The sequence below is a fragment of the Hypanus sabinus genome, chromosome 27 (genome assembly GCF_030144855.1).
Source record: "Hypanus sabinus isolate sHypSab1 chromosome 27, sHypSab1.hap1, whole genome shotgun sequence".
Taxonomy (NCBI): Eukaryota; Metazoa; Chordata; class Chondrichthyes; order Myliobatiformes; family Dasyatidae; genus Hypanus; species Hypanus sabinus.
The window spans coordinates 28844997-29131516 of record NC_082732.1 but is presented as its reverse complement, the minus strand read 5'-3'; the positions used below and the strand labels follow the sequence as shown (position 1 = coordinate 29131516).

The 286520-nt window shown below is 46.5% G+C and overlaps 5 protein-coding genes and 1 long non-coding RNA gene across 11 annotated transcripts; 2 read left to right on the top strand and 4 right to left on the bottom strand.

Annotated features, from left to right (window-relative positions):
* The first annotated feature begins 9456 nt into the window (after window positions 1-9456).
* LOC132381940 (tumor necrosis factor receptor superfamily member 9-like) lies at window positions 9457-24600 on the top strand. The gene is made up of 7 exons (XM_059951651.1): window positions 9457-9558; window positions 12086-12196; window positions 12954-13097; window positions 15383-15470; window positions 17738-17883; window positions 21455-21589; window positions 22837-24600. Exons 1-7 carry the CDS (start codon window positions 9486-9488, stop codon window positions 22956-22958), a joined length of 819 nt encoding a protein of 272 aa, XP_059807634.1. The 5' UTR covers window positions 9457-9485; the 3' UTR covers window positions 22959-24600.
* A 21238-nt stretch (window positions 24601-45838) lies between these two features.
* ccdc187 (coiled-coil domain containing 187) lies at window positions 45839-108795 on the bottom strand. Of its 4 annotated transcripts, none has more exons than XM_059952109.1 (12): window positions 108691-108795; window positions 107030-107131; window positions 88005-88067; window positions 86918-87047; window positions 86140-86230; window positions 62777-62882; window positions 60282-60442; window positions 56234-56296; window positions 52607-52720; window positions 48467-48582; window positions 47379-47476; window positions 45839-47232 (listed from the first exon to the last, which is right to left on the bottom strand). In XM_059952109.1, the coding sequence occupies exons 2-12, from the start codon at window positions 107076-107078 to the stop codon at window positions 47087-47089; spliced, it is 1137 nt and encodes a 378-aa protein (XP_059808092.1). In that variant the 5' UTR covers window positions 107079-107131; window positions 108691-108795; the 3' UTR covers window positions 45839-47086. The 4 variants fall into 4 exon arrangements, with proteins under 4 accessions (XP_059808092.1, XP_059808091.1, XP_059808090.1 ...); XM_059952108.1 differs by having other exon boundaries at window positions 108672-108791; XM_059952107.1 differs by having other exon boundaries at window positions 108474-108763.
* A 188-nt stretch (window positions 108796-108983) lies between these two features.
* Window positions 108984-127975, top strand: LOC132382172 (uncharacterized). Of its 2 annotated transcripts, XM_059952115.1 has the most exons (5): window positions 108984-111943; window positions 115666-115715; window positions 122649-122795; window positions 123566-123609; window positions 127675-127975. In XM_059952115.1, exons 1-5 carry the CDS (start codon window positions 111909-111911, stop codon window positions 127789-127791), a joined length of 393 nt encoding a protein of 130 aa, XP_059808098.1. In that variant the 5' UTR covers window positions 108984-111908; the 3' UTR covers window positions 127792-127975. The 2 variants fall into 2 exon arrangements, with proteins under 2 accessions (XP_059808098.1, XP_059808097.1); XM_059952114.1 differs by having other exon boundaries at window positions 110439-111943; window positions 123566-127975.
* Window positions 127976-128133: 158 nt separating this feature from the next.
* On the bottom strand, window positions 128134-164642 carry LOC132382171 (proteasome subunit beta type-7-like). Of its 2 annotated transcripts, none has more exons than XM_059952112.1 (9): window positions 164534-164642; window positions 145008-145113; window positions 143967-144060; window positions 141413-141510; window positions 134983-135123; window positions 132988-133103; window positions 131366-131424; window positions 129770-129921; window positions 128134-128977 (listed from the first exon to the last, which is right to left on the bottom strand). In XM_059952112.1, exons 2-9 carry the CDS (start codon window positions 145070-145072, stop codon window positions 128866-128868), a joined length of 837 nt encoding a protein of 278 aa, XP_059808095.1. In that variant the 5' UTR covers window positions 145073-145113; window positions 164534-164642; the 3' UTR covers window positions 128134-128865. The 2 variants fall into 2 exon arrangements, with proteins under 2 accessions (XP_059808095.1, XP_059808094.1); XM_059952111.1 differs by lacking the exon at window positions 164534-164642 and adding an exon at window positions 148290-148431.
* Window positions 148613-153318, bottom strand: LOC132382173 (transcription factor HES-5-like). Its single transcript, XM_059952116.1, has 3 exons — window positions 151386-153318; window positions 151081-151249; window positions 148613-149472 (listed from the first exon to the last, which is right to left on the bottom strand). The coding sequence occupies exons 1-3, from the start codon at window positions 151461-151463 to the stop codon at window positions 149324-149326; spliced, it is 396 nt and encodes a 131-aa protein (XP_059808099.1). The 5' UTR covers window positions 151464-153318; the 3' UTR covers window positions 148613-149323.
* Window positions 164643-166618: 1976 nt separating the features above from the next.
* On the bottom strand, window positions 166619-171092 carry LOC132382174 (uncharacterized). Its single transcript, XR_009508223.1, has 3 exons — window positions 171022-171092; window positions 170557-170700; window positions 166619-166798 (listed from the first exon to the last, which is right to left on the bottom strand). It is a non-coding gene; the product is annotated as an uncharacterized LOC132382174 (long non-coding RNA).
* Between the last annotated feature and the right edge of the window lie 115428 nt (window positions 171093-286520).

Sequence of the window (286520 nt, the reverse complement as noted above, 5' to 3'; positions counted from 1 at the left end):
AAAGCTGCACAGGCAGGCTTCGAACAGTGTAGTCCATGTAGGACCGTTGCACTCTTCCCCCTGCCCTGCTTACCGTGTTTTCTACCTGCCTCCCCCAGGGCTTCATGTCGGTCCACAATTCACACATCAGCCTCCTCCCACTGCCCCCACCCACCACCACTGTGCTTTTGCTCACGCCTAACCTCTGTTTCGTTGCACCATTCACTGCGTCAGAATCTGACTGCAGTGTAGCAGCAAAACTTATGAACGATGAGTCTTAAACTTGTCGGTTCACATTCACCCAGTGACATGACTTTGACTGGTAATGTGTGCAGTGCTGACAGAAATAGTTCCTGCTGCTAAAATAAGGTCCTATCTGTAGCGGTCAGCAGTGGAAAGGCTGAGTAGTTCAAGTTTCTGGGCAACGACAGCTATGAGGATCTGTCCTGGGCCCAAAATATAGATGCAATATTTTGCTGAGGAAGGCACATCAGCAGCTATTTTTCAATTGTAGTTCAAGGAAATTTGGTACATCACCAAAGACTCTAACAAATTTCTACAGATGTAACATGGAGAGTGGTCTAAATAGTTACGTTTCCATCCAGTACAGAGGAGCCACTGCCCAGAATCAGAAAATGCTGCAGAGAGCTGTAAACTCAGGCACTAGCCTTCCCAGTGTCGAGGACATCTTCAAGAGGTGACGTCTTAAAAAGGACCCCCCCCCCCCAAATCACCCAGCACATGCTCTTCTCTCATTACTACAATCTGAGAGGAGGCATATGAGCCTGAAGACACACACTCAACATTTTAGGACAGCTTCTTCCCTTCTGCCATCAGGTTTCTGAATGGACCATGAACACTTCCTTGTTATTTCTGCACTACATTTAATTTTGTATATTTCTTATTGTAATTTATAGTTTTTTTATGTATTGCAGTGCCACGAAGCAGTAAGCTTCACTACATTTGTCAGTGATATTAAACCCAATTCTGCTAATCAATGTAAATGACCAAGACCCTATATGAAGAATGGTCAGTTCCTCCTGCCTCTCTGTCCTGTATTTATCAGCTGGTTGTCCAGTTGCTGCTATTTATTGAACACCACATTCTCCACTGCCACCAATACACTTCATCAATCGTAAGGAGCAGTGAGGTGTTCAGACGCTGGGACTTCACTGAAGCTACCATTGTTTCATACTCTGTGTATTTTCTTGAGATTCATCTTCTTTCAGGCACTTAAAAAAATTAATACAATAGAATTTACAAAAAAACTAGATATAAATGAGCAAAGTCTGACAAACAACCAATGTGCAAACAAAAACAAATTGTGCGAGTAAAAAATATTGCTGAGAACATGAGTTGTAAAGAGTTCTTGAGAGTGAGTCTGTATGAGGGGTGATTGATAAGTTTGTGGCCTAAGGTAGACGGAGTCAATTTTAGAAAACCTAGCACATTTATTTTTCAACATAGTCCCCTCCTACATTTACACACTTAGCAGTCATGGACCATACGGATCTTGGACCTCCAGAAAATGTCCAGAACATGAGTGATTGTGGCCTAAGGTAGAAGGAGATGAGTTATACAGCTCTCATTACATGCACATGCAGTTCAACTCTTTGAGTGATGATGCAGAAAGTTTGAAGTTAATAACTCATCAGGGTGATTGATAAATTCATGGCCTAAGGTAGAAGGAGATGAGTTATTAACTTCAAATTTTCTGCAACCTGGAAGTGCCTTTAGCAGACTTAGGACTGATGCAGGTCATTCAAAGGTGTCACTAAGCAAATGGGGATATACAGCCAGCTCGACAACTTGTGAATGTGGAACTGAGCCACAAACTATGCAACATCTCCTGCAATGCCCATCGCTAGAGAAACCCTATACTGTTGCAGATCTTGGTCGAATTCAACAACAAGGCACAAAAACGTGTCCAGTTCTGGCTGGGCCATGTACAGACAGTCCGTGGACACAATAAGAAGAAGAAGTGGCCAGAACTGAGATGTCATTATTGGGAGTCACAAGACTTGGAAGTGTGGTAACCAAGGAGGGATGGTATCAATGCAAGAGGGCAGAGACAGCCTAACTGAATGGGCATTTCAATGGTTGATAAATTTGATACAGGACCCCTGCCCTCTGAACCATGCTCTCTTCTTGCTGTGCCATCGAGGAGGTGGTACAGGAGCCTCAAGCCCCATGCCACCAAGTTCAGGAAAAATTATTTCCCCTCAGCCATCAGGCTCTTGGACCAGAAGGGATAACTTCATTTATCCAACACTGAACTGTTCTCTCAACCTGTGGGCAACGTTTGTACTCACTGTTAAGGACTCTACAACTCATGTTCTCAGTATCTATGCTTATTTATTTATTATTATTACTACTATTTTTTTCCTCTTTTTTTGTATTAAGGAGTCTGATGGCTTGGGGGAAGAAACTGTTACGTAGTCTGGTCGTGAGAGTCTGAATGCTTCGGTGCCTTTTCCCAGATGGCAGGAGGGAGGAGAGTTTGTACGAGGGGTGCATGGGGTCCTTCACAATGCTGTTTGCTTTGCGGGCGCAGCGTGTAGTGTAAATGTCTGTAATGGTGGGAAGAGAGACCCCGATGATCCTCTCAGCTGACCTCACTAATGGTGCAGGGTCTTGCGATCCGAGATGGTGCAATTTCTGAACCAGGCAGTGATGCAACTGCTCAGGATGCTCTCAATACAGCCCCTGTAGAATGTGATGAGGACGGGGGGTGGGAGATGGACTTTCCTCAGCCTTCACAGAAAGTAGTGACACTACTGGGCTTTCTTTGCTATAGAGCTGGTGTTAAGGGACCAGGTGAGATTCTCCACCAGGTGAATCCCAAGAAATTCATTGAATCTATCGTGTTTCTTTGAACTTACTGTGAATGCCCACAAGAGAATGAATGTATAAGGTGATATAAATGTACTTTGATAATAAATTTACTTTGAAGTTTGAGTGTTATAAAACGATATACTTCAGCACAAAAGAACATGAGGGCACAAAGTATACTAAGTGACACAGGAAGGGAGGGGCCAGGGTTTATACAAGTCCTTCAAAGTATCAGGGCATGTAGAGATAGAGCTTAATCAAATTATGATAAATTCAAAGATTCAAAGTACATTTAATATTAAAGTGTATAAAATATACAACCTTGAGACTTGTCTGCTTACAGGCAGTCACAAAGCAAGAAACCCAGAAGAACCCAATTAAGAAAATAAAGACCAATGCCCAATGCACACAGAAAGAGAGAGAAAAAACAGATCATGCATACAATAGAAGCAAGCAACGGCATTCCGAACCAACTGAGACAGTCTCATGGTCCCAACACCCTGCCTTCCCAGTCTAACTGGGCCAGCGTTTAAATCGTTCAAGCAGCAGATTGTGCCTTGCGTTAGGACCTAGGCCTCACAGCAACGAAATGTCCCATGCCGAGACCACGCCACCCAGCGATTCTCTCTAGGCCTAGATCTTGCCACTCAACCCAAAGCCATTCTCAACCTCTCCAAATCAGCTATAAACTTTGCTATAAAACATTGGCAATCTACAGCTGAAGGTTTGTAGATACAGGGTTGTTAAATTCCTAGAAAGGCTGAAGAAATAAGTCCCTTAGGGCAAAGAAGGTTGAGAAGAGATTTGAGAGATATATACAAGGTCAGAGCCAGTCCAGGTAGGGTAGATAAAGTTAGATAGGGGTCCAAGGCCAACAGGGAGCACAAAGTTGGATAAAAATTACAAGGAAAAGCATTTTACCCAGAGCACAGTTGTGATCTAGACTGTATGGGTGGTGGGCACAGAATCAGTCAGAGTTTCAAAAACAAGGCATTTGAGAGAGAATGAGGTGCAGGGTTATGTGGAAAGAGTGGAGCAACAGTAGGCTTGCTCTTTGAGGAGCTGGATGGGCCAAATGGCCTCTTTGTGTATCTTGACGATTCTATTATTTATGCATTGTGAGTGTCAATTCATGATTCCATGGACAAGCTCTTTGCTTTAATTCTATTTGTGTAGATGAAGGAAGAAGGGGCTTGTAGGCAGTGGTAGCAAGGCATTTTAACTTCTCCAGTTCAAGGATACTTAGAGTAATTGCAGCCCAGTTATTCTGCTGGGGTCAGTGATATATCGGATCACTGGGATCTTTGTAAACTTCACAACAATCTACTCAAAGCACAGTATTGGCTCCCATTCATGCCACTCAATACATTTCTTATTCAAAAGCAGAATTAGGTTAAAGATTAGTTGTGACTTGCAACATAGCTTTTTTTCATTTCCACATGTAGAAGTCAATTACTGCCATGTGAAGGATTGTGAAGAAGAGCTGGCTATATAAGTTAATATTTTCACATGACACACAACAAATCCTTTACTAATTTAACTCCTTAAAATCCTCCAGCTGCATTTTCAATTCAGAATCAGAATCAGGGTTAATATCACTGGCATATGTCATGAAATTTGTTAACTTTGCAGCAGCAATACAATGTAATACATAATAAATATAGAAAAATAAACCAAATTACCATAAGTATATGTGTATATTAAATAGTTAAGTTAAAATAAGTGGTGCAAAAACAGAGATAAGTGAAAAAGTATTGAGGAAGTGTTTATGGGTTCAATAACCATTGAGAAATCGGATAGCAGAGGGGAAGAAGGTGTTCCTGAATTGCTGAGAGTGTGCCTTTGGGACTCTATACCTCCTTCCTGATGATAACAACAGGAAAAGAGCATGTTCTGGGTGGTGAGGACCTCTAATGATTGACACCACTTTTTTGAGGCATCATTCCTTGAAGATGTCTTGGATACCACAAAGGCTCGAACCTATTAAAGGGATGAATAATTTTACAACTTTCAACAATATTTCAAAAGATACTGAATGTACAACCTCATGACAATCAACCCTTGTGTGTATGTGGGAGTGATGATAATGAGAGGAAGGAAAGGATTAGGGCAACGTGCACTGTCTCAAAATAAATGCTGGGAAATTAATGTCACGAGATCCATCCTACATTAACAATGACAGTTATTTCCTGTCTAAGGTCGTTGCCTCGAAGCAATAAAGGCAAAACAGAGGGAAATGGAACATGAACCCAGTGACTTAGAGGAGGGGACAAAGTCATCCAGCATGGAGATGAAGCAGAAACTAACATACTGGGAAAAGAAGTTCTGTGAAATGGAGGATTGGTGGACTTCCCAGGCCTTCTGTGCAATGTTTCCTGCTCTTTTCCAGTTTGCATAAGTAATAGATTGGAGAAAGAGCTGACTTAGGATAAAACTTATTAAACAAATAGCAACTAGCATTTCATCAGAGTCCAACCCAAATCCAGGAACCCAATTTCATGACTGAAACACTTCTGCACAGCTCCAGGGTCAAAATTACTTTCCCCGATGAAGGAGAGCTATACAGTTTGGATGATACCACCTACGACAGTGATTGACCCAGGAATTAATCCATTTTGCTCAGAACTAATGCGGCCAAATAGAAATTCGTAACTACGTTTCCACGATAGCTTCAGTAACCTGAGCTGAACCAGTTTCACTTCTACTTTTTGTCTCAGTGTTGCAGTAAAAGAGGAATGGTTAGTGGAGTAAGGGCATGGAGCTGCTAGTCTCAGTTTACTCACAGTAGTGAGATACATAGTACCAGGTAAAATTCGGGGGAGAATAACCAACCAGAATCAGAATCAAGTTTACTATCACCTGCACGTGTCATGAAATTTGTTAACCTAGCGGCAGCAGTTCAATGCAGTACATAATATAGAAGATAAATAAATTACAGTATATGTTTTATATACCCTTAGGGTTCATTGTTTCTGTGGACTGTCACTTTAAAATTCCAAGAGTATGAGACTGACTTTTAGACATTGTTGAATTTCTGCGGACTGCAGAGTGGCTTGGTTACTATGGCGAGAGAGGTGGAGTTATTTGATGAACAATGAATGTTTACATTTTTCTTGCAGCTTGTTTTGAATAAGCAAGGCCAGATGACTTTCACGCAGACACAAATGCTCAGAGTCAAGATGGATTCGGTCACTGGAAGACACCAGTGAGTGCGGTCGATGGTTTAAACTTTCAGTAGCTCAAAAGGGGTGAGTTGAGATTGATCCAGAGTATTGATAAATGACTCTCACAAGTTGCTGCAACTTGAAGAAGTTTGCAGAGAGGAGAGGAGAGGAAGGTTCGACACAGAAGAAACCTAGCGACAAAGATATCACTGTTTGGACTCTCTCTCCAAGTAGCCCATAAGGGTGAGTTTGATTCCATTTGAATATGAAAATGTGATTGCCACATAGTTAATCCATGGGAGTGGGTTCACTGGTGAGGCTAAAACCTTTGTGAATTCCACGTGTGTGTTTACCCTTTGTCTGGGTGTGGTAGTTCACTGAAGAAAGGCAGCCCTGTGGCAAATCACTGTAGGAGTTATTTCGTATGTCGTGGAACTGGATAAGTGGCTATCACAGTTGTTTGTCGACCCTTGCCTGGGTAGTGGTTCCCTTGAAGATGGTCCCCTTTGCGATAAGCTACTGTTAGTGATATTTCGTGTGAAGATTTGGAGGACATTGAGGAGGATCGATGACGCCTGTTTACTGGGATTACAAATCTCTCTCTCTCTCAATTCAATTCTGTGCCACACCTTACCACACCATCGTTAGACTGTATCACTTACCACCTGAGCTTGAAGAAGTTTGGGGTTATTATTTACACCTATATATGCATAACACCATTAACTCTTGATTTACCTGGTTTAAGTTACTATATGACGTAGTTACTAATAAAATAGTGATTGTTAACAGCAAAACCAGACTCCAGGTGTGTTCTGTTGCTGCTGATACTTTTACAGAGTTGCATGTACATAACAACATATATTGAATAGATTAAAAATCGTGCAAAAACAGAAATAATATATATTAGAAAAGTGAGGTAGTGTTCACAGGTTCAATATCCATTTAGGAATCGAATGGCAAAGGGGAAGAAGCTGTTCCTGAATCACTGAGTGTCTGCCTTCAGGCTTCAGTACCTCCCACCTTATGGTGGCATAGTGGCATCAGTGTTGGACTTCAGGGCAAGAGGTCCTGAGTTTGAATCCAGCCAGCTCCCTTGCATGCTCATCCGTAATGGGTTAAGACGTGGTGTTCTCTTTAAAAATAACTCACCCGGCAGAAGGCAAAGGCAAACCTGCTGCAACCTGCCACATACATCATTTCCCAATGAATCAGAGTGGCATGAAGGAAAATCGTTCACCAACCTGAAAATTCCAGATGCGACCTACCGATGACCTGATAGTAACAGTGAGAAAAGGGCATGCCCTGGGTGTTGAAGGTCCTCAATAATGGACACTGCTTTTCTGAGGCACCACTCCTTGAAGGTGTTCTGGGTACTTGGTAGGCTAGTGCCCAAGATGGAGCTGACTAAATTTACAACCCTCTGCAGCTTTGTTTGGTCCTGTGCAGTAGCACCCCCCCCCCACCCCCCATACCAGACAGTGATGCAGCCTGTCAGAATACTCTCCATGGTACATCTATAGAAGTTTTTGAGTGTATCTTCAAACTCCCAATGAAGTATAGTCACTGTTTTGCCTCCTTTATAATTGCATCGATACGTTGGGACCAGGTTAGGTCCTCAGAGGTCTTGACACCCAGGAACTTGAAATGGCTCACTCTCTTCCTCTTCTGATTCCTCTATGAGTATTGGTGTGTATTCCTTCATCTTACCCTTCCTGAAGTCCACAATCAGCTCTTTCATCTTGCTGACGTTGAGTGTAAGATTGTTGCTAGCACAACCAGCATCCCTGCCCTCAGGAGAAGGAAGGCTGAGGGTGGAGCTAAGTGACTTTTAAAAAGACAAAATAGGTTGACAGTGTAGATCATGCAAAAAAAAATCCCTGTGCTAGCTGAGCAAAGTCAAGGCAGCAACCATAAAATAAAACATACTGTATCAAGTAAAATAAAGAATTCAAGGTCAAAACCATTATTCAGAGAGTAATGAAAGTATGGAGCTTACTCCTGCCATAAGTGTTTTGGAAGCAGAAAACTGTGATGCATTTTAGAAAGCGAGATTATTTGTGTGAAAGAAGGGGAAACAAAGATGGGAGGGGGAGGCTGAGATAATTAGAAAGGAAGAGACTAATTAACTTTTTAAGAAAACTGTTCGTTGCCCCTCCCCCACTCAATCTAAGTGCAGGAATTCTCATTTTGTCAGATGTGGGGGCAGAGGGTCATATCAGTGGTGATCTTGATCAGAATTGGGTTTGATATCGCTGGCATTTGTCATGAAATTTGTTAGCCGCAGCTAATGGGGTTGCAATACATGATAAACATAGAAAACACGAATTACAGTAAGTACATATGTATATTAAATAGTTAAGTTAAAATAAATAGTGCAAAAACAGTAATAAGTGGAAAAAAAAGTACTGAAGTAGTGTTCATGGGTTCAATGTCCATTCAGACATCGGATGGCAGAGGGGAAGAAGCTGTTTTTGAACCACTGCGTGTGTGGAGTGTGTACCTCCTTCCTGATAGTGGCAATAAGAAGAGGGCATGTCCTGGGTGATGGGACCTTTAATAATGGTCGCTGCCTTCCTGAGGCATCGATCCTTGATACTCTGGATGCTAGAACCCGTGATGGAGCTGACCAATTTTTACAACTTTTCTGACTGCCTTTCTTCCGCATTGTAAGGACATGTGGAATGTGGAGAGAGAAATAGCTATGCAGTCTTGGAAGAACCGTAGCGTTGTGGTTAGTACGCATTACAATACCAGCGAGGTGGGCGCCTATCCTGTCACTGCCCGTAAGGGGTTCGTACATTCTCCCCGTGACCGCGTGGGTTTCCTCTGCGCGCTGCTGTTTCCTCCCACAGTCCAACGTACTGTCCTAATAACCAGGTTAGTAGGTTATTTGGACATTGTAAATTGTCCCGCGTTTAGGTTAGAACGTGCAGGCACCAAGCCGTCGAATATTCGCTAGGTAATGTATCTGACTGCGGGTGACCACAGAACTTCATCCTAACTATTCCATCTGACTTTTCACATATACCCCACGGGACGGGTGGGTGGCCTTGAGTCAGTCTCTTGTCCGGGAGCTGGACGGTCTCATTCATACAGAGAACGAGGAAGCTCCGGGGAATGTGCGCTGGACCAGATTACAAGAATGTTCGGAATCTACGCCCACTGTCATCAGGGTCCCTGAATATTCACATTAAATATCTCTTACTTGCTATCATTGAGTTTACTGGAAATGCCAGGTCGAATTGGAGGGAAATTCCGCGGAACAGCGTTGACCCGAAGACCCGGAGAAGGGTACTGCGTTAAGAGAGGGGCTCAGCGAGTAACCCCCCCCCCCCCTTGGCGGGGTACGGGGTGGCGGGGGCCGGAGCCTGTTGCAGTTTGTTTGTGTGAGAATCGCTCGTGCGGAGTCACTGACCGAGGGAATTCCCGCCTCATATACGTCACACCCGATTAAACACGGGGAGGGGGATAAGTTTTTACTCAGTCTGCTGTGTGGCGCCTTCAGGTAGGATGGAGATGGGACCTTGTGTGGTTCTGTTCGCCGTGCTGACAACTGTGTTCGCTCAGAGCAGCTGCCCTCCAGGTAGGGACATGTACAGCTCCTTCTTGCCATCTCAGGATTGTCTCTGTCCTTGACGCTTCGGGTGTTTCGAATTTATCCGCTCAGCGTTTGAGTGATGCACGGCTGGGCAGGAGAAACGCCAAACTGTAAATGCAGATCAGTGTTTGGCTTACAGTGTATCACGCTGTCGGTTCTTCGCCAGAGGTGCTGAACGGCAAGTGGTACAGATAGCCCGGGCAGCGTGTAGGGAGAGAGAAGCGCGGGTCTTCCATCAGCTGTTTCTTTCTCGCAGATTCTGCCCGACCTGTTGCGCTTTTATTCCAGGTTTCCAAATCCGCGGCCTCTCTGTTTTAGTTTCCTGCCCACTTCGCTTTATTTTCCTTGCCGCGGTCTCACATCTTCTCTCGGCGACCACAGGGAAGATTGAGTTGAAACCTCTCTCTGCAGATCCCGACCAGCGTGCCAGCGAATTCTATCTTCGGGCTTTCAATCTTTTTTTTTGGGGGGGGGGGTTCTATTGTTGCGCATTTTTCAGACTACAACAATCAGAGGAAATATAATCAATCGGTCGCCGATATGCGATTGTTCCTTCGACACTGGAGAGCTCCCTCTTCATTTTGGAAAGAGAGACGGGACCTTTCATTCATAAATGTAAAAGAGTTGTTTACACTGGAGAGAGACCATATTGAAGATAAACTCCTCACCTTGGGTTCTGAAGGAAAATGTTGAATAATGCGCCTTTGTCTAATTTCTCCGTCTTGTTTATTTCGGCGCTGTCCCCTTTGTGCCGTGAACGATTGATCATATTATCCAGTGAGTCTTGCAGCCCGATCCTGATGAGTAAAGACGCGGGGGGCGGGTGGGGGGGGGGGGGTGAACGACAAAGAAGACAACAGTGGACCTAATGAACTTTGTTGGATTTTTAACTGAGGTACAATGTTGCTATTTGCAATCGCTGGGCTTTAGCAATGCTTGTCTTTGGCCGCTGCAGTTGTGAGGTGCTGTGGAAGGGGTTGCTGTTCAAGGAGGGTTGGTGGCGGCTCTCCATCGGTTTGTGAAGGGGGAGGGCTGATACCGAGCTGAGGGTTCACAGAAAGTTCAGGGTCTGCTGAAGGGTGCAGGGGCAAAGAGGTGAATGCAAGGTTGGAGGGGTTGAGCAGCTGGGGTAGGTGAAGAGAAACCCTGAGGTGGGGGTGTGTTTGAAGGGTTGAATTGCACAGCTGGCAGCTGGGAGGATGAACCACATATCTCACTGACTAAGCTTCTTGCAGGGAGTTTTTAGGGGTTTCATGATTAATTATTGACCTGAGATTATTTATTTATATATTGTAAGAGCTATTTTTTCTCAATCTGATTTTCCAAAAGAAAGTTTTGAAAATTTTGCCAGTGAGGGATCTGTCTTTAAAAAAGTCAAAGGAGGAAAGAATTTGCATTTCTGCATTTTCACAACCTTGGGATGCCCCACTCCACTCCTCAGCCAATGAAGTATCTACTTCAGTTCTACTTAATGAGGAAAGACAGCTGTCAGTTTGAGCACAGCAAGATGAGACCTGACTGCACTATAGTGGCCAGAAAATCTTCCCAGTCAGGAACAAATTGTAGGCAGTGATATGGGGAGAAATCACGTTTGAAATAGATACCTGATTTCAGCTAAGACGACACATGGCTGTCAGTTTAGCGTCTCACTAGAGAGGGTGCAACATTCCCTCAGTATAAGACCGTAAGATATAGGAGCAGAATTAGTCCACGTCCCATTGAGTCTGCTCTGCCATTTCATCATGGCTGATCCATTTTCCCTCTCAGCCCCAGTCTCCGTGCCTTCTCCCCGTATCCTTTCACGCCCCGACCATTCAAGAACCTGCCAGCCCCTGCCTTAAATATACGTATGGCCTAGGAATTTCCAGCAGAGACTGTGCCCTCATCTCTCCTGAACCACTCCAGGTATGACAAGCCTATTGAGGGGTCATTCTGGAAATCATTTGAGAATGAAGAACTATTTTGCTTCACCACAACTGACCCTCCACATTTTGCAAGGGAAGGAGAGGCAGTTGATGAGGTGGACGAGTGATGGAGGAAGGTGGGAGAGATGGACCCTTAGTAGCTCAGCTAAGTGAAAATACACCCTCTGTGAATGAGTTGGGAATCTCTGGGAGTTTTCCTTCCCTCCCTTGCTAGAAAAGGATTCATTTCCAATCCCAGATCTGAAAGAGTAAATATGATCCTGGCTTATTTTAAAATTCCACGATTACCATCGCGTGCCACTTGCACCTGCATGCCCGTGGGTTTTTCAGGCAAGAGCGGGCTCAGATACGGAGGAGGTTTAGGCAGGGAAAAGGTGACACCCCTGGCCCTGGCCTAGTCTGGCTATGTCAGCTTTCTGACTAGTGGTTGACTGATTCCGAATATCCTTCATGCCCCTGGGCCAGGATTAGGAGAGAGTTTGTGTGAAGTACTGCATGGTGGGTGGTTGGGTTTATTACACAGGGATCTGAAAAGAAATTGGTCCTGGTCAGCAAAACTAACAGTAAATATCTTTTCTTGTTGACAGGCTCATTTCGGGATATTCACACTGACCAGTGTAAAATTTGCCCAGCAACAACGTACACAGACCAGCCGAACAACAACAGCCAGTGCAAGAGGTGCCACATGTGTACAGGAGGTGGGTGCCTCAGATGCAAGCATATTGGGTTGGACAGTAGCATAGGGTCTTTGTTCTAAAGGGGAAATGGGGAAGGAGCTGTGTGGTGATGGGAAATGGGAGGCTTGCAGAAGAGGAAACGGGAATGGGGGGAAAGGGGAGAGAGTGTTAAGGAGGAAAAGAAGAAAGAAGGGATGAGATAAGAAGAGGGAAGGAAGATAAGAGGTGCCTTGAAAGAATTGCTATGCAGTACTCCAGTCCCAGAGATACAACCACTGCTGCCTATTCTCATCCTATGAGAAATGATGTAATTCCAGGTAACTTGCTGGTGTATCAGCAAGCTTCATGACACTCTGGCCTGGGTCCGTATTTCCTACAGCATTATTGGTGAACACCAACTCACATTTACCCCCTCCTACCCTCCCCCCTCTCTCTCCCTCACACCCTCTTCCCCCCTCCCACCCCTGCCCCTCCTTTCCACCCCTTCCCTCCTATCCACCCCTTCCCCTCCTTTCCACCCCTTCCCCTCCTTTCCATCCCTCCCTCCTTTCCACCCCCCGTCCTTCCACCCATCCCCCCTGCCCTGTATTTTTTAATTCTCCCCCCATCTCCCACAATATCTCAGTATTTCAATACTGAAAGAACAACAGAGAGCATTGGAAATACTCAGCCGGTCAGGCAGCAGCTGCGGAGAGGGAAGCAAGAATTAGCATTTCAGGTTTACAACCTTCATTCATTTTCAACAATTGCCAGTGACACCTTTTTTTGCTTTGGAAAGGTCAATTTGAAATCCTACATCCCTGCTTGGCGACCGCCAACACCGTCTGTGGTTGTAAACAGGGCTTCATGTGTACAAGGAGTGATTGTAAATCTTGCAAGCCCCAAAGGAAGTGTAAGAAAGGACAGGAGGTAACACAAAAAGGTAAGGCTCTTCTGACCTGTCTTGTTCTGAAATATCTGTTCATGCTTATTAGCTACTCTGGAGATGTTGTGACAGTTTACAAGTTTGATTAGCAGACTCCTATACAACATGAATGTTGTCCATTTGATAGGCGCTTCTCAAATCTACAATCTACTGGGAAATTCCTCACCAATTCATGCACCATCCTGACATGGAAATTTCTCAGAAGTCTTTCCTTGCCTGTGGGTCATTGAATTCCTACCCATTGCATTCACCACAAGGACAGTGACGGTTTTAAAAATAAAATTTTAAGATGTTCACAACGATCTTCTCAAGGCAATAAGATGTGGACAGTAAAAACATTGCCCTTTGCAGTGATGCCCTTACCTCACAAGTGTACAAGAATAAAATCTGTATAATCCTTAATAATTTGAGGATTGCCTGTTAAGTACAGTGAATAGAATTGGAGTATTATCTGGTGGTTTCTGTCCAATCAGAATCCTGCAATGAGACCTTATCTGGTCAGCGTACTCAGTCCCAGAGTTTGCATGATGAGTGAACCAATGAGTCTGCTTTGGGATATTATTGACCTGCTACTCGTTTTGGGTTGGACCACCAGAACGGAACTTAACATTTGGCCCCAATTATTGTCTCTCACCACTGAACCCTGAGAGGCGTAAGAGGCTCCTGGGTGCACTGTTATTGGTGCAGACGTGACAGCCTGCTGAAAAGTTTCTGACAGAACATATCGTCACCAAAGCCACTTCCTTTTCTGGCCAATGGACTCATGTAAGTAGGTGAAAATGTTCCACTGCCATCAGTACTGCTTGCTCTATATTGTCCGAGTTCGATTGTGACTCAGTCATGGTGGTGGTGCTGGCAGCTGGGTTTGGGACAGAAAATGGGCTCAGGTCAGGTCTTAAGGGCACTGGAGAGGGTATTGAACACTGGATTATTCGGCTGGGAGTCCATGTTCTAGCATCTTGCCGTGTGGACCATCCATAGATCCCACTGTTAGATTTCCATTGCTCCCATGATTGAGTGGGATGTTAGAAGAGTTAATTATGGAAGTGGAAGTTTTGATGTCTCTGGCATTCTATAACAGAACCCCATCTGTTTCTTTGGGCCCGCTGGATTCCTTCACACAGTTGCATCAACAGTGTGGTTAGGATCTTCCTTTTGCACATAACTGATCCTGGAGCTCGTAAACTTCTGTAACCTCCAAATCACTGTCCACAACTCTGACCCCGGCATTCACCCTGTCTAATCCCCAACCTTCAGATCACTTCAAGTGGTCCTAATCCCAGTCTCTGTATCCTTATGTACCACTTGGTGGAACCCTCACCTCCAACTTGTGAGGCCATTCTATATGACCATAAGACATAGGAGCGGAATTAGACCATTTGGCCCATCGAGACTGCTTCACCATTCTATCATGGCCGATTTATTATCTCTCAACCCCATTCTCCAGATTTCACCATGCACTGATTAAAGAAATTTTTCTTCATCTCTGTTCTAAATGGACGTCCCTGGCAATGATCCCTCTAAGGTGTGGAACTGTGCGCACGCACACATATTTTGCTACTAGAGCACAAAGGAATTTAAACTGCGCACAAAAGGCTGTCACCCTCTGCCTCATTGGCATGTTAAGTATATTTCACAATCCTCACAACCACTTTTCCTTTTCTGGTTTCTGATGCAGATGCTGTTGACAATGTGGGGTTGGCGATGATTTGTCTGCAGATTTTTAGATCTGGCTCATTTATAGTGTTTTTATTGAAGAAGTTAATCAGTGCACACATGTTGTTGTCACTGGGCAAAAAATTTGCCCAGTGGCAGAAGATTTTTGCACACACTGTTCATTAAAAATTACAGGGAACATTGGTTCCTGGAGGCCTAACATTTCTGAACCGGCTTGGTGAGATCAATTTCCCCCCTCTCCCACCACTGCCTTGTAGCTCAGTGAGACCTGGTCCCTGTTGTACGCCCTCCATCCGGATTGGTCTCTGTTGTATCTCGTCCCCTGCATGTGAGTTGATCCTAGTATATAAAACAAACTTCCCCTGTGTGACCTGGTCTCTGTTGCACTCCTTCTGTGAGACATCGTCCCTTCTTGTATCTGCTCTGGCCCCGTGTAATGGATTATCACAGTTTTTATAGTCCATCTGACTTCTGCTAGTTCCTCCACAAAGCATTCGCTTTAACCCCATGTGTAGCAGAGTGGGGAGTAAATATTTCAAAATAAATCTCTGCCACCAGGTCTTGGCGGCACAGTTAACTGAATCTTCTCTGGTTTTCTCCATCAGGCAATTCATTTAAGGAAACCCAGTGTAAGGACTGTGAGAACGACATGTACTCTGATACAGAGGATGGTGTCTGCAAACCCTGGACAGAGTGAGTTCGGTGTGGGTGAGGGGGTATGTGAGGGGGCATGTACTCTGATACAGAGGATGGTGTCTGCAAACCCTGGACCGAGTGAGTGAGGGGGTATGTGAGGGGGCATGTACTCTGATACAGAGGATGGTGTCTGCAAACCCTGGACAGAGTGAGTTCGGTGTGGGTGAGGGGGTATGTGAGGGGGCATGTACTCTGATACAGAGGATGGTGTCTGCAAACCCTGGACCGAGTGAGTGAGGGGGTATGTGAGGGGGCATGTACTCTGATACAGAGGATGGTGTCTGCAAACCCTGGACTGAGTGAGTTTGGTGTGAGTGAGGGGGTATGTGAGGGGGCATGTACTCTGATACAGAGGATGGTGTCTGCAAACCCTGGACCGAGTGAGTGAGGGGGTATGTGAGGGGGCATGTACTCTGATACAGAGGATGGTGTCTGCAAACCCTGGACAGAGTGAGTTCGGTGTGGGTGAGGGGGTATGTGAGGGGGCATGTACTCTGATACAGAGGATGGTGTCTGCAAACCCTGGACTGAGTGAGTTCCTACTCAGAGGTGTGCAGAGAGCATGAGGAAAGACGGTGTGAGAGAGGAGGTATGTGGTTGGGCCCTAGGAAGTGCAGATTTCCTGGAGGAAGTCTCAGTGGCCATAGAAAGCACGTCAAATTGAAGGCAATAAAAATCCGAGAGATCTCGGCAGAGCTGTGCTAGCATTTGCCCTGGAGCCACAAAAGCAGGTGATGAACTGGTTGGTGAGGGGCAAGTGGGAGGAGAGGGAGGACAGCAGATTTCAGCTGGCTTAATCACCGTTCTTATCGGGGGGGGGGGTGCTGCCACAGGGTTGCAGAAAGTTGTCAACTCATTCAGCTCCATCACGGGCTCGTCTGTCCTGCATCCTGGACATCTTCAAAGAGCAATGCCACAAAAAGGCGGCATTCATCATTCCGGACTCTCAATGCCCAGGACATGTCCTCTTCTCATTGTTACCATTAGAGAGGAGGTACAGGAGCCCAAAGGCTCCCATTCAACAGTTCAGGAACAGCTTCTTCCCCTCCGCCACCCAGTTTCTGAATAGACATTGAACCTGTGAACACTACCTCACTGCTTTCTTTTTCTCTATTTGCACTGCTTAATTTAACGTTTTTTAACATATATACTTTAATTCAGTTTTTATTATTATGTACTGCTGCCACAAAACAACACATTTCATAACACATGCTGCTGCTATTAAATCTGGTTCTGGTTTGGATGTGGTTATATCTGGGAAGGGAATTCCTGAGGCTAAGATGGAAGAGACTGATAGCGTGGCCAGTGACTATGGACTGATTTGGGATGGAGGCATGAGTTGGGACTGGAGGAGAAAGGAGTCACAGGCTGGGGAGGGTGAGACCCCTCTGAATGAGGAATATCAGAGTGGGGCACATGGGAGGAGGGTGGCGGGGCTGGAGAAGACAGACACAGGTTAGGGGGCCAGTCGGAAGTCAGAGGACAGGCACGTTATTTGTCTACAGCTGAGCCTGATTGAGATCCAGCTCTGGGCTGAACCCACCAACGGCTGACCCGAGCAGTGGACAAGGAAGCCATTGGAGAGTGGGACTCATGGTGCCTGCGGGAGTGTCGATAGGTAGCTTGACAGTGACGTCCCTTATAACGGGTCATTACGAAGAGATCTGGCGGACCTTGGGTCAATTTTGTTTGAAGGAGGGTGGTGGGTGATTGTGAGGGAACTGAAAAGGCACGATGTGTGAACTGAGTGTAAGCCATTGTAGTTTGGATGTCATCTTCTGTAAATGGATGTCCTGTCTTATTTTCCTGTACCAGATACTGCATTCGTGGGAAGCTCGTGGGTGGCTTCGGTGCCCCTTTAAAAGGGTCTCTTAGGTAGTTTTAAAGTGGGGTGGAGGGCGGTTGTAGTGGCGTCTCTTTAAACACCCATGCTTGATCTTATTTGCGTTTGAACTGATAGACCAGCGCTTACGCTGCTGAGAGAAACTGAAATATTCCACTACTACCCACTTTCAACACAGTGAAATGAGGGCTGATCTAACCATCACCATTGAGTAAACTATAATATTTATGATACTGTAACTGTAAAGTCAGGAAACACGTGTTGTGGAGTGTAAAAGAAAGTCAGATAATATCATAACCACTTTAAACATCAGACCTCCTACAGATAAGACCAGTCATTGCATAAGTTTCCAGTCTTCCAGCAGAGATCACTGATGCAGACTGTACGTGTTGTAATCTCTTCTTGGTGTTTATCATTCTAGCTGTTCAGCAAAAGGTCTCCAGGTGGTGCGGAATGGCTCCAGGACGGAGGATGTAACGTGTGGGTCTTTCCCTACAGTGGCGACAACCAGCCAAGGAAGGGGCAAATACAGAACTCTGATACCATCAGACCATCCGAGGAACAAAGGTAGAAACACTTGAACCAAAGGTGCAGTTGCTAACCTGCCCCGATGGAGTAGGACAAACTGCATCCTGCTGTGAGGTTGCAAAGTGACCAAAACAATCAGGGTTGACTAAATTTTAGAGGAGATCACAGAATGGGAAAGGGGAAGAGGCAATACTGTAAATGAAGGCAGGGTAAAGAAAGGGTCTTACTTGGCAAATCACAAAGCTTAGTCAATTTGAATGATGATCTTTATTTGCCAAGGTTCAACATTTATAAAGAATTATATAAGTAAGAGGTTTAAGTATGATTATGGAATAAAATGTGTACAAATACATAAGTACCAGCATGTATTGCAAAGTAAGCAGCATTATAAAGAGTAGTTTCAAGTACTTACAGTGCAGTGACAGTGGTAATACATAGAGGGGAGTGGGGGACTATCTGGAATGGTTGCTCAGATGAACTGCCTGGGGGAAAGAAACTTTCAAGAGTGCGTGGTTTTTGTTTTAATAGTGCTTATAGGGCTATTAAAACAAAAACTTTATGCTATCTTAAACAAGCACCAAGGCAAGGGTTCCCAACCTTTTTTATGTCGTGGACCCTTACTATTAACCGAGGTGTCTGTGGACCCCAGGTTGGGAACCCCTGAACAAAGGATTAGAAGATATTGCCAAGAGTTGTCCCAAGCAGTAGAGTGTGATAACGTCAAGAAACTGGAGGAACATACAGCAAAGGTTAATAGTAGGGTATTTTAATTCACATGGTTTACTGGAACTGATGTATTTAGCTTGGTATGTTGAAGAAATAATGAAATTACAGGCTTTTTTTTGATCTGGTATTTGGCAAAGAGAAAGCATCAGTAATAATTGTGGTTCCTTCAGGGGAGAACAATCTTTAGGGGATAAAATTCTATACAAGCATTGAAAATGATTTGGTTCAATCTGAAATCGGGGCTTTAAATTTAAAGCCAACTACTAAGGTATGAGGCATAATCTGTCTACAATTAATTTTGAGACTACATTAAAACATATGGGAACTTTAATTTAAAGAAATAGTACAATATCCCTTTCTAAGAACCCAGAGGAAAAGTGCCCCAGCTGTAGTTGACACAAGAAGTTAAAGATAGCATTTGATCAAAGGAAATGTTGCCTATAAGAGTGGTAAACTTGAGGACTGGTAGGAGTTCAGAATTTAGCAAAGGAAGACCAAAGCACTGGTAGAGAAAGGGAAAGTGGAATATAGGAATGGGAAAACTTGAAACTTTCAAAAATGTAAAAGTTTCTGTAGAAGTGTATTGAGTAAAACAAAAAGCTGAAGAATGTGTGGGTCCTTTGCAAACTGGAATAGCGGAAATGATATCAGGGAAAGGGAAACAATTGAAAAATTAGACAAATTATTTGTCTCTATCTTCATGGAAGAAGACACTTAAAACCCTCCCAGGAATAGTGGAGAACAGGTTTGGAGCAAAGGAGGAGATGAATGAAAATTAGTTTTGGTTAAAAATGTACTACTGGAGAAATTAAAGGGTCTGGAAGCTGATTACACCCGACGTCTGTTTGTTTTTGAGGTTGTAAATAGCAGGGTGCATATTGGGGTAAGATATTTGGATGTTCTGAAAGTTTTCTCTGGGAAACCAGGCAAGAAGATCTTAAGCAAAATTGGAGAGCATGGGATTGTGGATAGTGTACTGCCGTAGACCGATGATTAGTTAATAGATAGAAAAGAACGGGGATAAATGGGTAGTTTTTATGTTAAGAGCCCGTGACCAGTGGAGTGATGCAGTGTGTGTCAGTGATTTGAACATAAGAAATCAAAGCAGGGGAGATCATTTGGTTTCTCATGCCTGCCTGGACAATCATTAAGATCATGTCTGACCATTTGCCTCAGAGTCAATTTCATGCCAATGACCCCCTGACATTTGCTTCCAAACTATCCAAAAATCCAACCCTCCCTATGTGGAATATTCCCAGTCATTGAGCTTCCAGAATCCTCCTGGATAGAGAATTGCAACACTTCACCATGCTCTACATGGAGACACTTTCTCATCACCTGTCTAGAAAGGCTGATCCCTTACTTTGAGACTTAGACATCCCATGCAGTGAAAACATCATCTCCGAATCTACACTGTCCATCTTCAGAATGGGACCATGTTTCTCCTCAGTGGGAAGCTTATTCACCAGACGTGAGGTGATTGTGGAGTTTAGGAAGGTGCAGGCTGTACATAAGCAGTTACTCCTTGGAGAGAGTTAGGAGCACCAGATTTTTTTGGGGGAAAAAAAGTTTCAAGTTCATCTGTTATCAAAATCTGTACCCCATATACAATCTTGAGGTTCAACCTCTTGCAGGCAGCCACAAAACAACAAAACACGATTCACAATGGGCAATCTTTCCTGGTCCCTCAGCAGAAGCTCTTTGGTCAAGAAAGCACAGCAATGCCTCTGTTTCCTGAGGTGGTTGAGGCGAGTGAAGCTTCCTCTATCCCATTCCAACCAATTTTTGCAGGAGTGCATTGAGTGTCCTGACCAACTGTATCACCGTCTGCTATGGGAATTGCAAATTAACTGGCTGCAAGACTCTACAAAGGATTGCAAAAGTCATTGTGGTCACTCCTCAATCCAAGATATTTATCAGGAATGATGCGAACACAGGGCCCTCAGCATTGTCAGAGATCCCTCCCATGTGTCCCACAATCTCTTTGACCCCATACCATCTGGGAGGAAATATCGTAGCATTCTGACAAGGATGGTTAGGATGGGAAACAGTTTCTTTCCCCAAGCCTTGAGACTAATGAACTTCCTGTCACTACCCAGATGTCATCATGTATGAGGCACCAGTCGTGTTATACTCACAAACAAAAGAAAATCTGCAGATGCTAGAACTCAAAGTAGTACACAAAATGCTGGAGGAACTCAGAAGGCCAGGCAGCATCTATGGAGAGGAATAAACAGTCAACATGTTGGGCTGAGCCCGTTCATCAGGAAGCATTATACTATTTACTTTTTAACTTGTGTCATAAACGCATTTTATGCTAAGTGTCAGTCATCTGGAATATAATCATATTATTTGTAGTAATCTTACTTTATATGTTGTGTTGAGTTGTATGTATTGTGTTGTGCACCTTGGTCTAGAGAAATGTTGTTTCTTTTGGCTGTAAACATGTAAACAATAAACTTGAACTTGGTGCAGTGATCAGGTATGATTGATGGACAAAGTTAACCAATGAATCCAGTGTCCTTAACCATTTGTATTTTAAGGCAGTTTCCAACTTGCTGCAGAACATTATTTTAATCGTTCCCTCCTTAGTGTAGAAAACATGAGGACTATTTGCTGTATTACTAGTGGGCTGAATTGCTGTGTACTTAATATTTCAATATTATTTGAGTAATCTTGTATATATTGGTTGATTAAGCATTCTTGTTCCTTTAAATAATTAATGAGTATTAATTACATATATCATCATATGACCATGTGATATGTGCATGCCTTGCTTAAAGACAAAGTTACACCTGTATTCCCAGTCTTCTTGTGTCTTCCTTTGAAATAATTTAATGTTTTGAAGTTGCAAAATGTAACGTGATCTCTGTTCCCTCTCCAGACAACAAGAACGATGGGATAGTTGCAATTATTGCCATTATATTGCTGCCGTGTGTCTTCATTCCATTCATGCTGTTCATGATGGCACAGTCCAAGAGAAAGCAGGACCCTGACCAACTGGTTGTGAAAAACATTGGTAAGTTTATGTTCAACATCTCACACCTCTCAACCCACCCAGGACAAACGCTGGCTGAGTATAAACGAGGAGGGATCGGGAGGTGCAAGATACCTGAACTCTTCCAAATATGTCTCTCTGCTTCCCTCTGCCTACGCCCACAAGCAAACCCCACACCAGCTCTCTTGGACACACCTTGCAATCTGTGTTTGAGAAATGGGGTGTTCCATTGTCTTTTAGGCCCATCAGCTTCGCTTATGTGATTTTAGCGGGCGACAGTTACTGCAGTTGCTTTCCAGTGCCAGTGACCACTGATCAGCGTTCGATTGCCACCGCTGCCTGTAAGAAGTTTGTACATTCTCTCTGTGACCACATCTCCTGGTGCTCCGGTTTCCTCCCACATTCCCAAGACATAAGGTTAGGGTTAGTGTTAATCAGTTGTGGGGATGCTATACAGCACAGAACAGGCTCCTCTGGTCCAGTGAGCCACACCACCCAGCACCCCCCTCCCTATTTTAACCTCAGCCTAATCACAGCACAGTTCACAATGACCAATTAACCTATTAACCAGTATGTCTTTGGAATGTGGGAGGAAACCCACGTTTCTGGGGAGGATGTACGTTGGAACTGAACTCCAAATACTGATGCTACACAACTGTAGCGCCCAAATGCTGGCGCTGGGGGCATGGCGACACTTGTGGGTTGCTCCCAGCACAGCCCTCACTGTGCTTGTTATTGAGGCAAAATGATGCATTTCGACGTACACATGACAGATAAAGCTAATCTTTTTTAATAAAAAAAGATGTAGGCAGATTGTTTTCGTCTCCGTACACCACCGTACGAAATTAGCAGCTCCCTTAACGGGACAGGTTGGTGAATGCATATGGGAGATGGGGACCAATGGATTCGAGGGAGAGACATGGTGAAGCATGGTGGATAGGGGTTTCTGTGGGCCATGGACCAGCTGACATCACTGGTCTGTGGTCTTTCCACTACACCTGCATAATAGCACCCCACCCTGGGTGCAGATCCTTGATGATTAAAGTGGTGGGTTTTAAGGGGTAACAAGCTCTTGGAAAGGACTCCAGGGCTTTGCACCAACAGTGCTGGAGACCGTGGGGTTCTACATTCAATCAAGGGAATGGCTAGATGGTTGGAATTTGCTAAAGAGCGATTTTAGGAAGAACCTTTATTTTTCAGATGAGAAGCAATCGCAAGCAGCAAACTGGAATTACTTTTTAAAATTCTTCTCTGCTTTGATATTTCAGAGGATTTTCCGTTGACCTTTACGGTGCCAAAGGACATCGACGTGTGCAGCTGTCACTCTCCAGAAGAGGAGACTGGAGACTGGCAGCTCCGGCAAGAGACTACTCCCAAACCTCCGGAGTGACCCTGCCAACACCCTGAAGCAGGGTCAGGGACTTTGAAATGATTGGGGCAGCATTACTCAGCACAATAATGAAACACAAGGTTAATAACCTTCAGTCTACATTTCACTCTCAGCTTGCAACTTCCCAGAAAGAATTGGTTCAAAATACTTTGCAAAGCAGATTCAAATTGCTACAGACAATAACTCTGTAGGATTGAAAATAATATCATACACAGTCATGGATGGCTCCTCCACCCACCGGCCCTCAATTTCTGTCCGTTTCTAAGATTATGATGTTTAAAATGATTCTTATGAAAGACATGCTGTAAATTATGTTTCTTTCTGCATGATCAAGTCTGATGGCGAACTGTTAAGTAACAGCTACAGTACATTCAGAAGATTCAGGGAAAGATGAGAATATTTTACTCACCCTCTTCTGATTGATAGCAAACTGCTGGAGAAGGCATCGAAGGCAAATGCAATGTTAGCATTCATTTGAAGGGGACTAGAGTATAGAAGCAAGGATGTAAAGCCAAGGCTTTACAAGTCATTGGTCAGACCACTCTTGGAGTATTGTGAGCTGAATTGGGCCCTTACTTAAGTAAAGATGAGCTGGCATTGGAGAGTTCACTCGAACGGCCCTGGGAATGAGAGGGTTAACGTATGAGGACTGTTTGATGGCTCTGGGCCTGTATTCACTGGAGTTTAGAAGAATGCTGGGGGCGGGGGAGGATCTCTATTTGACCTATCAAATAGTGATAGGCCTAGATAGAGTGAACGTAGAGAGAATGCTTCTAATAGTGAGGGCGGGTTGGATGTCCTAAGTCTACTCCTATGTCTTGTGGTCTTATGCCTTCTGGTATTGTCAAGGGAGAATTTTTCAGAGTTATGGTTCCAGGAGTGGGAATAATTATGGAGTTGGTTCAAGAGGCTGGCTGAAGGAAGGAATGGATAAGGTTGATAAAGTGGGTGTCAGATGATAAGGGAGGGGGGTGCAGCAGCCCAATGGAGCCATCATGATTATGAGAAGCATTAATAGAATGATACGGTTTTCCCCAGGGTGGCAAACACTGATGCCAGAGGACATACTTTTAAGGCGAATTGAGGAAGGTTTGGAGGAGATGCCAGAGATGTGTTTTTTTTTAATATACAGAAAGTACTAAATGCCGGGAGTACATTGCTGGGAGTGCTGATAGAGGCTGATACATTAGGGATACTAAAGAGACTTCTCGGTGGGCACATAGAAGATAGAAACATGAGTGCTGTGGGGTATGTAGGAGGGAGGGATTAGATTAATCATGGAGTAGGTTTATTTTGGTTGGCATCTTGTGGGCTGAAGGGCCTAAGGTACTCTCTGTGTTGTAGCAGAGAAAAGTGAGGCTCTTGGTATTTAAGATGAAGCTCTAACATCCTGCCTTACATCATACAAACTGTCTGTTGTGTTGAGGCTGGTATTCTGGAGGTGGGAGAGAGAGAGCGGAGTCCTTGACTGCAGGAAAGATTCAGTCAGTACAGGAAAGGGAGAGACAGATCATTAGAGAGGATGTGGGAGTTGAGTCTGCTGTGGAGTGGAGAAAGATAACTTTGATCACTCTGTCTACTTTTTAAATTTTATTTTAAAAATAGATTTTATTCATAATAAAATAGCATATACAAAACCAGTGCCAAACTCTTTGCATTCTTAATGTCGTTAGGTCAATACATTCATCGAGTGACACTTCCCTTTAACCTGAGCACCATCCAATCACAGCACAATTTCCACTTTTCTCCGATTCTGCAAGACCACCATCTGAACAGTCATCGTCTCAGCTAACACACTGGCCAGTGCATCGTCTGCAAACACGAGCGCTGTGGCCATCTCGTTAGCCAGCGCCGCCTTCTCAGAGGTCGTGCGTATTGGTTCCTGACCATACCATAACAGGGGAAAAGCTTTCATCCAGGATCTTTCTGCCTCTTTGGTAAATCTCTTACTGCGCCGACCGTCTCGGCCAGGGTGCTTGTCTGGGCTAGTAAGACAGTGTATGCGTGCTACCAAGTACCCTGGATGGCAGTAGCTGTACCATCCTGCAGAATGGTAGACCCAGGCACCACAAATCCAATACTGTACTTACCGTTTAGCTTTCAGGGAGTGCCCCCATCTTCATGGCACCATTTGATGTTGACACGGTCGTCCCAGGACACTGCTCCCGCTCACACTCACTGTGCCCCCCTGACCGGTTGGACCTGTACCGCCTGCACCAACACTCCTTCCCCTTTCCCTGTTGGCAGAGGGGTTACGCTCGAAGACGGGATTAGACCAGTCATAAGCAGAGGGTGCCACGGTCAGCACAACGCTATTTCAGAGCTTAGTCCCAGCATCCTCTGTAAGGAGTCTTTGTATGTGAATTTTCTCCGGGTTCCCCTCACGCTCCAGAGATATACTAGGTCATTGTAAATTGTCTTGTGATTAGGTTAGGGTTAAATCGGTGATGTCGGGGGGCACGGCTCGAAGGGCCCTGTATCACGAAAGAACTAAGTTGCTATTTGTGTCTTCCCCTGGGTGATATACCTTTCCATTGTATGTGGGGCTTCACCACCAGACACATAGCGGAGGGATGCTGAAACTGTGGTCCTTTCCTGCAGTGCACTGAGCTTCAGGCATTACTTAGTAGGTACTTCTGCTGCCTGGTACATGCTGCTCAGCAGCAGCCCCCTCCTGCTGGAAGACCAACACACTTCAGGCAGACTGAAGAACGTCTTTCACCGTGATGATAATCTCACAGCAGCACTCGGCGGCATTTTAGTGTTTGGAGCAACCCGTCGATCAAAGAGTCCGCTGTTAACGCAGCAACTCAGGACAAACTTACACGGGTCCTTGTATCCCTTCTCCGCGCCTTCATAGCAAATCCACAGTCTGACTGAGGGAAGCATGCATTAGGATTGATATTTTCACCAGAGAGGAAGAATGTGGCTGTTTTTTTTTTTTGGGGGGGGGGCTGTCAGTGCCAGACAATGAGGTCTTGTTGTTAGTTGGTGAGTTGTGACGATGAGACATTTTGCCCAATGGTTTGGACAATTTTCTTAGGGAACCACCTCACAGTATCCACAAAGTCCCTGTCCTATCCCAGGTCTGGGAGATCAACGTTAGGCTTAGAACAGCCAGATGCTCAGTATCACACATCATGCTGATTACTGGGCACTGTTGAGAAATATTTCACTACTGCATCTAAGTTATTTTCAATAGTATGCTGTATGGCTTTTAGTTTTTTTAAGTCAGTATTGGAATTAAGATGGTGGCGCGCTTGGATGAAGTGGCCTCAGTGGAGCCAATCAAAGGTGTTATTACCTTTTTTGAAGACCTTTTATCTGACTGTAAGATGCTGCTGGACATTAAGAACTTAAAGTACTGCAGGTCTACCCCATCAGCGAGTTGCTCGTTGGTGGAGGAGCTGGATTTGGTGTTGCTGTTTGCTACAGAAAGGCATCGGAGTTCGTGCGCGAAGGCGGACAGCAGCCTGACTGCAAGTGATTGTCCTGGCTGCTGTTCTTGTAATCGCCAGACCTTGTTGCACGTTGGTAATGTAGAATGCTGCAAGTCGGTTCACAGGTTCGTTGGCGGGATCGACAGCGAGGGAGCTGCGTGGGCCCAGTCGTAGTGCGAAGTAGGCCTCATTACCACGGGCCTGTTTGCGGCGGCCCGGGAGAGAGGTGCAAGAGTCAGTGTGGCATAGCATCCATGCTAGAGTCAGTGTTGCTCTCTGCTCAGTAGAAGATCAAGACTCAGGTGCTTGGGCTACATTATATATATAGAGTGACTGTATTAGGCACCTTGGCCTCAGAGGAATGCCGTTTCGTTTGGCTGTATTCATGGATATTCATGTATGGTTGAATGACAATTAAACTTGAACTTGAAGTAAGCCAATCTCTTAATTCCTTTCCTGTGGTGCTGGATGCATACTTTCTGGCTGGGTTTGAAGTGGGGAGAGGGGTGGTTGCACTTTTACTTTATTCATGGGATGTAGATGTCACTGGCAATGCAAGAGTTAATGTCCATTTCTGATTGTCTCTGTACTGAGGAGATACTGTAGTTGAAACCTAGAATATTATTACTTCCTGGATTTATGTATTACAGGGTACTAAGTTACTGGAGACTGAGGGACAGGATTGTGTACATTTGGAAAAGCATAGCCTGCTTAGAGACAACCAGCATGGATTTGTCTGGAGTCAGATCATACCTCACAAACAAATGAGGTTTTTATGTAGAGGTGACAAACGGGCTTCACAAGGGTAGGGTAGTTGATGGACTTTAATCAGGAATTTGACAAGGTCATTGTAGGTTGACTCAGAAGATCCCTCAGTGTAGGTTGATTCAGAAGATAAAGATGTAGGTTGATCCAGGGTAAATTGCAGGTTTGAATTCATAACTGGCTTGCCCATGGAAGTAGGAGTGGAAGACTGTTATTCTGACTGGAGATCCATGACCAGTGCTGATCTGTAAGGATCAATGCTGGGATGTGCAATGTATCAAAGATTTGAATAAAAATGTAGACAGGTGGATTAGCAAGTTTGCAGGTGACATCAAAATTGGTGGAGTTGTGGATAGTGTAAAGGACTATCAAAGAATACAATGGGATATGCAGTACAGTGCAAAAGTCTTAAGTATATTTATTTATTTATTGCGAGGGTGCCTAAGACTTTTGCACAGTACTGTAGATCAGTTACAAATTGGGCAGAAAGGTGGCAGATGGAGTTTAATGTGGGCAAGTGTGAGGCCTTGTACTTTGGGAGGTCAAATGGAAGACGAAAGCTTAAAGCAATGGGAAGCTCTTTAAAAATATTGAGCTACAGAGGGGTCTTGGGGTCTAGGTCCACAGTTCATTGGAAATGGATAAGTTGGTAAAGAAGATGCAGTGTATGGAATGTTTGCCTTCATTGTTAAGGGTGTTGAGTGGAAGAGTAAGGAAGTCATGCTGTAGCTATATAAAACTTTAGTCAGACTGTACTTGGAGTATTGGGAATAGTTCTGGTTGCCCTATTGTATGAAGGATGTGTAGATTGCGGGAAAAGGGGCAGGAGAAGCTTATCAGGACACTGTCTGGATTAGAGGATATGAGCTATCATGATAGGTTGCACAAACTTATTTTTCTTTTTCCCCTCTTTAGTGACACCCAACTAGAGATTTTTAAAATTTTGAGGGGGATAGATAGTCAGGATCTGTAAATGTCCCAGAGTAGAAATGACAAACAGCAGGGAACAAGCGTTTAAAGTTAAGGGTGGGGGGGGGGGGAGTTTAAAGGACAGATGAGAGGCACATCTTGTACACGGTGTGATAAGTACCTGGAATGGATTACCAGGAGTTGTAATGAAATCAGGCAGTGTGGTGGAGTTTAGGAAGCTTTTACGTGAATATGAAGGGGATGGAGGGATATGGATGATAAACAGGAGGAGGACATTTAGTATAAATTGGCATTAAGATTGGCACAGTATCATGGGCTGAATGGGTCTGGAGTCACATTTGGTCATAATAGACTGGCATCAGTGAACCCGATGGGATCTAATCACAATCCTGGAATGTATACTTGTACTGTCCATCCATTTTAATTCCACTCCCCATTCCCATTCTGACATTTTGGCCCATGGCCTCTTCTACTGGCACAATGAGGCCACTCTCAGTACATCAGGCAATGCCTTATAGTCTGTTTGGGTAGCCTCAGACCTGTTGCAGGAACGTAGGCTTCTCTAACTGCCAGTAACTTCTCCCCCTCCCCTCCTACCTCTCCTCACTTGCCTATCACCAGTCTCAAGTGCCCCTCTTCCTTCCTTTTCTCCCACTGTCCACTCTGCTGGCCGATCAGATTCCTCCTTCTTCAGCTCTTTACCTTTTCAACCTATCACCTGCCAGCTTCTGACTTCATCTCCCCTCTCCCCCACCAACATACCTTCTCCCTCACCTGGCAATAGACAATAGACAATAGGTGCAGAAGTAGACCATTCGGCCCTTCAAGCCTGCACCACCATTTTGAGATCATGGCTGATCATCTACTATCGATACCCCGTTCCTGCCTTGTCCCCAAATCCCTCGATTCCTCTATCCATAAGATACCTATCTAGCTCCTTCTTGAAAGCATCCAGAGAATTGGCCTCCACTACCTTCCGAGGCAGTGCATTCCGGACCCCCACAACTCTCTGGGAGAAGAAGTTTCTCCTTAAATCTGTCCTAAATGACCTACCCCTTATTCTCAAACCATGCCCTCTGGTACTGGACTCTCCCAGAATCTGGAACATATGTCCTGCCTCTATCTTGTCCAATCCCTTAATAATCTTATATGTTTCAATCTGATCCCCTCTCAATCTCCTTAATTCCAGCGTGTGCAAGCCCAGTCTCTCTAACCTCTCTGCATAAGATAGTCCAGACATCCCAGGAATTAACCTTGTGAATCTACGCTGCACTTCTTCTACAGCCAGGATGTCCTTCCTCAACCCTGGAGACCAAAACTGTACACACTACTCCAGGTGTGGTCTCATCAGGGCTCTGTACAAATGCAAGAGGATTTCCTTGCTCTTGTACTCAATTCCCTTTGTAATAAAGGCCAACATTCCATTAGCCTTCTTCACTGCCTGCTGCACTTGCTCATTCAGCTTCAGTGACTGATGAACAAGGACTCCGAGATCACTTTGTATTTCTCCCTTACCCAACTCTACACGGTTCAGATAATAATCTGCCTTCCTGTTCTTACTCCCAAAGTGGATAACCTCACACTTATTCACATTAAACGCCATCTGCCAAGTATCTGCCCACTCACCCAGCCTATCCAAGTCACCCTGAATTCTCCCAACATCCTTATCACATGTCACACTGCCACCCAGCTTAGTATCATCAACAAATTTTCTGATGTTATTTTCTATGCCTTCATCCAAATCGTTAATGTAAATTATAAACAGCTGTGGTCCCAATACCGAGCCCTGTGGCACCCCACTAGTCACCACCTGCCATTCCGAGAAACACCCATTCACCGCTACCCTTTGCTTTCTATCTGCCAACCAGCTTTCTATCCATGTCAATGCCTTCCCCCCGATGCCCTGAGCTTTGATTTTACCCACCAATCTTCTATGTGGGACCTTATCAAATGCCTTCTGAAAATCGAGGTACACTACATCCACTGGATCTCCCCCGTCTAACTTCCTGGTTACATCCTTGAAAAACTCCAACAGATTGGTAAATCCATGCTGGCTCGGACCAATCCTATCACTGCTATCTACTATCTAGATATGCCACTATTTCATCCTTAATAATGGACTCTAGCATCTTCCCCACCACCGATGTCAGGCTGACAGGTTGATAGTTCTCTGTTTTCTCCCTCCCTCCTTTCTTAAAAAGTGGGATAACATTAGCTATTCTCCAATCCTCAGGAACTGATCCTGAATCTAAGGAACATTGGAAAATGATTACCAATGCATCTGCAATTTCCAGGGCCACCTCCTTTAGTACCCTAGGGTGCAGACCATCTGGACCTGGGGATTTGTCAGCCTTCAGTCCTATCAGTCTTCTCATCACCGTTTCCTTCCGAATGTCAATCTGTTTCATTTCTTCTGTTACCCTATGTCCTTGGCCCATCCATACATCTGGGAGATTGCTTGTGTCTTCCTTAGTGAAAACAGATCTAAAGTACTCATTAAATTCTTCTGCCATTTCTCTGTTTCCCATAACAATTTCACTCAATTCATTCTTCAAAGGCCCAACATTGTTCTTAACTATCTTCTTTCTCTTCACATACCTAAAGAAGCTTTTGCTATCTTCCTTTATATTCCTGGCTAGCTTGCGTAAGTACCTCATTTTTTTCTCCCCGTATTGTCTTTTTAGTTAAGTTCTGTTGTTCCTTAAAAACTTCCCAATCATCTGTCCTCCCACTCACCTTAGCTCTGTCATACTTCCTTTTTTTTAATGCTATGCAATCTCTGACTTCCTTTGTCAACCACTGTGGCCCCTTTTCCCTCTTTGAATCCTTCCTTCTCTGGGGGATGAACTGATTCTGCACCTTGTGCATTATTCCCAAGAATACCTGCCATTGCTGTTCCACTGTCTTTTCTGCTAGGCTATCCGTCCAGTCAACTTTGGCCAGCTCCTCCCTCATGGCTCCATAGTTTCCCCTGTTCATCTGCAACACTGACACCTCCGATCTGTCTTTATCCTTCTCAAATTGCAGATAAAAGCTTATCATATTATGATCATTACCTCCTAATGGCTCCTTTACTGCAAGATCGCTTATCAAATCCTGTTCATTACATAACACTAAATCCAGAATAGTCTTGTCCCTGGTCGGCTCTCGTACAAGCTGTTCCAAGAATGCATCCCATAGGCACTCTACAAACTCCCTATCCTGTGGTCCAGCACCAACCTGATTCTCCCAGTTCACCTGCATGTTGAAATCCCCCATAACTACTGCGACGTTACCTTTGCCACATGCCAATGTTAACTCCCTATTCAACTTGCACCCAATATCCATGCTACTGTTTGGTGGCCTGTAGACAACACCCATTTGGGTCCTTTTGCCCTTACTGTTCCTCAGTTCTATCCACACAGACTCTACTTCTCCTGACCCTATGTCCCCCCTTGCAAAGGACTGAATCTCATTCCTCACCAACAGAGCCACCCCACCCCCTCTTCCCACATTTCTGTCCCTACGATAGCATGTATACCCTTGTACATTCATTTCCCAGGTCTGATCTCCCTGCAGCCATGTCTCCGTTATCCCAACAACATCATAGTTACCCATTTGCACCTGGGCTTCAAGCTCATCTGCCTTATTTCTGACACTTCGTGCATTCAGGTATAGAATTTTTAACCCATTTCTCCTCTCTCTGTTTGAATCGCTGCCTATTGTGCTTAGCCCAGCTCCCCGAACTCCCATCGGGCTATATGCCCCTAGAATTTTGTTGTCCTTCCTAAATTTACTTATTCTTTCAACACATTTAACTCCATGTTCCGTCAGACCATCCCTCTGTACATGAGTCCTCCTTATCACTTGTTCGCCCCACCTTCCTCAACTACACACTTAGTATTCCGGAACCGTGTAGTCCTCACCTGTCCTTTATTCTTCCTCTCGCTATCCTCTCTCACATTCTGGATCCCCGCCCCCTGCAAATTTAGTTTAAACCCCCCCCCCCCAAGAAGCACTAGCAAACTTCCCTGCAAGAATGTTAGTACCGCTCCAGTTCAGGTGTAAACCGTCCCTTTGGAACAGATCCCACCTTCCCTGGAACAAAGCCCAATTATCTACAAACCTGAAGCCCTCCCTCCTGCACCATCCTCTCAGCCACGTATTAATCTTTATATAATCTTTCTGTTCCTTGCCTCACTCGCACGTGGCACAGGTAGCAATCCTGAGATTGTTACCCTGGAGGTCCTGCACTTCAGCTTCGCACCTAACTCCCTGAACTCCTTACGCAGGACCCCCTCACTCATCCTAACCACGTCATTGGTCCCTACATGGACCACAACATCTGGATTCTTGCCCTCCCTCTCGAGAATAACCTGCACCCGATCTGAAATGTCTCGGACCCCGGCACCAGGGAAGCAACATACCATCCGAGACTCCCGATCTTCCCCACAAAATCTCCTATCCGCCCCCCCGACTATAGAATCCCCTATCAATACCGCTCTCTTCTCTTCCCTCCTCCCCTTCCTAATCAAGGGTCCAACCTCAGTGCCAGAGACAGGACCACTGCGGCTTGTTCCTGGTAGGTCATCCTCACCTATCACTTGTCAGTTTGTACTCCTTTCCCTTCCTCACCCTCTTATTCCCCCTGGCTTCTCCCCCCCCCCCCCCCTTCATTTCCAGATCTGATGAACGGTTTCAACCTGAAACACCGATTGTTTGTTCCTCTCCACAGATGGTGTCAGACCTGCTGAGTTCTTCCCGTATTTTGTGTGTGTTGCTTTGGATTTCCAGCACCTGCATCATCCCTTGTGTTAGTGAAACTAAACTTTTGTTTAAGTTTCAGATTTATTTAATTAATATGAATTTGTATTCCCCAGTCTTCATTGTGTGACTCAAACTCATGAGTTTAGATCAAAGTTCTTGAAGTCTGCAGAACCTCTATATTACTGAACTCTGTATATTGAGACAACTTCATCTGGACTTTTACACCTCAGTTCACATGGAGGTCACAATGCATTTAGAGTGTTCAACACATGATCACCAACAGCCCACTGACTCAGTTCCAATGCTTTCCATTCCTGGAAAATTAAGGACTTTCCTTATTGGTGCAACTTCACAGTGACTAGGAACTAAAAAGCAAAAAGAAAACTGCACATACTGAAAATCTGAAATTAAAAACCAGTGTTGGAAATTCTTAGGGAGAGCGAGAAATAGGACAAGTGTGCCATGTACTCAGTGACAAGGCAATTTGTACACTTGTGACTGTATTTTCAAGAAAATGGAAAGGAAGTCCAGATTGAAGGCTCTTTACCTTAATGTGCAGAGCAGTGCTAACGAGTTCTGTAAGTTCAAAAAGAAGGTAAGAATAATAGGTGATGGTTTGGAAGGCATTAACGAACTGTTATTGCATGATGGTCGAAGTTGGAACTGAATATTCTGGGGCTCTCGACATTTTGTAAGAATAGGCTGAAAGGGAAAGGAGGCTGAATCATTCTAATTTTTTAAGGTTGAGATTAATGCAATGGTGGGAAATACTTTTGACTCAGAGAAGCAAGATGTAGAATCAGTGGGACTGGAAAGACGAAACAATGGCTGAAAGATGATGATGATAAGAGTATGCTCTGCTCACCCTGAACAAATATATTAAAATATGTATAAAATATTATGCAAAAGTTTTCGGCACCTATGTATAGCTCAGTTGTATATGATAAACCTGATTCTAAAATGAATCTTCATTGTGGACCAAGAGTGGGAATGGGGCAGGGAAAGTGGAATTACAGTTGAGAAAAGGGGAAGGGAGAGGGAAGGGAGCAAAAAGCACTAGAGAGATGTTCTGTAATGATCAATAAAACCAGTTGTTTGGAATCAAATGACCTTGCCTGGTATCTTAGGACTTGGGTGTGTTTACAACTGTGCCAAACCCTGCCCCTGCCACTTGTCTCTCAGCCCTCCCACAGTGTTCCACCCTTGTCATTCCCAACATCCATTCCTCCCGCAAGATTTACAAACTCGCTGTCCACTCCAGATTACAAATACAGTACTGTGCAAAGGTCTTGGGCACCCTGTTTATATATGTGCCTAAAATTTTTGCTCAGCACTGTATAACACATACTAAATACCTTTGCTTTTTCCTTTCTCAATAGCCTTTTGGTTTCTAATAATTCCAAGAGTATCCTCCACCATGACAGTATTTGTTAAATTGCTCTGTTATTTCCAATTATAAATTTCTGGCTGTAATAAATCTACATTTGTCTTCACTAATCTCTATCTTTGTTCATACTTCAATGAACTTTTACATCCATCTTTAAAAAGCAGGAAGGTTATGCTCCACCTTTATAAATATTTGCTCCTCAGCAGGAGTACTCTACTCAGTTCGGTTCACCACACTATTGGAAATGGTGTTGGAGAGGGTGCAGAGGAGACTCACCAGAACGTTCTCTGGATTGGAGTGTTTCAGTTACGTGGAGAGAGTGTCTAAAGCAACACCCACAAAATGCTGGAGGGATTCACCAGGTCAGGCAGCATCTATGGAAAAATCTATTTTCCATGGAGGTCATGAGGGAGTCATGATAAAAAGAAAGTCATAAAATTATGTGGAGATGTGAATTATGATAGTGTAGGAGGCTTTCCCCCCATATCAGACTTAAACTGAAGGTAAGGGGTAAGAGATTTAGAGGGATCAGGGAGTCCTTGACTTTTCTCTTTAGCATTCTTGATTTCCAACAATTGGGATCCTCCCCCACCTTTGGTTTATCTTTGATTTGGTAGAACTCCTGTCCCATAAGGTCCTCCCCAGGTTATGGCAGGGGTCTACTCCTTCATGAGGAAATCTGCAGATGCTGGAAATTCAAACAACAACACACCCAAAATGCTGGTGGAACACAGCAGGCCAGGCAGCATCTATAGGGAGAAGCGCTGTCGACATTTCTCCCTATAGATGCTGCCTGGCCTGCTGTGTTTCACTAGCATTTTGTGTGTGTTGTTGTCTATTCCTTCAACTGTTTTTAATCTGAAAAGCTTGGAAATCAGAAATGTAGTTGTTCCCACACAGCAGAAAATGCCTGCAGCCCTACAGCATCAAATCCATCCTGACAGTCTCCCAAATGCTTGTTTGCATTTATGGGCTGTTTATAAGTCAAACATTCATAATCTGTTCTGAAATGTAGTCGCTCTGAAGGCAATAGCTCTCTCTTTTTCCTTGCACAGATGGCAGTGTCTTACCAACTGAAAACCACTTTGTCCACAAAAATCTTTGGGCCACAAATTCATCTCCCTCGTCTACAAAAGCCCTGGTTAGCTTGCTTGTGACAGGTAACAGTCTACAGCAGGACCACTTTCTTAGTCTTACCTGTGCAGACCACAATAACTGGATGTTCCTTCTCTGCCACCAAGTTCCTCTCCAGTCCAGAGCCGTCCCTAACTTTGGACTTTGCAGGTAATAGCCTTCAGGTCTCATGCTCCCAGTTGCTCATCCTCTGTCCAGTTCCGACACTGTTAAACATTGTTAGAACTTCAAATTAATGAGTCAAGTGCAAGGGCTAAGGCTCCTGCAATACCTTCTCATAGATCCCCATTACTGACATAATACTTTTCTTCCTCAAACCAGGTGTCAGTTCCAAAAGATGTAATCTAAAACAACTGGAATTGTCCGGGAATGTATATCGTGATATACTACTTGGTTAGTTGCTAGCTATTTAGTATCTTTTTTAGACATTTTAAGGAGTTTTGTTAGTGTGCTTGGGTTATTTTGTTACTAACTGATGCCCAGTTATGGTAAACACGAAGTACACTGCAGACGCTGTGGTCAAATCAAGACGTACAAACAAACTGGATGAACTCAGCAGGTCAGGCAGCATCCATTGAAACGAGCAGTCAACGTTTTGGGCTGAGGACCCTTCGTCAGGACTGAAGAAGGAGGGGGCAGGGGCCCTATAAAGAAGGTGGGGGGAGGGTGGAAGGTGTCAGGTGAAAAACCAATCAGAGGAAACATCAAGGGGCGGGGGAGGGGAAGCGGGGGGGGGGGGGGGGATAGGCAGGAGAGGTGAAGAAGGAATGAAAGGGGTAAGCACTATGGGTAGTAGAAGAAGGCAGAATCATGAGAGAGGTGATAGGCAGCTGGAAGAGGAGGCAGAGTGAAAGTGGGATGGAAAGCACTACTGCTCCGTCCGCCACAACAGACAGGATCTCCCAGTTGCCAACCACTTCAAATCTGCTTCACGTTCCCATTCGGATATGTCCATACATGGCCTCCTCTACTGCCATGATAAGGCCAAACTCAGGTTGGAGGAGCAACACCTCATATACCGTCTGGGTAGTCTCCAGCCCCTTGGTATGAACATCAAATTCTCCAACTTCTGGTAATTCCCTCCCTCTCCCTTCCCCCATCCCACTTTCACTTCAGTCCTGACGAAGGGTCTCGGCCCGAAACATTGACTGCTCATTTCAATGGATGCTGCCCGACCTGCTGAGTTCATCCAGTTTGTATGCCCAGTTACGGTTTGTTCAATTTCTTCATCTATACTTACACTAGTCCTTGCAACCTGTCCCCAAGTCTTCATCCCTTTTCTCCTATGGTCCACTCTCCTCTCCTATCAGATTCCCTCCTCTCCAGCCCTTTACTTTGCCTGCCCACCTATTTTCACCTATCACCTTTTAGCTATCCTCCCCCTCCTTACCCTCTGCCCCCCCACCTTTTTATCCTGGCATCTTCCCCCTTCCTTTCCAGTCCTGAAGAAGGGTCTCGGCCCCAAGTGTCAACTATTTGTTCATTCCGTAGCTCTCCCTGACCAGTATTTTGTGCGTGTTGTTTCATGTAATTTATTCGTTTGGCCACTGGAGTTCTATGCCACACTGTCTTGCCGTCGCCACAGGTTCTTCCTTCAACTTCCCCTCAGGGGACTTTCCAGTGCAGGTGAGAACAGTGTTAATTCTGTGGTAAATTGAGATTTTGGAGGTGTGGGCGAACACAGTCAGACGATTCTCTTTATGCTAATTGCTCTTCCTCTCTTTTCTCCATCAGGTTCCACAAGATTAAATTGCCCCTAGATCCTGAAATAAGAGCAGAAAATGGCAGAGACATGCAGCCAGCCAGTAAGAATCTGCAGAAAGAGTTAATGTTTCAGTTCAAAGAGCCCTCGTCAGAATTGAAGCCAGCGCTTCCCAATTTTGCCGAAGGTTCGAGACCTGCTCATCTTTCCCGACCTGCGGAGTGCTTCCAGCGTTTTTTGCCATTAGAACTGACACCAGTATTAAATGTGCACTCCTTGAGGAAGTGAAAATCGAAAAGATTAGATTTTAATGATATCATATAATTCCTTAGTGTCTCAACCCCTAAGAGGTTTCCATACCATCTCGCCTACTCCTCTAAGCCTCATGTTTGTGGTTTGATATTTTTGACCATATTCTCTACAGCTTTCTTAAAAATCTCCTCAAAATATCTTTATAAATCTGTACCAAGTTACCTCATCCTCCAGCCTTTGGTTAGGGCCATCACCAAGCATAGTGGTTGGCATGATGCTATTACACCAACAGTGACCTAGGTTCAATTCTGTCCCTGTCTCTGGGATTTAATGTGGTGTGAGGTGTTTGGGATTTAATGTGAGTGAGGTGTCTGGGATTTAATATGAGTGTGAGGTGTTTGGGATTTAATGTGAGTGTGAGGTGCCTGGGATTTAATGTGAGTGTGAGGAGTTTGGGATTTAATGTGAGTGTGAGGTGTCTGGAATTTAATGTGAGTGTGAGGTGTTTGGGATTTAATGTGAGTGAGGTGTCTGGAATTTAATGTGAGTGTGAGGTGTTTGGGATTTAATTTGAGTGTGAGGAGTTTGGGATTTAATGTGAGTGAGGTGTCTGGAATTTAATGTGAGTGTGAGGTGTCTGGGATTTAATGTGAGTGTGAGGTGTTTGGGATTTAATGTGAAGAAGAGATTAAAAGAGGTGGGGTGGCATTATAGTCAAGGAAATGTCATGGCAGTGCTGTCAGGACACACAAAATACTCTGCAGATGCTGGGGTCAAAGCAACACGTATAACACACTGGAGGAACTCAGCAGGTTGGGCAGCAACTGTGGAAATGAGCAGTCAACGTTTTGGGCCGAGACCCTTTGTCAGGACTGAAGAGGGAGGGGGCAAGGGCCCTATAAAGAGGGTGGGGGGAGGGTGGGAAGGAGAAGGCTGGGAGGTGCCAGGTGAAAAACCAATCAGAGGAAAGATCAAGGAATGGGGGTCTTTCTTCACCTTTCCTGTCTATCCCCTCCCTCACCCCTTGATCTTTTCTCTGATTGGTTTTTCACCTGGCACCTCCCAGCCTTCTCCTTCCCACCCTCCCCCCACCCTCTTTATAGGGCCCTTGCCCCCTCCCTCTTCAGTCCTGACAAAGGGTCTCGGCCCAAAACGTTGACTGCTCATTTCCACAGTTGCTGCCCAACCTGCTGAGTTCCTCCAGCGTGTTGTATGTGTTGCTCTGTCAGGACAGACTGGAGAGGTTGTTCAGTGAGGCATTACTACTGGAACTGAGTGATAAGAAGGGTATGGCCACGTTACTTGGACTATATTACAGATCATCCAGCAGTCCATGGGATTTAGAGGAGCAAATTTGTAGGAAGTTCGCAGACTCTTCCAAGAAACATAAAGTTGTTACACTAGGTGATTCTAAGTTGTCACATATTGACTGGGAATCCCATACTGTGAAAGGACTATAATGGATAAAGTTTGTCAAATGTGTTCAGGAAAATTTCCTTCATCAGTACTGTATATAGAAGTCTCAATGAGAGAGTGTGCGATACTTGAATGAGACAGGGCAGGTGGACAGAGTTTGTGTCGGAGAACACTTTGCATCCAGTGATCACGATGCCATTAGCAAATTCAAAGTAATATGCAAATAGATAGGTCTGGTCTGTGGGTTGAAATTGTAAACTGGAGAAAGGCCAACTTTGATGGTATCAAAACCGATCTCGGAAATGTGCATTGGGAACAGGTGCTTTCTGGCTAAATTGAACTTGGTAGGTAGGAGGCTTTCAAATTTGAAGATTCGAGAGTACAAAGTTTGTGCGTGCCTGTCAGAATAAAAGATAAAGATAACAGATGTACGGGACCTTGGTTTTCATGAGATGTTGAGGCTCTGGTTAAGGAAAAAAGGTGCATAGCAATTATAGTATAGGTAGGTACAAATGAGGTATTTATGGAGTATAAGAAATGCAAGAGAACACTTACGAAAAATCAAGAGGGCTAAAAGAAGGCATGAGGTTGCCCTAGCAAACAAGGTGAAGGAGAATCCTAAGGGATTTCTTCCCTTTAGAGAACAGTGGATTTATTCTTTGACAGATGAGCAAGAATGACTATCTTAAAAGACTCAGAACAGACAAACAAAATTAAGACAGACCATAAAACCAAAGGATCAGGAGAGGAAATGACAAATAAGTTGCTGTGAGTGAAAATTGTATCATCAGCTTACAAGGAAGATGAAGATTCCTTCCCTAAGAACTCGTCAGGATAAATTACACTGGAAATCAAGTGTTTAAGAGAAACTTGAGTCATACTTAAGCTTAGGTGTCTTAAAAGCAGATTCATCTATACAAACAGGACAAGACTCACTGGAGTGAGTCATACACAATGTTTGAGAAAAGGTCATTTAAGTGGAAGCAAATTATTCAGTTAATATGGTTGTGCATTCAGAGATGCTCTTCTGCTTATCACAGTTGTAATGCTTGTACATTTGAGCTACTTATGTCTTTTTAAAATTGAACCGGTCCAGTTGTCCTCCTCTGACTCCCTCAGTAGTACATTGTCCCTCATTACCAAGGCATTTTTACTCCAAAAACTGGATTTTTTTTGTGTGCTTTGCACCATTCTCTATAAACTCTGGAGACTTGTGCATGAAAATTATAGTTTAGTGTTAAAATTGTGTTGTATAGAGGTCATATTGCTATACAACCTTTTGTAGTACTTTACATTATCTAAAATACATCACTCGCCACTGTCCTAACAACAGAAACTACACTGTGGCAAACAGGAGGGCTCTATAATAGGTAGTCAAAACTGCCCAGTACATCACTGGCACCAGCCCACCTGCCATCAGGGACACATATACAAAAAGGCCAGCAATATCATGAAGGAACCTTGCTCATTGTCCCACTCCCATTAGGGAGAAGGCTACCAGCAATCATGCCAGGACCATCAGATTCAAAAACAGTTTCTTCCCCAAGCAGTAAAGCTGATCAACACCTCCACCCACTAACTCCACCAACCACCACCACCAATTTATCATTTCCCATCAGTCACCTTACATACAGCCACTTCTATGTTTGGCACTACTTTATGGACATACAATCAATGTATATAAGCTATCTCAAAGTTTTTATTTTTATTGTGTCTTTTTACAATTATTGCATCCTTTATCATGTTGAGTTTTTTGTGCTGCACTGAATCCTTTATACTAATGTACTGGAAATGACATTAAAATCTGGAATCTATCATACACAGTATAAAGTTTATTGTATTATGTTGCATTGTATGCAGACTTGTATTTATATGAATGCAAACACGAAGAAATCTGCAGCTGCTGGAAATTCAAGCAACACACACAAAATGCTGGTGGAACGCAGCAGGCCAGGCAGCGTCTGTAGGAAGAAGTACAGTCGACGTTTCGGGCCGAGACCCTTCTCTCCACTGAGACAAGTGGGGAAGCAAGCTTTCTCCACTTGTTGCTGCCTGGAGACGTTGGAGGATAAGTGGATGAGGCGACAAACAACTGAACTGGTGTCCAGGATGGAGTTGAATTAGAATAAACAGGTTAGGTTGGAAATTGGGTGGAAAGTCAGAAATAAACAAACAAACGTGCATCCTAAAGAAAGGAGACAAAGAATGGATGGAGCTCCTTGTAGAATGTAACCTGTAATGAACATATTTTTGTTAAAAAAAAACACAGCTAAGGAAGATTAAAATGACTAAGAGCTGTGTGCTTATTAACTTCTGGATGGAGAATATAGAATGAGGTGACGGGAATGAAAAGAAAACTGTAAATGGGTGAAAAGCCGCAGGGAACGGTCAAAAGTTGTAGGAAAAGTCTGCCTTTCTTGGGATGATAGATGAGAGGGGAGAGGAGGAAGGATCAAAGACAGATGCCAGACACACTGAATTGGAAGTACAGGCAGCTGCTGCACGAGATCGACAGGGAAAATTGTGGACGGTAAAGGGGAAGAACACCAGAAAAGGCTGCACATGAGGAAGAAGAAAGGAAATCAAAGGATTTGTAACTACTTAAGAGTACAAATTGAAACAAAATGCTGGAAATCTCAACACATCTCCCTTCACCTGTCCCAGTTACGATGCCTTCTTCTGCGTCATAAGGTTTCCCTGAATCAATGACTGGTTGCAGAGGTTAGTGGATATATTGTTTGTGATCTTCCAAAACTCCCTGTGTTCTGGAAAGGTCCCAGTAAATGTAATTTCCCTTTTCAAGATAAAAGCAGATGACAAAAAGCATAAAAGAGAAAATTTGTAAGCTTAAAATGTCATTAGGAAAATGCTGGAAGCCATTATTAAGGAAGTAGCAGTGGTACATTTTAAGTCATAATACAATTGGTCAGCACAAATATTATGGTTTATGCAAGTCATTCTACAATTAGAGTTCTACGAGGACATAACTAAATAGACAGTTTAATCAACAATATTTTTTAATTATGAACATTGGCTTCCTGAAACTACATTGATAGATCTAAACTTTAACAATTGGTATAATAGTCAAATACAATTTCCTTTCATAATTCTATGCTGACTTTGCCTAGTCAGTCTGATCTGCTGTCCACATTACTAAGTGCTTACAATATTCAAGCAGTTTTGCTAACACTGCTTGGGCTAAAGTTCACTTCAACACACACAAAATGCTGGAAGATCTCAACAGGCCAGGCAGTATCTGTGAAAAGAACAAACAGACGTGGAGACGCTTCACCATGACTGTTAAGTTGACAGTCATGACAGTCAGCCCATTCTCCTCTGACCTTCCTCATTTACAAGGGATTTCTGTTCACAGAACTGCCACTCATTGGATTTTTTTTTGTCCCATTCTCTGCAAACTCTAAAGACTGTTGTGCATGAAAATCTGGGGAAATCAGCAGTTCCTGAGATTCTCAAACCAACCTGTCTGGAAATAACAATCATTCCACTGTCAAAGTTGCTTAAATCACATTTCATCCCCATTCTGATGTTTGGTCTGAACAACTGAATGTCTAGACCAGGGATGGCCAACCTGTGGTGCATTGTAGCCCAGTGATAATAATGAAAACAGTAAGCCTACTCATGCAATAAGTATGAACCAAAAACCAATTTGTAGAAAAAAAATTATAACAGGAACTCAAGTAGCTTAGAGCTAGAAATGGGTTTTACTGAGAATAAATCTAAAACTTAACAATTATTTTTAAGTGATTTTATTATTTCGTGCACATCTTTTGGTGAATGTTATCTTCTTTCACATTAATTTTTTCAATTAAAAAAATGTTCAATGAGTCAAACTAGAAAGAAGGACTTTTGTTCTGCATCGTTCCATAACTGTTCAGTACATGTTTGACAGTTGCTTGATCCTGAGGCGCCAGGTGTCTGAACCAGCAGTACGTCACAGGTTTTTGCCGTCAGTTTACAATTGACACTCGGGCACTACGGAGTTGTGCTTTGTTCGTCCTTTGTGAACATTTGCAGCTTTGTACTTTTTTGAAATTTAAGCCTTGTTTTTACAAGTCACAGTGAAAAGAAAATTAGCAAAGGAAAAGCAAAAGGTGATAGTAAGCATGAATTCAATGAACAGTGGGAAAATGAGTTCTTATTTATAGTGGGTCCGTCAGGAAAACCGTTGTGCATTGTTTGTGAAAACACTTTCTCACGTAATAGACATGATCTTAATAGACACTCTGAAACAGAACATCAGACTGAACTAGAAGAAAAACTAAAGCTAGTTACGGAAAGAATATGTGATTAAGAAAAAGGAAAAAAAATCAAAAGACAAAATACATTTGTTAACAGTCTCATTAAGGTAAGTAATGTTTATCTTGTTTTTATATTTAATCAGTATATCATGTAAAAATGCTAAATATGTCTATATTAACATTTTACAAGAATTGAATGGGGGTACAAGAATTGTATGGCCCATCTGAACTCGTACGTGAAAACATTGACATATGGAATGTAAAAGGTTGGCCACCCCTGGTCTAGACCATGTCTACATGCTTTTATGCATTGAGTTGCTGCCACGTGTTGGGCTGTTTAGATATTTGCCTTAATGAGCAGGTGCATAGGTGGACCTAATAAAATGGCCACTGTGTCCAAACCTTATGGACCCACTTCCCACTGTGGGGCAAAAAGGAGGTCCCATCTTTAACCACATTACTAGTTGGGCTGCAAGACCAAAAAACAGCAAAGTTAAAAAAAAACAATAAATGCCCGCTGCATCTGTGAAACCCATATTCTATAAAGAAATGAATTCCATACCATGCAAAGACATTCAAGACAAGCTCCAAAATCAAAATCCCTGGACCCTGCCTGGCTGTGCAGGATTCTATTTTCTTTAATTATTATCCAGAGTAAGACAGAAAAATAAAATACAAAACTGGTGTGGACATGGAAAATTAGTTACCACCCTACCCAAAACCCAGGACAATTATACAACCTCATCTCAAAACGATCCAGGATCCAACCATTGAAGACTGGATTGCCTACCAGTGCAGCTTTGAGACAAAGTATTCTAAAGAGGGCAAGACACTTCCCTCCTCACTTCAGAGCAGGAAAACACAGGAGGCTCACTTGAAAGAGATTAGATAGGTATAGTTTCACTCTGGAGGCAAATGGAAGTTTTAGAAGGAAGGAGGCAACTTGTCGTTCCTGAGCTGCCCTGGGCAAATTTGTGCTTGAGATCCAGCTCAATGTAGAGTCTACAACCCAGGGTTGGGAATTAGCCTTAGGGCAGGTCATTCACCAGATTATCAGGAAAGCCCTCTGGACAGGACATTAAAATAAAATGAGCCAAGAAAGTGTATCTATTTTTAAGAAAGTGTATCTATTTTAGACAGATTGAACAACAAAAAAAACCTGTCTATAGGACTCAGTGGGGGGTCTGTCTGGGCACTGGGTTTCAACCTAAAACATCGACAAGTCCTTTCCACCCCATAGTTGCTGCTCTTCCAGCAGATTGCTTGTAGCACCAGACTGCAGCATCGACAGGTACTTGTGTCTCCAGCTACCCTATGGGATCGAGCATGTCTGGCTGGAGGACAATGGATATGGCCAATAGGTCATGGACTGGGCTGTCAGCAAAAACGTGAGCAACAGGCCACAGGTTGGAATGTCAGTGCACGTGACTGCAGTTGGTAAATGAGTCACTTCAATGCTGAGTTACCCGTTCATGTGAAGATCATCTGCTGAGAAAACTGGAGCTAGACACTTGTGACTCATTCTTGGAAGACCATAAAATAGTAGTCCTCTTCTTGAGAAATGCCCCATCTTTGAGGATAGGTGCTGAAATGAGAGAACACCATTAGGCACACTGGGCAAGTGACTTCTTCCCTCATCCAGGGATGTTTTCTTTGACTGTCCGTCCAGCAAACCTTGAGTCAGCCATTTTGTGAAGCTCTAACAGAGAAGGAGAAAACATGTCCTAGCACTGGGAATTATATTGATAACCGCACAAACCACGATGGGAATGCACTTTGGGGGGGGGGGGGATGGAGGAAAATGAGATTTTAAAAGAATACTAAAAGAGAGGAAATTCAAGGAGCCTGATTCTGAACCTTAGAGAGCTGGGGAAGAATTCTGACAGCAAGGCGAGTCAATGTGCTCGGTGGGGATTTTCTACGCATTTTGAGATAAAAAGGATAAACATTGGCATTTCTTTTTAAAAACAGAAACTCAAGTAGCAGCAGTGCCAGTCATGGAACTTTCCCTAAAACTGCCCTTTTAAATCTAAGAATTTTCCGTGGTGATCACAGGCTGCAGCTTTGAGTGGGGGTTCTTGGCTGCAGTGAGTATCCATGGAGATGGTTCCTATGGTGACAACAGTCAGGGGCCTTGGAGTCTGCAGCTCAAGAAAGGGAAAGTGAGTCCTAAACTTGAAAGGTTTGGGTAGACAGAGAGAGGCCTAGGGTCAACGAATACAGATCTCTACCCAACGAGATCAATGCCAGGTGATCAATGGTCCAATGACCAGGTAGCCTTCGGTACCCACTCTGACAAAGACAGCACTTCCGGTAAACAACATTAACTGCTTTTTGTTTGGTAACTGGCTTCACCAACCAGCCGCTGGCAGGGTGAAGTCTCACACTTACTGCCCCTGGTCAGTGGTAGTCCAAAAATGAAAAGAACAGGACAGAGCATCCAGGTGGATGAGGCAATTGTGATTTCAGGAAATCTAATTATCGGACTTCTCGACCTTCAAAGTCATCTGACACCTCGGGAAGTCTTAGTAGTACCAGAGAAATCCTGAGGGGGCCTGCTGTTGAACTGATCTCTTCTCCCCTCATCACTGAGGGGCAATTCAGCCTGCTGCTTCAAAGATGCGAGTGCAGAGAACAGAAGGAGCCCCAGTGAATGGCCTCTGGGCCAACTCTCCCACTGCACTCACCAGATAGTCACTTGGATAGCATTAAGGCATGCAATGTTAACCTGGCACAAAAAATAATATAGATTTGTTCTTAAAATGTCAGCATGGAGTGTGACATATCCTGATACACCACATGTACCAAGACATTATTGAATTAGACAGAATTCTGCCCGTTAGAATGTGTACAGATCTACAAACTCTTTATTGGTCCTACTAATAATACAAAACTTGGACATTTGAGATGCCACTTCAAACGCTGGCACAATGAGCCAACTTACAGGTTAAAGGTAACAGTTAAATAAATAAATGCAGTAGCTGCAAATACAGGCAGTGAGATATCCTGCAAAGCAATTTACGTTTTTTTGAACCGTTCCCGGGCTTAGAAACAGAGGCTGGGTAAAAAGCAAAATTCTCCCTAGCTGATCCCATCAAACACCCCGGGACAAACCCAGCACAGGCCCTATACAGATTACAGCTCTCTTTCAATGTCCAGAATAACGATCGAGATAGACGTTCTAACTTTATTAAATGACTGGAATGTTCAGCCCTTGGGGCCAGCTTCTTTGGATTGTGATAGAGAAGGTGATGTGGCAGGTCACTCACTGAGGGTCTGTACAAAGTTAGGGGCACTTCTCCAGTGGAGAGCAGCAGGCACGAGTTGGCAATGGCTTGTCCGCATTGGTGCGGCCTCTGTTGGCAAGTCGGGGCACTGTCGCTGGGCGACAAGGCTGGGAGGATCTTCAGCTTGTCCCTGCTCCTGGCATCCATCATACCCATCCGTACTCGAGAGCCGCGAGGAAAGTTATGGGGAGGGGGCGGGGCATTACCTCATCCAGGAGGGCTCAAGGCCAGAGGTAAGAAAATGGCCACCCTTCCCTCAGCTCTCACTCTCAACTATGGGCACTGCTTACAGGACACAGTTACAGCAAGCACTTCCGTCAGGACCAGGGGCACGCAGCCTGTTTGACTCATGTGAACAGAAAGGATGAGGAAGGGGCACATAAATTCACACCTTTTGGTCTCACCAATTACCATTTCCATGTTGCTAGCCGCTCAAACTTCAGCTGGTTCTTTCCCCTGGGGAAACAACCCCCCCCCCCCACATACCCCTGGCTCCCCTCACTGACGCTAAAGGGCAACAGATTACTACCAGAGTCAGAATGCCTGCTGATTTTTGCTATCTCTGGGTTAATGGACCAGAGCCTATAGGTGCAGATCTATAGACATCAGTGAGACAAGCGATTCAGGACAGCCTCAGACTCCAGAGGCATAAACGCAGCTAGTTGGAGAGCTTCGAGCAAAGTGTGGAACAGAAACCTGAAGTTTATACAAAGAGAGAAGTGTGTGTCAGCGCACATGTATATTTATATATACACACTGTCTTCTCGGAACAGAGCAGCTTTTTGGCCCGGGGCACAGAGTGGGCCTCTCTTACTGCTGCTTACACCCTTCCCTCTTCTCCTTTGATTTCTGTCTCGTCAACCTCTCTTCCTGCCGCCGAGTCGGTGGCACAAATGGGGGCTCGTCCAGGTAGTCGTAGAAACCGTCTGGTGGCACGGCCTGGGAGTGAGGCAACCCTGTGGCAGGGGGAAGAGCAGAAGTTTCTGTTTAGCCAGCGGGAAGGCGTCAATACAGAGGATATTGGAAAAGCTGCAAGTGGCTGGAGTTGGCCCGAGAGGCAGGACTGATTTAGATGTACAGCTCTTGCCCTGTAAGATGTTACCTGGTGGAACTGGATGGACCGTCTCGGGCGAACACTTGGCATTTTTGGTTTTAAAGGTTGGATCTATCTCTTCAGCGATATTTCTTGGAAACAGATACCTACAGCAAAATGTTTAAAAAAAGCTTTAAAAATTTAATTTGAGACACTGATGAATAGATCTAAAAATGCAATGTCGCTGTGGAAACTGTGGGTGTATAGCACTGGCTATATTTAGACTGACAGATCTCTCATTCACTCTGTAGGTGGAACCGTTTATTTCATTTAAAGATGACAGATGAAGATACACAACTTCTGACTCTTCTATGGGACAAATACAAGACCATTTCAAGTCTCTATTCTGCTATTCTATCATGGCTGATTTATTATCCCTCAATCTCATTTCCTGCCTTCTCCCTGTAACCACTGACACCCCTACTCAGCAAGAACCTAGCAACCTCTGCTTTAAATGTATCCATGACTTTTCCTCCACAGAGGTGAATTCCACAGATCCACCACACTCGGACTAAAGGAATTCCTCATCTCTGTCCCTGCATTCCAAGGCTGTGCCCTCTGGTCCTAGCCTCACCCACTATTGGAAACACTCTCTCAGCATTCACTATCTTGGTAGGTGAGTTGGTCTCCGCTGTAATACAGATGCCATGGGTGGTATTCAGGGCAAGGTGGAGGCTCCATTCATTCTAACACTGGAGCCACTGCACCCAGTTAGTTCTCAGTAACTGCAAGCTCCAGGTTTACATCGTTGTAGGTAACTTGGAATAGTCCTCAAGAGAGGCATTCAGGAGCAAAAGTCTGCGATGAAACGGAGGACATTCACATGTAGGATCGTGTGAATAAAACACGCGAGAGTCACTTTATGCGCTTAACAAAAGCCACTGCCCTTTCCTTCCATTACAAACAAACCAAACCTGACACTGACGTCATTATGTCAGACAGTCCCTTAAAGTGAACACAACTCAATGACAGCATTTGTGAATTAAGTAGAACAGTTTCTCTTATGAACAATATCACCCCTTACATTACTCGACACACAAACTCCCTTTTAGTGCGATGGCGACTGGAGTCACTCCCCCACTCACGCGAGTGTGTACCTCGACTGTGTCAGCTGCTCTGCTGGTGATGACCCTCGCTCTGGACTCTGCCCACCACTGGGAGATGGGAATCCTTCTGAATTCAGCCGCTCCTGGCGAGAGAAGCCCGTTCGACTCTAAAGGATGAAGGTGATCGGGTCAAAACCGTTTCAGCAACACAGCCCAATTTCAACTCTCATTCCCCCAACCATTTCATCTTTAAAGTAGCTGCACAGATGAAGGGAGTTTCTGGCTGAACACCCACACTCCATATGGAGTTACAGGAAATGTCTAGATCCCAGTCACTGAGGAGACAATCCATTCAGCTTCAGGCCTTCGGGTGAACTGAGTTCATCCATCTCTTTAGCCAACAAGGGGCACTCGTATGGGTCCCAGCTAGGTCTGTCTGTTTGTTGGAACAGTCTATGTTCCAAGCCAAGACTGGTGACTGTTCGCACTTTTCCTATGCTACATCGATGACTGCATTGGTGCTGCTTCCTGCACCCATTCTGAACTCATCGACAATCCACTTTGCCTCCAACTTCCACCCTATCTTCAAATTCACCTGGTCCATTTCTGACAATTCCCTTCCCTATCTTGATCTCACTCTCTCTATCTCCAGAGACAGCTTATCCACCAATGTCTATTACAAACCCACAGACTCCCACAGCTATCTTGACTACACCTTGTCCCACCCTGCTGCTTGTAAAAACATTATCCCCTTTTCCCAATTCCTCCATCTCCACGGCATCTGCCCTCAGGACAAGACTTTACATTCTAGAACACAGGAGATGTCCTCCTTTTTCAAAGAAAGGGACTTCCCATCCTCCACCATCAATGCTGCCCCAACTGCATCTCTTCCATTTCACATATATCTGCTCTTACCCATCCTCCTACCACCCTACCAGGAATAGGGTTCCTCTCATCCTCACGAGATCTTGTCCCCACCAGCTTCCGTGTCCTGCTCATAATTCTCTGAAACTTCCACCAACTCTAACAGCTTCCCACCACCCAAGCGCATCTCTCTCTCCCCCCACTTTCTGCAGGGATCGTTCTCTACGCGACTCCCTTGTCCAGTCGCCCCTCTCCACTGATCTCCCTCCTGGCACTTATCCTTGCAAGTGGAACAAGTGCTTCACCTGCCCCTACACTTCCTCCCTCACTACCATTCAGGCCCCGAATGGTCCTTCCAGTTGAGGCAACACTTCACCTGTGAGTCTGTTGGGGCCATTTACTGTGTTCAGTGCTCCTGGTGTGGCCCCCTGTGTATCGGTGAGACCTGACGTGGATTGGGAGAACGCCTGGCCGAGCACCTTCACTCCATCCACCAGAACAAGCAAGATCTCTCAGTGGTCACCATTTTAATTCCACTTCCCATTCCAATACATCTATCTATGGCCTCCTCTACTGTCATGATGAGGCAACACTTAGGTTGGAGGAATAACACCTTATGTTCTGTTTGGGTAGCCTCCAACATCGATTTCTCCAGCTTCTGGTAATGCCCTCCACCCCACCCCTCACCATTTCCCATCACCTTTTCCCTCCCTCACCTTATCTCCATGCCTGCCCATCACCTCCCTCTGGTGCTCCTCCCCACCTTTTCTTTCTTCCATGGCCTTCTGTCTCTTTCATCAATCAACTTCTAAGCTCTTTAATTCATCCCTCCCCCCTCCAGCTTTCACCTGCCACCTGGTGTTTCTCTCTCCCCTTCCTCCCACCTTATAAATCTACTCCTCAGCTTTTTTTCTCCAGTCCTGCCAGAGGGTTTCGGCCCAAAACGTCGACTGTACTTTTTTCCCCCATAGAAGCTGCCTGGCCTGCTGAGTTCCTCCAGCATTTTGAGTGTGTTGGTCAGAACACAACAGTGCCAAATACACAGCAGCAGAAAACCAAGAAATCCCCTGGACCTGATTTTCTGCATCCCAGAGCCATGAAAGAGGGAATAATGGACGTATTGGTTGTTGTCTTCCCAAATTCTATTAATTATGCAATGGTTCCTGCAGGCTGGAGAGTGGCAAATATAATCGCAGTGTTTAAAGAGGATGGGAGAGAAAACCGAAAAGTATAGACCTATTAGCTGGCAATGGTACCGGTGGAACTGCCGCAATCTATCACAACACATGTGATAACAAAGCAGCCAGAAAGTACCGAGAGAATTAAAGAAGGTTGGATTCATGCAAGGGGAATGATGTTTGATAAACTTACTGGAGTTTTCTTTGAAAATGTAACTGATAGAACAGGTAAGGGAGAACCTGTGGTTGTGGTGATCAGAAGGCCTCTGAAGTCCCAGATAAAAAGTATAAAAGGGATTGGGGTCAATATCCTAGCAGGGATTTAAAAAATGGGTGTACACAGGAAACAACAGGGGAAGTATGTATTTTTTCCCCCAGAGTGCACAGAGATCACTGTTGCGCCTCAATTATTAACCACAAAAATCAGAGACTGGGCTGAAGGAACCCAATGTTTCTAAATTTACTTTTGACACAAGGTGGGTGGATGTGTGATTTGTGAGGAATACAGAAAGAGCCTCAAGGTGCTTTAGATAAATTTGAGTGAATGGAAGATTAAATGCAGTGCAGCATGGATGCATATGGAATTATTCATGATGGCAGCAAAAAAAACAGACAGAGTATTAATTTAATGGAGATAGATGTAGAAATGTTGACACTCAAAAGGGATCTGCATGTCTTTGTACACCAGCCACTGAAAGCAAATAATTTGACGGTCAAGAGGCTTGGAGTACAGGCGCAATGTGTTTTACATAACTCAACTGGGTCTCCGTGAGACCACACTTGGGAGTGTTGTGTGCGCAGGTTCAATCTTTGCTAGGTAGCTGCCATCAGGGGAACTCACCAGATGGACTACAACAAGGTGGGCTTGCCTAATGAGGAAGGATGGGATTGACTAGCCTTGTACTTTGGAAGAATGAGAGAAGACCTCATTGAAATGTATAGAATTTTCACAGGGTTTGATGGACTGGATGTGGGGGCGTGGTGGGGGGGGGGGGTTAGCACAATAGTAGAGTTAGTAGAGTCTCTACTTCACAGCACCAGGTTCAATGCTGACTCCAGATCGGAATCAGGTTTAATATCACCGGCATGTGTCGTGAAATTTGCTAACTTAGCAGCAGTTCAATGCAATGCACGATAATATAGAAAGAAAAAAAAGTAAATCAATTACAGTTTAAATTATATATATTTTTTTAAGTGCAAAACAGAAGTTTACTTTAAAAAGAAAGGTAGTGTTCACAGGTTCAATGTCCATTTAGAAATCAGATGACAGAGGGGAAGAAGCTGTTCCTGAATCACTGAATGTGTTGCTTCAGGCTTCTGTACCTCCTTCCTGAGGGTAACACTGAGAAGAGGACATGACCTGGTCCTTAATAATGGAAGTCACCTTTCTGAGGCACTGCTCCTTGAAGATGTCAGATACTGTCTGTGAGCACTTTGCAAGTTCCTTCTGAGATGGCATGGGCCTCTTCCAGCTCTAGATTTCTCTGACATTGCAAAGATTAATTGGCCGCAGTAAATTCCACCCCCTCAACCCCCCGGTGTGTGGATGGGTGGTAGAATCCGGAGCAAGTTGATGAGAAAGTGGAGAAGAGGGAAATAAAACGGAATTCGTACAGGTTTACTGTAAATGGTGTTTGATATTGGAAATGGGCCTGGTGGTCTGAAGAGCCTATTTTTCTGTGCTGTGTGGCTGCATGATGTTTCCCTTGGCTGTGCAGCCTAGAAACAGTGGAGATAGGAGGTGATACTTCCTCACTCAGAGGGTAGTGAACCTGTGGAATTCTCTACCACAGAGGCTGCAGAGGCCATGTTCATGAACACAGTCAAGAAGCAGATAGCATTTTTTTTAAGATACAAAAGGAGTCAACAGACTTCGGGAGAAGGCTGGAGTCTATAGGAGATGTGCTGACAGGCAAGACTGTGCTGAATGATGATGCAGGCCATGACTCCTGCACAATTTTTCCTCAGACCATAAAAACATAGGAGCAGAATTCGGCTGTTCATCCTTTCGAGTCTGTCCCACCATTCACCCTTACTAATAAAGAACGGACCAGGCTTGGCTTTAAATACACCCTATGACTTGGCCTCCACAGCCGCTTGTGCCACTGAATTCCACAGATTCAATATTTCTCTTGCCAGACGTCCTTACCCGCCTCTCCCACCTCTCTGGGGAATTGTTGCTCTCTCCGGAGCACGGTCTCCTGAGCTCCTTGGACTGCTTGTGGGCTTTCAGCTCCTGTCTTTGCATGTACCGGGCAATTTCCTGAAAGTCACAAATTTGGTTTCGGTTAGGGCTTAGTTTTTGGCAACAAAGGCAACGCAAGAGGAGCAACTGTTTGCATACGGGAGTGCGGGGGTGGGGGAGCTGCAGTGCCAGACAGGGGTGGGGTGAACCAGCTGGTTTTAGGATAACGTGGAAAACAGGGCTGTGGTGAGGAAGGATCGGGGGTGAGTGTGTCTCAAAGGACAGCCAACTCAATCTACCCTAGAGCAAACAGTCCCTAAGCCACACAAACAAAGAGACCAGTTCATTGCCAAATATTTAGATCTGTGGTCAGTGCTGATAACAATTATGTTCTCAGGAGACTGAACTGACTCGAGAAGGAATTTTTACGTCCCGAGAGGATACTTCAAACCACATCTTAATTTCAATAGAAATATTGTATTTATATGTCTTATTTATGTGCAAAAGCGAAGAAATCAAGATAGTCTAATCTCGGATGGTAAAATGTTACTGAGCACTTTGATGATGACATCACATGCCTCAAGTATAGTGGGATGTCACCGTCAGAGGGTGCCTGGTCCAGTTGTCCAGTGGGCAGCAGTTAACACAAAATGGACTCAAATATTTCAACAGCTATGAATTTGCTTGCTAACACGAGGAAATCTGCAGATGCTGGAAATTCAAGCAACACACACAAGATGCTGGTGGATCACAGCAGGCCAGGCAGCATCTATAAGGAGAAGCACTGTCGAATTTTCGGGCTGAGTCCTGACGAAGGGTCTCAACCCGAAACGTCCACAGTGCTTCTCCCTATAGATGCTGCCTGGCCTGCTGTGTTCCACCAGCATTTTGAATTTGTTTGCTATGCATGATTTACTTCATAAAAAAATAGAAACAGATGTGTTTTTTTTTTGAAAAAACCATTTGCAGGCAAACAAGAAAAGAACCCTCAAAATTAAAAACAAACATTGAGCACAAACATCTCACCACAGACAGAGGAAGCCTGTGAGCTATTTAATAGGCAAAATGGTCTCTCAGACAAAGTTCAGCCTGCTTTCCCTTCTACCGCTGATTGGTCAGGAGCAAGGAAACCTCCCCAGTTCTTCACTGCAGTATTGTGGGACTGTTCTGTCCATCCCGCGGGAAAGAGCATGCTTCAGCCTTTCTGCACTTCTAGCCACTGCAGCACTCTCCAAAGCACTTGCACCTTGTGAAGCCAAGTTGCCCACTGTTCTGACAACCCAGTCACTATGGCCCTTAACGGAAGTTTCACTTGCCACCAAATGCCTGAAACCAGCAGGAACTTTGTCATTTCCTTGTGTATTATACATAACAAGATATTTTTAAAATTAGATAACACTTCCCCTGCTGATGTGTGCACATTCCAAAATGTTGTATCTTTGAGGTACATCACAAACTTTGCTTTGTGGATCGAGAACTGGCTTGCTCACAGAAGGCAAAGAGTGGCTGTGGACAGGTCATATTTTGTGTGGAGGTCGGTGGCCAGTGGAGTGCCTCAGGGATCTGTTCTGGGACCCCTACTCTTGAGATTTTTATAAATGACCTGGATTAGGAAGTGGAGGGATGGGTTAGTAAATTTGCTGATGACACAAATGTTGGGGGTTTTGTGGATAGTGTGGAGGACTGTCTGAGGTTACAGCGGAACATTGATAGGATGTAAAACTGGGCTGAGAAGTGGCAGATGGAGTTCAACCCAGATAAGAGTGAGGTGGTTCATTTTGGTAGGTCAAGTATGATGGCAGAATATATTATTAATAAGACTCTTGGCAGTGTAGAGGATCAGAGGGATCTTGGGGTCTGAGTCCATAGGACACTCAAAGCTGCTGTGCAGGTTGACTGTGTGGTTAAGAAGGCATATGGTGCATTGGCTTTCATCAATCATGGGATTGAGTTTAGGAGCCAAGAGGTAATGTTGCAGCTATATAGGACCCTGGTCAGACCCCACTTGGAGTACTGTGATCAATTTTGGTTGCCTCACTACAGGAAGGATGTGGAAAGCATAGAAAGGTGCAGAGGAGATTTATAAAGATGTTGCCTGGATTGGAGAGCATCTGCCAATAAGTATGAGAATAAGTTGAGAGAACTCGGCCTTTTCTCCTTGGAGCAATGGAGGATGAGAGGTGATCTGATAGAGGTATACAAGATGATGAGAGGCACTGATTGTGTGGATAGTCAGAGGCTTTTTCTCGGGGCTGAAATGAGAGTGCACAGTTTCAAGGTGCTTGGAAGCAGGTACAGAGGAGATGTCAGGGTTTAAATTTTAATTACGCAGAGAGCGGTGAGTGCGTGGAATGGACTGCGGCAATGGTGGTGGAGGCGGATACAATAGGGTCTTTTAAGAGACTCCTGGATAGGTAAGTGGAGCTTAGAAAAATAGAGGGCTGTGAGTAACCCTAGCTAACTTCAAAGATAAGGACATGTTCGGCACAGCTTTGCGAGCCCAAGGGCCTGTATTGAGCTGCAGGTTTTCTACGTTTCTATGAACTCCAGCACACACACAGTTCAAAGGCAGGCTCTCAATCCAAATCATCGACCACTCCTCTGCCTCCGCAGATGCCACTGGACCCAGTGAGTTTCATCAGCAGTTTGATTTTAGTTAAAAGTTGAAGTTACTGTTTCTGACAAGGATCCTGCAATAAATTCAAAGACTGCAAATGCAGGTCGTCAGTGGAAAACTAAAAATCCTGCACAGTGGTCTACAGGGATCATTAGGGTGTGGGGACTGGATACAAACTAATGATCCATATTATCCCATCAAAACCGCTGGGTCAGATATGGAGCAAAGGTCCCAGGTGAGGACTGAGAATGCAATTCTCAGCGTTTTATTAAATACACAAAATATGTAAAAGTTAGATTGGTGCTTGAGCCTCTGCAGCCAGGCTCGGATCTGTGACTGTTACCCACCGTGCTAGGACTGGCACCTACCGTTTCACCACTGGGAAAGGATGAAAGAGAGAGCCATCAGGCTAAGACTATCAGCTCCTTGGCTGTAGTCCACACCCTTCTCCCACAGGGGGAAATCCCAGAGCTCTGAGGAGCTAATCCCAGATTCAGTGTCTGGGAAACACTTCAAAGCTGACCAGTACCTACCCCTGCCTGGGCATGCCCCACCCACCCGGGCACACCTCAGTGGTACCCTCCTGGATGGAGGTCAGAGCTTCACTGGCCGACTCTGACAATAGTCAATGTTTGATCCAGTCAGTGTGGATGGGAAAGGTTGAGAGGAATATGGGCCAAACACAAGCAAGAGGGATGGGCTTAAGTGGGTGTCTTGGCTGGCAGGGACCAGTTGGGCCAAAGGGCCTGTTGACTCTAAGACAATTGAGGGACAACATCTGGGGCAGGTTCGCTGTCTGAGAGTTTGCCCCCTCCTGGCCACATCACACCGATTACATCGGGCAATGAGACTCCAGCTCACTAATACCCGACATTAGTCCTTCTCATCCTGACCAAGCTCTTGGGTTATACCGACCTACCCAACCCTGTGCAGGAAGTCCTGAGAAACCATATCTCCCACCCGGAGAGACTTGCCTCATCCTGTGCAACCTGCGCAGTGCGAAAGTCCTCCTCTTGATTCTTTTGGCTCCTTGATTTCTGCAAGACATTTTAAAAAAAATTTAAGCTTGAATTTATTAGTGAGACAAACTACTGGCAGTGAAAATGAAGGACGTATGATAATGCACCCAAACCTCTCCCTCTTCCAGTGATAGACCATCTCAAGTCAGAGTGTCACTCTGACAAAAAGCACTGCCTCGTTTCCTTCTCTACCTCACGTAGGTCTACAGTAAAACCTTAATACAGGTCAGACCCTATCTGTCCTCCTGATAAAAGCAGTGGCTCCCAACTCTTTTTTTTAATGCCGTGGAACTTTACTATTAACCGAGGGATCTATGGACCCCAAGACATGGTCTCATGGACCGACTGAGGCAGGGGACTGAATGTTTAATGTGCAAGTGTGATGGAAATCATGCAGGTTGCTTTGTCCTGGCTGGTGTAATTATAACATCAGACTTCTCCGCAATTTGACAGCTCAGAAGATGGGTTCTTCATCCAACATCTGACCTGCTGTTGTGGCCATTGTACTTATGAGGCTGGTCCAGTTGAGTTTCTGGACAATGGTGACCTACAAGATGTTGAGAGAGAGGATAATTGGTGGCAAAGCCAATGTCAAGGGTGAGTGATCGGATTCTGTGGGCAGAGTCAAGATGGTACTGGTGAATTATTTACCAGGCTACTTACAAATCTTCAAAAACTTTTTCTCTGCAATCTCACTGCAATCTGCAGCCTGCAACTTCCCTTTAAGCAACATACTTTTGAACTTTCTTAATGAACTAGCGATTTCACAATCTTATAAAGGATTTGGTGGACTTAAATCTCAGAAATGCAGTTATAGCACCTTTAAGTGAATGAAGGCACATTGCCATGGGCGGAAGAGAGGGAGGAGGAGGGGGAATCTCCAAGCCAGGCTGAAATGTCGAGGAATAAAACTCCCTCTACCCAGCATCTTGGAGAACGAGACTGAGGACCTAAGGGCATGATTGCTGTTTCGGAAGGAAATGAGCCATTGACGTGTTCTGTGTTTCACAGAAAGGTGGCCCACTCCAGATGCTCTGACTTGTCAGCAAGACCTGAGGGCGTCTCAGTACACTGGATGGACTTGGCTGCTGATTCGGAGAAGGCAGAGGATGTGGTTCTGGGTTTCATAATAAACACTTTGTCATGCTCGGACCCAGCGTCGTTTCCCCAGCCTGGAATATTTGATGATTAAGTGACGACCATCCTACTTATCCCATGATCCTGACCGCAGTGGGCATACCGTCAAAAGCAGGCACTAAACAAGCACTCGAAGTTTGATTGCTGTGATTAGCAAGCACGAAACAGCCTACCCTGATGCCTTCCAAATCATTGTTGGGGGCTTCAGTCAGGCTTGTTTGAGGAAAACTCTGCCCTGTTATCATCATGTCACCTGCAGCAACAAAGGTCCCAGCACACTTGACCAATGTTACACGATTATTAGGAATGTCCAAACTGTATTTCAGGAGATCTGATCACTCAGCTGTCCTCCCCCTACCTACACACAGGCCAAGGCTAAAGAGCACGGCCCAGAGACGAGTAACAAAGAGGATTCACCTGAGACAGAGGGGTGGCAATGAAGTTGCTACAAGTCAATGAACTGGATTGTGTTTAAGAACTCATCAGAAGATCTGAACAAATACACCACCATCGTCACAGAGTTTATTAAAACAGTTGTAGGCAAGCGTGCCCCACAAGATCAGTCAGAGTCCTCCCCAACCAGAAGCCTTGGATGAACTTTGAGATCTGCAAAGTGCAGATCAGTGGCATTTAGGTCTGGTGACTAAATTAAATGCAAGAGTTTCAGATACTATTTCCGGAAAGCCATCTCACGTGTGAAGTGGCAATTCCAGACCAAACTTGAGTCACTGAAGAATGTTCGACAGCTGTGGTAGGGCTTGAGTGCCGTCACCTCCTACAAAGTGAAACCAAGCGACAGAGGTGACAACAAGGCTTCGATCCCCGATGAGCTCAATGGTTCTATGCTCGCTTTCACAATCAAAGCATGGAGGCACCTTTACGAACTCCCTAGCCCCCTGAGGACCCTGTGATTTCAGTCTCTGAGGCCAACATGAGAGCCTCCTTCAGGAGGGCGAACCCATGGAGGGCACCCGGCCCAGACAGGGAACCTGGCCAAGTACTAAAGACCTGTGCTGGTCATCTGGCTGGAGAGTTCACTGAGATCTTCAACCTCTCGCTTTGACAGTCTGAGAAACCCACCTGCTTCAAGCAGGCTTCAAATAATGTGGTGCCTAACAAGAATGTGGTAACCTGCCTCCGTGATGACCATCCAGTAGCACTTCCATCCACTGTGATGAAGCTGATGAGGAAATATACAAACTCCTGCCTGAGAAGTGACTTGGATCTGTTCCAATTTGCCTGCAGTCTGTTTCATTGGATCCTTGTGGAATATTTGTACATTGAAGATGAATACTTCAGAATGCTTTTCACTGACCGTAGCTCAGTATTCAATACTCTCATCCCCTGAAAACTAATCAATAAACTTCAAGTCCCAAGCCTCCATGCCTCCTCGTGTAACTGGATCCACGATTTCCTCATTTGCCGAGGAGTTCTGTCTTCACTTGGGTGAAAGTAGAGCTTTTGGTATCCACTGATATCGAATTCAGCAGAGCTCCTTGACGACATCAAGTCGAGCCACTTTTTATTGTCATTTCAACGATGACTGCTGGTACAGTACACAGTAGAAACGAGACGACGTTTTTCAGGACCGTGGTGCTACATGAAACAGTACAAAAACTACACAAAATTAGTTAAGTACTGCCTGGATGAGAGCAACTTCTTGATGAAGTCGGTCTCTGCACGCACCTGGAATTCAGACCCCTGGCCCATGTTCAGACCAAGACTTTGATAAGTTTGTGGGTGTGGGGGCAGGGTGGGGGGAGGGAAGCCAAGGCATCTGGCAAAGCCCAAACTGAGCATCGGTGAACCGGCAGCATTGCCGACAATCACTTCCCTCACCGTGCCATGGATTGAGAGGGGAATGATTAGGTTGTCCTGCCTTTAACTGCCTTTAATATGGGGTACTCAGATTAACTTCCCCAGTGTTAAGAAAATGCTGGTGTTGTAATGTTACTGGGAAAAGCTTGGCTACAGGTATGGAGCTGCAGAGTAGAAGGCTTCCATATAGATGGGATATTGACTGGTTCACAGGAACCAGCAGTCTCTCGTGGAGTTAACTGAACCATTTAAAATCAGGTTGGTTCAGTGGTGTGGTAAAGAGCCCAGGAGGAAGCAAAGATTGCCCACTTTGTTGACAAGTGCTTCTATATTTTGGTACTACTCAGCGATGGCGGGGCCCGGTAACGGAGGATGGGGAGTCCTTAGAACCTCCTCCTGCTGTTTGATTGCCCACCATTTGCAACTAGACTCAGCAGGATTCTCAGGCTGGCCGGTGCACGTGGGTACACTTCATCCTATCTATCACATGCTGAATAACTGCGTTATTCCGAGTTTTACCTAGTGCCCCGACTACCCACTGAACCGAGTCTGATGCTCTGTTGGCCGATGCTAGCAGGGCTGGAGGAGTGTTACAGGGAACCCTCAGGAAACATTACGTGGCCTTCACGACAATAAAAAGGCTATTTGCTTGATGACTGGAAGTTGGAGACCTGACGCTCAGAGACCAGGACCAAGGACTGAAGGACGGAGGTGGTCCTGGGGTTAAAGGTGCGTGTGAATGTACTGAGGGGAAAGGGGCTTGCTCACTGGTGTGTTGCCGCTGCTGCTTGCATTTTTTCTGCTGAACACTGTGGACGTGCTATGCCGGCACTGGAACGTGTGTCGGCACTTGCCGGCTGCCCCCAGTAAACCTTTAGATTGCGTTGGTTGTTAAGCAAGAGATGCATTTTGCTGTACGTCGTTGGCTACGTGTGAAAGATACAGAATGTGAATTTGAATCCAAGAGACTATGTGATAGAGCAGCCTAGCCCCTCACGAATGATGGACCCACCCCCCCCCCCCCAGCGCTCCAATCAATCCCACATACCAGCTGCATCATCCTCACTTCCTCCTCCTCCTGTAGGAGACGGGCCAGTGCCTCGTCCCTCTGCAGCTGCTCCTCGTCTGTGCCATACTCATCTCTGATGTTCAGCTCTGCAACCTTCCGATCCAGGGAGTGCCCCTCCTGTCCACGCCACGGTTTCTTCCCTGGTTAAGAGAGGAAACAAATGAAGCAATGACCAACTCCCTCCCAGACGTGCGATTTGTGTTGGCATGGTAGGGCAAAGGATTATGGATCACCAACAGAGCGCGCTGCTCCTCACGCACAAATGGAATTTGACTGTTCCACTGTGGGGGTATCACAGGCAAAATCCCCCTGTGGACATTATCTGGGTGGGAAGTGGTGGAAGAGTCACCGAGGGCATCAGGTGCTGAAGGGGTGACTGGTGGCTTGGTTGTGCAGTCCTGGGTTTTTCTGTCAAACCAGGAAATGACAGAAATGGTTTCTGGGCTGGGTTGTGCCACTCGGGAAATTCCACTGCTCACTTGCTGGCACGAATCACGCCGTGTGCGTGGCTTGGCATGGACTCCATTCTGAATACGGTAGTCGGCCAAAATCAGGTTCTGCACTTCCAACAGAGGGCCCGAGGTCAGGGTCCTCAAAGCCCAGCCTCGAGGGCTCACTCCACAGCGGGGCGGTTTGAAGTCTCCCAAGTCCAGTCTGGAGCCCTGACCCAAAGAAGTCTTTATCTCCCAGCCATGTCCTTACTGACCCTCACACCCACCGTTCATCCGAGCCAGCACCCCAACACCACCCTCACTCCATCCTGATTCATGACCTGCCTCACTACCATTTGAGATACAGATTCTGGACAACAAAACCTGACCCCCCCCCCCACCCCCACACCAGCGGTCACTTGAAGCCCACCCCAACTCTGTTCACATGATCCACATGGTGCGGGGTTTGAAGGAGGGCAGCTTGTCAGAGGCCAGTTCGGAAACAGCAGACGCCCCCGGGCTGTTCTGTGGCATAGACCCACAGGTAAACCCTCCTTACGATGGCCAATTAAACCACCAGCGAATGCCAGGCGTTAAATCACTTTGAGTTCCCTTTGTCACGTCTGACGCCAGTGGTCTACCTCGTCACCTCCTGGCACAACGTCCCCCCCAGAGGGCAAAGTGTGAACACGGGGTCTTTGGCCAAATGACTTCAGCTGCTCTCCTTATATGGACTCCAGTTGAAGATGTGTGTTCCTGCCCCCTTCCGTCAAACCCACGTCCATCAGCTGGAAAGAGAGAGCGCCCGTCCCCTGAGAGATCAGGCTGTGGGCCTCAAAAAGTGTTTAAAGCTCGGACACAGATCAGTAGGTAAAAGCCCATTCTGCTGCTGAGTAACTGCTCATTATCAAGATAAAGAGAGGCTGAATTATTTCATTTGGGAATGAATCCTCGAAGCGGAAATTTGGCAACTGATTAAACACTAACAACACTCTTGTATCAGTGTCTGCACAAGCTGGACTCCTGGCAGGAGGTGACGAGGTAGACCACTGGCGTCAGACGTGACAAAGGGAACTCAAAGTGATTTTCTGAAGTGAACTTCTGGAGTGGAGCAACCCAGCCCGAAACCACTTCTGTCACTCCCAGGCTGCACAAGTAGCATAGCAGGTTGTGTAACAGCGTCAGTCATCAGGGTATCTCTGTACATTTCCTGTGTGTGGTCCTGCTTCCTTCCATCTTCCAAAGGAGCGTTAGTAAGTCATGGGCGTCGGACGTGCGGCTGCCCTGCCCCGGCACGACATCAGACTGTGCCGGTCACAGACGCAGGCTATGCATTCCACTGAACGTTCCAACGTACATGTCAGGAATAGAGTTAGTCTTCCTTCCACTCCCCCTGCACCTGTGACCATTGATAAAACTTTCAACAGGGACGCGAGGGTAAAAGGAAGGGATCTGAGAGTGGGTCTGCAGAAATGGTTCTCGGAGAGAGGGTTTGCTCTGCGTAGTGACATCGATCAGGGACAAGTCAGCGTCTCACTCCATCCCAGCCGCAGGAGGCAGTCGTGGTTCAGTGGGCTGTGTCCTGACCGGGATTCTGCGCCGGGGCAGCCCAGCATTGTCAGTGGTGCTGCTTGTAATGAAGGCTGAAAGATAATGCCTTGGGGTACTCAGAAAGAGATCTCCTCACCCAGAGGGCGGGGAATCTCTGAGCTGTGGAAGTTCAGATGATGCATGTATTCAAGGCAGAGATGAGGAGGAGAATAGATATCAATGACATGGTGGCGCTCACGCAGGGAAATGGTGCCAAGGTAAAGATCAGTCATGCTCTTACTAATAGCAGAGCAGGCTGAGTATGCTTCTGTCTCCATTACTCTCACATTAGCGAGGAAACCTTGCTAGATTACTGCTTGTGGGAACTTGCTGCGCACAAACTGGCTGCCACATCTCTCACATTATCACAGAGTAATTCATTGACGGTGATGTCCTCTGAGGCTGGACTTGGTGTAAGGCGCTATCAAAATACAAGGATGTGGCCCTCTTTACCCTTCTGTCGGTATGCCTCCTGTCTGGTTCCATACACCTCAGCCTCCAGTGTGAGTCTCCTCTGGTTCCTCAGCTCTTCCTCCTCCTGGAGCCTCCTGGCCACCTCCTAAAACACAAATCCATGGGACAGATTAGATACAGTTCTGCTCTGGGACACTTGACCCCTTCGAGTTTATAGACTCAAGCATAAAAATCCCATGCATGGGGCAGTCATTACACAAAAGCAAACAGCGACACGCGCGTCAGGGCAGGCTGGGAGGGGGCAAAAATCGACAAGGAGCCCAGTTCAGCTTGATGTTCAGTAACAAGGGGGATAGTTAGCTGTTCAGCTTGACAGGGAAGAACAGACAGCTCAACCACGAGGTATGGCTGGTGAGCATCAGCACCTTCAAGGGAAGGGACTGTACCCAGTGAGGGTCAGCACCTTCAGGGGAGGGGTCTGAACCCAGTGAGGGTCAGCACCTTCAGGGGAGGGGTCTGAACCCAGTGAGAGTCAGCACCTTCAGGGGAGGGGACTGAACCCAGTGAGGGTCAGCACCTTCAGGGGAGGGGTCTGAACCCAGTGAGGGTCAGCACCTTCAAGGGAAGGGACTGTACCCAGTGAGGGTCAGCACCTTCAGGGGAGGGGTCTGAACCCAGTGAGGGTCAGCACCTTCAGGGGAGGAGTCTGAACACCACTGAGGGTCAGCACCTTCAGGGGAGGGGTCTGAACACCACTGAGGGTCAGCACCTTCAGGGGAGGGGTCTGAACACCACTGAGGGTCAGCACCTTCAGGGGAGGGGTCTGAACCCAGTGAGGGTCAGCACTTTCAGGGGAGGGGTCTGAACCCAGTGAGGGTCAGCACCTTCAGGGGAGGGGACTGAACCCAGTGAGAGTCAGCACCTTCAGGGGAGGGGTCTGAACCCCAGTGAGGGTCAGCACCTTCAGGGGAGGGGTCTGAACCCCAGGGAGGGTCAGCACCTTCAGGGGAGGGGTCTGAACCCAGTGAGAGTCAGCACCTTCAGGGGAGGGGTCTGATCCCCAGTGAGGGTCAGCACCTTCAGGGGAGGGGTCTGAACCCCAGTGAGTGTCAGCACCTTCAGGGGAGGGGACTGAACCCAGTGGGGGTCAGCACCTTCGGGGAGGGGACTGAACCCCAGGGAGGGTCAGCACCTTCAGGGGAGGGGTCTGAACACCACTGAGAGTCAGCACCTTCAGGGGAGGGGTCTGAACACCACTGAGGGTCAGCACCTTCAGGGGAGGGGTCTGAACACCACTGAGGGTCAGCACCTTCAGGGGAGGGGTCTGAACACCACTGAGGGTCAGCACCTTCAGGGGAGGGGTCTGAACACCACTGAGGGTCAGCACCTTCAGGGGAGGGGTCTGAACACCACTGAGGGTCAGCACCTTCAGGGGAGGGGTCTGAACCCAGTGAGGGTCAGCACTTTCAGGGGAGGGGTCTGAACCCAGTGAGGGTCAGCACCTTCAGGGGAGGGGTCTGAACACAGTGAGGATCAGCACCTTCGGGGAGGGGTCTGAACCCCGGGGAGGGGTCTGATCCCCAGGGAGAGTCAGCACCTTCAGGGGAGGGGTCTGAACTCAGTGAGAGTCAGCACCTTCAGGGGAGGGGTCTGAATCCCAGTGAGGGTCAGCACCTTCAGGGGAGGGGTCTGAACCCAGTGAGGGTCAGCACCTTCAGGGGAGGGGTCTGAACCCAGTGAGGGTCAGCACCTTCAGGGGAGGGGTCTGAACCCAGTGAGGGTCAGCACCTTCAGGGGAGGGGTCTGAACCCAGTGAGGGTCAGCACCTTCAGGGGAGGGGTCTGAACCCAGTGAGGGTCAGCACCTTCAGGGGAGGGGTCTGAACCCAGTGAGAGTCAGCACCTTCAGGGGAGGGGTCTGAACCCCAGTGAGAGTCAGCACCTTCAGGGGAGGGGTCTGAACCCAGTGAGAGTCAGCACCTTAAGGGGAGGGGACTGAACCCAGTGAGAGTCAGCACCTTCAGGGGAGGGGTCTGAACCCAGTGAGAGTCAGCACCTTCAGGGGAGGGGACTGAACCCAGTGAGGGTCAGCACCTTCAGGGGAGGCTTCTGAACCCCAAGTGAGTGTCAGCACCTTCAGGGGAGGAGTCTGAACCCAGTGAGAGTCAGCACCTTCAGGGGAGGGGACTGAACCCAGTGAGAGTCAGCACCTTCAGGGGAGGGGTCTGAACCCAGTGAGAGTCAGCACCTTCAGGGGAGGGTTCTGAACCCCAGTGAGGGTCAGCACCTTCAGGGGAGGGGACTGAACCCAGTGAGAGTCAGCACTTTCAGGGGAGGGGTCTGAACCCCAGTGAGTGTCAGCACCTTCAGGGGAGGGGACTGAACCCAGTGAGAGTCAGCACCTTCAGGGGAGGGGTCTGAACCCCAGTGAGTGTCAGCACCTTCAGGGGAGGGGACTGAACCCAGTGAGAGTCAGCACTTTCAGGGGAGGGGTCTGAACCCCAGTGAGAGTCAGCACCTTCAGGGGAGGGGACTGAATCCCAGGGAGGGTCAGCACCTTCAGGGGAAGGGACTGAACCCCAGTGAGGGTCAACACCTTCAGGGGAGGGGTCTGAACCCCAGTCAGAATCAGCACCTTCAGGGGAGGGGTCTGAACCCAGTGAGGGTCAGCACCTTCAGGGGAGGGGACTGAACCCAGTGAGGGTCAGCACCTTCAGGGGAGGGGACTGAAAGTGAGAGTCAGCACCTTCAGGGGAGGGGTCTGAACCCAGAGAGAGTCAGCACCTTCAGGGGAGGGGACTGAACCCCAGTGAGGGTCAGCACCTTCAGGGGAGGGGACTGAACCCCAGTGAGGGTCAGCACCTTCAGGGGAGGGGACTGAACCCCAGTGAGGGTCAGCACCTTCAGGGGAGGGGACTGAACCCCAGTGAGGGTCAGCACCTTCAGGGGAGGGGACTGAACCCAGTGAGGGTCAGCACCTTCAGGGGAGGGGTCTGAACCCCAGTGAGAGTCAGCACTTTCAGGGGAGGGGTCTGAACCCCAGTGAGAGTCAGCACCTTCAGGGGAGGGGACTGATCCCCAGTGAGAGTCCGCACCTTCAGGGGAGGGGTCTGAACCCCAGGGAGGGTCAGCACCTTCAGGGGAGGGGTCTGAACCCCAGGGAGGGTCCGCACCTTCAGGGGAGGGGTCTGAACCCAGTGAGAGTCAGCACCTTCAGGGGAGGGGTCTGAACCCAGAGAGGGTCAGCACCTTCAGGGGAGGGGTCTGAACCCCAGTGAGGGTCAGCACCTTCAGGGGAGGGTTCTGAACCCAGGGAGGGTCAGCACCTTCAGGGGAGGGGTCTGAACCCCAGGGAGGGTCAGCACCTTCAGGGGAGGGGTCTGAACCCCAGGGAGGGTCAGCACCTTCAGGGGAGGGGTCTGAACCCCAGGGAGGGTCAGCACCTTCAGGGGAGTGGTCTGAACCCCAGGGAGGGTCAGCACCTTCAGGGGAGGGGTCTGAACCCAGTGAGAGTCAGCACCTTCAGGGGAGGGGTCTGAACCCGGTGATGGTCAGCACCTTCAGGGGAGGGAACTGAACCCAGTGAGGGTCAGCACCTTCAGGGGAGGGAACTGAACCCAGTGAGGGTCAGCACCTTCAGGGGAGGGGTCTGAACCCCAGGGAGGGTCAGCACCTTCAGGGGAGGGGTCTGAACCCCAGGGAGGGTCAGCACCTTCAGGGGAGGGGTCTGAACCCCAGGGAGGGTCAGCACCTTCAGGGGAGGGGTCTGAACCCCAGGGAGGGTCAGCACCTTCAGGGGAGTGGTCTGAACCCCAGGGAGGGTCAGCACCTTCAGGGGAGGGGTCTGAACCCGGTGATGGTCAGCACCTTCAGGGGAGGGAACTGAACCCAGTGAGAGTCAGCACCTTCAGGGGAGGGGTCTGAACCCAGTGAGGGTCAGCACCTTCAGGGGAGGGGTCTGAACCCCAGTGAGGGTCAGCACCTTCAGGGGAGGGGTCTGAACCCCAGTGAGTGTCAGCACCTTCAGGGGAGGGGACTGAACCCAGTGGGGGTCAGCACCTTCGGGGAGGGGACTGAACCCCAGGGAGGGTCAGCACCTTCAGGGGAGGGGTCTGAACACCACTGAGAGTCAGCACCTTCAGGGGAGGGGTCTGAACACCACTGAGGGTCAGCACCTTCAGGGGAGGGGTCTGAACACCACTGAGGGTCAGCACCTTCAGGGGAGGGGTCTGAATCCCAGTGAGGGTCAGCACCTTCAGGGGAGGGGTCTGAACCCAGTGAGGGTCAGCACCTTCAGGGGAGGGGTCTGAACCCAGTGAGGGTCAGCACCTTCAGGGGAGGGGTCTGAACCCAGTGAGGGTCAGCACCTTCAGGGGAGGGGTCTGAACCCAGTGAGGGTCAGCACCTTCAGGGGAGGGGTCTGAACCCAGTGAGGGTCAGCACCTTCAGGGGAGGGGTCTGAACCCAGTGAGGGTCAGCACCTTCAGGGGAGGGGTCTGAACCCAGTGAGAGTCAGCACCTTCAGGGGAGGGGTCTGAACCCCAGTGAGAGTCAGCACCTTCAGGGGAGGGGTCTGAATCCCAGTGAGGGTCAGCACCTTCAGGGGAGGCTTCTGAACCCCAGTGAGTGTCAGCACCTTCAGGGGAGGAGTCTGAACCCAGTGAGAGTCAGCACCTTCAGGGGAGGGGACTGAACCCAGTGAGAGTCAGCACCTTCAGGGGAGGGGTCTGAACCCAGTGAGAGTCAGCACCTTCAGGGGAGGGTTCTGAACCCCAGTGAGGGTCAGCACCTTCAGGGGAGGGGACTGAACCCAGTGAGAGTCAGCACTTTCAGGGGAGGGGTCTGAACCCCAGTGAGTGTCAGCACCTTCAGGGGAGGGGACTGAACCCAGTGAGAGTCAGCACCTTCAGGGGAGGGGTCTGAACCCCAGTGAGTGTCAGCACCTTCAGGGGAGGGGACTGAACCCAGTGAGAGTCAGCACTTTCAGGGGAGGGGTCTGAACCCCAGTGAGAGTCAGCACCTTCAGGGGAGGGGACTGAATCCCAGGGAGGGTCAGCACCTTCAGGGGAAGGGACTGAACCCCAGTGAGGGTCAACACCTTCAGGGGAGGGGTCTGAACCCCAGTCAGAATCAGCACCTTCAGGGGAGGGGTCTGAACCCAGTGAGGGTCAGCACCTTCAGGGGAGGGGACTGAACCCAGTGAGGGTCAGCACCTTCAGGGGAGGGGACTGAAAGTGAGAGTCAGCACCTTCAGGGGAGGGGTCTGAACCCAGAGAGAGTCAGCACCTTCAGGGGAGGGGACTGAACCCCAGTGAGGGTCAGCACCTTCAGGGGAGGGGACTGAACCCCAGTGAGGGTCAGCACCTTCAGGGGAGGGGACTGAACCCCAGTGAGGGTCAGCACCTTCAGGGGAGGGGACTGAACCCCAGTGAGGGTCAGCACCTTCAGGGGAGGGGACTGAACCCAGTGAGGGTCAGCACCTTCAGGGGAGGGGTCTGAACCCCAGTGAGAGTCAGCACTTTCAGGGGAGGGGTCTGAACCCCAGTGAGAGTCAGCACCTTCAGGGGAGGGGACTGATCCCCAGTGAGAGTCCGCACCTTCAGGGGAGGGGTCTGAACCCCAGGGAGGGTCAGCACCTTCAGGGGAGGGGTCTGAACCCCAGGGAGGGTCCGCACCTTCAGGGGAGGGGTCTGAACCCAGTGAGAGTCAGCACCTTCAGGGGAGGGGTCTGAACCCAGAGAGGGTCAGCACCTTCAGGGGAGGGGTCTGAACCCCAGTGAGGGTCAGCACCTTCAGGGGAGGGTTCTGAACCCAGGGAGGGTCAGCACCTTCAGGGGAGGGGTCTGAACCCCAGGGAGGGTCAGCACCTTCAGGGGAGGGGTCTGAACCCCAGGGAGGGTCAGCACCTTCAGGGGAGGGGTCTGAACCCCAGGGAGGGTCAGCACCTTCAGGGGAGTGGTCTGAACCCCAGGGAGGGTCAGCACCTTCAGGGGAGGGGTCTGAACCCAGTGAGAGTCAGCACCTTCAGGGGAGGGGTCTGAACCCGGTGATGGTCAGCACCTTCAGGGGAGGGAACTGAACCCAGTGAGGGTCAGCACCTTCAGGGGAGGGAACTGAACCCAGTGAGGGTCAGCACCTTCAGGGGAGGGGTCTGAACCCCAGGGAGGGTCAGCACCTTCAGGGGAGGGGTCTGAACCCCAGGGAGGGTCAGCACCTTCAGGGGAGGGGTCTGAACCCCAGGGAGGGTCAGCACCTTCAGGGGAGGGGTCTGAACCCCAGGGAGGGTCAGCACCTTCAGGGGAGTGGTCTGAACCCCAGGGAGGGTCAGCACCTTCAGGGGAGGGGTCTGAACCCGGTGATGGTCAGCACCTTCAGGGGAGGGAACTGAACCCAGTGAGAGTCAGCACCTTCAGGGGAGGGGTCTGAACCCAGTGAGGGTCAGCACCTTCAGGCGAGGGTTCTGAACCCCAGTGAGAGTCAGCACCTTCAGGGGAGGGGACTGAACCACAGTGAGAGTCAGCACCTTCAGGGGAGGGGACTGAACCCCAGTGAGAGTCAGCACCTTCAGGGGAGGGGACTGAACCCCAGTGAGGGTCAGCACCTTCAGGGGAGGGGACTGAACCCCAGTGAGAGTCAGCACCTTCAGGGGAGGGGACTGAACCCCAGTGAGGGTCAGCACCTTCAGGGGAGGGAACTGAACCCAGTGAGGGTCAGCACCTTCAGGGGAGGGGTCTGAACCCAGTGAGGGTCAGCACCTTCAGGCGAGGGTTCTGAACCCCAGTGAGAGTCAGCACCTTCAGGCGAGGGGACTGAACCCCAGGGAGAGTCAGCACCTTCAGGGGAGGGGACTGAACCCAGTGAGGGTCAGCACCTTCAGGGGAGGGGTCTGAACCCCAGTGAGAGTCCGCACCTTCAGGGGAGGGGACTGACCCAGTGAGGGTCAGCACCTTCAGGGGAGGGGTCTGAACCCCAGTGAGAGTCTGCACCTTCAGGGGAGGGGACTGACCCAGTGAGGGTCAGCACCTTCAGGGGAGGGGTCTGAACCCCAGTGAGAGTCAGCACCTTCAGGGGAGGGGTCTGAACCCAGTGAGAGTCAGCACCTTCAGGGGAGGGGTCTGAACCACAGTGAGGGTCAGCACCTTCAGGGGAGGGGTCTGAACCCCAGTGAGAGTCCGCACCTTCAGGCGAGGGGACTGAACCCCAGGGAGAGTCAGCACCTTCAGGGGAGGGGACTGAACCCAATGAGGGTCAGCACCTTCAGGGGAGGGGTCTGAACCCCAGTGAGAGTCCGCACCTTCAGGGGAGGGGACTGACCCAGTGAGGGTCAGCACCTTCAGGGGAAGGGTCTGAACCCCAGTGAGAGTCAGCACCTTCAGGGGAGGGGTCTGAACCCCAGTGAGAGTCCGCACCTTCAGGGGAGGGGTCTGAACCCAGGGAGGGTCCGCACCTTCAGGGGAGGGGTCTGAACCCCAGGGAGGGTCCGCACCTTCAGGGGAGGGGTCTGAACCCCAGGGAGGGTCCGCACCTTCAGGGGAGGGGTCTGAACCCCAGGGAGGGTCCGCACCTTCAGGGGAGGGGTCTGAACCCCAGGGAGGGTCCGCACCTTCAGGGGAGGGGTCTGAACCCCAGGGAGGGTCCGCACCTTCAGGGGAGGGGTCTGAACCCCAGGGAGGGTCCGCACCTTCAGGGGAGGGGTCTGAACCCCAGGGAGGGTCCGCACCTTCAGGGGAGGGGTCTGAACCCCAGGGAGGGTCCGCACTTTCAGGGGAGGGGTCTGAACCCAGTGAGAGTCAGCACCTTCAGGGGAGGGGTCTGAACCCCAGGGAGGGTCAGCACCTTCAGGGGAGGGGACTGAACCCCAGTGAGGATCAGCACCTTCAGGGGAGGGGACTGAACCCAGTGAGTGTCAGCACCTTCATGGGAGGGGTCTGAGCCCCAGAGAGGGGACTGAACCCCAGTCAGCACCTTCAGGGGAGGGGTCTGAACCCCAGGGAGGGTACTGAACCCCAGTCAGCACCTTCAGGGGAGGGGTCTGAACCCCAGGGAGGGTCAGCAGTTTTGACAACATTTTAAGCAGAGAGAGGTCCAAGCAATTTTCATTTTAGATTTATGAAATCTCCATATTTTTTGATATTACAAGGTAAGTTTGAGGATTAACTACAGGATTGTTAGGACGGGCACTCCGATCGGCACAGGGTAGCTTTCAGCTCGGCAGATAGAACTGGGAAAGAACGAAACATTCAAGATGGTGAAGGCAGTCAGACACAGATGATTATATAAAGCCGAGTTGGTGGGGGATTTTAGCAAACTTTGGCGTGAAGTGAAACAGTGATCAGTTTGTTTACCAGGAAGCAAAGTTTTGTCACAGCACTGCTCTGTCCAAAGCAAAACCAAAACTAGGAGACTGGACTAGTGATAAATCACAATGATCTCACACTGAATGGCTTTCCAATAATGTGGGGACGGACAGCCTCCACTTCTGATCATCACCACCACCACGAGTATCAGTAATTACTCACCAGATTACTAACTGGCCATAAAAATACTGAGACCCTTGTCCTCGTGGGGCCCACGGGATCTGAGGTTAACAGGGGAAATTCAGAAATGAGATACACTCCTCAGCCTTCCCCAGTGCTGTGAAATCCCTCCATCTTATTGTTCTCTGAGCTCTCCGCAGCCAGGTGCCAGGCAGAGAAGTGAAAATATAAATGATCAGGTCAACTGAGCAGAAAACTAGCGCTTGAAGTTTAATCAAGGAAGGGGAGAGGGTGTAAACTCACTGAGAGAGAGGTTCAAAAATGCCCGTGAAGCAGTGTGCAGAATGGAGCAACGTTAGAGCGAATGTCCACAGGTGCTCCGTAGGTGTGGGCAGGTCGAGAGGCGGTTAAGGAAATGAATGGGACGTTATCATTTATTAGTGAAGGCACTGAATATGAACAGAAAGGGACAAAAAAATCTGAGAAAACTGTGGAGATACGGATCAGTTTGTTTTGCAGGAAACAGAGGAGTGCTCCAAAGTAAAACCAAAGCCCACAGAGACTAGAACAGTGATAGACAGCACAGATCTCTGAGACATACACTCATGTGGGGGTTGACAGCCTCCGTGTCTGATCGGCAGCAACAATTACGCACCGACTTTACTAACTGTCCACAAGACAGTTGGCGCGTGGCTCAGTGGGCAAGGCATCAGACTAGTAACCTGAAGGTCACTGGTTCAGCTGAGGTAGCGTGTTTGTGTCCTTGAGCAAGGCACTTAACAACACATTGCTCTGCGACGTCACCGGTGCCAAGCTGCATGGGTCCTAGTGCCCTTCCCTTGGACAACATCGGTGGCGTGGAGAGGGGAATGCCTGCAGCTGGGCAACTGCCGGTCTCCTGTACAACCCTGCCCAGGTCTGCGCCCTGGAAATTCCAGGTGCAGATCCATGGTCTCTCGAGACCGATGGATGCCACCACCACCACAAGACAACCATAGACTCTCACCCTCCCTGTGTCCACGGGATCCCAGGAGAGGCAATTTAGGAGGATGTTCTCAGGAATGGAAAACTGGATTGGCTTGCATTATTTCCATACGAGCTGGGGGGCCCCCAAGATGCACAAAATGATTGGTGGGGGAGAGGGAGGAGGTGAACCAGATGAAGTGAATAGGAAGGGTCCTTTGCACTTAGTGAAGAAAAAACGGGGAGGTAGGGGAATGTGAAAATGAACAGCCAGCTTGGGTGCATGCAGTGCCTCCCCTTTGACTCTTTAACCCCTCCCCCATAATAAAAGGATACATAATGATTTACAGCGTGATTTTATACAACCCAAGAGCAATGAGGTGTTTTCACAGAAAGTTCCATAATTGCACCATTATGTAATTAAACACATTACATTCAATCAGAATCAGGTTTAACAGCACCAGCATATGTCATGAAATTTGCTATGCAGCAGCAGTACATTGCGACACAGAGAAAAAAAGAAAACCGGGAATTACAGTAGTATACACATTAAATAGTTGAATAAATAGCGCAAAAAAAAAGGAAATTTAAAAAAAAGTGAGCTAGTGTTCACGGGTTCAATGTCCATTCAGAAATCGGATGGCAGAGGGGAAGAAGCTGTTCCTGGATCATTGAATGTGTGTCCTCAGGCTCCTGTACTTCTCCCCTGATGGTAGCAATGAAAAGAGGGCATGACCTGGGTGGTGGAGGACCTTAATGATGGATCCCACCTTTCTGAGGTATCGCTCCTGGATTCTACAGAGGCTCGTGCCCATGAAGAAGCTGACTAATTTTATAACTCTCTGCAGCTTACTTTGATCCTGTGTAGTAGCCACCCTCCACCACCACCTCCCATACCAGACGGTGATGTAGCCAGTTAGAATGCCCTCCAAGGTACATACCAAATCTCCTCAAACTCCTAATGAAATATAGCTCTTGCCTTGCCTTCGTTATAGCTGCATCGATACGTTGGGGCCACCTTGGGTCCTCAGAGATATTGACACCCAGGAACTTGAAATGTCTCACCCTCTCCACTTCTGATCCCTCTGTGAGAACTGGTGGGTGTTCCCCACCCTTTCTGAAGTCCACAACCAGTTCTTTGGTCTTACCGACGCTGAGTACAAGGTTGTTGCTGCAACACCAAGCAACTAGCTGGTATATCTCACCCCTGTACGCCACCTTGTCACCACCTGAGATACTGCCAACGATGGCTGTATCATCGGCAACTTTATAGATGGCATTTGAGCTATGCCTAGCCACACAGTCATGGGTGTAGAGAGAACAGATCAATGAAAGTAGATCAATAAAATAACAATGATAATCTCTGCTCAAAATTAGCACAGTACACGAGAGAATTGTCTAGAATATTATCGCCAGTTTAGGCAAAGGCACTCAAGAGGGTTTGCCACTCCTGACCTAGAGTAAGATGGGGGATCTGGAACTCATTGCCTCAAAGTGGTGGTGCCTTCAGGAAACGTATGTGAGCAACTGTGACCTGCAGGGTCCTGTAATCCCACTGCCTCAAGTTGGGTCTGGCAATCAGCATACTAGGATGGGCAGAATAGCCTCCTTCTGTATCACAAATGCCCTGTGATTCTACAATTCATTTCACTCTCCCATCAACAGATAATTGGTTCTTTGGCTATACTGGTTCAGATAGAAACAGTGACCCAGGGAGCATAGCCCAAGCTCTTCTTCCAGTTGTGCTAATATTGAAAAAGACTAGACAAAGTGGACTTGGAGAGGATGTTTATGATAGTGGGCAAGTCTAGGACCAGATGGCACAGCCTCAGAACACATGCACGCCCCTATAGAACAGGGATGAAGTGGAATTTCTTTATTCACAGGGTGAATCTGTGAAATTCATTGTTGCAGACAGCTGTGGAGGACAAGTTATCGGGTATATTTAATGTACATTCTTGTTAATTAGTAAGGGTTTCAAAGAAGGCAGGAGAATGGGTTTGAGAGAGATACGATCAGCAGAGCAGACTCGATGAGCCGAATGGCCTAATTCTACTTTATGTCTTATGATAACATTTTCCTTTTCCTCAAGAGGGCAGATGGAGCTGGGTTTTAATGTCTCAATCTAAAGGCATTTTTTTTATATTGTAGTACTCCCGAATTGTGATGGCAGGATGCCCAGAATGTACTTGTGCCTCTGGAGGGAAGCACTGGGTTCCTTCAAGGAAGCTCACGTGTACAACCCGGAGTTTGTTCTTATTTAGCATTGGGAGAACCAAGTGTCCCGGGGTTACAGAGCGCTGCAGTTCAAGCTTCTCCCACACGGGGGAGCGCAACGCAGCAACTGCACAACCCTGAACGCAAAGTGCACCGCAGATGCTATGGTCAAATGAACACGTACGCTACCCCCTCGTCCCCTAGCTGGCATCCATCCGGCTTCGGGGGTTTGTCACCCCCTCCACCTGTTTCTGACTCATAAACCATCCTTGCAGGACCAGCACATTTATCCAAGAGCTGGTGAAGGCTGCAACAACCACCCAAGCGCAATGTGTACCAGGGCAGATTAGCACCTCCTGTGAACCCCCGATTGCCCAGAAAGTCGGCGGGGGTTTCTCGGCTCCCGGAGCCCGCCCAGAGGCGAGGGGGATTCTGCCCGTCCATCGGCCGCAGCCGGCGCGGTCGCGGGAACGCCGCCCCCTGCTCTGCACACTCGGGTAAACAGACCCGGGCGCTCCGAGCCAAGCCCACCAGTGGGAAAAATTATCCAAATAAATTAAAGCGATTTGCAAAAATAAAGAGTGAACATAGGGAGCGTTTTAAAAACATGACTCAGTAACAACATTCAACAGGAAACTGAGTAAATAGTTGAAAAGGGGGATAAATTTACAGGGCGGCGGGAACAGAGTGGGATTAATTCGATGGCGCTTTCAGAAAGTAGGCACTGGTTCAATGGCTGATGGAGCTGGGGGGGAGGGGGCAGTCTGCGACTGGCGTGAAAATTAAAAACATAATTTAGGGGAAGTGAGATCATTCTTAAGGTGGAAAAGAGCTCCAGATATGTCACACCCCTGTACAATGAAACCCAAACAAGTGTGTTCGGGGAGAGGCAGAGTGGGGTTAGGAAGAGAATTCCAGAGTTTCATAGCCAAATGTTGGTGGGACGGCCAAAAATCGGAGAGGGGCAGGAGGTCCAAATCAAACTGCTGAAATAGCCAAGAGTTCAGATGTCGTAGGAGGAGGCAGTCATGGGGGAACCCAAAGCACGTCCTCATTCAAGTCCCCAGCACGTCAGAGTGCAGAGTCTGCCTGAGACCAGGGAGAGGAGCTTGAGGGGTGGGAACCTCACTGCCGAGTGGTCGTTGGGAAGCTGACTGGAAGACCAAGACGTGGGGGTGTCGACTTCTACAGTAGATGGGGCAGAGATGGGCAAGACAACATCCCCAATCTTCCCCGGGTTTGATGAAGAAGGGAAGGACAGAGGTGGGACAGTAGAGGAACGAGTAGGTGGCTATTCAGGGAGAGGGATGTCAATGTCAATGATGAATATAAAGTCAAGGCCACCTTTGCCACTGACAGCCAAGAATGGGAGTAGAGCAGCGGGCAGTGTGATTGGAATGAGGTCAAGCGAATGGGAGGTGGGAGTCCTGAGTTAGGGGAGAAGTTAGAGATGGCAATGGTTCAAAAGGGGAACATCTGAGTGCACTCAGTCTGACGGACAAGGGGCAGAGACAGCAAGAAGCAAGGTGACCAGCGTCTTAAGGTTTAACCCAAAAACAGGTAGTGCACTGTAGTAAAACACCTCGAGAGGCCTCACTTGACACCAAGCTTCACACAGATCGGATGGCAGAAAGGGAACAAGCAAGAAGCAGGAAGGTCTGTCAGAATTTAGGTCCCAGAAGATGCAACCCTTAACAATGAAGCAAAGAAAATGGGGACTGGCGGGGGCGGGGGGTATGCGTGCCAGTCATCCTGAGCCTGGGAAGGCTGCAGGTTTGGGAAAAGGCTAGGCTGATCAGAAGACTGCAGCCTGTGTGTGGGGGGGGGGGTGGGGGCAGTGCAAATTGTTGAGAGATTCAGCAGCTGGGTTCTGTGACAACAACAGTGGGCAACGAGATGATAACTTGCAATCGTGGTGCGGGGGTGGTAACAGAAGGTGATGTTCACTTGGAAACCAGGGATCCCCAGCCATCCAGAGAAGATCACATTTCCCTGGTGCGAACTCACTTCAAGCTGTTGTTCCATAGTAACCATTTCCAATTCTCAGCCTGCTTGGAAGTTCACATGCCCTGTTTCAAGTCAAGCTCTCTGTTCTATATTTTACAGTTGTTCTATAATTGGAAACATTCCGTCAGCTCAGAATAAAAGGCCCACAGGTTCTAAGCAACACTGACTCAATCCTCTGCTACCCAGCCATTACACATCTTAAATCACATTCACTTAAAACATCAACATGTTTTATTGGGTTCTTTAGCACTGGGACAGGCCAAACTCCTTTCTACATTTTCTTTGGCATTCACACTCCCAGATTCAAATCAGTCCACAGTGAAAATAGCTGTTTACCGTGCAGCAGGGCAACGAGAATCTTACAAACACTACCTGGCCGGCAGCAGAGTGCCGGGGGGGGGGGGGGGGCTAGATCCCAGAGACCCAGACGCGAGAGGTGAGAGAGCGGAGGGTTAACCCCAGTGAGCCAACACCCTGGAGGGGTAGGAGACGGGGTTAAACTGAGAGACAGAAACCTTGAGAGGCAGGAGATTGTAAGCATTAAAAGCCCAGTGAATGCTGGCACCATCAAGGGGTGGGAGAGTGAAGGGGTTAAACCCCAGACACACAGCACCCACAAGGGTGAGGAAGGGGGCAGCTGAGCCCTGAGGGTCTAGAGTGGTGGAGAAAAGCCAATGAAAGCTGAGTCAGGCAAGGTTGAACTGGACATCTGGAGAGAACGTTGCAATCCCATTAAGGAGATTGACAGCGACACCCAGGCAAAGTTGAACTGAATGCAGAAGTACAATTTATTTATGCCTGAACCCATTCTCTTCAATGGCACAATACTGCACCAGCACCAAAAAGATTCACTGCTGAGAGAACCTTGAATTTAATGGAATGGTGCTGTGGAGCTGAGAGAAGTCACATCAGGATTAGAATCAGGTTTAACATCACCGGTATATGTTGTGAAATTTGTTGGTTTTGCAGCAGCAGTACATTGCAATACATAATAAAACTATAAATTACAATAAGTATATATAATCTAATTTTCTTTTTTAAGTAACTAGTGCAGAAAGTGAGGAACAAAATACTGAGGTTGTGTTCCTGGGTTCATTGTCCATTCAGAAATCTGATGGCCAAGGGGAAGAACACACAGCAGAGTCCCATGAATCCCAGATTCTGGCCAGTACCCCGGAGAGGAAAGTGAGAACTTCCTTTTATTTCAGCAGAATGAGGCCCTGAGGAAGAGGCTCGGGGCAGAAAGATTGGAGGTCCAAAAGCAGGGAAGCCTAATTGACGTTGATCTTTAAAAGTGAGGAAATGTTGCTGTTAAGGTGCTGGTGAGACAACACTCGGTGGACCACGCGCACTTCTGGTCTACACTTCGGGATTGAGGCATGCAAGTTGGAAAAAGGATAGGAAAGGCTCTGCTGGCTGACTCTTGGAATGAACAAATTCTGGGAAGATGAGCATCTATGGAATAGAGATGCTCTCATCAAAACGGGTGGTGGTGGTGGTTGATAAATTGGTGCTGAGAAGATGCTTTGTGAAGGCTTTGTGAGGGTATTGGTATATTATCAAATGTACATTACACAGTATAGTGTGTGTGTGTATATATACACACACACACACACCCCCATACATGTATAATGTACAGTGAAAAGCTTGTCTTGCATATTACTTATACAGGTTAAATCAGTGAACTAGAATAAAGGTGAAACAATAAGAATGCAGAATAAAGTGTAAAAGAGTGGAGTGCAGGTAAACGATGCAGTGCACAATCATCATGAAGTAGATTGTAAGACCAAGAGCCCATCTTATCGTAGAGAAGCTCCCCACGAGATGGGGATGAGGAAGAATTTCTTTCAGGGATCATGAGTTTTTGGAGTCGTCGATCACAGAGAGCTGCGGGGAATGGGGAGGGGCGTTGTTGAATTTGCTTGAGATGGAGATTGACCGACTTTCACTGCAAAAAAGACAAGGTGCTTGGAGAGGGGAGGAGAACAGGAGACCGGCGTCAAGACAAGCACTGGATCAGCTGTGATCTTTTTGTATGGTGGCGACAGCCTCAATCTGTTCCTGTGTGTGTTCTTACACTGAACACACCTAGAGACTAACAACACCACTGCAGAAAGCTCAGTAATTGAGCACCAAGGCTCGGGTCACTGTCCTTGCCCAGACAGATGACTAGCTCGCTCATACAACAAATCTCCTCCAGTGAAACTGCCTCTCCTGTTCCTCACCTATTAAGCAGGCTTCGTTAACCAGAGCAAATGAGAAAATGGCACAGGGATTCAGAACATGCAGTTCACTCACCTCATTCCAGATCAGGGACTCCCAGTCTTTCTTATGCCATTAAGCAAAGGTCCAGGTTGGGAACCCCAGTTCTAGGGCCATAGATCTTAAAAAACTTAACCCGTTGACCATATTACAAGCAGGACATTCATACATTAGAATCAGCAAATGTTGTACAAAAGGCTTGAGGGAAGCCCTCTGTAAGACATATTCTGATGTATGGCTTTAATTTGGAGCAAGGCTTTCTGGTTCAATTAATCTACTCTTTAGAAGTTATCGCCCACAGAAACCCAACTCAGGACTCCCAAGCCACTCAAGATTATCCACTGGGCCACACAGAGCCCATCCTGGTTTCTGGCTATTGAATCTAACGCAGCCCTGGGTGTCTGAAGACCAGGGTAGGGACTCACCAGGTGTGCACAGGACCATGTCAAGATGTAATGCTCCCCAAAGTCACCTTTGGGGTGAATAATAAATGATCCCCAGTGAGGTGGCTGGAAATACCCCTCATGAAAACCGGGCCAAGTGCACAGGAGGAGCATAACTAGCCCAGTGAGGAGCACCCAGCAGGTGGGACTTCACTTGCTAATCCAGGCACACATTCACAATACAGTATGCATAGCATCATACTTCACAGCACCAACGATCAAGAAATCAGGGTTCAATTCCCACCTCTGTCAGTATGGAGTTTATACGTCCTCCCTCTGACCACGTTCATTTCCTCCAGGTGCTCCAGTTTACAGTACAGGCAGTTTCAATTCCCGCCTCTGTCCATACAGAGTTTGTTACCTGACCTTGCGGGTTTCCTCCCACATTCCAAAAGACATCCTAGTGAGTGTTATTAACTTGTAGACATACTGTGTTTGGCAACAGAGACGTGGCAATGCCTGCGGACTGCCCCAGCATGTCCTCGGGCAGTGTTGGCCATTGATGCAAAACAACGTATTTCGCTGTAAGTTTTGATGAACACATGATAAATAAAGGTGTTTTTTTTTAAAAAGAAGGCTTGTCGGCCTGACAGAGGGACTCAGCTCCACAAACTTCAGTCATGAACTCAGAGAAACCAGCCCAAACCATTGGCAGTTGACGCTGAGAATAGAAACGGTGTACAGAACTATATCACAAAGCAGGCAATGCTGCCTAAATGGTCCACATGCACACTTACACTAAACACAAGTCCAGTCCCATCTCCCTTCCACCCATTCCCTTAAATGCCTCAATGCTCCAAATAACCTACACAGCAAGTGCCCCACTGTTCACTCGGGGGGTCGTTCTGGAATCGTGGCAAACCGCAACCATCATCCCAGCTCAGCACATTTACTCACTTTACTGAAACAGAAGCCCGCAAAAGTCAAAGGCACAGGCAGCAAGCTGTGAACGGGAGAAGGCAGAGCGCTGGGACCCAGCCAGAGGCAGGCTTAATGGCTGGCATACCGGCCGCTAAAGTTGAGAAAGAGTTAAAGGCAGCCTGCGGCCGCAACGCTGGAATTAATTGGGTATCCGTGGTGGGGGAAGCTGCCTGGAGAGAACAAGATGAAAGGCACCTCAGGTGAGAACACGTGCGGTGGTGTGGAGGCAAAGAAATTGAGAGAAGGGAGGGCAGCTGAACGACATCACACAGGGCAATCCCACTCCAGCTCATGGAAGGGAAGTGGGCTCTGTGTCTCTCCCGAGCAGGTGGGGGGGGGGGGGGGTGGGGAGGAGGGCAGCACCGTACTGTGGCAGTTAGTGATCGGGGTGGAATTCCACCACCGTCCATACAAAGAGTTTGGACCCCCTTCCCGTCACTGTGCGAGTTTCCTCCCACATTCCTCGGGCAGGCTACGCTGGCTCTGGAAGCAAGGCGACACTAGCAGGCTGTCCCCCAGCGCAATCCTCGGCTGAGCTGGCTGTCCATGCAAACAGCGGACTTCACTGTGAGCTTCCACTTGCGCGTGACAACCCTAATCTTTACACGTCAGTCCCGTTCCATCACCTACGCTCTGCGTGGTTTGTAATATATGGGAATGTTTTAGCTGGGGCATCAACAAGCTCTGATCCCAGCGTCAGTTGGTTCTGCATCGATCTGGGGGCTCTGGTGGTGTCAGGACCTGTGAAAGGCGATGACTTGGGTGAGATGGCAGAGGGAAAACAGCTAATGACTGACACTTGTCCACACAGCCACATCCACCCAGCCCTGAGCCCCAAAGCCGAGGTTTCCAATCACACTGCACCAGGAAGATTGTTTCCGATGTTGGGGAAGTCCAGAACGAGGGGTCACAGTTTAAGGATAAAGGGGAAGCCTTTTAGGAACAAGATGAGAAAAAACTTCTTCACACAGAGAGTGGTGAATCTGGGGAATTCTCTGCCACAGGAAACAGTTGAGGCAGGTTCATTGGCTATATTTAAGAGGAAGTTAGATATGGCCCTTGTGGCTAAAGGGATCAGGGTGTATGGAGAGAAAGCAGGTACAGGGTTCTGAGTCGGATGATCAGCCATGATCATACTGAATGGCGGTGCAGGCTCGAAGGGCCGAATGGCCAACTCCTGCACCTATTTTCTATGTTTGTATGATACAGGGAACACTGTGGAACAGACAAGCAGCCACAGGGTTTACAGATTAGAGTGTCAACCTCGGGGAATCAGAGCGGCTCTGCCCAGCTCTCATGAAAACCGTTTACACTGATGCTCAGTAGGGACGTCTGAAAGGATTAGCTGGGGCAGGTGTGTTTATAGGGGAGACCAGAACCAGACTCAATCTCTGGGGAAAATTGACTTCTTTATTATTATCTCAAGCAAGAGAAATCTGCAGATGCTGAAAATCCAAAGCAACGCACACAAAATGCTGGAGGGACTCAGCGGGCCAGGAAGCATCTATGGAAAAGAGTGAACAGTCAATGTTTCAGGCCACGTCCCGAGGAAGGGTCTCAGCCCAAAACGTTCACAGCTTACTCTTTTCCACAGATGCCGAGTCCCTCCAGTGTTCTTGTGTGCACCTTCCATTTGTGGTGGCGACACAAGGACTGATTGAGCAGGATTCAAAGGTAATGCAGTGGAACTCACAGCAGGGAAAGCAGACAGTTCACCGGGAGGTCATGTCACAGTCCAGTCCCCACTCTAACTGTGCGGACATGAGCTTAATTGAGCTGCAGACAGAAGCTTCTCACATTGTGTAACATGTTGGAGTAGTGGCTGGAGAGAGGAATTGGCTGGCTTACAGCTGGCAGGAGCTGTTCCTACTGAAAACCCGGCAACACGCATCAACCAGAGGGGAGGGCTGTACCAGTTAGACCAGGCAACCAAAGGGTTAAAAGATACCTCTCTGAACTCACTTCTGGGACATGGAACCGGTGATGAGACACACTGTCAGCGTGTTTCACCACGGGGTCCTGAAAAGCAGCAGCTTCTCCCAGCTGTAAGGAAGCCAGAACCTCACTCAAAGCCACTGATCTAAGGTTTCAGTCAACAGACTCACGGCGTTAGAAGCTTCTGTCTGTGGCCGACTGCCTGGCCTGCCAGCTGCAAACACTACCACTGCCTTCCTTTGTTTCCCTGTCCTGCTTGGAACAATCAGTATATGTCTCATTTAGAAAAGGTTGCCCCTCTTTGGAGGGGAAGGGGGGGGGGGATGCTGGAGTCCATTCTGCTGTGGTTACAACAGCCAAATTTCGGCCTGACCCTGTGTCAAATATCAGGTCTTCCCCCCCCCCCCCCCTTAGACCCTGGGCACCCTACCTTCCTCTTGGGGGCTGTGGTTCCAGGGCAATACTGAGGGACTGCTGTGGTGAAAAAGCCCTGCCTTTCAGATGGAGTGTCCAGCTTGGTGGCGCAATAATATCAGCGCCAGACTCCGGAGCAAAGGTTCCCGAGTTCGAATCCAAGTCCGGTTGAGCTAGCAACTCGGCCTGGTAAAAACAAGTACAGCTTGCTACAGAAACACTGTCATGACGGTGCCCCGCTAACTCCACTGCTGTTCTTCTTCTTTCAGAGGGAGTGTTAAACAGAGGCACCCTGTGTTCACTGGGGTGGATCTAATTAACTGACCCTAACTAGTGATCAATAATTATATTAGTTTCAATATAATTATGGAAAAAGATAGCTCTAGTCCTCAGGTTGAGATTCTAAATTGGAGAAAGGCCAATTCGATGGCAAGTGTGGATTGAGACAGGTCATTTTCAAGTAAAGTCGGAGACCTTCAAAACTGAAATACTGAGAGCACAGAGTTTGTATGTTCTGTCAGAATAAAAGGCAAGGATAACAGGTTTATGGAACCTTGGTTTTCGTGAGATATTAAGGCCCTGGTTAAGAAGAAGGTATATAGCAGATATAGGCAGAATAGAACAAATGAGGTACTTGAAGATACAAGAAATTCAAGGGGACACTGAAGGAGGGAATTGGGAGGGCTAAAAGAAGGCACGAGATGCTCTAGCAGACAAGGTGAAAGAGAATCCCCAGAGCTTCCACAGATATAGTAAGAGATAAAGAATTGCAAGGGACAAAATTGGCTCTCTGGAAGATCAGATTGGTCATCTATGCATGGAGCAAAAAGCGATGGGGAGATCGTAAATGGATTCTTTGCACTGTATTTACTGAGAGACTGATGTAAGAGTCTACAGAAGTGAAGCGAAACAGCAGTGAGGTCCATGCAAATTACAGACAAGGAGGTGGTTCTTGTCGAGGCACATTAGGGTGGATAAATCACCAGGACCTGACAAGCTGCTTCCTAGGTCCCCATGGGAAACTGGTGCTGAAATTGCAGGGCTCTAAAACGTCCATAGTAATGGGTGAGGTGCTGAAGGATTAAATGATATCTAATACTTGCTTATTTTTTTAAAAAAAAGCTCTAAGAATAAGATGGGAAATGATAGCTGGTGAGCCTGACATAAGTAGCTGGTAAATCAATGGAAGGTATTCTAAGAGAGCGATTATCTAAGCAGTTGGATAGACAGGGACTGTTTGGGGATAGTCAACATGATTGTGAGCAGTAGATTGAGTCTAGCTAATCTTACAGAGTTTTGAGATTATCACCTGGAAATGTGATGAAGGCAATGCAGTGAATACTGTCTACAGCATAGGTGTCAAACTCAAGGCCCGCGGGCCATATCTGGCCCGGCGTACAATTATATCCGGCCTGCGAGATCATTTTAGATAGATCTATTATTTTAATTATTAATGGCCCGGCGATACGAAGCCTATGATTGTAAGTTAATACCAATCATAAAAATAATGCTTGCTCAGCAGTCTTCTTCATAAGAAACAGAATTTGTGAAGTGAAACACTTTGTAGTTATAGCAGAGACTGAGACACATGAGAACAAGCTGAAAAAACGGAGGCAATGAAAGCTGCGTTCGCACGCGCCCGACTGATCCGGCCCGCATGAAGCTGCATTTTGCCCAATCCGGCCCGTGACCTAAAATGAGTTTGACACCCCTGTTCTACAGGGACTTTAGCAAGGGCTTCGACAAGGTCCCGCGTGGGAGGCTGGTCAAGAAGGTTCAGTCGTGCGGAATTCAGAATGGAGCTGTAGAATACATTAGGCATTGGCTTCACGGAAGAAGGTAAAGAGTGTTAGTAGATGGTTGCCTGGAGGCTTGTTACAAATAGTGTGACTCAGGGATGGATGCTGGGTCTGTGGTTGTTTGTCATCCACCTCAAAGATCTGGATGATAAAGTAGTAAACTGAATGACAGCAAGATTAGGGACAGACAGCAAGGAAGGCCATCAAAGTTTGCTGTGGGCTCTGGACCAGCTGGAAAAATGGACTGAAAAATGGCAGATGGGATTTAATGCAGACATGTGTGAGGTGTTGTACTTTGGGAGGACAACCCAGGGTAGGGTATACGTGGCCAGCCACAAGGCACTGAGGAGCGCAGTAGATCGGGGGGGGGATCGGGGAATTCAGTTTAATAATTCATTGGAAGTGGCTTCATAGGCGGATAGGGTTGTAAAGAAAGCTTTTGGCACACTGGCCTTCATTAATCAAAGTATTGAGTATAGGAGTTAGGATGTAATGTTGAAATTGTATAAGACATTGGCGAGGCCTAATTTGGAGTATTGGGTGCCATTTTGGTCACCTCCCTACAAGAAAGGTGTAGATAAGTTTTAAAGTGTACAGAAAAGTTTTTATAAGAATGTTGCCAGGACCCGAGTTATGAGGAAAGGTTGAACAGATCAGGACTTTATCAAATCTCCCCTCATTCCACGACACTTTAGGGAATAGAGGTATACAAAATTATAAGGGGCCTATTTCGGGTAGATGGAACTCGTCAGCCTGGGAAGGCAGTTCATCTATGAGGGGGAAAATTCTGATTTCAAACCTTCTCTGCCTTGCGGCCATACCCACTCATGGGAAAGGCTTCGGGAATAAACCCTGAAGACAAATCCGGAGCTGGAGTCCCTAAGGCAGTCCGACATTGCCTTTAACCCTTCTCTGGCAACTCCAGCGACGACACTGGTGCCAAGCTGCATTGGCCCTTGTCCTTCCCTTTGGCAGAATTAGTGTCATGGAGAGGGGAGACTTGCAGCATGGGCAACTGCCGGTCTCCCATATAACCCTGCCGAGGTCTGTTCCCTGGAAACCTTCCAGGCACAGATCCCTGGTCTCGCGAGACTAATGGATGCCACCACTCAAGGGGCAGATATAAGGTAAATGCAAGTAGGCTTTTTCCAGTGAGTTTGGCTGAGACTACAGCTACAGGTCATGGGTTAAGGGTGAAAGGTGAACCGTTTAAGTGGAACATGAGGGGGAACTTCTTCACTCAGGAGGGTGCCGAGATTGTGGAGCGAGCTGCCACCACAAGTGGTGGATTTGGGCTCAATTTAAACATTCAAAAGAAATTTGGAAGTGTATCCTGAAAGGGAGGGTTACGGGGAGCTACGGCCTGGGTCTAGGTAGATTTCATATTTTGGCATGGACTAGATGGGCTGAAGGGCCTGTTTACGCGCTGTAGTGTTCAGTGACCGAGAGGGGAAACCGGAGCACCATGAGGAAACCCATGCAGCCACGAGGAGAACATACAAACTCCTTTAGAGTCAGTGCTAGGAATCGAACCCTGATCACTACAAAACATTGCGCTACCGTGTCGACCCTGGGTTAGGTCACAGGCATAAGCCGCATAAACTTTTGGACAAGGGAGAGGTCTGTGATTGGGCTCTTTGAAGGACGATAACCTAAACAGCAGATGCTGGAGAACAAGGCTTCAAGAGCTCTGCATTGGGTGTGGTGGCATCTCCCTGGGGTATTGCATGGACTGGAGAGAGGGGACCTCCCCTTGACTCATACCCAGATTCAGGAGAGGACTGAAGTCGTGGGAATGGAGGGGGGGGGGGTTGATAAATTGGAAGTCTGCTGTTGTAATTGGGAAGGCAGCTTCCCCCCCACCACCGAGCTACAGGTTGAAGTTGGGCGTCTGGAACCAGTAAGTGTGCAAGTGCCCCTCAGCCCACCCGAAGGCGCCCTGCAAACGCTTATCAGTGGGCCTACCTTGTCTTGCGCCTCCCGCCGCAGACTCTCTTCAAGCCGCTTCTCAATCTCCTCCTGGACAACCTTAGCGTACTGGGAATCCATCTCCTCACTGCAGACAGAAATCGTGGTGAGATCAGGAAAGAGACCCGCCAACCCAGAACAGTCCCGGGTGCTTCACAGCCTGTGAAAAACTGTCAGCTCGCAAACACTCCCCCCTCTGGAGCCAGGACAACAGCAGTCTTGACACCATCTCCCTTGGCGCCAGTGGGACCAATTGCCCAGCCCGCAGAGGAGATACCTGGGGCTTGGAGGTTCGTGTGACAGTGACACTAGCCAACCCATCTCGGGCGGCGTGTCATTGGATTAGATTCCAGACCGGGCAGAAGTTGGAATTAGGAGTTTGAGCACAACATCTCCATGTTGGGGGGGGGGTAGTGGGTGCTCAAACTCAGACTGATGACAGAAGGGGCTTTATCGTGAGTTCACCAGTTGGTAAAACACCAAACTAGGGACCAGATGCCAGTGGGAGCACAAGGGCTGTAACACACCATCATTGTTATGTGAATTGCTACCATGCGCAGGTCACTGTTGGGAACAAAGCCCGGTCACTAGGTGGCTTATCAAGTTGGGGGGGGGGGGGGGGGAGAGACTTTGGTCCAAATATGGAGGTCATTAAACTAAATATTTAATTTCCCATCTTAGAAACTGATTACTGTTTGACACAGCTTCATCTTACCATCTGATGCCCTGCCTGCCAACAGTTGGCAACTCCCCACCCCTCCACACCCAAGCTTACATCTGCTGCTGGTGCTCCCGGCTGTAGTGCCTGGCCTCCAGCTCCTCCTCGTTCTGCAGCTTCTTGGCCACGCAGACATCCTGCCGCACCAGCTTGTTCTTCTCAATGTTCGAGGCGTAGTGCTGCTCAACTGGGGGCACCAACACAGGGACACTGCTCTTACTGTTTGCTTTGGGAGATGCTCGTCAGCGATACACATTTCAAATGGGATAAGCGAGAACAGGAACAGAACCCAGGAGTGTTCCAGACCTTCCCCACCCCCCAACCACAGCCCCCGCACAAACACTCACTCAGCTGTGGCCTCCACTTTGCGCACATCCCCCTCAAACCCCCGATTCGGATACAATAGGGTCTTTTAAGAGGCTCTTACATAGGGACATGAAGCTTAGGAAAATAGAAAGCTATACAGTAGGGAAATTCTAGGCAGTTTCTGGAGTAGGTCACACGGTCGCCACAACATTGTGGGCTCCACGTTCTCATCACGTTGAGGCAGCCTCCACCTGCTTTCTAGAGATACATTTCCCCAACCTCAGTTCCAGAAGCCTTCACTTCAGACTCTTCCCCCTCTCTCCACATAACCATGGGACACTGGGACCTATTCATTGCCCGTCCCAACCCAAGCACAGAGTCAGGGGTCTCCGCCTTCTTGTGCTCTGTGACGGAGACACTAACCCCTCCTGATCTACATGCCAGCTTCCTTCCTTGCCTTCAGCACTTCCACCGCATTCTCTCGCTGAAAGACAGTCAGTGCTGCTGAGTGCTCACACTGACAGGACGGAGGAGCAGGAGCCTTGGTCAATTGTACTCGCCCTGGTCTCAGTCCGTCTGATCCCCGTGCAACTTAAAGCCCCTCCAAACACCCTCTGGACCAGAGGAGGAGAATCCCTGACTGGTGGTTGGGCTGAGGTTGGTAGGAGGTAGGCTCAAGTTGCAGGAGTCCAGTGGTCATCACTAGTCAAGCCCCATCGTTGCAGTCTGGTTTTGTGTAAACCAGAAACCCTTTAAAAGGAGTTGCTGCAGAGCCAACGGTCAAGCATCCTCTGTGCGTGACGGAGGCAGGCAGACCGTGCCTGGTGCTTCTACTTACTCTCCTGTTCCTGAAGGTTATGTGCCAATGCTCCATCCTCCAACACTGCAAAGCCACGGCACACTGCAACAGAAAGGAGAGGAAAGTTACGGGTCACTCCCGTCACTGGTGAACATCCCACCAAGTCAGCGCCCGTCAAGGCTCCAGCCACACTCCTCACCAACTCCTCTCTCAAGACCTCCTTCCCACCCTGCGCCAGCACACGGTCTGTGCTTCACACACAACACATCACCCTCTTCAAGTCAAGTCGCTTTTATTGTCATTTCACCCATAACTGCTGGTACAGTACACAGTAAAAACGAAACAACGTTCCTCCAGGACCATGGTGCTACATGAAACAACACAAAACTACATTAGACTTCAGACTTACACGGGACTACATAAAGTGCACAAAACAGTGCAAGACAGTACAATAATTAATAAACAAGACAATAGGCACAGTAAAGGGGAATTTACAATATAATAAATTATGTAAATGTAAACAATGTTTTAGCAGGAATTGAGAAAGAAATGAGCAAAATTGCAAAGGGAAGTGTGTGTGAGTGAGTGAATGAAAAAAAAAATTTTTTGAAGGGACACCTGCCTCGAGAACAGACTTGCAAGCGGTTAACAATGACCAAAAGCAGTTGTATAGAAGTCCCCACCAAAACAGAAAGCTGCCATGGCCTCTCATGGGAACCATCTTCAAAGTTGAACTGAAGGGCCACGTTGGTCAGTCAGGGAATCAAATGTTTGGTCAAAGTACTGAGAAACACCTTGAAAAGAGAGGATCGAGGGGAATTCCCGAGTCTAGTGCAGGTGCTGAGGGCAGAGCCAGAAACTACTGTACTTTCCCCAGTGGTGGCTGTTAAACAGTTAACCACATCACATTCCTGAACTGCTGGATCACAGCCTGTGGCATGAAAGGAATGGGCTAAGAAAATAGTTCAACTGAGTGCAGCTCAGTGTTACTGATTCTGAAGGTTCTGGGTTCAACTCCCATCCTAGGGCTTCCAGGGTGACACTCCATTGATGTAACGTTAAGCCAAGGCTTGTTTGCCCCCTCCGGTGGGTACAAAGGTCCTTCCCAGCTTACAAACACCTGATCCATCCGCAGCCCGCACGTGCAGATGAACGTTTGAGAGGCTGGACAGATGGATTCGCCGGGTTGCCGTGGGGATTTTCTGCCACGTGGGAACTCGGCTCGTGGCCGCATTTCTGACTTGTGAATTTATTCCAGTCACCGGGAGGTACAGGTTCACTTTATCTATCCCGTGCCAACCTTGTGCATGTCAATAAATTCAGCCTAGCTTGTACAGTCCATTGGAATGAACACTGCTGTAACCTGAGGAGGGCCCCGTGGGTCCAAAGTGAACTGGACAGTTCTTTCTGCCACCCTGGCCATAATTACTCCTCGACCAACATCACCAAAGGCAGGGTATCTGTTCAGCTGATTGTGGGAGCTTGCTATGCACGAATTGACAGCTGCGTGACAAAGTACTTCAATGGCTGCGAGGTCCTTCAAGGCCTCCGCTTGGCAGAGAGTGGTGAGAAAGAAATGCAACCTTGTACAAAAATGATGGGATTTCCTGGTGACAGCCCCCTTTGAGAAATTCAACATCCGTGGAATAGAAGAAATGAGAACTCAAAGGGGCCAGCACAACACATGGGCTGAATGGCCTGTGTCTGTGCTGTAACATTTAGTGACTCTTGAAGCACTTTAGCGAGGGATGAAAGATAGTTACCACTCTGTCAATGAAAGGCAGAAAATGTATGTAAAAGATGCCATGAGATACCTCACGGGCCACACAAGGCTGGTTTTGGACGAATCTCCACATCTGAGTCAGACTCAGAGATACCTTATGACACATTCCGGAATCCACCTTCCTGGGCTGCAAACAGAAACTGTCCCAAGGGTGCCCTCACAGAGTTCCCTGCGGTCTGTGGGCACTGAGTTCTCACTAGCAGAGGTGAAGTGATGGGAGTTTACTTCAATGTAGCAGCACTTTCCTCAGACCAGGCACAGAATGAGGCAGCGGGATGGGGTTAAAGTAAATTAACAGATGGAAAACACTGCCGTCTTTTCCCTCCCCTCCCCCCATCCCGTGAGGCCTCTTAACCCCCGACACCTCCATCCATTGGGATCAACGTACACCGACGTGAATGGGCGTTCTTCACTCAGGTGCCTGCTCAAGCAGTGGGTGACCACAGGACAAATTCGCCATTCCAGTATCTCAGCCGGTCCCTGTCCTGGTCAGTAATGACGAGTGGGAACCCTGGTTGTCCGACTGTATTGACCTCCCTACAATTAGCCAGCAGTGGACTAGCACTGACCAACAGCACAGGGGCAAAACTCCCTACAGGCTAAGCAGAGCAGTTTGCACCTGGGGGTGTGGGGGCACAGAAAGAGGGGAGCTTGCTATTTCCCCAAACTTCAAGAACACCTTGACCACTAACAAAGGAGCTGGTTGTGGACTACAGGAGGAATGGAGACAGGCATCAATGGATCTGGGGTTGAGGCGGTGAAAAGCTTTAAGTTCCTTGGCATAAACATCACCGAGGATCTCGTATGGTCTGTGCATACTGGCTGTGTGGTGAAAAACGCACAACAGCACATCTTTCACCTCAGACAGTTGGAGAGGTTTGGTATGGGCCCCCAAATCCTAAGGACTTTCTACAGGGGCACAATTGAGAGCTTCCTGACTGGCTGCATCACTACCTGGTATGGGAACTGTACTTCCCTCAATCCGCAGGACTCTGCAGAGAGTGGTGCGGACAGCCCAGCGCATCTGTAGATGTGAACTTCCCACGATTCAGGACATTTACAAAGACAGGTGTGTAAAAAGGGCCCAAAGGATCATTGGGGACCCGAGTCACCCCAACCACCATCCAGGAAGTACTACCATAGCATTAAAAACCAGACCAGCAGGCTCCAGGACAGCTTCTTCCACCAGGCCATCAGACTGATTAACTCACACCGATATAACTGTATTTCTATGTTATATTAACTATCTGTTGTACGTACTATTTATTATAAATTGCACATTTAGATGGAGACATAACGTAAAGATTTTTACTCATGTATGTGAAGAATGTAAGTAATAAAGTCAATTCAAGTGAAATGTGGAATTAATGCAAAAAAATCAAATGCAAGTACATTAGGATACAAAACCACACTGTAATGTGTAAACCGGTAAGGGGCATTCTTGAGAGTAGGATTCATTTGGATCTTGGCCAGTTCAGTGGAAGCCAGCTGTGGTGCACCCCAGACTCTATTGCAACAGTGGGACGGGGGACTGTGTGCAGCTTTAAGTTATCGAAGAGCAGATCCAGGGACACTGGAAAGTGCAGCAAAATCAAAAGAAACTGTTCATGGGGACTGGCGGCATGTGTAGGTGAATGATTGGGAGCACAGCAGGGAGCTGGGAAGAGGCAAGTCAGGGGGCTGAAAAGGGATCCCAGGGAGTGTGATGCACAAGCAGGTGGAGTCGGATGAGGCTTGGGTAGGGTGAGGTGGGGAGAAAACAAAACTGGGTAATGGGTCTATAGGGGGGGGATTATGAGGATCTCAGGGGGTCTGGAAGAGAAAGAAGCAGAGTTGAGAGGTGGGGGAGTTGGAAACTTCAGTGTTTGTACTTTCGGGGTGTAAACAGTCCAGGAGGGATTCAGGGCGTCACCACGCTTTGGGAGTGCAGAAGGCCACAAGGAGATTGATCGCAGTTCCTCTCAACCCCAATCCCGCCCACTGATCTCACGGACAAATGACAGAGAACCAAAGTTGGCTTTGGCCCTGGCAACCCACATTAAGAGCAGGAGCTGCCCCTGGAGTCTGTTCAGTCGCTCACTCATCTCACACCAGTCCCCATATTCTCCCTCCAACATCCAGGATATCTGCTCATCTCCATTCTCAGCCTCAAGCCCTCTGTGGTAGTGAAGACAAACGATTCAACCACTATCAGAATGAAGACATTCCCCTTTGCATTACTCCAAAATGGCCTACCCCTCACTTTGAGATACGTGTCAGACCTCTTAGCCAGGAGAATATCCATCTATGCTTCATTGTACCTTTTAGTTAAGTCATTCCTCGTTCTTCTAAACTTGAGGCCTAGTTACAATCTTCCAGCATATGACGTACCACATATCCCAGGAACTAGTCTGATGAAGCTTCACTGCACTCCCTCCCCCCTCTCTCTCTCTCTGGCAAGCACACATCCTTTTTGTTTACACAAGGATCCGGAACCTGGGACCCTTTCTGCACCCCTCTTACTGGGCACAGCAATCCAAAAGGGAGCCAGTGTTGTTTAATAGCTCTGCTAAAGAAAGGGCTCCTTTCAACATCCAGATGTTCACAGCTGTAGAGCACCCTTTGTTGTGGTTGTGATGCAATTAAATCAGCCCCAAGAGCTGGCTGGGTCACTCGGAGGCTTGAAACAATGTCTAGCCCACAGCCCATTACCCGAGCTGGCACTGTTAGAAATATCAAACCAAAATCTCTCTCAGTTGGATGTCAGAAATCTCAGGGAGCGATGCAAAACAAAACAGAAAATTCTAACTCTGTGTCGGTCCACAGCCTCCTCTTACACCACAATGAGGTCACCCTCAGGGTGGAGGAAAAACACCTCATATTCCTTCCAGGTAGCCTCCAACCCAATGGCATGAACATCGATTTCTCCTTCTGGTTTAAAAAAAAGTCCATCCTCACTCTCCTCTTCCATTCCCCACTCTTGCCTCTTAGCTCTTCTCATCTGCCTATCACCTCCTTCCCTTTCTCCTATGGTCCACTCTCCTCTCCTGTCAGATTCCTTCCACTCCAGCCCACTACCTTTCCCACCCACCTAGCTGCACCCATCACCTTCCCCTCACCCCACCCCCTTCCTCCCTAGTCCTGAAGAAGGGTCTCGGCGTGAAACATTGACCATTTCCCAGATGCTGCCTGACCTGCTGGGTGTCTTCATCATTTTGCATGTGTTGCAGCAAGATCCACCTGGTGTCCAGGCCGATATTTAATTCCCTATGCAGCAAACAAACAGGTGACCTCACAGCTGACCTTATTGCTGTTTGTAGGAGGTGTGTCTGCATCTTCTGTACTTCAGCTGCAAAGAGCCAAAGTTGTAAAAAATGGAAGTCTTTTCTTCGTTCTGTTTTTGGGCTGCAATCCCAGGTTTGTTCTTCACTGGGGACTGAGCCAACAAAGCACTGGGTCAATTCACCTCACTCTGGACAGCAACTTAAACACAGTCCAGGCACAGGGTCATAGCATAGTGGTTAGCACAACGCTTTGCAGTAAAACTCTGCTCGTAAGCAACACACACAAAATGCTGGTGGAACGCAGCAGGCCAAGCAGCATCTACAGGGAGAAGCACTGTTGACGTTTTGGGCCAAGACCCTTCGTCAGGACTAACTGAAAGAAAAGGCAGTAAGAGATTTGAAAGTAGGAGGGGTAGGGGGAAATGTGAAATGATAGGAGAAGACTGAAGGGGATGGGATGAAGCCAAGAGCTGGAAAGGTGATTGGCAAAAGGGATACAGAGCTGGAGAAGGGAAAGGATCATGGGACAGGAGGCCTAGGGAGAAAAAACGGGGGACGGGAGCACCAGAGGGAGATGGAGAACAGGCAAAGAGTGATGGGCAGAGAGAAAGAGAGAAAGAAAGAAAAGTGGGGGGAATAAATAAATCAGGGATGGGGCAAGAAGGGGAGGAGGGGCATTAACGGAAGTTAGAGAAGTCAATGTTCATGCCATCAGGTTGGAGGCTACCCAGACGGAATATAAGGTGTTGTTCCTCCAACCTGAGTGTGGCTTCATCTTGGCAGTAGAGGAGGCCATGGGTAGACATATCAGAATGGGAATGGGACGTGGAATTAAAATGTGTGGCCGCTGGGAGATTCTGCTTTCTCTGGCTGACCGAGTGTCACTTCACCTGGAAGGACTGTCTGGGGCCCTGAATGGTGCTGAGGGAGGAAGTGTAAGGACAGGTGTAGCACTTGTTCCGCTTACAAGGATAAGTGCCAAGAGAGAGATCGGTGGGAAGGGATGGGGGGAGCGAATGGATAAGGGAGTCGTGTAGGGAATGATCCCTGCGGAAAGGGGGGGGGGGGGGGAGGGAAAGATATGCTTGGTTGTGGGATCCCGTTGGAGGTGGAGGAAGTTACGGAGAATTATATGTTGGACCTGGAGGCTGGTGGGGTGGTAGGTAAGGACAAGGGGAACCCTATCCCGAGTGGGGTGGCCGGCGGATGGGGTGAGGGCAGATGTGCGGGAAATGTGAGAGATGCGTTTGAGAGCAGAGTTGACAGTGGAGGAAGGGAAGCCCCTTTGTTTAAAAAGAGGAAGACATCTCCTTCACCCTGGAATAAAAAGCCTCATCCTGAGAGCAGAGATGGAGGAATTGTGAGTAGGAGATAGTATTTTTGCAAGAGACAGGGTGAGAAGAGGAATAGTCCAGGGAACTGTGAGAGTCAGTAGGCTTATAGTAGATATCAGTAGATAAACCATCTCCAGAGCTGGAGACAGAAAGATCAAGAAAGGGGAGGGAGGTTTCGGAAATGGACCAGGTAAATTTGAGGGCAGGGTGAAAGTTGGAGGCAAAGTTAATGAAGTCAACAAGCTCAGCAAGCGTGCAGGAGGCAGCGCCAATGCAGTCGTTGATGTACCGAAGGAAGAGGGGGATGGATACCGGTATAGGCTTGGAACATAGACTGTACCACAAAGCCAACAAAAAGGCAGGCATAGCCGGGACCCATGCGGGTGCCCATGGCTACACCTTTGGTTTGGAGGAAGTGGGAGGAGCCAAAGGAGAAATTATTGAGAGTAAGAACTAATTCCGCTAAACAGAGGAGAGTGGTGGTAGAGGGGAATTGGTTAAGTCTGGAATCCAAAAAGAAGCGAAGAGCTTTGAGACCGTCCGGGTGGGGGATGGAGGTATATAGGGACTGGACATCCATGGTGAAAATAAGGCGGTGGGGGCCAGGGAACTTAAAATCATTGAAAAAATTCAAAGTGTGAGAAGTGTCACGAACATAGGTGGGAAGGGATTGAACAAAGGGGTATAAAGCAGTGTCGAGGTATGCAGAAATGAGTTTGGTGGGGCAGGAGCAAGTTGAGACAATGGGTCTACCTGGACAGGCAGGTTTGTGGATCTTGGGTAGGAGGTAGAAATGGGAAGTGCGGGGTGTGGGAACTATGAGGTTGGTGGCAGTGGATGGGAAATCCCCAGAGCTGATAAGGTTGGTGATGGTGTGGGAGACAGTGAGCTGGTGCTCCTTAACAGGGTCATGATTGAGGGGTAGATAAGAGGTATCAGCGAGTTGTCGCTGTGCCTCAGCAAGGTAAAGGAGTTTGCATGTTCTCCCAGTGACCGTGTGGTTTTCCTCCAGGTGCTCCCACTGTCCGGAGACGTACTGGCCACTGTAAATTATCCCGTGATTAGGCTAGGATTAAATCAGGGCCAGAAGGGCTTATTCCTTGCTGTCTCTCAAGAAAAATATTGAAGTTTTTTTTAAAACGTTCAGGATGCGGACTGACGGACTCTTGTCAAGCAGGACTGTGCAAGTTCAACAAACCAGAGTGGGCAGACTGAATAATTACCCAGCACACACAGTACGTTTTTTTTTTGCATTTAGAGAGACAGCGCAATTACAGGCCCTTCCAGAGCCACCCAATTACACCCACGCGACCTGCTAACCCGTACATCTTTGGGATGCGTGAAGAACAGGGAACACTCAGAGGACATGCACATTGAAGCAGGCGGCAGGTACAAGTTCTTTGCAGATAGTGGTGAGATTGAACCTCGATCACTGGCTCTGCAGTGGCATTCCTCTGACCTCTGACGCCTACGCTACTCTGCCACCCTGATCTGTGATCTAATAAAATGGTAGAACAGGCTCAAAGGGCTGAAGGGATTCCTGTTCCTGTAACACTCCTCGCTCCCTGCCCCACCAACAACAGCAGTTGTTGACAGCTTGCCAGCAGTTGCTAAAGAGTAAACCCAGACGCGTATTTGCATTCTGCCGTGGCGACTGTGGATAAAGGAGACGGTTACAAGGTGCACCAGGCCAGAGATCTTCCACCTCACAAGACGACTTGTGCTGTTCACATGTGTGGGACTGCACTCGTAACCCCGGCCTGTCACAGGCCAGGAGGCAGCTCGGGGGTGGGGGGGGGGGGGAAACTGCGTCAACAGCACAGTTTCCACGGAGACACAAGCTTTGGAATCCTGGCTCTTGTCAGGAGGAAAATGATGCTCATCGGTCCCGAGCATTTCTCATATACAACCACCAGCCTTGGAGTCCCCTTGTTTGCCTCACATTGGGGGAAGGTAGCACTGAGACTGGGGGCGGACAGAAGGAGACCCACCCTGATATTCCAGACATCCTTCCCTCGACACACTGCAGCCAGTCACTGAGAAATACGGGAGACAACCGCAGCTTAAAGAGGATTTTCTCCAGAAATGGCAGAGTGCTGTAATTGCAGCTTGTAAGTACAGATTGCCTGAACTGCCACATCGGAAAAGACGAGTGAAGAACAGAAGCATGTGCAGCCACACAGAGACAGATGGACACATTTAAGGGCTGGTGACCCCTGCCAAGGGAAATGTGTTGGTGGAAAGTTTGGAAGAGAACAGGCTTCAGAGGTCTGAGGTGGGGGTGGGGGGGTGGAAAAACACAGGGAGGCAGAGGCTGAGGTCAGATTTGGCTCCAGTTTGAAAGGGAGAGGTGGGAAGAAAGGTGCTTTATTAGAAAGAGCACCAGTCTGTGTTCCTGTGCACACACCCTCATTCCAGGTCTCCCGGCCAGCCCAAAGTTAACCAGCTCTGCACCAGAGCACTGGAACGTCAGGGAGGAGGTGAAATCCATCAGGACACTTACACTTTTATCCGGTGTTTGGCGAACACCCTCGTGCATGACTTGTCCTCCCCTCTCACCTGGACAGGTCTGGCCACCTCTACTGCACAGCTCTCTCAGGAAATCATGCTCCTTCTTTCACCCCTCACGCTCACACACCCAAACCACTCCTCCACACAGCCCATCCCATGAGCTACATGGTCCCAAGGAGACACTTCGTCTGCCTTCCAGATTGTCGCATTGCGACTTGGAACCTCTATCTGATGAACCATCAGGTGTCCGTGGACCAGTCACCGACAAGTCTGAATTCAGTCTCCGCTGGGCACAGGAACTAATGTAAACACTTACAGCCCATGTAGATCTCCGAAGAGCCAGCATTTTCTACGCAGCGAAGAAGAAGAACAGGACATACAACTCACAACTTTTTCCCTGACTGAATGGGGAATAATAGCCACTGAGCATGGTGAAACAACGGCTGTCCCGAGGCCAGAAGAGAAGACTGGCAGTGGCTAGATTGTCGGAGGTAACACCGTCCAGCCCTTTTCCCTGACGGTGGCTGGGTGCTGGACTAAATGAGGTTCCGGCAGTATTGGTGCTGTGGCTTGGGACACCGAGATTCAAACCGTTCAGCAGACTCGGGAAGCAGAGCGTTGCTCTGGTGGTTTGTGGTTTTCCTTCTGGTCTCATCATCTGGAGAGGACAGGGCCAGTTCACACCAGGACAAGTTCAGAATCAGAATACAGCTCTCAACAATTGGAGTCTCTTTCATTTCAATAAAATGTCTCCATTAGTAAGAGGGAAAAAACAAAGTCCTGATCTGCTCCGGCTCAATGTGACTCCGTTCTCACATCAACAGACTCTTAAGTGCCCTCTGAAGTGACCTTGCGAATGACTCAGTCGTGTCAAACCGCCACCAGGTCCAAGGGAAGTGCGACGAACACTGGCTTTTCCAACTACACTCACCGGCCACCAACAAATAAACTGACAGCATAGTTCATGGGAAGGAGGACTGGGTCACTGTGTGTGGTGCACCTTCAGCCTCCAAGCATCTGACCTGATATTGAGAATTTTCCAGACTGAGCCCCGCACTGTTGGTGAGGATGTCTACCCACCCCCCCCGAACTCAAACAACACGAGAAGGGAAAACAAGCAGAGTGAAGTTTGACGCAGATTTACAGAGGGAAACCTCCAGTCACCACATGCACCCTCATCCTTTAATATGGAGATTGTAAATTACTTACAGACCTAATGGAGCCCTTTTGGAAAGTTCCATAATCCCAAGTTCATCAGTCAAACCTGTACTTGAGAAACTCCCTCTGCTATTTGTTCCTCAAAACAAAAAAACTTTGACAATTTTTTCCTAGTGTGAACATGTCGCCTCTGCAGAGTTTCCCACTTCCTTCTTCCAACATGTTAGTTGTCCCAGATGTTACTTTGCTTTATGCTCGATTGGCACAATTTGTACAATCTTTCTGTGTAAGTGACTTCGCAGAATGATTACAGTGTGGAAAGAGGCATTGCAGCCCACTGCTTCCATACTGGCTCTACGCAAGAGCAATGAAGCCAGCCTCCATCTGTCTCCCTCCACGCACAATCCCCCCACCCCCACACCACATAGCCCTGCACTTCATTTTCTTTCAGAAACTTACACAGCTCCCTTCTGAAAAGTACTATTTCATCTGTCTCCATTACTACCCCTAACCACTCACTGTGTATCAAATGCCCATCCATATTCTGTGAATGCACATTGGAACATCTGAGGAGGTTTTCCCTCAAGATTAAGCTTCAGAATTTTCCCTGTCACAGATGCCGATACATTTCAAACATCAACAGCTGAAATCAAGGACTGGGTATACAATCACACATCACAGCAGGTTAATTCGTTCTTGAATAAAACTTGCAGGTGAGACCAAATGAAGTTCAGTTTTTAGGACATAGAAATTTACAGCACATTAAAGGCCCTTCGGACCACAATGTTGTGCCAACCATGTAACCTACTCTAAAAACTGCCAGAATTTCCCTAGCACATAGCCCTCTATTTTTCTAAGCTCCATGTACCTGTCTAAGAGGCTCTTAAAGACCCTATTGTATCCACTTCCACCACCACCGCCGCTAGCGGTGCATTCCACACACCCATTACTGTGTGAAAAATCTTACTCCTGCCATCCCCGCGGTACCCGTTTCCATGCACCTTAAAACCCCTCGTGTTAGCCATTTCAGCCCTGGGAAAAACCCTCTGGCTCTCCACATGATCAATGTCCCTTATCATCTTGTATATCTCTATTAGGTCAGCTCTCATCCTCCATCAGTCCAAGAAGGCCAAGTTCACTCAACCTATTCTCATAAAGTACGCCCTCCAATCTAGGCAGCATCTTTGTAAATTTCCTCTGTGCCCTCTCTATATTATCCACATCCTTCCTGTAGTGAGATTACCAGAACTGAACACAGTGGGGTCTGACCAAGGTTTTATATAGCTGTAACATTACCTCACGGCTCTTGAACTCAATCCCACAGTCAATAATACCAACACACCATAAGCTTTCTTAACACTGTCAACCTGCGTAGCAGCTTTGAGTGTCCTATCGACATGGACCCCAAGATCTCTCAGATCCTCCACACTGCCAAGAGTCTTACCATTTATATTACATTCTGTCTTCAAATTTGATCTACCGAAATGAACCACTTCACACTTACCTGGGTTGAACTCCATCTGCCACTTCTCAGCCCAGTTCTGCATCCTATCGATGTCACTCTATAACCTTTGACAACCCTCCAGACTATCCACAACTCCTGCAACTTCTGTGTCATCAACAAACTTACTAACACACCTTTCCACTTCTTCAACACGGTAATTTATTTTTAAAATATCATAAAGAGGAGGGGTCTCAGAACACATCCCTGTGAAACACCATCAGTCACCGACCTCCATGCAGAATACGAACCATCAATAACCACCCTTTGCCTTTTGTGGGCAAGCCAATTCTGGATCCACAAAGCAAGGTCTCCTTGGATCCTTTGCCTCCTTACTTTCTGAAGGAGCCTTGCATGGGGAACCTCATCGAATGCCTTGCTGAAATCCATATATACTACATCCACTGCTCTACCCTCATCAATGTGTTTTGTTACATCCTCAAATAATTCAATCAGGCTTGTAAGGCACGACCTGCCCTTGACAAAGCCATGCTGACTATTCCTAATCAGATTGTGTCTATCCAAACGCTCATAAATCCTGCCTCTCAGGATCTTCTCCAACAACTTGCCCATCACTGAAGTTAGACTCACTGGTCTATAATTTCCTGGATTATCTCTACTCCCTTTCTTGAAAAGGGGAACAACATTTGCCACCCTCCAATCCTCCGGTACTTCTCCCGTCCCTATTGATGACACAAAAATGCTCAGCAATCTCCTCCCTCGCTTCCCACAGTTGCCTGGGGTATATCTCATCTGGTCCTGGTGACTTATCTAACTTAATGCTTTTCAAAAGCTCCAGCACATCCTCTTTCTTATTGTCTATATACTCAAGCATTTCAGCCTACTGTAAGTCATCCCCACAATTGACAAGGTCTTTGTCCCTGGTGAACACTGAAACAAAGTATTCATTAAGTACCTCCGCTAACTCCTCCGACTCCATGCACACATTTCCACTATCACACCTGATTGGTCCTATTCTCACATGGCTCGTCCCCTTCACATACTTGTAGAATGCCTTAGGGGTTTTTCCCTAATCTTGCTCACCAAGGCCTTCTCATGGCCCCTTCTGGCTCTCCTAATTCCATTCTTAAGCTCCTTCCTAGCAACTTTGTAATTTTCTAACAGTACCTAGTTTCTTGAACCTTTCGTAGGCTTTTCTTTTCTTCTTAACTAGATTTTCTATATACTTTGTACACCATGGTTCTTTAACTCTATCATCCTTTCCCTGCCTCAATGCAACACACCTATGCAGAACTCCATGCAAATGTTCCCTGAACATTTGCCACATTTCTGCCATGCATTTCCCCGAGAACATCTGTTCCCAAGTTCCTGCCTAATGGCATCATATTTCCCCCTACCCCAATTAAATGTTTTCCCAAATTGCCTGTTCCTATCCCTCTCCAGCGCTATGATGAAGGAGAGAGACTTGTGGTCACTACCTCCAAAATGCTCACCCACTGAGAGATCTGGCGCCTGACCACACTGACTCAATAGACAATCCCTCCATGACTTCCTCCTTTTCTGCAGCTGTGACACTATCCCCAATTAGCAATGCCACACCCCCACTTCTTTTGCCTCCCTCTCTGTTCTATTTGAAACATCCAAGACCTGGCACACTCAGCAGCCATTCCTGCTCCTGAGCCATCCAAGTCTCTGTAATGGCCACAACGTCACAGTTCCACGTATTGATTCACGCTCCAAATTCATCTGCCTTGTTCATGACGCTCCTTGCATTTTTGATACAATTCTGGACAATCTTCTTCTAAGGGAATATGGACACACAAAGAAAATTTCAAGGAACAGTAACCAGGACTGACTGCATCGGAACTTATGCGGCATGTTTAAGTATTAAGATCCAAAGGCACTCTGCAAAGGTGAAAATATGAACGAATGGTTGGAGAAGACATAAAGGTGATGACTGAAGGTCACATCGACCGAGTAGAGTTTCAGAACTTCACTAGGGGCTGGGGGATGAGCATCCACCCAGAGAGCAACTGTAGCGTGTCACCTCAGAGGAAGAGACAGCACACAAAAGGGAGTTTGTTAGCTTTGACCCTGAAAATCAACATTAAATTGCAGATATGATTAAGGATCATTACTCGTCTTCACAGTGAAATTAATTCTGAAAATATATGAAACGTTATTTATTCTAGAGAACACAAAGTACAGACTTAAAGTATTTATGAAACAGGAAAAAGTACCTCCCTTTGAATAACAAATTTGTATTCAGAATTCCAAATTGATTAAATTCTAATCTGAGCTACTGGAAGCCAGAGTCACCCCATGGGACAGAAACTCCAGGTCAATGCAGACTTTGAGTGAAAGTCTGTTGTCAGATGTTGAATTTAAGTTGCAGAGCGAAACGTGTTTCTTGCGTCGACAGCCAGCAGTCTGAGGATGTGCTGGAAGTAGTCCTTTAGCACCTCCATGCTTCTGGTACCAACAAGGCATGCCCACAACTTACTAACCCCAAGTGTCTTTGGAATGTGGGAGGAAAGCACACGGCTGTGGGGAGAACTTACGAACTCCTTACGGACAGCAGCAGGAATTGAACCCGGATCGCTGGTGCAGAGAAGCATGACGCTAACCATGAAGGTGCCATGTCTACACCACGTGCTGCCCTTAGTTATGATCATCCCCAACTTTTAAGAATTCCACATGCCTCCACTTCCATCACAACCTCTGGAAATCACTTGCTGAACCTTTTATCCCATCTCTCTTTAAAGGTGCTCAATAAAGCCTTCTCACTAATTAAGCCTTCGAGTCACCTGTCTCAATATGTCCTTGGGTGATTGGGCATCAAACGTTTGTGGTTGGGAACACTCCTGCTTCTATGCATCCTACCATTGACGATGGATGAAAGTCTGGAACAAAAGTGTCCCTGAGTCGGCAATCTGACTCAGAGACCATAGGAGGATGTTTGACAGTGCTGAGAAATGCCACGTCGTACAGTCTTTTTCCAAGGCTGATGATGGAGTTCACAGCCTGGATAGCCCATGAGGTTTTCTTTAACTTGATCTACAAATCTTTGTAGATGAAACAATTGGTCTGAGATCAGAAGCATCCACCTCAGTATAAAGCCCCTCACTCCAGCAAGCATAGAAAATACACACACACAAACATGCACGTACGTGTGTGTGGGATACAGCGATAATGTAAAAATATCCCACAATTTTCCACTAGACTTATGAAGTCAAAGACTTCTTTTTATTATTGCTCAAGACTTAAAACATGCCAACTCAATTTAAAACAAAATGAAAATGAGACTTTCTATGGTCTGTTCCATCAAGGGAGTAACAGACAGACAGGGCCCCAACCCTCTCACCCTTTGAAGGGGATGCTCTGGGAACAGATCCCTTAAAAGTCAGGGAGAGTGCAACAGCTCATTCACATGTTAATGCCTCACAGATGGGGTCGGGGACAGAGGTACAAACAGAGGGGCTTGTTGAGGGAGTGCTGGAACTCAAGACACTACAAAGATCTTAACATCAACAAAAAGAGAATTCTGTTCAAAACCCAGCTTGGAAACACTTCAGCAAAACAGAAACTCGCGTGAAATCCTCATGGAAAATCATTTCGTAAGTACATATATTTCAGCTTCCAGACTTCTGCTACCATCTATGAGGACGTGTCAAACGCTCACCATGAAAAGAAATTCATGAGAATTTCTATTCTAATTTAGGAACTCGCACAGAATAATCCCACGGGCCTCTGAAGGGTGTAGTGGGAGGTGAGAGAAAGGGGTGGGGGAGTGAGAAACCATACAGCAGGTTAAACTAAATAGTTTCCCCAATAGGTCAGACACAAACGCTCTGCCAACTCCTTACTATCCACTAGCCAGTCCTCAACTAAAGGTCATGTTCAAACAGAGCGAGCAGAACGTACGTAGTGGGTGGTACGGTAACGTAGTGCTCAGTACCATGCTTAACAGTGCCAGCGATCGGCAGTGTTTGTTTTTCCTTTCCATGCCTGTGGCGCATCAGGTGGCGACCTTGCTGTTTCCTTAACATTTTTGTCTGTGTTTTTTTTTTAAAAAAACGAGGCCGAATTGCTAGCTCGACACTCAATCCAGCACGGATGGAAGGCGTGTGAGGAGCTGGCCAAATTTGAACCCAGGACCACTCGCCTCAAAGTCTGGCATGGATGCCACTACACTGTCGGCTAAGCGACTGGAACATCGGGGTTCAATTCCTGCCACTGTACGTGAGGATTTTCTTTTACATTCTCCCTGTGACCGTGTAGGTTTCCAGTGGATGCCCTGCTTTCGTCCTTCATTCCAAAACTGTTTGGGTTATCAACTTGTGAGTGTGCTACACTGGGGCTGGGTCGCTCGCTGCCTTCATATGTAGACCAAGTTGGTCGCTGACGTAAATGGAACATGTGACGAATGAAACTAATCTTAATCGTGCTAGGGAAGCTCGTAAGGATCAGTCACCTCACCGGTTTGGTCAGCGGTCACTACGAAGATCTCAGTAGTGCAGGAGTCACATAGATGAGAACCAACAACAATCCTGCCCAGTAGAGTACGATGGTAACCCAGTTAACCTCGACAACCTGGCAGCATCGTGGTCAAGTTTACGGGCAACAGTTTGCAATCCAGTTTTTATTTGGATAGAAACAACTTGCTGCATCCGAGTGAAACCTGGGCTCACAGTGGTTCACTGACAAGTTTGGCACTTAGCCACACAGCAGCAGAACCTCAGCTTCGCACTGGGATTGCTGACGTTGCAGTGAATGGTTTGGTGCTGTGTCCACCCCTATCCAGGACTGCGTTAATCCTGCCAGGCTTTCATTCCGTTCAGCGCCCAACGACCACCGTACAGAAGAGGCGTTCACAACATACATTGGCTCCCCTGGTCAAAGGAGATGGAAAGGCACCATCCCAGCTGCCGGTCAACACTCCCGGTTGGTCAGCTTTTTGTGAGAAATTCCAAATTGTAACAGGATGAATTGACAAAATAAATGTCTCCTGGAGCCAACACAGCGAGAGGGGCGGATGGGGATTGGCACAGAATGAGGAGACAGGAGCGAAGATTGGCATTAGCTGAGGCACATTGGGCCAAGTAATCTCTTCGGAAGCGCAAAAATCTAAACCACATCAAACATTCTTTCCTCACAGAACGAAACCTAGAATAGGTGGAAAGGCTCTCCAAGGAGGCCCTGTTACTTGGTTGGATAACATACCCAAGACCAGTCAACCAGCTGGAGTTCAAGAACCTTTGATACACTTTTGTTAATCGAGGCTGATAACACCATCTTTGACACTTTCCTCCAAGCTCCAGAGTTTCACAAGCCTGTGTGTGAAGGAGCATTTCCCAACATCTTCCTCGAGTGATCCATTAGGTACAGGAAAGGGGGAGGGTGACTGGGGACACTGTAAGAGAGGATCAGAAATCCCTTTCCCTCATCGCCACTAGGGCTGAGCTAAGAACGGCCGCCCTCCTGATTCAGAAACAGCCAAGCTGAAGGATGTTCACAAATGCTGTCAGAAGACCCCCACCACACCCCCGTAACATTACTGAAAAGATTTCAGGAATGTTCCACTCACTCCAAAGACTGGAAATAAAGACTGTGGGTTGTTAAACGTTACTGGATGAAACTCCTGCCATTTGCCAACAGTTTACTAATGTTCACATCTGCTCCCTGCCATGAACTAAACAGCTCCTGTTCTGTAAACAGGACACACAAGGGTGGCATTGCAGAAAACTCACAACCTGTTTATTCTGGACACTGCACTCCAACTTAAAACAAATAAGTGTAATATTTTACTGGCCCTGCCAACCAGCTTTCTCCTCAGCAGTCAGGAATGAAACATCCAGAATCAACAGGGCAGCTGCTCTGAACCTAGGTGGTTGTTTCATTAGTCTGAACTCGAGGGGGGATCTTTCACACTGACCCATCAAATATCAAGGCAACGAAAGGCAGAGTTTAGAAAGAGAGTGAAGTTCTCTCCGCATTATTACAATAAATGGTGCCAGAGCAGGGGGAGCACAGGTCCAGGAACAGAAAAAAAAACAAAAACTGAAAGGTTAGAAACAGAATAAAGCAAATCTGTGGGTGAGTCTAGAACCAGAGAGCACAGTTTAGGAACACAGATAAACTGTTATTTCTTTAGCCAGAGGGTGGTAAATCTGTGGAATTTACTGCCATAGGTGGCTGAGGAAGCCAAGTCAATGCGCGTATTTAAAGTGGAGGTTGATAGGCTCATGATTAGTTATCAAAAGTTACAGGAGGACAGCAGGAGGGTAGGTGAGAGGGATAATAAATCAGCCACGATTGAATGGTGGAGCAGATTCGATTGGCTGAGTGGCCTAACTCTGCTTGTATGTCTTACGGTCTGAAATGGTTTTCAATCTGCATTGTGTACAGTTTTCCATAAATCTAGAATGACAATGTCTTACAGTCTTTACAATCCCATCAAATACTCTATGGGCAGAAGCATCACAATACCTTTAAATTCCATCAATGTCCTGTCAAGCAGTAAAGGACACAATGGGTTAGGTACAGAATAAAGTTCCCCCTAGGCTGGTCTGTCAATGTTTCTCAATTGATGTACATCTATTTTCTGCTTTCCTTGACTGAATACATGCCAGAACAACAGCTGATACCAAATCCACACAATGTGCTGGAGGTGCCCAGCAGGTCAGGCAGCATCTATGCTAAGTTCTTCCAGCACACTGTGTGTACTACTCTCGATTTCCAGCATCTGCAGTACCTCTTGCGTCTATAATGCCAAACCCAATCCTACATCCAATATTATTCACAACAGTCATCCCTCTATCCTTTTGTGAGATCATGAGCCATTACGTCAGTAAAGTTGCACTCAATTTACTTCAGAGGGAAAAAATGATTTCCAGTATTTTGTTGTTGCAGTATGTTACTTACATTAACTGATCCCGAAAAGCTCAGTGATTGTCCAGCCATTTCACAATGCAAGTCCTCAGTCCTTCCCTCCCGAGTACTTATCTCAATACTTTTCCGATACTAAGCTCTTAAATTCTTTTTCTTCAAACTAAGACTTAATTCACATCTGACCAAACTTTTCATCACCAGTACACAACACCTTGCTTTGACTCCGTATAAATCGTTGGATGATTTATTATCTTTGGGCGACTAATGCACTTGGAATGTTTTATTGCACGAAAGGTCCTTGCAAAATGAGTGGAAGATTAACGTGCATTATAAATAAATACACATACACAGACACGCAAACTTGAAAACAGAAAAGCTTCACTCCCACCCCCATCCTGCACTGGGTGCCAGGGCACCGCAGCAGCTTAACAATCACAGTGACACTAACACAGCTCAGGACACTGGAGTTCTGTAAGGATTCTCCCCGTGACCACATGGGTCTCCTCCGGGTGCTCCGGTTTCCTCTCACAGTCCAAAGACGTACCACTTAGAAGGTTTAATAAATAGTTTCTTGATTAGGCTAGATTTAAATCGGTGGGTTCCTGGCGGGCTATGCCAGACTGTATCTCTAAAAAAATAATTTTTTGAAATCTCTTGCTCACCTTCTCGCACCCGAGGTAAATTGGATTTATCTATTACGATTTCACTCATTGTGGTCTTGGGATTCAACAGGATCGGGTAGGAACATCCAAACAATCAAACATCTAGAAAACAAGAACAAAAATATTTTATGGGTGGAAACTTATAGGACTCCTAGTCTACCGGTGGAACTTAAAATTCCAAGGTTTCAAAGGCACATGAGTCGAGATTAAGCGGAGAAGCAGAGGCCAGGCAACACCCCAGGAGGGTGGGCTGAGGCAAATTGCATCCTATTGCAACTTTATGGATGGTGGAAGAATGGAAAGAGCAATCACACCCACAGGAGTGGCAAAAAGGGTCTGTACTGGAGAAGGTAGCACAAGCCTCCATTTCAACACAGCAACAGCAAAGTGCAGGAGCTTTAGTCTCCAGGTCCAACAGCCTCTAGGCACAGGAGGAGAACTGGGCCTATGGGGCGGCAAATAGAGAGCCATCTGTCCTTGTGGAGGCGCATTCCGGGGAAGCACACCGGCAGAGGCAGGGAGGTAAGGTGGGTGTCCGAAACCTGCCAGTGGCCCAGAGGATGAGGATGGTCAGGAACCTCAGTGTGAGCATCTGGCATGGTACTGTCTCCAGTGATCCGGTGACAGCCACCGCAGCAATTTTTATTCACATGGCCACCATTTGCAAGGATTCCAGTAAAATCCTCTTTTCCTCATTTCACACTTAAATTTATTTACCTCATTCCAAGTGTCTATCTTCCATTCTTTTTAACCCATCGCTTGTTTCCCTTTCGTCACCCTACCCCCTTTATCTAGTAAGGCAACAGCTCTGCACCCCCCCCCCCCACACAAACACAGACGACACTCGGCCAGCTAAACATTTCCAGCACCTGTGGCAACCTGCAACCCAAACGGACACAAAAGGAACTCCGTCCCAGTAATTCTCGGTGGGGTAGGGTATGGCGGTATGGAGCGGACTTTATTGGCCGTCCCTTGAGGACAGCGACAAACTTCACGACAATACTGCAGTGAGATTAAATCTGATTCTGAAGTCGCCGGGGAGCCGCCGCCTCGCACGGCTGCGGGCTGGCGTTGGGTGGAGCTTTACTCCCGGTCACTGAACGAAGGCTTCGACTTCAGACCGGTGTCGTCTGGGACTCGGAGCTCCCTCTGCACACGACCTTCCGGAGGGATGAGGGGAGGGGAGGGGAGGGGGTGGTAGTACACTTATCACTACCGCCTCCAGAACACAGAAAGTACATCTGCATTTCCCCTATAAAAAAATCCAAACTCACACCTAAACAAAGTCCCCCCGCAAATTCACCCAACAATTCAGCCCTCCCATCCCCGCCCGTCAGAAACCACCGGTCCCCGGAGAGCGGGGGACAGCAGGGTGGGGTCTAATTCTGATCAGCAACCGAGAACACCCCACCCTCACCCGCCGGAGTTCAGACAGTTCATTTACCAGCCTCTCCTCACTGTCCGCCGTCTCCGTCGGCAAAAAGGCTGCAACAGTTTGGGACAAAACTTGCGGAGCTGCTAAAGTCGGCCCGCTCCCCACTCACTGCACCGGAGGGGAGTGTAGACGCCCAGCTTTATACCGCTAGCTCCCTACGCTCTCTCTCTCTCACACACAAAACTACCCTTCTCCTCCCCTTTCTACCTTTAATTCATCACGTTACCCTGTCCCTTCGCCTCCATATCCTTCTCTCTCTCTCTCTTTATCTCCCTCTCCCGGTCCCTTTATCCTCGCTCTGCCACTTTCTCTCCTCATGCTCCACCTCTGATTCCGACAGCTGTTGTCTTTGGGACTACGGAGGGCAGCTGCCGCCAAACCACAGTCAAAATCCTGTCACACATCTGTTCCGGCTAACTTGCGGCCAGGCCAGGCCAGGCCAGGCCGGGCCGGCGGCGGCTGAAGACAAGAGGCCCGCCCGCCGGCCCGCCGCTGCCAGTAAAGAAGACACCGCTCCTTCTCCCCCCTCCCCACTCCCCACGATTGCTACCAAACCAAGCAGAACACTGAAGGGGGTTTTCAGCTGACATTAAAGGTCAGAGGGGGCGCTTTAATTAGGAGAGACTCAGACACGCGTTGGAGTGGATGGGTAAACGGGAAAACCGCAGGAGAGCTGAAAAACTCGATGGTGATGGAGATAAAATAGATTCCATCACCTGCACTCCCGCCGGTGGCGTTGTGGCATCCGGACTAGAGTGGTCAACGGTGCGTCGAGCTGGTAACTCGGCCTCGTTAACAAAAAAAAATAGACAAAAATGCTAAAGAAACGGCAAGGTTACCGCCGGATGCGCCACAAGGCGCGAAGAGGGGCGTCAGCAACCCGCAGCCCCCTATCGCCTGCCAGTCAGTCACTATCCCCACCTCGCCTGGTCTACTCTTCCCCCTCACCTCTCTATACCTGGTCGTCAAGGCGCCATTTCCCCTCCACGGATGCTGTCCAGCCTGCCGAGTCTATCCCCACGGAGCAGCCCAGACACAACCATGAGGTTCCTTTCCCTGCCCGGTCAGCTACTGGATTGTATCTTGTGCTCATTTAAATTTTGAGTCAAAGAGGAATGGAGGTAGTATTGCGGAGAATGGCAACGAATGGGTTATGGTAGGCCCAAGGCAGGGAAATCTGGACGAGCTTGAATTTAGGGACATTTCGAGAGGAAGAGGAAACCCTTGGACTCCGGAGCTGAACCTACAGAGTGAGGGCAAATGGTTCAGGGGTCTCAGCGTAAAAACAAACTCGGATGTACTCGGATGTTCCCTGGAGTTGGAACATGGGCGAAGGTTTGTGAGGTGCCTCCTCTGCAGCTGAATAGCCAAGGCTGGAGATTAGAAGTGCATTCCATTCATTTAAGGGGCAGATTACACATCCTGTTTAGACCAATGTTTTGGGGCAGGAACAGAGTTTGAACACTCTCTTCCGGAACCCATGACCCTTAGACATCAAACGTGACCACTGGAAATTGGCACTGAGCTCGCCTTTGGTGATTTCCACCTCGGTTGTGGAGCCTCACACTCCTGAACCCACGTTGTCGATGACCGAATCTTCCCGCCGCCATTGCTGGTTCACCGGGATGAATCGCTCCATCCGGTGGTTGTTCCCTGCATGTTGCAGGCAGATTTAACAGGATTATATTTATTGTGGAGGGATTGAGTTTTATGCAAAAAAAATTCTCAGTTCCCTCCAATTCTCCTCCCTCTCCCTCTCCTCCTCCCCATTCCCTCCCTCCTGCTTCTCCTTCCCTCCCCATCCTTCCTCCTCCCCTCCCCCTCCTCTCCCCATCCCTCCCCACTCCCTCCTCCCACTCCCCTCCCCTCTTACCAGCTCCCCTCCCCTCCTCCTCCTCTCTCTCCCTCTCACTTCTCCCCTCCCCCTCACTCCCCTCCACCTCTCCTCAGCCAACCCCTCCCTCCCAACCCTCACGCTCTCCCTCCCCGTCACCCCTCCCTCCCCCAACCCCATACTCCCTCTTCCCCCTCCTCCTCCCCATAAGAGCTGCCACACTTCCCGTACTCACGTTGTATGCCCACGCCTCAGTAACCCTGATCCATACGTCTTTGGAATGCAGCAGGAAACCGGAGCACCCAGAGGAAACCCATGCAGTCACAGGGAAAACGTACGGTGCAAACCCCTTACAGACGACAGCGGAGACAAACCCCAGATGCTGGCGCTGCACGTGGCGATACGCAAGCCTCTGTGCCACTGTGTTAAGGAAGTGGCTGAGGAGGGTTGGACCAAATATATTCCTGTGAAAATATAGTCCTCCAGCAAGGCCCTGATGCCAGGATGACGAACTTCCAATAACCATAACCACAAACTTCGCGCACGGCTTGGCATCAGCTCCCTTTGAGAGATTTCCTCTTCATCGCCATGTATTTGTATTTCACCAGGGCACACTGAAATGTGACAGAGCACTGAGCTGACCATTGGCTGTAGGTTTACTTGGCCCTGTCTGTTGCCATTTTCAGCAGTCAGCGCGTGATACAGCCTTGTGTTCCACGTGTTTCAGTTTACGCCAGCGTGACTTTTGTGTGTGAAATTAATTGAGGTGCTTATGCATGCTCCATCATCAAGAGCACTCAGTTCCATCTTCATGCAAATGACAAATAGTTGAGATCTCTGTGCTGATGTTTTTCCCGGTTGCACTGAGGCACAACCCATTCTGACTGCTGACTGTCCAGTTGTAATGGTGTGATACTCTTTACCCTGCAGTTAGTTTTATTTGTTCTGATTTGATGCCCTTTTTACAGCGGTGCATTGCTCTGGCTGCACAAGTGCACCATTCAGTCAGTATAATCAGGAAGTCCAAGCACAGTGTAGGATGAAGGGGTGGACCCACCAATCCCTCAGCAGAAGATCATACTCAACTTGAATGATCAAAGATACAAAGTACATTAGTATGTTTGCAGAATACAACCCTGAGATTCTTCTACTACAAGAATATGTTGGATTCCCAGTGTGATCCTCCAGGATGATTCACAGTGACAACTGAAGACCAAAGCACGGACATTCACCTGACAAAGACATGGGCAGGAGGTGACAAATAGAAATCTGTTTCCATAATCGGCTTCCTTTGGGGAAATGGTCCCTCTGGGCTCTCATTACTATAAACCTTTGTGTCCTTCACAGAATAGTCCAGGATGGGTACTGGATAATAGTAAGCACTGAAAACCCAATTCATTCAACCTCATTGGACCAACAACCCAAATACAACCGAGGTGCCTCTGAAATGTGGATGTAATAAGCTGTGCTGTTGTACCAGGAAAGTAGACACAGAGGCAGACACTCTTAATGATGTCCATGCTTTGAGACTACTTGGACAAAAGACTCCAGGAGAACTAATTGTGAGTGATGTTACAAGTGACTTTGGAACTGCCTCCCACCAGAAACCAATGCCTTCAGAAGCTGGAAACAGCAAGGAATCAAGGTAACCTTTGGTACTTAACAGGAGCGACGAAAACCTGTGATAGAGAAAGTGTCAGTTTCATTACTCCTTCTGGCTCACCACTGCGGATTCATCCACTCCAGCTGTCAGCCCCATGATTTAAAAGCTCAACCAAAGGTCACACTGTGTGCCTTTTACTTTTTACCTCCAGTTTCCTTTGATTTCACTTAGAGTCCCCATTTTGCATATTTATTGCAGAACATGACATCTAAAACCATTTATTCACATCAGAGCTACACATTTATTACTCCTTGTAACAGCAGAAATATTGCCAAGGTTTTTTGGCGCAGGTGTAGCTAGATGCATCTACTTTATATTTTATTGAGAAATGCAAAAGGTATTTAGACGTAGATACAAACAACCTGCTGTAAAAGTCAGAGAAATTAAACTTTACTGACCTTTGGCTGCCCCACTTATTTATTCTGTTTATGCTCTAGTTTCAACTTCATTTAATAAGGTGAAGATATATTACAATTCTGATTGTAATATATAACAAAACTATGTACTGGCACATAGGCAATAATCCGGATTGAATTTTGAGGCCAACATAGTTTATTGAGGAGCTGAGTCAAACAGACCAGGAAGTACTTGGCTTCTTGCCTGATCTGCATTGTTAGGAAATCAGTGTTTAAATGGGGAGAAGGTCAAAAGAAAGAGTGGGTATAGATTCACCGACTATTAAAAATAACAAGGAAAGTTAGAGTAACACACACACAACATATGGCAGGATTCTTATAAAGGGTCATGGCCCAAGACGTTGACTATTTTTTCCCAACTAGCTGCTGCCTGACCTGCTGAGTTCCTCCAGCATCTTGTGTGTGTTGCCAAGATGAGAAAACCTGCCGGTGCTGGGAAGTCGGAGCAACACACGCACAACATTCAGGGTTCTGGGGGAAGGAAGTGTGGTGGTGGGAGGGGGTGGGGGTTGTATGGGCAGGTGTAGCAGTTAGGCCACTTGCAGGGGTAAGTGCCTGGAGGGCGATCAGTGGAGAGGGACGAAAGGACCGAGGAACCGTAGCTGGAGGGATCCCTGTGGAAAGCGGAGGTGAGGTGGTGGGGGAGGTAAAGATATGTTTATTGGTAGGGTCCCTTTGGAAGTTTCAGAGGATGACGTGTTTGATGCAGAGCCTGTTGGGATGGTAGGTAAGGACAAAGGAGACTCCCATTATTAAGATGGTGTGAGCACGGATGTAGAGGAAATGGAGGAGATGGGGCTGAGAGCAGCATCAATGGTGGAGGGAGGGAATCCTCATTCTTTAAAGACAGAGGACATCTCTGATGTCCTGGAATGGAAAGACTCATCCTGGGAACAGATGTGGTGGAGACGAAGAAACTGAGAAAAGGGAATAGTATTTTTACAGGAGATGGGGTGGGAAGAGATATAGTTGAGATAACTGTGGGAATCAGTAAGTTTACAAAAGAGATCTGTTGACAGTTTGTCTCCAGACGTGGAGAGAGAGATATCAAGAAAGGGGAGGTGTGTGTTGTTCTGGATTTCCAACACCTGCAGAATCTCTTGTGCTTATAACAAGTTAACAAGCAAATTATAAGTACCAATGATACATTGAGGTTTGTTTCAAGGAGAATAAAATTACAAGGCTGAAAAACTGTGTGAATCTTATTTGGAATGTAGACTGAGATCATGCTTGGAGCACTGTCAACAGTTCTGTCCTCTATATATCAACAAGGATATGGAGAGGGTCCATATGGAGAGAAGATGGACAAATGTTTTATCAGGTTCCTATCAGAACTGAGAGATTAAAATGGTTAGGAAAGATTGACTAAGCTGGGGGTTCATTCCTTTGAAATGTGCATGCTGAGATGTGTTCCAATCATTATCATCATCAGTATGTGCTGTGCAAATTTTTCTACAGAAGTGGTTTGCCACTGCCTTCTTCTGGGCAGTGTCTTTACAGGATGGGTGACCCCAGCCATTATCAATACTCTTCAGAGATTGTCTGCCTGGCACCAGTGGTCACATGTGCTGTGTTCCAATAGCGTTCCTTAAACCACGACATGGTTTGACGAGGGAGAGAAGAACGGAGATAACAGGGCTCAGTATACAACATCATAAATCCAATAATTGTAACCGGAAGGGGGAAATCTACACATGTTGGAAATCTGAAAAAAATTGTTGGAAATACCCAAGAGGTCAGGCAGGAAATGTGGGGGAAAAATGTAGATGTGCTTCAGGCCAATGACCTTTCATCGGAACCTGGGTTTCCTTTAGCTAAATCCACTTGTATTTCTCTTCCAGGAATTCCCATCTTGAAGTAAGTCTGCTCTCTACAAATCGATTTCTCTTTGCCTCTTTCACTTTGTTTTCTGTTACGGTTCATAAGGAAAACTTCTGATGAATAGGCAGCAAAACCTGGAGGGCTAAAGCCCCTAGTCCAGATGAAGGGTCTTCACCTGTTATGTCATTTTCCTCAACGGATGCTGCCTGACCCACCGAGTTCCTCCAGCAGAGTGCTTGTTGCTTCCGATTTCAACGTCTGCAGCCTCTCGTGCCTCCAGCCGGAAGTGTTCTTCCCACCGGAGAGCTCCTCTGCCCTCCTGTATACATCTCCAACATCTTCTCTCTTTGTTTCGCATCTAATAGGGAATTGGAATGAAGTGGTCTTTATGTGGAAAGTGGCAGAAAGCATTTGAGGCAAATGACAGAGTTGTGCTTAGGAAGAATCTAGATTATCTGAAATGAAAGGTTAAGAAATTTACTCTGCAGTACTAAGGGGTGGTACGGTAGCATAGTGGTTCGCACCACGCTTTACAGTACCAGCAGCCTGGTTCAATTCCCGCTGCTGTCTGTAAGAGGTTTGTACTTTTTCCCTGTGACACTGTGTGGGCGCTCTGTATTCATCCCACAGTCCAAAGACATGCCAGTTGGTAGGTTAATTGTTATCCTTCTCCGTGCCTTGTGGCACTTCTTTGCCAGTTCTTCAGCATTTCTCTGTTTTTTCACTAGGCAAGGTTGCTAGCTCAGTGTTCAACCCAGCATGGATGGAAGTCCTGCAAGAAGCTGGCTGGACCATTGGCTTCGGAGTCCGGAGCTGATGCCGTGACTCTGCTGGCCAGGGGTAGGTCATTGTAAATAGTCCCATGATTAGGAGAGGGTGAAATCGGGGGGTTGCTATGTGCAGAGGCTCGAAGGGCTGGAAGGGCCTATTCTGCGCTGTATCTTAATAAGATAAAGATGAATTTAGGTATGGGGCAGATATCAAAGTATTAAATAGGAAAAAAGCTGAATTGGAGTGTGCAGTGTAAGGGAAGTTAGAAGGCTCTTTAAGAGATTTTCAATGATTTTTTTAAAGAATTCATTCAGTAATACCATGACAAACCCTCTTGGATAAAGCTACGTCATTCTCCTTGTGAATGATAAACAGCTCTTTAAATTTGGGGTCTGACAGAGGTAAATTAGATGTGTTTGTTATGGTGACTGTTAGTGAGGGGCAGTAAATCTGTGTCCCATCTGCTCTCATCTTTTATCCTCAGAGCTGAGTCAGAATGAAGAGCTGAGTGGATCCAATGACTGGAGATAATTTATAGGTCTTGCTTGTTTTTTTCTGATAGGGATGGGGTAGCAGGGTATATAAAGTCCTTGTTCTGAACCGGGTGCACACTTCTGTTCTCACTCCCTAACACGTTGTTTCCCAATCTCTTTTCATCATGTCCTTCGTACTCCTGGCTGGTGTGTTGCTTCTTAGCGGATCCTATCTCTTCGCTATACCCGTCGCTGACTCGAGATACAGAGCAGGTAAGCATTGGGTTGAAGGGGTCGAGGAAAACCTTGTACTGAGCCCTTTCCTGTGTCACTATCATCACTTATCCACCTCCATTACTCAGTGTAAAAGTATCGGGTTACGGCACCTCCTTGTAGGGTGTCTGGCATGGATAGATGTACTGTCTCCTCACCAGACCCCATCTCACAGCTTGATGATGAGCCTGCAATTCTCTTAGATGTTAGGTGGAGGGACAGGCCGTGTTGAGGAAGCAGGGAGTCCAAGTAAGGACGTAGACAGATGAGGAGAATGGGCATAGAAGTGACGCATGGATTGCAGCTTAGGGATAGCAGAGCACACTCGATGGGCTGAATGGCCCAATTCAGCTCCTGTGTATTACGGTCGGAATGTAGAGTGAGACCATGATTGAAGCACTGTCAACAGTTCTGTCTACCACAATATTGACAAGGTTACGGGGCTTGAAGGCATCCTTCAACGAACATCACTAAAGCATTCTGTCTGGTTGGTAACACATTGCCATGAACTGTGATTTCAATACGGAAATATTTTAGTAGCATACTTTTGCATGTCCTGTCATGGTCAAAGGTGCTTAATAAACACATACAGGTATCTTCCTCTGAACTTCCTCCGATGTCATTGTGAGTTATAATTAAGTAATACTTACCAAGTTGTTTTTACACAGTGAGCAACAGGTGTTAGGAACGCACTCCCACCGATGGTGGTAGAGGCTGATACTACAGGGACATTTAAAAGACTCTTAGATAGGTCCATGGATGGAAAGAAAATGGAGAGTTATAGGCTGTGGAGGAGGGAAGGGTTAGGTGGATTGTGGAGTGGGATTATATTGGCCAGCACAACTTTGTAGGTTGAAGGTTCTTGCTGTGATGTACTGTTCTATATTCTATTAATTATTGGGATACGAGTTCACCTATGTAAATGCTATTGTCCTATGCCTGTAAATGAGTTAGTAATAAATCTTGGGTTTAGTGTAGGACGGCGTCCCTGAACAAGATTGAGTTAATATCTATTCTGACTTTGAATCCCACACAAAACGCTAGAGGAATTTACCAAGCCAGACAGCATCTGTGAAGAGGAATAAACATCGACTGTTTATTCCCCTCCAGAGATGCTGCCTGACTTACAGAATTCTTGCTTTCTTTGTATGTGTTGCTCAAGATTTCCAGCATCTGCAGCATCTCTTGTGTTTCCAACTTTGAATCTGATCTTTGGTTTCGAGATCCCATTGTACAAAGTTGATTTTGGGACTGATTCAGAAGTTTTTAAAGAGCCAGAATCATAGTTTCCAGCTTGGGTACAGAGATCAGCTGCTAGAGTTTAATTTCCATTCTGTTTATTCCCTACTGATCACAATTACTTAACATTAACCAAAAGAATTGACTGGTAATTTTGAATCCCAGCTCTTAGTGTTACTGCAATTACTATCCGGTGGAATTTTCACCCTGATTCACTTACCAAAGCTGGGAGCAGTTTGGTTTTACTTGTTTGCTTTCCTTTTGTATCCAGTTTATCAGTAGAAGTTATGAAACAAGCATTCCTGAAACCTCCTCTCTGAGTTTAATCACATGATTATTCCAAAACTCTCCTGGCGGACCTTTAAGTTCCCTATCAGTTCACCAGACATTATCCAAATTTCTGCGGACATGTCTTTACCTGCATCCAACCCTAATCACACATCCCCTTATCACCCTCTGCCTCACACTGACACCAGCCTGAGACTGCCCTGAAATTCTGATTCCTGTTTTTAAATACTCCATGGGCCCAGACTGTCTCCCTCAGAAACTCCTCCATGTCTCTGCGTTCCACCAGATCAAACAATTCAGTCTACTCCGGGAGGAACGCTGTGAAACTCCCTGTGTTAATCTCCTGACCTCTGACTATTGATCCTCATTTAAGACCATACTTCAAACTTACAATCCTGAAAAATGTCTTCATTCAATTTACTTTGTTAGAGATGTTTCATAGAGGAAAATGTTGTAGTTGTGATTATTGCAAAAGACACTGGATCTTTGAATATAGTTGCATAGATGCTAACTCTTATTATGTTCATTGGTTCCGAAGTTACTAAGTTCCACATACACTGACTCTCACCGGGGTACAGTCTCTCACACACTGACTCTCACTGGGGTACAGTTCCACACACACTGACTCTCACCGGAAACAGTCTCCCACACACACTGATTCCACACACACTGACTCTCACCGGGGTACAGTTACACACACACTGACTCTCACCGGGGTACAGTCTCTCACACACTGACTCTCACTGGGGTACAGTCTCTCTCACACACTGACTCTCACCGGGGTACAGTTCCACACACACACTGACTCTCACCGGGGTACAGTCTCTCACACACTGACTCTCACTGGGATACAGTCTCTCACACACTTGACTCTCACCGGGGTACAGTCTCTCTCACACACTGACTCTCACCGGGGTACAGTTCCACACACACTGACTCTCACTGGGGTACAGTCTCTCTCACACACCGACTCTCACTGGGGTACAGTCTCTCTCACACACTGACTCTCACCAGGGTACAGTTCCACACACACTGACTCTCACCTGAAACAGTCTCTCTCACACACTGACTCTCACTGGGGTACAGTCTCTCTCACACACTGACTCTCACCGGGGTACAGTTCCACACACACTGACTCTCACCGGGGTACAGTTCCACACACACACTGACTCTCACCGGGGTACAGTCTCTCACACACTGACTCTCACTGGGATACAGTCTCTCACACACTGACTCTCACCGGGGTACAGTCTCTCTCACACACTGACTCTCACCGGGGTACAGTCTCTCTCACACACTGACTCTCACCGGGGTACAGTTCCACACACACTGACTCTCACTGGGGTACAGTTCCACACACACTGACTCTCACTGGAAACAGTCTCTCTCACACACTGACTCTCACTGGAAACAGTCTCTCTCACACACTGACTCTCACCGGGGTACAGTTCCACACGCACTGACTCTCACGGGGGTACAGTCTCTCTCACACACTGACTCTCACCGGGGTACAGTTCCACACACACTGACTCTCACCGGGGTACAGTTCCACACACACTGACTCTCACCGGAAACAGTCTCCCACACACACTGACTCTCACTGGGGTAAAGTCTCTCACACACTGACTCTCACTGGAAACAGTCTCTCTCACACACTGACTCTCACTGGGGTACAGTTCCACACACACTGACTCTCACCGGAAACAGTCTCCCACACACACTGACTCTCACTGGGGTACAGTCTCTCACACACTGACTCTCACTGGAAACAGTCTCTCTCACACACTGACTCTCACTGGGGTACAGTTCCACACACACTGACTCTCACCGGAAACAGTCTCTCTCACACACTGACTCTCATTGGGGTACAGTTCCACACACACTGACTCTCACTGGAAACAGTCTCTCTCACACACTGACTCTCACCGGGGTACAGTTCCACACTCACTGACTCTCACCGGGGTACAGTCTCTCTCACACACTGACTCTCACTGGGGTACAGTCTCTCTCACACACTGACTCTCACCGGGGTACAGTTCCACACACACTGACTCTCACTGGGGTACAGTTCCACACACACTGACTCTCACTGGGGTACAGTCTCTCTTACACACTGACTCTCACTGGGGTACAGTCTCTCTCACACACTGACTCTCACCGGGGTACAGTTCCACACACACTGACTCTCACTGGGGTAGTCTCTCTCACACACTGACTCTCACCGGGGTACAGTCTCTCTCACACACTGACTCTCACTGGGGTACAGTTCCACACACACTGACTCTCACTGGGGTACAGTCTCTCTCACACACTGACTCTCACCGGGGTACAGTTCCACACACACTGACTCTCACTGGGGTAGTCTCTCTCACACACTGACTCTCACCGGGGTACAGTCTCTCTCACACACTGACTCTCACCGGGGTACAGTTCCACACACACTGACTCTCACTGGGGTACAGTTCCACACGCACTGACTCTCACCGGGGTAAAATTTCTCTCACACATTGACTCTCACTGGGGTACAGTCTCTCTCACACACTGACTCTCACCGGGGTACAGTTCCACACACACTGACTCTCACTGGGGTACAGTTCCACACACACTGACTCTCACCGGGGTAAAATCTCTCTTACACACTGACTCTCACCGGGGTACAGTTCCACACACACTGACTCTCACTGGGGTACAGTCTCTCTCACACACTGACTCTCACCGGGGTACAGTTCCACACACACTGACTCTCACTGGGGTACAGTTCCACACACACACTGACTCTCACCGGGGTACAGTCTCTCTCACTCACTGTCTCTCACCGGGGTACAGTCTCTCTCACACACTGACTCTCACTGGGGTACAGTCTCTCTCACACACTGACTCTCACTGGGGTACAGTTCCACACACACTGACTCTCACTGGGGTAGTCTCTCTCACACACTGACTCTCACCGGGGTACAGTCTCTCTCACACACTGACTCTCACCGGGGTACAGTTCCACACACACTGACTCTCACTGGGGTACAGTTCCACACACACTGACTCTCACCGGGGTACAGTTCCACACACACTGACTCTCACTGGGGTACAGTCTCTCTCACACACTGACTCTCACCGGGGTACAGTTCCACACACACTGACTCTCACCGGGGTACAGTTCCACACACACTGACTCTCACCGGGGTACAGTCTCTCTCACACATTGACTCTCACTGGGGTACAGTCTCTCTTACACACTGACTCTCACTGGGGTACAATTCCACACACACTGACTCTCACTGGGGTACAGTTCCACACACACACTGACTCTCACCGGAGTACAGTCTCTCTCACTCACTGTCTCTCACCGGGGTACAGTCTCTCACACACTGACTCTCACCGGGGTACAGTCTCTCTCACACACTGACTCTCACCGGGGTACAGTTCCACACGCACTGACTCTCACTGGGGTACAGTTCCACACACACTGACTCTCACCGGGGTACAGTCTCTCTCACACTGACTCTCACTGGGGTACAGTCTCTCTCACACTGACTCTCACTGGGGTACAGTTCCACACACACTGACTCTCACTGGGATACAGTCTCTCACACACTGACTCTCACTGAGGTACAGTCTCTCTCACACTGACTCTCACTGGGGTACAGTTCCACACGCACTGACTCTCACCGGGGTACAGTCTCTCTCACACACTGACTCTCACTGGGGTACAGTCTCTCACACACACTGACTCTCACCGGGGTACAGTCTCTCTCACACACTGTCTCTCACCGGGGTACAGTCTCTCACACACTGTCTCTCACCGGGGTACAGTCTCTCACACACTGACTCTCACCGGGGTACAGTTCCACACACACTGACTCTCACTGGGGTACAGTTGCACACACACTGACTCTCACTGGGATACAGTTCCACACACACTGACTCTCACTGGGGTACAGTCTCTCTCACACATTGACTCTCACCAGGGTACAGTCTCTCTCACACTGACTCTCACTGGGGTACAGTCTCTCACACACTGACTCTCACCGGGGTACAGTTCCACACACACTGACTCTCACGGGGTACAGTTCCACACACACTGACTCTCACCGGAAACAGTCTCCCACACACACTGACTCTCACCGGGGTACAGTTCCACATGCACTGACTCTCACCGGAAACAGTCTCCCACACACACTGACTCTTATCGGAAACAGTCTCCCACACACACTGACTCTCACCAGGGTACAGTCTCTCACACACACTGACTCTCACCGGGGTACAGTTCCACACGCACTGACTCTCACTGGGGTACAGTTCCACACACACTGACTCTTATCGGAAACAGTCTCTCACACACACTGACTCTCACTGGGGTACAGTCTCTCTCACACACTGACTCTCACCAGGGTACAGTCTCTCACACACACTGACTCTCACCGGGGTACAGTTCCACACGCACTGACTCTCACTGGGGTACAGTTCCACACACACTGACTCTCACTGGAAACAGTCTCTCACACACACTGACTCTCACTGGGATACAGTCCAACACACACTGACTCTCACTGGAAACAGTCTCTCTCACACACTGACTCTCACCGGGATACAGTTCCATACACACTGACTCTCACTGGGATACAGTCCAACACACACTGACTCTCACTGGGGTACAGTTCCACACACACTGACTCTCACTGGAAACAGTCTCTCTCACACACTGACTCTCACCGGGATACAGTTCCATACACACTGACTCTCACTGGGATACAGTCCAACACACACTGACTCTCACTGGGGTACAGTTCCACAATCTCCATGAGGTACAATTCTGCACTTTTTTTGGGCACAGTTGCATCTTGTCACTAGGGTACAGGTCCACTGACACTGATGTTACTTGGACAATAGGAACCATACTTTAAATAAAGTAAGTTTTTTATACTTAAGGTAAAGCTGTTGAACTTATAAAGCCTAGAACTGGAATTAGCCAAATATTGAATTAAGAAGTGTTAGAAATACTGAGTGAAGTTATTCAGAACAGCATTATCTTAACATGAGATATTTGGAAGAATCAGAAACACAATAGATCCCACAGATGCTGGAAACCCTGAGCAACACACACAAAATGCTGGAGGAACTCAGCAAGTCAGGCAGCATCTATGGAGGGAAATGAACAGTTGATGTTTCAGGCCGAGATCCTTTATTGGACTTCTGATGAAGAGTCCCAGCCTGAAACATCAACTGTTTATTCCCCTCCTCAGGTGCTGCCTGGGATACTGAGGAAAATGGTTTTTAGATGATAGATAGGAATCTAATGTAGAAACATCGGATACGGGTTCCAGGTGAACCTGGTTATTGATTTGCCCGAATGCCCTTTGTTCTTCCCGTACTCTGATGTTTTAATATTTGAATTATTTTCTTGTACAGCATCTGCTGAGGAAAACCAGGCTGTAAATCTGAATGAATTGCAAGACTTGGACAACAGCTTCCTTCTATGGAAATCTGCTATGACTGCTAGGGACAACCTGTATGATGCCGTCAAAGATCTAGAGGCTGCCGAGCAATACAAGAATGGTAAAGTCTTCTGGAGCAGCACTCTGGGTGCAGGGCACCATTTCCATGTTCTGTCCGTTCACATAAGTGGGGTAGGAAGGATCATACACGGTGCAGTTCCAGTGCTCACTCATCAATATTTTGGTAAATCTCAAGATCAAGATGTTAACATGAAGCTCACTACCAAACACCGGTGGTGAGGAATGTGGCGAAGCCACAGTTGGAATCCAACAGGGAGGAGACAGCAAGTCTCCTGCTGCTGTCAGAGAGCATTGTGGAACTCTGGTCTGGGACAGGACAGCACCAAGGCAGTGTATTTAATGAGCAGACGTGACTCATTGAGCTGAACTGGATTGGATTCAGTATGAGCTGGAGATTCAGAGAGATGTACTGTGTAGGATTGTTGGTGGAGCTGGTCTGGCAGAGTTTCTGAACTTTTGGAATTCCAATTTATATCCCAACACGTTTTTAAACGTTACACAGTACTGGGTGAGTGAAAGGGAGCATGGAACCTGGGACCCTGGTTCATGGAATGGGAGTGTGGGAACCCGGCTCTCAGAGAACAGAACAGGAGCATGGCAAACACCACCAGATGTTGAACCATCAGGATTTCTGAATAGTTGGCCAGTTTTGTCAGAGTTTCAGGATGGGAAGTTTTACACAAACAATCTGGGTTTGCACGTTACCTGCATTCTCCGTTCGGTTTATTATCTGATTGGCACTTCTACTGCGGAGTTTCCTACATATTTTGGATTCAGGAGTTCAACTAAATGTTCCTTCCTTACCCACAGGTCTGAGAGACATCAGTGACATCAGCTCCGGAAACCTGAAAGAGGTAAGAGTTCAGAGCATACACCTTTGTCCGTCTTCCAAGCACTTCATTGTCAGGCCTGCCATTGCTCATCCCTCACATCCATTACCATCCACCTGTTCATCACTTTCCACCTGTCCTCACCCTCACCTGCTCAATACTTGTCCTCATTTTCACCTTTCCAACACCCATCCTCATCCTCACCCTTTACCTGTCCATCACCCCTTACTTGTCTCCAACCTTCTCCCCGATTTTCAGTCCCACAATGCATCTGCTGGACCCCGATGTTTAGTCAACAGTACTGATGTTAGTTTCTTACCTGTATCTGCCCTGGAAATGTCTTTCTCCAACCTTTGGGGAATGTGTTCACCATTAACTAGCCCGCTAACAATCAATGTTTCAGTTTATAAGGAAAACTGGCCACAAGGACCAGAATTTACTCAGTCAGTTGTCCTTCTTTCATCTGAATTTGAAAGGTTTAATTTCAGGTAGCACTCCAGAAACTTGTGCACAAAGATCCAGCATTGTGCTGGAGTGCAGGGGAGACATTTCACCAAGAGCTTGCCTGTGCTGACAAATGCAAAAGGTGCCAGGGTGCACACTTGAATGAGAGCAGTGATTTATTCTAACCACCATTCTTCCTCCATCAACGCCACACAAACACAGATCATCTGGCCGCCATCACCTGATAGATAGTTTGTGGGAGTTGCTCTGTGTAAAGTGAGAGCCACAGTTCCTACATTGGTGACTAGAATTCACTGAGTGTCCCGAGGTTATGAAACGTGAAAAAAAAATCAAAGTATGTATTTCTTTTAAATCAGGGCACCTGGACGGGGGGGGATTGGGTTTGGAGCAGGGCTTGAGTCAGATAAGGTTGGGATTAGACTAGGGTTTGAGGTGTGAGTAGATAGATTCTGATAAGAGAGTTGAAGCTGAGGTTTGGGTTGGGGAGCAGGTAGGCAGTAATAAGATTGGCAGTGCAGAGACTTGAGTAGAAACAGGGTGAAAAGTAAGGAGTTGGGCAGGGGATTGTGAATAGGAATGATCAAGAGCCATAGATAGATGCAACATAGAAACAAGCCTCTCGGCCCACTGAGCCCATGCCGACCAGTGTTTTTGAGAGTATGTGCCTAAACTGGTAATAAACTTCTAAAGCACTTTCTCATCTGCCATGGTAGTTTTGAGTAGAGATCATCATTGATTAATTAATTAGTAACAATAATCATGGACTTCCCTGTGAAAACATCTCACTCCTCTTGGATTGTATAAAATCATTTTGCTGCTTTATTTGCCAGTTGTGTATCTTTATATTATGGATGGGATTTTTTAAAAACTTTTTTTATTGAGTTTTCAAATAATTACAGAAAGAAAAAAAATAGAAAAAAAATATAGCCTTCCCCCCTCCCCCTAACATCCCTATAGAAAGAAAAAGAAAGAAAGAGTGCCTGGATATCGGAAGATCCCCACATGCTCCATGGAGTTCGTAATAACTTTAGTATATATATTTATTTATTTCCCCAACTAACCAATTATTTTATCTTCAGAGCACCTATATATTTAATCCTGTCTTTTGTAAATAAGGGCGCCAAATTTTCAAAAATGTTTCATATTTGTCCCTTAAGTAATTTTTCAAGCGAAATACAGCTGGAAATTTCATTCTTCCAACGATCTATACTTAAGTATGCATCCGATTTCCAAGTAACTGCAATAACCTTTTTGGCTACTGCCAGTGCAATTTTTATAAATTCTTTCTGATATTTATTCAATTTGGGTTTCGATTTTATCCCTTCAATATTACCTAATAAAAATAATATTGGATTATGTGGAAGTTGTGTTCCAATAATTTGTTCCAATAAAACTCTTAAATTTGTCCAATAAGGTTGAATTTTAGAACAAGTCCAAGTAGAATGTAAAAAAGTACCGATTTCTTGGTTACATCAGAAACACTGATCGGATAAATTTGGATTTAATTTATTTATTTTTTGTGGTGTAATATATAATTGATGTAAAAAATTATATTGCACTAATCTTAACCAGACATTTATTGTATTTGTCATACTATCAAGACATAGTCTTGACCAATTTATTTCTTCAATTTTAATATTCAAGTCACTTTCCCATTTTTGTCTTGACTTATGGACTCCTTGTTTAATTGCCTGTTTTTTAATCAAGCTATACATACAAGAAATAAATTTCTTAGTTTTTCCTTTTTGAATTAAAGTTTCTATTTCATTAGGTTTCGGCAATAACATTGTTTGACCTAATTTTTCTCTTAAATAAGCCCTTAATTGGAAGTAACAAAAAAGAGTGTTGTTTGATACTTTATATTTATTCTTTAATTGATCAAATGACATTAATATACCTCCTTCAAAACAATCTCCTATATATCTAATCCCTTTTTGAAACCAATTATATAAAAGTTGATTATCCATTGTAAAAGGAATAAGTCTATTTTGAATTAAAGATCTCTTTGCTCATAAAGATCTCTTTGTCTCATCCTCAACATTTATCTTATTCCATAAGTCAATCAAATGTTTTAATATAGGAGATTCTTTCTTTTCCTGTATCCATTTAGATTCCCATTTATATATAAAATCTTCTGGTGTATTTTCTCCTATTTTATCTAGTTCTATTCTAATCCATGCCGTTCTATCTTTCTCAAAAAAAGATGCAATAAATCTAAGTTGATTTGCTTTATAATAATTCTTAAAATTTGGAAGTTGTAACCCTCCTAGATCAAATTTCCATGTCAATTTTTCCAACGATATTCTTGACATCTTACCTTTCCAAAGAAACTTCCTCACATATTTATTTAACTCTTGAAAAAACTTCTGGGGTATTTGTATTGGTATTGATTGAAATAAGTATTGTAGTCTAGGGAATATATTCATTTTTATGGTATTTACTCTACCTACTAATGTTATTGGTAATATCATCCATTTATCAAGATCTTCTTGAATTTTTTTCAATAATGGTAAGTAATTTAATTTATATAAGTTCTTTATATCATTATCAACTCTTATACCTAAATATTTTATACCATTTGCCGGCCATATAAATTGAGTTATTAATCAACATTGACTATAATCTCCTTTAGTATGAGGTAAAATTTCACTTTTATCCCAATTTATTTTATAACCTGATATTTTCCCATATTCTTCTAATCTATAGGATAATTTACGCAATGAGTGCAATGAGTTTGTTAAATAAAGCAGAACATCATCAGCAAATAAGTTAATCTTGTATTCTTCCTGATTAACTCTGAAACCTTTAATATCTGGGTCCATTCTAATTAATTCAGCTAATGGTTCTATCGGCAACACAAATAAAGCAGGTGATAATGGACAACCTTGCCTAGTTGACCTTGTTAACTGAAATAGTGTTGAAATTTGACCATTTGTCACTACTTTAGCTTTGGGATTAGTATTTAAGTTTTTAATCCATTTTATAAAAGATACTCCTAATCCATATTTTTCCAGTACCTTAAATAAAAAATCCCATTCCAATCTATCAAATGCTTTTTCTGCATCTAAAGCAACTGCCACACTCATTTCCTCCCTCTTTTGCGCCAAATGAATTATTCTAAATAACCGAGTTACATTATCTGCCGAGAGTGGGACTTAAAGAATTGAGGGGCAGCACCTCATGCTGTATGACAACACGTGCCATCTTGGGAATGTGTGCCAACAGGTTCGCCAACCATGAACAACTTTAATTCTACATTAATCCCACTTTATATTCTCCCCACATTCTCTTCACTTCCCCCCCGACTCTCCCACTAGAGGAAATTTACATTGACCAATTGGTCCACCAATCAGCATGTCCACAACCAGGTAGAGAGTCCACACAGGCAGCATCTGAGGCGAGGACTGAACCCAGGCCTCCAGCACTGTGAGACAGTAGCTCAACTATCTGTACCATTGCCCGGCATTAGGAGATTGAATGCATCAGTGTACAAGCTGGGGTTGGGAGCAGGTAGGGTTTGACATTATGAATTGGGGACTGGAAGTATATTGTAACAAAGGCTGGAGAAATTAACATTTTGAAAGACCATTTGAATTAGTTTTGACCTGGCTCTGTTCTTTGCAGATTCTGTATGGAAGATCTGGAGAAGCTGGGACTGACCGACTCCTACCTGGACAGAGCAGAAAGCTAAACAGAAAGAGGAACAACTTCTCAGACTGTTTCTGGAAGTACTGCGTGTGAACGGGCCCGCCCAAACACTCCTTTCTCCTGGTTATTTTTAATACAATTCAAACACAATTAGGAAGTACTGTATGTAAATATATTCCAATGTCTAATAAACAAATCATCACTTATCAAAGTTGAATGAGGCATCTTAGATTGTTATATCTTCCCTTCAATAAAAGCTGTATATTTTACACCTGTGGACCTGCTCCTCTTCCAATGCTTGTCAGGCAAAGATTAACATCCATGTGACCCCTTTGCTTGGACTTGAAGACCTGACCTAAGCCCAGGAATGAAGCTGAGAACACTGGGGGTCAGATGCAAGTGAAGCATGATAAAATTGCAGGATAGTAAATTCAATTTTATTAGGTATAATTTATTTTAAAAAAGCAGTCAAGAGGAAACATTTTTGTTTCGTTTAAAACAGTTGAATTATGCCCATGAGTGTTTAGCCCGTACTAATTGTTTATTCTTCAGTTCACCACCCTTGTTGAACCGCAGTCCATTGCTCAAATCCAGGCTCCTTACTGGTTCACTTTGTGAGATCGGTGGTAGAGCTGGTAGTGGGTGAGTGGGCAGAAACTCTACGAGGGACGTCAGAGACTCCCGGAGCAGCTGATTTTGGAATTTAGAGGCTCAGCATTGGCCGAGGAGATGGCCTGGAGGGAGAGCAAAGGTCCTGGCATTGGCCCAAAAGGTGAGCGAGAAACTGGGACTGGCCCGGAAGGAAATCATAAGTCCCAAGAGGAGTCCGTGATCTTGGTGTAGATCACAGTGAGAGACTCTGGGATTAGCCAAGTAAACGAGCAAAAAGAAGGGAGGCCTGGAGCTGACCAGGTGGGAGGTCAGAGACCCCGATAATGAGAAGAGACTGGATGATCAGCCCTTTATGGTAGAAGGCTGACGTTGCAGAACCCACAATTTCATTAGGCCCTTAGTCCTGCAGTAACTACTATGGTAAAATTGATTGGGAAACTATCTGTGATCGTGTGGGGGGATAAAAAAATCTACAACCAAACATTAAATGCATCTGCTTCCAAGAGAAGTACATTCCTCCTGTTGGATCCTGGAAGGTGGATGGGATGCCACTCGTTACTCGGTATCCATCCTCTGTACAACCTCCTCCACCAGCTCAGCTTTCAGATTAGTGACTGATTCTGACAGCACGGCAGTGGTGCCTGGTTTGTAACGGTACACGCCCTTCCTGTAAGAAACAAATTGGGTTAATAAGACGGGGGACGTCGGTGGGTGGGGGGGGGAGTGAGGTGTGGAATCACACTGTGGGGGTGAGAATTGGAAAGGCATACACGGGACAAGACCAACTGGCTCGTCGTGGCTGCGTCAGGGAACCAATTCGTCCTGTTTCCCTGATCATTCAGATCTGCCCTCCACTTTTTCCCCTTCAATTATTCATCTGCTTCCATCACCCTCACAGGTAATGCATGCCGACAATCCCTTCCTATGCAAAGGAAACCTGTCTGCATCCTTCTAATCAAATCAGAGAGGATCGTGCTGGGTAGCCCACAAGTGTCGCCATGCCCACAGCTTACCAACCCTAACCACATGTCCGGGAATGTGGGAGGAACCCGGAGGAAACCCCCATGGTTTGGGGAAATGTATAAACCCCTTACAGGCAGTGGCGAGAATTGAACCCTGAATAGTGATTGCTAGCATCATAAAGCGATGGTGCTACCCTCAACGCTATCGTTCAGCTCCTTTCTTTCAGAATTTCAATCGTTTCATTACTATGTGGGACAATTATCCTCAACTACCTACGTACTGCTCTTATAGTAATGAGAAGGCTGCCAATAGAACTCTCCTTCACCCCTCTCGACCATTTCATCCTCTGGTTTGGTGATCAAGATAGGCAGCATTCCTCCAGCATCAAGTTATAGACATACAGTCCCCTCCTTGTTTTTCTATCCTGTGCTTCTAATTGTTGTCCTCAGGTGGTCCCCGCCTTCTGTTGAATAACCCTGGGGGACCGGGTACTTACCTCTCCCCCTTTTTGCTGGGGCAATCGAATGCACGGAGAAACTCAGCCTTGTTTTTGGTGATGACACAGAGATCGACATTACTTCCAGAGCCGAGGTCACAGAATATCCCGGCTAAAATGGCCTCACGGACCAGCTGCTTGGCTTCTTCCTCCTGGAGATAAGACATTGTATGGTGAGCGCAAGGATAAATCCCAGAGCCCAGAGCTGGAAACACTCAGTGTCCAAGGGTGATAAAGGTTTAGGGCCCAGAGCCAGAGACACTCACTATCCAGGGACAGGAAAGGCCCAGGGCCCAGAGCTGGAGACATTCAGTATCTAGGGGCGGAAAAGGACCAGGGCCCAAAGCCGGAGACACTCAGTGTTCAAGGGCAGGGAAGGCCCAGAGCCAGAGACACTCACTATCCAGGGACAGGAAAAGCCCAGGGCCCAGAGCTGGAGACATTCAGTATCCAGGGGCGGAAAAGGCCCAGGGCCCAGAGCCGGAGACACTCAGTGTCCAGCAGCAGGGAAGGCCCAGGGCCTGGGGCCCAGAGCCAGAGACAGTCAGTATCCAAGCTACAGCGACCAAGCAATTAAGTCAAAAATAACCATAAGTATACAGATGGAGTGACATAAGGTCTAACACTCGGAATCCAGGTAATGGAGTGACCCAGAGCTCAGGGTTAGAATAATCTGGATTGGTGTAACTCAGGGCATAGGACTGGAATAACTTAGGGCTCAGAGCTAGGTTGTTCCTGAGTCTAGGGCAGGAATAAACACAAGAGATTCTGCAGATGCTGGAAATCCAGAATAACACATACAAATGTGAATCCAACAGATTGTTGCATCTAAATGATTGTTGGTGCCAGACAGAGTAGTTTGAATACCTCAGGAACTGCTGATCTCCTGGGATTTTCATGCACAAACAGTCCCAGCGTTTACAGAGACTGGTGCGAAAAAATTTTTAAAAATCCAGTGAGCAGTAGCTCTGTGGGCAAAAACACCTTGTTAATGAGAGAGGTCAGAGGAGAATGGCCAGACTGGTTCAGGCTGACAGGAAGGTGACAGTAACTCAAATAACTACAGGTTACAACAGTGGTGTGCAGAAGACAGTCTCAAATGCACACATCAAACCTTGTGGATGGGCTACAGCAGCAGAAAACCATGGACATACACTCAGTTCCGCTTTATTAGGTTTAGGAGGTACAGAATAGATTTGGACTCAGAGCCAGAGTCACCCAAAGACTGGAGGAGTGGAGGAACTGATGGTTTGAGTAAGAGAAAATAAGAGTTGGGGGAATGGCTGGGTATAGGTTGTGGGAGGGGAGTGGGGAGGGAAGAACTTCAAGCTCATTGTGACCTCCATGAGTAGCAAGAACTCCTCAACTACCTAATGCTCTTATAGTAATGAGAAGGATTTAGAACCTCTGATGGTTGGGAACAGTGCCTACTCCCAGGTTGCTGGATAGGTTTAGTTCAACTAAAAAGAAACAAGCCGTGTGCAAAATGGATATTACACTAGAGAGGGACTCCCAATCATAATCCAATAAAAAACTTAGTTTGGCTTTAGAACTTCAAGACTGGATATGGTGGTTTTGCCACAGTAGGTCACTTACCTCCATGTTTGGCTTGTACTGATCCTCTAAAATGGCCATGGCAGCCCCTGACCCAGACCCTGTTGTAGAAGAACACAGCACCAGTTAATATCCCGGTAAATCCCCAAGTTACAAGCACAGAGCTGACCCGGGTCAGTTTATTCCATTATGTAAAATGCATAAATATGTAAATTTAGATAGGGCATTCAAGTTCTGTCTCATGAAATATTACTTTGTACAAATGAGGCTTATAAAATTCTGAGGGGCGTTAGCAGGATGGGCAATCAGAAAATCTTCCCCAGGGAGGGCAAGCCTAGAACTGGAGGACAAGGGTTTGAGGCAAGAGGGGAGAAGTTTAAAACAGAGATGAGGAACATGTCTTCCATATAGAACATGGTGAATTATTTGGAACAAACTGCCAGAGGAGGCAAATGCAAAAGGTATTTGGATGGGTATAGAGAAAGTAAAGCCATTGAGGGATATGGTCCTAATGTGGCTGAAGGGATTGGTATGTATAGGTCATAATAGTCGGTATGGACAAGGTGGGCAAATAGATCTTGTTTCTATACTGTATACTTCTATAACCTGATCGAAATTTATCAAATATTGAAAGGCATAGATAGAATGGATATGGAGAGGACCTTTCCAATAGGAGAATAGGACCAGAGAGCACAACCTCAGATTAGAAGTACATCCCTTTAGAACAGAGATGAGTGAGGAGGAATTTCTTTCACCAAAGCGTGGTTAAGCTGTGGAATTCATTGCCGCAGATGGCTGTGGAGGCCAAGTTATTGGGTATGTTTAAGTTGGAGATGGAAAGGTTCATAGTTAGTAAGGGTGTCAAAGATCATGGGGTGAAGGCCGAAGAACAGGGTTGAGAAGAATAATAAATCAGTCGTGATGGAATGGCGTAACAGTCTCAATGGGCCAAATGGCCTAATTCTGCTCCTTTGTCTTATGATTCTATGGTTTCCTCATTCGGGGGAGGCACAGTAGTGTAGTGGCTAGCACAAGGCTCTACAGTACCAGAGACCAGGGTTCAATTCCTGCCACTGTCTGTATGTTCTCCCCATGACCATGTGGATTTCCTCTGGGTGCTCTGGTTTCCTCCCTCAGTCCGAAGACGTAGCGGTTGGTAGGTTAATTAATCATTGTGAATTCTCCTGTGATTGGGCTGGGGTTAAATCAGGGTTTTCTGGGTGGTACAGTTCCAAGGGCCAGAGGGGCTTGTATCTAAATAAATAAATAATTTCTAGTGACTTGTCAGAGGGTTTGGAGGTTCAGTCACTGAGCGCGTTTATACAAAGATCTGTGTTTTTGTAGATACTATGGGAATATGGAATTATACAGGAGGTTGGTGCTAAGATAAGAGCAGCCACGATCCCATGGAATGGTAAGGCAGAGATGAGGGTCTGAGTGGTGTATAATGTCATCAGTACACATCTTTCCTGCACCCACCTCCTGCATGAAGCGCTGACTCTCCTGGGCTGTCCACAGTGTCCCTGCCCAGTCTGCTTACGAGAGCCTTGCCAGAGTTACCAGCTCACCCATATTAACCTGGATGTCCATGTACTTGTCTGGTTTAACAAGTTTTCAGAGTCTGCCTTACGACAGCTCTGTGCATGGTGTTAACCATTCCTTACCCATGGAGGCGAAGGGCAGTGTGTCTGTGGATCCATGAGGATACACGGCGTATAGGTGGGCCCCTGTGCAGTCCACGCCCCCTACTATCACTGACAGTCCAATGTGCCCCTGGTACCTGCAGAAAGATAACATTGGATTTAAATCAGGGGCTGGTCAACTCTGAGGAGTCAGGGGTGAGTAAAGTTTGTTGATGGGCAGAAACATCATTAAGAAGTCGGAAGAACACATACCAGTCCTCAATGAGGGTAGTGCAAAGGGTAGCAACTTCAAATTTCTGAACATCAGCATCTCTGAGGATCCTTCCTGGACCCAACGCATTGACTCAATCACAAACAGGGCATGCCAATGGCTCTACCTCACTTGGGACCATCACCAAAGTCCAGCAAGATTCTACATTCTGGCAGGTTGCACCACAGCCTGGTAAGGAGACTCCAAAATGGAGGATTGAAAGTGGCTGTAGAGTCAGCCGGCTCCATTATGGGCTCAACCCTCCCCAATCTTGAGAATATCTCCAAGAGGAACTGCCTCAGTAAGGGGCCACCCACCTTTAAATGCCCTCTAGGACATGCCATCGTCTCATCCACCATTAAATGCCCTCTGGGACATGCCATCTTCTCATTACTACCATCAGGGAGGAGTTACAGGAACCTGAAAACGCACCTTCAATGATTTAGAAACAGCTTCTTCCCCTCTGCCATCAAATTTCTGAACAGTTTGTGAACACACGAATACTACCTTGCTATTCCTCTTTTGGGCTATAGTTTATTTTTTTGTAACTCTTTTGTCTTGCACTGTTCTGCTGCTACAAAACAATGACTTCCCTGACATATGTCAGTGATAATAAATCTGATTCTGATCAAAATTTGAGAGGGGGCCCATCTTTTGTCTTCAGTGGCTCCTGTGTCAAGGATGGGGGGGGTCTATAAAAGCTTAGCTAGAACCCTGCTCATCATTTAGGGGCGAATGGGCAGGATTGCTGTGTGCTGCCTTCAGCCGGCTGTGCTCTGGGAAAGAGGATGTTCTGAAGAAAGGAAGATCTCGCATCTTCTGTGGGACCATGAAGCTCCCATGTGCCCCTCTCCCCTGGTCATTGAACTGTGCTGCATCACCCTGGCTCGGTGAAGCTGGGTATTGGAAATCAGGGAAAAGTCACTGAGGAAGTTCAACCCTCTTCCCCCTCAGTATGTCATGGGCAAGATAGACAAAGGTGAATCAATAGATTTCTCGTACTTCCAGAAGTTGACCTCCCCGCTTCTCCTTCACCACTCCTCACTCTTGCTTCCCATTCATACCTTCTCTTCTTACCTGCCCATCACCTTCCCCTGGTGGTCCTTCCCTCTTCCCTTTCTTCCATGGTCTTCTGTCCTCTCCTACCAGATCACCCCTTCTCTAGCCCTTTCTCTCTTTCACCAATCGACTTTACTTCATCCCCTCCTCCCCCTCTCCTGGTTCCACCTATCACCTTGTACTTCTTCCTGCCTCCACCCCACCTTCTTATTCTGACTTATCATTATTCGGCCTGAAACGCTGACTGTTTACTCATCTCCTGAGATGCTGCCTGCCCGGTCGAGTTCCTCCAGCAATGTGTGTGTTGCAGTGGATGTTCTTTACTTGGATTTTCGGAAGGCCTTTGGGAGAGTCTAGGACCAGGGGGCACAGCCTTAGAATAGAAGGATGTCACTTTAGAAAATAAATGAGGAATTTATTTAGCCAGGGGATGGTTAATCTGTGGATTTCATTACCACAGATGGCTGGGGAGGGTTGATAGGTTCTTATTAGTCAGGGCATCAAAGGTGCAGGGAGAAGGCTGGAGAATGGGGATGAGAGGGAAAATAAATCATCCATGATCAAATGGCAGAGTAGACTTGATAGGGTGAGTGCCCTAATTCTGCTGCAATGCTTTCTGGTCTAATCTTCTCCCCAAGCCCAGTCAATCCCACTTCAGTGCCAATGAGTGAAGAGATCTTCGTCCTGTTGTGAGACCGCTCTCGCACCTGAACAGCATCTGTTTCAGCATCCGGTTTACGGTGGCAACTCGAGGCTGGCGCCCGGTCGACAGGCTGTGGAGCTGGATGTTGGACGAGATCATATTCATTGTGATGTCAGCGTCAGCTGCCACTCCTGCCCCACAACAGCTGGGAAGAGAGAGAGAGAATGCAAGAGAAGAAGTTAATATCACAGGGAAAGGGTGGGAAGCTAATATCACAATGAAAGCTTGTTGGAGAGTGAGAAGTTTGCTTTAGTGGTGGGCAGATTATTGGAACAATTCTGGCAATAAACCTTCATTTAGAAGAGCACAGATCAACCAACAACAATCGTAAGGGATTTGTTAAGGAGAGATTATGTCCACCTGGAGGAGATTGGCTTTAATTGTCACATGTACACTTAGTACATCGAAACATTCAGTGAAGTGTGTCATTTGCATCAATCGCATCTAATCAGCGACGATTGTGCTGGGTCAGCCCACGCATGTTGCCGCGCTTCCAGAACCAATATAGCATGCCCACTCAGTTCACTAACCTTCACCCTAACTTTCTGTCTTTGGTGTGTGGGAGGAAACCGAAGCATCCGGAGGAAACACAAACAGGAGAAAATCTGCAGATGCTGGAAATCCAAAGCAAGAGACACAAAACACTGGAGGAACTCAGCTGACCAGGCAGCATCTGTGGAAAAGAATAAACAGTCAACGTTTTTGGCCAAGACCCTTCATCAGAGCACATGGTCTCGGCCTGAAACATCAACTGTTTACTCTTTTCCACAGATGCTCTCTGGTCTGCTGGGTTCTTCTAGCGTTTACGTGTGGTGCCCAGAGGGAAAACCATGCAGTCACTGGGAGAATATACAAATTCCTTACAGACGTCGTTGGGAATCAAACGCCCATCTGTGCCCAGGAGGGCGGGAAAGGGAAGCAATCACTAAGGGTGCTCTAGCAAGACTTTTGAATGGGTGACGCACACAGTGGCAAAGATAGGAATTTCAAGGGTTACAAAGTAGAGTGGTAAATCTGATCCAAAAGTTGTTAGTAGAAGACCATCACCACTGGGGATCATAAGGCTTCTGCTCATTTCCTTTCTTTTTATTTTATGTATTAATATTTCAAACTTAAATGTGGGTAACAAACTAAAGAAAGTTTGCTGATGGTGTCAAGATTGGCCAGATGGTTGAATGGGCTAAAAGCTCAGGAGCATATTGCTGACCTGGTCAATTGAGCAGCTGGAGATTGAATTTAATCCAGAGGTTTGAGGAATCCAGATAGTCGTTTGAGGAAATAATAAATGGGACTGATGAGCTTGCTTGGATTTTCAGAAGGCATTTGACAAAGTGCCACACGTGAGGCTGCTTAACAAGATAAGAGTCTATGGTATTACAGGAAAGATACCAGCACAGATAGAGGATTGTCTGATTGGCGGGAGACAAAGAGGCAAAGAGTGGGAATAAAGGGGGCTTTTTCTGGTTGGCTGTTGGTGATTAGTGATGTCCTGCAGGGGTCAGTGTTAGGACTGCTTCTTTTCATGTTATAGGTGAATGATTTGGATGATGGAATTGGTAGCTTTGTGGCCAAGTTTGCAGGCGATATGAAAAGAGATGGAAGGCCAGATGGTGCTGAGGAAGCTGGGAGTCTGCAGAAGGACTTAGACAAATTGGGAGAATGGGCAAAGAAGCAGGGATATAGTGTCAGAAAGTGTATGGTCATGCCCTTTGGTAGAAGAATCAAAAGGGTAAAGTATTTTCTAAACAGGGAGAAAATTTAAAAATCAGAGGTGTAAAGGGACTTGGGAGTTCTCGTGCAGGATTACCTAACAGTTAACTTACAGGTTGAGTCGGTGATGTAAGGAAGGCAAAAGCAATGTTAGCATTCATTTCTAGAGGACTATAATATAAAAGCAAGGACGTAATGCCAAGGCTTTATAAGGCATTGTTTAGACCATACTAGGGGTATTGTGAGCAGTTTTGGGCCCCTTATCTAAGGAAAGATGTGCTGGCGTTGGAAAGGAGGCTCACAAGAATGATTCTGGGAATGAAAGGGTTAATGTCTGAGGAAGGGTTGATGACTCTGGGACTGTACTTGCTGGAATTTAGAAGAATGAGTGGGGATCACAGCAGAGCAGAATGGCTGGGATTTCTGGAAGCAATTCGGAAGGCACAGGATATATATTCTAAAGTATTCTAAAGGAAAGATGACACAACCATGGTTAACAAGAGAAGTCAAAGCCAACATAAAAGCCAAAGAGAGGGCATATAATAGAGCAACAATTAGTGGAAAGTTAGAGGATTGGGAAGTTTTAAAAACCAACTGAAGGCAACTAAAAAGTCATTAAGAAGGCAAAGATGGAATACGAAAGTAAGCTAGCTAATAATATTAAAGATGATACCAAAAGTTTCTTTAGATACATAAAGTGTAAAAGAGAGACAAGATTGGAGATTGGACCACTGGAAACGGTGCTGGAGAGGTAGTAATGGGGGACAACGAAATGCTTGACAAACTGAATAAGTATTTTGTGTCAGTCTAAGTGTATGGTGAAAGTTCCAGGTGTCAGGAGTCATGAAATGTGTTAGGTTACCATAACCAGAGAGAAGGTTCTTGGGAAACTGAAAGGTCTGAAAATAGATAAATTACCTGGACCAGATGGTGTACACCCCAGAGTTCTGAAAGAGGTGGCTGAAGAGATCGTGGAGACATTAGTAATGATCTTTCAAGAATCACTAGATTCTAGAATGGTTCCAGAAGACTGGAAATGATAGACCAGTTAGTCTGACCTCAGTGGTTGGGAAGGTGTTGGAGTCAATTATTAAGGATGAGGTCTCAGGGTACTTGGAGGCACGTGATAAAATAAGCTGTAGTAAGCATGGTTTCCTCAAGGAAAAATCCTGTCTGACAAATCTTCTGGAATTCTTTGAAGAAATAACAAACAGGATAGAAAAAGGAGAATCAGATGATGTTGTGTACTTGGATTTTCAGTAGGCTTTTGACAAGGTGCCACAGGTGAGGCTGCTTAACAAGTTGCAAGCCCATGAAAGATTCTAGCATGGATAAAGCAGTGACTGACTGGCAGGAGGCAAAGAGTGGGAATAAAGGGAGCCTTTAGAGGCTGGCTGCAGATGTCTAGTGGGGTTCCACAGGGATCTGTGTTTGGACCGATTCTATTATGTTATATGTCAATGATTTTGGTGATGGAATTGATGACTTTATTGCAAAGTTTGTTGATGATATGAAGATACATGGAGGGTAGGTAGTTTTGAGGAAGTAGAGAGGCTACAGAAGGGCTTAGCAACACACACAAAATGCCGGAGGACTCAGATTATGAGAATGGGCAAAGAAATGACAGATGGAATACAGTGTCAGGAAGTGTGTGGTCATGCATTTTGGTAGAAGAAATGAAACAGTTGACTATTTTCTAAATGGAGAGAAAATACAAAATAAATAAGATGCAAAGGGACTTGAGAATTCTTGTGCAGGATTCCCTGAAGGTTAATTTGCAGGTTGAGTCTGTGGTGAGGAAATGAGATGTTAGCATTCATTTCAAGAGGATGAGGATATAACAGCAAGGATGTAATGTTGAGACTTTATAAAGCACTGGTGAGGCCTTACTTGGAGTATTGTGAGCAGTTTTGGCCCTTTATCTTAGGGAGTATTTGTTGAAACTAGGGAGGGTTCAAAGGAGGTTTTTGAAAATGATTCCAGGATTTAATGGCCTGTCTTATGAAGAGCGTTTGATGGCTCTGGGCCTTTTTACTAGAATGCAAAAGAGAAAGGGGTGACCTCATCAAAACCTATCAAATGGTGAAAGGCCTTGAGACAGTGGATGTGGAGAGTATGTTTCCTGTGGTGGGAGAGTCTGGGACCAGAGGACACAGAATGGGGGGGGGGGGTTTTAGAACAGAAATGAGGAGGAGTTTCTCTAGCCAAAGTGTAGTGAATCTGTGGAATTTTTTGCCACAGACAGCTGTGGAGGCCAAGTCTTTATGTATATTTAAGGCACAGGTTGATAGATTCTTGATTAGTCAGGGCGTGAAAGGATATGGGGAGAAGGCAGGAGACTGGCGCTGAGAGGAAAACTGGATCAGCCATGATGAAATGGCAGAGCAGACTCCATGGATCAAATGTCCAAATGTCCTAATTCTGCTCTTATATTTTATGGTCTTATGATCTCATTCAGACCTATCGAATTTTGAAAGGTCAGAATAGAGTGGGTAAGGAAGGTGTTTCCTATAGAGGGTGAGTCTAGGACCAGGGGGCACAGCCTCAGACTAGAGGGACAAACTTTTAGAACAGAGATGAGAAGGAATTTCTTCATTCAGAGGGTGGTGAATCTGTGGAATTCATTGGCAGAGAGGGCTGTGGAGGCCATGTCTTTTGGTATATTTAAAGCAGGATTCTTGATTAGTCAGGGCGTCAAAGCTTACGGGGAGAAAACTGGAGAATGGGGTTGAGAGGGATAATAAATCAGCCATGATGAAATGGCAGAGCAGGCTCCATGTGCCAAATGGCCTAATTCTGCTCCTAAGACTTATGGTCTTACAATGTATTGTGGAAGTTGCAACTGGGCAAATTGAATGATTTTGATTAGTATGGAGGGAGAAATATACATTAACAGACCCTCAGTTATAATAGGAGAGGTAAATAAAAAGTTCAAAACAGCCTGCTGGATGTTTTTATTTATTAGAAGGAAAATAGAAACATAAGTGACTAAAGATACTGGATTCTGGAGCAACACACACTTAGTAACAGAGGAAATCAGCGCATACATGTAGGGGTATCTACTGTGAATGCCCACAAGAAAATGAACCTCTAGGTAGTATATGGTGACATGCACAATACATGCTGGGATAATGCATTTAGTTTGAACTTAGTTTTGAACTCTGAAATGGATAGCCAACATCTGGAGTCAAGAAGGGAGAAAACACTGGCAGGTGATAAGTGGATCCATGTACGGTGGGGGCAGCAAAAGGCTGATGGAGGAAGGAGGAGTGGAAGTAGATGATAGAGACTGGCAGGTGATGGGCAGAGGCAACACAGGGCTGTAGGTGATGGAGTCGGAAAGGAAAGGAAGGTTGATCATGGAACCGAATAAGGGAGACGAGAAAAGCAGACGTACCAATAGGGGGCGACGTCCCAGTGGAAGGAGAGTATGAGTGAGGTCTAGAGAAGTTGATGGAGAAGCAGAAAGCGATAGGGTGATGAGGGCTGGGATGGGCGTAGGAAGAACTGGGTAGATCAGGAGCAGAGCAAAAAAGAACAGGAGAATTCAATATCCATGTAATTGGACTGAAAACTATCCCAGTGGAAGTTGAGGTGCTTTTAGTTGCTTGAGTTTAGCCTCACCCTGGCAGTGGAGAAAGCTGAGGGTGGACGTGTCAGTGTGGGAATGGGGAAGAAAATTAAAATGGCTAATTATCTGGAGCTCCAGACAGCTTGGATGGAGGTGAAAGGACGTGAGTTACACACTTGTGGTGACAGGGGAGAAGTTCCGGGGGGGGGTGGGGAGAGGGGAGAAAACAGACCAGGAAGTCATGCAGGGAGTTGAAAGAAGAAGGGCAGAGAAGTTGAAGGTGACAGTGGGAGCAAGCTGCAGAATACACAAGTTGTGAAGAATGAGGTATTGGGTGCATTTGCTGGTGGGATGATAGATGAGGACTATGGGGACTCTGTCAGAGGGGGAGTAGTGAGGTCAGAGCAGAAGAGTGAGAAATAGAGCAGATATAGATGAGAGCTCCAGCAGCTGGGAGGGAAATCTTGTTTTCTGAAAGTTCTGACGTCCAGCTATGGAAGGCCTTGCTTTGAGAACAGATGCGATGGAGAGGGAGGAACTGAGGTAAAAAGGAACAGTGTCCTTTCAAGCAACTGGGTGAGAGGAGGTGTGGTTAAGGTACCTGTGGAAGTCAATAGACAGACAGTCTCCTGAGAGGGAACTGTGTACAACACTAGTTAGCTTTGGGACTAGCACAGTAATGCTATTACAGCACTGCTGACCCATGTTCTTTTCTTGCTGCTGTCTGAAAGGAGTTTGTACATTCTCACCACAACTGTGTTGATTTCCTCTGGGAGCTCTGGTTTCCTCCCACATTCCAAAGACATAGAGGTTCTTCGGATAATTGGTCACATGCATGTAACTGAGCAGCAGGGGCACGTTGGGCTGTAAGGGACCGTTAGCATGTTATATCTCTAAATAAAACTAAAGACTTAAACACTGTCTTTAGTTTTGGTCTCCTCTTCATGGAAAACATGTGATTGCACCGGAGAAAGTTCAGAGAAAATTTATGGGGATGTCACCAAAACTGGAAAACTGTAGTTGTGAGGAAAGTTGGATTAGCTTGGCTTGTTTGGAGCAAAGGAGGGTATGAGGAGATGTCATTTTACAGTATGGCCACTAGAGGGGGTGATTTAACGGATGTCAATTTGTGAATCCCAAGAACAAGACTTACTAAATGTTTGAAGCGATATAGTGTATCTTGATGCAATCCTTTGCAGCCACGACCATGTCATCTGTTGACCGGGTATCGGATCCCAAAATCACCCCATCCTACACAACAAAACACAGGAACTAGTCAGTCATTGGTTGCACCGCAGCCTGGAATGGAAACACCAATGTCCTTGAACAGAAAATCCTGCAAAAAGTAGTGGATACGGCCCAGTCCACCACAGGTGAAGCCCTCCCCACCATTGAGCACATCTACACAGAGCAGTATCGCAGGAAAACAGCATCCATCACCAAGGACCCTCCCACCACCCAGACCACGCTCTCTTCTCACTGCTGCCATCAGGAAGGAGGTACAGGAGCCTCAGGACTCACACCAGCAGGTTCAGGAACAGTTATTACCCTTCAACCATCAGGCTCCTGAACCAGAGGGGATAACCTCACTCACCACAACTCTGAACTGTTGTTTCACTAATGGCCTACCCGGCCATTCCCCAGCCCCCCAGGCACAGAGCACTCATGAACCTTGCAGCCTTGTTTTAGTTTCAGGGTTGATCATTAATGGCCTAACACTTCAAGGACTCTTCATCTCATTTTCTTGATATTTACTGTCTATTTATTTATTAATGTTTTTTTTCTTTTTGTATTTGCACAGTGTGTTGTCTGTTGCACATTGGTTGTCTGTCTGTCTTGTTGTGGACGGTTTTTCATTGATTCCATTGTATTTATTGTGAATGCCGCTAGAAAATGAATCTCAGGATGGCATATATGTACATTGATAATAACTTTACTTTGAACTCATTTACCAAGCCCTGTCACACTGCCCAGGGCAAACTGAGAATCCAAAGTAGCCAAAACAGAGCTCTGTTAACTTCATGTTAATTACAGCCTCCGGTTCACCCAGGGTGAAAGATTTGACACAAATTGGGCATTTTTCCCTATTCTGGTCATTTTTTTGGGGGGGGGATGCAAATATGTATTGCCCATCCCTATAAGCCACTTTAAAAGTTGTAAAAAGCTAACTTCTCGAACCACTGCTATCCTTCTAATGAATAGTCGCACACTCACACTTGCTGTAAGGGATGGCAACGTTGGTCCAAGTCAAGTATAACTTGGTGCACCTGTAGCCCTTGTTCTTCTTGGCCGTAAAGGCTGCAGGTTTGGGAGGAGTTTTCATTTCACCTGGCCAAATAACTGCAGTGCATTCTGAGGACAATGCACACATTCAGATATTGTGTGCCATCTGTGGAGATGTTTTAAGATGGTTGGTGGACTACAATTGTCCAGGCTGTTATATCCTGAAGCTGAACTCACGCAGGCAAATGGAGAATATTCCATTACACTTTGTACACGATGGAAAGGCTTTGGGGTGTCAATAGGAGAGTCGCTTACTAGAGGATACCAAGTCTCTGATGTGCTCTTGTGGGCACAGTATTTACAGTATGTGGTTGGTCCAGGTGAGTTTCTAGCCAGTGATGGCCCCAGGATATTAACAATAGTGCTATTTAATACCTAAGTTGGGTGGTTAGAGTATCTGCTGCGACACACGCAACATGCTGGAGGAACTCAGTAAGTCAGGCAGCATTTGTGCAAGTGAATAAACGGTCCACGTTTCGGGCCGAGGCCCTTCTTCAGGACTGGAAAGGGAGGGGGAGGATGCCAGAATTAAAAGGTGGTGGGGAGTGGAAAGAGGATAGCTGGAAGGTGAAAGCTCACCTCCAGGGACTCTCTCCCACCTGTGGAGCAGGACATAGTCTGTGATTGTGATTGCTGATGTGGGCCAGACCATGTAGCAGCTCCCTTTTGCAGGAACCACTCCATAGATGTTTATCAACTAGGCCATTTGCAGGCCATTAGTGAAACAATATTTACAACAAACTGCTAGTGTTATGTTCATCTTTACTGATGACCTTTTGCCTTTTGATTCAAGAATGTTTCCCGATTTAAAGCCCACAGTCGCCATGGTTGGACTTGAGCTCATTTCACCAGATCATTAGTGCAGTTGGTCACAGTGCTAATGTTCGCCTGTACCATCATTGTACTTTGCCATATCCTGTCCTGGAGATCACAACCACGACGGGAGTTGGAAATAACTTGGAAAGTGTGCAGCTCGGGTGGCTGATGGTTGGGTTGAGTTGTTCTCCAATCTTGGCAATTAATTTGCAAACGTTTCAACGCCATACGAGGAGACATCATCAGGGCACAGTTAGTTTATGGTGTGACCTCCGATTGCTTGGCCTTTATATACTTATCAATCAACCGATTGGTCATCGTTATGGAAACTCAATTGACATACAGAAGCAACTGCGAGCAAAATTCCAGACCACAACTCACAGAGTTTGCCACGCAACCAAACAGTGACGAGACCCCCTCCCTACATCACAATTGAATTTCCGTAATGATGACCAATCAGCGGATAGATAAACATATAAAGGCCAAGCATTCGGAGGACACACCACAAATTAACAGGCACTGATGATGTCTCCTCATACAGTGACAAAATGCTTGCAAACGGATTACCCTGGGGGTATTAGCGACTGGTGCTGTGGGTGAACAGTTACCTTGAAGATGACACCAGCAATGGTAGTCCCTGTCTTCTTTGGTTTTGGAGGGTTGAAGCCCACCTTCTGTAGGCCTCCCTCCAACTCAGTGTTCCTGAAAGACACAATACACAGACGCAGGGAGTGAGTTAGGGAGAGAATGAGCAAGGTGGGCCAAATCTGCAGACTTGTGTCAGGATCACACAGGAACATTTACCCTGTGAGCTCTTGGCACTAATCATTGACTGCTGATAGAGGGCTCGTCGCATGGTGGTGGGGACGCGGTAATGAAACAACAGAATTCAGCTATGGCGTGCATCTGCTCCCACCCCAGACCAATCCTCAGCTCACAATTTAATAAGCTGAGGGTGCTTACGGGTAGAGTCAGAGATGGGTGAATTCACAGTGATGAGGGATTGCTTCAACTGATAGTCAGTGCCTTCAGAAAGGGAGCTTTTGGTAGCGAAGGAGGGAGGTTGGAAAATGGAGGAATGAAGGGGAGAGAGGAGGGAGGTGAAAGGACGACAAAGACCGAAGAGGCGCTGTGGGGTGGGAGGGAAGACGAGTTGGGGCGGGGGGGGGGGACTTAGAAAAAACAATTAACATACAAATGGGGCACAGGAAAATTCAGAACGATTAGTGCTTTCTGCATTTAAGAATGCATTTGCTGTGAGAGGCAGAGGCTCATTCATGTCTGAACAAAACTCCTTCCTTGACTTGGCTGCTCTTGCAGAACTGCCTTGTTTCAGTTTCACTTTCAAAAAAAATGTTCAGCAAAACAGCAGCTGCTCCCCAATCTTAAGCCCCCCCCCCCACCCACTCCCTGGCCCCCCAGGCACAGAGCACTCATGAACCTTCCAGCCTTGTTTTACTTTCAGGGCTGATTATGGACTGAGGCAGGGGTCACTGGAGAGAGAGGGAGAGCATCAAACTAACAGCAGTCTCGCAGCTCTACTTCCTTTACTTTTTGCTCTGGGCTGCAGTCAGAAATTCGCCCACTTGCCACCAGGTTCTCCCCCTCTGCCCCACCAGCAAGAACCCCCACCTCACCTATCTCCTCACCTGGTGCAGTTCTCAAAGCTGAACCCTCCTTCAGGGGGATGAAGGAACTTCTTTGCCTTCAACATGTTCACCCGATGGCACTGCCTTCCCTCTGCTCCAGGTTTCACTTTCAGAACACAGAACAAAACCTCGTGTGATTGGGCCACAGGCCTTATCAGAAACTATTTTGAAGTTGCAGAGAAATGGGAGCTCGGACTTCTGCAAATTTAACCGCTTCTTTCAAAACCCCTCCAACAGACCCCAGTCCCTGCCCGTGGGCTTGTCTCCCTCCTGAAGCAGCTTTGGGAGTGACTGAAGAAGGGGATGTGAAGCCCAGCCCCAACTGGGAGTGAAGGGAGCTGAGCTGGGTTACCCTGACCAGGCCATTCCTGAGTTAAAGGTGGCATTAACTGCGAGACTTTTCAACACTGTCTCTGCAAATTAGTGCATTGGTGCTGAGGCACCATGTAACGTAGAGGTTAGTGTAATGTTACCATAGTGCCTGCAACGCAGGTTCAGTTCCACCGCTGTCCATACGGGGTTTGTATGTTTTCCCCGTGACCAAGTGGGTTTCCTCCAGGTGCTCCAAAGAAATACAGGTTAATTGGTCTCATGGGTGTTAATGGGTGCCACAGGCTTGTTAGGATTATAATTTTATTTCTTACATCCACCTCACAACGTGAGGGAGTAACAATCTTTATGTTGCATCTCCATTGCTATGTACAAGCAATAAAGAAGGGAAATGTGGGAAGATATTGCCCAGACAGGAGGGCCGTATACACAATGGTCCTGTACAGTCAGACACAATGTACAGTCAGATATACAATCAGGCCAATGTGTATTGATCAGTCTGCTGGCCTGGTGAAAGAAGCTGTCCTGGACCCTGTTGGTCCTGGCCTTAATGCTGTGGTACAGTTTACCAGGTATGATGGGCTGAAAGGCCTGTAATTGTGCTGTATTTCCACATAATTTTTTTTAAAAAAATCTGATACCTGGGTGGTATGACAGTGTAGAGGCTGGATTCTGGAGCAACAAACAACCTGCTGGAGGAACTCAGCAGGTTGAGCCCTGGGTCCTCTGTGGGTGGTGGTGGGGGAAATAGGGAATGTGGACATTTCAGACTGAATCCCTGTATCAAGACTGTGGGAAGTGTATCGGACCTCCCTAGAGCTTCTCCAAAGACTTTGTCCTGAACGTGGAGAAGAGCTTGCCGTTACTCCAGCCGCTCTCTCAGACTGCTCTGCAGCAAGCTGATGCTGCACACACGACAGGAACCAAGCACAACACCCGGTGCGTTCAAAATTCAAGATTCAAGAACGTTTATTATCAAAGAATGTATAAATTATATAACTTTTTGAGAGCTGTTTGCTCACAAAATGTGTGTTTGGGAACTGTAGTGTTACTAATTACTAAGCTATTGTGTTGTTAACAGATGATGCTTCAGATTCATTTTATTTCTCACATGTACATCGGAACATACGGTGAATGCATCATTTGCATTAACAGCCAAAACAACCCAAGGATGTGTTGGGGAGGGCATCAAGTGTTACCCACCCATTCCAGCGCCAACTTGGCAAGCCCACAATGCTTGGCAGAACAGCACAGATCACAACAACAGCAGCAAAACAAGCCCAGTTTCTCCCTGACACCCACCCACCCCAACACATACACAGTCCCCCAACCCTAGAACGGGCTGTCTGGCCTCCTGTGGATTCACAGACATTAAACTTTGACTTCCCCAGTGGACTGGCAGATTCAGGGCTCCGGCCATCGGGCTTGACCTCTGACTGATCTCCAGGTATTGATCTTCCATATTGACCCATTGGTGAGGACCCTAAACTCCAGGCCTCGACTCTGGACTCTCTGATGACCAGAACCTCAAATACTAGGCCTCTAACTCTGGTCTGTTTGCCTCTTTCTGTTCTGTCCTCTCCCTCCAACATATTAAAGCATAGCCTGATCCATTTGTTACTGGTGATGCTTTCCAAAGGCCCAGTGGAAGGTGGTTGAATGATGCTGAGAGATAGGGCAGCAGGAAATTGACTCCTAGTCAGTCCATAGTTACACACACAAACTGCTGGAGGAACTCAGCAGGTCAGGCAGTATCAATGGAAATGAATAAAGAGACGTTTCAGGCCAAGACCCTTCCTCAGGACTGAGAAGGAAGTGGGGGGGGGAGAACACTGGAATAAAAAGGTGGGGGAGAGGAAGGAGGCAGGCTGGAAGGTGAAAGGTGAAACCAGGTGGGTGGGAAAGGTCAAGGGCTGGAGAAGAAGGAATCTGATGGGAGAGGAGAGTGAACCATAGGAAAAAGGGAAGGAGGGGACCCAGGTGTAAGTAATAGGCAGGTGACAAGAGGTACAAGGCCAGAGTGGGGAACAGAAGAAGAGGGGAGGGGAAGGGAATCTTTTTAAAAACCGAGATCGGGTTGGAGGCTACCCAGACGGAATACAAGGTGTTGCTTCTCCAACCTGAGGGGGACCTAATCTTGGCACAACAGGAGGCTATGGCCTGACATGTCGGAACGGGAATCGGAATTAAAACGTTTGGCCACCGAGTGAATCCATCATCACTTATTCGTGGTGGGGGACAGTCCAACTCCGTCTCATTATTCCTGCTTCCACGGGACGCCACTGCTCAGAAAGTGGAATTTCAGGACGAGGATTGCACTCAACCAAGCAACCGGCGTCGCTGGCGCTCAAATCACCAAGGATAGTCGTTCATGGGTCCCCTCACATCCCAAGCTCTCCAATGCACTGGGCACTCCCGACCCCAGGCCCGATGGGATGCTGCAGTCTGATTCAAGGCGGCACTGCATCAGTGCACGTTTCCAGGGAACCAGCAAAATACCAGGCGGAGTTTTGAACCTACCATGGGGATGAGGAGGAGGAGGAGGTCGCATTTTCCCCGGCGGCACAGCGGCTACTGGGCCTTCGCGACTCTCGGTCTCCATTAGCAACCAAAATTAAGTAATCTACCTCATCCACAAAAAGCAAACTTTCCCAAAGAAACGACATGTCACAAAAGAAGACACTTAACAATAACCCCGCTTTAACTTCCTTATAGAACATACAACCATTAAGCCAGTGCAAGCCCTTGGCAAGGATCAGGCACTTGGTTTCCCCAAAGCCCAGCATTAAAACACTTATTGCCCCACACCTCTTTTCAAATTTTGAAAATATTTCACGATATAGTGTAAACTACCCAGCACTGGTAGTGTCGTTCTTTGAGATTAAATCCCCAAACTCTTCCAAGGAAAGAAACGAGCTTAAATGCTACCATTTCACAGAAATGAGTAATTACCCCGGAGCAGATCACGGAGGCCCCGGTGCACAAAGTCCAGGTGTCCTTGACCATCCCACCCCCATCAGAGGGGGGTCACAGGTCGCGTCGAGGGCAGACTGACTGGCAGGTTTCCAACACACAAGTCAGCAGAGAACGTGCCGAGGCGCGAACAGCCCCAGATATGGAGCAGTTCTGGGAACCATTGTGCAGCGCGGGGGGTAAATGTCATCCTAGGTAGGGGGTGGGGATTTTTAAAATGTAGTTTGTGTTAATCACTGTTATTGTCTCAGTGTTTTGTTGTATTGTTTTTTTTTAAAATTGTGTCGGAGTTCCCGGTTTGGAAATCCCCGGCACTGAGATAAAATCCCCTTTACCAAGCTGAACCAGAGCGTCCGGCAATTACCATTAATCAATCGATTTACAGTCACCGCCAGTTGTCAATATGGCAAAACAACACAAATACTCCGTATTTCGGGCTCCAGTGTACCAGGGTCTGTCTCTTCGCGGTCCAAGTGCCCGGCACACCTGCAGTGTCCTGAGGGGAATGGCGTAGGGAGAAGAGCTGAAACTTATTAGGATATCCGCCCTTTTGCCCTCTCTCTCTCCACTGTCTGCGGTGTGCCGACAGGGAGGAGGGGGTGGAAACGGGCTGTGGGGTTAATGCCAGCGTTGTATTACGCGGCGGAGTTAACGCCAGCCGTTAACCAGAATCCAACTACGACCCCCAACTCCCTCCCTTCCCGCAGCTCACTGGAATGGGGGTCAACCTGGAAGACAGGCAGACCCAACCCACGCCAGGGGAGCCACAGCCCCAATCAATTACAGTAACATTAATCATCGATTTACAATCACAGACACTTGTCAATATGACAAAACAACACAAAGACTTGGGAAGAGCTTTTCTGACATGTCCTCGGTATATAAGCGATTCCGCTGTCCCACTCGGCAAGGCTCAGAATTGCCAGGGTCCTGGTGCTGGGAGATCTAACTTGTTTGCTGCGAGCCGACTGGAGGTGGTGTGGGGTGGATTCATAGTGTGGGTATGTAGTCCTTTACACTCCCCCCTCTTTCCTCGGAGGCATTGCAGTAGTTCGGGCTCCTCGGGTCTGGCGTGCGGACAAGAAGCAGAGGGCTTCCTGGAGACAGCGGGTGTAGCCGTCGTTGTAGCCCTGCAGGGGCTGTCTGGCCTGGGAACTGAAGGCTGGAAAGAGACAGACGAAAGTTAAACATTGAGCAAGTCTTTCTGGCCAATAATGCTCCCAACCAAATCATTGACACAGATAATGTGGCCATGATCACAGTGCTGATTGTGGGAGATTGCTGTGCATCAAGTATCTCCTTCCTTTCTGACTTTACAGGAGTTTCCTTGTTTTATTCGTTTCTTTCTTTTCAGCTGCCAGCCAAAGTTCATACAGAAAGCAGGAGCAGGAGAAGGTGACCTGGCCTTCCCCACCTTTTCATATGACCCGGAATTATCTGTGCTGGACTTGGTTCCTCTTATCTGCCATGTCTCAATGGCCCTCTTCTCCTTGATCTATCAAATATTCATCCAGCTCAACTTTAAACGCCCTGAATGATGCAGCTTCCTCTGTACCCAGGGTACAGAACCCAAGAGGTTGCTATGTACTTCAGTTTTAACTTTTTCTTTGGCAGTGATGTTCCCTGTCTGAGACGGTCACAGTAGGGGAACATCACAACCTCTGCTCTCTCAGGGTCCCTGAGGATGAAGGTATTTTTGAAGCAGGAGGCCCTTCATTCTTCTAAACTCTGAGAAAAACAGGTCAAAACCATTTACCCTGTCTTGGCAGGACAACCCTCTCACCTCAAGAATTAGGCTTTGTACTACTTCAAATCTTTTTTTTTCAGGCAGGTGACTGGGACTGTACAGTACTCCAGGTGCGAACTCACCAACACCTGTATAATCGATCAAACTCCGTTATAATAAAGGGCAAAATGCCTTTTGCCTTCTTAACAGTTTGCTCTACTTGCCTGCGAGCTTTTTGTGATTCATGCACTGGAACATCCAGATCCCTCTGAACTTTACCAACTTGCAGTATCTCCCTTTTGATAATCTGCATTCTGATCTCTCGCTGACATGCTAGGCCTCAGGCTTTCCACGTTAAGCTCATTCACTCAGTCCCACAGAATCCTTATCACAAAACGCTCTTCCACACATTCTTATCTCATCGGTAAATCTCATTTCATTCCCTCTTCCAGGTCAATAATGTAAGTAGTGAATAACTGTGGGACAAGAACGGATCAGCAGTAGTCTGCTAGTTATTTCCTTCTGTTCTGAAAACAACCTGCATATTCCAACTCTCTGTTTTCTATACAGCAGCTAGTTTACAACCATTCTAACATAACTCCTCTAACACCACTGGCTTTTCATTTATACATCAGCTTCTAATATGACACCTTGTCAAATTCCTTTGGAAATCTAAATATACTACATCTACAGGTCTCCCCCATCAAGTCTCCCGATGCAGCCTCAAACACTTCAAACAAAATTTTCAGTCATGATTTACCTTTCATAAAACCTTGCTAACTAAGTTTTATTAGATTCAACTTTCCTAAATGAGTAAATAGTTCCTCTTTGATTATTGAATCTGGCATCCTGCCATTTAAAGCTGATAAACAAACTGACCTGTAGATTCCTGGCTTTTAATTTTTTTGAACATGAGCATCACACTGGCTGTTTTCCAATATTTTGTTACCCTGCAGAAGTTTAACCTCCCTCAGAGCCAGGTGCCATATTCAGTTTGGTACCTCAGTGATTGGGAGAAGCTGGAATAGTCTGGGAAACACTCACCAACAAGGTAGTGGTGCCCCAGCAAGCTCACACATCTTTCCAAGATCTCGGCTTTCTCCAGTCTGCAGTTCGGCTCGGAGTGAAACTCTCTCTCCAACAATCCCTTCAGCTGCACGATGCTTCTGTTGATGTGATCTCTGCGGTGTTTCTGCACCGCGGGTTTCATCAGCTGGAGGACGAGGGGAGAGACACAGCTCAGCAAGGGATTGGCAGGCACCCCCCCCCCAAAAAACCTGCCCTCTCGCCACCCCCTTCTGGCTCAGAAACACCAGCCCCAGAACCCTCTCCGTCTCAACCTCACTTACCCCACATGGCTCTCTGCAGCTGACCCTGGGTTTGGTGCCTTCCCTCAGGCGCTGATTGGCAGCGGTGCCCGGAGACATGTCTGTGGGGCTGAGCGTGAAGGTGAAGCCCACCGTGGACTGTGTGAGTGAGAGGCACTGACTGACCCAGCTCCCTGAGGCCGGCCTGGGCAGCTGCTGTATTTAAAGGCCAGTATTAGCATGACAAAGTGTGGGGCTCCGCTCCCACTCGAGTTCCCACACTCACCAGCCAATCCCCCAACTCACTGACAGCACAATAGACGTGTGCCCGGCTACAGGGGGAATTAGTGACGGGATCTGCCTCTGTATTGTGGGCAGGGCGGCCTGAATCTCTGAGGGCCATCTGAACAGCAAGTGCGTCTCACAAATCCCAGGATATTAATGTCAGCACATCCTGGGAAAGTGGCTGGAGTTGGGAGCAAGGGACAAGCTCCTATTTCAGAATGAGCAGTGTTGCTCTTCAACATCTGGCTCTGGAGAGTCTGGCATTCTTTAAAATACAATCATGTCCCAATTATAGTGGCTTTGTTTTGCCGTGTTAAAGTGTCTGACATATCACAGATGGGCAGAGCGGCCACAGGGACGGGAAACTCATCAGCAGCTACAGAGGATCAGAAGCAGAATCATGTTTTTTATCTGTGACGTAAGTCCTGAAATTTGTTGAGTGCCAGCAGTAAAGTGCAGTCACAACTATAAGGTATAGTAAAAAGGTAAATAAATAGTGTAAAAGAGAAATAACGTGGGTTTGTTCATGAGTTGGTTCAATGTGGTCCCTGAGCGAAGTTATTTAGTGTGGGTAACTTCACTCATTCAGCTTTGAACTGATTCCACAATCTGCAGTATCACTTTCAAGGACTCTACCATTCAGGTTCTCAGTATCAATCAATCGTTCATTTATCCATTCATATGTCTATTCATGTATTTATTTATTTATTTTCCATTTAACTTCCATTTGTCTATCTATCTATTCTTCCATTTATTTATTTATTTGCATAACGCATCTTCTTTTGCACATTGGTTGTCGGCCATTGTTTATGTATAGGTTACATACATTCTATTTTAGTTCTTTGTTTTCTTGCGTCCCTACAGGACAATGGATCTCTGGGTTGTATATGGTGATATAAACAGTATGTACTGGGATAATAAATTTGACTTGAAGATTTAGTAAGGCTCTTGACTCGGTGCACAGTGACACTGAATGGAAATTGCACAAGGGCCGTTCCTTCACATGTTGCACTGTGGAAACAGGGAACTGGTATCTGTCCAGACTCTGCGTGGAAGCATTATCAGGAAATAGGTCTGTGCTGGAAGGGCTGGACTTCTAAATTGGAATGGAGTCGAGAGTAAAGGCTCTGTGCTGCGAGCAATGGGACAGGCCCTACAAGCAACAGCTGACGAGTATCAATAAGTGATTCTGAGCGAAAAACATGAGAGAATTTTGTAGATGCTGGAAATCCAAAGTAGCATGCACGCATGTGCGCTCTCTCACACACACACATGCACGCACGCACACACACACAATGCTGGAGGAACTCAGCAGGTCAGGCAGGATTTATGGAAAAGAGTAAACACCTGATGTTTCGAGCCGAGTCCCTTCATCAAGGCACTCGGTCTAGCAGCAATGCATGGATTGAAAATATGAGGTGAACTTTGCAGGGTCAGTCTCACAGGGCAGATTCACATTCACAGCCTACCTAATGCAGTGAATTGTGCAGAAGCAACTCTCACTGTGATAAGACATTAGTGCAAAGGAGACAAGAGACATTTCAAATTGACTTGGGATGTGACAAGCTAACAACCTTTAGGCCGTGCAGTTAAAACCATCAAATCATGTGTTTGCAAGATTTAACTTAAGACCTATTGGGAGTTGCTCTTTGAAGATAGTGAATCTGAGGGTTCAAGTGTAGGTTTCAGAGTAAAAAGGTGCCCCAACCATACTTGGAACAGAAGAATCCAGAAGATGGAACTGATAAAGGTACAGTATCATCAATTTTTTTCAATGCATCATGGATCAGTATCAATATCTTGATCAATGCACGTCTGCTCATGGAACATCATGTAGAAAAGGTAAATGAGGGCAATGGAAGATGCCAGAAGATGACCGGAAATGCTACCACAGAGTTAAGAGGTAGCAACATGAAGTTTTGGAGACATGGTGTGGGTGAAACCATACCTGACTACCACCAGACATGGTAGAAGGGAGTGACTTGTTCCACCAACCCCAGTGCACGTAAGATTACAAAGGAGAGGATCTCTCATATCAGAGTAAGAGGTGCCATCTTAGGTAGACTACAGAAGAGGCCGGTTTGATGGCTGTAGAGATATTGAGACTGAAGGAGTTTCTACATTCTCCATTCTCCCTGTGACTCAATAGGTTTCCTCTGGGTGCTCTGGTTTCCTCCCACATTCAAGACATACAGATTAGTAGGTTAATTTGTCACATGGGTGCAGGCTCATTGAACCAGAAGAGCCTGTTACCCTGTTGTATCCTAAAATAATAAAATGCTACTGTCATCCCAATGCTGCCCTTACTCAATGCTAACACATGGGTATGCTTTAGATAGAGTGCAATGACTCGGGCTGATCCAGGATAGTCCTACCTCTCCCCCTTCTCTAATAGGGTTGTATTGGGGTCACAAACACAAGAAGGTCTGCAGATGCTGAAAATCCAAAGCAACACACACAAAACACTGGAAGAACTCCGCAGGTCAGGCAGCAAGTATGGAAAAGAATAAACAGTGGACATTTTGGACCAAAACCCTTTTTTCAGAGAAGGAAGGGGGAAGAAGCCAGAATAAGAAGGTGGGGGGAGGGGAAGGAGGCTAGTTCGAAGGTGATAGGTGAAACCAGGCAGGTTGGAAAGGTCAAGGACTGGGAAGAAAGAATCTAATTAGAGAAGAAAGTGGACCATAGGAGAAAGGGAAGGAGGAGGGGACCCAAGGGGAAGTAATAGGCAGGTGAGAAGTGTAAGGTCAGAGTGGGGAATAAAGGAAAGGGGGAGGGAATTTGTTACCCTAAGTTGAAATTGATATTCATACCAAAGGTTAGAGGGTATGCAGATGAACCACAAGGTGTTGCTCCTCCACCTTGAAGCTAGCCTCATGAACAAGAGCAATCCATGAACCAACATGTTGGAATTAAAATGCTTGGCCACCAGGGTGTCCCTCACTCAAGGGGAATCTGATAGGAGAGGACAGAGGTGATGGAAGAAAGAGGAGGGAGATGAGCACCTTATCTCCTTACCTGCCCATCACCTCCCTCTGGTGCTCCTCCCTCTTCCTTTTCTTCCATGGCCTTCTGTCCTCTCCTATCAGACTCCCCCTTCTCCAGCCCTGTATCTCTTTCACCAATCAACTTCCCAGCTCTTTACTTCACCCCTCCCTCTTTCCCAGGTTCTCCTATCACCTGCCACCTTGTACTTCATCCTCCCCCACCCCACCTTCTTTCTCCTGTTCCCCTCGTTGAACACCTCTGATCCATCTGCCAAAAGCAGAATTTCCCGGTGGCCCGCCATTTTAATTCCTTTCCTCATTCCCGTTTTGACTTGTTGGTCCATTGCCTCCTCTTTTGCCACAACGAGGCCCCCCTCAGAGCGGAGGGGCAATACTTATATCCCACCTGGAAAGCCTCCAACCTGAGGCATGAACATCAAGTATTTTTCCCTCCCCCTTTTCTCTTCTTCTATTCCACACTCTGGCCTCCCACCTCTTCTCCTCACCTGCCCATCAGCTCCCCCGGTGCCCCTCCTCAGGGTCCATTCTCCTCCCCTATCGGGTTCCTTCTTCTCCAGCCCTTTACCTTTCCCACCCACCTGGCTTCACTTCTGGCCTTCTAGCTATCTGTCTTCCCCTCTCCCCACCCGTCTATTCCAGTGTCTTGCTTCTTCCTTTCCAGTCCAGTTGAAGGTCCTCAGCCCAAAACATCGACTGTCTGTTCATTTCCACAGATGCTGCCTGACCTGGTGAGTTCCCCACATTCTGTGTATGTTGCTCTCCACGACAAACACTTGCAGAATGTCTTGTGTTTAATACTTCAGGTCAGTGAGTTTCATTCAGCTTTTACTTTTTCATGCAGTTATGTAATTCCCTTTGAAAGGGATGCTTTTCTCAACAATGTTTTTGCAGCTTCTCCATCCAGATTTCATGAAATAGAACTGAAAGGACTCCTCTAACCTGCTCTTCTTTGACATGCATCATTCAGATCTCCATGAATAACCAGCTCCTCATCAACGATGTAGGATTGCTTTCTTCTGAGTTGCCAGCTCTCAGCTGGTAGGCTCCTGGACCATGCACAGCATGATAGAAAAGCAGTAGGGTTGCTGGCTTGGCACCAGTGACCCAGGTTCAGTCTGACCTCTGGTGCAGTCTTCGTGGCTTTCGGTCCCGATGAAGTGTCTTGGCCTGAAACATCAACTGTTTATTTCCCTCCATATACCGCCTGACCTGTTGAGTTCCTCCAGTATTTTGTGTGAGTTGCTCAAGGTTTCCAGCATCTGCAGTATCATTTGTGTCTCCGTGGGTTTGTACATTCTCCCCGTGACTGAATGGGTTTCTCTTGGGTGCTACACTTTCTTCTAACTTTCGACAAATGTCCCATGTGGGTGAAATGACCACTGCAGATTGTACTTAGTCCTGAGGTGTGTGGTTACATTTGGGGAAGCTGGTGGGAATGTTGAGATGATTATTGAGGGAATGGATTACACTAAGGGCCAGCATCGGTTCAATGGGCCAGCTTTGCATCATTCTATGTTGAATGGCAACCTGTCACAAATCTTTCTGCCTCCAACCTCCCTTCTCCCAATCATCTCCCTTTGGTCATCTAACACATCTGCCTTCCTACAAATAGCTATTTATCTCTCACTCTTCCTGTGAGTGACAAGTAGGTTAATTAGTAACTACTGGCAGCTCCACAACAATCAGTGAAAGGTGTCATTTTTAAAATTACTGAAAATTTTAAAGATTTATATAAATATAATTTTCTTCCTCTAATTGAATGTGCACGACAAACGCTTTCCAAATGGTCACCTATGACAATGTCGTTAGTTGGTCGAATAAATGTTATAAAAATAACAATTTTACCAAAATTTCTCTATACATTTCAAGCTGTTCCATCCTTTGTCCCGAAAATGTTTTTTGATAGAATAGATTCTATGATCCTGTCATATATCTGGAATAATAAGAGTTGTAGAGTGAGTAAACCTTTATTGCAAAAATTAAAAAAAGATGGAGGCTTGGCATTACCAAACTTTAAATTTTATTATTGGGCAATTAATATTTGTTATATCACTTTTCGGATTCACGGTATAGATAACCAGGACTGTCCTTCATGGTTGGACGGAGGAGAACTCGGTAAGGTGGTTTTCTTTGGCTTCTTTACTGGGAGCTCCTCTTCCCTTTTCGTTTTCTAGGATTGGTAGACAAGATCTTAGTCTCATTGTTAGACATACATAAAAAATTTGGTTTCAGTTTCCCAGATTTTTTGACTTAAATAACTATGTTCTTTCTAGTAATATCCATCTTAACTATTTTTTTAAACCATCAATTTTGGATAAGGCCTTTTTAACATGGAAAACTAAGGGAATAAAAACTACTTTAGATTTGTTTTTAGAGGATTGTTTAATGTCTTTTTCGCAGCTAGTGGATAAATATGGTATATCTAACGCACAATTTTTCAGATCTTTACAAATTAGGAATTTTTTATGTGATATGTTACCAAATTACTCATTTGTTTATTTACCAAATATGAGAGATGCTATCTTTCAGCTTAAACCATTTCAAAAAGGATTGATAGCCATTATATATAAACGGCTCATGAATTTATGAATGATGTCCAAAGATAAAGTTAAACGTGCTTGGGAATTGGAACTTCAGGAGTCACTTTCAGATGACCAATGTAATAAAATTTATCATTTAGTTAACAATTCATTTATCTGAGCCTGTCACTCCTTGATTCAGTTCAAGGAGTGACCAGGGCGCATATGTCAAAGGATAAACTAGCATATATTTTTTCTAATATAAATCCCACCTGTGATAGATGCAACACTGAGGTGGCTACCTTAACTCATATGTTTTGGTCTTGCATAAGGTTAAATAATTTTTGGAGAGATGTTTTTAGAAAGTTATCAAAAGTCATAGGTTTGGACCTACAACCTAATTCAATTACGGCAATCTTTGGGATTATTCCAAAGTAAGCAGGAAATGTTCCTGCTTCCGCTCAATGCATGATAGCATTCTCAACTTCATTGGCTAGGAGAGCTATTCTATTGTATTGGAAGGATCCCGATCCACCTACTGTTTTTTTCTGGCTTTCCTCCATTATGTCCTGTTTAAGTTTGGAGAAAATTAGAAGCCGATTAGCTCAATATTATACTATACATGATTTTGACAGTGTATATTCTTTTTTTTGTTTGTACTTTTACTGAAATATGTATTTGAGATAACTTCTCCTCTGACTTGTATTTATCCTTATTCTTTTAAATCAATAAAAAAAGATTGAAAATGAAAAAATGAGATGAGTCATTTTGGATCAACCACCAACACAACTGGAGGATTGTGCAGGGGGCAGCCTGCAGATGTCATCTTGTTTCTGCAGCCAACAACTCACTAACCCTACCCCAAACAGGTGTCTTTAGGTCGTGGGAAGAAACTGGAGGCTCCAGGAGGATAACCACATGGTCACACGGAGAACCTACAAACTCCTTACAGCCAGCAGCAGGAATTGAACTTCTATCGGCGATTGCTGGGACTAACCTCTATGCTACTGTGCTGCCCTGACCCAGACAAAGAGCCTTTCGCCCTGTGAACAGGACCAGGAACTAACAGGCTCAGGCACTGACATGAACTTGCGTAGGACCTCTGATACAGCAAAAGGTGCATCTCAGTGGTGTGATTAGTCAAATGCAGTGATATGGTAAGGGGTTATCTAAAGTACGGTGGAACAGGTTACCTTTAAAGACTTTTTAAGTCATAGAAGCAGAATTAGGCAATTCGGCCCATCGAGTCTGCTCCACCATTCATTATTGACTATTGATTTATTGACGACTGAGGACCAAGTTAGAAAAATAGAGAAATCTGGGGCAGATAGATGAAGGCATTGCTGCCATTGGTAGTGGGTAAAGTCACAGGAGAAAAAGACTGAAGGAGACCACACCCCCTGAAAGGAAAGTGAATTTACATTCATGGACATTGCTGGAGAGGGAGCTGGGGAGCAAGTACAGCACAAGCTAATTATCTAGTGATAATTAGCTCTCTATAAAGTTATTGAACACATGAAAAACAATACATAAACAACAACTAACAAACAATCAATGTGCAAAAGAAGAGAAGACATTATGCAAATTAAAAAAAATCAATGCTGAGAGCATTCCTTGAAAGTGAGTCTATAGGTTGTGGGATTAGGTCAGAGAAGGGGTGATTGAAATCATCCACGACGGTTCTGGAGCCCGACAGCTGTAGGGTATTAACCATTCCTGAACCTGGTAGTGTGGGCAAGTCTTGTGTGCCTCCTGTTCAGTGGAAGTGGTTAGAAGATGGCATGGCCTGGATGATGGACGCTGCCTTCTTGTGGCAGCGCTCCTTGTAAATGTGCTTTGTAAGAAAGAAATTGCATTCAGACCATTTTAGATTATTTATCCAGCGTGTTATTTTATTGAATAGAGATTTGAAGAGTGGGCAGGGAATGTTTTTCAAAATTTGTAAACAAGAGACTGATAAGGAAGCTGCTTTTGATTGCACTGAACTTCCAATCAGTTCATCATTGTGGATGGAAAACACACGACACGACAGAAGGTGGAACGCGGTGCGAAGACGAAGTGATAGATGAACTCAGTGGGTTAGGCAGCCTCTGCGGAAGGCCGATGGGCAGCCGGTGTTTCAAGTCAAGGACTCTTATATGAATTGGAAACCTGCTGTGTTTACCCAGTTGAAAATACAAGGTGACTCCAGTCCCACAATCACTCAGCTTCTCTGTGGGAACAGCTCAACAAGAAGCAAGTCCCAAACGCAAGAGATTCTGACAGATGCTGGAAACCTTGAGCACAAACTGCTGAAGGAACTCAAGTCAGAAAGCATTTATGGAAGGGAATAGACTGTGTTGGGCTGAGATCCTTCATCAGGAGATCCCATTTTGTCAGAGAAACTAATGACTATGCTGATGAAATCTACATCCCATCCTTAGATATTTTCTCCCTCACTAAGTCAGCAGTGAGCCATTTGGAAATTGGGACAGCGGTTCAGAAGGTGCACATGAGAGCTGATCATCTCCCGTATCGCTTTAAGTCATTGTCTGCCTCACAATCTGTCACAATGAGATGTTAATCAATGATATTTGATTCTGAAATAGGAGCTTGTCCCTCGCTCCCAACTCCAGCCACTTTCCCAGGATGTGCTGACAATAATATCCTGGGATTTGTGAGACGCACTTGCTGTTCAGATGGCCCTCAGAGATTCAGGCCGCCCTGCCCACAATACAGAGGCAGATCCCGTCACTAATTCCCCCTGTAGCCGGGCACACGTCTATTGTGCTGTCAGTGAGTTGGGGGATTGGCTGGTGAGTGTGGGAACTCGAGTGGGAGCGGAGCCCCACACTTTGTCATGCTAATACTGGCCTTTAAATACAGCAGCTGCCCAGGCCGGCCTCAGGGAGCTGGGTCAGTCAGTGCCTCTCACTCACACAGTCCACGGTGGGCTTCACCTTCACGCTCAGCCCCACAGACATGTCTCCGGGCACCGCTGCCAGTCAGCGCCCGAGGGAAGGCACCAAACCCAGGGTCAGCTGCAGAGAGCCATGTGGGGTAAGTGAGGTTGAGACGGAGAGGGTTCTGGGGCTGGTGTTTCCGAGCCAGAAGGGGGTGGCGAGAGGGCAGGTTTTGTGGGGGTGGGGGGTGCCTGCCAATCCCTTGCTGAGCTGTGTCTCTCCCCTCGTCCTGCAGCTGATGAAACCCGCGGTGCAGAAACACCGCAGAGATCGCATCAACAGAAGCATTATGCAGCTGAAGGGATTGTTGGAGAGAGAGTTTCACTCCGAGCCGAACTGCAGACTGGAGAAAGCCGAGATCTTGGAAAGATGTGTGAGCTTGCTGGGGCATCACCGTTTGCTCGGTGAGTATTCCCCAGAAATTTCCAGCTTCCCTCAGTGACTGGGAAGGCCGAGTGTTCACTGCGTAACTCAGAGATTACACATCTTTACGGGAATGAATCTGGAAAAAGAACCCAAGGAAACATAGTCACTCCTGTGATGTGGGAAATGAAGGGGGTAGACTGTACACAGCAAGATCCCCCAAACAGCTCCGTGACCGTGACCGTGATTGTGATCATTTGTGCCGGCAGAATTGGCTGAGGGATAATTATTGGTCCTGGATGATCTGCCCTGCTCTTCCTCAATACAGAACGTAAGGAGTGTTGAAGGCTTCGGGGAGTCGGCAGGAGGGCGGGCTTTACAGGGAAAATAAATCAGCCAGCATCAGAGGAGACTCAACGGGTAAAGGGCCTAATTATGGTCTTATGATGTAAAGATTATACAATAGAGTTCCTTACATCCACGAGAGGGATTTGGGAGAGTTAAGCTGGGGCCCTCTCTCTGAGGGGGAGGGATGGAGGTAGGGCACGGTGGGGCAGTGCATCAGAATGGGAAGAGATTATTATCAATCTTTGTTCGCTTCACAAGGAAAACGCTGCCGAGGCCTACCTCGTGTCTGTCTCTTTCCAGCCTCCAGACCCCCCCCCCCCCCCTTGCAGGGTTACGACGACGGCTACATCCGGTGTGCGGAGGAGGCCCTCGGTGGCTTGTCGGCACGCCAGACCCAGGTGCCCTGTCTGTGACTCCTCTGCACACCAAACCGCTCTCAGTCGGGTTCCTGAGAAAGAAGTGGAGCTTCCCAGAACCAGGACCCCGTGGAGACCCTGGCAATACTGAGTTAGACAGCGGAGGCGCTTATATAACTGAGGACATTTCAGAACGGGCTCTTCCCAAGTTGTTTTGTCATATTGACAAGTGTCTGTAATTGTAATTCAATAATTGATGTTAATCGATTGGGGCTGTGGTTCCGCGGAGGGGGTCGCTCAGCGGGGCTGTGCCGGATCCCACACTCCACAGGCTCCCCTGGCTTGGGACGGGTCCACCACTCTTCCCAGGCAGAGGATTGACCTCCACTCTGGCGAGCTGCGATGGAGGGGGTTGTGGTTGGGTCCCGGTTAACAGCTGGCATGAGCCTGATTTGGCACGGTGGGCATCCTGCCATGGTTGAATCACCAAACTGTGTTCAGGAAGTTAGGGCTAATTGGTGTTGGCGAGGAGGGATGCCGAGACTGTGGGCCCCTGAGCTGCTCCAGAGCTTATTGTCAATTTCTGTGAAATTGAAACTTTCTTTGGAGGAGTTGAGGATTTTATCCTATGGAATGACACTGTAACAGTGCAGGGTAAGTCAGTATACTAGGTGAATAAACTGCGTTTAGCAGTGATGGGTAAGTCAATAAACTGTGTCTTGGAATAGTTTCAATGTTTGAAACCCTGTATGTTGAGTACGTAAGGGTTTTTGGGGAATCATCCTCTGGGCTTTGAGGGAAGAGTGTGGGAACAGGTCAAGTCGGGTGTTCATTGAACTGGCTTCGGCCAGCTGGACTGGCCGAATATCCTCCCGTGGTTTTTCAGGTCGTCACTTTCACGAGGTTCCTGGAACCTGCCTTCCAATGAATATCCCCACTGTGTCCTGGGGAGGGCAGGTAACTTCCTTTCTGATCCACATCTGAGAGTGCAGTTAAATCACTTTCCCGCCATGTTGAATTTTGTTGCTCTGTAAGCTGATTTATGCATTAACTTTTTGATATAATTTTTTAAAAGCCAGTATTATTGTTATCTGTGTGTTAAGTGTATGCATTAATAAAATGTTGTATACAAACAGCGGGTTATTCTGTCGCTGTCCCAGCATTACCCTGCTGCCCAGTACTGGGGCTGGGGAGTGGGGTTGTGCTCCATACTGCACCCTGCTGGCCTTTCACCATAGAAAGCTGTTTAAAGAAACTTCTAAATCACTAATCCTGGCTGTGGTGAACTTTAAATAGTTCAGCTGGATTCCTCAAGAACCAGTCAAACCTTTTATGCATAAGTGTTCTCAGGTATACTGAACTCTTGCTCTGAGAGCAATACTTACTAAACAGATGCTATCAAAAAGCAATCTCAAGATAATCCGGAGGGGATTCACAAAGATGGTCCTGGAAATGAAAGGTTAATGTGTGAGGGGCATTTGATGACTCTGGGTCTGTACTTGATGGAGCTTAGAAGAATGAGGGGGCGATCTCACTCAAACAGATGAGGAGAGATTGTTTCCCATAGTGATGAGTCTAGGACCGGAGGACAACAGCCTCAGAATAGAAGGACGTCCCTTTACATAAGGAACTAGAGTGTGGTGAAGCTGTGGCAGTCATTGCCACAGATGGGTGAGGAGGCCAGGTCATTGGAAATATTTAAAGTGGAGATTGATAGTTCTTGATTAGTCAGGGCATCAAACGGTTATGAGGAGAAGGCAGGAGAATGGGGTTGAGAGGGATAATAAATCGGCCATGATGGAATGGCGGAGCTGTCTTGCAGGGCTGAATGCCTGATTCTGTTCTTAAGTCTTATGGTCTAATTATCGCAGCAACGGTGTAAGATCTGAGCTCTGATTACAGAGAGGAATGTCGATCAGGGTTCTCTCCCTGTTGGCTGTGATCATTAGTTAGTTTCTGCAAAGCCACAAGTACATTTCCATGCGACCGCTACACATTTTTGTGAGCCAGAACTACTTTTTAATGTCTGTAAAATATTTTTCTTCTGCCATACGTTGAATATAGTGTTGCCTGGCCAACCAAAGGCCTTTTGTCATAGATCACAGGGTTAACATTGTCACCTTGCAGCTGATGAGACGAAGAACTGTGTTAGCAGGAATCTGATCCACGTCTTGTGAGGCCCATTGACCGTCCAATCCACCGTGCACGGACGGCTTCGGTGGGGGAGAACAGATCAGGATTCTACCGGGGGGGGGGGGGGGTGATAAAAACAGGAAGTGCAGGAAGCATTCGGCACGCTCGGCAGCATCAGTGGGGAAAGAAACAGGCTGATCTGTCGGTAACATTTGACACTGCTTATGTATTCAAAAAGTCTTAATCTCACTTTATCTGCTCCTCAGCTCTCAGATTGTTTTTCTGGTCTCACTCTATCAGAGGTTTAGAAACAGAGAACATAGAAATCCTACAGCACAATACAGGCCCTTTGGCCCACAAAGCTGTGCTGAACATGTTCTTACGTTAGAAGTTACCTCGGGTTACCCACAGTCCTCTAGTTTTCTCAGCTCCATGTACCTGTCCAGGAGTCTCTTACAAGACCCTATCGTATCCGCCTCCACCACCGTTGCCAGCAGCCCATTCCACGCACTCACCCCTCTCTGCATAAAAAACTTACTCCTGACATCTCCTCTGTACCTACTTCCAAACACGTTAATACTGTGCCCTCTCGTGCTAGCCATTTCAGCCCCGGGAAAAAGCCTCTGACTATCCACGTGATCAATGCCTCCCATCATCTTGTACACCTTTTGTTTTGTTTCATTTCTCCTTCTGCCACCTAAAATTAACCAGTTTTTCTCTCTTTCCCCGTTCCGGTGAAGGAGCCTGGGGCTCTTTCTCCGGATGCTGTTGAGTACTTCCAGCCTTTTCCATTATTATTTCAAATTTCCAGCATCTGCACTTCTACAGTAAAAATCACATTATTTGCTTTAGCGATGTGTGGAACGCACTGGAGAGAGAGGACAACCAGTGATAGGAGGCAACTGGGTCTGAGTGGGGCAGACACACCGCTCACTGTAGAATTCAGTCATTTGACGCCATTGAAACTCAGACAGCAAGAGGCTACAAATGGAGCATAGGGAACTTCTGTAAGTGCCATAGTCAGGTTCATCCAACAAGGGACTACCCTACTAGATGTGATTTGTGATGGTTGTGGTCTCCAAGATCATGGTGGGAAGCAGCGTGGTAACCAGGGAAAAAGCGGGAGGGCAGTGGCAGTCCGGTGATAAGACATAGTTTAATTTGTTAACCTTTACCAATCTGGGGTCCCTACGAAGCAGAGATCCCCAGACCTATCAGGATGCATAAATGACTTACCTGGGCTCCTGCAGTGCCTTCGGTTACTGTACACCAGCCATAGAGAGAACGAATGTCCAGGGTGATTGAGAGGCTCATCGAAGGGCCGTTCAGTCCTGGATAGCGTGGAGCTTCTTGAGGGCTGTTGGAACGTCACTCACTCCATCGTGCTCTCGACTTGTAGGTGTAGAAAGGTGAAGGTGCATCAGGAGGAAAAGGTGGATGCGTCCAGTCTCTGAGCCCTTGCTACTGAACAGCCTCTGTACTGGTGGGCTGTCAGCAGGATCATCAGCTCAACACATTTGTCCAAAAGAATGAATGCTTCAGCCTCGCCTTGAGCACGGAAATCCAGGGATCTGAGTGTTAGTGAGTGTGGTGAGTGGTCAGTGAGTGTGAGAGTATTGAGTGTGTCAGTCTGTGTATCGGTGAGTGTATCAGTGTCTGTGTGAGCATGGTCAGTGTGTGTGTGAGTGTGGTGAGGTGATAGCTGGTGTGGAGTATTTTACGGAACAGTGGATTAGAGGCCCCAGTCACACAGCTGACTCGGGAATATCACCCAGGAAACTTCCTAAAGGTACGCTGTGCTGTCAATGTGCCGAAAGACACACGACTTGGGGCGTGGATTCTCACTGAAATGGATGTGTCCCGACAGACTACATTTGGACAAAGTCTTACAGCGGTGTATCTGTGCTCCCACGATCCTGGTCATGGTGTCTGAGATCAGATAACTCACTGGGGTCAAGGCCATGGCTGTGCTCCACGTACATAAAATAGAGGGCGAGTACATCATCTTCTCCCATTTCATTTCCGGCCCTGGGTCTGGCATGGACTAATTGACAAGATGATCAATTGTTATGATCAGGTCAAACTGAAGGTGCAGCAGTTCCATCACCAGACTTGTAGCCCAGAGTTCAAATCTCACAACAGCAACATGTGGAGTTTTAGCAGTTTGAGGAGATTTGGTTTGTCAACTAAAACACTTGAAAACTTCTACAGATGTACTCTGATAGCATTCTGACAGGCTGCATCACTGTCTGGTATGGGGGGGGGGGAATAATGGAGGGGGCTACTGCACAAGATCGAGATAAGTTGCAGAAACTTGTAAAATTAGTCAGCTCCATCAATGGTACTGGCCTCCGTACTGTCCAAGACATCTTCAAGGAGCAATGCCTCAGGAAGGCAACGTCCATTATTAAATACCCCCACCAGGACTCACTCAGGAAGGCGGCCTCCATTACTAAGGACCTCCCTCACCCACCACCCAGGACGTGCCCCCTTCTCATCGTTACTCTCAGGAAGGAGGTAGAAAGAGGCTATATGAGGTCATTCCTACCCTCGGCCATCAGGCTCTATAAAGAGTCAACCTACAGCCGGGGAAGACTCTTTAAGGCAACTTATTTTTTACTCTTTCTTACTTCTCTTCTGATATTTGTCTATCTGTGCACTTGTAACGCTCCTGTGACGCTGTAAAGTCCTTTGGGATCAATGAAGTATCTGTCTATCTACAGGAGCCTGAAGGTACACACTCAGCAATTCGCAGTCAGCTTCTTCCCCTCTGCCATCCGCTTTCTGAGTGGACTTTGAACCCATGGGCACTACCCCACTACTATCTATTACTATCTACTTCTGTTTTTTGCACTACTTATTGTAACTATTTAATAAACAGATATACTTAGTGTAACTCGGTCTGTTTCCCTCTATTTATTTATCATGTATTGCAATGTACTGCTGCCCTAAAGTTAACACATTCCACAACATATGCCAGTAGTATTAAACCTGATTCTGAAAATTAAAAGTCAGGAGTACAAGTTGGTGATGGTGAGCACAGAAATGCTGGGTTGTCACTGAAATACGGCCATTGGGTTCAGTGATCTCCACAGGGGACGACATCTGTATGTATCTCATGAGCTAAGGTAGCTCCTAACTGGTCAGGTTTGTCTGTGACTCCAGATCTGTTGTCCAACCGGTCAGATCAATACCTGTGAACACCACCACTGGGAAAGGTGCCCACAGACACCTAAAGATGGATAAACGGCAGAAATGATTGGTGACTCAGGTGACCCTCCACCCCCGGGATGGTTGACAATGAATAGGAGGGGCCAGGACTTCAGCTACACTCACCCCCGCCCCCCACCCCCCCCGGTCCCATGACCCTAGGTGAAAATGCTTGTATTTATGAAACAGGGGTGACCCTGGCATCGTGAAGCGGCAGAGTGGGCAGCCATCCTGAATGAGTCCGGTCTGAGCTGAGTTACTCCTCCCCGGCCAACGTGACTGGACAGTTTCCTGCAGGACAGATGAACACCTGTCAGGACTGGCACGGTCCTCGACCCGATCATCAGCTGGAACCCTGTGCACGTCGGGGGCAATTGGGGCTGGAGACTCCCGACCCCACAGCACCTTTCCAGTTCCCTCAACCTGGAGTGCTGGGCTCCTGGTGATGTCCTCGAGCAGGGATGAGGAGGGGGACGAGGAACGGGGGCTGAAACTGCCAGGAAACTGCCCCTAAGACACCTTAAATCACTCAGGGAGGTACGAATTACAGGCACAGGTCAACCGTTCTCCCACCAAGCCTGCTCTGTCAGATTGCTACCTCTCCCCTGTCCACCCTAACTTTTCTCCACTTTCTACACTGTTTTTATCTACCTTAACGGTATCCACGGCCCTTGAGGAACAGAGACAGACAAAGCTCTGAGATGTCACATTTCAGTCTTAACTGGATGACCCTAGATTTTAAGTGGTGACTCTTTCACACCCCTCGGGATCTTACAACTTGTAATCAATTGGCCTCTCCCTCCTCTGAGTTGGGGATGTGTGGCAGCTCGGTACGTGAAGACCTTTACTCACCCGCCCGGGGCGGTGGAGTCGAGAGGGGTGGTGAGGTGTAGGCCAGCCTTTGTTCTCCTTCTCCTGCCCATCCCCTGAAGGGCGGCCCTCACGTTATCCGAGGGCGTCACGAGGCCTCGGCGTGACAGGGCGGGGTTGTGAGGGAGCTGGGGATGGACTGAGGCAGGGCGATGGGAGTGAGGGTCAGCACCTTCAGGGGAGGGGTCTGAACCCAGTGAGGGTCAGCACCTTCAGGGGAGGGGTCTGAACCCAGTGAGGGTCAGCACCTTCAGGGGAGGGGTCTGAACCCAGTGAGAGTCAGCACCTTCAGGGGAGGGGTCTGAACCCAGTGAGGGTCAGCACCTTCAGGGGAGGGGTCTGATCCTCAGTGAGGGTCAGCACCTTCAGGAGAGGAGACTGAACCCCAGTGAGGGTCAGCACCTTCAGGGGAGGGGTCTGATCCTCAGTGAGAGTCAGCACCTTCAGGGGAGGGGACTGAACCCCAGTGAGGGTCAGCACCTTCAGGGGAGGGGTCTGAACCCAGTGAGAGTCAGCACCTTCAGGGGAGGGGTCTGAACCCAGTGAGGGTCAGCACCTTCAGGGGAGGGGACTGAACCCAGAGAGAGTCAGCACCTTCAGGGGAGGGGTCTGAACCCAGTGAGGGTCAGCACCTTCAGGGGAGGGGTCTGATCCCCAGTGAGGGTCAGCACCTTCAGGGGAGGGGTCTGAACCCAGTGAGAGTCAGCACCTTCAGGGGAGGGGACTGAACCCAGTGAGGGTCAGCACCTTCAGGGGAGGGGACTGAACCCCAGTGAGGGTCAGCACCTTCAGGGGAGGGGTCTGAACCCAGTGAGAGTCAGCACCTTCAGGGGAGGGGTCTGAACCCCAGTGAGGATCAGCACCTTCAGGGGAGGGGTCTGAACCCCAGTGAGTCAGCACCTTCAGGGGAGGGGACTGAACCCAGTGCGAGTCAGCACCTTCAGGGGAGGGGACTGAACCCAGTGAGTCAGCACCTTCAGGGGAGGGGACTGAACCCAGTGAGTCAGCACCTTCAGGGGAGGGGACTGAACCCAGTGCGAGTCAGCACCTTCAGGGGAGGGGACTGAACCCCAGGGAGGGTCAGCACCTTCAGGGGAGGGGTCTGAACCCAGTGAGGGTCAGCACCTTCAGGGGAGGGGTCTGAACCCCAGTCAGCACCTTCAGGGGAGGGGTCTGAACCCAGTGAGTGTCAGCACCTTCAGGGGAGGGGTCTGAACCCAGTGAGTGTCAGCACCTTCAGGGGAGGGGACTGAACCCAGTGAGGGTCAGCACCTTCAGGGGAGGGGTCTGAACCCAGTGAGAGTCAGCACCTTCAGGGGAGGGGACTGAACCCAGTGAGAGTCAGCACCTTCAGGGGAGGGGTCTGAACCCAGTGAGAGTCAGCACCTTCAGGGGAGGGGTCTGAACCCAGTGAGAGTCAGCACCTTCAGGGGAGGGGTCTGAACCCAGTGAGAGTCAGCACCTTCAGGGGAGGGGTGTGAACCCAGTGAGGGTCAACACCTTCAGGGGAGGGGTCTGAACCCAGTGAGTCAGCACCTTCAGGCGAGGGGACTGAACCCCAGTGAGGGTCAGCACCTTCGGGGAGGGGTCTGAACCCAGTGAGGGTCAGCACCTTCAGGGGAGGGGTCTGAACCCAGTGAGTCAGCACCTTCAGGGGAGGGGAGGACTGAAATCATGGCAGTTAGAAACTGTTCAGCAAGCCTCCTGCCCCAATTAAGCAGCATAGTGTCCCAAATATACGAAGAGAATTCAGCAATTTTCTCGATTAGTTTTTGTTCTTTAAGCAGCTGCCCTGAATAAGCCACGGCCCAATGAACTGGAATGGACTGTACCTGATAGTTTCACCGTTGTTGTGGGATTTAAGCCCACTCTCTAGGCTGCTGGTGCAGGAAATCTCAGGGATGGAAGCCCAGTCACAGAGGCAGAGAGCACGACAGCACAGAAACAGGCCCGTCTCTTCCATGCTGAGCTGTCATTCTGCTTAGTTCAATCGACCTGCACCTGGTCCACAACCCTCTATCTTCCCCATCCGTACATTTACTCTAAACTTTTCTGCAATCAAACGTGCACACACCACTTCCACTGGCAGCTTGTTCCACACTCTCACTGCCGTCTGAGTGAAGACGGTCCCCCTTAAATATTAACCTGACCTGTGCAGCATCACTGTTCACCTGGATGCAGGACGGAGGACTGTCGAATGTTATGTCTCCATTCAAATGTAATTTATAATAAATATTATATACAACAGTCAGTCAATATATTGTATCAGTGTGAATTAATCAGTCTGATGGCCTGGTGGAAGAAGCTGCCCCGGAGCCTGTTGGTCTGGGTTTTATGCTGTGGTAGCGTTTCCCAGATGGTAGCAGCTGCAACAGTTTGTGGTTGGGGTGACTCAGGTCTTCAATGATCCTTCGGGCCCTTTTTACACACCTGTCTCTGTAAACGTCCTAAATAGTGGGAAGTTCACACCTACAGATGCACTGGGCTGTCCGCACCACTCTCTGCAGAGTCCTGCGACTGAGTGAGGTACAGTTCCCATACCAGGCAGTGATGCAGCCAGTCAGGAAGCTCTCAATTGTGCCCCTGTAGAAAGTTCTTAGGATTTGGGGGCCCATACCAAACTTCTTCAACTGTCTGAGGTCAAAGAGGCGCTGTTTTGCCTTTTTCACCACACAGCTGGTGTGTACAGACCACGTGAGGTCCTCGGTGATGTCTCACGACCCCAGATCCATTGATGTCAGTACGGGTTAGCCCGTCTCCATCCCTCCTGTAGTCCTGTGAAGTGAAATTCTGTAATATACTGCAAGTGCACTGAGATGAGCCCTGAATCTGCGTAATAGATAGAAAACCAAACAGCTGACAGGTGTTCACATGGCCATAGGATTGACTGTGATGGCACAAAACTACTGGGATGCACCAATGGGTTTCAGGGCCAACTGGTGAAGGAAACATTGAAATAAAACCAGAGGAAAAGAATTTTAACAAAGGTCTCGCTGTAAGTAAGAACTGGAATTCGATTGTAAACAAGGTGGGAGAGCACAAATCTGATTGGATGAGGACAAACCAATCAGGCGGGACGGACGATGGGGTTATAAATACCACCAGACTAGACATGCCCAAGCATCACCCCTGATGAAGATGGCAGAGTTTGTCATCAAGAAGCTGATTAAAATTGATACCTGTATCTGGCTGGAAGCCTGAGAAGAGATTATTCATCAGACGTGACAGGAAAGCACCAGGTCCTCTTTCACTAGATCCTTTCTAACCCTCATATTGGTTGTCGTTCACCTCCTGTGCAATCTGATTGACACACAGAACCGTCACTGTAAATGAAACACAATGCCAATGAAACTTGTTGAGGTTAAATAATTAAAGGCTCTTTATTTGTTTTAAATGGAAAATAAAACTGATCCCACCCATCCAATTCTATTAAAGTGGTTTGATTATGAACAGTTTGAAGTTTTTCACATTTTAATGAGTTGTGTGGGGCCAGCAGCCTCTAGACAAGGGCCTTGGACAAACTGCTCTGTGGAGTAGAAGTGTGAGAGGGGTGGGTGTGTGTGTGTGTGTGTAAAAAACTACACAGCACAGTCTATCTCTCACTGGGATCTTCCTACCATCGGACCAAGTTCTGCCATGAGCACCTTGTTTGCCCTGTCCTTGAAAGAATTCTCACATCGGCATCTTCCCCGCCATGGAAACACGGCAATCTCGTTCTTCCTCAAGGGAAGGACGAAATCCAGCGGGGAATTTCAAAGAAGAGTCTTTTTGCTCAAAAACAGGAAAGAAGGCGGCCACGGGGAGGGGTTACAATGAGATCCACAGATGGACTCGGGGATGTAGAGCGGGGAACCGCAAACAGAGGGCAGTGGTGGCGGACGAGGGAAAGCGGCAGCGTGGGCAGAATAGTTGCTTCCATGCAATGAGTCCTGTGTGCACAAGAGAGACACGGGCCGCTTGCTCCAGTGTTTGGGACGGAGTTTATACTTCGCGCGAGGTTTAATTCTCTGTTTTACATTCCGGGGGAGTCAGGATGGAAGCGACGGGCCTGGTCTCCAGACGCCGCACGGCCATCCAGCCCGGCAGCGAAAATGTTGTGACCGCAGTGGTCTTCTATCCTGATGGTCAGGCATAATCCTTGACACATTCTGTTGCTCATCCCTAGGTACCTTCTGCTGAGTCGGTGCCTCCACGTTCAGAGAACAACAGCCTTCGTCGTTAATGAATCCGGGTTCAATCATGGAGTCGGGGGAAGGTGAGTGCAGACTCTTCCTCCTATGATCCTGCTCGCTGCCAGAGGCGGTGATAAAGACAGTTCCATATAGAGGGTGCTGGATATTATCTAGAGGACGGTGACTTGTAGAGCAATGTGGAAACTATGGGGAATGGCGCGAACTGGAAGAGCCAGCACGGTGGAAATGGGCCAAAAGGACTTTCAAGCGGCAACCAGGCTGGAGCTATGGTATCTCTGATCCTTTGCTGCCACCTGCTGGGTGTTCACGGTAATGAACCACCAAGCTCAGGCCTCCAAGTGGGAGGGAAAACAAACACGAATTAATCAGAATCAGGTTTATTATCACCGACTTATATGGTGTGAAATCTGTTGTTTTTCAGTAGCAGTGCAGTGCAAATAATATAATTAATAGGAATGACAAAATAAATACATAAGCAGCTCAACAAAAAAGGAATAACTAAGTAATATTCATGGGTTCTTTCAGTGTTCAGAAATATGATGAGGGGAAGAAGCTGTTCCTAAAATACTGAGTGTGGGTCTTTAGGATCCTATACCTCCTCCCCACTGGCGGTGACAAGAAGAGGGCATTTCTCAAATGGTGAGGATCCTTAGCGGCAGAGGTACTCTCGATGCTGGGGAGGGTTGTGCCCATGGTGGAAATGGTTGATTCTATAATTCTCTGTAGCCTCTTGCAATCCTGTGCACTGGGGTGTGCAAACCAAGCAGTGGGCACGCTTTCCACGGTACATCTGTGGAAATTTGCAAGAGTTTTCAGTGGCACACCAAATCCCTGCAAACTCCTAATAAATTGGAGACCCTGGCTTGCCTTCTTCGTGATTTCATCAGTGTTGGGCTCAAGGTAGATTCTCCAAGCTGTTGAAACCCAGGAACATGAAGCTGCTCACCCCTTCTACCACTGATCCCCTCAATAAGAATCAGACGTGTGAAAGGGTCTCCAGTCACACCAACCCTGCGTCATATTGAACAAGGCCATGGCTGATTCCACTGTGACCTCAACACCACATTCCCGCCTTGTTCCAGTAACTTTTCACTCCCTTGTTTATCCCTCTGCTTTCACTCCCTTCTGGAGAAAGCAGTTCCAATGACTCACAACTTTCACAGCGAAGAATGTTGGCCACACCTCTTCTTAAATGGCTGAGCCCTATTCTTAGCTCTGAATGGAAATCTCTCTACTTTCTCCTGCGAATACCTTTCAGAACCTTGTCTCCAATGGGGAAGTCTAACTATGTACCGATAATAGTCAGTAAGGATCCCAGAGCTGAATTGCCCACGGTCAACATCCTGGGGCCACCACTGGCAATAGACCCACATGGACCAGCTACTTCCCACCTCCAACCACCCCCTGCTGCCCTACGACTACAACAGCGATGCCCCAGAAGTTCTCCTTCCGTGTTGTAAACAGACTGTAGTTACAAGAGGGAAGTGATTCAAACTTTGCTCCCCACATTCTGTGAGGCACAACCCCGGACGGGTGCAGTTCCAACAAAAGAGCATGGACACTACCCATTCATTGTCACTCCATCCACCGTCCTGAGCTTCCTCCAGCGCAGAGGGGCGGCAGTCCGCACCACCTGCCGGATGTGCCACAGCTACCCACTGCAGAGAGCTCCTCTGAAACCTGTCACCTCTACCTGCAAGTAGCAGTAGTACAATCCCTCGAGTTGGGTATGAGGTTCTCCGGAGGGATTGTGTGTTGCGGTGGATTCTCTTAACGGAGACTGCCTGTGCGTGACATTGTTATAATGTGGGGAGGCTGAGACTGTTACGATGTGTGTTAGCAATGTTGGAACCCAACTACAGAGGACAGACAGACTTTGACGTAGAGAAGGCAACCAGGGTTTATTCGTAAGAACTCCAACAGAATATTGGTGACACTGAGATGTAACATTCTCAAAACTAGGACCCAGCGATGAGCACTAATCGGGTGTCCACTGCAATAATTCAAATAACATGAAATCCCTGAGCTATCAAAATAAAGTTTAAAAAGTATATACAGAAAGCACCAGGAGACCACATTAGAAAGAGCAAGTTGCTCAAGAAAAACACCAGTTCAGTCCCCATCTCCCTGCAAAAACCCAAAGAGCTCATTACAGTACCCGTCTCCCAAAAGCTGGCACCTGACGGCCCATAGAGACCAATAAACTCGAGAGCCAGGGGCGACTTGAGAGTGACCTGGAGAGCTTGAGAGGGAGATCTGAGACACCCGAGACAGAAATTCACGAGGGACCTGGGGAGCTTGAGAGGGAGATCTGAGACACCCGAGACAGAAATTCACGAGCGACCTGGGAAAGCTTGAGAGGGAGATCTGAGACACCCGAGACAGAAATTCACGAGGGACCTGGGAAAGCTTGAGAAGGAGATCTGAGACACCCAAGACAGAAATTCGCGAGGGACCTGGGGAGCTTACTGATTTTGAGAACACTGACGCCCTTGAGAAACTTGGACGCTTAGTCTGGGATGCATCATCTTGAAAAGAGCCTTGAGACCCAGTTAAAACCTGAACGTAGATGAGAGGAGCTTGGAATGTGGACGAGAGACACTGGGAATGAACCTGAGAAACTCAGAATGTGGAGCTGAGAACAGATGGGATTCTCATCTGAAGCCGACTGATGACAGAATGTCACTGTTCAACCTCCACTGGGTCCATTACTTGGTGGAGTCCTTCTGTCATGATATGCACTGGCAACGTCAGAACCCCAGTTTATTCATAAGAATTCCAACAGAACATTGATGGCTTGGCTGAGAGACACTGTGAGACGTAACATTCTCAAAACTAAGACCCCGTGATTCAGGTTAATCAGACATCTGCTCAAATAAATCAAGTAACATGGAGTCCCTGAGCCTATCAAAATAAACTTGACAAGTTTATACAGAAATCACCAGGAGACACATCACAAAGATCATGCCGCTCGAGAAAAACACAAGGAACTGAACGATTACGACCCTCATTAAACAACAGTTAACCAGTTCAGGTGCTCACAGAACCTCAGAGCCCAATGCACTCTGGCTCCCTGCAGAGGACCAACGAGTTCAGTACAGATGCATGGGCAGCCACCACCTGGTCCATGGCTGATCGTGGTCAGGGTCCAGAAACGTGGAATGCAAAATGACTGGGGATTCTTCACTGCTGCAGCCTTCCTCCACCTTCACTGCCATTGTGATGTGTTACCATCTCCCACAAGCTCCCCATGGAGGATTTGGTTGGATTATTCTTCGTCTGGAACCTGCCTCTTGACCTTGCCTTCATGGGTGACCCTCCCAGGAGCTAAGCACCAGGTGGTGAAACCCCAGCCGCCATCCCACTTGGGATCTCAGGAACTCCACCATGATGAGGTGACGATCTTCAGAGAAGTACTGGCGTGACAGGCCGGGGAGCAGCCCACCTGTATGTGGCAGGACAAGTTCACGTGTTGACCAGATGGTGTGTGTTATGTTTAGTAACTCCAAAACACAAAACTAAACAAAAGAGAAACACAGAGCTGGGGATAACCTGTGTCAGTTTAGTTTTTACTTTTAGCGAGGCACATACATATGACATGGTGGCATAATGACGTATGCCTTTCACATACTTTTACATACAACCCATAATGAATTAGTTAAACAACAAAGACTGTTTAATCAAACAAAATATTCACAATATTACTCAATTAGTACTGAAATATTAAATATACAACACACCTCCTTGCTTAGCTACAAACACCAACAATATATATATATAGATAGATATACAGTCTGACCTCACCATTTCCTTTATCTTTTAGAAAGCCACCTCACACTGCTTTGTCCATCACCGTGTCTCCCTGATCTGTAGTAGTGAGTTCAAGGGGTGGATCACAGTAGCCAGATTTGGCAGGAACCTGTTGTAGTAATTGACAAATCCTAAAAAGGACCACTGCTGCGACACGTCCTTTGGCCTTGGGACATCCACGAATGCTTGAGTTTTCTCAGCACACTGGTGTACATTTTATGCGTCAATAGTTTGACCACAGTGAGTGATGCTTGGTTTAAAGAATTCACACTTGTTGCGTTGTGCTCTGAGCCCATAATTTTCTAATCTTTTCATCGCTGTATTGAGATTTTGGAGATATTCCCTGTCATCCTTCATGGTAACAATGATGTCATCCAGGTAACACTGAGTGTCTGGGAAGCTTTGCATCACCGGATCCACAGCTTTCTGCCAGAGAGCAGGTGCAGATGCTACTTGAAAAATCAGCCTATTACAGCGATAAAGCCCTCTGTGAGTGTTTATGGTGAGAAACACTTGGGACTCTTCCTCTATTGCCATCTGTAGGTAGATCTCAGCTAAGTCCACTTCGCTGAAGTGTTTTCCTCCAGAAAGGTTTACAATGTTACCCTCTATTCTGGGCAGAGGGTATTGATCTATTTAAGTACTGAGTTGATGGTGGCCTTAAATCACCACAGATCCTGACAGACCCATCCTTCTTAGCTCCTGGGAGCACTGGCATTGTCCATGGGCTCCACTCAACCTTGGAAAGCATTTCTTCAGCACCCATGTGATCTAACTCACTGACTACTTTATCACAGATGGTACAAGTGACTTAGTGGATAGGCTTTGCAAACCTTGGGTGTGGCATTTTCATTTAACACCGTTTTACCTGTGATACGTTTGCATTTACCAAGGGCATCCTTGACCACTGCTGTGGCATCATCCAGTACCTTTCTTAATTCACTTTCAGTTGACTCTGTTGCAGTGGGAGTGGCATGCAAATGGTGAATGGATCTCCAATCAAGTTGTGGTCGTCTCAGTCAATCACGACCCCACAATGCTGGTCCTTAATTTTTACCATATACAAGTTCAATGTGGCTTGTTGGTTGTTGTATTTCACTGTTACAAAGTCATTCCCACAGGAGTTAACTTTTCTCCAATATAGGTTCTCAGTTGGTATCTTCAGTACCTTTGAAATGCTATTCCAACTCATTTTGTGTAATGACTGAAACAGCCGAGCCAGTGTCCAATTCCATTTTAGTTAATTTTCTATTCAGTCCTGTGTAAGCCATATTGTTTGTCTATTGTCAGTTTTCACATGGTAAATCTTAAGGCTACTCAGTCCTGTTCCCCTCTGATCATTATCAGATTTTCCATCAACAGCAGGTAGATTAGTGCTCTTTTTGTAACTGCAACTTGATTTTTAAAATCTTTTTATCTTCCCTGCACCGTCCATTTATTTTTGTCCACCTCACATGCTCCTGTATGTGTTTGAATTTGGGAGTCATAGGTCATCATGGTGTTGGAAACTGGATGCTCTTGGAGTTCTGCACAGAACTAGGTTGGGTTATAACCAATATGCTGTTTCAACAGAAAACCAGGACCTGGAGACACCCAAATCCGAACACTGGCATCTTCTGGACTACATTCCGCTGTGTCAAAAGGATGTGTCGGATGAGTGCAGACCGTTATACGGATCACAGATTGATCACGGCGGAAGTCAGATTGGCTATCTAGCCATCAATAAGGAAAATGGGACCACGGTCGAAGAGACTCCAGGTGGATAAGCTCTCTGGCCTCTGAGATGTACCAGATCAAGCTATGGGAGAATCTGACAGCAAACATACCCAGGCACAGATTCCGACAGGGCTCAGGTGTTGGAGTTTTGGGGGACGGGTCTGTACCTCTGCTCCGGGGGGGGGGGGGGTAGAGAGGGACCCCGGCCGATGGAAGGACAGGGCTCAGGTGTTGGAGTTTTGGGGGACGGGTCTGTACCTCTGCTCCGGGAGGGTGGGGGTAGAGAGGGACCCGGGCCGATGGAAGGACAGGGCTCAGGTGTTGGAGATTGGGGGGGATGGGTCTGTACCTCTGCTCCGGGGGGGAGGGGGTAGAGAGGGACCCGGGCCGATGGAAGGACAGGGCTCAGGTGTTGGGAGTTTTGGGGGATGGGTCTGTACCTCTGCTCCGGGGGGTGGGGGGGTAGAGAGAGACCCGGGCCGATGGAAGGACAGGGCTCAGGTGTTGTTTTGGGGGACGGGTCTGTACCACTGCTCCGGTGGGGTGGGGGTAGAGAGAGACCCGGGCCGATGGAAGGACAGGGCTCAGGTGTTGGAGTTTTGGGGGGTGGGTCCGTACCTCTGCTCCGGGAGGGTGGGGGTAGAGAGGGACCCGGGCCGATGGAAGGACAGGGCTCAGGTGTTGGAGTTTTGGGGGACGGGTCTGTACCTCTGCTCCGGGAGGGTGGGGGTAGAGAGGGACCCGGGCCGATGGAAGGACAGGGCTCAGGTGTTGGAGATTGGGGGGGTTGGGTCTGTACCTCTGCTCCGGGGGGGAGGGGGTAGAGAGAGACCCGGGCCGATGGAAGGACAGGGCTCAGGTGTTGGAGTTTTGGGGGACGGGTCTGTACCACTGCTCCGGGGGGTGGGGGTAGAGAGAGACCCGGGCCGATGGAAGGACAGGGCTCAGGTGTTGGAGTTTTGGGGGGTGGGTCCGTACCTCTGCTCCGGGGGGGTGGGGGTAGAGAGAGACCCGGGCCGATGGAAGGACAGGGCTCAGGTGTTGGAGTTTTGAGGGATCGGTCTGTACCTCTGCTCCGGGGGGTGGGGGTAGAGAGGGTCCCCGGCCGATGGACGGATGGCTCAGGTGTTGGAGTTTTGGGGGGTGGGTCCGTACCTCTGCTCCGGGGGGGTGGGGGTAGAGAGGGACCCGGGCCGATGGAAGGACAGAGCTCAGGTGTTGGAGTTTTGGGGGATGGGTCCGTACCTCTGCTCCGGGGGGGGGTGGGGGGGGGGTAGAGAGAGTCCCGGGCTGATGGAAGGACAGGGCTCAGGTGTTGGAGTTTTGGGGGATGGGTCTGTACCTCTGCTCCGGGGGGGGGTGGGGGGGGGTAGAGAGAGTCCCGGGCTGATGGAAGGACAGGGCTCAGGTGTTGGAGTTTTGGGGGATGGGTCTGTACCTCTGCTCCGGGGGGTGGGGGTAGAGAGAGACCCGGGCCGATGGAAGGACAGGGCTCAGGTGTTGGAGTTTTGGGGGACGGGTCTGTACCTCTGCTCCGGGGGGTGGATGTGGGGGTAGAGATGGATCTGGGCCGATGAAAGGACAGGGCTCAGGTGTTGGAGTTTTGGGGGACGGGTCTGTACCTCTGCTCCGGGGGGTGGGGGTAGAGAGGGAGCCGGGCCAATGGAAGGACAGGGCTCAGGTGTTGGAGTTTTGGGGGATGGGTCTGTACCTCTGCTCCGGGGGTGTGGGGGTGGGGTAGAGAGGGACCCCGGCCGATGGATGGAGAGGGCTCAGGTGTTGGAGTTTTGGGGGATGGGTCTGTACCTCTGCTCCGGGGGGGTGGGGGTAGAGAGGGACCCCGGCCGATGGAAGGACAGGGCTCAGGTGTTGGAGTTTTGGGGGACGGGTCTGTACCTCTGCTCCGGGGGGTGGGGGTAGAGAGGGAGCCGGGCCAATGGAAGGACAGGGCTCAGGTGTTGGAGTTTTGGGGGATGGGTCTGTACCTCTGCTCCGGGGGTGTGGGGGTGGGGTAGAGAGGGATCCCGGCCGATGGACGGAGAGGGCTCAGGTGTTGGAGTTTTGGGGGATGGGTCTGTACCTCTGCTCCGGGGGGGTGGGGGTAGAGAGGGACCCCGGCCGATGGAAGGACAGGGCTCAGGTGTTGGAGTTTTGGGGGACGGGTCTGTACCTCTGCTCCGGGGGGGTGGGGGTAGAGAGGGACCCCGGCCGATGGAAGGACAGTGCTCAGGTGTTGGAGTTTTGGGGGACGGGTCTGTACCTCTGCTCCGGGGGGGGTGGGGGTAGAGAGAGTCCCGGGCCGATGGAAGGACAGGGCTCAGGTGTTGGAGGTTTGGGGGATGGGTCTGTACCTCTGCTCCGGGGGGTGGGGGTAGGGGTAGAGAGGGACCCGGGCCGATGGAAGGACAGGGCTCAGGTGTTGGAGTTTTGGGGGATGGGTCTGCTCCGGGGGGGTGGGGGTAGAGAGGGACCTGGGCCGATGGAAGGACAGGGCTCAGGTGTTGGAGTTTTGGGGGACGGGTCTGTACCTCTGCTCCGGGGGGGTAGGGGTAGAGAGAGACCCGGGCCGATGGAAGGACAGGGCTCAGGTGTTGGAGTTGTGGGGGACGGGTCTGTACCTCTGCTCCGGGGGGTGGGGGTAGGGGTAGAGAGGGACCCGGGCCGATGGAAGGACAGGGCTCAGGTGTTGGAGTTTTGGGGGATGGGTCTGTACCACTGCTCTGGGGGGGTGGGGGTAGAGTGGGACCCGGGCCGATGGAAGGACAGGGCTCAGGTGTTGGAGTTTTGGGGGACGGGTCTGTACCTCTGCTCCGGTGGGGTGGGGGTAGAGAGGGACCCCGGCCGATGGAAGGACAGGGCTCAGGTGTTGGAGTTTTGGTGGATGGGTCTGTACCTCTGCTCCGGGAGGGTGGGGGTAGAGAGGGACCCCGGCCGATGAACGGAGAGGGCTCAGGTGTTGGAGTTTTGGGGGATGGGTCTGTACCTCTGCTCCGGGAGGGTGGGGGTAGAGAGGGACCCCGGCCGATGGACGGAGAGGGCTCAGGTGTTGGAGTTTTGGGGGATGGGTCCGTACCTCTGCTCCAGGGGGGTGGGGGTAGAGAGAGACCCGGGTCGATGGAAGGACAGGGCTCAGGTGTTGGAGTTTTGGGGGATGGGTCTGTACCTCTGCTCCGGGGGGGTGGGGGTAGAGTGGGACCCCGGCCGATGGAAGGACAGGACTCAGGTGTTGGAGTTTTGGGGGATGGGTCCGTACCTCTGCTCTGGGGGGGTGGGGGTAGAGAGAGACCCGGGTCGATGGAAGGACAGGGCTCAGGTGTTGGAGTTTTGGGGGATGGGTCCGTACCTCTGCTCTGGGGGGTGGGGGGGGTAGAGAGGGACCCGGACCGATGGAAGGACAGGGCTCAGGTGTTGGAGTTTTGGGGGGTGGGTCTGTACCTCTGCTCCGGGGGGGTTGGGGTAGAGAGACCCGGGCCGATGGAAGGACAGGGCTCAGGTGTTGGAGTTTTGGGGGATGGGTCTGTACCTCTGCTCTGGGGGGGTGGGGGTAGAGAGGGACCCGGGCCGATGGAAGGACAGGACTCAGGTGTTGGAGTTTTGGGGGATGGGTCCGTACCTCTGCTCTGGGGGGGTGGGGGTAGAGAGAGACCCGGGTCGATGGAAGGACAGGGCTCAGGTGTTGGAGTTTTGGGGGATGGGTCCGTACCTCTGCTCTGGGGGGTGGGGGGGGTAGAGAGGGACCCGGACCGATGGAAGGACAGGGCTCAGGTGTTGGAGTTTTGGGGGGTGGGTCTGTACCTCTGCTCCGGGGGGGTTGGGGTAGAGAGACCCGGGCCGATGGAAGGACAGGGCTCAGGTGTTGGAGTTTTGGGGGATGGGTCTGTACCTTTGCTCCGGGGGGGTGGGGGTAGAGAGAGGCCCGGGCCGATGGAAGGACGGGGGTCGGGTGTTGGAGTTTTGGGGGATAGGTCTGTACCTCTGCTCCGGGGGGTGGGGGTGGGGGTAGAGAGAGACCCGGGCCGATGGAAGGACAGGGCTCAGGTGTTGGAGTTTTGAGGGATCGGTCTGTACCTCTGCTCCGGGGGGTGGGGGTAGAGAGGGACCCCGGCCGATGGACGGATGGCTCAGGTGTTGGAGTTTTGGGGGGTGGGTCCGTACCTCTGCTCCGGGGGGTGGGGGTAGAGAGGGACCCCGGCCGATGGACGGATGGCTCAGGTGTTGGAGTTTTTGGGGGTGGGTCCGTACCTCTGCTCAGGGGGGTGGGGGGTTAGAGAGAGACCCGGGCCGATGGAAGGACAGGGCTCAGGATGCGACGAACACATTGTGTCCGGGACTCAGCGGGTCAGCCAGCATTTGTGGAGGGAAATGGACGGTTGATGTCTAAGGTCAAGACGTTGCACCTGGATGGAAAGGTGGAGGGAAGCTGGCCGGTATAGAGAGGCAAAGGAAAGGGTCGGAGTGGGAACTGGCAGGTGATAGGTGGATCGAGGTGAGGGGGGCAGCCATAGGCAGATGAAGGAGGGAAGAGTGGAAACAGATGACAGAGACTCAGAGGTGATGGACAGAGGCAACATAGGGCTGTAGGTGATGGAGTCGGAGAGGATAGGAACTCTGTGAGGGAGTTGAGGGTAGCAGATGGGATCAATAGGGGGCAATGTCCTAAAGGAAGGTTCGTGCTCAGGTGGAGTTGGTAGAGGAGCGGAAAGTGGCGGTGTGGTGGGGTCTGGAGTGAGTGTAGGAAGAACTGGGTGGCTCAGGAGGAGAAAGAAAAGGGACATAGAAAGAACAGTTTACCAGTATTCATGGCAGAGACACCAAGGAACAGATCGGGAGGCAGATTTTCAAAGGATGCGAAAAGTAACAGGGTTGTTGTCATTCGTGATTTCAACTTCCCTCATATTACTTGGCACCTCCTTAGTGCAAATGGTTTAGATGGGACAGAATTTGTAGGAAAGACTCCTGACACAATATGTGGACAGCCTGAGCAGAAGAGAGGCCAAAATGGATGCAGCACTAGGTGATGGGCTTGTTGCTCAGTGAGGCAAACATTTTGGCGACAGTGATGTTGGTGTGGCACAGTAGCTTGGCAGTTAGCGCGGTGTGTTACGGCTTGGGGCACTGGAATTCGGAGTTCGATTCGGGATCCTCTGTAGGAAAGTTCGTATGTTCTTCCTGTGTGTGCAGGTGAGTTTCCTGCGGGTGCTCCAAAGACATACTGGTTAGTAGGTTAATTGGTCATTGTAAATTGTTCTGAGATTAGGCTAGGGCAAGGGTGGCCAACCGTTTACATTCTATACATCAATTTCTTCACGCACAAGTTCAGATGCATCAGATAACTCTTGTACCCCCATTCAATTCTGGTAAAAGTTGTTAATACAGATATATTTAGCATTTTTACATGATGTGTTGATTAAATATAAAAACAAGATAAACATTACTTACCTTAATGAGACTTTTAACAGATATATTTTGTCTTCTTTTGATTTCTTCCTTTTTCTTAATCACATATTCTTTCCGTAACTCAGGCCCAAGCACTAGCTTCAGTTTTCCTTCTATTTCAGTATGATATTGTTTTTTATAGTGCCTGTTAAGATCATGTCTTCTATTACATGAGAAAGTGTTTTCACAAACAATGCACAACGGTTTTCCTGACGGTCCCGCTATAAATCAGAACTCGTTTTCCCGCTGTTCAATGCGCCACTTCTAATTATCAATGTGCCTCTTTTGGCACACGTGCCATAGGTTGGCCATCCCTGGGCTGGGGTTACATTGGTGGAGTGCTGGGCACACGTGCCATAGGTTGGCCATCCCTGGGCTGGGGTTACATTGGTGGAGTGCTGGGCAACTCGGTGGGCTGATAGGGGCTGTTCTGTGCCGTATCTCCCAATAAAATATAAAATGGCCTTTGCCTTAACCTTGGATAGGGGTAGGAACAGAAGGTATGGAAAGGCTATTTAATTGTGGGGTGGGGAATCATGATGCTCTTACGCAGGAACTTGGGAGGAGGATTTGGGATGTACTCGGGGAAATGCACAATGGAAATGAGGAGCATGGTGCTCTGGGTAGGTTTGTCCCACTGAGGTTGGTAGGGTGAAGGATTGACAAGAGGGGTGGAACATCTAGTTGAAAAGAAGACTTAAGGAGAAGTAAACTTAAGGTTCAGGAAGCAAAGATCAGACGGGGCTCCTGAGAGTTATAAGGTAGCCAGGGAAGAGTTTAAGAAGGGACTTAGAAAATTAGAAGGATGACAAGGGTGTGAGGAGGGGCAGTCAGGGATAAAAGAGAAAGTAGAGGCAGGCGATGTCTGCTGAATTCTTTGCTTGAGTGTTCACCAGGGAGAGAGAGCTTGATGAGAGAGAGGCCAGTGTAGAACAGGCTACTATGCTGCAATATGTCGACGTTAAGGAAGTGGATGTGCTGGAACTTTTGAAAAGCATTAGGACAGATAACCCCCCCAGCGCCGGAGAGGATAGATCCCGGATTTCAACGGGAAGCAAGCAAAGGGATTGCTGTGCTTTTGACAAAGACCTTTGCATCCTCACTGTCCACGAGAGTAGTACCTGAAGATTGCAAATGTTATTCCTTTGTTCATGCAAGGCAATTCCTGGGAACTACAGTCCAGTGAGTTTTACATCAGTGCTGGGCAAACTACTGGGGAGGATTCGTAGAGACAGGATTTACGAATATTTGGAGATTAGAGATAGTCAGCATGACTTTGTGAAGGACGCGTCGTGCCTCAGTGAATACTTTGAGGAAGTGACAAAAGAAACCGATGAAGGGAGAGCAGTGGATGTGGTGCATATGGACTTTAGTAAGCTGATAGATAAAGTTCACCATGGTAGGCTTATACAGGAAGTCAGGGGGCATGGGATCCACAGCAACCTAGCTGCATAGGTTCCGCATTGGCTTGCCCACAGAAGGCAGAGGGTGGCAGTAGATGGAATGTATTCTGCCTGGATGTTGATGATTAGTGATGCTCCACAGCGATCTGATCCAGCACCCTGCTCGTTGTGATTTTTTTTACGCATGACTTGGATGAGGAAGTGCAAGGCTGGGTTAGTAAATTTGCGGATGATATGTGTGTTGTGGATGCGTAGAAGGTTGTCACGGGTTACAGCGGGACGTTGGGCTGCCCTGAGAAGTGGCAGATGGAGTTCCGTCTGGAAGGTGCGAAGTGACACACTTTGGGAAGCAGAGTACGGAGTTAATGACAGGGTTGCTGGCAACGTGGTGGAGCAGAGGGAACTTGGGATCCACGTCCTCAAAGTTGCTGTGCAAGTTGATAGCGTGTGAGTCGGGGGACAAACACCCCGAGGTAATGTTGCAGATCTATAAAACTCTGGTTAGATCACACTTGGAGTTCTGTGTTCAGTTCCAGTCACCTCATTATAGGAAGGATGTGGAGGCTTCAGAGAGGGTGCAAAGGAGATTTAACAAAATGCTGCCTGTATTACAGGTCATGCCTTATGGGGCAAGGTTAAATGGACTAGGGCTTTTCCCTTTGGAGCAAAGAGGGCTGAATGGTGACTTGATGGAAGGCATAGACGTTTTTTACCAGTGCAGCTTTAGCTAATATGAGAGGGCATAACTTTAAGGTGTTGGGAGGAAAGTATGGTGGCTGGGGAGGTAGGTTTGTTACACAGACAGCGGTAAGTTTGTGGAATGACTGCTGGGGTGATGGTCGAGGCATCACGTTAGGAACATTTATGAGATAAGGGTTAGATTGATCTTGGATTAGGTTAGAAGGCCAACACAACGTTGTGGGACAAAGAACCTGCACTGTGCTGGGATGTTCTATGACTTGGAGATCCAGCTGGAATTTCAGGTGCTTTTAATTGTTTGAGATTAGTCTCCCCCCCCCCACCCCCCGGCGGTGGAGGAGGTCGAGGGTGGGCATGTCAATGTGGGAATGGGGGGGGGAGAATTAAAACGGCGAGTGAACCAGGAGCTCCAGACGGCCACGGTGCCTGGCAAAGCAGCCGCCTGGTCTTGTGCCCAGTCTCACCGGTGTAGAGGAGGCCACGTCAGGAGCACTGGATTTACTAAATGAACTGGAGGAGGCGCAGGTGAGTGGCGACCTCGCCCGGAAGGGCTGGTTAGGGTCTGCCCTGGGAGAGGGTCTACTCTGGGAGAGGGTCTGCCCTGGGTGAGGGTCTGCCCTGGGTGAGGGTCTGCCCTAGGAGAGGGTCTACTCTGGGTGAGGGTCTACTCTGGGTGAGGGTCTACTCTGGGTGAGGGTCTACTCTGGGTGAGGGTCTGCCCTGGGAGAGGGTCTGAACTGGGTGAGGGTCTACTCTGGGTGAGGGGCTGAACTGGGTGAGGGTCTACTCTGGGTGAGGGTCTACTCTGGGAGAGGGTCTGAACTGGGTGAGGGTCTACTCTGGGTGAGGGTCTACTCTGGGTGAGGGTCTACTCTGGGAGAGGGTCTGAACTGGGTGAGGGTCTGAACTGGGTGAGGGTCTGCCCTGGGAGAGGGTCTGCCCTGGGAGAGGGGCTGAACTGGGAGATTGGTACACTTTTGGAGGTCTCATCATTTGGTTGGATCATTGTGGACTGCCTGTAAAACACCCATTCACCTGCAGTGTGCACAAGCCTTGATGTGTTTACGCCTGGGGGCCTGATATCGAAGTGATGTCCCCTACTCTGTGGAGAGGTGAAGCTATGGCAGCAGACAGTGGGGGGCTTCCGGGTTTGACAAACAGTTTAGCTTCCATCTGCCCCTTTGACGTGAAGAGCTTCTCACTTGGACCATGGCTTGAAGTGCCACTTTGTCCCAGGGTCAGGGAAAGGGAAGGCTTGATAGAGGGAGTCATTCTTGGACCAGTCCTGAAAGGCAGGTATCAAATGAGTCAGTAGAAGCAATCATCACCTTTGGACCAGACCCTAAGGGCAGGATTCACTCCTGGGTGAGTCTGTGGATTCAGGAGCCACTCCTGAATGAATCTATACAAGTGGACATCACCTTTGGACCAGACCCTAAGGGCAGGATTCACTCCTGGGTGAGTCTGTGGATTCAGGAGCCACTCCTGAATGAATCTATACAAGTGGACATCACCTTTGGACCAGACCCTAAGGGCAGGATTCACTCCTGGGTGAGTCTATGGATGGGGAGGAATGACATTGAGTCTGCACAGGACAGCAAGTGTTGGAGCCGAAGATGCCATCTCTACACAGCCAGGTTTCTGGAGAGGCCTACTGCCCCCTCCTCAAATTGCCCCAGCGTGTGGTCGGCCCTCTGGGAGGGGAGTCCCTGGGTGGGTTCAACTGGAACGGGTTTGGTTAGGGAGGCGCCAGATAATTCCCGGAGGCCCGAGCTCCGTGTGCCGGTCCCTCTGAGAATGTGACCCGGAGATGGACCAGCAGGGACAGGGTAGAACCGAGGAGGGGAGGAGTGACATAAGCTGTGAGGGTGCGAATGTGCAAGTTTGTGAGTGCAAGTGCACAAGAGTGTGAGTGTGTCAGATGATGACCTTAAAGTTTGTCTGAGAGTCCCTGGGCTTTGACTGGGCACCTTGACGACAAAAGGTTTCTGATGATGCACAGGCCTTGAGAGGTGAGGGATGAAGGTGGCAAGGTCAGACCCCTCCCCTGAAGGTGCTGATCCTCACTGGGTTCAGACCCCTCCCCTGAAGGTGCTGACCCTCACTGGGTTCAGTCCCCTCCCCTGAAGGTGCTGATCCTCACTGGGGATCAGTCCCCTCCCCTGAAGGTGCTGACTCTCACTGGGTTCAGACCCCTCCCCTGAAGGTGCTGACTCTCACTGGGTTCAGACCCCTCCCCTGAAGGTGCTGACTCTCACTGGGGTTCAGTCCCCTCCCCTGAAGGTGCTGACTCTCACTGGGGTTCAGACCCCTCCCCTGAAGATGCTGACCCTCACTGGGGTTCAGACCCCTCCCCTGAAGGTGCTGACTTTCACTGGGTTCAGACCCCTCCCCTGAAGGTGCTGACTCTCACTGGGTTCAGACCCCTCCCCTGAAGATGCTGACTCTCACTGGGTTCAGACCCCTCCCCTGAAGATGCTGACTCTCACTGGGTTCAGACCCCTCCCCTGAAGGAATCTGACCCTCGCCTGGGTTCAGTCCCCTCCCCTGAAGGTGCTGACTCTCACTGGGGTTCAGACCCCTCCCCTGAAGGTGCTGACTCTCACTGGGGTTCAGTCCCCTCCCCTGAAGGTGCTGACCCTCCCTGGGGTTCAGACCCCTCCCCTGAAGGTGCTGACTCACTGGGTTCAGCTCATTGAGACCTCTCTTGCAAACTGATCCAAATTTCAATTGCCAGCTTCTTCACTGCGGAAGTCTAATTTTGTGTGAATTGAAGGGACATTTCGTGTTATGTTTGGATGACTCTCTTCCCTCTCTTGTCTGAGTTTTTACCCATTAAATGATCTCTCAGTGATCTCTACTAATTCCTGTCCTAGCAGTATTTCTATTTTAAATTCTTACTTTCAAATGATGCAGTCCTGGCGAACGAACGCTTTCAGTCTGAAATGCTGATTGTTCGTTTCTCTTCATAGACGCTGCCCGACCTGCTGAGGCCTTCCCCTATTTCGTGATGTTGCTTCAGATTTCCATCATCTGCAGAATCTTTTGTGTTTCGGGCTCCTTTCTGAACTCTGCTCCAGCAACATCCCCAAATTCAGTCATGGCACTATTTGGTATATTGTTCCAATCCAATCTCCGCAATTTCCCGTGATTTCCTTAAACCCTACCCGAAATCTTTGCTCACCTTGTTTTCTGTTGTTTGGTGTGAAATTCTATATGATCATATTGAGAATACTTTACCAAGTTAGAAATAATATATTAGTATATAATTATTATAAATACATTTTAAATATCATTGATAATTATATATATGTATATTATAATGTAGTTACATTTTGCAGGCGTTTTGAGTTGGACAGGACGGATCCTGTTGATGTTCCCGATACTGCCACACGATGGCGGTATTGACCACCGTTTCTCATTGTGACTCGGGACAATACTCGGCAGCTCCAGATTTCCCGGCGGCGTTCGGCACAGATCCCACTGCACCGTGATTTCGAAACGCCCAATAGCCTAACAATGAAAACACTCCTCCGGCAAGCCCCTTGCAAAAGCTTCTGGAACCACCGAGGCAGTATCGACACGCCGAGCCAATCCGATAGTTACCCCCCCCACCCCACCCCACAATGCTGGCTCGCTGACACTGAACTCCCCCAACCACCTCGATACCCCACCACTGCCGACTCTCTCCAAATCTGGCTGTTTAAACATTACCCTTTACCACACCGAAGTCCACATGACGCCCGTTGATCCCCTAACACTGAACCTCGCTTTCCACCACGACATCCGGCTCCCGACACTGGCCCCCCAACAAGCTCCTCTCAATATTTAACAATAAACCCCTTTCCCACCTCATTGTCACAAAGTCCGGACCAAACTACAGACAGTGATCCCACTCCTCGACACCCATCTGATAGAGCCTCCTCCCGCCTTTCCAGTGACAGGTTGGCAGGTGCCGTGACGGGAAAGTAACCCGCAGTGTTACTGATTCCTGTTCCAGCACGATCACGACCACGGGCACACGAGATGTCGGAATTCTTGAAAATACACACACACACACACACTCTCACTCACACACACACACTCACTCATTCACTCACACACACACTCAAACACACACATACTCACACACACACACACTCACTCACACACACACACACACACTCACTCACTCACACACACACACACACTCTCTCTCCTGGGGAAACTCAGCAAGTCAGGCAGCGTCTGTGGAGGGAATGAACAGTCGACGTTCCGTGCCGACACCCTTCATCAGGAACTGGTGAGGCTCCTTCCTAGTGGAGAGAATCAGCCCAGATTGTGTATTCTTCTCCACAGACTCTGCCCGATCCGCTGAGTCTTCCCCCCCCTCCCCCCCAGTATTTTGCGTGTGAAATTTCACAACCACAGCCTACTTGTGGACTGGCTGTGGGTCCTATGAGGGCTGTACGGGACAGGAGAGTAGGAGGGTGTTCACTGTAGCTGGTGAGGGTGAGGGGAAGGGAAGGAAATGGGAAGAACGGGATGCGAATCATCCCCTGTGGTACGGAGCTCTGTGTGCGCAGGTCCTGCAAGTTCAGCGAGGGACGTGACTGTGAGATGGCTACTAAAGTGAGACTGCCTGATTAAAGTGGAACATCTGCATTTTAAATGCTCTGTTGACTTCTTGCCATGAAGGCTGATTTGCATGCAGCCACTTAGACAGGGTACAAGTCAAACACTTGCTCGCGGATTATGAACAACATTTTGTACTTTCTCAAAAGATGTTGTTCGCCTTTAATTACCGTACTTAACAATGTATCGGTTGCTATACAAGCACACCTCACTTTTCCTCTGGCACCACACCCCGTTTCCATGGTTCTTTCCGCTCTTCCCTGGGTTGCTGTCGGGGTCCGGAGGTTCGAACACAGCGATCCCCACATCCTAAACGCGAGAGAACCTGTTGATACTCAGAATCTCGAGCAACTCGCGCAGAATACCGGCGGGACTCAGCAGGTCGGGCAGCATCCGTGGGAGGCGGTTGCCTCTTGTATCCGCTGTCCCTCTGTCTCAGTATCACCGTGTCTGCTCTCACGCGAGTCGTTCCGCTCCAGGACACGGGAACGACTTCCCGACTTCGGGAAAGCTGGCCTCCCCTTTCCTGCGGTCGATGGAGCCTCGCCCGCATTTCTGCACAGACACGAGAAAGTCTGCAGTCGCTGGAAATCCGAAGCATCGCACACAGAATTGTGGAGGAACTCGGCAGGCCAGGCAGCATCGATGGGAAAGAGTACAGTCGACGGTTCGGGCAGGTCCCGCATGCAGACAAAACAGAAGTAATGGCCCCTTGGTTCTGACCCCTCACCCTACCAACCTCCACATCCGGCTCAACGCCCTTCGGTATCATTGTTTATAGAACAGTACAGGCCCTTCGGCCCACAATCTTGTACCAACCCTTTAACCTATTCCAAGATCAATCTAACTCATCACTCCCTCATAGCCCTCCACTTTTATTTTATCCACGTGACTAAGAGTCTGTTAAATTTCCCTGGTATATCTGCCACTCTGTGTTTTAAAAAAACACTATCTCTGACATTCCCATTTTCCACCAATCATCTTAACATTATGCCCTCGAATTAGCCATTTCTGCCCTGGGAAAAGTCTCCAAGATGCCTCTTATCATCATGTCACCTCTCATCCTCCTCTCCGCAGGGAAATGCCCGAGGCCACTCAACCTATCCTGACATTGGGAAGATGTGGAAGTTTCAGAAACTGTGTGCAGGGGAGATTTACCAGGATGCTGTCTGGATTAGAAAGCACATCTTAAGGAGTTCCCAGAACTGAGCACAGTGTATTCCAACCAGGTTTTGTAGATCTGCACCAGTGGTGGTTCTTGAATTCAGTCCCCGACTATCAGACCCCGCATTGCACACCTTTGACTTGTGCTGCCATTTGCAATGGAGACCCAACACCTACCACACGGTCTTCTTTCAACCCCTTTCTTATACCTCATCCCTCCTTGTCCAACCCTTCCCCTGTAACTGCACAAGGTGCAAAACCTCCCCCTGCGTCTCCTCCCTCAACACCGGGGTTCTAAACAGCCCTCCAAGGTGAGGCAGGCCTCACCTGCATCTTTCCGAACCTTTATTGCGCTGAACACAAGGATTGCAGGCAGCCGTGGGAGTATGAAATGTAAATCTTTTGCAGGCCTGTCGTTTCTGGTGTGTGTGTGGGCAGGAGGGGTGGGAGGTAGGAAGTGAAGAGAAGGAGAGGCACCTCCAGGAGATAGCAAGGTGCAACTGTCTGTGAAGGCTGGGATAGTTCTTCCAGACCTGGCCACGCTCAGTGTGCGTGTTGGAGTTGGTTTATTCTTGTGACATTGTGCCAAGATGCAGAGGAAAGTTTGTCTTGCATACAGTGTGTACAGGTCAAACCATTACTCGGTGCTTTGATCTGGAGTAAGATAAAAACAAAACAATGCAGAACAGCAGAAAAGTCACTGAAAGAGAGCAGAGCATGGCAGGTAAACGAAGTGTGAGATCATAACGAGGTAAACCGAGGTCAGAGAGTCCATCATATCGTACCAGAGTTGACAGCAGTGGGGTAGAGCTGCCCTTGGGCCTGGTGAGAAGCTGGTATGAGATTGGATACGGGGTTGCACCACGCCCAGGAGGCAGGGAGACAGACCGTCTGATGATGAAGGGGGAAACCTCATTCTGTGGTTTAACGTTTTACACCCAGAACCTCTCATCAGAACCCACAAAGGGCTTCAGACCTGAAACAGCTCCATTTCTCTGTCCAGCAAAGGAGGCAAAGCTATTGATCTCCCCCCGACCATGCGGTGACTTTGGTGAAAGGATGGATGAGGTTATGTGAGGGGATGTGTGGGCTTCTCACTTGAAGGATGTTGAAAGCAACACACACAAAATGCTGGAGGAACTCGGCAGGCCGGGCAGCGTCCATGGAAAAGAGTAAACAGTTGGCCTTTGGGGCCGAGACCCGTCATCAGGACTGAAAAGAAAGAGAAGTCAGAGTGGGGGTAGGGGAGGGGAGGAAGAAGTACAAAGTGGTAAGTGATGGGTGAAACTGGGAGAGGGGGAGGGGTGAAGTAAAGAGCTGGGAAGTCGATAGGTAAAAGAGATAAAGGGCTGGAGAAGGGGGATTCTGATAGCAGGGGACAGAAGATCATGGAAGAGAGGGAAGAGCACCAGGGGGAGGTGATAGGCAGGTAAGTAGAGAGGGAAACGGGAAGGTGAAGTGGGTAGGGGCAATTACTGGAAGTTTGAGAATTCGATGTTCATGCCATCAGGTTGGAGGCTACCCAGACGGAATATAAGGCGTTGCTCCTCCAACCTGAGTGTGGCCTCATCACAGCAGTAGAGGAGGCCATGGACTGACATGTTGGGACGTGAACGGGAAATAGAATTGAAATGGGATGAGATCCCGCTTTTTCTGGCGGATGGAGCATAGGTGCTCAGCGAAGCGGTCTCCCATTCTCCATCGGGTCTCACCGATACACAGGAGGCCACACCAGGAACACCAGACGCAGTAGGTGACCCCAACCGGATTACAGGTGAAGTGTCGCCTCACCCGGAAGGAACTGTTTGAGGCCCTGAATGTTAGTGAGGGAGGACAGGTGTAGCTGTATTTGCATGTTGAAAGCTGAGAACTTTATTGTGCAAGTTGCCCTGCTGATACCTTTTGCATTTTGAAACAACTCCTTTGTGCTTTTATTTAAAAAGCATTTCTAGCTTATTCTCCAAAGAGTTGATATTTGTGCATTGAACAACGTGAGACATTTCCTTGCTTTGACAGGACAGTGTCCCTCCTGCGCATTGAGCAGGGGCTGATTCAGATTTATCGATACATCAAAACATGTTGTTTGTGTTAACAACCAACACAGCCTAAGGGTGTGCTGGGGACAGCCCGCAAGTGTCACAGCACGTTCCAGTGCCAACATAGTCCCACTGTTTGGAAGAGAGTGTGTTTGAGAGAGAAGAGTTGAAAGTGAGAGGAGAGATAGAACATGTTAGAAAGTAAGAAAGAGGAAGGATTGAAGAGAATGGACTGGAGAAGAAGAGATCCATGACAGAGAGACGGGGAGCCAAAGAAAGAGAGGCAAAGGGTGATGAAGAATATTAAATCGAAGGAGAGAGAGAGAGAAAAGAAAGTGCAAAGAAAAGCAGAGAATGAACAAGGAAGGTAGCTGAGAGAGAGAGAGGGAGGGGGAGAGTGAGAGTGCTGGAGGGAGAGGGGAGAGAGTGGATTTAAGATGTGTGTGAGCTGTGGGGTCTTAACCTCCAATACAGTGCAGACCAATACACACAAGGTGTGAGGAGTTAAATCATGGTGTGAGCTGTGGGGTCTTAACCTCCAATACAGTGCAGACCAATACACACAAGGTGTGAGGAGTTAAATCATGGTGTGAGCTGTGGGGTCTTAACCTCCAATACAGTGCAGACCAATACACACAAGGTGTGAGGAGTTAAATCATGGTGTGAGCTGTGGGGTCTTAACCTCCAATACAGTGCAGACCAATACACACAAGGTGTGAGGAGTTAAATCATGGTGTGAGCTGTGGGGTCTTAACCTCCAATACAGTGCAGACCAATACACACAAGGTGTGAGGAGTTAAATCATGGTGTGAGCTGTGGGGTCTTAACCTCCAATACAGTGCAGACCAATACACACAAGGTGTGAGGAGTTAAATCATGGTGTGAGCTGTGGGGTCTTAACCTCCAATACAGTGCAGACCAATACACACAAGGTGTGAGGAGTTAAATCATGGTGTGCCCTTAAGCTCCTCACAGGCTGCCTCTGAAACGGAACACAAAGTTGTGGCTCAGAGAGCAGTTAGTTACCTGAGACAAACTCTAACAGGGTGACTTTCTCAAAGCCACAATTATGATTCACAGCCATTGTTACCTATACTGTACTGCGTCCCCTCCTCTTTCTTCAAAGAAAGGGCATAAATAAAGTTTCCATACATCCGGTGACCTTCCTTTACTGAGCAGACTGACCTTTCCTCTGGAAGCTGGGCGTAAATGAGAAGTTCACTTCAAAACCCCCCCAGCTGCAGCTCGTGTTTCCGATCTCCGAGGTGCTGTAGTTATGGGTCTGAACAAACGCTGCTGGGCCAGGCGTCCACCGTCACCTGAAATATTCTGGTGATAGTTTATTCCTTGTGCTGACTTGGTCTGTGAGCGCAGCCCCTTGTCGTGGTGAATTATCAAGTTGCATACAGATATATTTATACACACTATATTCATACACATGCAAACACATACACACGTGTATACATTTACATATGTATATATACACAAGCATATAAACATTTGCACATGTACAAGAGCAAAAGAAGCACGGTTTGTCACACCAGACAAGGCCCAAGATGCAGACTGTGCAATGAGTCAGCTGTAGCAGGGTGCAAGATGCAGACAGGGACAGCACATACTGAACGGTACAACCAGGTTGCAGGAATTGTGTACAGGAACATCTGCACAGAGTATGGATTGGACACTCCCAATCCCAAATGGGAAACACCCGAGAAGGTAGTGGAGAATGACAGAACTCAGATCCTGTGGCACTGCCAAGTAGAGTCTGATAAGCAGGGACTGGCCAAGCAACCAGACATAGTAATACTGGAAATGGAACTGCAGAAAGCGATAGTCACAGATGTGGCAATTCTGAATGACAGGAAGAAAGAATATGAGAAGCTGGAGAAATACCAGGGCTCGAAAGAGCAGATAGAAAGGGTTAAAGTCTGAGTAATCCTGGTGTTGATAGGAGCATTTGAGATGGTGACACCCGGACTGGGAGAGTGGCTCAGACAGATCCTGGGAACAGCATCAGAGATCTCGGTCCAGAAGAACATACTACCAGGAACAGTGGCCTCTGGTAGAGGACCCAAGATTGAGAGGAAAATACAGGTATGTACGTACCACCCATGTAATGTGTGAGAGAAAACACACAAAAACAAATGCACACACACACAAACATAGGTTTACACACATGCACATGCATGTGTACGTGCACTTATACACACTGTGATCACTTTATTATCTACACCAGTACACCTGCTCATTAATGCAAATATCTAATCAGCCGATCGTGTGGTAGCAACTCAAAGCATAAAAGCATGCAGACATGGTCAAGAGGTTCAGTTGTTGTTCAGACATTAGAATGAGGAAGAAATGTGATCTAAATGACTTGGACTGTGGAGTGGTTGTTGGTGCCAGGCAGGGTCATTTGAGCATCTCAGAAACTGCTGATCTCCTGGGATTTTCATGCACACCAGTTTACAGAGAGTGGTGAGAAAAATATCTAGTGAGGGGCAGTTCTGTGGGGAAAATGCCTTATAAAAGAGAGAGGTCAGAGGAGAATGGTCAGGCTGGTTCAAAATGACAGTAAAGCGACAGTAACTCAAATAACCACACGTTAGCACAATGGTGTGCAGAAAAGCATCTCTAAATGCACAACTTGTCAAACCTTGTCGAACATTTAAGTGAATGGGCTACAGCAGTAGATGACCACACCCGGCTCTTCTCCTACATTTACTGGCCACTGCGTGCAAACATACATACACATATACAAACACACCTACATACATACATAAAGGTTGGAGGTGTTGTGGACAGTGTGGAGGGCTGTCAGAGGTTACAGCAGGACATCAATTGGATGCAAAACTGGGCTGAGGTTGCAGATGGAGTTCAACCCAGGTAAGTGTGAAATGGTTCATTTTGATAGGTCAAATATGATGGCAGAATATAGTATTACTCTTGGCAGTGTGGAGGATCAGAGGGATCTTGGGGTCCATGTCGATAGGACACTCAAAGCTGCTACGCAGGTTGACTCTGTGGTTGAGAAGGCATACAGTGCATTGGCCTTCATCAATTGTGGGATTGAGTTTAAGAGCCGAGAGGTAATGTTACAGCTATATAGGACCCTGGTCAGACCCCACTTGGAGTACTGTGCACAGTTCTGGTTGCCTCACTACAGGTAGAATGTGGAAGCCACAGAAAGGGTGCAGAGGAGATTTACAAGGATGTTGCCTGGATTGGGGAGTATGCCTTATGAGAATAGGTTGAGTGAACTCGGCCTTTTCTCCTTGGAGCGACGGAGGATGAGAGGTGACCTGATAGAGGTGTATAAGATGATGAGAGGCATTGATCATGTGGATAGTCAGAGGCTTTTTCCCAGTGCTGAAATGGTTGCCACAAGAGGACACAGGTTTAAGGTGCTGGGGAGTAGGTACAGAGGAGATGTCAGGGGTAAGTTTTTTTACATAGAGAGCGGTGAGTGCGTGCAATGGGCTGCCAGCAGCGGTGGTGGAAGCTGATATGATAGGGTCTTTTAAGAGACTCCTGGACATGTGCATGGGGCTCAGAAAAATAGAGGGCTATGGGTAATTTCTCAGGTAAGATCATGTTTGGCACAGCTTTGTGGGCCGAAGGGCCTGTATTGTGCTGTATGTGTTTCTATACACACGCAGCGCGCGCCTTCACCACCTACCTGATGGTAGTAATGAGAAGAGGGCATGACATGGATGGCGAGGGCCCTTCATGATGGATGTTGCCCCTTTGAAAATGCCCCCTGATGGTGGTGGGGGGCGGGGGGGTTGTAATGGCGTCCGCACCGGACTTCGAGGCGAGTAGTCCCGGGTTCGAAACTGGCGGGCTCCTTGCCGTGCTGGGTTGAGCCTCGAACTAACGACTCAGCCTCGCTTAAAAACAGACTTTTGCTAAAGAAGCGGTAAGGTTGCCGTCCGATATGCCACAGGCAGTGGAGAGGAAACAATTTGTGCCTGGGATACCTAATGAATGCAGAGTCCATGTTGTATGCAGGTTTCCCCCGCGTTTCGAAGTAGAGCGTTCCTATGAAACCGGTGCAAGCTGAAATGGCGTGAAGCATAGAAGCAATTACCATTAACTTATATTTCTTGAGCGTTCCCAGACCCAAAAAACAACTTACCAAATCATACCAAATAACACATAAAACCTAAAATAACACTAACCTATAGTAAAAGCAGGAATGATATGATAAATAGCCCATATAAAGTAGAAATAATGTACCTCCAGTGTAGTTTCACTTATCAGAGTTGGGAAGATTTAGCCAAGACCGATTTGTAGCGGCATGTGCACGCATGCGCACACACCTGCCCGCGCAAGGCTTCACGGTCATGGTAGTCTTTCTCGGGGTATACCAGTTTAAAGCGGGCGCTTTTTTTCGTAAAAGCGAACACCCTCTTCGGATTTCTTTCGGTTAGCGAAAACATGTGCTAAGTAGGTCTTTGGTAAAAGCCAAGTGGTGTAAAGCGAACTTCCGTAAAGCAGGGGACACTTGTATTTCCATTTCCCTTTAAGTACATGTGGTTCACCGGAATATCTTAATACATCTTATTAATCCTCATTATATCTTGGCCCAGATCCCGGAGCTTCATCAAACATTGTTCTAACCCATTCATCCAAGTATATTTCTCCAATCTAACAGCCCGTGGAGCTGGTTCGTTCACAGATCAGTGACCGATCTTCGGCCCACTATTGGCGACACACATTGCTCTCTCGGTATTAATGCACATCTCCCCAAACGGCTGGTAACCCTCTCCCTTCACGAGGTGATTGTGTGAATAACTATTCTGATTGCTAATCTACAACTTTGAAATGTTTGCCACTGCCAGTGTTCTGGGTAATATTCTCCCGCACTGCTCAAACTCATCCAAGTTCTGTAAATCTTCCTGTTGCGGTTTCCCAATTTAATTGCTTCCCATCGTTCGTCTGCCGTTTGTTTGCTGTACTCTGTTTAGCCCCACACGTCGAGGATCTCTGTCCTGACTTTCTACGAGCAAACTGCCTCCGGATGTACTTTACTAACTCGGGCTGGATGCGTGCATCAGTTGGGTCCAGTGTTAACTCGCTTGGCAGCGTGCGATCCAGAATGTGCCAAACACAACGCTCTGACACATACTTCAAAACGACAATGTTATAGACGTCGATCATCTCCCCTGTCTGTCTACAGGGGCTGATAACTCTGCGCTGGCTCCAGGTGGCGCTGCGTTCGGATGCTGCAGCCTCTCTGTGGCCAACCGAAGGTGTTTAAAACATCTTCCTTACCATGTCAGGACATTAAGAACTTCAGGTACTGAAGGCCTAACCCATCAGTGTGCTGCTCATTGGTGGAGGAGCTGGACTTGGCACGGGCTGAGTTACTGCCTGCAACAGAAAGGCATCGGAGTCAGTTCACGGAGGCGGTGTGCTGTCTTAACAGCTAGTGTTTGTCTTGGATGCTTCTCCTGTGATCATAGGACCCTGTAGGACATTGGTAGTGTAAAATGCTGCACATTTGTTTCCCTTGTTTATCAGTGAGACAGATGGTGGGGAAGCTGTGAGGACTAGGCCTCAAGCTGTGGGCTTGCCTGTTGGAACAGTCCAGCCCGGGAAACAGCATGCTGGGTTAGGGGCTGGCCCCTCCTGTTGGTCCTGGATTGCATGTGTACGCCTGTACATTTGTCTGCGAACTGCTGAGACCTGCTTGACGCCAAGACGCCATCGATCTACAGGACATGGGCTATGTATACCCTTTTTGTGACTGCGTGTTCACTGCTATCCTATACGTACTTTGTGCTGTGTATGACTGATGATAATGTGTTTTGTACCTTGGCCCTGGAGGAACACTGTTTCATTCAGCTGTATTTATGTATGGTTGAATGACAATTAAACTTGAACTTGAATGACACTGAGTTGAAATGATTTTTGGAGATGTTTTTCTCCCTGCATTAAACGGGACATAGATCATCCACACACCTATGCCTATTTCTACTCAATGACTGCCTTTTTGATTCCTTCATGGCCTTGTCTCATACACTTAAACCCTTGTCTTGTATTCTGGCCTTTAAAAAATCCCAAAATTTCGATGCAGGAATAGGGCTGCTCCGTCACTTTGTTCTATGGTAAAATTCTGATAACCCAGCTACCAATTGCTGGGAAATCCTGATGAGAACGTTTCCAGTGTCAGTTTTAATTTCCAAAAATTGTCCTTTTTTGCACATTGGTAGGCCATCAGTCTTCGTTAATGCCTAGTTTTTCATGTTCTATTGTGTTTCTTTATTTTTCTGTAAATGCCCATAATAAAGTAAATCTCCATGTAGTATGTGTTTACATACACATACTTCAATAATAAATTTTACTTTTTGATTCACCACCTGACTAACTCATTAGTCTTGATTGTGAGTCGGGGTCAACAAAGAGCAGGTGAGATGTGTGGCCTAGAGTACAGGTGGGGCAGGGGTCTGGAGGATAGGCCAGGTGTGTGGTCGCAGCCTGAGACAGTGTCTGCGACACTAGGAGTTAGAAACGTCAGTAGGTTGTAACCAAGGACAGAGTCTATGTTGTATATTTCCAACTCCCTTTAAAGGCATGACATTCACTGGAAAAGTTATCATGCAAAACACACCAGTACACCCACTCCTTAATGCAACTATCTAATCGGCCAATCATGTGGCAGCAACTCAGTGCATAAAAGCATGCAGACATGGTCAAGAGGTTCAGTTGTTGTTCAGACCAAACATCAGAATGAGGAAAGAAATGTGATCTCAGTGACTTTGACTTTGATTGTTGGTGCCAGATGGGGTGGTTTGAGTATCTCAAAACTGCTGATCTTCTGAGATTTTTCAGACACAACAGTCTCTAGAGGTTACATTGAATGGTTCAAAAACAAAGAAAGACATCCAGTTCTGTGAGTGAAAACGCCTTGTTAATGAGAGAGGTCAGAGGAGAATGGCCAGACTGGTTCAAGTTGACAGTAACTCAAGTAACCACTCTTTACAACTGTGGTGTGCTGAAGAGCATCTCTGAATGCACAATATGTCGAAACTCGAAGGGGGTGGACTACAGAGTGGAAGACTATGAATATACACTCAGGGACCACTTTTCAGTAAAGGAACCCTGAGTAAAAGAAAGCAAAATAAATTATGCAATATGAGTAATTTGCAAAAGCTCAGAGGAACTGCTAGTCTGTCATCACCAAAATCGCAAGGATGCTGGATTATTGAAATGTTACTGCATCCGTGGACGTTTCCAACCTAGCTGCCCTGCCAGTTTGTGCTTTCGTCCTCTTCGACGGGCTCTAGGCTTGAGTTTCATTCACATCAACCGGCGCAGCCTCCACCCTATGATCAGGACACGCTCAGCGTTACAGCAGCAATGCAGCCCTGCAGTTACTGGCTGAAATCGATGACTTTGGCACTGCTGCTGCAGTTTGCTGGTGTAGTGTGTGTGTGTGAGAGAGATCTCTCTGGGGTTTCCACCTCTAACAAAGCCTGTTGCAGAGGGTGCAGACTCCCGCAACGGGAGCTCAGGCAGGGTGGGTCGAGTTTATTCAAGGTTTCTTTTCACAGACTGGAACTTATTACATGCAGTGTTGCAGCCATGTTACTCACATGCTCGTCTTAAAAACGGTTAAAGTGCACGATATAACATTCACTCTGATGGGAGAGACACCTAGACAGAGAGGGGGAGAGAAAGAAAGAGAAATAATTGCCATTGACAGAGTGAGAGGGAGAGAGATGACACACAGCTATAAACAGTGCAAGTTACTGAGGTGTGAGATTGTGCAAAAATTGTTTGGATTTGTTTTGAAATTGGCCTTGTTTTCTGTGACAAGAGCTGGAGGCAGCAAAATGGTTTACCCCAAATGTCCTGCGTCAGTAAATGGTCATGTAAGGAGGGATGGCAGTGGCTGGGACCCTGAGTCCCACATTCTCTCACACCGGGCAGCAGAAACCCCAGAGTCCCACATTTCCTGTCAAGGATCCTGGTGTAAATATTATAAGCAACTTGACCTTGAAGAGAGTACCCTGTCCAGATGCAACACAGCTTGGAGTGAAGACTGCAAGATATTGCAGAGAGTTGTGAGTGCTGAGCAATCCATTGTGAAAACCAGCCTCCCTCGTTGACCCAGTCTACCCTTCCCACGGCCTCTGGAAAGCACTCAATGTAACCAATGACCACACCCCAGTCATTCTTTCTTCTCACTTCCATTGGGCAGGAGATAACAAAGGCTTGAGTATATATACTACCAGGATCAAGGATAACTTCTGTCTTACCTTTGTAAGGTTGTTGAATGAACCACCTTTACATGTAAAGGTCTGTTGATTTCCCAGTCTCTATTAGTGGCCTTTTGCACAGTATTTGTCCACCTGCTCTACATTTTCTCTGTATATGTTCTGCATTACAAGAGGTTCAGTTGTTGCTCAGGCCAAACACCAGAAAGGGGGAAGGAAAATGAATTAATTGACTTTGGCTGTGGAATGGTGCCAGATGGGGTGGTTTGAGTATTTCAGAAACTGCTGCTCTCCTGGGATTCTCATGCCCAACAGTCTCTAGAGTCTGCAAAGAAAGGTGTGAAAGAAAAAAAAAACTCAGTGAGTGGCCGTTCTGTGGGTGGAAACGCGTTATTATTGAGAGAGGCCAGAGGAGAATGGCCAGACTGGTTCCCACTGACAGGAACTCAAATAACCAGGCGTGCAGAAGAGCATCTCTGAACACACAGCACATCAAAGTGGGTAGGTTACAGCAGCAGAAGACCATGAACATACACTCAGTGGCTACTTTCTTAGGTACAGGTAGTACCTGATAAAGAGTTTCACTGTATCTCAGTACGAAAAACATTAATAAATCAATTACTAATTACTAGCGTCCTTGGGTGCTGAATCCACATCCCCTATCCCACAGCCCTTAATCTGCATTCTGCATTCTACATCCCAGGTCCCTGTGTCCCACATTTCTCATCCCAACCTCCTGAGCCTTGCATTCCTCGATCGAAGGTCTTGAGTCCTAAATTATCCATCTATGTGCCCTGAATCCCACAATCCCTACAGATCCCCCCCCCCTCACTATTTTGTGGAGAAATCATTTACAAAATGTTCCTTATCTGGACCCTTGTTGACAGCGCAATCTCTGTATCAGTAGGGCCTCCGGGGTAACCGTCAAATTACTGGTAGCCCAAAGATGTGTGGAGAATATCGGGCCAGTCCCTGGGTTTTTTTTAGACCAATTTCCAGCCCTGTGTTTATGTTTCTGTCCCTTTGTTTGTCCCTCTCAGTCTGTCTATATTTTGCTTTTTATGTGCATCTATTTCATTCACTCCCTTTCCTTCTGGCTGCATCTGTATCTCTCTGACTGCTCCTTAAAAACTCGTTATTTTTTTTTAATTTTCTGACAGATTTGGTCCATAGATTAGGACCAGGAGCACGTATTAGCCTCCAATCTCAAATCTGTTCCCGTAACATGAGTTTGCAGGCGCGGAGTCAGTCTCAGCGAATCGCTGCCATTTACACACACAGCAGGAAGCCCGCCACAGCAGAAGCTGCTCATTTATTTTCTGTTGTGCATTTGCAAATGTGAGCAGCCGTCGGCAGCTTAACAGTCACTCACTAACTCTGATGCAGCCAGTCAATTGAAACAGGGTGATGGATGAATTGAAACAACTTTTATTTTTAATCACACCTTAAACACTGTAAATTGTCCCAGCGGGCTTTACACGAGTGCTAATCAGGCAAGCTCCTGATTCCCAAGAAATTAAGATGGACGAGTAAAGTCTTTAATCAAAGGTGCGGGTTTTAGGGATGGTTTTAACGGGAGAATTCCCGAGCTTTGGAAATGGGCATCTGAATCAGAGGAGACCTGAGATTAGGGGTGACGAGAGGGGCAAGGCCAGTGAATGAAAGGGAGCTGATGTAGCACAGTGTGTGAATGTAAGATTACTGACGAACGATTAGCTTTATTCGCCGCATGTACATTGAAACATACAGTGCAGTGCGTTCGCGTCAAAGACCAACACAGCCCGAGGATGCGCTGGCGGCGGCCCGCAAGGGTCGGCTTGTTTCCGGTGCCAGCATAGCATGCCCATAACTTACCAACCCGTACGCCTTTGCACCCGGAGGAAACCACATGGGGGCATGTACAACTTTGCTCAAGACAGCATTAGGAATTGAAGCTGTAGTGTTGGTACTGCAAACCTACTCCTGTACTGCCTGTTACACCACCGCGTCCAGGGCAGCAGTGAAGGTCCCCTAATTCTGGGCGTCCTTCATCGTGCCAGTAGCTTCCTCTCGGTTTTCACCGCTGTCAGCCGTCAAGTCCCGGGTAGACGCTCAGGAACACCGTCTCTCTCGGATGTAGAAGGATTCGTCCTTGTTGTTTCCATAGCAGTTTTGTTTTACCGGTCAGGTTGTTAACCCTGAGCTTAACCCCCAAACCCAGAGGACCAGTGGACCACTCTTAGTCTGACCTCTGCCCTTTGACCTGTTTGACATGGGTGACCCTACCAAGAGGCAAAGTACAAAGCCCTGACTCCGGCCAACATTGAGGCACACAAGCCCCCCCCCCCCCAAGCCCTATGACAAGGTCGTGGTCCTCTCGGAGGAGGTGCTGTAAAACGTTACGCTAACCGCTGCGGTACCGCGTCGCCCGTCTCTCCAGCCGCACCCAGATTCTGTCCCTCACTGACACGGGGATGAGTTGCTGTGGCCAGTTGGTCTGCCCAATGGCAAGACGTTGGGACGTGGCAGGAAACCAGGGTGGCAAGGGGAAACTTCCCCTCACAGGGCCCGACCTTGGGCTTGAACCTGGGTTTCTGCCACTAAAGCCGGCACCTTACTCCCTTAACCGCTGTGCAGGTAGTAAGTCAGCTAACTCAGAACAAGACTAGAGCAAGTAGTTTCATTCAGAAGATGTCCTGGAAATTCCATTTACCATTAGACTAGAAAATTCAAGGTTCAAGATACAAATATATTTGCCACATGTACATCGAAGCTTACAGTAAAACTATGTGTCATTTGTGTTAACAGCCAACACGGCCGAGAGTGTGCTAAAGGCAGCCCGCAAGAGTTGCCACGCGTTCAAGCGCCAATAGATGGTTGTGCAAAGTTACATTAAGTAGGATTCAACTCAATCAATCGGTCTCGTCCCCAGCTGCCCTGGGAGTGTGCCCGGTGTACGATGCGTGTGTGGTGGGAGTTCTCACTGTGCTGTCTTGAATATCCCACTTCTGACGCTGTTCTGGAGGGAGAGGCATTGACGGAGCTGCTAAAAATGGTTTGGTCTGGGACCCTCTGCTGACGAACCTCCATGCTTCAGACCTGGGGCTGAGATTATTGACTTCCATCTTCTGAGCGGTTCCAGTCAGTCATGAGCTTTCCCCTCAGCTCACGTCGGCTGTCCTGTCCTGGAGTTGGAGGACTGTCCATGCGTGTGGGTTGGGAAGGAGGAAAGGGGCTTGCTTTAGCTTTTGTTGTGTTCTGTGTTGAGCATTGTGGACGTGCCACGTTGGTGCTGGAATGTATGGGGACGGTATCGGGCTGCCCCCGGCACATCTTTAGGATGTGTTGGTTGTTAATGCATTTCGCAGTATACTTCCATGTACGTGTGATAAACTTATCTGAATCCGATCACAAGCTTTTGTGGTCATCTGAAGACCACGTACAGGCAGACCCAGCCTTGATAAGCAGGGTGGGCCTTCTCACTCATCCATGGGAAGACAGTTCCTCCGAGGTGTCGGTGATGCCTGAGATGTGTGCTCAAAGCTCTGGAACCCAAGACGTCCAGACCGAAGAGAAGTGATTACCAGTGAGGAAGAAGCAACACACACAAAATCCTGGTGGAACACAGCAGGCCAGGCAGCATCTATAGTGAGAAGCACTGTTGACGTTTCGGGCCGCGACCCTTCGTCAGGATTGACTGAAAGGAAAGATAGTAAGAGGTTTGGGAGTGGGAGGGGGAGGGGGGAATCCAAAATGATAGAAGACCGGATGGGGAGGGTTGAAGCTAAGAGCTCGAAAGGTGATTGGCAAAAGGGATACAGAGCTGGAGAAGGGAAAGGATCATGGGACAGGAGGCCTAGGGAGAAAGAAAGGGGGAAGGGGACACCAGAGGGAGATGGAGAACAGGCAAAGAGTGGTTGTGAAAGGGGCAGAGAGAGGAAAAAAAAGGAAGACAGAAAAAAAGGGGGGAATAAACATAAATAAGGGATGGAGTAAGAAGGGGAGGGGGGCATTAACGGAAGTTAGAAAAATCAATGTTCATGTCATCAGGTCGGAGGCTACCCAGACAGAATATAAGGTGTTGTTCCTCCAACCTGAGTGTGGCTTCATCTTGACAGTAGAGGAGGCCATGGACAGACATATCAGAATGGGAATGGGACGTGGAATTAATATGTGTGGCCACTGGGAGATCTTGCTTTCTCTGGTGGACAGAGCGTAGGTGTTCAGCGAAACGGTCCCCCAGTCTGCGTCGGGTAGGATTAGTGAGGAACAGGTGGCTCTATACCTTGAGAGGACCTCACCGTCCCAGTTCTGTTATCAGCCAGTAAAAAGAGACGAGGGATCTATGATCTTCCCACAGATCTCCCTGCTGCCTCAGTGTTTATGTAGTACAGGCAACATCTGAGCAGAATTGCACTAATCCCATTGAATGAAGCCTTTAATTTGTTGTGGGACAGAGCGGCAGTTTGACAGTGTTTGCTCTGCAGAGCTCAGTGTCTATGGGTTTGGTGATCAGAATCTGACATCGTTAATCAGTCCTGATTAGTTGAAAGGCACCAATTAATTTACACTAATCATAACATGCACAGGAAACACTTTCACCAGCTGTGAAATGGCAGTGTTCGGAAATTAGACCCAAAATGAGCTTGGCCCCGTCAGGGCCTTTATTAGAAACTTCCAGTCTTTGCTTTCCTTTTGTTCACCTGATCATGTGTAACATTTCATGTGTAATCATTTCCTAGGAGCTCTCCCTCGCTCTCTTTCTCTTCCCTTTTCTCTCTCTCTTTCTCCCTCACACTTTCTTCTTTTCTCTATCTCTCCTCTCTCTCACTCTCTCATTCTCTCCTCTCTCTCTCTTTCTTTCTCTCCCCTCTCTCTCTTTCTTTCTCTCCCCTCTTTCTTTCTTTCTCTCCCCTCTCTCTCTGTCCCTCATTTTCTCTCTCTCGTCCCCTCTCTCACTCTGTCTCTCTTTTGTTCTCTCTTTCCCTTTCTCTCTCTCTCCCCCTCTCTCTTTCCCTTTCTCTCTCTCTCTTCCTCTCTCTCCCCCTCACTTTCTGTCCTTCCCTCAGACTCTTCTGCAATTTCCCTTTCTCTCTCTTCCTCGCTCTCTTCCATCTTTCTCCCTCTCTTTCCCCCTCTCCCTCTCCTCTCAGACTCTATTCTGCCATCTCCATTTCTTTTATTTTTTATTTTATTGAGAGACAGCATGGAATGTGTCTTTCTGGCCCCACCCAGCAACCCCTGCATTAACCCCAGCCTAATCAGGGGACAATTTACCAACTGGTTGTCTTTGGACAGTGGGAGGTGACCGGAGCTCCCGGAGGAATCCCACACGGTCACGGGGAGAATGTACAAGCTCATTACACGCAGCGGCAGGAAGTCTGTGGTCTTTCACACACAATCTTGTGTTTTTCTTTTTGGATCTCTCACTCTCTCTCTTTCTTCCTAGCTAACAAAGTAAGTCATCATCACTTTCCCCCGCCATGACTCGTTCTTTTTCTCTCTTTCTACCTCCCTTTCATTCTCACTTCAACATCATAAAATCGTCTCTCTCACAGACGCACTCTCTCCTTGTCACTCATTCTCCGACTGCCTATGATTTTCTCTGCCTCGGTCACTCTTCGTAGAAGAGTTCATAGCACAGGAATAGGCCATTCGGCCCACAATGTTGTGCCAACCCAGCTAGAAAGCAAATCAGAAACTTACAACCATTAATCCCTCCTATCTACACAATGTCCATATCCCTCCATCTTCCTCACACTCATGTGCTTATCTAAACATCTCTCAAAAGCCTCCAGTGTATTTGCCTCCACCACCATACCAAGCAGGGCATTCCAGGCATCCACCCCTTTCTGAGTAAAAAACTTACTCCTCACATCCCTGTCTCACCTTCACTGCATGCCCTCTGGTGTTAGACATTTCCATCCTGGGAAACAGAGACTCTCTGTCCACTCTATCTACACCTCTCATAGTCTTGTAAACCTGTGTCAGATCTTCCCTCAGCCTCCACCGCTCCGGAGAAAACAGCCCAATCTTACCCAGCCTCTCATGATAGCACGTTCCCTCTAAACTCTCCCTCATCTTCTGTGCCTGTCATGTCCTCTTGCTCCCTCCCTCTGCCATCACTCACTCCGCCCTCTGCTCCCTGCCATCTCACCCTCTCTGGGTCACTACCTCTCTCACTGGTCACTGTCATTCCTCCTGCACTTGGAGCTGATAGGTTAGAATGAATCGGTTCCCACCCCCAGTGTGGTGTGGGGCTGGCAGAGAGGCCTGAGGCTTTAGTAAAGATCGAGGGAGTGTGCTTGCTACCCTTACTCATTGTCGTTAAAAGGGGAACAAAAGTTCCACTCACACCTGGAAGGAGGGAGCTGGGGAGACTGCTGGATGTAGAAAGGTGGTGTAAACAGGGGAGAAACTTTTTCTTCGTAAGGAAATTAGGGTGAAGCTGTCTTGATGATTGGTCAGTGCTCTGACCCTCCCTGAACTTCAAAGGTTTCAAGTTTTCTTGCAATTCACCCATTGAGTGTCCTTTGGTCTCAGGATCCCATGATGATGTGAATGCGTGGACGATGCGACGCGTGGACGATGCGACGCGTGGGCGATGCAACGCGTGGGCCTGCACTCAGTGGAAACTAACCTGTGACACTTGAAGGGGAAGGTGGGAGGGAAGTGGAGGGGGGAAGGAGGAGCGAAGCAAGAGAGGAGGGGAAAGCAAGAGGGGAGGGTGTGACGAGGGATGAGGAAGTAACAGTGAAGAAGGGATGGATGAAGGGGAAAGTGGAACGTAATAGGGTCAGAGTTATAGACCGACACAGCACAGAAACCGGCCCTTTGGCCCATCTAGTCTGTGGCAAGCTGCTAGTCCCATCAATCTGAAACTGGACCACAGCCCTCCATACTCTAAGGTGAAGGGGCTGGGGAAGGTGTGGGGTAAGGAAGAAAGAGGCAAATAGGAGAGTGGCAGATGAGCGGTGAGCAATGTATAAAGGATTAAAGGTTCGCTTCCTTTGTCACAAGTAGGTTGAAACCCCAAAACACACCATAAAGTGGAATGTGCCGTATGCGTCAATGACCAATACAGTCTGCGAGTGGCTGGGGGCAGCCCGCAAATGTGCTCAGGCTTCTGCTGCTGACGTAGCATCCCACGGGAAGGGAAGAAATGCGGAGAGAAGCAGGATAGGGAAGAGGGAAGAGGGGAAGAGGGAAGCGACAGAGAGGAATGGAGAGAGGTAACAGAATGGGGCAATAGGAGAGGAATGTGAGGGGAAAGGAGGGGGAGAGGGATGGGAAGTGGAAATAAGTAAGGAGGGGGAGGAAGGGAGTGGGAGAGATACTGAGGTGAGCGTTAGAAAACTGAGGAGAGAGCCGGGGTGGAGGATTAAATGTATGGAGGAGCTGTAGTGCCTGATGTGTGGGGAAAGTCAGTGGCCCTGACGAAGGGAGGCTCGAGAAGCAGCTTGATGAACAGGGTAGAACATCGTGACTGTCATTGTATGAATTAATCAGTCAGAGCTGAAAAGCTTGTCCTTAAACAGGCGTCAGATTCATTTGTACAGTTTGATTGGGGCCTTGATTAAATTAGAAGTCGACACAAATAAAATAAGCAGATGGAGGTTATAGTGAGGGGGATTAAAGAACCTGACAGCCAGCCCGGTGAAGCATCAAGTGTACAGAATCACTCACGTTGTAGCACCAATTCATTCTCTCCAGTACAGCTGCCTCCTACTCTCAAAGCACTGCCTCTTAACAGGGTGAATCCTGGGCTTCTCCATACCTCAGTGCAACTGTCACTGCCCACGTGCCATTGAGTCGCTCTGACAACTGGCCCACAGACCTGCTCAAAGTATTTCCGGGACGCAGGGTTGGGGGCCGACTGGGGAGGCAGACTGCGTCACTTGTGAAGGGGTAGGGTGGCGGGAGCGAGCAATTGAGAAACCATTTTAAAGAGGATTTACAGGAAGACGATATGTGTATCCCGTTCCCAGGTGAAGACCGATGTCAGATTGGGACCTTGAACAAGGTGGGCAGCCTGGTTCATGGTGCATGGGCCATGCTATTCGCGGCCCTGTGCAAATTGCTTGTATTTTGAAACTTAACCTTTACAAGATACCTTACTGAACACCTCGTGGAAGACCAGGTATATCCAACGATCCTCCTCTATGAGCTCTGGTTGAGCTTTGAAAACCTGTTAAACTTTTCAGAGACAGCTTCCTCTTTGTGAAGCCACACTGACTCCACCTGTTTTTCCAAATGTGCTGCTACAGTTTGTGTAACCCTAATCTGAAATGCTTGGGGCTGGAAGTGTTGCAGCTTTCAGATATTTCTGGATTTTGGAATATGTAATGATATATAGCTTGGGATCTCCTTCATTTCCAACTGAATTAATGTGCCTTCTTTGTCTTACACTTGTTCTTATACGTACTAATCAGTAAAAATCATTACATACAATTAATATAATCTTAGCTGGGTAACAAAAGTAATATGGTAGCATCAGCAGAATACTTGACTTGGCTGTTGAGTAACAACAAACAACGGCAGGCTTTCAATCTCACCTATGATGCCACTTTTTAAAATTAAAACGGTTACACTCCACTGTATTCCTATCTTACTTCTTTAAGGTTTTATGTAAGATATAAAAACAATCAGCTTTGTCGACTTGTTCTCGTTTCAAGTTTTCATCGGTGTCAATCTTTGCCAACTCTTCTTTTCTGCTACTTTGTGATTAGCAGACACTTTACCTTTAAAATTTTTTAAACCTTTAAAAATGTAATGCAGTGCCCTTTCTTAAATTTCTGCAACCAGCCTGCTGATTATTGACAATTACCTTCAATTTTCAGTTCATCCTGATAGATCTTTGCTTGTTTCGTGATTAAACGGCATATGTTCATTCTGACGTGGACGAATCCACTCTTTCAATACACGATCAATTTCTTCATTTTTTCCTTAAATCAATATTTTTCTATTTTTCATCAACTTCTGTTCATTACATATGTGAGGTCACTTCTTGGATCTGTCTGTGATGTGCGGAGACCTGTGCATCGCCTGGGAACCTTCCCAGCACCTTGTGGAATTTCCCATTTGTGATGTCATGTCAGCACACAAAAAAATTTCGGATTTCGGATGGTTTGGGATTTTGGAATTTCCGATTAGGGTACTCAACCTGTATTACTTCCTAAATCATTGGTTCCAGCATTTTACCAATGATAGATGTTAATCAGCCGTTAACCATTTTTACTTCCCTCTTTTAAAAAAAAGTGTGTCTCTTTGACCCTGTTCCAATTCTCTGGACCTTCGGATTCAGATCTATTTATCACATGTACTCTACACCAACAACATGCAGTCAATTGCATTAACAACCAACACAGCCTAAGGATGTTCTGGGGGCAGCTCGCAAAATGTCACCACACATTTTGGGTGCCAATATAGCGTGCCCAGCATGTTCATCAGAATAACAGAAGCACCCACAGCAACAAAATATGCCTCTTCCCCACCCTAGCACCTTCCCACCTACACCCCCCCTCCCCACTCACCCAGACAGACCTACTCCAGGGCAGGTTGCCTCTGGACCTAAGGATCTGTGGAAGGTTCTAGTCAGTGCATTCACTATCTCAACTACGTATGCCAACCACCACAATGTTGATCTACACTAATCCCACTTTACTGAGATTCTCTTGTGCCCTGTTCATTTGTGAATCTGTCCAGAGATGCCCCTTGGCCAGTCTACATTGCCCCTTGTGTGCAGGTGAGGGGCAAAATCCAGGGTAAAGTGACGGGAACGTAAGCAGAATAAATGGGATCGGCGTAGCATTAGTGTATGAGGGACTAGATGGGCTGAAAGGCCTCCATCTGGCCTGCATGACTCTATGATTCTGCTCACACTCTCCAATTGCTGTTAGACTGCTGAAGCCCAATTTTCAGCTAATATCAAGGTCGTGACAGCAGGCTATGAGGGCCTGGTAGGACATAATAGCAAAAGAATTGTAAATATTGGGTTTACTGAATGCGGAATGAGGAGTTGATGTGTAGGTTCCATTGCCTGCTCTCAGCCCTGACTAGGCTGTGCTGAGCAATTGGATTTTATATTCCACTGTGTCACATTAGATTTTCGGAGGTGCAGTGTGTCAGGTACACACCATTAGTAACACTTTAAGCTGTAATGAACCCATTCATTTATCATCCACACTTCTTATGAATACATAAACAGCTCTTCGACTGTGACAGACGAGCTGTGAGAGGGAGCAAAGTGTCCACAGGCTTTCCAATGCAAGATTATTTTTCTCATGAACTGTAGAGGGACCAGCTGTGAAGGAGCAATCATAATTAGCTGAAGCTGGTTAACTCTTTCTCCGGACACTTTTTTATTCTCTGACTGTGGCTTTAGTATCTGAAAATTAGTGATAGTGTGGGACTGGAGGAGGATCTTAAGGGAAGAGAAAGACGGAGAGGTTTTGAACGTGGATTCTGGAGCCAAGGGCGTGGTTACAGTGGGATCAGGGAGACTTAGGGGAGCATAGAGATCTTTGAGGTGTAAGTATGGGGAGGTTCCAAGACCAAGGAAAGATTGGAACGTAAGGATGAGAGATCAAAATTTAAGATGCTACTAGGTTACTAGGTAAGAGGGCAGTTTAGTTTAACAAGAAAGCAGGAACTTATGTACGTGGGGAACTTGGTCAATAGAGCTGAAGCTAATGGAGAGTGGAAGATGGTAGGTCAGACAGGAGAGTAGCAAAGGGCACGGATGAAGACATGGGCTTGGTTCATGTAATGGAGGTGGAAATGGAGGGGAGGGTGTGAAGGATGGGTCTACAGTGATGGGATGGACCACCCTTCCCCAGAGGCATCATGGGGGGGGGGGGGGGGGTTGGCACTATTGGCTTTAAAAGTGTGGTGGATCCTTGTCCACATTTCTGTCCAGTGCACAAATCTCTCAATTCTCTTGAATCCTGAGACCCAAAGATCTTTCCCTACAGTGTAATCAACATGGAACTTCAATAGCCCCTAGCCAAAGATTCTCCCATGTTCTATGTTCCCACCCCTTTGCCATGAGAGATTAGGACCTCTGAAAGAGACTGAGTTATTTTTATTGGATTGAGGCGTTTAGAGATAATATGAGAGTGGATGGAATGATGAGAAAGTGAATGTGTACAAGGCTCAATGAGAACTCATGATTGTTATTGGTTTATGAACATGAATTGTGCATTAACCGTCAGCATCATCAGACCAACAAGCAGAATTAAGCTTTTGGCCCATTGAGACTGCTCCCCCATTCGATCAAGGCTGATTTATTTTCCCTCTCAACTCCATTCTCCTCCCTTCTCTACAGGGATTTGACACTTTGTCTAATCAGGAACCTGCCAACGTCTGCTTTAAACATACCCAATGACTTATTCTCCACACTCGCCTGTGGCAATGAATTCCAGATTCCCCGCCAAATTCCTCATCATCTTTGTTCTAAATGGACGTCCTTCCATTCTGAGGTTGTACACTTTGGAAACAGTCACACAATTGGAAATATCCTCTTCACACCTATGCTATTTAGGCCTTTCAATATTCAGTAGATTTCAATGAGATATGGGCAGAGAAATGGCATATGGAGTTTAACCCAGATAAATGTGAGGAAGGAGATGGTACACTACTAGAGGCAAGACCCTTAACAGTGCTGCTGAGCAGAGACATCTTGGGGTCCAAGTTCATAGCTCCATGGCAGTGGCTACACAGGTCGATATGGTGCTTACGAAGGCTTATGTATGTTTGCTTTTATTAGGCAAGGCATTGAGAACAAAAGTCAAGAGGTTATGTTGCAACTTGCTAAAACTCTGGTTGGGCCACATTTGGAGTATTGCATTCAGATCTGGCCGCCTCACTACAGGAAGGGTGTTGAGGCCATGGAGAGGGTGCAGAAGAGGTTTACCAGGGTCCTGACTGGATTAGAGGACATGTGCTATCATGAGAGGCTGGATAAACTTGGGTTGTTTTCTCTGAAGCAGCGGAGGCTGAGGAGAGATCTGATAGAGGTTTACAAGATTATGAGAGGCATAGATAGATTAGACAGGGAGTATCTTTTTCTGATGGTAGAAATATCTATTATTCCAGAGGGCATAGATTGAAGGTGAGAGGGGGGTAGGTTCAAAGGGGATGTGAGTGAAAAGTTTTTTACTCAGAGAGTGGTGGATGCCTGGAATTTGCTGCCTGGTGTGGCAGTAAGAGGCAAATACATTAGAGGCTTTTAAGAGACATTTGGTTAGGTAAATGAATATGAAGGAGATGGAGGGATATGGACATTGTATAGGTAGGAGGGATTAGCTTTGGAGTTTTTAAAACATTTACTTTTTAGCTGTTTCAGCACAACATTGTGGGCCGAATGGCCTGTCCCTGTGCTGTACACAGGATCCTCCCCTCATTTTTCTCAGCTATAGTGAGCAGAGGCTCAGGGCCATCAAATGCTCCTCTTACATTAACCCTTACGTTCCTGGGATCATTATGAGGATGTGAGTGTGTATGGGTTCTAAGGAGAGTGTACAGGTCTTAATGAGGGTGCATGTAGATATGAGGCTTAATGAGTGCAGCATTGGTTTCTATGAGGGAGTGAGGATATATAGGAGGGTGATGCTTCAGTGAGGAAAGGGAAAGGAGAATGTAGGAGTTGGTTAGCGACAAATGAAAAGCAAATAACAAGAGCTTCAACAGAAAGGAAAATCAGAATCAGGTTTATTATTAATGTCTTGTATGTTGGGGAGTGTGCTGCAGTACAGTGCAGGATATTAAAATTCCTTTAAGTTACGAAATAAGTAGTGCAAATAGAAAGGAATAATGTTCATGGACCATCCAGAAATCTCATGAAGATTGTTCTGAATCATTGAGTGTGGGTCTTCACCTCCTCCCAGCTTCCTGACGGTAGTGACAAAAAGGGAGCCTTTCCCAGATGGTAGTGGTAGATGCCTCCTTCCAGAGGCACTGCTGCGGGTTGTGCCTGTCATGGAGCTGGCTGAGCCTATGATCCTGTGCAGCCTCCTGCCACGCTGTGCATTGGAGCCTCCATATCAGTCCGTGATTCTGCCAGTCAGAATGCTCTCGACCATACACCTGTAGAAATCTGTGCTGTACCAAATCCATATCCTATAAGACCATAAGGGATAGGAGCAGAATTAGACCTTTCAGCCCATTGAGTCTGCTCCTCCATTTCCCTTCTCATCCCTATTTTTCTGCCTTCTCCCCATAACCCTTCATGCCCTGAATAATCAAGGACCTATCAACCTCTGCCTTAAATACACTCAATGGCTTGGCCTCCACAGCCAAAGGTGGCATTGAATTTCCACAGATTCACCACCCTCTGGCTAAAGAAAGTTCTTCTCATTTCTATTCTAAATGTACGTCCCACTTTTCTGAGGCTGTCCCTGGTCCTAGACTCCCTTGGCACCCCATTTAGAATACAGTCTACACTTTTGTTCTCTTCTATCAAAATGAGTGACCATATACTCTTCTTCTGCCATTTCTTTGCCCATTCTCCAAATCTGTTTAAGTCACCAGACTAAGGAGCAGAAGTAGGCCGTTCGGCCCACCGAGTCTGTTCCTCTACTCCACCATGAGGTAAACTATTCTCCCATCTAGTTCGAATTTCCGGCTTTTTCCCCATATCCCTTGATACCCTGACTAATTAGATACCTATCAATCTCCTCCTTAAGCACTCACTGATTGGGCCTCCACAGCTGCATGTGGTAACGAATTCCATAAATCCACGACCCTCTGGCTAAAAAAATTTCTCCTCATCTCTGTTTTAAGTGGGTACCTGTGGTGAACTATGTGCCTGTCGGGACACGCCCCTGCTGACTGCTCCTGTGGCTCCTCCCACAGGCCCCTGTATAAAGGAGACCTGCGGCCTGACACTCGGCCTCAGTCTCCAGGACCTTGTATGATAGACACTCACTCCTGGTTCCTTCTTCCAGTCAATAAAAGCCGATATCTCGCCTACGTCTCAGTGTGAGTTATTGATGGTGCATCAGTACCCTCTAATTCTAAGACTGTGACCTCTTGTCCTGGACTCACCCACCAAGGGTAACAGCCTTTCCACATCTACTCTGTTCACCAAGCCGTTCAACATTCGAAATGTTTCAATGAGATCCCCTCTCATTCTTCTATACGCTAATGAATACAATCCAAGAGCCGACAAACGCTCCTCATATGTTAGTCCCTGCATTCCAGTTCTTCCACAGACTCCCTGCTTCCTCAACACTACATGCCCCTCCACCTATCTTTGTATCGTCCACGAACCCGGCCATAAAGCCATCAGTTCCTCATCCAACTCATTGACATATAAGGTAAAAAGAAGAGGTCCTGACACCCATCTCTGCAGAACACCACAGTCTCCTGCCAATCAGCAAATCCTCTATCCATGCTAGTATCTTTCCTGTAATACCATGGGCTCTTACTATTAATGATGAGGTTCTGAGGTACTTGGAGACCAATGATCAAACAAGTCAAAGTCAATGTGTAAAGGGAAACCTTACCTGACAAATCTGTAAGTTGCCCCGCATGAGACTGCTTAACAAAATAAAATCCTGTGGCGTTACAGGAAAGATACTGGCATGGATAGAGGGATGGCTGACAGGCCTAGGGCAGCGAGTGGGAATAAAAGGAGCCTTTTCTGGTTGGCTGCCAGTCACTAATGGTGTTCGTCTGGGGTCAGTATTGGGACTGCTAATTTTCATATTGTCAGTGATTCAGGTAATGGAATTGATGGCTTTGTGGCAAAGTTTGTGGATGATACGAAGATAGGTGGAGGGGTAGGTAGTGCTGAGGAAGCAATGTGATTGCAGCAGGACTTAGACTCATTGGAAGAATGGACAAAAAATGACAGATGGAATACAGTGTTGGGAAATGTATGATAATGCATTTTGGTAAAAAGACCAATAGTGCAGACTATTATCTAAATGGAGAGAAAATTCAAATATCAGAGGTGCAGAGAGGCTTGCAGAAGGTTAATTTACAGGTTAAGTCTGTGGTAAAGAAAGCAAATGCAATGTTGGCATTTATTTCAAGTGGAATTCAATATAAAAGCAAGGAGATAATGCTGGGGCTTTATGAGACACTAGTCAGGCCGCACTTGGAGTATTGTCAACAGCTTTGGGCCTCAAATCTCAGAAAGGATGTGTTGTCATTGGAGAGAGTCCAGAGGAGGTTCACGAGGATGATTCTGGGAATGAAGTGGTTCACATATGAAGAGTGTTTGACAGCTTTGGGCCTGTACTCACTGGAATTTAGAAGAAAACTGGGGGGGGGGGGGGATCTCATTGAAACCTACCAAATGTTGAAAGGACTTGATAAGGTGGATGTGGAGAGGATGTTTCCTATGATGTGGGTATCCAGAACCAGAGGGCACAGGCTCAAAATTGAGGGGCAACCTTTTAGAACAGAGGTAAGGAGGTATTTTTTTGGCCAGAGTGTGATGAATCTGTGGTGTGCCCTGTCACAGACTGTGGAGGAGGCTGAGTCTGTGAGTATATTTAAAGCAGAAGTTGACATTTTCTTGATCAGTCAGGGCATCAAACAATACGGTGAGAAGGCAGGTGTATGGGGTTGAGAGGGATCTGGGATTAGCCATGATGGAATGGTGGAGCAGACTCGATGGGCTGAATGGCCTAATTCCACTCCTATGTCTTGTGGTCACTGGCAACCAACCATTGAAGGCTTCCTTTATTCCTACTCTTTGTCTCCTGCCAATTAGCCAATCCTCTATCCATGCTGGTATCTTCCCTGTAATACCATGAGCTCTTATCTTGCTAAGCAGCCTCATGTGCGGCACCTTGTCAAAGCCCTTCTGAAAGTCCAAGTACCCGACATCCACCAATTCTCTTTTGCCTGTCCTGCTTGTTATTTCCTCAAGGAATTCCAACAGATTTGTCAGGCAAGATTTTCCCTTAAGGAAACCATGCTAACTGTGGTCTATTTTATCAATCTCCTCAATCCTAACAAACTTGAGCCACTGACTTGACTTTGTTGATTATTTAATCAATGTGTTGGGCCCAGGACAGATCCTTGGAGGTGTTGACATCTAGGAATTTAAGCTGCTTGCTCTTTCTATCACTAACCCCTCAATGAGGACCGGTGTGTGTGTGCACCCTACTTCCTCTTCCTGAAGTCCACAATCATTTCTTGGACTTCACAATCCACAATCACTGATACTGAGTGTGACACCACCCAACCAGCCAGCCTATCTCATTTCAGTATGCGTTCTCATCGACACCTGAGACTCTGCCAACAATAGTGATGTTGTTGGAGAATTTATAAATGGGGCTTGAGCTGTGCTTAGCTGCTCAATCGGGAGCATGGAGAGAATAGAAAAGTGGGCTAAGCACACATCCGTGAGGTGTGTCTGTGTTCATCGTCAGTAAGGAGGAGATGTTCTTTCCAATCCATACTGACTGTGGTCCCCCGATGAGGAAATTGAGGCTTAGAAGCTTGATGAATAATATTGAATAATGAGGCTGAAACCTGAGCTATAAAAAACAGAAGCTAGAAAACTTGTACTGGAGAGACCCGAATGTATGCTTGTATTCTAGGCCAAGTCCATGGGATATCGAAAAATGGCCGGTCATGAGCACCTGGGAGCGGATCCCCCACCGCAAAGATCTGAGGTTTGAGTGTAGCTCCAGGTCAGGCTCTTCGATAGGACCCCATCCACCTTGAAAAGGAAAGAGAGAGGCATCAGAGGTAGATATGAAGATGTTTCCACAGATGAGCTTGAAAGAGTGGCTGCTGAGCGCCGTCAAAGCTGGTTAATATGAGGACACATTATGCAGATAGGCCTGTCGAGTTTAGAAGAAGCGATTTCACTGAAACGGAAAGAATTCTTTAGTGACCCGACAGGGTAGATTCAGACTTAATTTTTCACTTAGTTGGGGTGCCCAGAATCAGGGATTGCATTTTCAAGATAAAGTATCGACTAGTTGGGGCAGAAATTTCTTTGCCCGATGATTAGTGAGTCTTTAATATTCACCCTGCAAGAGGGCCAGGGAGATTCAGTATATTCAAGGAAAGACTGACGGATTCTTACGTATCAAGGGATATGGAGCTAGGACAAGAAAGTGACATTGAAGTAAATGGTCAGCCGCAATTTACTGAACAGGGAAGCAGGAAAGAGGGGCCGAATGGCCTGCTTATGCACTGTGTATTAAATTGTTATACATTCATGTAAGGCACTGGAGGGTTTAAGGCGGGTGTGAGGGCGGGTGGAGTTTATTGCGGAGTGGGGGTACACGTGGTAAAGTAGGCTTCAGATTAAATCATAAGGAAATTATGGAATTTAATGAGATTTAGATTGTTTAGGGTTTAGAAGAAATTTAGATGTATACATGATTTAATATGGATTTGTATGGTTTAATGAAAGTGCGGGAGCTTATGGGTTTAAATCAGCATATAGAGACTTACTGGGGCTAATGCAAGTATAGATCGTGAGAGGGTATGTGCTTTAATGAGGGGTTGAGGGTGTTATGGGTTTTTATTGACAGTGAGAAACCATGTGGACCTTAATGAGGTATTGAGATTCAAGTGACAATATACAGAGAACGCAGGAGAAGGTAATAGTTGAATGTGGGTGCATCAATGTGCAGAGGTTAATGAAGGTGTGAAAGATTGAGGATTAATCATGTGCTTAGAAGTACAGGAATTTATGAGCAATCTTGTGGGTGGGTTTCTGACCTTACAGTGTTTGGAATTCAAAACAGGTCAAGGGGTGTTTTGGATCAATCAGAGCATGAGGTGTCTGGGATTTAATGTGAGTATGAGGTGTCTGGGATTTAATGTGAGTGTGAGGTGTCTGGGATTTAATGTGGGTCTGAGGTGTCTGGGATTTAATGTGGATCTGAGGTGTCTGGGATTTAATGTGAGTGTGAGGTGTCTGGGATTTAATGTGGGTCTGAGGTGTCTGGTATTTAATGTGAGTGTGAGGTGTCTGGGATTTAATGTGAGTGTGAGGTGTTTGGGATTTAATGTGAGTGTGAGGTGTTTGGATTTAATGTGAGTTTGAGGTGTTTTGGATTTAATGTGAGTGTGCTGCCTTTATGGCAGTTATTTAGTTTATAATATTTTCGCTTAGTAATTTGTTTGTTAGCATTCTAGTTAAAGTTAGGATTGTTTAAAGTTGTCTGCGAGAGATCGCGGCATGTGATGACGTCACATCCGGTTTCGCAGCGTCCTGTGGGAAAATTCCGGTTTGGAGAAACGGGAAAGGGAGTGTCAAGACATGTGCGAGCGCGAGCAGCGCCAACGAAGTTTTCTCTCTATGCACCAGGAACATTGTGAAAGCAATGCTGTGAGTTATGAGATAATCGATACGTTGAATTAAAATGTTAACGCCGATCCCATTAAAGGTAACAACGGCCGATAATGTTTATGTTTTCGTTATTTAAAGAGTTGCAGATAGTTTGCGTTGAAGTGTATTTAAAGCAGTCAATGGCGTAGGTAGATTCTGACTGTATGCTGCACTTTAATGTAATGTAGTTGTTGTAGTTTTACTTTTGCAAGTATTTATGATGTAATTGTAATATCAAGAAGGAAACAAACGCTGTACAAATCTTGTATTGTTTTATCAACAGTTTTCACCATACGTCAATGTGGAAGAGTGAACAGTAAATGGTTAATCTTACTGTGATCCTGTCGTTATTGACAAAGGTTTATCTCGGTGTTTAGTTCCGCGTTATCTTACACGCCGAGCGAGAACACTACAGTGAAAAAGCAACATTATCAGGTGTTTCAAGTGCTGCAATGACAACCCGATCCAGTGTCAAGTCGTTGCCACCCAGTGAAGGGGGCAGTAGGACATTATCAAGTAAGTCCACCCATGCAAGAGCTAAGGCAGAAGCCGCCAGGGTGCAACTGTGCTACGCCAGACAATGGAAGCAGCTGCCAGAGAAGCCCAAAACCAGTTGGAAAGGGCAAGGATAGCGTCAGGGTTAGAAGTGCTGACACTGGAATGAGAAGCAGAAGTGTGGGCTGCAGGACAGGTGGGTGTCTGTTGCCTCAGAGTACAAAGAAGACAACAATGGTCGATTTCCTCCCTTTAAGCATTTCACTAGGTTTGTGTGCAGGGAGGCAAAGAAGTGAAATGACCCTAGCCTCATGGGTCAAGGAAGCAGTACAGTTTACACCAAGCCAGATAAATCCTCTTTGAATAATTTCAACATTGATAAACCCGTCTCAGTGCTTAAGACTGAAGTCTTTACAACTAACCACGACCCTAGCAAGAATTGCCCATTGCATAACAAACCCCACCCCCTCAGAAAATGCAGAACGTTTAGGGCAGGGGTCGGCAACGTTTACCACTGAAAGAGCCAATATGGACCCATTTCCCACAGAAAAGAAAACACTGGGAGCCACAAAACCCGTTTGACATTTAAAATGAAATATCACTGGTTTTTTTGCCTTTATGCTATGTATAAACAAACTATAATGTGTTGCATTTATGAAATTGATGAACTCCTGCAGAGAAAACGAAATTACATTTCTGCATGCAACAAAAACATTTTGAACCGAAAAAAAGACGTTGAGTTGAAGGTTACTCCATAGTTAGCCTACCTTGGATCAAAGAATTAAAAGAAAGCGCGCACTGGCGGGTGTCAGGCATTGGCAGTGGTGATGTATATTAATAGCGATAAAAAACACGTTGTAGCGGTGTAGCACTACACGCAGCGCTAAAATAAAGACACTGCCGTCAAAGATAACTTTATTCGAACTAAACAGCCTTGATTTAAAGCCTCCCTCAACCCATCCCCGTGGGCGCGGATGCTCCAAAAGACACGTACTCACAAACCCACGTAGGCTATCTCCCTTAGCCGGAACGGTGGCTAATTGTGAGCCGGTTCGGATGTGCCAGGAAATGGGGTCTCCACAACGTTTTTAGATTGTACAAGATCACCATAATCTTCAAATTTCGAATTACATTTCAAAAACTAACAAACCATGGGGAGCCACAGCACAGAGATCAAAGAGTCGCATGTGGCTCCGGAGCCGCGGGTTGCCGACCCCTGGTTTAGGGAAAAATCCTTTGAAGAGAGGACGGCCCTTCTCAAGGAGAAAAGAATATGTTTTAAATGCTGTTCCTCCACCTCTCACTTTGCTAGAGAGTGTACGATCGCCCTGAAGTGTCCGGAACGTGATAGCACTAATCACGCTGCGGCCATGCATCCCGGCCCGTTACCGCAAACCGACAACGCTCCTTCAGCCCCACAACAGGATGGTTGGGAGGGAGAGGCTCACTCCAGGACAACTGTTGTCAGCTCGAGCTGTACAGAAGTTTGCGGTCAAGCTCAGTCAAGCCGTTCTTGTTCAAAGATCTGCCTCACTAAGGTGTACCCTAAAGGAGCCAAAGACAAGGCCATCAAAGCCTATGTAATTCTGGACGATCAGAGCAACTGCTCACTTGTCAGTCCAGAGTTCTTTAAATTGTTCAACATTGAGAGTAATCAGTTCCCATACTACCTTAGAACTTGCTCAGGCAACGTGGAAACTTATGGAAGGAAGGCAGAAGGCTTCCAGCTCGAGTCCCTGGATGGTAAAGTCGTCATCTGTCTCCCTCCACTCTTAGAGTGCAATGAAATTTTGAATAACCGCACTGAGATCCCGACGCCAAGTGCGGTGCTACACCAGCCACATCTCCGCCACATCGCCAAACACATCCCAGAACTGGATCCAACAGCAGAAATACTCCTGCTATTAGGAAGAGATGTTCTTCGGGTGCACAACGTTAGGCAGCAGGTCAATGGACCACATGAAGCCCCCTTTGCGCATCTTGGATCTAGGCTGGGTGGTGATAGGAGAGGTGTGCCCTGGCAATGTACACAAACCGACGGTTAGCACACTCAAGACCAATGTGCTAGAGAGTGGCCGCCATTCAATTTTCCAACCCTGCACAAATGTCACGTGTATTAAGGAAGCACGACAAAGCTTTAACAAATGTAAAGTAACTGACAAGACGCTGGGTCAGTCAGTCTTCGTTCAAACTGAGCGTGATAATAAACTTGCTCAATCAGCTCAAGATGCCATTTTCTTAAAAACAAAGGACACCAAGGTCTTCAGAGATGAAGCAAATAATGGGGTCGCCCCATTGCCTTTCAGAGAACCACGCCAGTGCTTGCCAAACAACAAAGAGCAGGCAGTCAAGCGGTTCACGCCCTTGCAAAAAACCCTGAAAAGGAAACCTGAGATGCAGCAACACACCCGATTGACCCACGAGGTACTGTGCACACTAATGGCAGAGGTCACAGCCATTATAAATGCACGACCACTCCTACCCGTGTCTTCAGACACGGAAAACCCCTTCATACTCTCGCAATCAATGATCCCTATGCAGAAGGCAGGAGCTCCCCCTCCAGCAGGGGACTTCTCTGATAAGGATTTGTACTTAAAGCAGTGGAGACAGGTCCAGGCTGTGGCAAATTGGTTCTGGTCTCACTACATTCCCTAGCAGGGACGGACATGTCAGGAAGGTTGAGCTGAAAACTACCAACCAAGGCGATGTGAAAATATACCAAAGGCCTGTTACAGAAGTCATTCTACTTCTACCTAAGGACCGATTAGAGACGAAAGTTTTGTGTTATGTTCATTGTGACCTTACGAAGGTCAAGCGGGGAGTGTGCTGCCTTTATGGCAGTTATTAAGTTTCTAATATTTTCGCTTAGTAATTCGTTTGTTAGCATTCTAGTTAAAGTTAGGATTGTTTAAAGCTGTCTGCGAGAGATCGCGGCATGCGATGACGTCACATCCAGTTTCACCGCATCCTGTGGAAAAATACCGGTTTGCAGAAACGGGAAAGGGAGTGACGAGACATGTGCGAGCGCGAGCAGCGCCAACGAAGTTTTCTCTCTACGCACCAGGAACATTGTGAAAGCAACACTGTGAGTTATGAGATAATCGATACGTTGAATTAAAAAGTTAACGCCGATCCCGTTAAAAGTAACAACGGCCGATAATGTTTATGTTTTCGTTAGTTAATGAGTTGCGGATAGTTTGCGTTGAAGTGTATCTAAGCAGTCAATGGCGTAGGTAGATTCTGACTGTATGCTGCACTTTAATGTAATGTAGTTCTGTTTTACTTTTGCAAGCACTTACGATGTAATTGTAATATCAAGAAGGAAATAAATGCTGTACAAATCTTGTATTGTTTTATCAACAGTTTTCACCATACGTCAATGTGGAAGAGTGAACAGTAAATGGTTAATCTTACTGTGATCCTGTCGTTATTGACAAAGGTTTATCTCGGAGTTTAGTTCCGTGTTATCTTACACGCCGAGCGAGAACACAACAACAAGTGTGAGGTGTCTGGGATTTAATGTGAGTGTCAGGTGGCTGGGATTTAATTTGAGCGTGAGTTGTTTGGGATTTAATGTGGGTCTGAGGTGTCTGGGATTTAATGTGAGTGTGAGCTGTCTGGAATTTAATGTGAGTATGAGGTGTTTGGGATTTAATGTGAGTGTGAGGTGTCTGGGATTTAATGTGGTGTGAGGTGTTGGGATTTAATGTGAGTGTGAGGTGTCTGGGATTTAATGTGAGTTTGAGGTGTTTGGGATTTAATGTGAGTGTGAGGTGTCTGGGATTTAATGTGAGTGTGAAGTGTCTGGGATTTAATGTGAGTTTGAGGTGTTTAGGATTTAATGTGAGTGAGAGGTGTCTGGGATTTAATGTGAGTGTGAGGTGTCTGGGATTTAATGTGAGTTTGAAGTGTTTGGGATTTAATGTGAGTGTGAGGTGTTTGGGATTTAATGTGGGTCTGAGGTGTCTGGGATTTAATGTGAGTTTGAGGTGTCTGGGATTTAATGTGAGTGTGAGGGGTCTGGGATTTAATGTGAGTGTGACGTGTTTAGGATTTAATGTGGTGTGAGGTGTCTGGGATTTAATGTGAATGTGAGGTGTCTGGGATTTAAAGTGAGTGTGAGGTGTCAGGGATTTAATGTGAGTGTGAGGTGTCTGGGATTTAATGTGGGTCTGAGGTGTTTGGGATTTAATGTGGGTCTGAGGTGTCTGGAATTTAATTTGAGTGTGAGGTGTCTGGGAATTAATGTGAGTGTGAGGTGTCTGGGATTTAATGTGGGTCTGAGGTGTTTGGGATTTAAAACAGGTCGGAGGTGTTTGGGATTTAATGTGGTGTAAGGTGTCAGGGATTTACTGAGATTGTGAGGGGTCTGGGATTTAATGGGAGTGTGAGGTGTCAGGGATTTAACGTGACTTTGAAGTGTTTGGGATTTAATGTGTGTGTGAGATGTCTGGGATTTAATGTGAGATTGAGGTGTTTGGGATTTAATATGAGAGTGAGGTGTCTGGGATTTAATGTGAGTGTGAGGTGTTTTGAGTTAATTTGAGTGTGAAGTGTTAGGATTTAATTTGCGTGTGAAGTGTTTGGGATTTAATGTGAGTGAGTTGTTTGGGATTTAATGTGATGTGAGATTTTTGGGATCTAAATCGGGTCTGAGGTGTTTGGGATTTAATGTGAGTGTGAGGTGTTGGGATTTAATTTGTGTGTGAAGCGTTTGGGATTTAATGTGGGTCTGAGGTGTTTGGGATTTAAATCGGGTCTGAGGTGTCTGGGATTTAATGTGAGTGTGAGGTGTTTGGGATTTAATGTGGGTCTGAGGTGTCTGGGATTTAATGTGAGTTTGAGGTGTCTGGGATTTAATGTGAGTGTGAGGGGTCTGGGATTTAATGTGAGTGTGACGTGTTTAGGATTTAATGTGGTGTGAGGTGTCTGGGATTTAATGTGAATGTGAGGTGTCTGGGATTTAAAGTGAGTGTGAGGTGTCAGGGATTTAATGTGAGTGTGAGGTGTCTGGGATTTAATGTGGGTCTGAGGTGTTTGGGATTTAAAACAGGTCTGAGGTGTTTGGGATTTAATGTGGTGTAAGGTGTCAGGGATTTACTGAGATTGTGAGGGGTCTGGGATTTAATGTGAGTGTGAGGGGTCTGGGATTTAATGGGAGTGAGAGGTGTCAGGGATTTAACGTGACTTTGAAGTGTTTGGGATTTAATGTGTGTGTGAGATGTCTGGGATTTAATGTGAGATTGAGGTGTTTGGGATTTAATATGAGTGTGAGGTGTCTGGGATTTAATGTGAGTGTGAGGTGTTTTGAGTTAATTTGAGTGTGAAGTGTTAGGATTTAATTTGCGTGTGAAGTGTTTGGGATTTAATGTGAGTGAGTTGTTTGGGATTTAATGTGATGTGAGATTTTTGGGATCTAAATCGGGTCTGAGGTGTTTGGGATTTAATGTGAGTGTGAGGTGTTGGGATTTAATTTGTGTGTGAAGCGTTTGGGATTTAATGTGGGTCTGAGGTGTTTGGGATTTAAATCGGGTCGGAGGTGTCTGGGATTTAATGTCAGTGTGAGGTGTTTGGGATTTAATGTGGGTCTGAGGTGTTTGGGATTTAATGTGAGTGTGATGTGTCTGGGATTTAATGTGAGTGTGAGGTGTTTGGGATTTAATGTGAGTGAGTTGTTTGGGATTTAATGTGATGTGAGATTTTTGGGATCTAAATCGGGTCTGAGGTGTTTGGGATTTAATGTGAGTGTGAGGTGTTGGGATTTAATTTGTGTGTGAAGCGTTTGGGATTTAATGTGGGTCTGAGGTGTTTGGGATTTAAATCGGGTCTGAGGTGTCTGGGATTTAATGTGAGTGTGAGGTGTTTGGGATTTAATGTGGTGTGAGGTGTCTGGGATTTAATGTGAATGTGAGATGTCCGGGATTTAATGTGAGTGTGAGGTGTCTGGGATTTAATGTGAGTGTGAGGTGTTTGGGATTTAAATCGGGTCTGAAGTGTTTGGGATTTAATGTGAGTGTGAGGTGTCTGGGATTTAATGTGAGTGTGAGGTTTTTGATTTAATTTGAGTGTGAAGTGTTTGGATTTAATTTGCGTGTGAAGTGTTTGGGATTTAATGTGAGTGTGAGTTGTTTGGGATTTAATGTGATGTGAGGTTTTTGGGATTTAAATCGGGTCTGAGGTGTTTGGGATTTAATGTGAGTGTGAGGTGTCTGGGATTTAATGTCAGTGTGAGGTGTTTGGGATTTAATGTGGGTCTGAAGCGTTTGGGATTTAAAGCGGGTCTGAGGTGTCTGGGATTTAATGTGAGTGTGAGGTGCTGGGATATAATTTGAGTGTGAAGCGTTTGGGATTTAATGTGGGTCTGAGGTGTTTGGGATTTATTGTGGGTCTGAGGTGTCTGGGATTTAATGTGAGTTTGAGGTGTCTGGGATTTAATGTGAGTGTGAGGGGTCTGGGATTTAATGTGAGTGTGACGTGTTTAGGATTTAATGTGGTGTGAGGTGTCTGGGATTTAATGTGAATATCTGGGATTTAAAGTGAGTGTGAGGTGTCTGGGATTTAATGTGAGTGTGAGGTGTCTGGGATTTAATGTGGGTCTGAGGTGTTTGGGATTTAAAACAGGTCTGAGGTGTTTGGGATTTAATGTGGTGTAAGGTGTCAGGGATTTACTGAGATTGTGAGGGGTCTGGGATTTAATGTGAGTGTGAGGGGTCTGGGATTTAATGGGAGTGAGAGGTGTCAGGGATTTAACGTGACTTTGAAGTGTTTGGGATTTAATGTGTGTGTGAGATGTCTGGGATTTAATGTGAGATTGAGGTGTTTGGGATTTAATATGAGTGTGAGGTGTCTGGGATTTAATGTGAGTGTGAGGTGTTTTGAGTTAATTTGAGTGTGAAGTGTTAGGATTTAATTTGCGTGTGAAGTGTTTGGGATTTAATGTGAGTGAGTTGTTTGGGATTTAATGTGATGTGAGATTTTTGGGATCTAAATCGGGTCTGAGGTGTTTGGGATTTAATGTGAGTGTGAGGTGTTGGGATTTAATTTGTGTGTGAAGCGTTTGGGATTTAATGTGGGTCTGAGGTGTTTGGGATTTAAATCGGGTCTGAGGTGTCTGGGATTTAATGTCAGTGTGAGGTGTTTGGGATTTAATGTGGGTCTGAGGTGTTTGGGATTTAATGTGAGTGTGATGTGTCTGGGATTTAATGTGAGTGTGAGGTGTTTGGGATTTAATGTGAGTGAGTTGTTTGGGATTTAATGTGATGTGAGATTTTTGGGATCTAAATCGGGTCTGAGGTGTTTGGGATTTAATGTGAGTGTGAGGTGTCTGGGATTTAATGTGAGTGTGTGGTGTCTGGGATTTAATGTGGGTCTGAGGTGTTTGGGATTTAATGTGGGTCTGAGGTGTTTGGGATTTAATGTGAGTGTGAGGGGTCTGGGATTTAATGTGAGTGTGACGTGTTTGGGATTTAATGTGGTGTGAGGTGTCTGGGATTTAAAGTGAATGTGAGGTGTCCGGGATTTAATGTGAGTGTGAGGTGTCTGGGATTTAATGTGAGTGTGAGGTGTTTGGGATTTAAATCGGGTCTGAAGTGTTTGGGATTTAATGTGAGTGTGAGGTGTCTGGGATTTAATGTGAGTGTGAGGTTTTTGATTTAATTTGAGTGTGAAGAGTTTGGATTTAATTTGCGTGTGAAGTGTTTGGGATTTAATGTGAGTGTGAGTTGTTTGGGATTTAATGTGATGTGAGGTTTTTGGGATTTAAATCGGGTCTGAGGTGTTTGGGATTTAAAGTGAGTGTGAGGTGTCTGGGATTTAATGTGAGTGTGAGGTGTCTGGGATTTAATGTGAGTGTGAGGTGTTTGGGATGTATTGTGGGTCTGAGGTGTCTGGTATTTAATGTGGGTCTGAGGTGTCTGGGACAATGTGAGTTTGAGGTGTCTGGGATTTAATGTGAGTGTGAGGTGTTTGGGATTTAATGTGGTGTGAGGTGTCTGGGATTTAATGTGAATGTGAGATGTCCGGGATTTAATGTGAGTGTGAGGTGTCTGGGATTTAATGTGAGTGTGAGGTGTTTGGGATTTAAATCGGGTCTGAAGTGTTTGGGATTTAATGTGAGTGTGAGGTGTCTGGGATTTAATGTGAGTGTGAGGTTTTTGATTTAATTTGAGTGTGAAGTGTTTGGATTTAATTTGCGTGTGAAGTGTTTGGGATTTAATGTGAGTGTGAGTTGTTTGGGATTTAATGTGATGTGAGGTTTTTGGGATTTAAATCGGGTCTGAGGTGTTTGGGATTTAATGTGAGTGTGAGGTGTCTGGGATTTAATGTCAGTGTGAGGTGTTTGGGATTTAATGTGGGTCTGAAGCGTTTGGGATTTAAAGCGGGTCTGAGGTGTCTGGGATTTAATGTGAGTGTGAGGTGCTGGGATATAATTTGAGTGTGAAGCGTTTGGGATTTAATGTGGGTCTGAGGTGTTTGGGATTTATTGTGGGTCTGAGGTGTCTGGGATTTAATGTGAGTTTGAGGTGTCTGGGATTTAATGTGAGTGTGAGGGGTCTGGGATTTAATGTGAGTGTGACGTGTTTAGGATTTAATGTGGTGTGAGGTGTCTGGGATTTATTGTGAGTGTGAGGGGTCTGGGATTTAATGGGAGTGAGAGGTGTCAGGGATTTAACGTGACTTTGAAGTGTTTGGGATTTAATGTGTGTGTGAGATGTCTGGGATTTAATGTGAGATTGAGGTGTTTGGGATTTAATATGAGTGTGAGGTGTCTGGGATTTAATGTGAGTGTGAGGTGTTTTGAGTTAATTTGAGTGTGAAGTGTTAGGATTTAATTTGCGTGTGAAGTGTTTGGGATTTAATGTGAGTGAGTTGTTTGGGATTTAATGTGATGTGAGATTTTTGGGATCTAAATCGGGTCTGAGGTGTTTGGGATTTAATGTGAGTGTGAGGTGTTGGGATTTAATTTGTGTGTGAAGCGTTTGGGATTTAATGTGGGTCTGAGGTGTTTGGGATTTAAATCGGGTCTGAGGTGTCTGGGATTTAATGTCAGTGTGAGGTGTTTGGGATTTAATGTGGGTCTGAGGTGTTTGGGATTTAATGTGAGTGTGATGTGTCTGGGATTTAATGTGAGTGTGAGGTGTTTGGGATTTAATGTGAGTGAGTTGTTTGGGATTTAATGTGATGTGAGATTTTTGGGATCTAAATCGGGTCTGAGGTGTTTGGGATTTAATGTGAGTGTGAGGTGTTGGGATTTAATTTGTGTGTGAAGCGTTTGGGATTTAATGTGGGTCTGAGGTGTTTGGGATTTAAATCGGGTCTGAGGTGTCTGGGATTTAATGTGAGTGTGAGGTGTTTGGGATTTAATGTGGTGTGAGGTGTCTGGGATTTAATGTGAATGTGAGATGTCTGGGATTTAATGTGAGTGTGAGGTGTCTGGGATTTAATGTGAGTGTGAGGTGTTTGGGATTTAAATCGGGTCTGAAGTGTTTGGGATTTAATGTGAGTGTGAGGTGTCTGGGATTTAATGTGAGTGTGAGGTTTTTGATTTAATTTGAGTGTGAAGTGTTTGGATTTAATTTGCGTGTGAAGTGTTTGGGATTTAATGTGAGTGTGAGTTGTTTGGGATTTAATGTGATGTGAGGTTTTTGGGATTTAAATCGGGTCTGAGGTGTTTGGGATTTAATGTGAGTGTGAGGTGTCTGGGATTTAATGTCAGTGTGAGGTGTTTGGGATTTAATGTGGGTCTGAAGCGTTTGGGATTTAAAGCGGGTCTGAGGTGTCTGGGATTTAATGTGAGTGTGAGGTGCTGGGATATAATTTGAGTGTGAAGCGTTTGGGATTTAATGTGGGTCTGAGGTGTTTGGGATTTATTGTGGGTCTGAGGTGTCTGGGATTTAATGTGAGTTTGAGGTGTCTGGGATTTAATGTGAGTGTGAGGGGTCTGGGATTTAATGTGAGTGTGACGTGTTTAGGATTTAATGTGGTGTGAGGTGTCTGGGATTTAATGTGAATGTCTGGGATTTAAAGTGAGTGTGAGGTGTCTGGGATTTAATGTGAGTGTGAGGTGTCTGGGATTTAATGTGGGTCTGAGGTGTTTGGGATTTAATGTGGGTCTGAGGTGTCTGGAATTTAATTTGAGTGTGAGGTGTCTGGGAATTAATGTGAGTGTGAGGTGTCTGGGATTTAATGTGGGTCTGAGGTGTTTGGGATTTAAAACAGGTCTGAGGTGTTTGGGATTTAATGTGGTGTAAGGTGTCAGGGATTTACTGAGATTGTGAGGGGTCTGGGATTTAATGTGAGTGTGAGGGGTCTGGGATTTAATGGGAGTGAGAGGTGTCAGGGATTTAACGTGACTTTGAAGTGTTTGGGATTTAATGTGTGTGTGAGATGTCTGGGATTTAATGTGAGATTGAGGTGTTTGGGATTTAATATGAGTGTGAGGTGTCTGGGATTTAATGTGAGTGTGAGGTGTTTTGAGTTAATTTGAGTGTGAAGTGTTAGGATTTAATTTGCGTGTGAAGTGTTTGGGATTTAATGTGAGTGAGTTGTTTGGGATTTAATGTGATGTGAGATTTTTGGGATCTAAATCGGGTCTGAGGTGTTTGGGATTTAATGTGAGTGTGAGGTGTTGGGATTTAATTTGTGTGTGAAGCGTTTGGGATTTAATGTGGGTCTGAGGTGTTTGGGATTTAAATCGGGTCTGAGGTGTCTGGGATTTAATGTCAGTGTGAGGTGTTTGGGATTTAATGTGGGTCTGAGGTGTTTGGGATTTAATGTGAGTGTGAGGTGTTGGGATTTAATTTGTGTGTGAAGCGTTTGGGATTTAATGTGGGTCTGAGGTGTTTGGGATTTAAATCGGGTCTGAGGTGTCTGGGATTTAATGTCAGTGTGAGGTGTTTGGGATTTAATGTGGGTCTGAGGTGTTTGGGATTTAATGTGAGTGTGATGTGTCTGGGATTTAATGTGAGTGTGAGGTGTTTGGGATTTAATGTGAGTGAGTTGTTTGGGATTTAATGTGATGTGAGGTTTTTGGGATTTAAATCGGGTCTGAGGTGTTTGGGATTTAATGTGAGTGTGAGGTGTCTGGGATTTAATGTCAGTGTGAGGTGTTTGGGATTTAATGTGGGTCTGAAGCGTTTGGGATTTAAAGCGGGTCTGAGGTGTCTGGGATTTAATGTGAGTGTGAGGTGCTGGGATATAATTTGAGTGTGAAGCGTTTGGGATTTAATGTGGGTCTGAGGTGTTTGGGATTTATTGTGGGTCTGAGGTGTCTGGGATTTAATGTGAGTTTGAGGTGTCTGGGATTTAATGTGAGTGTGAGGGGTCTGGGATTTAATGTGAGTGTGACGTGTTTAGGATTTAATGTGGTGTGAGGTGTCTGGGATTTAATGTGAATGTCTGGGATTTAAAGTGAGTGTGAGGTGTCTGGGATTTAATGTGAGTGTGAGGTGTCTGGGATTTAATGTGGGTCTGAGGTGTTTGGGATTTAATGTGGGTCTGAGGTGTCTGGAATTTAATTTGAGTGTGAGGTGTCTGGGAATTAATGTGAGTGTGAGGTGTCTGGGATTTAATGTGGGTCTGAGGTGTCTGGGATTTAATGTGAGTGTGAGGTGTTTGGGATGTATTGTGGGTCTGAGGTGTCTGGTATTTAATGTGGGTCTGAGGTGTCTGGGACAATGTGAGTTTGAGGTGTCTGGGATTTAATGTGAGTGTGAGGTGTTTGGGATTTAATGTGGTGTGAGGTGTCTGGGATTTAATGTGAATGTGAGATGTCCGGGATTTAATGTGAGTGTGAGGTGTCTGGGATTTAATGTGAGTGTGAGGTGTTTGGGATTTAAATCGGGTCTGAAGTGTTTGGGATTTAATGTGAGTGTGAGGTGTCTGGGATTTAATGTGAGTGTGAGGTTTTTGATTTAATTTGAGTGTGAAGTGTTTGGATTTAATTTGCGTGTGAAGTGTTTGGGATTTAATGTGAGTGTGAGTTGTTTGGGATTTAATGTGATGTGAGGTTTTTGGGATTTAAATCGGGTCTGATGTGTTTGGGATTTAATGTGAGTGTGAGGTGTCTGGGATTTAATGTCAGTGTGAGGTGTTTGGGATTTAATGTGGGTCTGAAGCGTTTGGGATTTAAAGCGGGTCTGAGGTGTCTGGGATTTAATGTGAGTGTGAGGTGCTGGGATATAATTTGAGTGTGAAGCGTTTGGGATTTAATGTGGGTCTGAGGTGTTTGGGATTTATTGTGGGTCTGAGGTGTCTGGGATTTAATGTGAGTTTGAGGTGTCTGGGATTTAATGTGAGTGTGAGGGGTCTGGGATTTAATGTGAGTGTGACGTGTTTAGGATTTAATGTGGTGTGAGGTGTCTGGGATTTATTGTGAGTGTGAGGGGTCTGGGATTTAATGGGAGTGAGAGGTGTCAGGGATTTAACGTGACTTTGAAGTGTTTGGGATTTAATGTGTGTGTGAGATGTCTGGGATTTAATGTGAGATTGAGGTGTTTGGGATTTAATATGAGTGTGAGGTGTCTGGGATTTAATGTGAGTGTGAGGTGTTTTGAGTTAATTTGAGTGTGAAGTGTTAGGATTTAATTTGCGTGTGAAGTGTTTGGGATTTAATGTGAGTGAGTTGTTTGGGATTTAATGTGATGTGAGATTTTTGGGATCTAAATCGGGTCTGAGGTGTTTGGGATTTAATGTGAGTGTGAGGTGTTGGGATTTAATTTGTGTGTGAAGCGTTTGGGATTTAATGTGGGTCTGAGGTGTTTGGGATTTAAATCGGGTCTGAGGTGTCTGGGATTTAATGTCAGTGTGAGGTGTTTGGGATTTAATGTGGGTCTGAGGTGTTTGGGATTTAATGTGAGTGTGATGTGTCTGGGATTTAATGTGAGTGTGAGGTGTTTGGGATTTAATGTGAGTGAGTTGTTTGGGATTTAATGTGATGTGAGATTTTTGGGATCTAAATCGGGTCTGAGGTGTTTGGGATTTAATGTGAGTGTGAGGTGTTGGGATTTAATTTGTGTGTGAAGCGTTTGGGATTTAATGTGGGTCTGAGGTGTTTGGGATTTAAATCGGGTCTGAGGTGTCTGGGATTTAATGTGAGTGTGAGGTGTTTGGGATTTAATGTGGTGTGAGGTGTCTGGGATTTAATGTGAATGTGAGATGTCCGGGATTTAATGTGAGTGTGAGGTGTCTGGGATTTAATGTGAGTGTGTGGTGTCTGGGATTTAATGTGGGTCTGAGGTGTTTGGGATTTAATGTGGGTCTGAGGTGTTTGGGATTTAATGTGAGTGTGAGGGGTCTGGGATTTAATGTGAGTGTGACGTGTTTGGGATTTAATGTGGTGTGAGGTGTCTGGGATTTAAAGTGAATGTGAGGTGTCCGGGATTTAATGTGAGTGTGAGGTGTCTGGGATTTAATGTGAGTGTGAGGTGTTTGGGATTTAAATCGGGTCTGAAGTGTTTGGGATTTAATGTGAGTGTGAGGTGTCTGGGATTTAATGTGAGTGTGAGGTTTTTGATTTAATTTGAGTGTGAAGTGTTTGGATTTAATTTGCGTGTGAAGTGTTTGGGATTTAATGTGAGTGTGAGTTGTTTGGGATTTAATGTGATGTGAGGTTTTTGGGATTTAAATCGGGTCTGAGGTGTTTGGGATTTAAAGTGAGTGTGAGGTGTCTGGGATTTAATGTGAGTGTGAGGTGTCTGGGATTTAATGTGAGTGTGAGGTGTTTGGGATGTATTGTGGGTCTGAGGTGTCTGGTATTTAATGTGGGTCTGAGGTGTCTGGGACAATGTGAGTTTGAGGTGTCTGGGATTTAATGTGAGTGTGAGGTGTTTGGGATTTAATGTGGTGTGAGGTGTCTGGGATTTAATGTGAATGTGAGATGTCCGGGATTTAATGTGAGTGTGAGGTGTCTGGGATTTAATGTGAGTGTGAGGTGTTTGGGATTTAAATCGGGTCTGAAGTGTTTGGGATTTAATGTGAGTGTGAGGTGTCTGGGATTTAATGTGAGTGTGAGGTTTTTGATTTAATTTGAGTGTGAAGTGTTTGGATTTAATTTGCGTGTGAAGTGTTTGGGATTTAATGTGAGTGTGAGTTGTTTGGGATTTAATGTGATGTGAGGTTTTTGGGATTTAAATCGGGTCTGAGGTGTTTAGGATTTAATGTGAGTGTGAGGTGTCTGGGATTTAATGTCAGTGTGAGGTGTTTGGGATTTAATGTGGGTCTGAAGCGTTTGGGATTTAAAGCGGGTCTGAGGTGTCTGGGATTTAATGTGAGTGTGAGGTGCTGGGATATAATTTGAGTGTGAAGCGTTTGGGATTTAATGTGGGTCTGAGGTGTTTGGGATTTATTGTGGGTCTGAGGTGTCTGGGATTTAATGTGAGTTTGAGGTGTCTGGGATTTAATGTGAGTGTGAGGGGTCTGGGATTTAATGTGAGTGTGACGTGTTTAGGATTTAATGTGGTGTGAGGTGTCTGGGATTTAATGTGAATGTCTGGGATTTAAAGTGAGTGTGAGGTGTCTGGGATTTAATGTGAGTGTGAGGTGTCTGGGATTTAATGTGGGTCTGAGGTGTTTGGGATTTAATGTGGGTCTGAGGTGTCTGGAATTTAATTTGAGTGTGAGGTGTCTGGGAATTAATGTGAGTGTGAGGTGTCTGGGATTTAATGTGGGTCTGAGGTGTTTGGGATTTAAAACAGGTCTGAGGTGTTTGGGATTTAATGTGGTGTAAGGTGTCAGGGATTTACTGAGATTGTGAGGGGTCTGGGATTTATTGTGAGTGTGAGGGGTCTGGGATTTAATGGGAGTGAGAGGTGTCAGGGATTTAACGTGACTTTGAAGTGTTTGGGATTTAATGTGTGTGTGAGATGTCTGGGATTTAATGTGAGATTGAGGTGTTTGGGATTTAATATGAGTGTGAGGTGTCTGGGATTTAATGTGAGTGTGAGGTGTTTTGAGTTAATTTGAGTGTGAAGTGTTAGGATTTAATTTGCGTGTGAAGTGTTTGGGATTTAATGTGAGTGAGTTGTTTGGGATTTAATGTGATGTGAGATTTTTGGGATCTAAATCGGGTCTGAGGTGTTTGGGATTTAATGTGAGTGTGAGGTGTTGGGATTTAATTTGTGTGTGAAGCGTTTGGGATTTAATGTGGGTCTGAGGTGTTTGGGATTTAAATCGGGTCTGAGGTGTCTGGGATTTAATGTCAGTGTGAGGTGTTTGGGATTTAATGTGGGTCTGAGGTGTTTGGGATTTAATGTGAGTGTGATGTGTCTGGGATTTAATGTGAGTGTGAGGTGTTTGGGATTTAATGTGAGTGAGTTGTTTGGGATTTAATGTGATGTGAGATTTTTGGGATCTAAATCGGGTCTGAGGTGTTTGGGATTTAATGTGAGTGTGAGGTGTCTGGGATTTAATGTGAGTGTGTGGTGTCTGGGATTTAATGTGGGTCTGAGGTGTTTGGGATTTAATGTGGGTCTGAGGTGTTTGGGATTTAATGTGAGTGTGAGGGGTCTGGGATTTAATGTGAGTGTGACGTGTTTGGGATTTAATGTGGGTCTGAGGTGTTTGGGATTTAATGTGAGTGTGAGGGGTCTGGGATTTAATGTGAGTGTGACGTGTTTGGGATTTAATGTGGTGTGAGGTGTCTGGGATTTAAAGTGAATGTGAGGTGTCCGGGATTTAATGTGAGTGTGAGGTGTCTGGGATTTAATGTGAGTGTGAGGTGTTTGGGATTTAAATCGGGTCTGAAGTGTTTGGGATTTAATGTGAGTGTGAGGTGTCTGGGATTTAATGTGAGTGTGAGGTTTTTGATTTAATTTGAGTGTGAAGTGTTTGGATTTAATTTGCGTGTGAAGTGTTTGGGATTTAATGTGAGTGTGAGTTGTTTGGGATTTAATGTGATGTGAGGTTTTTGGGATTTAAATCGGGTCTGAGGTGTTTGGGATTTAAAGTGAGTGTGAGGTGTCTGGGATTTAATGTGAGTGTGAGGTGTCTGGGATTTAATGTGAGTGTGAGGTGTTTGGGATGTATTGTGGGTCTGAGGTGTCTGGTATTTAATGTGGGTCTGAGGTGTCTGGGACAATGTGAGTTTGAGGTGTCTGGGATTTAATGTGAGTGTGAAGTGTCTGGGATTTAATGTGAGTTTGAGGTGTTTAGGATTTAATGTGAGTGAGAGGTGTCTGGGATTTAATGTGAGTGTGAAGTGTCTGGGATTTAATGTGAGTGTGAGGGGTCTGGGATTTAATGTGAGTGTGACGTGTTTGGGATTTAATGTGGTGTGAGGTGTCTGGGATTTAATGTGAATGTGAGGTGTCCGGGATTTAATGTGAGTGTGAGGTGTCTGTGATTTAATGTGAGTGTGAGGTGTTTGGGATTTAAATCGGGTCTGAAGTGTTTGGGATTTAATGTGAGTGTGAGGTGTCTGGGATTTAATGTGAGTGTGAGGTTTTTGATTTAATTTGAGTGTGAAGTGTTTGGATTTAATTTGCGTGTGAAGTGTTTGGGATTTAATGTGAGTGTGAGTTGTTTGGGATTTAATGTGATGTGAGGTTTTTGGGATTTAAATCGGGTCTGAGGTGTTTGGGATTTAATGTGAGTGTGAGGTGTCTGGGATTTAATGTGAGTGTGAGGTTTATGATTTAATTTGAGTGTGAAGTGTTTGGATTTAATTTGCGTGTGAAGTGTTTGGGATTTAATGTGAGTGAGTTGTTTGGGATTTAATGTGATGTGAGATTTTTGGGATCTAAATCGGGTCTGAGGTGTTTGGGATTTAATGTGAGTGTGAGGTGTTGGGATTTAATTTGTGTGTGAAGCGTTTGGGATTTAATGTGGGTCTGAGGTGTTTGGGATTTAAATCGGGTCTGAGGTGTCTGGGATTTAATGTCAGTGTGAGGTGTTTGGGATTTAATGTGGGTCTCAGGTGTTTGGGATTTAATGTGAGTGTGATGTGTCTGGGATTTAATGTGAGTGTGAGGTGTTTGGGATTTAATGTGAGTGAGTTGTTTGGGATTTACTGTGATGTGAGATTTTTGGGATCTAAATCGGGTCTGAGGTGTTTGGGATTTAATGTGAGTGTGAGGTGTTGGGATTTAATTTGTGTGTGAAGCGTTTGGGATTTAATGTGGGTCTGAGGTGTTTGGGATTTAAATCGGGTCTGAGGTGTCTGGGATTTAATGTGAGTGTGAGGTGTTTGGGATTTAATGTGGTGTGAGGTGTCTGGGATTTAATGTGAATGTGAGGTGTCCGGGATTTAATGTGAGTGTGAGGTGTCTGGGATTTAATGTGAGTGTGAGGTGTTTGGGATTTAAATCGGGTCTGAAGTGTTTGGGATTTAATGTGAGTGTGAGGTGTCTGGGATTTAATGTGAGTGTGAGGTTTTTGATTTAATTTGAGTGTGAAGTGTTTGGATTTAATTTGCGTGTGAAGTGTTTGGGATTTAATGTGAGTGTGAGTTGTTTGGGATTTAATGTGATGTGAGGTTTTTGGGATTTAAATCGGGTCTGAGGTGCTTGGGATTTAATGTGAGTGTGAGGTGTCTGGGATTTAATGTCAGTGTGAGGTGTTTGGGATTTAATGTGGATCTGAGGTGTTTGGGATTTAATGTGAGTGTGAGGTGTCTGGGATTTATTGTGGGTCTGAGGTGTCTGGGATTTAATGTGGGTCTGAGGTGTCTGGGATTTAATGTGAGTGTGTGGTGTCTGGGATTTAATGTGGGTCTGGGATTTAATGTGGGTCTGAGGTGTTTGGGATTTAATGTGAGTGTGAGGGGTCTGGGATTTAATGTGAGTGTGACGTGTTTGGGATTTAATGTGGTGTGAGGTGTCTGGGATTTAAAGTGAATGTGAGGTGTCCGGGATTTAATGTGAGTGTGAGGTGTCTGGGATTTAATGTGAGTGTGAGGTGTTTGGGATTTAATTCGGGTCTGAAGTGTTTGGGATTTAATGTGAGTGTGAGGTGTCTGGGATTTAATGTGAGTGTGAGGTTTTTGATTTAATTTGAGTGTGAAGTGTTTGGATTTAATTAGCCTGTGAAGTGTTTGGGATTTAATGTGAGTGTGAGTTGTTTGGGATTTAATGTGATGTGAGGTTTTTGGGATTTAAATCGGGTCTGAGGTGTTTGGGATTTAATGTGAGTGTGAGGTGTCTGGGATTTAATGTGAGTGTGAGGAGTTGGGATTTAATGTGGGTCTGAGGTGTTTGGGATTTATTGTGAGTGTGAGGTGTCTGGGATTTATTGTGGGTCTGAGGTGTCTGGGATTTAATGTGGGTCTGAGGTGTTTGGGATTTAATGTGAGTGTGAGGGGTCTGGGATTTAATGTGAGTGTGACGTGTTTGGGATTTAATGTGGTGTGAGGTGTCTGGGATTTAATGTGAATGTGACGTGTCCGGGATTTAATGTGAGCGTGAGGTGTCTGGGATTTAATGTGAGTGTGAGGTGTCTGGGATTTAATGTGAGTGTGAGGTTTTTGATTTAATTTGAGTGTGAAGTGTTTGGATTTAATTTGCGTGTGAAGTGTTTGGGATTTAATGTGAGTGTGAGTTGTTTGGGATTTAATGTGATGTGAGGTTTTTGGGATTTAAATCGGGTCTGAGGTGTTTGGGATTTAATGTGAGTGTGAGGTGTCTGGGATTTAATGTCAGTGTGAGGTGTTTGGGATTTAATGTGGATCTGAGGTGTTTGGGATTTAATGTGAGTGTGAGGTGTCTGGGATTTATTGTGGGTCTGAGGTGTCTGGGATTTAATGTGGGTCTGAGGTGTCTGGGATTTAATGTGAGTGTGTGGTGTCTGGGATTTAATGTGGGTCTGAGGTGTTTGGGATTTAATGTGGGTCTGAGGTGTTTGGGATTTAATGTGAGTGTGAGGGGTCTGGGATTTAATGTGAGTGTGACGTGTTTGGGATTTAATGTGGTGTGAGGTGTCTGGGATTTAAAGTGAATGTGAGGTGTCCGGGATTTAATGTGAGTGTGATGTGTCTGGGATTTAATGTGAGTGTGAGGTGTTTGGGATTTAAATCGGGTCTGAAGTGTTTGGGATTTAATGTGAGTGTGAGGTGTCTGGGATTTAATGTGAGTGTGAGGTTTTTGATTTAATTTGCCTGTGAAGTGTTTGGGATTTAATGTGAGTGTGAGTTGCTTGGGATTTAATGTGATGTGAGGTTTTTGGGATTTAAATCGGGTCTGAGGTGTTTGGGATTTAATGTGAGTGTGAGGTGTCTGGGATTTAATGTGAGTGTGAGGAGTTGGGATTTAATGTGGGTCTGAGGTGTTTGGGATTTAATGTGAGTGTGAGGTGTCTGGGATTTATTGTGGGTCTGAGGTGTCTGGGATTTAATGTGGGTCTGAGGTGTTTGGGATTTAATGTGGGTCTGAGGTGTTTGGGATTTAATGTGAGTGTGAGGGGTCTGGGATTTAATGTGAGTGTGACGTGTTTGGGATTTAATGTGGTGTGAGGTGTCTGGGATTTAATGTGAATGTGACGTGTCCGGGATTTAATGTGAGCGTGAGGTGTCTGGGATTTAATGTGAGTGTGAGGTGTTTGGGATTTAAATCGGGTCTGTAGTGTTTGGGATTTAATGTGAGTGTGAGGTGTCTGGGATTTAATGTGAGTGTGAGGTTTTTGATTTAATTTGAGTCTGAAGTGTTTGGGATTTAATGTGAGTGTGAGGTGTCTGGGATTTAATGTGAGTGTGAGGTGTCTGGGATTTAATGTGAGTGTGAGGTGTTTGGGATGTATTGTGGGTCTGAGGTGTCTGGTATTTAATGTGGGTCTGAGGTGTCTGGGATTTAATGTGAGTTTGAGGTGTCTGGGATTTAATGTGAGTGTGAGATGTCTAGGATTTATTGTGACTTTGAAGTGTTTGGGATTTAATGTGAGTGTGAGGTGTCTGGGATTTAATGTGAGTGTGAGGTGTCTGGGATTTAATGTGAGTGTGAGGTGTCTGGGATTCAAAGTGAGTTTGAAGTGTTTGGGATTTAATGTGATTGTGAGGTGTCTGGGATTTAATGTGAGTGTGAGGTGTCTGGGATTTAAGTGCGTGTGAGGTGTTTGGGATTTAAATCGGGTCTGAAGTGTTTGGGATTTAATGTGAGTGTGAAGTGTCTGGAATTTAATGTGAGTGTGAAGTGTTTTGATTTAATTTGAGTGTGGTGTTTGGATTTAATTTGCGTGTGAAGTGTTTGGGATTTAATGTGAGTGTGAGGTTTTTGGGATCTAAATCGGGTTTGACGTGTTTGGGATTTAATGTGAGTGTCAGGTGTCTGGGATTTAAGTGGGTGTGAGGGGTTTGGGATTTAAATCGGGTCTGAAGTGTTTGGGATTTAATGTGACTGTGAGGTGTCCGGGATTTAATGTGGGTCTGAGGTGTTTGGGATTTAAATCGGGTCTGAGGTGTCTGGGATTTAATGTCAGTTTGAGGTGTTGGGATTTAATGTCAGTGTGAGGTGTTTGGGATTTAATGTGGGTCTGAGCTGTCTGGGATTTAATGTGAGTTTGTGGTGTCAGGGATTTAATGTGAGTGTGAGGTGTCTGGGATTTAATGTGAGTGTGAGGTGTCTGGGATTTAATGTGAGTGTGAGGTGTCTGGGATTTCATGTGGGTCTGAGGTATTTGGGATTTAAATCGGGTCTGAGGTTTTTGGGATTTAACGTGGTGTGCGGTGTCTTGGATTTAATGTGAGAGTGTGGGGTCTGGGGTTTAATGTGAGTTTGAGGTGTTTGGGATTTAAGTTGAGTGTGAGCAGTTTGGGATTTAATTTGAGTGTGAGGTGTTTGGGATTTAATGTCTATGAGGTGTCTGGGATTTAATGTGAGTGTGAGGTGTCTGGGATTTAATGTGAGTGTGAGGTGTCTGGGATTTAATGTGAGTGTGAGGTGTCTGGGATTCAAAGTGAGTTTGAAGTGTTTGGGATTTAATGTGATTGCGAGGTGTCTGGGATTTAATGTGAGTGTGAGGTGTCTGGGATTTAAGTGCGTGTGAGGTGTTTGGGATTTAAATCGGGTCTGAAGTGTTTGGGATTTAATGTGAGTTTGAGGTGTCTGGGATTTAATGTGAGTGTGAGGTGTCTAGGATTTAACGTGACTTTGAAGTGTTTGGGATTTAATGTGAGTGTGAGGTGTCTGGGATTTAATGTGAGTGTGAGGTGTCTGGGATTTAATGTGAGTGTGAGGTGTCTGGGATTTAATGTGAGTGTGAGGTGTCTGGGATTCAAAGTGAGTTTGAAGTGTTTGGGATTTAATGTGATTGCGAGGTGTCTGGTATTTAATGTGGGTCTGAGGAGTCTGGGACAATGTGAGTTTGAGGTGTCTGGGATTTAATGTGAGTGTGAAGTGTCTGGGATTTAATGTGAGTTTGAGGTGTTTAGGATTTAATGTGAGTGAGAGGTGTCTGGGATTTAATGTGAGTGTGAAGTGTCTGGGATTTAATGTGAGTGTGAGGGGTCTGGGATTTAATGTGAGTGTGACGTGTTTGGGATTTAATGTGGTGTGAGGTGTCTGGGATTTAATGTGAGTGTGAGGTTTTTGATTTAATTTGAGTGTGAAGTGTTTGGATTTAATTTGCGTGTGAAGTGTTTGGGATTTAATGTGAGTGTGAGTTGTTTGGGATTTAATGTGATGTGAGGTTTTTGGGATTTAAATCGGGTCTGAGGTGTTTGGGATTTAATGTGAGTGTGAGGTGTCTGGGATTTAATGTGAGTGTGAGGTTTTTGATTTAATTTGAGTGTGAAGTGTTTGGATTTAATTTGCGTGTGAAGTGTTTGGGATGTAATGTGAGTGAGTTGTTTGGGATTTAATGTGATGTGAGATTTTTGGGATCTAAATCGGGTCTGAGGTGTTTGGGATTTAATGTGAGTGTGAGGTGTTGGGATTTAATTTGTGTGTGAAGCGTTTGGGATTTAATGTGGGTCTGAGGTGTTTGGGATTTAAATCGGGTCTGAGGTGTCTGGGATTTAATGTCAGTGTGAGGTGTTTGGGATTTAATGTGGGTCTGAGGTGTTTGGGATTTAATGTGAGTGTGATGTGTCTGGGATTTAATGTGAGTGTGAGGTGTTTGGGATTTAATGTGAGTGAGTTGTTTGGGATTTAATGTGATGTGGGATTTTTGGGATCTAAATCGGGTCTGAGGTGTTTGGGATTTAATGTGAGTGTGAGGTGTTTGGGATTTAATGTGGTGTGAGGTGTCTGGGATTTAATGTGAATGTGAGGTGTCCGGGATTTAATGTGAGTGTGAGGTGTCTGGGATTTAATGTGAGTGTGAGGTGTTTGGGATTTAAATCGGGTCTGAAGTGTTTGGGATTTAATGTGAGTGTGAGGTGTCTGGGATTTAATGTGAGTTTGAGGTGTTTAGGATTTAATGTGAGTGAGAGGTGTCTGGGATTTAATGTGAGTGTGAGGTGTCTGGGATTTAAATCGGGTCTGAAGTGTTTGGGATTTAATGTGAGTGTGAGGTGTCTGGGATTTAATGTGAGTGTGAGGGTTTTGATTTAATTTGAGTGTGAAGTGTTTGGATTTAATTTGCGTGTGAAGTGTTTGGGATTTAATGTGAGTGTGAGTTGTTTGGGATTTAATGTGATGTGAGGTTTTTGGGATTTAAATCGGGTCTGAGGTGTTTGGGATTTAATGTGAGTGTGAGGTGTCTGGGATTTAATGTTAGTGTGAGGTGTTTGGGATTTAATGTGGATCTGAGGTGTTTGGGATTTAATGTGACTGTGAGGTGTCTGGGATTTATTGTGGGTCTGAGGTGTCTGGGATTTAATGTGGGTCTGAGGTGTCTGGGATTTAATGTGAGTGTGTGGTGTCTGGGATTTAATGTGGGTCTGAGGTGTTTGGGATTTAATGTGGGTCTGAGGTGTTTGGGATTTAATGTGAGTGTGAGGGGTCTGGGATTTAATGTGAGTGTGACGTGTTTGGGATTTAATGTGGTGTGAGGTGTCTGGGATTTAAAGTGAATGTGAGGTGTCCGGGATTTAATGTGAGTGTGAGGTGTCTGGGATTTAATGTGAGTGTGAGGTGTTTGGGATTTAAATCGGGTCTGAAGTGTTTGGGATTTAATGTGAGTGTGAGGTGTCTGGGATTTAATGTGAGTGTGAGGTTTCTGATTTAATTTGAGTGTGAAGTGTTTGGATTTAATTTGCGTGTGAAGTGTTTGGGATTTAATGTGAGTGTGAGTTGTTTGGGATTTAATGTGATGTGAGGTTTTTGGGATTTAAATCGGGTCTGAGGTGTTTGGGATTTAATGTGAGTGTGAGGTGTCTGGGATTTAATGTGAGTGTGAGGAGTTGGGATTTAATGTGGGTCTGAGGTGTTTGGGATTTAATGTGAGTGTGAGGTGTCTGGGATTTATTGTGGGTCTGAGGTGTCTGGGATTTAATGTGGGTCTGAGGTGTTTGGGATTTAATGTGGGTCTGAGGTGTTTGGGATTTAATGTGAGTGTGAGGGGTCTGGGATTTAATGTGAGTGTGACGTGTTTGGGATTTAATGTGGTGTGAGGTGTCTGGGATTTAATGTGAATGTGAGGTGTCCGGGATTTAATGTGAGCGTGAGGTGTCTGGGATTTAATGTGAGTGTGAGGTGTTTGGGATTTAAATCGGGTCTGTAGTGTTTGGGATTTAATGTGAGTGTGAGGTGTCTGGGATTTAATGTGAGTGTGAGGTTTTTGATTTAATTTGAGTCTGAAGTGTTTGGGATTTAATATGAGTGTGAGGTGTCTGGGATTTAATGTGAGTGTGAGGTGTCTGGGATTTAATGTGAGTGTGAGGTGTTTGGGATGTATTGTGGGTCTGAGGTGTCTGGTATTTAATGTGGGTCTGAGGTGTCTGGGATTTAATGTGAGTTTGAGGTGTCTGGGATTTAATGTGAGTGTGAGATGTCTAGGATTTATTGTGACTTTGAAATGTTTGGGATTTAATGTGAGTGTGAGGTGTCTGGGATTTAATGTGAGTGTGAGGTGTCTGGGATTTAATGTGAGTGTGAGGTGTCTGGGATTCAAAGTGAGTTTGAAGTGTTTGGGATTTAATGTGATTGTGAGGTGTCTGGGATTTAATGTGAGTGTGAGGTGTCTGGGATTTAAGTGCGTGTGAGGTGTTTGGGATTTAAATCGGGTCTGAAGTGTTTGGGATTTAATGTGAGTGTGAAGTGTCTGGAATTTAATGTGAGTGTGAGGTGTTTTGATTTAATTTGAGTGTGAAGTGTTTGGATTTAATTTGCGTGTGAAGTGTTTGGGATTTAATGTGAGTGTGAGGTTTTTGGGATCTAAATCGGGTTTGACGTGTTTGGGATTTAATGTGAGTGTGAGGTGTCTGGGATTTAATGTGAGTGTGAGGTGTCTGGGATTTAAGTGGGTGTGAGGGGTTTGGGATTTAAATCGGGTCTGAAGTGTTTGGGATTTAATGTGACTGTGAGGTGTCCGGGATTTAATGTGGGTCTGAGGTGTTTGGGATTTAAATCGGGTCTGAGGTGTCTGGGATTTAATGTCAGTTTGAGGTGTTGGGATTTAATGTCAGTGTGAGGTGTTTGGGATTTAATGTGGGTCTGAGCTGTCTGGGATTTAATGTGAGTTTGTGGTGTCAGGGATTTAATGTGAGTGTGAGGTGTCTGGGATTTAATGTGAGTGTGAGGTGTCTGGGATTTAATGTGAGTGTGAGGTGTCTGGGATTTCATGTGGGTCTGAGGTATTTGGGATTTAAATCGGGTCTGAGGTTTTTGGGATTTAACGTGGTGTGCGGTGTCTTGGATTTAATGTGAGAGTGTGGGGTCTGGGGTTTAATGTGAGTTTGAGGTGTTTGGGATTTAAGTTGAGTGTGAGCAGTTTGGGATTTAATTTGAGTGTGAGGTGTTTGGGATTTAATGTCTATGAGGTGTCTGGGATTTAATGTGAGTGTGAGGTGTCTGGGATTTAATGTGAGTGTGAGGTGTCTGGGATTCAAAGTGAGTTTGAAGTGTTTGGGATTTAATGTGATTGCGAGGTGTCTGGGATTTAATGTGAGTGTGAGGTGTCTGGGATTTAAGTGCGTGTGAGGTGTTTGGGATTTAAATCGGGTCTGAAGTGTTTGGGATTTAATGTGAGTTTGAGGTGTCTGGGATTTAATGTGAGTGTGAGGTGTCTAGGATTTAACGTGACTTTGAAGTGTTTGGGATTTAATGTGAGTGTGAGGTGTCTGGGATTTAATGTGAGTGTGAGGTGTCTGGGATTTAATGTGAGTGTGAGGTGTCTGGGATTTAATGTGAGTGTGAGGTGTCTGGGATTCAAAGTGAGTTTGAAGTGTTTGGGATTTAATGTGATTGCGAGGTGTCTGGTATTTAATGTGGGTCTGAGGAGTCTGGGACAATATGAGTTTGAGGTGTCTGGGATTTAATGTGAGTGTGAAGTGTCTGGGATTTAATGTGAGTTTGAGGTGTTTAGGATTTAATGTGAGTGAGAGGTGTCTGGGATTTAATGTGAGTGTGAAGTGTCTGGGATTTAATGTGAGTGTGAGGGGTCTGGGATTTAATGTGAGTGTGACGTGTTTGGGATTTAATGTGGTGTGAGGTGTCTGGGATTTAATGTGAGTGCGAGGTTTTTGATTTAATTTGAGTGTGAAGTGTTTGGATTTAATTTGCGTGTGAAGTGTTTGGGATTTAATGTGAGTGTGAGTTGTTTGGGATTTAATGTGATGTGAGGTTTTTGGGATTTAAATCGGGTCTGAGGTGTTTGGGATTTAATGTGAGTGTGAGGTGTCTGGGATTTAATGTGAGTGTGAGGTTTTTGATTTAATTTGAGTGTGAAGTGTTTGGATTTAATTTGCGTGTGAAGTGTTTGGGATGTAATGTGAGTGAGTTGTTTGGGATTTAATGTGATGTGAGATTTTTGGGATCTAAATCGGGTCTGAGGTGTTTGGGATTTAATGTGAGTGTGAGGTGTTGGGATTTAATTTGTGTGTGAAGCGTTTGGGATTTAATGTGGGTCTGAGGTGTTTGGGATTTAAATCGGGTCTGAGGTGTCTGGGATTTAATGTCAGTGTGAGGTGTTTGGGATTTAATGTGGGTCTGAGGTGTTTGGGATTTAATGTGAGTGTGATGTGTCTGGGATTTAATGTGAGTGTGAGGTGTTTGGGATTTAATGTGAGTGAGTTGTTTGGGATTTAATGTGATGTGGGATTTTTGGGATCTAAATCGGGTCTGAGGTGTTTGGGATTTAATGTGAGTGTGAGGTGTTTGGGATTTAATGTGGTGTGAGGTGTCTGGGATTTAATGTGAATGTGAGGTGTCCGGGATTTAATGTGAGTGTGAGGTGTCTGGGATTTAATGTGAGTGTGAGGTGTTTGGGATTTAAATCGGGTCTGAAGTGTTTGGGATTTAATGTGAGTGTGAGGTGTTTGGGATTTAATGTGGGTCTGAGGTGTTTGGGATTTAATGTGGGTCTGAGGTGTTTGGGATTTAATGTGAGTGTGAGGGGTCTGGGATTTAATGTGAGTGTGACGTGTTTGGGATTTAATGTGGTGTGAGGTGTCTGGGATTTAAAGTGAATGTGAGGTGTCCGGGATTTAATGTGAGTGTGAGGTGTCTGGGATTTAATGTGAGTGTGAGGTGTTTGGGATTTAAATCGGGTCTGAAGTGTTTGGGATTTAATGTGAGTGTGAGGTGTCTGGGATTTAATGTGAGTGTGAGGTTTCTGATTTAATTTGAGTGTGAAGTGTTTGGATTTAATTTGCGTGTGAAGTGTTTGGGATTTAATGTGAGTGTGAGTTGTTTGGGATTTAATGTGATGTGAGGTTTTTGGGATTTAAATCGGGTCTGAGGTGTTTGGGATTTAATGTGAGTGTGAGGTGTCTGGGATTTAATGTGAGTGTGAGGAGTTGGGATTTAATGTGGGTCTGAGGTGTTTGGGATTTAATGTGAGTGTGAGGTGTCTGGGATTTATTGTGGGTCTGAGGTGTCTGGGATTTAATGTGGGTCTGAGGTGTTTGGGATTTAATGTGGGTCTGAGGTGTTTGGGATTTAATGTGAGTGTGAGGGGTCTGGGATTTAATGTGAGTGTGACGTGTTTGGGATTTAATGTGGTGTGAGGTGTCTGGGATTTAATGTGAATGTGAGGTGTCCGGGATTTAATGTGAGCGTGAGGTGTCTGGGATTTAATGTGAGTGTGAGGTGTTTGGGATTTAAATCGGGTCTGTAGTGTTTGGGATTTAATGTGAGTGTGAGGTGTCTGGGATTTAATGTGAGTGTGAGGTTTTTGATTTAATTTGAGTCTGAAGTGTTTGGGATTTAATATGAGTGTGAGGTGTCTGGGATTTAATGTGAGTGTGAGGTGTCTGGGATTTAATGTGAGTGTGAGGTGTTTGGGATGTATTGTGGGTCTGAGGTGTCTGGTATTTAATGTGGGTCTGAGGTGTCTGGGATTTAATGTGAGTTTGAGGTGTCTGGGATTTAATGTGAGTGTGAGATGTCTAGGATTTATTGTGACTTTGAAATGTTTGGGATTTAATGTGAGTGTGAGGTGTCTGGGATTTAATGTGAGTGTGAGGTGTCTGGGATTTAATGTGAGTGTGAGGTGTCTGGGATTCAAAGTGAGTTTGAAGTGTTTGGGATTTAATGTGATTGTGAGGTGTCTGGGATTTAATGTGAGTGTGAGGTGTCTGGGATTTAAGTGCGTGTGAGGTGTTTGGGATTTAAATCGGGTCTGAAGTGTTTGGGATTTAATGTGAGTGTGAAGTGTCTGGAATTTAATGTGAGTGTGAGGTGTTTTGATTTAATTTGAGTGTGAAGTGTTTGGATTTAATTTGCGTGTGAAGTGTTTGGGATTTAATGTGAGTGTGAGGTTTTTGGGATCTAAATCGGGTTTGACGTGTTTGGGATTTAATGTGAGTGTGAGGTGTCTGGGATTTAATGTGAGTGTGAGGTGTCTGGGATTTAAGTGGGTGTGAGGGGTTTGGGATTTAAATCGGGTCTGAAGTGTTTGGGATTTAATGTGAGTGTGAGGTGTCCGGGATTTAATGTGGGTCTGAGGTGTTTGGGATTTAAATCGGGTCTGAGGTGTCTGGGATTTAATGTCAGTTTGAGGTGTTGGGATTTAATGTCAGTGTGAGGTGTTTGGGATTTAATGTGGGTCTGAGCTGTCTGGGATTTAATGTGAGTTTGTGGTGTCAGGGATTTAATGTGAGTGTGAGGTGTCTGGGATTTAATGTGAGTGTGAGGTGTCTGGGATTTAATGTGAGTGTGAGGTGTCTGGGATTTCATGTGGGTCTGAGGTATTTGGGATTTAAATCGGGTCTGAGGTTTTTGGGATTTAACGTGGTGTGCGGTGTCTTGGATTTAATGTGAGAGTGTGGGGTCTGGGGTTTAATGTGAGTTTGATGTGTCTGGGATTTAAGTTGAGTGTGAGCAGTTTGGGATTTAATTTGAGTGTGAGGTGTTTGGGATTTAATGTCTGTGAGGTGTCTGGGATTTAATGTGAGTGTGAGGTGTCTGGGATTTAATTTGAGTGTGAGGTGTCTGGGATTTAATGTGAGTGTGAGGTGTCTGGGATTCAAAGTGAGTTTGATGTGTTTGGGATTTAATGTGATTGCGAGGTGTCTGGGATTTAATGTGAGTGTGAGGTGTCTGGGATTTAAGTGCGTGTGAGGTGTTTGGGATTTAAATCGGGTCTGAAGTGTTTGGGATTTAATGTGAGTTTGAGGTGTCTGGGATTTAATGTGAGTGTGAGGTGTCTAGGATTTAACGTGACTTTGAAGTGTTTGGGATTTAATGTGAGTGTGAGTTGTCTGGGATTTAATGTGAGTGTGAGGTGTCTGGGATTTAATGTGAGTGTGAGGTGTCTGGGATTTAATGTGAGTGTGAGGTGTCTGGGATTCAAAGTGAGTTTGAAGTGTTTGGGATTTAATGTGATTGCGAGGTGTCTGGGATTTAATGTGAATGTGAGGTGTCCGGGATTTAATGTGAGTGTGAGGTGTCTGTGATTTAATGTGAGTGTGAGGTGTTTGGGATTTAAATCGGGTCTGAAGTGTTTGGGATTTAATGTGAGTGTGAGGTGTCTGGGATTTAATGTGAGTGTGAGGTTTTTGATTTAATTTGAGTGTGAAGTGTTTGGATTTAATTTGCGTGTGAAGTGTTTGGGATTTAATGTGAGTGAGTTGTTTGGGATTTAATGTGATGTGAGGTTTTTGGGATTTAAATCGGGTCTGAGGTGTTTGGGATTTAATGTGAGTGTGAGGTGTTGGGATTTAATTTGTGTGTGAAGCGTTTGGGATTTAATGTGGGTCTGAGGTGTTTGGGATTTAAATCGGGTCTGAGGTGTCTGGGATTTAATGTCAGTGTGAGGTGTTTGGGATTTAATGTGAGTGAGTTGTTTGGGATTTAATGTGATGTGAGATTTTTGGGATCTAAATCGGGTCTGAGGTGTTTGGGATTTAATGTGAGTGTGAGGTGTTGGGATTTAATTTGTGTGTGAAGCGTTTGGGATTTAATGTGGGTCTGAGGTGTTTGGGATTTAAATCGGGTCTGAGGTGTCTGGGATTTAATGTGAGTGTGAGGTGTTTGGGATTTAATGTGGTGTGAGGTGTCTGGGATTTAATGTGAATGTGAGGTGTCCGGGATTTAATGTGAGTGTGAGGTGTCTGGGATTTAATGTGAGTGTGAGGTGTTTGGGATTTAAATCGGGTCTGAAGTGTTTGGGATTTAATGTGAGTGTGAGGTGTCTGGGATTTAATGTGAGTGTGAGGTTTTTGATTTAATTTGAGTGTGAAGTGTTTGGATTTAATTTGCGTGTGAAGTGTTTGGGATTTAATGTGAGTGTGAGTTGTTTGGGATTTAATGTGATGTGAGGTTTTTGGGATTTAAATCGGGTCTGAGGTGTTTGGGATTTAATGTGAGTGTGAGGTGTCTGGGATTTAATGTCAGTGTGAGGTGTTTGGGATTTAATGTGGATCTGAGGTGTTTGGGATTTAATGTGAGTGTGAGGTGTCTGGGATTTATTGTGGGTCTGAGGTGTCTGGGATTTAATGTGGGTCTGAGGTGTCTGGGATTTAATGTGAGTGTGTGGTGTCTGGGATTTAATGTGGGTCTGAGGTGTTTGGGATTTAATGTGGGTCTGAGGTGTTTGGGATTTAATGTGAGTGTGAGGGGTCTGGGATTTAATGTGAGTGTGACGTGTTTGGGATTTAATGTGGTGTGAGGTGTCTGGGATTTAAAGTGAATGTGAGGTGTCCGGGATTTAATGTGAGTGTGAGGTGTCTGGGATTTAATGTGAGTGTGAGGTGTTTGGGATTTAAATCGGGTCTGAAGTGTTTGGGATTTAATGTGAGTGTGAGGTGTCTGGGATTTAATGTGAGTGTGAGGTTTTTGATTTAATTTGAGTGTGAAGTGTTTGGATTTAATTTGCGTGTGAAGTGTTTGGGATTTAATGTGAGTGTGAGTTGTTTGGGATTTAATGTGATGTGAGGTTTTTGGGATTTAAATCGGGTCCGAGGTGTTTGGGATTTAATGTGAGTGTGAGGTGTCTGGGATTTAATGTGAGTGTGAGGAGTTGGGATTTAATGTGGGTCTGAGGTGTTTGGGATTTAATGTGAGTGTGAGGTGTCTGGGATTTATTGTGGGTCTGAGGTGTCTGGGATTTAATGTGGGTCTGAGGTGTTTGGGATTTAATGTGGGTCTGAGGTGTTTGGGATTTAATGTGAGTGTGAGGGGTCTGGGATTTAATGTGAGCGTGAGGTGTCTGGGATTTAATGTGAGTGTGAGGTGTTTGGGATTTAAATCGGGTCTGTAGTGTTTGGGATTTAATGTGAGTGTGAGGTTTTTGATTTAATTTGAGTCTGAAGTGTTTGGGATTTAATGTGAGTGTGAGGTGTCTGGGATTTAATGTGAGTGTGAGGTGTCTGGGATTTAATGTGAGTGTGAGGTGTTTGGGATGTATTGTGGGCCTGAGGTGTCTGGTATTTAATGTGGGTCTGAGGTGTCTGGGATTTAATGTGAGTTTGAGGTGTCTGGGATTTAATGTGAGTGTGAGATGTCTAGGATTTATTGTGACTTTGAAGTGTTTGGGATTTAATGTGAGTGTGAGGTGTCTGGGATTTAATGTGAGTGTGAGGTGTCTGGGATTTAATGTGAGTGTGAGGTGTCTGGGATTCAAAGTGAGTTTGAAGTGTTTGGGATTTAATGTGATTGTGAGGTGTCTAGGATGTAATGTGAGTGTGAGGTGTCTGGGATTTAAGTGCGTGTGAGGAGTTTGGGATTTAAATCGGGTCTGAAGTGTTTGGGATTTAATGTGAGTGTGAAGTGTCTGGAATTTAATGTGAGTGTGAGGTGTTTTGATTTAATTTGAGTGTGAAGTGTTTGGATTTAATTTGCGTGTGAAGTGTTTGGGATTTAATGTGAGTGTGAGGTTTTTGGGATCTAAATCGGGTTTGACGTGTTTGGGATTTAATGTGAGTGTGAGGTGTCTGGGATTTAATGTGAGTGTGAGGTGTCTGGGATTTAAGTGGGTGTGAGGGGTTTGGGATTTAAATCGGGTCTGAAGTGTTTGGGATTTAATGTGAGTGTGAGGTGTCCGGGATTTAATGTGGGTCTGAGGTGTTTGGGATTTAAATCGGGTCTGAGGTGTCTGGGATTTAATGTCAGTTTGAGGTGTTGGGATTTAATGTCAGTGTGAGGTGTTTGGGATTTAATGTGGGTCTGAGCTGTCTGGGATTTAATGTGAGTTTGTGGTGTCAGGGATTTAATGTGAGTGTGAGGTGTCTGGGATTTAATGTGAGTGTGAGGTGTCTGGGATTTAATGTGAGTGTGAGGTGTCTGGGATTTCATGTGGGTCTGAGGTATTTGGGATTTAAATCGGGTCTGAGGTTTTTGGGATTTAACGTGGTGTGCGGTGTCTTGGATTTAATGTGAGAGTGTGGGGTCTGGGGTTTAATGTGAGTTTGAGGTGTTTGGGATTTAAGTTGAGTGTGAGCAGTTTGGGATTTAATTTGAGTGTGAGGTGTTTGGGATTTAATGTCTGTGAGGTGTCTGGGATTTAATGTGAGTGTGAGGTGTCTGGGATTTAATGTGAGTGTGAGGTGTCTGGGATTTAATGTGAGTGTGAGGTGTCTGGGATTCAAAGTGAGTTTGAACTGTTTGGGATTTAATGTGATTGCGAGGTGTCTGGGATTTAATGTGAGTGTGAGGTGTCTGGGATTTAAGTGCGTGTGAGGTGTTTGGGATTTAAATCGGGTCTGAAGTGTTTGGGATTTAATGTGAGTTTGAGGTGTCTGGGATTTAATGTGAGTGTGAGGTGTCTGGGATTTAATGTGAGTGTGAGGTGTCTGGGATTTAATGTGAGTGTGAGGTGTCTGGGATTTAATGTGAGTGTGAGGTGTCTGGGATTCAAAGTGAGTTTGAAGTGTTTGGGATTTAATGTGATTGCGAGGTGTCTGGGATTTAATGTGAGTGTGAGGTGTCTGGGATTTAAGTGCGTGCGAGGTGTTTGGGATTTAAATCGGGTCTGAAGTGTTTGGGATTTAATGTGAGTGTGAAATGTCTGGGATTTAATGTGAGTGTGAGGTGTTTTGATTTAATTTGAGTGTGAAGTGTTTGGATTTAATTTGCGTGTGAAGTGTTTGGGATTTAATGTGAGTGTGAGGTTTTTGGGATCTAAATCGGGTTTGACTTGTTTGGGATTTAATGTGAGTGTGAGGTGTCTGGGATTTAATGTGAGTGTGAGATGTCTGGGATTTAAGTGGGTGTGAGATGTTTGGGATTTAAATCGGGTCCGAAGTGTTTGGGATTTAATGTGTGTGTGAGGTGTCTGGGATTTAATGTGAGTGTGAAGTGTCTGGGATTTAATGTGAGTGCGAGGTGTTTTGATTTAATTTGAGTGTGAAGTGTTTGGGATTTAATGTGAGTGTGAGGTGTCTGGGATTTAATGTGAGTGTGAGGTGTTGGGATTTAATTTGAGTGTGAAGCGCTTGGGATTTAATGTGGGTCTGAGGTGTTTGGGATTTAAATCGGGTCTGAGGTGTCTGGGATTTAATGTCAGTTTGAGGTGTTGGGAGTTAATGTCAGTGTGAGGTGTTTGGGATTTAATGTGGGTCTGAGCTGTCTTGGATTTAATGTGAGTTTGTGGTGTCTGGGATTTAATGTGAGTGTGAGGTGTTTGGGATTTAATGTGATTGTGAGGTGTCTGGGATTTAATGTGAGTGTGAGGTGTCTGGGATTTCATGTGGGTCTGAGGTATTTGGGATTTAAATCGGGTCTGAGGTGTTTGGGATTTAACGTGGTTTGAGGTGTCTGGGATTTAATGTGAGTGTGAGGGTTCTGGGATTTAATGGGAGTTTGAGGTGTTTGGGATTTAATGTGAGTGTGAGGTGTCTGGGATTTAATGCGAGTGATGTGTCCGAGATTTAACATGGGTCTGAGGTGTCTGGGATTTCATGTGGGTCTGAGGTATTTGGGATTTAAATCGGGTCTGAGGTTTTTGGGATTTAACGTGGTGTGCGGTGTCTTGGATTTAATGTGAGAGTGTGGGGTCTGGGGTTTAATGTGAGTTTGAGGTGTTTGGGATTTAAGTTGAGTGTGAGCAGTTTGGGATTTAATTTGAGTGTGAGGTGTTTGGGATTTAATGTCTGTGAGGTGTCTGGGATTTAATGTGAGTGTGAGGTGTCTGGGATTTAATGTGAGTGTGAGGTGTCTGGGATTTAATGTGAGTGTGAGGTGTCTGGGATTCAAAGTGAGTTTGAACTGTTTGGGATTTAATGTGATTGCGAGGTGTCTGGGATTTAATGTGAGTGTGAGGTGTCTGGGATTTAAGTGCGTGTGAGGTGTTTGGGATTTAAATCGGGTCTGAAGTGTTTGGGATTTAATGTGAGTTTGAGGTGTCTGGGATTTAATGTGAGTGTGAGGTGTCTGGGATTTAATGTGAGTGTGAGGTGTCTGGGATTTAATGTGAGTGTGAGGTGTCTGGGATTTAATGTGAGTGTGAGGTGTCTGGGATTCAAAGTGAGTTTGAAGTGTTTGGGATTTAATGTGATTGCGAGGTGTCTGGGATTTAATGTGAGTGTGAGGTGTCTGGGATTTAAGTGCGTGCGAGGTGTTTGGGATTTAAATCGGGTCTGAAGTGTTTGGGATTTAATGTGAGTGTGAAATGTCTGGGATTTAATGTGAGTGTGAGGTGTTTTGATTTAATTTGAGTGTGAAGTGTTTGGATTTAATTTGCGTGTGAAGTGTTTGGGATTTAATGTGAGTGTGAGGTTTTTGGGATCTAAATCGGGTTTGACTTGTTTGGGATTTAATGTGAGTGTGAGGTGTCTGGGATTTAATGTGAGTGTGAGATGTCTGGGATTTAAGTGGGTGTGAGATGTTTGGGATTTAAATCGGCTCCGAAGTGTTTGGGATTTAATGTGTGTGTGAGGTGTCTGGGATTTAATGTGAGTGTGAAGTGTCTGGGATTTAATGTGAGTGCGAGGTGTTTTGATTTAATTTGAGTGTGAAGTGTTTGGGATTTAATGTGAGTGTGAGGTGTCTGGGATTTAATGTGAGTGTGAGGTGTTGGGATTTAATTTGAGTGTGAAGCGCTTGGGATTTAATGTGGGTCTGAGGTGTTTGGGATTTAAATCGGGTCTGAGGTGTCTGGGATTTAATGTCAGTTTGAGGTGTTGGGAGTTAATGTCAGTGTGAGGTGTTTGGGATTTAATGTGGGTCTGAGCTGTCTTGGATTTAATGTGAGTTTGTGGTGTCTGGGATTTAATGTGAGTGTGAGGTGTTTGGGATTTAATGTGATTGTGAGGTGTCTGGGATTTAATGTGAGTGTGAGGTGTCTGGGATTTCATGTGGGTCTGAGGTATTTGGGATTTAAATCGGGTCTGAGGTGTTTGGGATTTAATGTGAGTGTGAGGTGTCTGGGATTTAATGCGAGTGATGTGTCCGAGATTTAACATGGGTCTGAGGTGTTTGGGATTTAATGTGAGTGTGAGGAGTTGGGATTTAATGTGAGTTTGAGGTGTCTGGGATTTAATGTGAGTGTGAGGTGTTTGGGATTTAATATGTGTGAGGTGTCTGGGATTTAATGTGAGTGTTAGGTGTTTTGGATTTAATTTGAGTGTGAGCAGTTTGGGATTTAATGTGCATGTGAGGTGTCCAGGATTTAATGTGAGCATGAGGTGTCTGGGATTTAATGTGAGTTTGAGGTGTTTAGGATTTAATGTGAGTGAGAGGTGTCTGGGATTTAATGTGAGTGTGAAGTGTCTGGGATTTAATGTGAGTGTGAGGGGTCTGGGATTTAATGTGAGTGTGACGTGTTTGGGATTTAATGTGGTGTGAGGTGTCTGGGATTTAATGTGAATGTGAGGTGTCCGGGATTTAATGTGAGTGTGAGGTGTCTGTGATTTAATGTGAGTGTGAGGTGTTTGGGATTTAAATCGGGTCTGAAGTGTTTGGGATTTAATGTGAGTGTGACGTGTCTGGGATTTAATGTGAGTGTGAGGTGTTGGGATATAATTTGAGTGTGAAGCGTTTGGGATTTAATGTGAGTTTGAGGTGTCTGGGATTTAATGTGAGTGTGAGGGGTCTGGGATTTAATGTGAGTGTGACGTGTTTAGGATTTAATGTGGTGTGAGGTGTCTGGGATTTAATGTGAATGTGAGGTGTCTGGGATTTAAAGTGAGTGTGAGGTGTCTGGGATTTAATGTGAGTGTGAGGTGTCTGGGATTTAATGTGGGTCTGAGGTGTTTGGGATTTAATGTGGGTCTGAGGTGTCTGGAATTTAATTTGAGTGTGAGGTGTCTGGGAATTAATGTGAGTGTGAGGTGTCTGGGATTTAATGTGGGTCTGAGGTGTTTGGGATTTAAAACAGGTCTGAGGTGTTTGGGATTGAATGTGGTGTAAGGTGTCAGGGATTTACTGAGATTGTGAGGGGTCTGGGATTTAATGTGAGTGTGAGGGGTCTGGGATTTAATGGGAGTGTGAGGTGTCAGGGATTTAACGTGACTTTGAAGTGTTTGGGATTTAATGTGTGTGTGAGATGTCTGGGATTTAATGTGAGATTGAGGTGTTTGGGATTTAATATGAGTGTGAGGTGTCTGGGATTTAATGTGAGTGTGAGGTGTCTGGGATTTAATGTGAGTGTGAGGTGTTTTGAGTTAATTTGAGTGTGAAGTGTTAGGATTTAATTTGCGTGTGAAGTGTTTGGGATTTAATGTGAGTGTGAGGTGTCTGGGATTTAATGTGAGTGTGAGGTGTCTGGGATTTAATGTGAGTGTGAGGTGTTTGGGATGTATTGTGTGTCTGAGGTGTCTGGTATTTAATGTGGGTCTGAGGTGTCTGGGACAATGTGAGTTTGAGGTGTCTGGGATTTAATGTGAGTGTGAAGTGTCTGGGATTTAATGTGAGTTTGAGGTGTTTAGGATTTAATGTGAGTGAGAGGTGTCTGGGATTTAATGTGAGTGTGAGGGGTCTGGGATTTAATGTGAGTGTGAGGTGTTTGGGATTTAATGTGGTGTGAGGTGTCTGGGATTTAATGTGAATGTGAGGTGTCCGGGATTTAATGTGAGTGTGAGGTGTCTGGGATTTAATGTGAGTGTGAGGTGTTTGGGATTTAAATCGGGTCTGAAGTGTTTGGGATTTAATGTGAGTGTGAGGTGTCTGGGATTTAATGTGAGTGTGAGGTTTTTGATTTAATTTGAGTGTGAAGTGTTTGGATTTAATTTGCGTGTGAAGTGTTTGGGATTTAATGTGAGTGTGAGTTGTTTGGGATTTAATGTGATGTGAGGTTTTTGGGATTTAAATCGGGTCTGAGGTGTTTGGGATTTAATGTGAGTGTGAGGTGTCTGGGATTTAATGTCAGTGTGAGGTGTTTGGGATTTAATGTGGGTCTGAGGTGTTTGGGATTTAATGTGAGTGTGAGGTGTCTGGGATTTATTGTGGGTCTGAGGTGTCTGGGATTTAATGTGGGTCTGAGGTGTTTGGGATTTAATGTGGGTCTGAGGTGTTTAGGATTTAATGTGAGTGTGAGGGGTCTGGGATTTAATATGAATGTGAGGTGTCTGGGATTTAATGTGAGTGTGAGGTGTCTGGGATTTAATGTGAGTGTGAGGTGTTTTGAGTTAATTTGAGTGTGAAGTGTTAGGATTTAATTTGCGTGTGAAGTGTTTGGGATTTAATGTGAGTGAGTTGTTTGGGATTTAATGTGATGTGAGATTTTTGGGATCTAAATCGGGTCTGAGGTGTTTGGGATTTAATGTGAGTGTGAGGTGTTGGGATTTAATTTGTGTGTGAAGCGTTTGGGATTTAATGTGGGTCTGAGGTGTTTGGGATTTAAATCGGGTCTGAGGTGTCTGGGATTTAATGTGAGTGTGAGGAGTTTGGGATTTAATTTGAGTTTGACGTGTCTGGGATTTAATGTCAGTCTGAGGTGTTTGGGATTTAATGTGGGTCTGAGGTGTTTGGGATTTAATGAGAGTGTGATGTGTCTGGGATTTAATGTGAGTGTGAGGTGTTTGGGATTTAATGTGAGTGAGTTGTTTGGGATTTAATGTGATGTGAGATTTTTGGGATCTAAATCGGGTCTGAGGTGTTTGGGATTTAATGTGAGTGTGAGGTGTTGGGATTTAATTTGTGTGTGAAGCGTTTGGGATTTAATGTGGGTCTGAGGTGTTTGGGATTTAAATCGGGTCTGAGGTGTCTGGGATTTAATGTGAGTGTGAGGTGTTTGGGATTTAATGTGGTGTGAGGTGTCTGGGATTTAATGTGAATGTGAGGTGTCCGGGATTTAATGTGAGTGTGAGGTGTCTGGGATTTAATGTGAGTGTGAGGTGTTTGGGATTTAAATCGGGTCTGAAGTGTTTGGGATTTAATGTGAGTGTGAGGTGTCTGGGATTTAATGTGAGTGTGAGGTTTTTGATTTAATTTGAGTGTGAAGTGTTTGGATTTAATTTGCGTGTGAAGTGTTTGGGATTTAATGTGAGTGTGAGTTGTTTGGGATTTAATGTGATGTGAGGTTTTTGGGATTTAAATCGGGTCTGAGGTGTTTGGGATTTAATGTGAGTGTGAGGGTTCTGGGATTTAATGGGAGTTTGAGGTGTTTGGGATTTAATGTGAGTGTGAGGTGTCTGGGATTTAATGTGAGTGTGAGATGTCTGGGATTTAAGTGGGTGTGAGATGTTTGGGATTTAAATCGGCTCCGAAGTGTTTGGGATTTAATGTGTGTGTGAGGTGTCTGGGATTTAATGTGAGTGTGAAGTGTCTGGGATTTAATGTGAGTGCGAGGTGTTTTGATTTAATTTGAGTGTGAAGTGTTTGGGATTTAATGTGAGTGTGAGGTGTCTGGGATTTAATGTGAGTGTGAGGTGTTGGGATTTAATTTGAGTGTGAAGCGCTTGGGATTTAATGTGGGTCTGAGGTGTTTGGGATTTAAATCGGGTCTGAGGTGTCTGGGATTTAATGTCAGTTTGAGGTGTTGGGAGTTAATGTCAGTGTGAGGTGTTTGGGATTTAATGTGGGTCTGAGCTGTCTTGGATTTAATGTGAGTTTGTGGTGTCTGGGATTTAATGTGAGTGTGAGGTGTTTGGGATTTAATGTGATTGTGAGGTGTCTGGGATTTAATGTGAGTGTGAGGTGTCTGGGATTTCATGTGGGTCTGAGGTATTTGGGATTTAAATCGGGTCTGAGGTGTTTGGGATTTAACGTGGTTTGAGGTGTCTGGGATTTAATGTGAGTGTGAGGGTTCTGGGATTTAATGGGAGTTTGAGGTGTTTGGGATTTAATGTGAGTGTGAGGTGTCTGGGATTTAATGCGAGTGATGTGTCCGAGATTTAACATGGGTCTGAGGTGTTTGGGATTTAATGTGAGTGTGAGGAGTTGGGATTTAATGTGAGTTTGAGGTGTCTGGGATTTAATGTGAGTGTGAGGTGTTTGGGATTTAATATGTGTGAGGTGTCTGGGATTTAATGTGAGTGTTAGGTGTTTTGGATTTAATTTGAGTGTGAGCAGTCTGGGATTTAATGTGCATGTGAGGTGTCCAGGATTTAATGTGAGCATGAGGTGTCTGGGATTTAATGTGAGTTTGAGGTGTTTAGGATTTAATGTGAGTGAGAGGTGTCTGGGATTTAATGTGAGTGTGAAGTGTCTGGGATTTAATGTGAGTGTGAGGGGTCTGGGATTTAATGTGAGTGTGACGTGTTTGGGATTTAATGTGGTGTGAGGTGTCTGGGATTTAATGTGAATGTGAGGTGTCCGGGATTTAATGTGAGTGTGAGGTGTCTGTGATTTAATGTGAGTGTGAGGTGTTTGGGATTTAAATCGGGTCTGAAGTGTTTGGGATTTAATGTGAGTGTGACGTGTCTGGGATTTAATGTGAGTGTGAGGTGTTGGGATATAATTTGAGTGTGAAGCGTTTGGGATTTAATGTGAGTTTGAGGTGTCTGGGATTTAATGTGAGTGTGAGGGGTCTGGGATTTAATGTGAGTGTGACGTGTTTAGGATTTAATGTGGTGTGAGGTGTCTGGGATTTAATGTGAATGTGAGGTGTCTGGGATTTAAAGTGAGTGTGAGGTGTCTGGGATTTAATGTGAGTGTGAGGTGTCTGGGATTTAATGTGGGTCTGAGGTGTTTGGGATTTAAAGTGGGTCTGAGGTGTCTGGAATTTAATTTGAGTGTGAGGTGTCTGGGAATTAATGTGAGTGTGAGGTGTCTGGGATTTAATGTGGGTCTGAGGTGTTTGGGATTTAAAACAGGTCTGAGGTGTTTGGGATTGAATGTGGTGTAAGGTGTCAGGGATTTACTGAGATTGTGAGGGGTCTGGGATTTAATGTGAGTGTGAGGGTCTGGGATTTAATGGGAGTGTGAGGTGTCAGGGATTTAACGTGACTTTGAAGTGTTTGGGATTTAATGTGTGTGTGAGATGTCTGGGATTTAATGTGAGATTGAAGTGTTTGGGATTTAATATGAGTGTGAGGTGTCTGGGATTTAATGTGAGTGTGAGGTGTCTGGGATTTAATGTGAGTGTGAGGTGTTTTGAGTTAATTTGAGTGTGAAGTGTTAGGATTTAATTTGCGTGTGAAGTGTTTGGGATTTAATGTGAGTGTGAGGTGTCTGGGATTTAATGTGAGTGTGAGGTGTCTGGGATTTAATGTGAGTGTGAGGTGTTTGGGATGTATTGTGTGTCTGAGGTGTCTGGTATTTAATGTGGGTCTGAGGTGTCTGGGACAATGTGAGATTGAGGTGTCTGGGATTTAATGTGAGTGTGAAGTGTCTGGGATTTAATGTGAGTTTGAGGTGTTTAGGATTTAATGTGAGTGAGAGGTGTCTGGGATTTAATGTGAGTGTGAGGGGTCTGGGATTTAATGTGAGTGTGAGGGGTCTGGGATTTAATGTGAGTGTGAGGTGTTTGGGATTTAATGTGGTGTGAGGTGTCTGGGATTTAATGTGAATGTGAGGTGTCCGGGATTTAATGTGAGTGTGAGGTGTCTGGGATTTAATGTGAGTGTGAGGTGTTTGGGATTTAAATCGGGTCTGAAGTGTTTGGGATTTAATGTGAGTGTGACGTGTCTGGGATTTAATGTGAGTGTGAGGTGTTGGGATATAATTTGAGTGTGAAGCGTTTGGGATTTAATGTGAGTTTGAGGTGTCTGGGATTTAATGTGAGTGTGAGGGGTCTGGGATTTAATGTGAGTGTGACGTGTTTAGGATTTAATGTGGTGTGAGGTGTCTGGGATTTAATGTGAATGTGAGGTGTCTGGGATTTAAAGTGAGTGTGAGGTGTCTGGGATTTAATGTGAGTGTGAGGTGTCTGGGATTTAATGTGGGTCTGAGGTGTTTGGGATTTAATGTGGGTCTGAGGTGTCTGGAATTTAATTTGAGTGTGAGGTGTCTGGGAATTAATGTGAGTGTGAGGTGTCTGGGATTTAATGTGGGTCTGAGGTGTTTGGGATTTAAAACAGGTCTGAGGTGTTTGGGATTGAATGTGGTGTAAGGTGTCAGGGATTTACTGAGATTGTGAGGGGTCTGGGATTTAATGTGAGTGTGAGGGGTCTGGGATTTAATGGGAGTGTGAGGTGTCAGGGATTTAACGTGACTTTGAAGTGTTTGGGATTTAATGTGTGTGTGAGATGTCTGGGATTTAATGTGAGATTGAGGTGTTTGGGATTTAATATGAGTGTGAGGTGTCTGGGATTTAATGTGAGTGTGAGGTGTCTGGGATTTAATGTGAGTGTGAGGTGTTTTGAGTTAATTTGAGTGTGAAGTGTTAGGATTTAATTTGCGTGTGAAGTGTTTGGGATTTAATGTGAGTGTGAGGTGTCTGGGATTTAATGTGAGTGTGAGGTGTCTGGGATTTAATGTGAGTGTGAGGTGTTTGGGATGTATTGTGTGTCTGAGGTGTCTGGTATTTAATGTGGGTCTGAGGTGTCTGGGACAATGTGAGTTTGAGGTGTCTGGGATTTAATGTGAGTGTGAAGTGTCTGGGATTTAATGTGAGTTTGAGGTGTTTAGGATTTAATGTGAGTGAGAGGTGTCTGGGATTTAATGTGAGTGTGAGGGGTCTGGGATTTAATGTGAGTGTGAGGTGTTTGGGATTTAATGTGGTGTGAGGTGTCTGGGATTTAATGTGAATGTGAGGTGTCCGGGATTTAATGTGAGTGTGAGGTGTCTGGGATTTAATGTGAGTGTGAGGTGTTTGGGATTTAAATCGGGTCTGAAGTGTTTGGGATTTAATGTGAGTGTGAGGTGTCTGGGATTTAATGTGAGTGTGAGGTTTTTGATTTAATTTGAGTGTGAAGTGTTTGGATTTAATTTGCGTGTGAAGTGTTTGGGATTTAATGTGAGTGTGAGTTGTTTGGGATTTAATGTGATGTGAGGTTTTTGGGATTTAAATCGGGTCTGAGGTGTTTGGGATTTAATGTGAGTGTGAGGTGTCTGGGATTTAATGTCAGTGTGAGGTGTTTGGGATTTAATGTGGGTCTGAGGTGTTTGGGATTTAATGTGAGTGTGAGGTGTCTGGGATTTATTGTGGGTCTGAGGTGTCTGGGATTTAATGTGGGTCTGAGGTGTTTGGGATTTAATGTGGGTCTGAGGTGTTTAGGATTTAATGTGAGTGTGAGGGGTCTGGGATTTAATATGAATGTGAGGTGTCTGGGATTTAATGTGAGTGTGAGGTGTCTGGGATTTAATGTGAGTGTGAGGTGTTTTGAGTTAATTTGAGTGTGAAGTGTTAGGATTTAATTTGCGTGTGAAGTGTTTGGGATTTAATGTGAGTGAGTTGTTTGGGATTTAATGTGATGTGAGATTTTTGGGATCTAAATCGGGTCTGAGGTGTTTGGGATTTAATGTGAGTGTGAGGTGTTGGGATTTAATTTGTGTGTGAAGCGTTTGGGATTTAATGTGGGTCTGAGGTGTTTGGGATTTAAATCGGGTCTGAGGTGTCTGGGATTTAATGTGAGTGTGAGGAGTTTGGGATTTAATTTGAGTTTGACGTGTCTGGGATTTAATGTCAGTCTGAGGTGTTTGGGATTTAATGTGGGTCTGAGGTGTTTGGGATTTAATGAGAGTGTGATGTGTCTGGGATTTAATGTGAGTGTGAGGTGTTTGGGATTTAATGTGAGTGAGTTGTTTGGGATTTAATGTGATGTGAGATTTTTGGGATCTAAATCGGGTCTGAGGTGTTTGGGATTTAATGTGAGTGTGAGGTGTTGGGATTTAATTTGTGTGTGAAGCGTTTGGGATTTAATGTGGGTCTGAGGTGTTTGGGATTTAAATCGGGTCTGAGGTGTCTGGGATTTAATGTGAGTGTGAGGTGTTTGGGATTTAATGTGGTGTGAGGTGTCTGGGATTTAATGTGAATGTGAGGTGTCCGGGATTTAATGTGAGTGTGAGGTGTCTGGGATTTAATGTGAGTGTGAGGTGTTTGGGATTTAAATCGGGTCTGAAGTGTTTGGGATTTAATGTGAGTGTGAGGTGTCTGGGATTTAATGTGAGTGTGAGGTTTTTGATTTAATTTGAGTGTGAAGTGTTTGGATTTAATTTGCGTGTGAAGTGTTTGGGATTTAATGTGAGTGTGAGTTGTTTGGGATTTAATGTGATGTGAGGTTTTTGGGATTTAAATCGGGTCTGAGGTGTTTGGGATTTAATGTGAGTGTGAGGGTTCTGGGATTTAATGGGAGTTTGAGGTGTTTGGGATTTAATGTGAGTGTGAGGTGTCTGGGATTTAATGTGAGTGTGAGATGTCTGGGATTTAAGTGGGTGTGAGATGTTTGGGATTTAAATCGGCTCCGAAGTGTTTGGGATTTAATGTGTGTGTGAGGTGTCTGGGATTTAATGTGAGTGTGAAGTGTCTGGGATTTAATGTGAGTGCGAGGTGTTTTGATTTAATTTGAGTGTGAAGTGTTTGGGATTTAATGTGAGTGTGAGGTGTCTGGGATTTAATGTGAGTGTGAGGTGTTGGGATTTAATTTGAGTGTGAAGCGCTTGGGATTTAATGTGGGTCTGAGGTGTTTGGGATTTAAATCGGGTCTGAGGTGTCTGGGATTTAATGTCAGTTTGAGGTGTTGGGAGTTAATGTCAGTGTGAGGTGTTTGGGATTTAATGTGGGTCTGAGCTGTCTTGGATTTAATGTGAGTTTGTGGTGTCTGGGATTTAATGTGAGTGTGAGGTGTTTGGGATTTAATGTGATTGTGAGGTGTCTGGGATTTAATGTGAGTGTGAGGTGTCTGGGATTTCATGTGGGTCTGAGGTATTTGGGATTTAAATCGGGTCTGAGGTGTTTGGGATTTAACGTGGTTTGAGGTGTCTGGGATTTAATGTGAGTGTGAGGGTTCTGGGATTTAATGGGAGTTTGAGGTGTTTGGGATTTAATGTGAGTGTGAGGTGTCTGGGATTTAATGCGAGTGATGTGTCCGAGATTTAACATGGGTCTGAGGTGTTTGGGATTTAATGTGAGTGTGAGGAGTTGGGATTTAATGTGAGTTTGAGGTGTCTGGGATTTAATGTGAGTGTGAGGTGTTTGGGATTTAATATGTGTGAGGTGTCTGGGATTTAATGTGAGTGTTAGGTGTTTTGGATTTAATTTGAGTGTGAGCAGTCTGGGATTTAATGTGCATGTGAGGTGTCCAGGATTTAATGTGAGCATGAGGTGTCTGGGATTTAATGTGAGTTTGAGGTGTTTAGGATTTAATGTGAGTGAGAGGTGTCTGGGATTTAATGTGAGTGTGAAGTGTCTGGGATTTAATGTGAGTGTGAGGGGTCTGGGATTTAATGTGAGTGTGACGTGTTTGGGATTTAATGTGGTGTGAGGTGTCTGGGATTTAATGTGAATGTGAGGTGTCCGGGATTTAATGTGAGTGTGAGGTGTCTGTGATTTAATGTGAGTGTGAGGTGTTTGGGATTTAAATCGGGTCTGAAGTGTTTGGGATTTAATGTGAGTGTGACGTGTCTGGGATTTAATGTGAGTGTGAGGTGTTGGGATATAATTTGAGTGTGAAGCGTTTGGGATTTAATGTGAGTTTGAGGTGTCTGGGATTTAATGTGAGTGTGAGGGGTCTGGGATTTAATGTGAGTGTGACGTGTTTAGGATTTAATGTGGTGTGAGGTGTCTGGGATTTAATGTGAATGTGAGGTGTCTGGGATTTAAAGTGAGTGTGAGGTGTCTGGGATTTAATGTGAGTGTGAGGTGTCTGGGATTTAATGTGGGTCTGAGGTGTTTGGGATTTAAAGTGGGTCTGAGGTGTCTGGAATTTAATTTGAGTGTGAGGTGTCTGGGAATTAATGTGAGTGTGAGGTGTCTGGGATTTAATGTGGGTCTGAGGTGTTTGGGATTTAAAACAGGTCTGAGGTGTTTGGGATTGAATGTGGTGTAAGGTGTCAGGGATTTACTGAGATTGTGAGGGGTCTGGGATTTAATGTGAGTGTGAGGGTCTGGGATTTAATGGGAGTGTGAGGTGTCAGGGATTTAACGTGACTTTGAAGTGTTTGGGATTTAATGTGTGTGTGAGATGTCTGGGATTTAATGTGAGATTGAAGTGTTTGGGATTTAATATGAGTGTGAGGTGTCTGGGATTTAATGTGAGTGTGAGGTGTCTGGGATTTAATGTGAGTGTGAGGTGTTTTGAGTTAATTTGAGTGTGAAGTGTTAGGATTTAATTTGCGTGTGAAGTGTTTGGGATTTAATGTGAGTGTGAGGTGTCTGGGATTTAATGTGAGTGTGAGGTGTCTGGGATTTAATGTGAGTGTGAGGTGTTTGGGATGTATTGTGTGTCTGAGGTGTCTGGTATTTAATGTGGGTCTGAGGTGTCTGGGACAATGTGAGATTGAGGTGTCTGGGATTTAATGTGAGTGTGAAGTGTCTGGGATTTAATGTGAGTTTGAGGTGTTTAGGATTTAATGTGAGTGAGAGGTGTCTGGGATTTAATGTGAGTGTGAGGGGTCTGGGATTTAATGTGAGTGTGAGGGGTCTGGGATTTAATGTGAGTGTGAGGTGTTTGGGATTTAATGTGGTGTGAGGTGTCTGGGATTTAATGTGAATGTGAGGTGTCCGGGATTTAATGTGAGTGTGAGGTGTCTGGGATTTAATGTGAGTGTGAGGTGTTTGGGATTTAAATCGGGTCTGAAGTGTTTGGGATTTAATGTGAGTGTGAGGTGTCTGGGATTTAATGTGAGTGTGAGGTTTTTGATTTAATTTGAGTGTGAAGTGTTTGGATTTAATTTGCGTGTGAAGTGTTTGGGATTTAATGTGAGTGTGAGTTGTTTGGGATTTAATGTGATGTGAGGTTTTTGGGATTTAAATCGGGTCTGAGGTGTTTGGGATTTAATGTGAGTGTGAGGTGTCTGGGATTTAATGTCAGTGTGAGGTGTTTGGGATTTAATGTGGGTCTGAGGTGTTTGGGATTTAATGTGAGTGTGAGGTGTCTGGGATTTATTGTGGGTCTGAGGTGTCTGGGATTTAATGTGGGTCTGAGGTGTTTGGGATTTAATGTGGGTCTGAGGTGTTTAGGATTTAATGTGAGTGTGAGGGGTCTGGGATTTAATATGAGTGTGAGGTGTCTGGGATTTAATGTGAGTGTGAGGTGTCTGGGATTTAATGTGAGTGTGAGGTGTTTTGAGTTAATTTGAGTGTGAAGTGTTAGGATTTAATTTGCGTGTGAAGTGTTTGGGATTTAATGTGAGTGAGTTGTTTGGGATTTAATGTGATGTGAGATTTTTGGGATCTAAATCGGGTCTGAGGTGTTTGGGATTTAATGTGAGTGTGAGGTGTTGGGATTTAATTTGTGTGTGAAGCGTTTGGGATTTAATGTGGGTCTGAGGTGTTTGGGATTTAAATCGGGTCTGAGGTGTCTGGGATTTAATGTGAGTGTGAGGAGTTTGGGATTTAATTTGAGTTTGACGTGTCTGGGATTTAATGTCAGTCTGAGGTGTTTGGGATTTAATGTGGGTCTGAGGTGTTTGGGATTTAATGAGAGTGTGATGTGTCTGGGATTTAATGTGAGTGTGAGGTGTTTGGGATTTAATGTGAGTGAGTTGTTTGGGATTTAATGTGATGTGAGATTTTTGGGATCTAAATCGGGTCTGAGGTGTTTGGGATTTAATGTGAGTGTGAGGTGTTGGGATTTAATTTGTGTGTGAAGCGTTTGGGATTTAATGTGGGTCTGAGGTGTTTGGGATTTAAATCGGGTCTGAGGTGTCTGGGATTTAATGTGAGTGTGAGGTGTTTGGGATTTAATGTGGTGTGAGGTGTCTGGGATTTAATGTGAATGTGAGGTGTCCGGGATTTAATGTGAGTGTGAGGTGTCTGGGATTTAATGTGAGTGTGAGGTGTTTGGGATTTAAATCGGGTCTGAAGTGTTTGGGATTTAATGTGAGTGTGAGGTGTCTGGGATTTAATGTGAGTGTGAGGTTTTTGATTTAATTTGAGTGTGAAGTGTTTGGATTTAATTTGCGTGTGAAGTGTTTGGGATTTAATGTGAGTGTGAGTTGTTTGGGATTTAATGTGATGTGAGGTTTTTGGGATTTAAATCGGGTCTGAGGTGTTTGGGATTTAATGTGAGTGTGAGGTGTCTGGGATTTAATGTCAGTGTGAGGTGTTTGGGATTTAATGTGGATCTGAGGTGTTTGGGATTTAATGTGAGTGTGAGGTGTCTGGGATTTAATGTCAGTGTGAGGTGTTTGGGATTTAATGTGGATCTGTGGTGTCTGGGATTTAATGTGGGTCTGAGGTGTTTGGGATTTAATGTGGGTCTGAGGTGTTTGGGATTTAATGTGAGTGTGACGTGTTTGGGATTTAATGTGGTGTGAGGTGTCTGGGATTTAATGTGAATGTGAGGTGTCCGGGATTTAATGTGAGTGTGAGTGTGGTGAACTATGTGCCTGTCGGGACACGCCCCTGCTGACTGCTCCTGTGGCTCCTCCCACAGGCCCCTGTATAAAGGAGACCTGCGGCCTGAAGATCGGCCTCAGTCTCCAGGACCTTGTATGATAGACATTCACTCCTGGTTCCTTCTTCCAGTCAATAAAAGCCGATATCTCGCCTACGTCTCAGTGTGAGTTATTGATGGTGCATCAATTTTATTGACTGGAAGTTTTAAAACATGGAACCCGTTTTGCGTCCGGACCGGTTGGATTTGGACCCTCAAGACCCTGACGCAGCTCTCGCTTTTGAACACTGGCTTGCATGCTTCCAATCGTACTTGGCGGAGCTTCGTGCGACTGAACCCGCCGTTATGCACCGAATCCTACTCTCGAGGGTCTCCTCCAAAGTTTACTCCTTTATCCGGGACCTGCCGACCTACGAAGGGGCACTGGACGCCCTCAAACGACAGTACCTGCGGCCGGTGAACACCGTCTACGCAAGACATCGCTTAGCTACCCGGCAACAGCGGCCTGGCGAATCGTGCGCTGAGTTTCTCCGAGCACTACAGACACTCGTCCGAGCTTGTGACTGCAAGACGCTCACGGCAGAACAGCATGCGGAGCTGCTGGTGCGAGACGCCTTTGTGACGGGACTGAGGTCAGTGTACATGCGCCAGCGGCTGCTGGAGAACTCGGATCTTACCTTAAGCTCGGCGATAGAGAAGGCCAACGCTCTAGAAGCTGCGCGGCATAACGCCGACGCTGTCCAGTCGCGCGATTCCCCGCCGGTTTCGTGGACGCCTCAGACCCCGCCACCGCCGGCTCCCGGGAGCGAATTCGCCAACGCCGCCGCCAGTCGCCATTCCACGAGCTCCCCGACCCAGACCACGGCTGTGGCCCGTAAGAAACTCGTGCTTTGTTATATCTGTGGCCAAAAGAAACATCCTCGACGACGCTGTCCAGCGCGAGAAGCGACCTGCTCCAGCTGCGGAAAGCGGGGCCACTTCGCCAAGGTCTGTAAGTCTCAACCTCGAGCGGAGTGCAGCGCTGCGGGTGAAACGTGGGGGCCGCCATCTTGCATGCCGGGATGTGGGCGGCCATCTTTGTCGACGTCAGCACGCCCCGCCCCCGACCCTCGGATGCTGACCGGGTACCCCGGATGTGAGCGGCCATCTTTGTCGGCGTCAGCATGCCCCGCCCCCGACCCTCCGATGCTGACCGGGTACCCCGACGGCGATCCAACTCTGGCCACTGTGACTCTCGACCAAAGCGCCCCACACCAGCTTGCAAGGTCCATGATGGACATCCAGGTGGAGGGGCACTGGACTGGATGCCTGTTTGACACGGGCAGCACTGGGAGTTTTATTCACCCGGACACAGTGCAACGCTGCGGACTCGCAACGCGGCCGGTCAGTCGGAGGTTCCATTTGGCCTCTGGGTCGCAGTCCGCAGACATCCGGGCGGGTTGTGTAGCGACTTTGGTGGTGCAAGGCACAGTATATCGGGACTTTGAACTGCTGGTCATGCCTAATCTGTGTGCACCTGTGCTATTGGGGCTGGACTTCCAGAGCCATCTCGAAAGTGTGACTATGGTATACGACGGGCCCCTCCCACCACTCACTGTCAAGAATCCTCAGTTTTGTGGGACTTCTTCACATACCCCGCTACTGACCACACACACACACACACGGACACACACATCCCATCCAGAACCAGGCCAACAGCTGCGCTACCGACACTTGCAGCCTCTCCACTCTCAAGATCCCTCCCCCACCGCTGTTCGCCAACCTGACCCCCGACTGTAAACCTGTGGCAACCAAAAGCAGGAGGTACAGCGCGGGGGACCGGGCCTTCATTCGGTCGGAGGTGCAGCGGCTGCTCAGGGAGGGGATCATTGAGCCGAGCACAAGCCCTTGGAGGGCCCAGGTGGTTGTTGTTCGGACTGGGCAGAAAAATAGGATGGTGGTGGACTATAGTCAAACCATCAATAGGTTTACGCAGCTTGACGCATACCCCCTACCCCGCATCGCGGATATGGTCAACCAGATTGCTCAGTATAAGGTGTACTCGACAATAGATCTGAAATCCGCTTATCACCAGCTCCCCATCTGCCCAGAGGACCGCCCCTACACCGCCTTCGAGGCGGGCGGCCGGCTCTATCACTTCCTGCGCGTCCCTTTCGGTGTCACGAATGGTGTCTCTGTCTTCCAGAGGGAAATGGACCGGATGGTGGACCAGTACCAACTGCAGGCCACATTTCCCTATCTGGATAACATCACCATCTGTGGTCATGACAGGCCAGATCACGACGCCAACCTCCAACGGTTTCTCCAAGTGGCCGCAGCTCTGAACCTTACTTATAACAGGGACAAGTGTGTTTTTGGTACCACCCGCCTTGCTATACTTGGGTATGTCGTGGAAAACGGGGTTATTGGGCCTGATCCCGAACGTATGCGCCCCCTGTTAGAGCTCCCTCTTCCCACCACTCTCAAGGCCCTCAGACGGTGCCTGGGGTTTTTTTCCTATTACGCCCAATGGGTCCCCCATTACGCAGACAAGGCTCGCCCCCTGGTCAAGTCTACCTCGTTTCCCCTCTCTGCTGAGGCCTGCGCGGCCTTCAACTGCATTAAAGCGGACATTGCCAAAGCTACGATGCATGCAGTGGACGAGACCGCTCCCTTCCAAGTGGAGTGTGATGCCTCCGATTTCGCTCTGGCTGCTACCCTTAATCAGGAAGGCAGACCAGTAGCATTCTTTTCTCGCACCCTCCAAGGCTCTGAAATTCGGCACTCCGCGGTGGAGAAAGAAGCCCAGGCCATAGTGGAGGCTGTTAGGCACTGGAGGCACTATCTTGCTGGCAAAAGATTCACTGTGCTGACCGACCAGCGCTCGGTTGCGTTCCTGTTCAGCAACCAACAGCGGGGCAAGATCAAAAATGATAAGATTTTGCGGTGGAGGATAGAACTCTCCACCTACACCTATGATATCCTGTACCGGCCTGGCAGACTCAATGAGCCCCCTGATGCCCTATCCCGGGGAACATGTGCTAGCACACAGCTCGACCAGCTGTACGCCCTTCATGCACAACTTTGCCATCCGGGGGTCACCCGATTTTACCATTTTGTGAAAGCTCGGAACCTGCCGTACTCCCTGGAGGACATCAGGACGATGACCAGGGACTGCCAAATTTGTGCCGAGTGCAAACCGCACTTCTACTGTCCTGACACGGCACAACTTGTCAAGGCCACCCGCCCTTTTGAACGCCTGAGTGTTGACTTTAAGGGCCCCCTTCCCTCCACTGACCGCAATGTCTATTTTCTCAGTGTTATTGACGAGTTCTCACGGTTCCCCTTTGCCATCCCCTGCCCCGACACCACTGCCACGTCCGTCATAAAAGCCCTGCGCCAGCTCTTCACTCTGTTCGGGTATCCCTGCTATATCCACAGTGATAGAGGGTCCTCCTTTATGAGTGAAGAGCTGCGCCAGTACTTGCTAGCTAGGGGCATTGCTACCAGTCGGACCACGAGTTATAATCCCCGGGGTAATGGCCAGGTAGAGCGGGAGAATGCCACAGAAGGCCACACTTTTAGCCCTCAAGTCCAAAGGGTTGCCGGTCTCTCGATGGCAGGAGGTCCTCCCTGAGGCACTGCACTCTATCCGCTCTCTGTTATGTACGTCCACCAATGCCACCCCTCACGAACGCCTATTCTCTTTTCCCAGGAAGTCTGTCACTGGGACCACCCTACCAGTTTGGCTGACGTCCCCGGGGCCAGTGCTGCTCCGGAAACATGTGAGGAGCAATAAATACTCCCCGCTGGTGGAGAGGGTTCACCTTCTCCATGCGAACCCCCAGTATGCTTACGTGGTCTTACCTGATGGGCGGGAGGACACGGTCTCCATCCGCGACCTGGCACCCGCAGGTGCAGCAGACCACTACCCTGAAGGCTCTCCGGTAACTGTGAACCCTGCACCAGAGGTGACACCGTACTCACCAGGCCCTACACAGACTCCTCACGACACTTGTATACCGGGCGTTTCGTACGCATTTATACCAGGCGCCTCGCACATGCATGAGGGATCACCGGCGCCTAGTGGGCAAGAACACGCGCAACCCCCGTCCCCTGTGCAATCGCCAATGTTGCCGGCACCTATGCGGTCACAGCCGGTGCTACGTAGATCGCAGCGACAGATTCGACCGCCTGATCGGCTTGACTTGTAAGAACCTTCGCTACATGAGGACTTTTTCAAACGAAGGGGGGGTGAATGTGGTGAACTATGTGCCTGTCGGGACACGCCCCTGCTGACTGCTCCTGTGGCTCCTCCCACAGGCCCCTGTATAAAGGAGACCTGCGGCCTGAAGATCGGCCTCAGTCTCCAGGACCTTGTATGATAGACACTCACTCCTGGTTCCTTCTTCCAGTCAATAAAAGCCGATATCTCGCCTACGTCTCAGAGTGAGTTATTGATGGTGCGTCAGTGAGTGTGAGGTGTTGGGATTTAATTTGAGTGTGAGGTGTTTGGGATTTAATGTGAGTGTGAGGTTTTTGGGATTTCAATGCGAGTGATGTGTCCGAGATTTAATGTGGGTCTGAGGTGTTTGGGATTTAATGTGAGTGTGAGGAGTTGGGATTTAATGTAAGTGTGATGTGTTTGGGATTTAATGTGAGTGTGAGGTGTCTGGGATTTAATATGAGTGTGAGGTGTTGGGATATAATTTGAGTGTGAGGTGTCTGGGATTTAATGTGAGTCTGAGGTGTTTGGGAATTAATGTGAGTGTGAGGTGTCTGGGATTTAATGTGAGGGTGAGGTGTCTGGGAATTAATGTGAGTGTGAGGTGTTTGGGATTTAATGTGAGTGTGATGTGTTTGGGATTTAATGTGAGTATGAGGTGTCTGGGATTTAATGTGGGTCTGAGGTGTCTGTGATTTAACGTGAGTGTGTGGTGTCTGGTATTTATTGTGAGTGTGAGGTGTCTGGGATTTACTGTGAGTGTGAGGTGTTTGGGATTTAATGTGTGTGAGGTGTCTGGCATTTAATGTGAGTGTGAGGCGTCTGGGATTTAATGTGAGTGTGAGGTGTCTGGGATTTAATGTGAGTGTGAGTTTTCTGGGATTTAATGCGAGTGATGTGTCCGAGATTTAATGTGGGTCTGAGGTGTTTGGGATTTAATGTGAGTGTGAGGTGTTTGGGATTTAATATGTGTGAGGTGTCTGGGATTTAATGTGAGTGTTAGGTGTTTTGGATTTAATTTGAGTTTGAGGTGTCTGGGATTTAATGTGAGTGTTAGGTGTTTTGGATTTAATTTGAGTGTGAGGAGTTTGGGATTTAATGTGCATGTGAGGTGTCTGGGATTTAATGTGAGCATGAGGTGTCTGGGATTTAATGTGGGTCTGAGGTGTCTGGGATTTAATGTGAGTGTGAGGTGTCTGGGATTTAATGTGAGTGTGAGGTGTTTGGTATTTAACGTGAGTGTTAGGTGTTTGGGATTTAATTTGAGTGTGAGGTCTCTGGGATTTAATGTGAGTGTGAGGGTTCTGGGATTTAATGGGAGTTTGAGGTGTTTGGGATTTAATGTGAGTGTGATGTGTCTGGGATTTAATGTGAGTGTGAGCGTTCTGGGATTTAATGGGAGTTTCAGGTGTTTGGGATTTAATGTGAGTGTGATGTGTCTGGGATTTAATTTGATTGTGAGGTGTCTGGGAATTAATGTGAGTGTGTGGTGTCTGGGATTTAAATCGGGTGTGAGGTCTCTGGGATTTAAATCGGGTCTGAGGTGTCTGGGATTTAAATCGGGTCTGAGGTGTCTGGGATTTAATGTGGGTCTGAGGTGTCTGGGATTTAATGTGGGTCTGAGGTGTCTGGGATTTAATGTGGGTCTTAGGTGTCTGGGATTTAATGTGAGTTTGAGGTGTCTGGGATTTAATGTGAGTGTTAGGTGTTCGGGATTTAATTTGAGTGTGAGGTGTTTGGGATTTATATCGGGTCTGATGTGTTTGGGATTTAATGTGGGTCTGAGGTGTCTGGGATTTGATGTGAGTGTGAGGTGTCTGGGATTTAATGTGAGTGTGAGGGGTCTGTGATTTAATGGGAGTTTGAGGTGTTTGGGATTTAATGTGCGTGTGTGGTGTCTGGGATTTAATGTGAGAGTGTGGTGTCTGGTATTCAATGTGATTGTGAGGTGTCTGGGATTCAATGGGAGTGTGAGGTGTCTGGGATTTAATGTGATTGTGAGGTGTTTTGATTTAATTTGAGTGTGAGGTGTTTGGATTTAATTTGCGTGTGAAGTGTTTGGGATTTAATGTGAGTGAGTTGGTTGGGATTTAATGTGATGTAAGGTTTTGGGATCTTAATCGGGTCTGAGGTGTTTGGGATTTAATGTGAGTGTGAGGTGTCTGCGATTTAATGTGAGTGTGAGGTGTTGGGATTTAATTTGAGTGTGAAGCGTTTGGGATGTAATGTGGTCTGAGGTGTTTGGGATTTAAATCGGGTCTGAGGCGTCTGGGATTTAATGTGAGTTTGAGGTGTTTGGGATTTATTGTGGGTCTGAGGTGTCTGGGATTTAATGTGAGTGTGAGGTGTCTGTGATTTAATGTGAGTGTGAGGCGTTTGGGATTTATTGTGGGTCTGAGGTGTCTGGGATTTAATGTGAGTGTGAGGTGTCTGGGATTTAATGTGACTGAGGTTTTTGGGATTTAATGCGAGTGATGTGTCCGAGATTTAATGTGGGTCTGAGGTGTTTGGGATTTAATGTGAGTGTGAGGAGTTGGGATTTAATGTGAGTTTGAGGTGTTTGGGATTTAATGTGTGTCAGGTGTCTGGGATTTAATGTGAGTGTGAGGTGTTTGGGATTTAACGTCTGTGAGGTGTCTGGGATTTAATGTGAGTGTGAGGTGTCTGGGATTTAATGTGAGTGTGAGGTATTTGGGAATTAATGTGAGTGTGAGGTGTCTGGGATTTAATGTGAGTGTTTGGTGTCTGGGATTTAATGTGAGTGTGAGGTGTTTTGATTTAATGTGAGTGTGAGGTGTTGGGATTTAATTTGAGTATGAAGCGTTTGGGATTTAATGTGGTCTGAGATGTTTGGGATTTAAATCGGGTCTGAGGTGTCTGGGATTTAATGTGAGTTTGAGGTGTTGTCATTTATTGTCAATGTGAGGTGTTTGGGATTTAATGTGGGTCTGAGGTGTCTGGTATTTAATGTGAGTGTGAGGTGTCTGGGATTTAATGTGAGTGTGAGGTGTTTGGGATTTATTGTGGGTCTTAGGTGTCTGGGATTTAATGTGGGTCTTAGGTGTCTGGAATTTAATGTGAGTGTGAGGTGTCTGGGATTTATTGTGTGTGAGGTGTCTGGGATTTAATGTGCGTGTGAGGTGTCTGGGATTTAATGTGAGAGGTGTTCGGGATTTAATTTGAGTGTGAGGTGTATGGGATTTAATGTGTGTGTGAGGTGTCTGGGTTTTAATGTGAGTGTGAGGTGTCTGGGATTTAATGTGAGTCTGAGGTGTTTGGGAATTAATGTGAATGTGAGGTGTCTGGGATTTAATGTGAGGGTGAGGTGTTTGGGATTTAATGTATGAGGTGTCTGGGATTTAATGTGGGTCTGAGGTGTCTGGGATTTAACGTGAGTGTGTGGTGTCTGGTATTTAATGTGAGTGTGATGTGTCTGGGATTTAATGTGAGTGTGAGGAGTTTGGGATTTAATGTGCATGTGAGGTGTCGGGGATTTAATGTGAGCATGAGGTGTCTGGGATTTAATGTGGGTCTGAGGTGTCTGGGATTTAATGTGAGTGTGAGGTGTCTGGGATTTAATGTGAGTGTGAGGTGTCTGGGATTTAATGTGATTGTGAGGTGTTTGGTATTTAATGTGAGTGTGATGTGTCTGGGATTTAATGTGAGTGTGAGGTGTCTGGGATTTAATGTGGGTCTGAGGTGTCTGGGATTTAATGTGAGTGTGAGGTGTTTGGGATTTAATATGTGTGAGGTGTCTGGGATTTAATGTGAGTGTTAGGTGTTTTGGATTTAATTTGAGTTTGAGGTGTCTGGGATTTAATGTGAGTGTTAGGTGTTTTGGATTTAATTTGAGTGTGAGGAGTTTGGGATTTAATGTGCATGTGAGGTGTCTGGGATTTAATGTGAGCATGAGGTGTCTGGGATTTAATGTGGGTCTGAGGTGTCTGGGATTTAATGTGAGTGTGAGGTGTCTGGGATTTAATGTGAGTGTGAGGTGTTTGGTATTTAACGTGAGTGTTAGGCGTTTGGGATTTAATGTGGTCTGAGATGTTTGGGATTTAAATCGGGTCTGAGGTGTCTGGGATTTAATGTGAGTTTGAGGTGTTGTCATTTATTGTCAATGTGAGGTGTTTGGGATTTAATGTGGGTCTGAGGTGTCTGGTATTTAATGTGAGTGTGAGGTGTCTGGGATTTAATGTGAGTGTGAGGTGTTTGGGATTTATTGTGGGTCTTAGGTGTCTGGGATTTAATGTGGGTCTTAGGTGTCTGGAATTTAATGTGAGTGTGAGGTGTCTGGGATTTATTGTGTGTGAGGTGTCTGGGATTTAATGTGCGTGTGAGGTGTCTGGGATTTAATGTGAGAGGTGTTCGGGATTTAATTTGAGTGTGAGGTGTATGGGATTTAATGTGTGTGTGAGGTGTCTGGGTTTTAATGTGAGTGTGAGGTGTCTGGGATTTAATGTGAGTCTGAGGTGTTTGGGAATTAATGTGAATGTGAGGTGTCTGGGATTTAATGTGAGGGTGAGGTGTTTGGGATTTAATGTATGAGGTGTCTGGGATTTAATGTGGGTCTGAGGTGTCTGGGATTTAACGTGAGTGTGTGGTGTCTGGTATTTAATGTGAGTGTGATGTGTCTGGGATTTAATGTGAGTGTGAGGAGTTTGGGATTTAATGTGCATGTGAGGTGTCGGGGATTTAATGTGAGCATGAGGTGTCTGGGATTTAATGTGGGTCTGAGGTGTCTGGGATTTAATGTGAGTGTGAGGTGTCTGGGATTTAATGTGAGTGTGAGGTGTCTGGGATTTAATGTGATTGTGAGGTGTTTGGTATTTAATGTGAGTGTGATGTGTCTGGGATTTAATGTGAGTGTGAGGTGTCTGGGATTTAATGTGGGTCTGAGGTGTCTGGGATTTAATGTGAGTGTGAGGTGTTTGGGATTTAATATGTGTGAGGTGTCTGGGATTTAATGTGAGTGTTAGGTGTTTTGGATTTAATTTGAGTTTGAGGTGTCTGGGATTTAATGTGAGTGTTAGGTGTTTTGGATTTAATTTGAGTGTGAGGAGTTTGGGATTTAATGTGCATGTGAGGTGTCTGGGATTTAATGTGAGCATGAGGTGTCTGGGATTTAATGTGGGTCTGAGGTGTCTGGGATTTAATGTGGGTCTGAGGTGTCTGGGATTTAATGTGAGTGTGAGGTGTCTGGGATTTAATGTGAGTGTGAGGTGTTTGGTATTTAACGTGAGTGTTAGGTGTCTGGGATTTAATTTGAGTGTGAGGTCTCTGGGATTTAATGTGAGTGTGAGGGTTCTGGGATTTAATGGGAGTTTGAGGTGTTTGGGATTTAATGTGAGTGTGATGTGTCTGGGATTTAATGTGAGTGTGAGCGTTCTGGGATTTAATGGGAGTTTCAGGTGTTTGGGATTTAATGTGAGTGTGATGTGTCTGGGATTTAATTTGATTGTGAGGTGTCTGGGAATTAATGTGAGTGTGTGGTGTCTGGGATTTAAATCGGGTGTGAGGTCTCTGGGATTTAAATCGGGTCTGAGGTGTCTGGGATTTAAATCGGGTCTGAGGTGTCTGGGATTTAATGTGGGTCTGAGGTGTCTGGGATTTAATGTGGGTCTGAGGTGTCTGGGATTTAATGTGGGTCTTAGGTGTCTGGGATTTAATGTGAGTTTGAGGTGTCTGGGATTTAATGTGAGTGTTAGGTGTTCGGGATTTAATTTGAGTGTGAGGTGTTTGGGATTTATATCGGGTCTGATGTGTTTGGGATTTAATGTGGGTCTGAGGTGTCTGGGATTTGATGTGAGTGTGAGGTGTCTGGGATTTAATGTGAGTGTGAGGGGTCTGTGATTTAATGGGAGTTTGAGGTGTTTGGGATTTAATGTGCGTGTGTGGTGTCTGGGATTTAATGTGAGAGTGTGGTGTCTGGTATTCAATGTGATTGTGAGGTGTCTGGGATTCAATGGGAGTGTGAGGTGTCTGGGATTTAATGTGATTGTGAGGTGTTTTGATTTAATTTGAGTGTGAGGTGTTTGGATTTAATTTGCGTGTGAAGTGTTTGGGATTTAATGTGAGTGAGTTGGTTGGGATTTAATGTGATGTAAGGTTTTGGGATCTTAATCGGGTCTGAGGTGTTTGGGATTTAATGTGAGTGTGAGGTGTCTGCGATTTAATGTGAGTGTGAGGTGTTGGGATTTAATTTGAGTGTGAAGCGTTTGGGATGTAATGTGGTCTGAGGTGTTTGGGATTTAAATCGGGTCTGAGGCGTCTGGGATTTAATGTGAGTTTGAGGTGTTTGGGATTTATTGTGGGTCTGAGGTGTCTGGGATTTAATGTGAGTGTGAGGTGTCTGTGATTTAATGTGAGTGTGAGGCGTTTGGGATTTATTGTGGGTCTGAGGTGTCTGGGATTTAATGTGAGTGTGAGGTGTCTGGGATTTAATGTGACTGAGGTTTTTGGGATTTAATGCGAGTGATGTGTCCGAGATTTAATGTGGGTCTGAGGTGTTTGGGATTTAATGTGAGTGTGAGGAGTTGGGATTTAATGTGAGTTTGAGGTGTTTGGGATTTAATGTGTGTCAGGTGTCTGGGATTTAATGTGAGTGTGAGGTGTTTGGGATTTAACGTCTGTGAGGTGTCTGGGATTTAATGTGAGTGTGAGGTGTCTGGGATTTAATGTGAGTGTGAGGTATTTGGGAATTAATGTGAGTGTGAGGTGTCTGGGATTTAATGTGAGTGTTTGGTGTCTGGGATTTAATGTGAGTGTGAGGTGTTTTGATTTAATGTGAGTGTGAGGTGTTGGGATTTAATTTGAGTATGAAGCGTTTGGGATTTAATGTGGTCTGAGATGTTTGGGATTTAAATCGGGTCTGAGGTGTCTGGGATTTAATGTGAGTTTGAGGTGTTGTGATTTATTGTCAATGTGAGGTGTTTGGGATTTAATGTGGGTCTGAGGTGTCTGGTATTTAATGTGAGTGTGAGGTGTCTGGGATTTAATGTGAGTGTGAGGTGTTTGGGATTTATTGTGGGTCTTAGGTGTCTGGGATTTAATGTGGGTCTTAGGTGTCTGGAATTTAATGTGAGTGTGAGGTGTCTGGGATTTATTGTGTGTGAGGTGTCTGGGATTTAATGTGCGTGTGAGGTGTCTGGGATTTAATGTGAGAGGTGTTCGGGATTTAATTTGAGTGTGATGTGTATGGGATTTAATGTGTGTGTGAGGTGTCTGGGTTTTAATGTGAGTGTGAGGTGTCTGGGATTTAATGTGAGTCTGAGGTGTTTGGGAATTAATGTGAATGTGAGGTGTCTGGGATTTAATGTGAGGGTGAGGTGTTTGGGATTTAATGTATGAGGTGTCTGGGATTTAATGTGGGTCTGAGGTGTCTGGGATTTAATGTGAGTGTGAGGTGTCTGGGATTTAATGTGATTGTGAGGTGTTTGGTATTTAATGTGAGTGTGATGTGTCTGGGATTTAATGTGAGTGTGAGGTGTCTGGGATTTAATGTGGGTCTGAGGTGTCTGGGATTTAATGTGAGTGTGTGGTGTCTGGTATTTAATGTGAGTGTGAGGTGTCTGGGATTTAATGTGAGTGTGAGGTGTCTGGGATTTAATGTGAGTGTGAGGTGTCTGGGTTTTAATGTGAGTGTGAGGTGTCTGGGATTTAATGTGAGTCTGAGGTGTTTGGGAATTAATGTGAGTGTGAGGTGTCTGGGATTTAATGTGAGGGTGAGGTGTCTGGGATTTAATGTGAGTGTGAGGTGTTTGGGATTTAATGTGAGTGTGATGTGTTTGGGATTTAATGTGAGTATGAGGTGTCTGGGATTTAATGTGGGTCTGAGGTGTCTGTGATTTAACGTGAGTGTGTGGTGTCTGGTATTTATTGTGAGTGTGAGGTGTCTGGGATTTACTGTGAGTGTGAGGTGTTTGGGATTTAATGTGTGTGAGGTGTCTGGCATTTAATGTGAGTGTGAGGCGTCTGGGATTTAATGTGAGTGTGAGGTGTCTGGGATTTAATGTGAGTGTGAGTTTTCTGGGATTTAATGCGAGTGATGTGTCCGAGATTTAATGTGGGTCTGAGGTGTTTGGGATTTAATGTGAGTGTGAGGTGTTTGGGATTTAATATGTGTGAGGTGTCTGGGATTTAATGTGAGTGTTAGGTGTTTTGGATTTAATTTGAGTTTGAGGTGTCTGGGATTTAATGTGAGTGTTAGGTGTTTTGGATTTAATTTGAGTGTGAGGAGTTTGGGATTTAATGTGCATGTGAGGTGTCTGGGATTTAATGTGAGCATGAGGTGTCTGGGATTTAATGTGGGTCTGAGGTGTCTGGGATTTAATGTGAGTGTGAGGTGTCTGGGATTTAATGTGAGTGTGAGGTGTTTGGTATTTAACGTGAGTGTTAGGTGTTTGGGATTTAATTTGAGTGTGAGGTCTCTGGGATTTAATGTGAGTGTGAGGGTTCTGGGATTTAATGGGAGTTTGAGGTGTTTGGGATTTAATGTGAGTGTGATGTGTCTGGGATTTAATGTGAGTGTGAGCGTTCTGGGATTTAATGGGAGTTTCAGGTGTTTGGGATTTAATGTGAGTGTGATGTGTCTGGGATTTAATTTGATTGTGAGGTGTCTGGGAATTAATGTGAGTGTGTGGTGTCTGGGATTTAAATCGGGTGTGAGGTCTCTGGGATTTAAATCGGGTCTGAGGTGTCTGGGATTTAAATCGGGTCTGAGGTGTCTGGGATTTAATGTGGGTCTGAGGTGTCTGGGATTTAATGTGGGTCTGAGGTGTCTGGGATTTAATGTGTGTCTTAGGTGTCTGGGATTTAATGTGAGTTTGAGGTGTCTGGGATTTAATGTGAGTGTTAGGTGTTCGGGATTTAATTTGAGTGTGAGGTGTTTGGGATTTATATCGGGTCTGATGTGTTTGGGATTTAATGTGGGTCTGAGGTGTCTGGGATTTGATGTGAGTGTGAGGTGTCTGGGATTTAATGTGAGTGTGAGGGGTCTGTGATTTAATGGGAGTTTGAGGTGTTTGGGATTTAATGTGCGTGTGTGGTGTCTGGGATTTAATGTGAGAGTGTGGTGTCTGGTATTCAATGTGATTGTGAGGTGTCTGGGATTCAATGGGAGTGTGAGGTGTCTGGGATTTAATGTGATTGTGAGGTGTTTTGATTTAATTTGAGTGTGAGGTGTTTGGATTTAATTTGCGTGTGAAGTGTTTGGGATTTAATGTGAGTGAGTTGGTTGGGATTTAATGTGATGTAAGGTTTTGGGATCTTAATCGGGTCTGAGGTGTTTGGGATTTAATGTGAGTGTGAGGTGTCTGCGATTTAATGTGAGTGTGAGGTGTTGGGATTTAATTTGAGTGTGAAGCGTTTGGGATGTAATGTGGTCTGAGGTGTTTGGGATTTAAATCGGGTCTGAGGCGTCTGGGATTTAATGTGAGTTTGAGGTGTTTGGGATTTATTGTGGGTCTGAGGTGTCTGGGATTTAATGTGAGTGTGAGGTGTCTGTGATTTAATGTGAGTGTGAGGCGTTTGGGATTTATTGTGGGTCTGAGGTGTCTGGGATTTAATGTGAGTGTGAGGTGTCTGGGATTTAATGTGACTGAGGTTTTTGGGATTTAATGCGAGTGATGTGTCCGAGATTTAATGTTGGTCTGAGGTGTTTGGGATTTAATGTGAGTGTGAGGAGTTGGGATTTAATGTGAGTTTGAGGTGTTTGGGATTTAATGTGTGTCAGGTGTCTGGGATTTAATGTGAGTGTGAGGTGTTTGGGATTTAACGTCTGTGAGGTGTCTGGGATTTAATGTGAGTGTGAGGTGTCTGGGATTTAATGTGAGTGTGAGGTATTTGGGAATTAATGTGAGTGTGAGGTGTCTGGGATTTAATGTGAGTGTTTGGTGTCTGGGATTTAATGTGAGTGTGAGGTGTTTTGATTTAATGTGAGTGTGAGGTGTTGGGATTTAATTTGAGTATGAAGCGTTTGGGATTTAATGTGGTCTGAGATGTTTGGGATTTAAATCGGGTCTGAGGTGTCTGGGATTTAATGTGAGTTTGAGGTGTTGTCATTTATTGTCAATGTGAGGTGTTTGGGATTTAATGTGGGTCTGAGGTGTCTGGTATTTAATGTGAGTGTGAGGTGTCTGGGATTTAATGTGAGTGTGAGGTGTTTGGGATTTATTGTGGGTCTTAGGTGTCTGGGATTTAATGTGGGTCTTAGGTGTCTGGAATTTAATGTGAGTTTGAGGTGTCTGGGATTTAATGTGAGTCTGAGGGGTCTGGGATTTAATGTGAGTGTGAGCTGTTGGGATTTAATTTGAGTGTGAAGCGTTTGGGATTTAATGTGGTCTGAGATGTTTGGGATTTAAATCGGGTCTGAGGTGTCTGGGATTTAATGTGAGTTTGAGGTGTTGTGATTTATTGTCAATGTGAGGAGTTTGGGATTTATTGTGAGTGTGAGGTGTCTGGTATTTAATGTGAGGGTGAGGTGTCTAGGATTTAATGTGATTGTGAGGTGTTTGGGATTTATTGTGGGTCTTAGGTGTCTGGGATTTAATGTGGGTCTTAGTTGTCTGGGATTTAATGTGAGTTTGAGGTGTCTGGGATTTAATGTGAGTCTGAGGGGTCTGGGATTTCATGTGAGTGTGACGTGTTTGGGATTTAACGTGAGTGTGAGGTGTCTGGGATTTAATGTGAGTGTGAGGTGTCTGGGATTTAATGTGAGTGTGAGGTGTTTGGGATTTATTGTGGGTCTTAGGTGTCTGGGATTTAATGTGGGTCTTAAGTGTCTGGGATTTAATGTGAGTTTGAGTGTCTGGGATTTAATGTGAGTCTGAGGGGTCTGGGTTTTAATTTGAGTGTGAGGTGTCTGGGATTTAATTTGATTGTGAGGTGTCTGGGATTTAATGTGAGTGTGAGGTGTCTGGGATTTAACGTGGGTCGGAAGTGTTTGGGATTTAATGTGGGTCTGAGGTGTCTGGGTTTTAATTTGAGTGTGAGGTGTCTGGGATTTAATTTGATTGTGAGGTGTCTGGAAATTAATGTGAGTGTGTGGTGTCTGGGATTTAATTCGGGTCTGAGGACTCTGGTATTTAAATCGGGTCTGAGGTGTCTGGGATTTAAATCGGGTCTGAGTGTCTGGGATTTAATGTGGGTCTGAGGTGTCTGGGATTTAAATCGGGTCTGAGTGTCTGGGATTTAATGTTGGTCTGAGGTGTCTGGGATTTAATGTGTGTCTTAGGTGTCTGGGATTTATTGTGAGTTTGAGATGTCTGGGATTTAATGTGAGTGTTAGGTGTTCGGGATTTAATTTGAGTGTGAGGAGTTTGGGATTTAATGTGTGTGTGGGGTGTCTGGGATTTAATGTGAGCATGAGGTGTCTGGGATTTAATGTGGGTCTGAGGTGTTTAGGATTTAAACCGGGTCTGAGGTGTCTGGGATTTAATGTGAGTGTGAGGTGTTTGGGAATTAATGTGAGTGTGAGGTGTCTGGGATTTAATGTGAGTGTGAGGTGTCTGGGATTTAATGTGAGTGTGAGGTGTTTTTGTAAATAATGTGAGTGTGATGTGTCTGGGATTTAATGTGGGTCTGAGGTGTTTGGGATTTAATTTGAGGGTGAGGAGTTTGGGATTTAATGTGTGTGTGGGGTGTCTGGGATTTAATGTGAGCATGACGTGTCTGGGCTTTAATGTGGGACTGAGGTGTTTGGGATTTAAATCGGGTCTGAGGTGTCTGGGATTTAATGTGAGTTTGAGGTGTCTGGGATTTAATGTGGGTGTAAAGTGTCTGGGATTTAACGTGAGTGTGAGGTGTTTGGGATTTAATTTGAGGGTGAGGAGTTTGGGATTTAATGCGAGTGAGGTGTCCCGGATTTAATGTGGGTCTGAGTTGTTTGGGATTTAAATCGGGTCTGAGGTGTTTGGGATTTAATATGAGTGTGAGGCGTCAGGGATTTAATGTGAGTGTTAGGTGTCTGGGATTCAACGTGAGTTTGAAGTGTTTGGGATTTAATGTGAGTTTGAGGTGTTTGGGATTTAATATGAGTGTGAGGTGTTTGGGATTTATATCGGGTCTGATGTGTTTGGGATTTAATGTGGGTCTGAGGTGTCTGGGATTTGATGTGAGTGTGAGGTGTCTGGGATTTAATGTGAGCGTGAGGGGTCTGTGATTTAATGGGAGTTTGAGGTGTTTGGGATTTAATGTGCGCGTGAGGTGTCTGGGATTTAACGTGAGAGTGTGGTGTCTGGTATTCAATGTGAGTGTGAGGTGTCGGGGATTTAATGTGAGTGTGAGGTGTTTGGGATTTAATGTGTGTCAGGTGTCTGGGATTTAATGTGAATGTGAGGTGTCTGGGATTTAATGTGAGTGTTTGGTGTCCGGGATTTAATGTGAGTGTGAGGTGCTTTGATTTAATTTGAGTGTGACGTGTTTGGATTTAATTTGCGTGTGAAGTGTTTGGGATTTAATGTGAGTGTGAGGTGTTTGGGATTTAATGTCTGTGAGGTGTCTGGGATTTAATGTGAGTGTGAGGTGTCTGGGATTTAATGTGAGTGTGAGGTATTTGGGAATTAATGTGAGTGTGAGGTGTCTGGGATTTAATGTGAGTGTTTGGTGTCTGGGATTTAATGTGAGTGTGAGGTGTTTTGATTTAATGTGAGTGTGAGGTGTTGGGATTTAATTTGAGTGTGAAGCGTTTGGGATTTAATGTGGTCTGAGATGTTTGGGATTTAAATCGGGTCTGAGGTGTCTGGGATTTAATGTGAGTTTGAGGTGTTGTGATTTATTGTCAATGTGAGGTGTTTGGGATTTAATGTGGGTCTGAGGTGTCTGGTATTTAATGTGAGTGTGAGGTGTCTGGGATTTAATGTGAGTGTGAGGTGTTTGGGATTTATTGTGGGTCTTAGGTGTCTGGGATTTAATGTGGGTCTTAGGTGTCTGGGATTTAATGTGAGTTTGAGGTGTCTGGTATTTAATGTGAGGCTGAGGGGTCTGGGATTTAATGTGAGTGTGACGTGTTTGGGATTTAACGTGAGTGTGAGGTGTCTGGGATTTAATGTGAGTGTGAGGTGTCTGGGATTTAATGTGAGTGTGAGGTGTCTGGTATTTAACGTGGGTCGGAAGTGTTTGGGATTTAATGTGGGTCTGAGGTGTCTGGGTTTTAATTTGAGTGTGAGGTGTCTGGGATTTAATTTGATTGTGAGGTGTCTGGGAATTAATGTGAGTGTGTGGTGTCTGGGATTTAAATCGGGTCTGAGGACTCTGGGATTTAAATCGGGTCTGAGTGTCTGGGATTTAATGTGGGTCTGAGGTGTCTGGGATTTAATGTGGGTCTTACGTGTCTGGGATTTAATGTGAGTTTGAGGTGTCTGGGATTTAATGTGAGTGTTAGGTGTTCGGGATTTAATTTGAGTGTGAGGAGTTTGGGATTTAATGTGTGTGTGGGGTGTCTGGGATTTAATGTGAGCATGAGGTGTCTGGGATTTAATGTGGGTCTGAGGTGTTTAGGATTTAAACCGGGTCTGAGGTGTCTGGGATTTAATGTGAGTGTGAGGTGTTTGGGAATTAATGTGAGTGTGAGGTGTCTGGGATTTAATGTGAGTGTGAGGTGTCTGGGATTTAATGTGAGTGTGAGGTGTTTTTGTAATTAATGTGAGTGTGAGGTGTCTGGGATTTAATGTGGGTCTGAGGTGTTTGGGATTTAATTTGAGGGTGAGGAGTTTGGGATTTAATGTGTGTGTGGGGTGTCTGGGATTTAATGTGAGCATGACGTGTCTGGGCTTTAATGTGGGACTGAGGTGTTTGGGATTTAAATCGGGTCTGAGGTGTCTGGGATTTAATGTGAGTTTGAGGTGTCTGGGATTTAATGTGGGTGTGAGGTGTCTGGGATTTAATGTGAGTGTGAGGTGTTTTTGGAATTAATGTGAGTGTGAGGTGTCTGGTATTTAATGTGAGTGTGAGGTGTTTGGGATTTAATGTGTGTGAGGTTTCTGGGATTTAATGTGAGTGTGAGGTGTCTGGGATTTAATGTGAGTGTTATGTGTTCGGGATTTAATTTGAGTGTGAGGAGTTTGGGATTTAATGTGAGCATGGGGTGTCTGGGATTTAATGTGGGTCTGAGGTGTTTGGGATTTAAACTGGGGCTGAGGTGTCTGGGATTTAATGTGAATGTGAGGTGTCTGGGATTTAATGTGAGTGTGAGGTGTCTGGGATTTATTGTGGGTCTTAGGTGTCTGGGATTTAATGTGGGTCTTAAGTGTCTGGGATTTAACGTGAGTTTGAGGTGTCTGGGATTTAATGTGAGTCTGAGGGGTCTGGGATTTAATGTGAGTGTGACGTGTTTGGGATTTAACGTGAGTGTGAGGTGTCTGGGATTTATTGTGAGTGTGAGGTGTCTGGGATTTAATGTGAGTGTGAGGTGTCTGGGATTTAATGTGAGTGTGAGGTGTCTGGGATTTAACGTGGGTCGGAAGTGTTTGGGATTTAATGTGGGTCTGAGGTGTCTGGGTTTTAATTTGAGTGTGAGGTGTCTGGGATTTAATTTGATTGTGAGGTGTCTGGGAATTAATGTGAGTGTGTGGTGTCTGGGATTTAAATCGGGACTGAGGTCTCTGGGATTTAAATCGGGTCTGAGGTGTCTGGGATTTTAATCGGGTCTGAGGTGTCTGGGATTTAATGTGGGTCTGAGGTGTCTGGGATTTAATGTGGGTCTTAGGTGTCTGGGATTTAATGTGAGTTTGAGGTGTCTGGGATTTAATGTGAGTTTGAGGTGTTTGGGATTTAATATGAGTGTGAGGTGTTTGGGATTTATATCGGGTCTGATGTGTTTGGGATTTAATGTGGGTCTGAGGTGTCTGGGATTTGATGTGAGTGTGAGGTGTCTGGGATTTAATGTGCGTGTGAGGTGTCTGGGATTTAATGTGAGAGTGTGGTGTCTGGTATTCAATGTGAGTGTGAGGTGTCGGGGATTTAATGTGAGTGTGAGGTATTTGGGAATTAATGTGAGTGTGAGGTGTCTGGGATTTAATGTGAGTGTGAGGTATTTGGGAATTAATGTGAGTGTGAGGTGTCTGGGATTTAATGTGAGTGTTTGGTGTCTGGGATTTAATGTGAGTGTGAGGTGTTTTGATTTAATTTGAGTGTGACGTGTTTGGATTTAATTTGCGTGTGAAGTGTTTGGGATTTAATGTGAGTGTGAGGTGTTTGGGATTTAATGTGAGTGTGAGGTGTTTTGATTTAATGTGTGTGTGAGGTGTTGGGATTTAATTTGAGTGTGAAGCGTTTGCGATTTAATGTGGTCTGAGATGTTTGGGATTTAAATCGGGTCTGAGGTGTCTGGGATTTAATGTGAGTTTGAGGTGTTGTGATTTATTGTCAATGTGAGGTGTTTGGGATTTAATGTGGGTCTGAGGTGTCTGGTATTTAATGTGAGTGTGAGGTGTCTGGGATTTAATGTGAGTGTGAGGTGTTTGGGATTTATTGTGGGTCTTAGGTGTCTGGTATTTAATGTGGATCTTAGGTGTCTGGGATTTAATGTGAGTTTGAGGTGTCTGGTATTTAATGTGAGGCTGAGGGGTCTGGGATTTAAT

Bases quoted from the DNA above. Each gene is read 5' to 3' on its own strand.
- LOC132381940 (XM_059951651.1), top strand. From the start codon at position 9,486: ATGGAGATGGGACCTTGTGTGGTTCTGTTCGCCGTGCTGACAACTGTG. The intron at 12,197-12,953 runs GTGGGTGCCTCA...TGCTTTGGAAAG, and splicing joins GTGCCACATGTGTACAGGAG to GTCAATTTGAAATCCTACAT. The intron at 15,471-17,737 runs GTGAGTTCGGTG...TTATCATTCTAG, and splicing joins GTCTGCAAACCCTGGACAGA to CTGTTCAGCAAAAGGTCTCC.
- ccdc187 (XM_059952109.1), bottom strand. From the start codon at position 107,078: ATGAGTGAAATCGTAATAGATAAATCCAATTTACCTCGGGTGCGAGAA. The intron at 87,048-88,004 runs GTAAGTAGAAGC...TGGTGCCCCCAG, and splicing joins TAACCTTCAGGAACAGGAGA to TTGAGCAGCACTACGCCTCG. The intron at 62,883-86,139 runs GTAGGCCCACTG...TTTGTGTTTTAG, and splicing joins GGCGGGAGGCGCAAGACAAG to GAGGTGGCCAGGAGGCTCCA.
- LOC132382173 (XM_059952116.1), bottom strand. From the start codon at position 151,463: ATGTCTCCGGGCACCGCTGCCAATCAGCGCCTGAGGGAAGGCACCAAA. The intron at 151,250-151,385 runs GTAAGTGAGGTT...CTCGTCCTCCAG, and splicing joins GCTGCAGAGAGCCATGTGGG to CTGATGAAACCCGCGGTGCA. The intron at 149,473-151,080 runs GTGAGTGTTTCC...GTCTCTTTCCAG, and splicing joins GGGGCACCACTACCTTGTTG to CCTTCAGTTCCCAGGCCAGA.
- LOC132382172 (XM_059952114.1), top strand. From the start codon at position 111,909: ATGCCTTCAGAAGCTGGAAACAGCAAGGAATCAAG. The intron at 111,944-115,665 runs GTAACCTTTGGT...GTTGCTTCTTAG, and splicing joins GGAAACAGCAAGGAATCAAG to CGGATCCTATCTCTTCGCTA. The intron at 122,796-123,565 runs GTAAAGTCTTCT...CCTTACCCACAG, and splicing joins TGCCGAGCAATACAAGAATG to GTCTGAGAGACATCAGTGAC.
- LOC132382171 (XM_059952112.1), bottom strand. From the start codon at position 145,072: ATGTTGAAGGCAAAGAAGTTCCTTCATCCCCCTGAAGGAGGGTTCAGC. The intron at 141,511-143,966 runs GTAACTGTTCAC...TTTGTTGTGTAG, and splicing joins TTGCTGGTGTCATCTTCAAG to GATGGGGTGATTTTGGGATC. The intron at 129,922-131,365 runs GTAAGTGACCTA...TCTTATCTCCAG, and splicing joins AGTACAAGCCAAACATGGAG to GAGGAAGAAGCCAAGCAGCT.